The 288,358-nt window shown below is 37.7% G+C and overlaps 8 protein-coding genes and 1 pseudogene across 11 annotated transcripts in view; 5 read left to right on the top strand and 4 right to left on the bottom strand.

Annotated features, from left to right (window-relative positions):
* Positions 1 to 26,708, bottom strand: part of LOC306874057 (arf-GAP with Rho-GAP domain, ANK repeat and PH domain-containing protein 2-like) — a 95,261-nt gene extending 68,553 nt beyond the window's left edge. The window contains exons 1-7 of the mRNA XM_079423778.1: positions 26,574 to 26,708; positions 18,562 to 19,352; positions 10,559 to 10,632; positions 9,178 to 9,254; positions 6,518 to 6,582; positions 5,467 to 5,859; positions 4,216 to 4,285 (exon numbers count right to left, since the gene is read on the bottom strand). Coding sequence (XP_079279904.1) covers positions 4,216 to 4,285; positions 5,467 to 5,859; positions 6,518 to 6,582; positions 9,178 to 9,254; positions 10,559 to 10,632; positions 18,562 to 19,295 — 1,413 coding nt within the window. The 5' untranslated portion in view covers positions 19,296 to 19,352; positions 26,574 to 26,708. The remainder of the gene's footprint in view (positions 1 to 4,215; positions 4,286 to 5,466; positions 5,860 to 6,517; positions 6,583 to 9,177; positions 9,255 to 10,558; positions 10,633 to 18,561; positions 19,353 to 26,573) is intronic.
* A 4,462-nt stretch (positions 26,709 to 31,170) lies between these two features.
* On the top strand, positions 31,171 to 36,690 carry LOC306870250 (death domain-containing protein 1-like; the record flags this gene model as incomplete). The annotated part of the gene is given in 10 exon segments (XM_079417407.1): positions 31,171 to 31,565; positions 32,083 to 32,426; positions 32,429 to 32,525; positions 32,527 to 32,731; positions 33,932 to 34,154; positions 34,254 to 34,383; positions 34,494 to 34,792; positions 34,866 to 35,104; positions 36,124 to 36,181; positions 36,377 to 36,690. Coding segments are annotated over 10 exon segments (2,304 nt in total).
* Positions 36,691 to 48,100: 11,410 nt separating this feature from the next.
* LOC306854542 (uncharacterized protein) lies at positions 48,101 to 51,415 on the top strand. The gene is made up of 13 exons (XM_079392668.1): positions 48,101 to 48,151; positions 48,416 to 48,485; positions 48,563 to 48,640; positions 48,778 to 48,864; positions 49,085 to 49,145; positions 49,247 to 49,297; positions 49,377 to 49,421; positions 49,648 to 49,712; positions 49,858 to 50,043; positions 50,189 to 50,372; positions 50,460 to 50,548; positions 50,621 to 50,735; positions 51,106 to 51,415. The coding sequence occupies exons 4-9, from the start codon at positions 48,791 to 48,793 to the stop codon at positions 49,997 to 49,999; spliced, it is 438 nt and encodes a 145-aa protein (XP_079248794.1). The 5' UTR covers positions 48,101 to 48,151; positions 48,416 to 48,485; positions 48,563 to 48,640; positions 48,778 to 48,790; the 3' UTR covers positions 50,000 to 50,043; positions 50,189 to 50,372; positions 50,460 to 50,548; positions 50,621 to 50,735; positions 51,106 to 51,415.
* A 3,941-nt stretch (positions 51,416 to 55,356) lies between these two features.
* LOC306868761 (period circadian protein homolog 1-like) lies at positions 55,357 to 75,503 on the top strand. Of its 2 annotated transcripts, XM_079415098.1 has the most exons (19): positions 55,379 to 55,554; positions 60,080 to 60,924; positions 61,795 to 62,048; positions 62,306 to 62,427; positions 62,773 to 62,974; positions 63,876 to 64,070; positions 64,196 to 64,381; positions 64,491 to 64,644; positions 65,626 to 65,869; positions 65,987 to 66,095; positions 66,214 to 66,370; positions 66,544 to 66,662; positions 69,436 to 69,582; positions 69,747 to 70,052; positions 70,734 to 71,527; positions 72,117 to 72,315; positions 72,956 to 73,148; positions 73,597 to 73,747; positions 73,839 to 75,502. In XM_079415098.1, the coding sequence occupies exons 2-19, from the start codon at positions 60,539 to 60,541 to the stop codon at positions 74,121 to 74,123; spliced, it is 4,203 nt and encodes a 1,400-aa protein (XP_079271224.1). In that variant the 5' UTR covers positions 55,379 to 55,554; positions 60,080 to 60,538; the 3' UTR covers positions 74,124 to 75,502. The 2 variants fall into 2 exon arrangements, with proteins under 2 accessions (XP_079271225.1, XP_079271224.1); XM_079415099.1 differs by lacking the exon at positions 69,436 to 69,582 and having other exon boundaries at positions 55,357 to 55,554; positions 73,839 to 75,503.
* Positions 75,504 to 76,204: 701 nt separating this feature from the next.
* On the top strand, positions 76,205 to 84,189 carry LOC306870242 (procollagen C-endopeptidase enhancer 1-like; annotated as a pseudogene). Its single transcript has 5 exons — positions 76,205 to 76,293; positions 82,463 to 82,987; positions 83,080 to 83,149; positions 83,726 to 83,896; positions 84,059 to 84,189. The product of its transcript is annotated as a procollagen C-endopeptidase enhancer 1-like (transcript).
* Positions 84,190 to 86,414: 2,225 nt separating this feature from the next.
* On the bottom strand, positions 86,415 to 91,536 carry LOC306876561 (membrane progesterone receptor epsilon-like). The gene has a single exon (XM_079427844.1). The coding sequence runs from the start codon at positions 90,419 to 90,421 to the stop codon at positions 89,309 to 89,311; it is 1,113 nt and encodes a 370-aa protein (XP_079283970.1). The 5' UTR covers positions 90,422 to 91,536; the 3' UTR covers positions 86,415 to 89,308.
* A 10,971-nt stretch (positions 91,537 to 102,507) lies between these two features.
* LOC306872477 (ankyrin repeat domain-containing protein 46) lies at positions 102,508 to 105,363 on the bottom strand. Of its 2 annotated transcripts, XM_079421048.1 has the most exons (5): positions 105,267 to 105,363; positions 104,909 to 105,008; positions 104,163 to 104,505; positions 103,548 to 103,706; positions 102,643 to 103,466 (listed from the first exon to the last, which is right to left on the bottom strand). In XM_079421048.1, exons 3-5 carry the CDS (start codon positions 104,471 to 104,473, stop codon positions 103,250 to 103,252), a joined length of 687 nt encoding a protein of 228 aa, XP_079277174.1. In that variant the 5' UTR covers positions 104,474 to 104,505; positions 104,909 to 105,008; positions 105,267 to 105,363; the 3' UTR covers positions 102,643 to 103,249. The 2 variants fall into 2 exon arrangements, with proteins under 2 accessions (XP_079277173.1, XP_079277174.1); XM_079421047.1 differs by lacking the exon at positions 104,909 to 105,008 and having other exon boundaries at positions 102,508 to 103,466.
* A 5,160-nt stretch (positions 105,364 to 110,523) lies between these two features.
* On the bottom strand, positions 110,524 to 220,534 carry LOC306874048 (uncharacterized protein). Its single transcript, XM_079423768.1, has 45 exons — positions 220,467 to 220,534; positions 220,195 to 220,321; positions 219,989 to 220,034; positions 159,637 to 159,714; positions 141,799 to 141,933; positions 141,538 to 141,582; positions 141,335 to 141,451; positions 140,874 to 140,933; positions 139,302 to 139,379; positions 139,157 to 139,192; positions 138,835 to 138,876; positions 134,556 to 134,642; positions 132,096 to 132,149; positions 131,945 to 132,007; positions 131,797 to 131,841; positions 131,661 to 131,714; positions 131,510 to 131,570; positions 131,245 to 131,355; positions 130,205 to 130,354; positions 129,965 to 130,045; positions 129,714 to 129,871; positions 129,241 to 129,420; positions 128,893 to 129,076; positions 125,302 to 125,373; positions 125,069 to 125,176; positions 124,408 to 124,626; positions 124,146 to 124,307; positions 121,719 to 121,889; positions 121,306 to 121,449; positions 120,827 to 120,946; positions 120,413 to 120,594; positions 120,165 to 120,228; positions 116,826 to 116,900; positions 116,576 to 116,683; positions 116,367 to 116,474; positions 116,162 to 116,233; positions 115,934 to 116,053; positions 115,227 to 115,343; positions 114,778 to 114,939; positions 114,577 to 114,675; positions 114,338 to 114,487; positions 114,095 to 114,211; positions 112,794 to 112,985; positions 112,377 to 112,663; positions 110,524 to 112,140 (listed from the first exon to the last, which is right to left on the bottom strand). The coding sequence occupies exons 2-45, from the start codon at positions 220,203 to 220,205 to the stop codon at positions 111,880 to 111,882; spliced, it is 4,986 nt and encodes a 1,661-aa protein (XP_079279894.1). The 5' UTR covers positions 220,206 to 220,321; positions 220,467 to 220,534; the 3' UTR covers positions 110,524 to 111,879.
* Positions 220,535 to 221,482: 948 nt separating this feature from the next.
* Positions 221,483 to 278,870, top strand: LOC306847771 (uncharacterized protein; the record flags this gene model as incomplete). The annotated part of the gene is made up of 49 exons (XM_079381917.1): positions 221,483 to 221,560; positions 246,160 to 246,219; positions 247,003 to 247,092; positions 247,221 to 247,265; positions 247,347 to 247,391; positions 247,683 to 247,745; positions 247,834 to 247,887; positions 248,003 to 248,029; positions 248,152 to 248,232; positions 250,582 to 250,644; positions 250,813 to 250,848; positions 250,936 to 250,977; positions 251,065 to 251,157; positions 251,881 to 251,934; positions 252,116 to 252,172; positions 252,303 to 252,347; positions 252,430 to 252,483; positions 252,656 to 252,700; positions 252,816 to 252,909; positions 256,376 to 256,411; positions 257,295 to 257,546; positions 257,657 to 257,746; positions 259,056 to 259,126; positions 259,233 to 259,424; positions 261,329 to 261,497; positions 261,748 to 261,840; positions 261,954 to 262,058; positions 262,258 to 262,355; positions 263,234 to 263,384; positions 263,501 to 263,614; positions 265,792 to 265,959; positions 266,095 to 266,184; positions 266,271 to 266,417; positions 267,824 to 267,922; positions 268,045 to 268,134; positions 268,245 to 268,384; positions 268,467 to 268,773; positions 268,868 to 268,918; positions 269,022 to 269,207; positions 272,414 to 272,547; positions 273,104 to 273,176; positions 273,622 to 273,693; positions 273,784 to 273,912; positions 274,099 to 274,197; positions 275,546 to 275,758; positions 275,862 to 276,039; positions 276,152 to 276,266; positions 277,204 to 277,376; positions 277,515 to 278,870. 49 exons carry the CDS (start codon positions 221,483 to 221,485, stop codon positions 277,594 to 277,596), a joined length of 5,043 nt encoding a protein of 1,680 aa, XP_079238043.1. The 3' UTR covers positions 277,597 to 278,870.
* Between the last annotated feature and the right edge of the window lie 9,488 nt (positions 278,871 to 288,358).

Here is a 288,358-nt window from a genome sequence, read left to right as displayed (position 1 = left end):
ACCAGTCCCCAGCTAACAGGCTCGGCACTCCAGTATTTATAGTCTGATGTTTTGTAGGGAGAGATGAGGGAAACAAAGCTAGTTGTTTAGAGAAAGAAGTGTTTGGTCTCTCTGTGTGCTTCAAACCAACATAAGCCTCCAAAGCAGCAGTAGAGCTCTGTGAGACCTCCTTTAGTCTACAGAACTCATACACAGCACTCCAGCCGCTCTGAAACAGCAGACTGTGATGGATAGAAAAGGGCAAATACTGTGGAGAACGGAAAATTAAGAGGGAGGAGGAAAGGGAGACAGGAGCTCTGTTCCAAAACCTAGCGTGCAGCCTACGCAGATAACATTTTAGGCACCACAGGTGACAAGTCTGTTCTAAAAGACAGACATTTTAATTAAGCAATCCTGTTAAATATTAAGGTAGCTTATATTGTGAAGCAAGCAATTCCAAAAGTGTTAAAAGCAAGGTACACCATCAGTTGAAAAGTAAGGGGTTTGTAAGTTGAGTCTTATAGAGTGCTATTTGTATAACACGAGTTGTGTCTGTGTAGGTCATTCCAAAATACTCGCTTATGAGGTTTCATAAATTTCAGTAAAAAGTAGCAAGTGATGTAATTCATTTGGTTTAGGAATAAAGCTAAATTGAGCGACAAAGACAAGGAAAAAAGGCAAGGGAAAATAGTGAAAGAGGGAAAAAAAGAAAGATTCATTTGTCCATTTCAGTTGGCTGTTAATTATTATGATGACCTTGCACTATTTCTAGAACTCGTCCATACAGAAATAGAAGAGAAGATTTAGTGAGGGACCCCCTCCTCAGCTGGCGCAAATGGAAGAGGTAATGCCAAAGATAGACAGTAAGAGAGCAGATGAGGGAGAGAACGCGAGAAAGCAGAGAGAATTAGAAAGAGAGAGGGATATGATAGCTTGGGGATTGCTTGATAGAGAGAATGAGTGAAGAACCAAGGGATCAAGGAAGAGAAGCTCACAAAGCGGAGCGTAAGATTGTGAGCAAGAAAGAGAGAGAAAGTGGGGTCAGAGAGAGCGCCATCTCCTCAAATTAAGGCAGCATGTTAACAACGATGGCTGCAGCTAACCCTAATTATGGTATGGGGCAGCCATCACCTCTCTCCGGGATTTCACTCCTCGCTCACAATCTCCAATTCTGCATCCTTCCCACCGCCGAACTCGCCGGCATATTAATGAGACTTCCTCTGTCTAAAATCTGGACAGGAGCGGATGAGAGGAAAGGGGGATAAAAGTGAAGAGGTGTGCATGTTTATAGGAAGCTAAGTGGCAATAATGAGGCGCTCTGTAAGCTGGCATTAATTATTCATTATAATTACAATTTTCAGGGTCAGAACGATGAAGGGGGCTTAAAGAGTACATGTGCAAACGCAAGCACATTCATTAAGAGTTTAGAGATGGTTTAAGCACTTATACAAACACACATTTAACAAAGATGTAAACTGCACAAAAAGTTTATAGCAGGATTTATTTGTATGGCTTGTGCAAATCTGTGACGACGTGTCACGCTCACAGCAGTTGTTCTATATATGCACTTTGATCTTCATGAACACATACATCCGAATGTGCGATAGAGTTGACTGATAAAGTCTGCATTCGCTCAGAGAGAACCAGAGAGTGCTTGTAATGCCATTAGCTTTTGTTTTTACCAGCACTGGGTTAGTTCTGCAGTGGAGCCATGGGGACACCACCTGGCAGAGAGCCGCTAATGCACTTGAGTGTGGAAAATGTATTGTGTGCAGCAAATGTCAATATGATGCATTTGCAATTTTTGCAACATCCTACACTAGCCAAATGCTTATAGATTAATGTAGCATTCTAGAAGATCTTGTGCCATACACTACCGTCAAAAGTCTGAAATGATTAAGATTTGTTTAAAAGATGATATGTTTTTAAAAGAAGTCTTGAAAGCTGTTTTCTATTTCAATATATTTTAAAACTAACGTATTACTGTGATGTTAATACTTCATTACTTCAGCCATTACTCCAGTCTTTAGTGTCACATGATCCTTGATATATCTTTGATACTCCGTTATTATCAATTAATTTTGGAGGTCAATTATTAATAGCCTTGGTGAGCATAAGAAACTCCTTTCAAAAATATTTTTAAAATTGTAATTATTCTGACTATTCGACAGGTAGCGTAAAAGTTGCAGATCATAGTAAGCTTACTTTTGCCCTAAGTTGGATGGACTACAAGAAACATCAAAACCTGAGGGTGGGTGGTGAGAAACCTTTTCCACTGGCTCTCCCAGGGGACTTTTGAGCTTTTCTGGATTTTCCACACAGTTGTACTTCAGATACGAGGTATCTGATCCCAACCCAAACATGTCCACACATCCTGCCTACCGACAGGTGACACTCTAAACCTCTCTCACACACGCATACAAACTAAAACTCATGAAAGTGTTACTTGGATCCCTAGACGTTGCAGACCTGGTCGCAAGGTTGATGAAACATCAGGTAAGTTTGGGGGAGACCAAGCCTCTCTGTCCCCGAGAGTCCCACAGAGATCCAGTGGGAGTGTGGTGCTTGCCTCTCTCCCACGCTTAAGAAGGTCTCTGATTGATGACATCATTATGTGATTATGTGAGAAGAGAATGTGCCCGCTGAGGACAATAAGTTGGAGAAGACTTTCTTTGAAACTTTCCTTAGTATTCTTGATAAGTGATGCTTGGTAAGGCAAATTCTGTTACTTGTTTTATTTGTAATACAGTATATAGAAGGAACCAGTAAGCAACCACCAAGCAAACAAACATAAGTGCAATAAAAAAAATACTCAGAGGACCAACTTTTTAATGTCCTGGCAACCGCTCAAAACACCACAGCAGAGTTTCATGGTGGCCATCACTCACACAAAACATTTAGTTACGAATGCAAAAGTCACCATTAACTCCTAATGCATGATGCCATCGCAGAGAAGCCCGTCTTAATTTAGAAGACCCAGGGAGCTTGTGTTCACTATGCACTATTCCGCTAAATGCTACAGCTAAATCTTCCTCTTAAATATGATGGAGTGGATATTGACCGTGGAAAATATGTTTCCTATAATTCCTAAATTAAGTGACACCATTGAAGCTTTGACTCACCTGTTTCTCCATATTTGCATTACTGTTCAAATGTTTAGGGGCAATACAATTTTTGGTCACACTTTATTTTAAGGTTTAATTCTCAGGATTACCAAACCATTAACTACGACTTTTGCCTCAATAAACTCCTAAGTTGCTGCTTATTAATAGTATGTATGTAAGGTAGTTGTTAAGTTTAGGTATCAGGAAATATTAGGGATTTAGAATATGGTCATGCAGAATATGTGTTTTATAAATACTAATAAACAGCCAATGTGTTAATATGCATGCTAATAACAACTACTTAATAGTGAGAATTGGTCCCGACACTAAATAGTTTTTTTTTAAAATAAATTATTTTTAATCACCAAGGATGCATTAAATTGATCAAAAGTGGCAGCAAAGACATATGTAAAGTTATAAAATGTTTCTATTTCAAATGCTGTTCTTTTGCACTTTATATTCAACAAAGAATCTTGAAAAAATATTTATCCCTGTTTCCATAAAAATGAACATTGATAATAATAAGAAATGTTACTCAAGCAGCAAATCAGCATATAAGAATGATTTCTGAAGGATCAATTACATTTAAAAATTAAAAAATACATTAAAACAGAAAACAGTTACTTTAAATTTTAATAATATCTCACAATTATACATCTAAGTAAACAGGGCATGAAAAGGGGACGAGTAGAAGGGAAAGAGCGACTGGTATGTTTGAAAGTTAGAACAGGCCGCTCCACTGATGCTCCTCTTTTGATTAGGCTTAAAGGACTAAAAGAAAGACAAAAGCATGGTACACGCAGGTTCACCCAATGCCCCCTCCTCCGTCTCTATTAGAGCGTCCTCTACCCACACTGTTTTATACTGATGATATCACCCCAGTCCTGCAAACAGTGCTGTTTTTGTCCTACTGCAATATTTTAGGTTTATCCCACTGGAAGTGGAATGTAAGAGGGATTTGCAGTAGTTTGGACGCTCTGAGATACTTTAAATTGATTGTACATGCTGAGTTTAAAACTGACACCAGGGCTTTAGGCTTGTCTCTGCTCTCCCCATTCAAACTGAAACAAGAACATGGCAAGGCAGAGCCCTGTTGTGTGTGAGCGTTTGTGAATGTGTGTGTGTGTGTCACCTTATCGCTGTTGTAGTAAGTGAGATCTCCTCCTTTAAGCTTCACCCATCTTCTCTGAAAGACACAGTTCCTACAAGTACAAAATAAAGTGTCATGTTGACAAAAGTCAAAACACATCATTATTCATGTTACAATATTAAACTGACTATCAGTGAGGGTTTATTATCAGGGCCATTTAAAACTAAATAAATAATTTTGGCCAGTGCAACCACTCAACTGGCATTGTGGTGTGTCAACTAGAAAAATAAAGCATCAAGCAAAAGGAGAAAGAGGAAAAAAACTAAAACAGGAAGGCCACTTTCACAAGTGGGTTTAGCATGTATAGAAAGTGATATGAGAATAAAGTGTGAAATACACTAAGTTTATGCCTGCCTCTGCTGAAGCATTATACACTTGCTTTCAAAAATGATTCACACAGGGTCAGCAAGATTTGTTCATGTTTTTAAAATAAGTCTCTTTTGCCCATCAAGCATATATTTGGTTAAAAAATTAAGTAAAAACAGTAATTAGTAAAATATTATTACAATTTAAAATCATTCTTTGCTATTTGAATATATTTTAAAATTACATTTATTCTTGTGATGCAAAGCTGAATTCTCAAAAGCCATTACTTCAGACTTCAGTGTCGCGTGATCCTTCAGAAATCATTCTAATATGCTGATTTGGTGCTTAAGAAACATTTCTTATTATTATCAATGTTGAAAACAGTTGTTCTGCTTAATATTTTTGAAGACCCAAACTTTTGAACAAGGGGGAAATTGTATAACTACAATCCAAGCTGTAAAATACAAATGGAAATAAAAATAAAAGAGAAACCAGAAACAGCTGTGGTACCTTCATCTTAATGTATATTCATGTATATTTTAATGACAAATTTTCATTCATTTTAAAAAAAGCGAAGCAGAATAAGGCCACTTTGCAATTGCAGACTCAACATGTGATGTCAAGCTAATAAAGATAATAAAAATCCAACATAATTTGAGTCTCTGAATTTTAATATATAATTAAATATCAAGCAGCAGCCATTGTTTGGATAATCGTAAGGTCACGTGGCCAGCAGGAACACATCACTGCTCTTAGAACTGGCTCATTTAGTAATGCTGCTAAATGTGAAATGAGTATTGTGTCATGAGAACTACAGTGGATTCAAGTTTCAAAGGTGTGGCCAACCAACCTTTATTCTCAAGAAACAAAAAAAAAAACACAAAAGTATACACAAAGAGTGCAAACAGAGGCCTGCATGGTCCTTACCCTTGAGGAGAGAGTTTGTCTAGCCAGCCTGCTTTGGTGGCAGCATTACGAGTCCCATAGAAGCAGGCATAGGGAGAAATGGAAACTTCTGTTAGAGAAGAAAGGTTTGGTCTCAGTAGGCCTGGCAGGTCATCTTGTGACATAGTGTATTTGTCCTTCACATCTGTTTGTGGCTTGGCCAAAGCTGATGGTCCAGTGCTCGAGAGAAGAGTAGGTGAAGTAGGATGTTTAAAAGAGCATTCATTAGCCAATCGCTGACTAAGCGTGGATTCCTGGACAGTGGAGTAATCATCCTCATCATCATCATCATCATCATCATGGACATGATGCTGCTTGGAAAGGTCTTGCTTCTTGTTATTGTGTGCTCTTTCTTGGTTTTGTGTTTGCTTGTTTCTAAAAAAAATAAATAAATAATTAAGTTAGCATAAGGAAAAAGCAAAGTAATAACATTCACAATGATTAGGTAGATAACTTCATTTCATTTCCATTGCTTTACGTTCTTTGAAATGATGACAATATTTAACGAGAGGGACACTGTTCCTGAAGAACGTTAAAAGTATAGGTTTACCCAAAAATTACAATTCTCATCATCATCATTTTCTCACCCTCATGTCATTTCAAACCTGTATGACTGGCTTTTAAAAAAGACAATATTTTGAGTAATGTCTCAGCTTTTTTTTAGTCCAGACTTTTTGGCTACCAAATTCTTCCAAACATCACATTTTGTGTTCTGCAGAAGAAAGGAAGCTAAACAGGTTTTATTTTTGGGTGAACTATCGCATTAAGAATAGATAGAGGATATTCAAAGAATATTTGATAATGAACACTTTCATCAATGAAAATTATTTCACACCCAAGGTGCTGATGCTGATTGGCCATTACACCTGGCCATCATATCCTACAAACCACAATGTTGACAACAGAGAACCTCCGAGCACCACAGTGGGCATATGAAAATCTACAAACCATGTTAAAATAACTGAAATCAACAAGAATTAGAGGACTTCACATACAAAAACTGAAGAACACTGAAGTTCACCAAACAGTTCACCTTAACTTCTGTTGATCCAGGTTCTCTTTTACTCCTTGACTGGACATAACTTCATTGCCCACATCCTGAAAAACAAAAGCAATCAAGATGAAACTAAAAGCAAGTATATTTTCTAAATTCACCCTTGTTATCTATGTCTTAAGGCATTTTCAAGACCTGTAGACTAAAGGGACTTAATCATACCATAATGTATGAGGGGCCGTACAAGCCATAATTCATTCTGGTGCTCTCACACACTCACATTCTCCTTTCACATTCATACATTTTTGCTCTCATAGTCACATATTTTAACGCTCACATTCATATATTTACCTCTTATATTCATACATTTTACGCACACATTTATACATTTTGCTCTTATGGAAATGTATTCAAAGTATACATTTAATTGTATAAAAAATAAATGCATGCATGTGTAATGAAAAGGCATGCATGTGTAATGATAAGAATATATATGTAAGAGAAGAATATATGTATGTGTGAGAGAGTATAGTGGAAACGGAAGGCAGGTTAGGCGCAGCCTCAGCTGTGTTGCTAGAGACACTTACTATAACCGTCTATGGATTTTTTCCACTATATGACAATTTAGGAAGTGAATAAAGTGGGAGGTGGCAGAATCAGGTTAGGGTCAGCGATATTTTATTATATTATTTCCATTACTCAAGATTTGGACTCTATTGAGGTTTATTTCTTTTTAGATAGTTTTGTTTGTTTTTTGTAGCAATATCTGGCAACACTGCATCTCCGGCATTTAAACTGACACGTGTCTATACCGGACGCAAGTGGCCAGGCGTGATGCGAAAAAATACAATATACAATGCTGCGCTGGAGCGACATGATAAATCCCAGACAGTAAAACTGATGCATCATTCTAATCATGACGTACTGACACAAAGTTCAAATGATTTGCAAGTCGCTTTGTGGCATCCAGTGCAGACTACTAGACTGTTGCAGCGTGGCGCGTCCGGTGTAGACACCGTGTGACAGCAATCAAAAATGGCCCATATACAGAGCGGGAAGGTTATTCCTGACACCATTCGGTAACACAAATGTAGTGATCATAATAATACAAAGATGCACTGAAGACGGACACGAAGAGGAGAGAATAGTCGCGCAAGCAGATAAAATACTGTAATTCATTGTTTGAGATGCTCGAAATACTGGAAGAAAACCATAAATATTGAATTGGGGTGGGGGTTATTATGTAGGTATTTCTGAGGAGAACTGTCTTCAGAAAAGTTTTGATGGCATTTTCTTTTCCTCTTACCTCTGTAAAATACATACAGTATTAAATGTTTATAAGCGTGGAGCTGTGTACATCAGTGGAAACGCTATATTGTTATTGCTGTTCTTTAAGCGCCACCTGCTGTCAGAAAGTGAATTTGCCTTTTCATCAGAATCAGAAAGAGATTTATTGACAAGCGTTTACACACACAAGGAATTTGTCTTGGTGTCAGGAGCTTCAGTATTGAAAGTACAGACATAGTGCAGACATACATATAATTAAGGTAATAAAACACTAAAGAGTAATAATAAAATATTTATTCAGCTCATCTGATGTTTTAGTTTTGTACAGTTGCTTCATGTTGCAGATATTTTTGTTTGTTTGACCAATAACAGAGCAAAATAAACAATTAATAAATTAATTAAATAAATAGGCAACGAGTATGGGAATCGGCCCATTTTAATGTAAAAAAAATAATAATAGCAATTTGGAGTTGGTCACGAAAAATTCTGATCAATGCATCCTTTGTACATAGATCTGAACAAGTGAATTACATAAAGATATTTTAAAATAATAATAATGTACTTGAAAAGAAAGCAGGATGACTTTGAATAGCATCATTGTAAAATTGTGAGGAAGAGCTGAGCAAGTCTTGCACATGTAATTCCTGGTCTGAGAGTAACTTCCAGCTTAAACAAGAAGTAATGGATACCAAAAAAAAGTTAGAAATGTATGTATGTGAATGGAGAATGTATGTGTGTGAAAGCAGAAATGTATGTGTGTGAAAGGAGAACACTATATTGCCAAAAGTATTGGGTCACCCCCTTCTTTAGAACAGAAGAAGGCACTTCCAAAACTGTGGCAACAAAGATGGAAGCATAATTCACGTATTTAAAAACTGTATTTCCAACTCTGTTGCAACAGTTTTGAAAAATAACTGTACCCATATACAAGTCATTGGTGTTTGGTGATGAGTTTTTGGCTCAAGGTCTGCATTTAAAGTCACACCAGAGGTGTTCAGCTGAGATTAGGACTTTGCTTTATACAGACCAGTCAAGTTCTTCCACACTGACTGAACCAATCATTTATTTTTGAACCTTGCCTTATACACAGAGGCACTGTCATGTTAGAATAGAAAAGGGTTCTGTCCAAACTGTTGCAATAAAATTAGCAGCACACAATTCCCTAGAATATCATTATATGCTTAAACATTTAGGTTTGTACTCATGGAAATTACTAAAGTAGTCAAACCTGTTCATTAGAAGGGGGTGACCCAATACGTTTGGCAATATAGTGTATATACACACACATACCATACATACATACCATACACACACACACACACACACACACACATATATATACACATACACGCATATATATATACACACATATACACATATATATATATAAAAAAAAACTCATATAAACTCACCAGTTCCTTTTCTGCTGAATTGTACAGAAAAAGCTCTCCATATGGGGCAATGGGGGACAAGGTCCTTTGAAGTGATGCTGTAATTAACACAACGAGAATGAATCATTATGACAAAGCAGGTTGTGGTTTTGTGGTTCGATTTTAGGAGGAGGGCAAAGGAGAAAGTAAGACAAAGAAAGAACGAGGCAAGAGAGAGAAAAGTACAAGCATAAAATGAGATCCCACACATTGTCCTTTAGCACAGCCAGCTTGGAAAATGTACCAAAGAGGGAGCAGCTTGGGTGACTGGTTGTCAAGGTGACAAATGACCACCATATCTCTGCGGAGACAGTAAGGGGCAGCATGAATTCCAGACTGTTCTTTCCGGACGGACGCACACATAGATATATAGACAGCCCACCCCCCCCACCCCCACCCCCACCCCCACCCCGCTAGATAAGACCCTACTGTAGGGTGTTTGATCTAGACGGCTCTATGTTATCTATGATAGAACTGTACTGTATTTTATCACATCTTAACCCAGTAGCAAAGGTGTCATTTCAGATCAGTGTCATCATTTATCATTATCAAGTGTTGACCTTCTAACTACAGATGATACACTCACTCTCTCTCTCTCTCTCTCTCTCTGCCCTGTTTTAGCTGTCTTCTACAAGAACCGGTTTCAGTATAATTGTGTAAATCGCTCACTGAGCATTTTGGAATCGTAAGTGAGACAGTCCCCATTCTTTGCCGTCATCCTTAACTTGAAGACCAAAATATTATAAAACTGTAGATTAAACATTGATTTTTCTCATCTTATTTTCTGATCATCAAGTTCTCTGTTGCAAACGAATTCCCTGTTCCCAGTACTTAAAACTTTTCCTCTAAAACTTCATCTACCTTTCTATTACATTTTAGTCTCCAGAGAGTGAGAACAAAATTAGGTTGTAGATCTAGTAGATATAGGCATTATTAAACCACTTTTACACCTAAGACTGGTTTCTGACTTCAGTGTAACTCCCAATTCCCGACTACACACACACACACACACACACACACACACACACACACACACACATCTCGCTGAAACAATTTCCAAACTATTCCTCTAGGACGCTAAAAGCACCTTTCCTGCCACAATTACTAACACTGCGACGTGTTCGGAACGGGGACACAATGGAGCATTTCAAAGCCAAAGGCAGTTTCAAAGACACACAGCAAGCTGCTGTAAGTTTGGCAAACTAGGCTTCTCCACATGCATGCATGAGGAGATAAGAGCATATTCCACTGAGAGACAGCATCCCATTTTTTTAAAAGGGTAAAAATGTCTCAATGACTCAATCACAAATCAGAACAAAAGATATAAACCGTAGCAGCTGAAATAAAGTGAAGCGAAGTGTACCTTTCTGACTGCCTGTGGGGCAAATGGGTCCCTCAGACTTTGTGAGATGGTCATTGTTGTTTGCTGCCTCATTCCTGCACACACAGTTGTAAGGAGAAAAATGTGAATGTTTTGTGCATTTCTGATTGTTTGAATGGATAGAAAACAAAAACATTTTACAGTCCCACAATGTTTGCAATATTATAATAATCTTTCAATATAATAAATTTGACCACAAATCCTAATAATAGTTTTATGTAAAATAAGCTATTACATTAAAAGAAAATAAGGCTATTTAGGCTACATTGTGAATTTTCATTTTTATAAAAACGTACTAATTTTGTGATTATGACGCGCTTCATAATTTTTAGTTCTGCTTTGACCCAGAAACACATTTTATGCACCAAATTTATTTTTCTGAGACAAAATCATTTAAATGGATGTTATAAAATCTTGTTTATATTCTACACAAATGTATAATGTATTTATCATTTTGCCGATATGATTCTCTATAGAGACGCTTTTATCTTCCTGATGTAAATGTCACGTAGCTGGCACGTTCTTGACAGGCTGTAATACTGATGATTTCCCTGGTTTAAACAGCTTATAGGCACAGATATGATGCATGATTGTAAGTTGTCATTTATTTTTTAACATATCTTCTGATGTACATTCATGTAGGGATGCACCGATACCGATACTGGTATCGGGTATCGGGTCGATACTGAGCTCATGTACTCGTACTCGTATTCGTTAAAATGCCCCGATACTAAACGCCGATACCACGCATGTGATCAGTGCCATATTCAGACAAAGAAACACCAACAACAGAAAAATAGACAGCAGAATGTAGTTATTAGAGATTAAGGATGTCTAAAAATGTACATGCAATGAATATAATGTTAAACATTCAGTATTAATGCCTGTATAGCTGATGTGAGCAAGCTGATAAGCAAAACACGCTGAGTGGATCCAGCGCGCGGCGGCGCAGATGCGCAAGCTTGTCGAGTGAATATCCCTTTCTCACAGATATCACTGGAAAGTTTGTACTTCGGTCGGAAATGTCAAAAACGAGTAAGTAAAACAATGCACAAGTTACTTAACAGTAGGGAGAGAGAGATAGAGAGAGCGCGCGCGCACTTCTGTGGTGTGATCTTCTTTATTGATGTTCGCTCGGCGCACATCATTTGAATTAAAACTAAATCGTAAATATATGACAACATATAGGGGCATTAATTCACTTTAAACATCATTTATTTTTAACACGAGTGAAACACAAGTGAAACTATCAGCCTGTGTGAAATGCGCTAGGCTGTTCTGTACTTGTCCCTGTCATCTGCTCCGGTACACATAAGTGCCGCGCTGTGCGTGTTTTCCTTGCTTCATGCGTGTTTCTGCAATTATATGGCTTTGAAATCTAAATGTTTCAGATGAAAAAAAAAAAAATTATTCTATATCTGAAAATGATTGATTTATAACGAGTGGTTCCCTGCATAATTACAGCAAAAAGCGTGGTTACAGCACTGAGCCACTGCAATGGAGCAGCTCTAATGCTATTTAAGATGATGTACCATAGAGCAAATAAATAAATAAAAAATTAACAGTGAAAGTAACAAAAAATTGTAAATTACATTTTAATGGGCATAATTAAGTGTGAAAAATAACCGAAGGATATAGTCAAACCAAAAATTATTCAGAGACCAGATATAATTTTTTATTTTTTTTTACTAGTGGGTGCAGGACACTATAGGTAATTTAAGTAACTGAGGATAGCAAAATAAAGTAAACTGTGACAAATTATACCCAAAAATTCTTCATACAGTGGACTACCAGTAAAATTGATACAAAAGTGAGACCAAAAATTATTCAGACCAAGTAATGGAAAAAATTGAAATTCAGGCTTTCATGAACCTGGTTTACAGCATGCCCAGGAGACTACAGGCTGCCATTAAGGCTAAGGGTGGCCCGACAAAGTATTGATAGTTGTGTAAATATTGTCATACCAACAGCTGTCTGAATAATTTTGATTGATTGATAGAAAGGTATTATCAAGCTAAATTTGTTCTGACACAGTTTAACTTGGAGTTCTTGTAATATTTTATTAGCATTTTCTAAACTATAGCGAATAAAATGTGAGAAATGTTGAAGGTGTCTGAATAAATTTTGGTTTGACAGTATCTATTTGATAAATGAAGTTAATCAACTAACATTTTACATACTCATTTGTTTTCTTTACCCAATATTTAAAAAATTTAAAAATACAATAAAAATATCGGTATCGGTACTCGGTATCGGCAAGTACCAAAAATTAAAGTATCGGTATCGGGCGAGTACTGGAAAAAGTGGTATCGGTGCATCCCTACATTCATGTTATAACTTGTATTAAATTAAAGAAATGTTCATTTAAGTCGTGCTCCGTGCTGCCGTTGCCTGAGACAGATAACGCAATCTATCCCAGACTACATTAGACTTTGGAAACTTTTATATGTTTTTTTTCCCAAATTTGTTCATAAAAATGCCTTCAATTCAAGAACATAGAATTTTGTAGGGGCACAACTGAATTGTTCCTAGCAATAATTTTGATCAAACAATAAAATATATTTATATGTAACCACTGTCGTTGTCATCATACAACGGACATTACCTGAGAAGTTAAAGTAAATTTGTCAGCAAACTGCACTCTTTCAAGGACGTGCTTTTAATGCATGGCCAAAGTAAGAACATAATCTAAGTGTTTAAAACATGCAAAGTAGGATTGCCAGCTGTTTCCGTATTTAAGTAACATTCCATATTAAATATATACAGAAAGCATTGTGTCACGCCCAGTTTAGGGAGCTAAACACACACCAAAAAATAAAAAAACAAGAGCACCATTAGTTGAAACTGTAATAATATCATATTCATTATTATATAACATATTTGCACTCTTCTGTGAATATTTGGATTTGCCCTCCGGAGAGCATCAGATGTTTCTCTTTACAACGTTTACAACGTTGAGCACAGTAGCCAATCACAAAAACGCGTCCGTTGAACCATGAACTGAGATGAGTGACAGGCTCAGTGCATTTGAAATTATAAAGGGAGCACACATTCTAAGCTATCTGTAATGCATTCAGATTTTTTTAATAAAGGGTTTTTTTTTCATGATGCTAAGAGGAACAATGTCCCCTCACTAAAATTAGCTATATAAATTATAAAGTTTAGTTATATAAATGCTAAAATGAATCTCAGATGTGAACATATTTGCTTTGCTTAATCCATACATATATTTTATGAATGGATTAAGGATTATATATTTTTTTATATTGTTTATAATGAATAGATTGAGGAATACTAAGAAATTTGATGTCTAACTGAAAATGAAGGAGTTATTTTTTACAACATAAGCTATACTTTGTACACAGTGTTGTTATGGTACACTATTTGTCATTTAACAGTATGTATAACCTTTTGTTGTCAAATTATATATATACATTTTTTTTTTTTACTAAAGCCTAAGTGTCTTTGTATGTATAAGAAGTAATGTACCATAATAATAATAATAATAATAATAATAATAATAATAGCATGAATATTTAAATCTGGTGTATTTCGTAGGTATAGTTTAAACCAATGTTTTTATGTTTAAAAAATCCATTACAATTGACAATATGATCATATTTTTGGTGAGTTTATAATGTAATACATTTCTCAATGTAATAATTGTTATTACATTATGAGCTCAAGATTTTATTATGTTTTGAGAAAATTATTACATTATGAACATTTTATTACAATAATAATGTAATACTTATTACATTATGTGCAGTTATTATATTATGAGTTAGCGGATTACCTTGATGCAGCCAGATCAGAACAGCACTATTAGAACACTCTGCACGTGGTTGAGGCAGACCGCATTGCTGAGGCATAACCTAAGGTTAGAGCATCAGACCCAAAGGTTGTGGGTTTGTTTCTCAGTACTAGCAGGAAATGTAGGTGGGGAGAGTGAATGAACATTGCTATATTCCACACTCAATACCCACAAATCAATACCCACACTCAGCTTGATGCTATAAACTGCATAGTCATTCATGACAAAATGGCGCTGGCAGTGGGCCAATAAGTAAAGAAAAGTAAAGAAACTTAAAAAAAAAAAAAAAAAATGAGCAAGCCACCAAACCCCAAATTGCTCCCAGGCACCAAAAATGGCTGCCCACTGTTCCAGGTCCACAGTGGATCTGGAGGTAACAGTGGAGCGTGGAGAACAGGGATAGGAACACTGGAGCAACTGGTAAGTAGACAAAAGGTAAGTGGGTCAGGTAAGTCAACATGGAAAGTTTGAGACCAGACAGTGAGTGAACGGGAGGAGTGCAGGGATATAGTGCTGCTGATTAGTGCTGACAGGTGGCTCAGGGGATTGGGATCTGGTGAGTGTCATTGGTGGAGACTGCTGTGACTGTGGTGACTCTCTGAGAACTACAGGTCACGTCACTTTCACTGTTGTACATTAAGAAATTACAATGATTTGTTTCCCATTTTTGATGTATTATTATCAAAGATTGTAAAAAGTCATACTTCTAACTGTATTATATGTTTGGTAATGTTGCTATAAAGCACAATAATGCAAATGTTTTTTTGAAATTCATAAATATTGAATTGCGAATGCTAAGCTGCTTCATTGTATTTCATTTTCATTCTCAGGTGATTGACCTGGTAATATACAATTTAAAATATATCACTCTTCTTGTTTGTGTACTAGTATTATCTTTCAGTTTCAAACTTTCAGTTTAATTGAGGGTGCTTTCACACTAGCACTTTTGGGTGGTCTGGGGTTCGGTTCACGTGAACTCCGGTACGGTTCGCTGCTGTTGTGAACACAATTGTACCAAATCACGGAAGTGAACAACTATTAATGGCGTATTATTTGATAAAAATTTGTATTTGTGTACGTTTCACTTACTTTCCTGACGAGCGTGACTGACGCGCTGCAAGCAGAAAGCTGTATGTCTCATTTCTGTTCGCTTTCAGCGTTCTTTAAAACTTTAGCAGTACATTCGTAAGACAGACGTAAGTGGTTTATGCACTGAAGCTTTGTAAACAAAACAAACAGTTCAAAAACGTAAATATATGGCCAGAGGAGAACTGGCCCCCCGACTGAGCCTGGTTTCTCCCAAGGTTTTTTTCTCCATTCTGTCACCGATGGAGTTTTGGCTCCTTGCCGCTGTCACCTCTGACTTGCTTAGTTGGGGACACTTCATTTCCAGCGATATCGTCAACCTGATTGCATCCAGCTCAGTTTAAACTGAACTGAGCTGGATGATGACATCACTGAATTCAATAATGAAATGCCTTTAACTGAAAATCTTTTTTTTAATCTTTTCATTTTACATTATTGACACACTATTTTCCTTTTTTGATATTGTGCAGTTGCTTTGACACAATTTACATTGTTAAAAGCGCTATATAAATAAAGGTGACTTGACTTGATGTAAAAGTGCAGATAGCAAGCTTATGCATTTTCCCAAGATGGTCCCCACTGCAGAACACAAGATCAGGGGGCGAGGTTGGCTCCATCCACCTCACATATACCTAAACCTACCCGTCTCCACTCCCTGATCCCTAAACCCACCCATCTCAACCCCTAAACCTACCCATCTCCACCCCTATACCTACCATCTCCACCCCTAGATGTGGATCCAACCCCGCCCCCTGGATCTTTGTCCTGCAGTGAGGGGCTACTGATTTTGCCGCCTTCTCCCGCGCCGTCGTTACTAAGCAACAGGGTAAACAGCTGCTGGCTTGATGACGCAAACGAACCGCGGTTCGGACCCAAAACAATTATATGAACACAGTCCAGCGAGGGCAGGGGGAGGGGGAAGCAAATGAACTCGGGTTCGGACCTAGTCGGACCATAGCCAGACTGACGGCTGAAGGTCTGGAATGTATGGTAGCTTTCATTGGCCAATGCCCACCCATGAGGCCGTTTGACCGACATGTCAAACAACGAATCACAGTTTGTTTCGTTCAATATCAAGGTTCGGGGGGTATGGAAATGTCGCCACAATAACAGACGTGTGAAACTCTTGGATGTTTTTTAAAGATTCTATGCCGCAAACTTTAAATATTTCACTTACTTTTGAAAATCCAGCATTTATATGATCCTGATAAACGTTTTTCGTCACCGTTGTAAACACAATGGCTTTCTTCTTTTGTGAGGGGGTTTGGCGCCATGGCATCTTTGTTTCCAGGCGGAACGTCAAAGAACACAACACACACGTCTCACGGAAATCCTGTATAATTCAACCAATCCGACGATGACTTCGACACACCTGAAGTGTTTCCAGATAAGTGTGCCATATGCATCAGACGTTTAGCCAATGTTCCATGGGCGTGACGTCTGAGGCTGAGACTAGTTCGGACCAGGCAATTGAACCAAGTGTGAAAGCACCCTGAAAGTAGCATGACTGTGACTGGGGGTGTGACGAGATCAGTGACGGCTTGTCGGGAAGGCAAGGGAGGCATGGCCCAAAATTTTGAGGTGAAAATGGGAGGAGGAGGACGATTTAATGTTAATAAAATTCACAATTAATTTCCGTTCATGTCTTAAAATGTGTATTTTTTTTGTTTGTAATTTCACAGCTGTAATATCATAACATGCTACTGAAGTTGGATGTAATTACAACCGCTAAGTGATAGAGAAAGGGAGGGGAGGCCGGGGAAGCGCTGAGCTCTCGTGCCTCCATTGGTAAAAAAAAAAATAGCCAATCACCATCGAGTGTTCACTTTTCAGCGCTGAGGAGTGTTGAGCAAAGAAACCGCCGAAGGGTATCAACCAATCATTATAGAGATGTAAATTACATTATATTAGTTTGAACGTCACCAGCTACATTTATAACGTACCGAGTACTTATGATGAGCAGCGATATCAAATATTTGATCGCCAGCAGATTTACCAAGCTTCAAACAGTGTATATTCAAATTAAAAATAAAGGGAGAACACGCCTAAGCTGGATATATATTTGCGGCTTAATTAAATGGCATATTACAGAATTTTAAGAAGGGATGGATGTTTGCTTCAAGTGATAGGCCAGGTCAGTGCAATTATATTATCTTGCTGTATGAGTCCTTTTCTTTACGGCTTCTGACTAAAAGCAACCAAAAAGCCATTTTTAAAGTGGTTACGCAATGTTAATAATATTAATAGGCAGGGATCCCCAGGCCAATTAGTGTGCCTCCTCCATTTTAAAACCCACGAGCCGCCACTGGATGAGATCTTATGCCACAATAAACAAGAAGTTAACACTGTGGTAAATTTAACAGTCAATATTATATGTTTTGCTCAATTTCGCCAAGGAAATAGTTCCAAACAAAACCTTACTGAATGAATCAGCTGTTTGAACAAATCAGGTGCAGTCAAAATGCACCTGCATTGTTTTGCATTTTGTGACTATCATTCGAATGATATAGCTACTGTTTTTCATGATTGACGATTTCTTAAAAATAGTGTATTGTCTTGTCTCATTCTCGTGAACCCAATATTGTGTATCGTCTCTTGAGGTGTCTCGTCTCACCCCTATTTAAGGCATATGCATGCGTTCACCATGTTTGTGTGTCACTGTGTCAGCATATAACACAAATTTATTTTAAAAATGCTCTGTTGGCGCGATTTGCCTGTGTTAGCACCTATTTTGTTAGAAAGGTACAACAGGTAAACATGGCAGCACTTTGAACACACTTTATGCCACTGATTTGGCTCATTGCCAAAGAACTTTACTACAACCGGTTTAAATTAAGATCTAAGAAAAGTCACACCCCGAACAGCATATGGAGTTCAGTTACCCAATTACCTAAATTAAAATCACAGAAACTTTACTTTTAGTTTCTGTCCTGCTAATGGAGAACTATGATTTCTGTAAAAAAAATATGTATATATATATATATATATATATATAAATAAACAAAACAAAATGTCAATGCATCACTAATGACAAACAGATAAAAACATATTTATAAATGTTTCATTCATTTACATATTTACTCACCAGTCATAAGGAGGTATGAAGGGATTTTCAGGGATCTCTGGTACAGGCCTGTGTCGTAGTTTATAGGAGCGGGTGGACCTCGGCTTGGAGGGTTCCTTAATGAAGGTGCACTGCTCATATATTTCATTTTCAACCATTTCTCCCTGAAACCCTACAGAAGCTCCTTCTGAGGAAAAGTCATCATTCTCATCTGGAACAGGTTCTTCTGAAAAGTTCTCCAGTGATTCGCTGCTGCCATGCTCAGAGGAGGAGCTAGAGCTGGAGGAAACTATGTGACATGTAACATTAGGAAGTGAATGAGGAAGTGTAGCAGAATAAATGGCTATCCGCTCTGAATCAGCAATAGTCCTTGAAGGAAGAGTTTGCCTTGTCATCTCGATGTTACTGCCCTGAGAATGCTGACAAGATGTTCCTCTCTGCTTAGCCTTGGGAAACACCTGTCTAGGTCTTGGGATCGGCGTTCTCCTCACTGGCACTTTACCTCCATCCACTTCCATCACCAGGGTCTCCAGGCTGCTTAGGATCCTCCGCCGGTGTCCTGTGGGAATATTGTCCATCTCGAGGAGCTGCTCCTCAGTTAGGCTCCTGAGGTCCTTAAAGCAACGGTAGCCGGCCCGGGCGAAACTGGAGGCATACTGGGGCAGGTGCAGACTGGTCAGCCACCGAGTAATTTCCTGGTCGGGCTCCATAGAAGACAAGACACAAGGGTCTTCAGTGGTCATGAAGTCTACCATATGCCATTGGATGACGAGGTTACAATGAGGCAAGTTGTAAAGATGTAGGAGCACACCCTAGGAAGAATAACTTTGTGTTTGTGAATAATTTTCTTTACATTAAACAAACAAACAAGTTTAGGAATTGAACACCCAAATGCCTCATCCACTTTAAGTATGAATCATCTTGACAGACTAATAAAATATGATACATTTGAAAGTTTTGTAGCATAAAATCTTTATAACATAGTATTTGCAGAGGTCACAAGCATGAACACATACATACCATAAGAATGGCACAACAAAATACACTGGTGCATGGCCTTTCGGAGATTTAAAAGCAAGCAAAATAAGCAAAAGGTCTATCCATGACACTACAAGAAACCAGCAAAGCTGAAACAGGGATGATATGTAAAGTATTCTTGTTGTTCTTAGAATCAGTGCTTCTCCAGTTCATTCCGAACAAGATGCAGAAGATGTATTATTTTTAAAAAATAACACAATCATAAATTCTGCTTCCAACAAAGTGGGATAAAACAGCTTGGGATAAAAGAGTTTTCAAAGATTCATAAGTTTTAAAACACACCATTTTATGAGCAACATAAGATCTAAATTTAAAAAGAATACTGCAAGATTTTAAAGTTTAGATTCAACATTTAAAGCAACAAGCCAAATGAATCTTATCTTTATATTTGTAACCACTCTCTATCTCATCCCTCATATTCTTGAAAATTGAGAACTTTTTAAGATCAGACTCTTTACAGTTTTGTTCTTCAGAGGGAATGGACAATTGTTTGTGTGTCATCTGCAACATGATGAATCAACGCTAAAGGCCTGTTTACAACCAATACAATTATATGGTTTGAAAAACTGTTGCAAATTAATAAACAATTTAATTTGAATGAAGAGCATTTAATGTGCCTGTTCAGCCTGACAAAAACATTTGCATGTGTCAACTGGCCAACCCATAAGACTTGCACATCATGTACCCATAGACGCTGCTGTTACATAAAAATATGACTTTGTGGCACACACAAGACTATTTTGCTAAGCAACAGTGAATAGCAGAGGAAGAATCCAGGCTCTGCTCTCGTCTCTGTACTCTTCTATTTGGTCCAACCTTTTTTTTTTTAAAATATCTATTTTTGTCATTTTTGCCTTGTTTATTGATAGGACAGTAGTGAGACAGGAAGCGAAGTAAGCAAGAGGGGGGGTGGGAGCAGGAAAGGTCCGTGAGCCGGGACTCAAACACGGCACACCCGAAGTGCAACGGCGATGCATGTTGACGCGCTGCCCATGAGGCTATCGGCACCAACTGGTGCAACATTTTGAAAAAGAAGGCAATTACAACAAAAATCAGTAACTGTTTATAGTTACCAGCTATTTTCTGGTAACTATTTTATTTTCTATTATAAAATCAGGATGGAAATGAAATATAGATAGTGGTTATAATATATAAAACCCTTTCTTTCAAGACTAATTTGGCTTGTCGTGTCAAATGTTGAATCTAAACTTCAAAATCTATTGTATGCAGATTCAGATCTTCAGACAAGAATAGATCGGATAGTGTCAGTATAATCAGATAACTAGCCATCCAAAGCTCAAACACTCACAAAATATATCAATTTTCTGGCATGTTACAAACAGTTTGTATAATCACAGTATAAATGTATGAAGGTTGACAGGTGCAAAGGCATGAAAAAAGGAGTAGCTGTCCACCGTGTTCTGTTCACATAGCATATATCAAATGAACTCACTCTCAAAATTAGCTGTTCACTCCTGTAAATTTCAGGTAGTCCCTTTGGTTATGGAAAATGACTGCAGTTGTCTTTCATAACCAAATTATGTACAAGATAACCATGTTTAGTAATCCAAACAAGACAACGGTATTTCACTGCTGTCTGACTGTACACGTTTTGGCTATGTGAGCTATGTTCTGGTTTTTAGCTGTTTTTTTTCTGAAATTAATTGTATATAAATATATAAAAAACATCATAAAAAATAAAGCACATTTCAGAATGATATGTTTTTTTGTACTGTGACATTATTCCCATGACAACATTTTCATAAGCATCTTTAATGATGCTTGTTCTTCCACTGCAGAGATGTTTAAACAAAGTGACAGTAAACTTTAACAGTGATGTGAATATTAGTTCCACAGCATTTAAAGAGCTCTTTCAGTACTGCTTGGAGTTCTCTGCTTCTCCTTTTCTCAGCAATGCTTCTTCATTTAGCTAAAATAACAACACTGGGTTCAAATATAAATAATGTACAAACTCTAATGTAATTACAAGTCTTGTGTGGTATTTTGCTTTTAAATTTATTGTCTATATGTAGTAGGGATGCGCGGTATATCGGTACTGGAAAAGTACCGGTATATTATATTTCAAATGGTATTATATCATAATTTTGCTCAATTCGGTATTTCATACGCTGCAGTTGTGAAATGCACCTATAGGTGCTTCCCAAATTGCTGCGCAACCGGTAAAATGTGATAACACAACAACGCGATGCATCAAACAGATGAAACTCTATCAATGCACCCGAAATTAATAAACAAAGAGAACAGTAGAAGTGAAATATGGCATTATTTTGGATACAAAACAGATGACAAAGGTGAAGGAACTGACCTCACTGCACCTGTATGCAAGCGTTGCTATAGGCCTAAATCATGTTGCCAAAGGAACACATCAAATCTTTAAGCATTTGTCGCTTGCTCATCCTGATCTTTTCAAAGTATTAAGAGATCGACAGGCGAGTGCATCATTCATAAATTCAGATTTAATTTGAACTTTTATTTACAACTGATCAACGCACATTCAGATGTGATACAGTAAGATCAAACGTGCGTTTGTGACACAAAGTTTTGGTCACGATATAAATGCACTTGCATTTCATACAATCGAATATAAATAGGATTTGAATTGAGCAAGAGTTTTGCTATATTAATTTTAGTATCAATGATATGAAGGGAATGTTTCTGACGTGCTGCCGACCGCTAATATGAAGCAGCCGAGAGAGTGAGATTTATATTTAATGCTTAAATTTTCTTTGGCTGAGTCTGAAATCTGAAAACAATCTGAGAGAAAGAGAGAAATAATAACATGATTTTGAATTTTACTTTGACTGTTAGAATAACACTTTACAATAAAGCAAACATTTGTTGCATTAATTGCGCAACTTCAGTTGTATTTTTCCCTGTAGGAGTGTTTGTCATGAAAGACTGCTAACTCTCAAAACATTTTTTGTTAAGATGACTGAAAGGAGGAAAAACCAAAGTGAAGTATGGACTTGCTTCACGCAGTCATTTATTTACTTTATAACAGTGAATAAATATCGGTTCTGCATATCGATTATCGGGCTCATAAACATGCAAATAATTGGTATCGGTAAAAAAAAATCAATATCGGTCGATCACTAAATACAATAAACTGAAATTTGTACTTTTTTCATTTTTTGGCAAACAAAGTGCTGCACAACAGAAGTCTACAGTGATGAACACTGATAAAAACTGTGTGATATTGTTTTATAAACTGTATTATTATTATTATTGTTGTTGTTAGTATTCTTACTTAAATTGAGAAGCACATTCTACTCTACAACAGTAATTTATTTCTGTCATAACCTCTTTAAATTAGACAAACTTTTATATTGTCGGGTTGTAGTAAAGACTTTTGACTTATCCTAAGATAAACCAATGATAATATGAGGTACATTTTACAATTTATTATTGAAACTTATGTAAAAAATGTCCTTATCCTTATTTGGATAATAAAAAAACTCAACAAGAAAAGCGATCTGAAAAGTAATAACAAGATGAAATAAGATTCCATTACTGCAATACAGTAATTCATTAGATTAAGTTACTAAATATAGGCTGCTTTCCTAAAAAAAACTGCTAATCTGTACCTAAATAATTAGTAACTCTACCAGACTAAGTGCAAGGTATTGTTCACCAAGCATAAAAGGCTGCTTTTGTTCAGATCAGTTTAAGCCTTGTTTAACAAATAAGATTTTTCAGATCTGAAAATCTGTGTCTGGGTAACCGGCTAAAACATCACAGCTTTGGCACAAACCAATGCTTTCACAACCTCTAAACCTGCACCGACATGCATCAGAGTTTTACCAGTTCAGACACAGGGACATATATTTCATGAATTACAGAGTAGCACAGCATATACTGCCAATGCAGCAATTCACTGCTTTCCTCCATGAAACAAGTTGCAGATCTGTTCCTTGACAGTCGCAGACAGCAGGGATAAAACTATTTAGTATGCAAGGCAAGGCAAGGCAAGTTTATTTATATAGCACATTTCATACACAGTGGTAATTCAAAGTGCTTTACATAAAAGAAAGTGAAATAGACATTAAAAATCAATAAACATATGGAAATAAAAATAATAAAAACAAGGAATTTTAAAATGACAGAGATTGATTTCAAATAAATTTAAAGAAAATTATTATACATAAAATTCATTGCAGTCAGTTATAGGACATATAGCACACATAACATATGCAAATAATAAAATCTAACTAACCATATAATTGGACATTGTTAGCACAAGAAAAGGCTTCTAATTTTTTTTTTTTTTTTTTTTTTTTTAAAGGGAGGAGAAAATACTTTCTGTATCTGTTGTTTTGGCTGCAAATTCATCTGTCACTTGGTAGAAGCAGGCAAATTATTCAGATTATCCAGGCTGCATGACATGCTTTCATTCCAGAAAACCAGGGGAAATATAACTATCCAAGGTAAAAGAATGTCCTAATCAGACTACGTTAAATACGGCTTCACTTGAAGCAAGGATAAGCATTGTTTTGTGCAGTGAATTTATTGTCTCATGTGATCATGAGTCTATCAAATATCAAGAAACGTTTAGGCACCTTTTTTCACAAGAAAGTAACAATGGGTCTCATTCACTAATAAGTGCGTACGTTTTTCGTACGCACACGAGCTTGTTCTTAAACTCGTTCTTCTGTTAGAGAATCTGGAGTCTTCTAAAAGAGCGCCCGCGTGCACGAGGTTAGTGATTAGCATAATACAAGTCCAAACCAGCTCCATATAAGGGCTTTCCGCAAAGCGCCACTCGTCTAGAGAAAGACAATTATGGCATCGAAACAAAAGACAAAGAAAAATAACTTTAACGATAATGAACGTGAGGTTTTGCTGTCGGAGGTGGAAGCCAGAAAAAATGTGTTATTTAAAAGCAACTGAACAGCCATTCGTCACTCTCAGCAAACATATCTGTGCGCCAGAGCCGGCGCCAGGGCACCTCCATCGGAGGGCATTTAAATTTCTGGGGGGGGGGCACAAATCACATTGTGTGTGTGTGTGTGGGGGGGGGTGTATTCGTGAAGAGCGTGCAATCTGTTATCGCGTGCAGTTGCTGACGCTCGCTAAAGCGTTCAATTGCTTTCTTATGTGCGCTGTTTTATCGGTACTTTCGCTTTCAAAATCGATCGCGTTCAGCAAGGAGGGGAGAGGATGGAAAGTGGGGAGGCACAGTAACTCGTTTGGGGGGCCACGGCCACGCTGCTGTGCGCTCTCTAAAGACGCGCTCTCTCCTTAGAGCACGCGCCGCAATGTCTTCAAGCAGTACCAAGTGTGCCATGCCTCTAAACACAAGGTGAGAAACAATAATCACCGTTTATATAAGCATAGATCAGGTGATTTGTTGTTTGGACCTCTAATTTTATATATATATTTATATAATTGGACCTCTAATTATACTTTATTATCAATTTTAACGTCTAGTTACTTTTCACCCACCCTGTACATAATATATCTAATTATATGTGGGGTTCTTTATACATGCTTATAAGGCCCTGGGCGTACATGATTATTGCGTACGTGTGGTATAAGTTGTTCTTGAATTTTTTCGTACATTTAGAATAAATTTTAGTACGAAAGTTTTTGATGAATCATGATTTATTCGTGAAAACGTCCGTACGCACATTTCACGCAAAAATTTGTGCGTACGCATGTTTAGTGAATGAGACCCAGTGTCTTCAAAGCATCACAGCAAATCAACAGAAATCACACTTGCTCTGATGAATGCATTCACAAAATTATAAATTTCTATTGAGGAATCTTATTTTGCATATTGTTATTTTGATTATTTCAAAGCCTTTTCTACAGACAGCTGCTTGTTAAACAATTGCAAACAAAAAATACAACTAAAGGTATGTTTCTTAAAAGTTCAAAGACTAGTGACACAAAATTGCACATCTGAACTTCATTCCACCAGTACAGACAGGTTAATCACTTGCTCATCATTACAAGTAGCCTACACAATATTAATCTAGACACAATGGAACACCCAAAATGTTCACAAAACCATTAAAGCTAATCTAGCAGATAGACTTTTACAAAACATTATTGCAAGCTGGATTATTGAAGCCTGCAAAAACATGTTGCAATGCCATCTTCTTGTCTTCATAACAAGCACAAGCATGTAGGCCCGTGCCTGACTTCCACTGTAAACCACAGTCATTATAGTGTAAAGAATGTACACAAAGAACGTGCTTAAAGGAACAGCTCACCCAAAATTCGCTGTTTACTCACCCTCGTGTCATTCTGTGAAACCCAAAAAGGGATGTTAGGCTGAACAACAGTCTATGAAGCGAATGGTGACTGAGACTGTCATTCCGCCTAACATCTCCTTTTCTGTTCCTCAGGAGAAAGTCATTACGAGGGTGAGTAAATCATGACAGGAGTTTCATTTTGGGTAAACTTTAAACGTGTGGCGATATTTCGCTTGGCTACTCTGTTGTCCCCATTGTACTCTTGAGTCATACATACCAGGCATTTCTCTCCCATAAAAATCCACCACTAAAGAGCAAAGTCCAGCTATTAGAAATGTTTAACAGCGGCGTCACGATATAATCAATTCTTCAGCACGGCACATAATTAACAGCTGTCTATTATTTGCTTATGTAAAAAACATACTTTAAAAAAAATTACAACATGCATTTGTTAGGCTATCCGTTATGATAACAAATGTTATGAGTATTGCAGAAACATTTATTCTGCGTGAAAACTTTGTTAGAGGATAAGTGAGAACTTTTGGCACTTTTTTGTTTTGACGGCTCGAGTGAATGAGCGCAATAGCAAGAAGTTGAGGGTGTCTGAGCAAAACACACTACAAAACAAAAGATTGTAACCCAGTTAGATTGTTTAACTAACTAGACTGATTTAAGACCATTTAAGTACAATAACATAACGCCATGAACGAAAGTGAGGCGCTCAAAGCGAAATCTTGTTGTTAAGGAAAATAAAGCAGGTCTTTTCTCGAAACATACCTCAAACCGTGACCACCCTTCTTGCTGTCACACTGTCGCTGTAACTTTCTGAGGAGAAGTTGTCACTGTCTGCTTAGCTTGAAAACGTTTGTCTAAATGCCGTAGTTTCTTTCTATCCAGAGGTCGTTCCGGATTTCGAGTCTAGGCGCGCGGCTCTCCACGCCTACCTGCGCCCAGCCAACCGCGCCTCAATACTACACCGCTGTCAACATGTGGCCAGTGTTGGGGAGTAACTACTGACATCTAACGGAATTGAGGAATTTAATTACAAAATAAATGTAATTCAATTACAGTTACTGAGAAAAAAATTTAATTAAATTACAGCTACTAGTGAAAATGTTAAGAATTACAAAGGGGGTTACATCTGAATTGTATTCACACACACACACCCACATACAGATTTTATTTATTTATTTCATAAATTGCAGTGAGTGCTCTAAAATATGAGACATCCTTATTTCAGGAGTTTAGGACACATGTTTATTCAATGACTCCTATTTGGATTAATGAATTTGCTTTATTTTTAAGATTAACTTGTTTTTTCTAAGCTACTGTTAGATGCCTGCAGTGTACATTTTAAATAGGGTAACTTGTAATCTGTATCTCATTACATTTCCAAAGTAACCTTCCCAACACTGCATGTAGGACAAATGCCCAGGCATGAGGTAGAGTCAATTACAATTCAAATAACATGGCAATATACTAATGTTGGTAATTAGCTCAATTTGCAAAAAAAAAAGTCTTTTTCTCAGTCTTTGAATCTCTCCACTCTTCTGCATGTTGCAGCTTGATGCGCCTCCAGCGACGGATTCTGCAGGAATTCATGTCAAGTCAACCCAACCACAGAGCATAATAACACAACTGCTGGGATATTCAAATACATGTCTCAGATAACATATTTCTTTGACATGAAAACTATTTGCATATTTTTATATAACTGGAAGAACAATATAAATACCAAGAGAAGAGAGAATTCAGAAATTTGTGGTAGTCACTCATGTTCATGACAAATGTTATGTGTCATACCAGAATCTTACGTGATAATCTTGCACTTAGTGTATGTTCTGAGAGTGTTTCTCCAACTATATGCAGTTTTGGCCCTGTTTGCTTTTGATTATTAACAATGCCAGTACATACATCACAGGAGTATACTGTCCTGTGCTTTTGTGCTTTTTTTGGCAAACATTAAGATTTCCACCGAAATGTAATTTACACCGCGATCAAAAAATACTGTATAACACAATATTGTGTTATACAGCATTTTGTATCACAGCGGTGTTAGTTATATTTTAAACATTTGACAATTGCATTTATAATAATTACAGCATGATTGGGAATTATCTCACAGAATTTCACTGACACTGTTGTCTCTTTGGTAAAAAGAAAAAAGTACACATTTAGTACAACTCTCAAAGAAAAATTATGTGACCCTGGATCACAAAACCAGCCATAAGGGTCAATTTTTTCAAAATTGATATTTCTTTTGAGAATTGAGTTTGGACACCCCTAGTTTAGATGAAAATTTTAAGATTAAAATGTACATAAAAAACAAAATGACTAGTAGAACAAAAATAAAGGCATAGAAAAAGATTTTTATGCGACTTTCATAATGCAGTAAAAAACTCAAATCTATTTAATAATTAACTCAAATATAACAGTGCCTGGAGTTGAAGAAACACATATATTCATGACTGAGATATAACATATATGTAAAAACATGAAAGAACAAGCTTGCCTTACAATAGCGGTCATGTGAGGCCTTGTGCAATTCAACACGTTTACCACACGATGGCGCCACATTCCAATACGTCATTTTAAGAGCGCCTTTGCCAGTTTTGTGTGCAATATTCTTATTGTTCCGTGGGTGTCCTATCTGAGTATATTTATGGTGGTTGTCTTCAGTATTTTCGTGCATATCCAATACATTTGACCACATGCTTGTTTTAAAGTTCTGTAGTTTTTCAGAAGTAAAGCTATTTCAAGTTCTTATTGCATTTAGTCTGCAGGCTTTTTTCTCACATCATATGCAAAATATTTAATTTTGTTACCTTTAGTAAATACTGGCGGTATTTATGTGGGGCTTTATTACATTTGTAAATTTTCTGCAGTAGCTTTTATGTATATACATTTCATGAATGTTAGAAGCCCACTCTGAACTGTGAAGTCATCACAGTTTCCACAAAAATATAAAGCAGGAAAGCTGGTTTCAACATTGATAATAATAATAAATAGTTCTTGAGCATCAAATCAGCATGTTAGAATTGTGTCTGAAGGATCATTTGACAATGAAGATTGGATTAATCTGTTAAAAATTCAGTTTTGCCATCACAGGAATAAATTACATTTTAAATATAATAAAATTGCAAGGTTGTTTTTTGATCAAATAAATGCAGCCTTGGTGAACATACATTGGTGAAGATAAAGATAACTCCGTTTTTGAAAATGTTCAAAAAATCATGTTTTTTATTATATTATCATGTTTTTATTGTATTTTACTGTGTTAGTTAGCTGGGGGGGGGGGGGGGGGGCTGGTATTGAGATTATTTGGAATGCATTTGGAATGGAGATTATTGTAAACATGATTTCTGAGAATTGTTAAAAACGGTTTTCAAATGAACTCTTCATATATAAATATATATCACTACATTTAACAATACACAGTATCTGTGCCTCATTTGGGTCAGAACAAGCCTACAGGATCCATTCACAGATGTAGACATTACTCTTCTTTAGAGTTGCTCATCTCTAAGGGATGCTTTTGTGTCCAGTCACGCCTTTCTATTTGCCATGACGACCCTATTTTACAGGCCTGGAGTGATAAATACTGGGTTTACAAGTGAGAGAAAGAGAGACGGAGAGAAGAGCTACTGTGTATCACCTGCTATTTCTTTAATAATCAGATTCTCAGTTTATGCCCTCGATGAATACATTTCAAACTATGGTAGATTCAGCCAACCAGCTAATACTCTCACATAACAACGATCTGTTAGACGTCTTACAAGAAACTGCTGAAGAACTGAGAGTTTTGCAACCAGTAAAAGCAAGAGAAGAAACCGGACCTGAGCAATCCTCTAATGGCCATAGACATTCAGCTGGAATTCACACAAGATTTTTCCAGGTCCTCAGGACATTTTGTGAGCTTCACACCCAGAGAGTGTGTGTGCTGAGAGAGGTTCTTTGCGGTACAGCAAACACACTCACAGAGCGTAGGATGTGCTCTAATTTGGCACACACACTCCCAGACACTGAGACAACAGCTGATGTGGGTAAGTGCTTCATGAGAAGCTTAGGATCTTTGTAAAGGAAGGAGCGTTTCCAAACTGTGTGTGTGTGTGTGTGTCTTGCTTTGTCTCAAAGCTTTATTGGCATTACTGTGACAGAGTACTGCCATGCATAGCATTCTTATGTACTTATGTGCATAAAATAGTCATGACAAACTCTAATGTGATTTTTTTTATTTTAATTTATTCTGCAGAATGTATTAAATTGATGAAATATGACAGTAAAGTCATTTACAATGTTTCAAGAGATTTCTGTTTTAAATAAATGCTTTAATTTTTTATTCAGCAAAACAAATCCTGAACAAAACGTATTTGGTATGACTGCTGAAAATTCAGCTTTGCAATCACAGGATAATTAAAATATTACAATAGAGAACAGTTATTTTAAATTGTAATAAAATACAATTTTGGTCAAATAAATGCAGCTTTCATGAACAAAAGACTTGGGCTGATGAGACACGGGGCAACATTTTTGAGCAATTTTGCCTGGCAGTTTTTTTAAGCAATGTTACTTGGGCGCTTTCCCAATGAGAATGGGTAACAAACTTCTATCTGGATATTTAAGATTGGGCCCTGTGTCTGACCTGATTGCCCGCTGATGGCAACATTGCTCAAAATGTTGCCCAATGTATCATCAGTCTTACTAGTGTAATATTAATGTAAAATATTAGTGTAATTTTATTCAATTTTCCAGAAATAATATATTTTGGGGTAATAGCTACACCGCTTCCTTGATTCTTTGGACATGGTAATAATTATATCTAGTCATATAGAATATTCCTGATGAAAAATATTGAACAAATCTTAATAAACACTGTAACAAATGTATTGCTCATTAATGTTAGTTAATAAAAATACTAACTGTTCACTGTTAGTTCATGTTAGCTCAGATCCAATAAATAATATTAACAGACACAACTTTTGATTTCATAATGTGTAAGTAATGTTGAAATTAACATTAACTAAGATAAATTACTTCACGTTACTTCACGTTAACTAATGTAGTTAACTAAAGTTTGCAAATTAAACTTTATTGTAAAGTGTTAACAAATATTCTATTTATGCACCATTTATTTCTTTTATTGGATACCTTTGCTTTTTTATTTTTGAACCTATTTTATGCAAAGTAAACCAATAGATAAACTGTGCATAAATCTTTCATATGCACACTTTTGCATGGCTTGTCATGATATTATTGAATATATTGTGCATTTTTAGATGCTTCCTGTGGATCGCACTTTTACCAAGACCATGTGACTGATGTCATTCTTAATGTCCTGGAAGATATCCACGTCATTGTAAACCAATTCAGTGCAATGAGCAGGAGGCTCGACTCTGGTATTGCTTTTCTTACTGAAGTCAGTGGGGACAGAGGTGATCCTACCAGTACCGGATCTCTGGATACTGCAGACCACATCAAACAAGAATCATGTGACATCAGTATTCCACTGGACCAGCATCTTGAAAATGTACAGTCTACAGGACTTCCAAATGGTCCAGTGAAGCACTGTACTGTGTATATGGATGACAGAAACACCAGGGAAGAGTGCTCGCGTGAGGAAGCAAGAGCAGACTCACTCTATACAACTTTGGTGACTGACTCCAAGGAGTGTCTGAACGTGAATAATGAGGTGGAGGAAGAAAAAAAGAGAGAGGAAATACAGAAAAGCAGAGGAGAAGAGGGTCAAAGATTGAAGTTGGTAACTGTTGGGTAAGATTACGTATGTAGGCCTATACAGGGCAGGTGTGGGGAAATGATTTTTTTCAAAAATCTTGTTGAGCAGTCCAAAAACATCAAAAATCACATTACAGCACTTTCACTTGCTCTTGTTTATATTAGAAAATATTGGTAACACTTTATTTTGATGGTCCCTTTTCTGTTGACTGTAAGTAACATTGCACCTACATGTCAACTAACTCTCATTAGAATATTAGCAGACTGTCTGCTTAATATCTGCTAACCCTTTATTGGGATGATCTCTCAACAGACATTCTCCTGAATAGAAGTAACTTTGCAAGTACATCAACCTAATCTAACCCTAGTCTACTAACACTCTAGTGAGAGTAAGTAGATAGGTGCAACTTTACTTAAAATCAACAGAATGTGTTAAAGGGACCATCAAAATGAAGTGAAACCCAGATATTAAATTAATTTAAAAACATTATTAATTTCTGAACGCATAAAATTCTGAGGAAATAATCCTAAATTGTATTTTGGTGACTCGCAGACTTGCAGACAGAACCAGAACCTCAGAGTCTCCCAGAGTCTACATAACCGCCTCATCAGAAGTTACAAATTCCTTGACTTGTGAGGTGGTTGATGGTCTGAGTTCTCTCATGGTGTCAGGATCTGAGGAGCTGGTCAGCACAGTTCTCCGCATACAAAACTCCAGCCATGTGAAATGTCCCTTTCCACTCACCGTAACAGTGCCGTTCCAGGCGACTTGCCGGGGGAACTACAGAGAGATCACCGTGAAAGTGCTGGATACAGAACAAAGAGTTAGCTATGTCACTCCTACATCTACTGAGGGTTTCTATGGAGGACAAAGGGTTTGTAATAAAGCCCATTCCGTTAGTTTTGTCATAAGAGTGGTAATTCCATAGATTTTTTGCAATGCAGCAAGGTTGATCTTTATTTTAGGTGCGAAGCTTATATGATATTTCTTAAAGTATGATGGCTCTGTGTATTTTCCACAGGGTTCATTTGCAGTGGTGCGGGTATACTCTTTGGGTGTGTTTGCAGTCCTGTCCCGTCTGAGTACAGAGAGCTTTACAGTCCCTAAGACAGGACTGTCTCTTAAACTCAGTGTGGATTCCAGGATATGCCTTGACTACTTGCCTGGATCCTTCTCCACACTAGTTCTTGCTCAAGTGACGGTACATTCAGAATTTCTTTTCAATCAGGCTACATTACCAGTAAACCAAATCTGTAATGAAAGGCAATTTTCCAAAAAAAATAAAAGAATAAAAAAGAAAAAGAAAATTAGTGTTGTGAGACAAAGATGAGGAGTGTAAGCCTTATGTCTGATTGTAGCACATTGTTACATCCTTTAAGGTCATGCTTTTACAAATTTGAGCAGAAGTGCTCTACCAAAAGAATAAATTTCTCACTAAGATATTTGGCTATTAAAATTGTATAATGTATTGCAAAGAAGCTGTTTATAAGCCACCTTTCCACTATCTACAACATTTTCATAAGATTCTTGCATTTTGTGGCAGTCATTCAGAACTTTCTAATTCAGGGTTCCTCAAATCTTACCCTGGAGGGCCAATCTGCTGCAGTTTAGCTCCAACCCTGATCAAACTCACCTACCTGTGATTTTCTAATGATCTTGAAGACTCCGATTAGCAGCTCAGGTATGTTTGAGCTAAACTCTGCAGGAGTGGGCCAAATTTGAGGATCCCTGTTCTAATTGGTTCTTAAGTAACGTATTCACCATGATAAAATAAAAAAGAGAAATAATGAATGAATGTTTTAAAGAAAAGCATAGTAGGTTTTCTAGTGCTAATCAACTTAAATAATTAGAAAATAATTAGAAAATAATTATTTTGGCATAATTATTCAAACCCACCCAAATATCGCTAACTGTCATAGTTTTGATTACACAGTAAAAAAAAAAAAAAAAGATTTTTCTTAGTACTATTTCAGCCTTTCACCACTTCAAAATATTATTTTTGATTCAATGTGTTACTTGCCATTTCTTTAAAATTATTTGTGAAATGTACTAGCAGTTTTGATACTTTGACATTTTGTTCTACAGTGTAAACTAAACTGCACACACCCGTACTGAAAACACAAATTTTAAAGCAGTTATGTTTATTTTTGAAAATGTATGTTTGTAATAAGTAACTAGATAAGACATTTTGGGGTGTGATTGTGTGCAGTTTATGTTGTGGAACAAAAAATCAATAAAAAAATCTAATAAAATAAACCGTCCACAGGCTTTATTTTAATCATAAATTGAAAACCCCATTTTAAAACCCCATGTGAAAATCTAGAATAAATGAATTACTTCCTATCTGTGAAAAGTGAAAAGGCAGCTAAAGTGCATGTAGACTTTCTTTTTGTCTCCTTAGGTACAGCCAGTGGATGCCTTCATTTTATCCTCTCTGAAACCCAAAAATGATTCTCACCATGCTGCTCTCACCTCAACCCCCTTACTTTATATAAGCCATCCATCAACACTTAAACTCAGACGACCTATGACACTTATCCTGCCCTGTCCCCCTATTTCTGACAAGAGGAGAGCTGGAGAAGACACTGACAGACCCACTCTTATATCAGGCACGCTCAGATCCAGTATGGTCACATTCTGAACTGGAGAGAAAAAATGGTATTGAAATTAGTGCAGAAATAAAGCAAACTTTTTTTTCTGATACAGGGTTGATGGTGTTCCAGTAAAGACTCATAAAGAGCAGCTTGCTCTGCTGGGCTGGACAGAGAACCGTTGGAAGGTTCTGGATAAAGTCACGATTAAGAACCTACAGAACAGCTTGGTCTGTTTTGAGCTAACAGAGAGCTATGAAAGGTACAGTGTGACCAAACCAACATGTAATCTAAAATATTCAATAGTTTTTTTATTTAATATTAAGTATTAAATAAAAAAACAGAAACATTTTGTTTTTTTTCTGTTCTCAGGTTAATAGTCATTCGCCTTCAGTCCTCTGTAAAATCGTCCTACTTGACTTCATTAGTTGAAGAACTGGAAGAAGCTATAAAGAGCTTCTCGGTGACTGTTGTGCTCCATCATGAGCGTCTGGACCCCAGCAGTGTGGTTGTGGCCACCCTGCCCAGCAGAGATGTTAGCTGGGCATTGTGTGAACTCCAGACCCAGGGTTACTGTGGCCCTCCTGCTCCGCTTCAGCGGGAATATAACTTGCAATGGTATAACAAATCTTGTATGAATTTCTTTAAATCAAGTGTCTCTAGGACATCAAGTGTTAGAATCTTAGTTTATCCACGATATGTGCTTGTACTTGTTTCTGTGTGTGTCTGCTGGAGAGCCCACAGGTAATGAACAGACAGATTCACACATAGTCGCATTCCACAACCAAAGAAGGAACCGGCTGTATTTGAAATTAAAAGAAGTGGACCCCTTCGGCAACTACAGTTCTCTTCACTACAAAGGTGTAATCAGTTTATTCAAGGTCGCTGAAGATCAGCTGGTTTGGAATGGTGACAGGGCAGCCGTGTCTAAGGACTGTCCTCTGGAAGAGCCTGTCTGCCTGCTGCCGCTCACTCTGCCCAAGGTAATGATGCTGGTAATGGTAACTTCCAGAATGAAAATTTCTTGATAATTTACTCACCCCATGTCATCCAATATGTTCATATCTTTCTTTCTTCAGTCGCAAAGAAATTAAGTTTTTTGAGGAAAACATTCCAGGAATTTGAAGTTCCAAATTGCAGTTTCAGTGCAGCTTCAAAGGGCTACATGATCCTAGCTGAGGAATAAGGGTCTTGTCTAGAGAAACGATTAGTCATTTTCTTTAAATAATAAAAATGTAAATACTTTTTCACCACAAATGCTCATCTTGCATTAGCTCTGGGATGCGCTCGCGTATCTTCACGCATTGCGTAATCACATTGGAAGAGTCATGGATGGTTCTTCGTTATAGGGTTATGGTGAAAAACTCATTTTCTCCTCCAACTTCATCTGAGATTGTTGTTTTACCTTTTTTTGTAAAGGGCGTTTGACTTTCTTTGCACGTTTGTTTTGTAAATACTGGGTCGGTATTTCCGCCCACGTCACACGTGCATGATAACGTAATGCGTGAGGTCGAGCTAGTGCAAGATAAGCATTTGTGGTTATAAATTTGTATTTTTCTAAGAAAATGACTGATCGTTTCGCTAGATAAAACTCTTATACCTTGGCCTGGATCGTGTAGAGCCCTTTGAAGCTGTATTGAAACTGCAATTAGAACCTTCAACACATTGGCCACCATTGAAGTCCATTATATGGATAAAAATCCAGGAATTTTTTTCCTCAAAAACCTTAATTTCTATTCGACTGAAGAAAGTCAACTTGAACATCTTGGATGACATGGTGAGTAAATTATCAGGAAATTTTCATTCTGGAAGTGAAGTACTCTTAGAAAGCAGTTCATAAATCAAGAACCATTTATTTGGGAAGCAAAATTATTAAGTACTAGGTCTTGATATGAGAATGTTCAGATATTTGTATTGGAAAACAGGACAGAAACACTAAGACTAAGAAATACTAAGAGTTTTTGCAGTGTTTTATAAGTCAAGAGTTGTTGTTTTTTGTTAGAATCCAAGAACAGTCTTTCAACCTGTGAGTATGAAGGTAATACAGAACAGCCAAACAGGTATGTGAAATCTACTGTATCTAAACTTTTGTGCAATCCAGCCTCTTATCTATTTCTCCCTTTTGGTCTGTTTTGTGGTTTGATATGATCATTCTCAAATCTTTTCCTAGTTTCTATCATTTAAAAATAACAAAATAAGTGAGGTGGCCATGGTGGTGTGTACACAAACACACTAACAGTCTTTTTGTCTTCCAGAGCCTCTCTCAGATGAGCTGTTATCGTGGCTCTGTGATGAGCTCACCGAGGACGATGCAGCACTTCTTGTTATGTCTCTTCACCTCCGCCACTCCACTGTCCAGATCGCACGACTCCGTGCACCACACAGCCTTTCACAACAGGCCTTTCACATTCTGACGGTGTGGAGGCGGGGCCTTCCTTCCTCGACTCTGAAATGCCCCATGCTGGCCCGCTTCTTAATCCGTGCAGAGAGGCCTGACCTTGCCAGAGAGCTACTGCTAAAGGAAGTTGCAGGTGGCAAAATGGAGGAGAGAAAACAAGAAGAAACATGAAAACCTGGCAACCTGCAGAAATGTGGCAGTAGTAGTTCTTTGACACTAAGAAATTGCATATTTGGTGAACTGTTCATGAATATGTTGCCCATAGAATTAAATAACCTTTTTCAGGCTTAAACAGGGGGTCTATGACCCATATAAAGGATCTGTGGTGGTACTGTAGTGGGTTTGTCATTTATTGTTTATTTAAAAACTGATTTTGTAAAAATACAAAAACATGTACATTAAACAAAAAATATTAAGTTAATTTAAGCTCAGCTGAATGTTTAATTGTCTCCACATTAAAATGTAAAATGTGATCAAAAATACAGTAAAACCAGTATCAGTATCAGTGCCGGATCATTTATAGCCTTTTCTCACAGCAGCTTGAATAATTAAACTTATTTTGATGGCGGATGGTAATCCAGAAAGGCTTATGTTTATGAAACACATACAACTGAAGTTCAATTATATTCTATATATTTTAAATGTGCATCTGATTACAGATAGCCTATATGGGATTACATAAAATTAGTATTTTAAAGTGAACCAGTTCGAAGGAAGAATAATTTGCTTTTTGTGTTAAAAGAATTTCTCAATATGAAATTCGAATGGTATAATAATTAGAGATTAGACTGTACAGAAATTGTAATCTACATACACACTGCAGTATGGCCCACTAATATTGGCCCCTTGGGCAAAGGTGGCTGTGAAAATAAATCTGCATTGTTTAACCTTTTGATCTTTCATTCAAAAAATGTTATAAATTCTAACCTTTCATCCTTTCATTGAAGTAAAACAATGGAAAGTGTGTGGTGTTACGGGATCTTGTGGTTGTAGAGAAAACAAACGACCAGGAGAACAAAAGTAGCATCAACACACTATATCCATTTAATGAACATTAAACAAAGGAGAACTGAGGACTTTTAAAGGAACAAGAACAAAAGAGCAAACAAGATGATTAATATAAAACTGGTGAATGGAATAAACGATGATTAACTAAACTAGGACAGGAAAAACCTGACAGATATCGCCCCCCTCCCGGAAGGTGCGTCCCGCACCGTAACAGACACATCGGGTAGGGGGGGCGGGCGCCCTGGAGGCCAGAGCAGGGCCAGGACAGGGAGGGTGACAAGAGAAGCTTCCAGGGCGGATCCGGGGACTCGGGAGGCCATGGCGACACAGGAGACTCGGGAGGCCATGGCGGATCTGGGAACTTGGACGGCCATGGTGGATCCGGGGACTCGGGACCCATTGCGGGACAGGAGACTCGGGCGGCCATGGCGGATCTGGGAGCTTGGACAGCCATGGCGGATCCGGGGACTCAGGAGGCTATGGCCTTATTTTTTCGGACGGCCAAGGCAGATCAAGGGGTTCCGTGGGCAGCGCGGAGCTGGACGGGACCAGAGGAGACATAGGAGACGCAGGAGGGTTGGATGGGACCAGCGGAGACGCAGGAGATCACTTGCGAGGAATGGGCATTGGAGGACACTTGCGAGCTGTCAAGAAGACTGATAAGAAGACTGTCAAGAGTGTGGTTTAGATGCCAAAGGCTCTCGCATAGATCTACTCCTGCGACTTTCGGAGGAGATGAGGTCAAGGGAGGCCTATGACAAGGTTTTTGAAAAGATTTGGGCTGCTTCAGGTAAGCCTCAATGTTGCACATTGAAATATTACGAATAATTCCGAAATGTGCAAATGTCACATAGCCATAATGGGCCCTATTTTCCACTTGGCACTGGTTGGGGAGTGACTGGTGGCGTACAGCTCTGGGGGGTGTTGGAGGCGGCCTGGTCTGACACTGGGGTGTGTAGTGGCCTCCGTGTGGGGGAGGTGCATTGGATGTGATGCAAGTGCAAGCCTAATCAACGTATGCACATCTGCTAATGAATCAGTCCATGCATTAATATTAACACGTTCGTTAAATAATAGGCTGCTATAAAGACATTATTACGGCACATGTCAGTGTGTATACAATATGAAACGCATTGGGTAGAGGCAGCTGCTGATCTTTTGAAAGCCATTCCAGTATGCAACCTCTTTTAGCAGCAGAAGCAAAGACCTATCCTTTCCTCACTGTCTTCTTTTCCCGCCTCCCCCCTCTTCTCACCACACTTTGTTCTCTTTTGCTGTTACTACATCCATGCCACTTTGTGGATTCATCCAAAAGCAGTGTTTATATCATTGCTCTTTGTCTTGGACAAAATTATGGCAAACAAATGTGCTGTATGAAAATCATGGTATAATGGGTGTACTCATTGTCTAAATAAATCCATAAAATTATTATAAATGAAATATGAATAAAAAATAACATGAAATATGATGTAATGTAGGGCACACTGATTATATCTTTCAATTTTTATTTGTATAGCCCAATATTACAACAAAGTCACCTCAGAGGGCTTTCCCAAAGTTGAATTGATTGGATGTAGTAGGGGCAGGGTGAAGGCACATCCATACAGGCGAGGGGTGAGGTCCGAGGTCCGGCTTTGCCCATGGACTGTCCACCCACACAAACCTGAGGCAACCCATAGCTTTCACACCTTTCGAAGGAAGGTTACTCGAACCAACCCCTGAAAATATTACAAAAGCAAAATCAGGAAACCTACAGGTTACACTGCTGTGGCTCACTGCAAAAAAGCAAAGTCCAGATCCAGATGGTCATCCAATAACTGGTTCTGCAGAACACTATTCTGTATGACCGCTTTCACGAAGATAACACAAAAGACCCTCGTGATTCACTGAGGAAGCTTCGTCTTGTGCCTCAGCTAGCTGGCAAAGTTAACAGTCAGGCTGCAGAACAGCTTTTTTCAAAGCTAAAGAAAAATAACTTCTTTATGAACATGGCATTGCCATCCATACGTTTTCCTCATGCGAAACATCATCCACCATTACAATGTCAGAAAAAATGAGAAACGTCTTCTTGACATAAAAAAGGAATTCAACACAAACATTCACGTGAATGTCCACAGCCAGGTTGTGTTAGGTAATCTGTCCCTTACTCACATTTGTGTAACAAATACAGCACTATATCCTTAACTGTTCTTATGTGTATATTTGTATTTTATAGAAAATCCGTTCTCCACAGAGAAATGGACATGTCACTTTGTAGCTGTCTCAGAAAAGGTTGTATTTGCTTTAAGTGTTTCAGTAATTTATTTTGTGGAAAAGTATTTAGTTCACAAATTCGGTATAATGTATCAATGTTCATTTGGAAATTGTATTATAAAGTTGTGTAATAGTGACACCTATTGGAGAAATAGGTGCACCATTGGTTGAATTTGTCACATGATCTAGCTAGTCTTTTTTAGATTCAGATCCACAAAGAAACGCATGTGTGCTGAGAGCTATCTGATATTAAGAGTGTTTGTTAAAAGGAATGTCTATATAAATATCTTCTAATGTCTCCTGTATTTCTGATTGGAAAGCGCACACGGTATGTGGTTTATTCTTTAGACTTCATCTGTTAATTTGCAATGATGTACTTTGTTTATTGATATTGGTTCAGTAGGAAACAACTGGTTAAACTGTGGTAAAAACAGAAACACTGTATGTATCTGAATGTTATTTTATTTGTTTCAGTTTTTCACGATGTCATGACTTTATGTGAAGAAAATACGAGCCAGATGGCGATGGCCATAATGCTTATGAAGATATTAAACGTTAAGACATCAGTTGAAGCGTCATTCTTTTAATCAGAAGAAAACAGTCAGGAGCCGTTACAGTGAAAAACGTGTATTTACACCCCTGGAAGAGTGCCAGAATTAATCGAGAAAAGGGAAAGATCGTTGCTAGCCCTCGATGCAAAGAACATCCAGTCAACCTCGGTGGAAATCAGCAGCCATTGGTGGAAGAGAAGACGTCGCCATTCAAGGAAGCAACTCGACTTCGCTGCATTCGGACTGGCTTCATTTCGCGTGACTGTATTTCGTGTTGTGCGGATTAGTAATAAGAGCAAAGCAAGAAGATTTTGCTGCAGTGACGACGGATAGTCACAAGAGGGCAACGTTGCAAAGATTGGACAATTCGATTGCTACCTTTGGATTCACAGGTCAGACTATATCTTTTCAGCTTGAAATCTCATTTCTAGGTTGATGTTACTGTGTGTGCAAATGATTGAAACAAATATTTGCATTTGATAATTTGTTTTGAGTTGATAAAGGTGTGTAAATTGCCATTTTTAGGTGGTACTTACAGCTTGCTATTAGTGATTAAAGTTGAAAATCGTGTGATTTAAAGTAAGTTACCAACATGGATCAAAATAGATCAGACAATATCTTAGATCAAGTAATTCAAGCTCTTGAAGATGAAAAGGCACAATTAGAGGGGCAATTAGAAGCTGAAATTGATGTCTCAGAGAGGCTAAACTATGAAAGACGGTTAGCTGAAATTAATGCGGATCTGGACGTTCATAAGACAAGACTCCAAGAATCATCACAAGTTGAGCAAGAAGTTAGGCGATCAGAAAGAGAAAGGCGTCCAACAGAAAAAATGCTGGAGTTGAGACGTGAGGAGATCGTAAAAAGAGAACGGAAGTTCATGTTCACTTACGTAAACTTCAAAGCTGAAGCTCAGTTTATCAGATCTAAACTGAAGGAAGAGTGCTCTAAAACTGAGTTAGATGATATGATCGTGACTGCTGAAAAACGGGAAGCAGAGTTAAAACAAATATATGAGAGTATTCGTTCGCTGAACGTTCCATCTCAAGATGTAAGAAGGAGAATGGACAGCTGCACTTCAGTTACTAGTGAAATAACTGCACTACTGAAGGGACGCTGCACAGAAGTTGGCACTAAGGAGTTTGATGTGAAAGCCGTAAAAGAATCACTGTTCCAATTATTGCAAAGAGATGACGCTAAGTCAATTTATGGATCAACTGTGTCACGAGCTGAAAGAGATAGTCAGCAGAGCAGTCATATGTCAGTAAAAAGGGCAGAAGCAGCGGCACGCCTAGCTGCCAAACGTGCTGAACTAAATAGAGAAAAGGACATCTTAGCTCAAAGAAAAGAGGTGCTAGCCCAACAAGAGAAGCTAAAGATGCTGGAGGATCAAAGGGATCTTGAAGTTATGGAAGCTGAATACATTGTGTATGCAGAAGAGGAATCAAAATTTAATGCTGAAATAGGAGATACTAAAGAGAGAAACAGTTTGCCTCCGTGTCAGCATCCACTGCAGCACATCAACTCTTCATGCTGCAAGGTTTCTGAAAATTCCTTAGCTCAACCTTGCTCGGAAAGGAAGCTAGAGACGCAAGTAAATGAGGTCTTGTTAGTAAAGGCACTCAAGGAATCCCTGGCAATGACTAAACTTCCAGCTCCAGAACCATTCACATTTACAGGTGATCCACTCAAGTTTATTGAATGGCGCACTTGCTTTAAAGCTTTGATTGAAACCAATTGCACAACTCCAGCACATAGATTGTTCTATCTGAAAAGGTACATAAGTGGAGATGCACTTAGTGTACTAGAGGGAACCTTTTATCGGAGTGATGAGGAGGCATACACACAAGCTTGGGATGCCCTGAACAAGCGCTATGGACACCCTTTTTTAATCCAAAGAGCATTTAGGGCAAAGCTGAGTAATTGGCAAAAAATTGGACCCAGAGAGTCACTGAAGTTAAGAGAGTTTGGTGATTTTCTAATATCCTGCAAAAATGCAATGCCTCATATACAAGGTCTAGGAGTTTTGGATGATTGTGAAGAAAACCAGAAATTGCTGCAGAAGCTTCCTGATTGGATAACAACTCGTTGGAATAGGTATGTTACTAAAGTTTTAGAAGAAGGGAAGCCATATCCAAGTTTCACTGAGTTTTCAGGCTTTGTTGCAGAGGAGGCCCGTATTGCATGTAATCCTGTTTCCTCTCTACATGCTTTGAAACAGGCAGAGGAAAAACCTGGGAAAGAGCAGAAACGTTTCAAAGCCAGTGCTCTGGCACAAAATGTTAAACCCATTGCAAAGAGTGTGAGTGCGTGGGAAAAGGAGAAAGGCTCTCTATCCAGCCCTTCGGTCACTCAGGATAAGAAACAAATAGAATGTGTCTGTTGTCAGCAAAATCACTTTATATACAAATGTGAAAAGTTTGCAGCAATGCCTCTTGAAGAAAAGAAAGGGTTCATCATCAACAACAAGATGTGTTTTGGTTGCCTCAGAGTTGGTCATATCTCCAAAAACTGTAGAAAGAGAGCTACTTGTAACATCTGCAGACAGAGTCACCCCTCTCCACTTCACGAAGAACGATCTCAGGGAGGAAATTCAGAAGCTTTACTTGATAAAAGAGCTTCCACTAGTTTGTGCAGTGTGGGAATGGACAACTGTACTCGCACCTCAATGATAGTGCCAGTATGGCTCTCTTGTACGACAAAGGATAGCCCAGAAACTCTAGTCTATGCATTACTGGATACACAGAGCAGTAATACATTTATTGATCAGGACATCTGTGACAAAATTCAAGCAAACACAGAACCTGTGAAATTAAAGCTGTCTACAATGACTAACAGAGCTTCAATTGAGAATTGTCACAGAGCAGCTGGACTACGAGTAAGGGGTTACAGTTTGCAAGATCACATTGAGTTACCACATGCATATACTCGAGAGTACATTCCCTTGGAACAAGACAGCATTCCTACTCGCAAGAAGGCTCAGAGATGGTCCCACTTAGTCAGTGTTGCTGATAAGATGCCAGATTTATTAGATTGTCCTGTAGGGCTTCTAATTGGCTATGATTGTCCGAGAGCTTTAAAGCCAACTCAAGTGATATCAGGGAAGAATCACGAACCATACGCAGTCAAAACGGACTTAGGCTGGAGTGTAGTGGGATCCATAACACCCAACATTTGCTCTAGGAATGTATCAGGATTCTGTCATCGCATTTCTTTAAAGGAACTCCCAGCTGTCACACCCGCATCAGTAATCAGAACATTGGAAGCAGACTTTCGAGATACAGACGGTAAGGACAAGGCAATATCCCAAGAGGACATTCAGTTTCTTCAACAATTAAATGAAAATACCCAACACAACAAAGAAGGTCATGTTGAAATGCCTCTACCTTTTAGAGAACGTCCTCAATTAACGAACAATAAGCAACTAGCCATGGTTCGTTTGAAGCACTTGAAAAGAAAGTTTGAGAAAAATTCCAAGTACAAAGAGGACTACGTAAGGTTTATGGACAGTGCTTTTAGAGATGGTGATGTCGAAGAAGCAGAAGCCACATCAAAAGAAGGCAATACATGGTACATTCCACACCATGGGGTGTACCATCCCAGGAAGCCTGAAAAAATAAGAGTGGTATTTGACTGCTCAGCCAAATTTGAAGGCACGTCTCTAAATAACCACTTACTCACTGGACCAGACTTAATGAATGCTCTGACTGGAGTGTTGTGTAGATTTCGTGAGCAACAAATTGCAATTGTTTGCGATGTAGAGAAGATGTTCCACCGTTTTCACGTTAGTCCAGAGGATCGTGATTACTTGAGATTCCTATGGTGGGAAAATGGGGACACCGAAAAGGAACCAAAGGAATATCGCATGCGAGTGCATATTTTTGGAGCAGCATCCTCTCCAGGTTGTGCCAACTATGGCATGAAATATCTTGCCCACAAATATGGAAAGGACTACCCACTGGCAGCGAGCTTCATTCTGAAAAATTTCTATGTGGATGACGGACTTGTCAGCATTGATTCAAATGAGAAGGCCAAGAAGTTGGTTAACGAAGCACAAGAGGTCTTGGCAAAAGGAAAACTGCGTTTACACAAGTTTGTGTCCAACAGCAGAGAAGTCTTGAGTGCAATTCCTGAGAGTGAATGTGCCAGTCTAGGGAAGGATGTAGATCTGAACTACAATGACCTTCCAATGCAGAGTGTTCTGGGAGTAAAGTGGAACGTAGAAACTGATGCATTCTCATTCAAAGTTGACCTCACTGAAAGACCAGCCACTCGCCGAGGAATTCTATCTGTGGTCGCGAGTATATATGACCCATTAGGTTTTCTCGCTCCTTATATCTTGACTGGGAAAAAAGTGCTCCAAGAGATGTGCAAACGAGGAGTAGGATGGGATGAACCTCTTCCGTCTGATTTGAAGCCAAAGTGGGACACATGGCTCCATGACTTGAAAAATATCCAAAAGATTCAAATACCAAGATGCTTCATTCCTGAAAATATGGGCAAAATCCAGAAAATAGAGCTTCATCATTTTTCAGATGCCAGCAGTGAGGGTTACGGGCAATGTTCATATATCAGGATTGTTGCTGATGAAAAAGTGCACTGTGCGCTAGTTATGGGTAAGGCTAGAGTGACCCCTTTGAAGGTTTTCAGCATACCCCGCCTTGAACTGACAGCAGCTACAGTTTCTGCTGCAGTAAGTCATACTCTTAGAGAAGAGCTTGATTTGAAAGTAAATCAGGAATTCTTCTGGACCGATTCCCAAGTAGTGCTAGGGTATATCAAGAATGAGGCTCGTCGCTTTCATGTCTTCGTAGCCAATCGGGTCCAGAAGATAAGAAACTCTACGGATCCGAGACAATGGTTGTACGTGGAAACCAGTCAGAATCCTGCAGACTGTGCATCTAGGGGTCTCAAGGTGGCAGATCTGATGGACTCAAATTGGCTGGAGGGTCCTAAGTTTTTATGGGAACGAGAGATTATCGCTGATGAAAAATCTCCAAAGCTTCTTGTAGGTGACCCTGAAGTAAAGGTCCTAAGAACAGATGCCTGTGTAAAGAACAGTTTTCTGGAAAGACTGTCAAGATTCTCAGATTGGAATACAGCTCTTAATACCATCGCTAGGATCAAAAGATTGGTGAGCAGAGACAGGTCAATGCTTATCAGTGTAGAAGAGAGAGAAAAGGCAGCTCATGTGCTCATCAAGGCTGCACAAAGAGAAGCCTTCGAAGAAGAATTCAAATGGCTCAGTCAAACCCCGGCTAGGCTGCCAAAGAATAACAAGTTATACCAACTTGATCCTATCAACCAGGATGAATTGCTCAGGGTTGGAGGACGGTTAAGAAAGTCTAATGCAGCATTTGAGTTGAAACATCCAATAATTCTTCCTAAGGAAGGTGTTGTCACACAACTAATACTTGACCATTGTCACAAGAAAACTCAACATCAAGGTCGAGGTCAAACACTGAATAAACTCAGAGCCAGTGGATACTGGATTTTGGGTGCAAGCAAGGTAGTGGCCAAGTACATCAACAATTGCGTTACCTGCAGAAAGCTGCGCAGACCAGCTGAAGAACAACGCATGGCTGATCTTCCAGCTGACAGAGTAGAACCTTCACCCCCATTCTCGTACTCAGGAATAGACTGTTTCGGTCCCTTCTATACGAAACAAGGTCGCAAGGAATTCAAAAGGTATGGTCTGTTGTTTACGTGCTTAAGCTCCCGAGCTGTACATATAGAAATGTTAGAGGACCTTACTACCGATACATTTCTGAATGCTTTAAGATGTTTCATAGCAATCAGAGGAGCAGTGCGACAGATCAGATCGGACCAGGGAACTAATTTTGTGGGGGCAAAGAATGAGTTGGAGAAAGGGTTGAAGGATCTGGACCAAGAGAGGATCTCTACCTATCTTGCAAGTAACCAATGTGACTTCCTTATGAATGTTCCTGAGGCAAGCCACATGGGAGGTGTGTGGGAACGCCAAATAAGGACAATTAGGAGTGTGCTGAATGCTGTTCTGGCACAAGCCAAAGGAAGACTGGATGACGCTTCATTAAGAACATTTTTCTATGAGGCAATGTCAATTGTAAATAGCCGACCACTCACCACCAACACAATAAATGATCCAAAGAGTGTTGAGCCTTTGACGCCCAATCATCTGCTCACGATGAAGACCTCAGTACCTCTTCCTCCTCCTGGCAAATTTGTCCGTGAAGATCTGTACGCTAGGAAAAGATGGAGGAGAGTGCAGTATTTGTCAGAACAATTTTGGAGCAGATGGCGCAAAGAATATTTGGTCAACGTAAGCCTCAGACAACAGTGGCACACGCCTAGAAGAAATGTTCATGTTGGAGATGTAGTAATTGTCAAGGAGGACAATATTCCCAGGAATGAATGGAAACTTGCTAGAGTCGTTGAGACAAGTGCAGATGATGATGGTTTAGTCCGAAAGGTTAAACTCCAAATGGGTCAAAGTAATTTGGGAAAGAAAGGTGAACGCATGACACAAACGTCTTTCCTCGAGCGTCCAGTTCAGAAATTGGTGATAATAGTTGAGAATAATTCCTAAACAAAGATGGAATAATGTAAAATAGATACATCTACATCCAAGAGAATTAGTCAAGCAGAATTACGTAAAATTACAATAATTCTTGTCACAAAGGTATTGAAAAGTATTTGAAAGCTAAGTGACAGCTTATAGGAAAATTACCAGATTGACTTAATTCTGATCAGAACACAAATCTTTGTAATTTTGGTGGCAGTGTAGCTGTCTCAGAAAAGGTTGTATTTGCTTTAAGTGTTTCAGTAATTTATTTTGTGGAAAAGTATTTAGTTCACAAATTCGGTATAATGTATCAATGTTCATTTGGAAATTGTATTATAAAGTTGTGTAATAGTGACACCTATTGGAGAAATAGGTGCACCATTGGTTGAATTTGTCACATGATCTAGCTAGTCTTTTTTAGATTCAGATCCACAAAGAAACGCATGTGTGCTGAGAGCTATCTGATATTAAGAGTGTTTGTTAAAAGGAATGTCTATATAAATATCTTCTAATGTCTCCTGTATTTCTGATTGGAAAGCGCACACGGTATGTGGTTTATTCTTTAGACTTCATCTGTTAATTTGCAATGATGTACTTTGTTTATTGATATTGGTTCAGTAGGAAACAACTGGTTAAACTGTGGTAAAAACAGAAACACTGTATGTATCTGAATGTTATTTTATTTGTTTCAGTTTTTCACGATGTCATGACTTTATGTGAAGAAAATACGAGCCAGATGGCGATGGCCATAATGCTTATGAAGATATTAAACGTTAAGACATCAGTTGAAGCGTCATTCTTTTAATCAGAAGAAAACAGTCAGGAGCCGTTACACACTTGGTAATTTGACTGTTCGGTCCAGTTGCTAAATGTCAAGTTTCTGTTCTCTGGTTATGATGTGTTATTTTCTAATTTTGGTGGTTTAATGTACTTTAAGGACCACTGACAGTACTGCCAGAAAATATTGTGACTGCACAAACGACCGCTGCATCACCAGCCATAACATCAGTCACATCTCCTTGTGAACCTACCACTCTTCTGCATTTTTTGGAACCTACAAAGCCTTGGGAGAGGGACTGGCACCCATTACAAGAGAAACTGGTGAAAAATTAACATTATACACACACACACATATTTATTGTTATTATTATTACAGCTTGATTATGTGCTGGACCAAATTCGCCCTGGCAGTGAAATAATTGTGAAGGAGGGGCAAGTGTGCCTTATCCGAGAAGAATTTTGGAGCCTTGGATTGTTGAGGGACATGGACTCCCATGTAAGCAGTCTGATTTTATTATAATTTTTTCTAATTAAACACATTGGCTTATCGAAGTATTTATCGCAGATTGGAAACGCCTGCATGGAGCTTATTTGTGAAATGGCAAATTGTATGTTCCATAAAATGTAACATTCAACTGGTTATAATATTTATATATATTATGTTTTAACTTGATCCAAATTTAGAAGAAAAAAAAAACATTGTTCTAAACTGTGTGAAAATGTTCATGTCATTGTCAACAGTTCCTTTTCATTCCTGTAGGGCATGGACATATACGAGTACTTTTATGTTGTCCCTGTATGGAAAAGAACTCCTAACAACATTGTTACCGGTGAGTGTATGTACTGTATTTACTGTGTGGGCGGTAAAAACTAAATTAAAGGACATAGCTGTCCTGATCAATTCTAGGAAGATGCAGACTTGAAAGACCTGTTAGTCTTTCCAGCATGGACAAATGCTAATGGACCAGACCACTTCGTTGCCTGTGTAAGGAAATATTGAAATTTCTGGTGCATATGTTGATTGCTATTGCAATGTTTGTGTTTCTAAAATTAAACACTGAAAAAATCTTGGAAGAAGCAATGAGGTTCAAATGAAATATTTTTATACCTTTAACATTGTAGATAATGAAGAGAGATGGTGTTTTTAGACTCTCTGTTTGCAGAGCATGAATCAGGATTTGGAGATGAGGAATACAGGGCAATTTTTAGGTCTATCAATAAATTAAGACATGTTTCAGCCTTTATCTGATATGTGGCTACGTTCCTATAGCCATTTCTATTCATTTCCTAACCGTGTGTTATAGTGCTGTCACTTGGCTACGTTCCTATAGCCGTTTCTTGCACTTGGCTATGTTCATCTAGCCTTTTTTATGAGGTGTTGAGGTGAGCTGTTATTGTCAATATTACTGCTAATATGTTTTGTCTACAGGCAAATTGCTTACCAAGTTGATCATGGGACATGGACTGAAAAGAATGGATATGATTTTCCGGTGAGAAATCAACTTAAAGAATTGTCATTATTTGGCTTTTACAACAGTTACATTTTTTGTACATTATTCTAAAATAAAATTGTTTGCTTTACTGATTTTAGGCTTTGCCACGTCAGACAAGAGGGAATGATTGTGGTGTTTTTGTACTCATGGTAAGATTTAAAATTGCTCAGTTACTTGATTTAAAGCTTTTGTAAACATTGTAAATGACTGTGTCTTCTCTCTTTCCAGTACACCCTCTCAATGGTGTGTGGCATTGGGTTTCAATTCCAGGAGGTATGTTTTTATTTATGTAACCTTTATTTTACCAGGCTGTTTTTCTTGTCAATATGTTGCTTTTATTTATCATAGCTAAAAATGTAACTCAGGTGTTGATGTATTTTATCATGCTTTACTCTAAGCAACATTTCTTTCAAAAAGGGGCATGTTGCAAGCACAGCCAACATCATGTATTAACAAAAACATATTGATTAACTGTTAGACTAAACAGTCTTTCTTTCAGATGGATATGCCTATCATCCGCCGATGGTGGTTCCTTCTACTCATGGAACGATTTCAAATTGATGGGTATGTCAGTATTTTTAAAATTTTGATCTTTTAAATTTCAATTTGATATTGTGTCAATACAACAACTTGGAACATGAGTAACAAAACATTCTTAATATCTCTCTTACCTGTGACCAATTATTATGGATTTTGTCTTGCTTGAAAGCTATGGGCGCAGATTTGCTTTCTGGACCGAGGAGGCAAGAAGTGTATTGGAGGGAATATTAGGGTGGAAAGAAGAACCACATCCAATCTTCCGGCACATGCCCAAGCAGTTCAAGATCGGGACAGGAATGAAAAAAGATTAGTGGACTTAATTCTCACATCAAAATCAGTAGAGCAACATTTGGTGGTAATGATGGTTCCACTTTAAATTACTCCTCCAGACTCTGATTATGGTCAACTTAAATATAGTCAAGTGACAATTTAACTATTATTTTCCAAATGTAATTAATGACTTGTGCATATGAAATATAATTCCCTTCTATGGCCCAAAGGATATACTCCGTGGCAAAAGGTCAAAGTGGTTTCCACTAAAACCCCGTTTTCAAGTGCCTGTCTACATTGACAATGAGCAGTCCCTGACAATCCTTTATAACTACATGAAAGGAGCTCTTAATAAAACCCAAACGCAGCTGACCTGATGAGGTGGAGTTCATTTGTGTATGTCTCCTCCCAGAGGTAAGCCCAAAACATGTTTGAACATGAGCATGTTTATGTTCTGCAGTGTGTGCATGTTTTATTTTATTAATTGGTTTATTTGTACAGGCCATCATTCATGGCTTTTGTGAGCTGCAGGGCTTGTCTTGGCAGGAGGCTGAAGAGGTGTTCCTCCAGGGCCCCATTTATTACTCAAGGTATGTTTTCAATTTTTGTTTGTACAAAAACTGTTGGATTTTTGTTACAACAGCATTTATCTTTTCTTTTAGTGAAGTTGAGGAATTTGACAGAAGAATTGCTCGAGAAACTTTAAACCATGAAGAACTTAAACAAGAGCAGAGCGATTTCTGCGATATCAAAAGAGACGGCGTTATTGATTTCAAGGTAGTCGCATACTAACTATACATGTTAAAACTAAGTAATACTGTTTGTGTACACCGTATTAGGACTGCAGTCACGCCATCTGCGATTCAGCGAAGCTTCTACGCCGAAAATTTGGTTGCGCGTCTACATGGCGTTGCGTGGTAGTGATGATAGCCATGAAGCTTCGAAACCTTTGCACATCTTTTTTTTTTTTTTAAGTGGGTCCGATCGCTTATCAAACTGAAACCAGTCAATTAATCGATAATAATTGGCTGATTAAAAAACACTGTATAGGCACTTCTTGTTTAATAGTATTTATATATAGACATATTTAAAAAAAAAATCATAAAATTATAAAATCAAATTGTTTTCTGCAAACTTTTTTCTGCAGATTCTTGTTCTACATCTCCCCAAGTACCACTCTGGTGATTTTCATGTTGTTTTACTGTATATTTTTTTAATAATTGCATACCAAAGTCATGACAAATGCTATTTACATTGCTATAAAAAAAAATAACTCTGCCTCCAGTTATTTAGTTAGGCTTGGAAAATTATTAATTTTCTTAAGAAATTGTGAAAGCTCACACTCACTCCTGTTGAATTGGTTGATTTTGTTCAGTTAACAATTCTAATATTAATGTAGTATAACTGTGATATGTACATGTAATGTCATTTTAATGTACATTAAATGAAATTAAGTTTGTTTCATTGCTTTCTCTGTCTTCAACCCCAACATTTTAGCTTTTATTGTGCCTCAAGTCAGAACACAGCTCGTTCCCTTTGAAATACTGCGAATACAAATCAAAAAGTAACACACTGGTAGTCTGCTTTTTATTTTCATAGTACTCTATACAGATATAAACTCCACAACAAACAATAACAAATAGAACTGATAATCCTTTATGGATCCAGTAAAACTTAGTTACAGTGGTAAAATATAATGCACTGATAAACATATTGTAAAAGTGATGTGTCACGGTTTGGTTTCTGTTTAGTTTCCCTTTTGCCCTTATTTGGTATTTCCTGTTCTAGTTTCCTGTCATTAGTTAATTATCAATCATCTGTTTCACCTGTCTTGAGTTAATTATCTCGTTTCCTCGTTTGGTTGGTCCCTTTATAAGTCCTGAGTTCTCCCTTAGTCTTTGTCTGAGTTTGAATGTTGTTTAATGGTAATAGTGTGCGTTAGCCTATTACAAAGATTCCTGTTTCTTCATTCCTCGTCGAGCGCTCTTCATTTCTCTACAACCACACGTACCGTAACAATATGTAATATTAAAAAGTATATGTAGTACAAGTTGTAGTAAAGTGAATAATATAAAAAGCGAGTACAACAGCACAATAACATAAGTGATATAATAGCACAAATTATGTGTAATATCAAATAAATGAATAACAATAGAGGAATAATAGCAAGTATATGTAATAGCAAGGGTGGAATAATACAGAATAGACAATAATGAAGAATAAATTAATAGTAAATTATAAAGTTAATTAAATAATTGTGAAAAGTAAAGTTTTATAATGGTATTTGTGTAATAATTATTAAACAAAGACAACTAACAAGCCAAAAAAAAATATATATATATATTTTAGTTGTGACATCAAAACCTGACTAATTCTCCACTGCTTCCCTCAAGAATTTCCTATATTTTATTATGGGGTTTTTCACTTACTAAGTAAAATAATGTAAACAACTTGACGGTGCTTGACGTTTTGCTCTACAATGCAAATTACACACACCCATGCAGAAAACACATTTTGAAACAGTCGTTTATTTTTTAATATATGTTACTAGATAGGAATGTTTGGGGTGTGAGTGTGTGCAGTTTACGTTGTACAACAAAATGTCAAAGTATAGTTATGTTTAACACAGACCAGAATATGACATGCTCCCCCACAAAAAACTTTCTGTTAATCCAAATTAATAATCATTATTACAACATCAAGAGCAATAATAAACAATGATTTTGTCATGATATTGCAGCTTCTCTCATTCACTCACAGTTTTTGTGTAAATGCACATAAAGTACATGATCAGCAGTAAACAGCCTGTGTAAATCATTGTAAATGCAGTCTATAGTATTGTGATTGACTGAAAAAAAAAATGGTTATTTTTAAGAATTTGACAAAAACGACAGAAACATTAAATAAGGTAATTATATTGTTATAAAAATTACCCTTACAAAGGTTAAAAATGCTCCTGGAAGTCTGTTCCGGGGAGAGAGAGTGGTTTGAATATGACCAGGGTCATTCTGGCCATTCATTCAGGGCTATTCTGGGTTTTAACTAGTAAAAATACAGCATCAGGCTGTGGACGTTTAGTCTCTTGGAAATGCAGAGAACAGGCTTTCTTCGGCTTTCCTTAAGGCGTACGTTGTCCTGTTTGCAGTTGACTAAAAAATAATATATATATATATATAATCAGTCCACAGTTTTATGATAAGCTATGAAATCCTTATAATCTAGTGGTGATAAACTTACTCTTTGTAAATGTGTAGTGAAATTAAAGAGAGATGCTTTAGCTCCCTAATCCTGACAGCTTGACACCGTCTTGTCACAGTGCTAACTGTTCATTTCTCAAGGCTTTGTTTGAATGCACGCTAGGGACACCTGCTAGTCCATTTAAATAAGGTGCAGGAAAAATTGTCAAGGAAAGGAAAGGAAGTATGGCCAAGTATGGTGTCCCGAAATTTGTGCTCTGCATTTCACCCATCCAAGTACACACACACACACACACACCGGTCCGTTAACACACACCCAAAGTAGTGGGTGCAGTCATTTTGGCCAAAATGTGCGCTGCATGGTTAAAAACTTCTTGATATTTTAACATATACTCTCATATAGTAAACACATGTAAAATAAATAAATAAATTCTTTAAAGTTTTTATGCTCAGTGTTGTTTCATCATTTTGTAACTGGGCAGTGCTTTTGTTGAACAGAGGGAAATGATGGCATTATTTACTGGATAAAGGAGGTTGAAAGTTAATGTGGACTGGACAGAGGGCAGTGTCCTGAAGAACAATATTTCTTCCACTGTCTTCAGGCTCGATTCTGCCAAAAGTGAAGCCTTTCAGTGTAACCAACTAATTTTCAGGTAAAGTTGCTAAAGGAGTTGTTTGTAAAAAATCATATAAAGATTTAATATGTATTATTTGTCAAAGTAACAGGCCTATAAACCCATTACATATTTATTTTTAAATACAACATTAAATTATTGAGAAGTTAAACATTTTTGAACAATTTCATTTTCGACAATTGCATCGCTTATATTCCCCAGTCGCTTCGGATAAAAACGTCTGCTAAATGAATAAATGTAACGTAAATGTAAATAACTCGTAGAACTACACATTATTAACAATTACGAAGTATGGGTCACCATACTTGGCAGTATGTCACTTCACAATTATAGTTTTAAGCAGTGTACTGGTCATAAGTTAAATGCTAAGGAGATCCATAAAATAGTGTTAATATGAATTTTCTGCATTCATTTTTCACCAGCATTTTACCTGTATTTTAAAGTACTCATTGCATTTTGATAGATTAAATTATGGTACAAAATAACAAATAAGTAAGCTGTATCATAAATGAACAATTATTAATGAACAAGTGCAACTAGCAACTTGATTGACATTTGATGTGTTCTGCAAAGCAAATAAAGCATTTAAAATAAAATAAAAAATGGCAGCGTATTACAACTTGCAAATATGGGGCGGCCTGCCTCCAAACTCCAGGCATTGGCGAGCAGAAGGCCCAGATTTACCAATCGGGTAAATGGAGGTCAGCCTGATTATGACGCTTCTCTGACGACTGGGATGATTCATCCATACAGCAGCAGCGAGCCACGCCGCTCGACACGTGAGTCAAGGGTGGCGTTGTTGAAGCTGCTTGCGGTCACCAGCAGCCTTCCTCTGAGGCACGTGGACCTGTGCATGGCTCATTCACCACCAGGTCTTTCATGGAGAACAGTGGTGTTGGAAAGTCCCACTGTTCCTTGCAAAGAAACCGATTTAGCTATTCTTTATGGTTTTTGCGTAATTCATTAATGAACTAATTAGTCACATATTGTACGTTTTATCTTGAAAACTTGTAATAATAATATGAATGCAACTGCATGTGATCTACTTCATTCTGCTGCGTTCATGATTAAAAGGGTCATAAAAAGAAGCTCATTTTACGTATCTTTTATTGTCAATTTATAATATGTTAAATTTAGGCTATTAATAACGTGAGATATGACCCACTAAAAAGAACGTCGTTAGAACAAATACATAAAATACATTTTCTGAAGAAGACAAAAATACACAAGAAAACATTGAAACATTATTAAATGTAAAATAACATAGGGGGGAACTAATTAAGTGGGTCATTTTACATCTGGTTCTCATGTGGTTCCATCCTTGATTTGTTTTTATGAAAATCTGCATCAATCCAACAAGAATACGTTGTACTTCCCACAACATGCTTTCACTCTGATGCATCGCAACAACAGGCGCACTGCAACGTGACAACAGATGAACGTGCGCCGAGCGCTCTTAGCATTGACCAATCAGCGAACACTTCGCCGTGAATGGGCGAGGTTACCCAATAGAATTCGATGTTTGCTGCGAGCACAGCCAATAGAATTCCTCGAAGCAAGAAGTACGCAGAGAGATTGGAAAGCACGTGTATTCGTGTGTGTCTGGAGTCATGGGCAAACAAATCTCTAGCGCACAATAGCAGTATTAGTGGAACGCATACGCAGAAACGTCGACTTCATAACATCGGGAATACATTGCAATACTCTACCGACTTATGAAAATAGAAGAATTTCGAGAGAAAACGGAACAGTAAGATCTACAAGGTAAGGCCAGCGCTGAGGTTATATTTAGGCATGTTTCTTCCGTCTAGAGATTGAACCTCTTATACTTATACTATTCACATGTTTGCAACATTAGATAAAATCAAATTTGCAGAAGGTGCTCATTTGATTGAAATGTGGTTTATAAGCGCTAACTGCTTTGGGCAAATCGCTTTATGCCAATTAGATCGACATTTCACAGGCTTCTGGCATCCTTCTGGGTTTTACTTGTCTTATCTTCTGTAATATAACACTTTTCAGCTGTATGATATGTTCTGGAGTAATAATTTAACTCTATACTCCAGCTGGAATGTTTTAATGGTAAGGAGAGGACTATGGTGTGGAGTGGACTAATGTCTTCTTAGCCTATCGTGTTGGGCCACGCATCGTTTAAAAATGTTTTAAATAGAAGACAATTAAAAAAGGCTTAGTGCCTGCATTAGTGTTTCTCAGCCAGTAGTTTACAAACTCCTAGGGGTTTATGAAGGAACTGCAGGGGCAGTGGCCAAAATAGATGCTATATATATATATATATATATATATATATATATATTATTATTTTTTCTGAATTGGTGTAAAATTTTAATAATTAAAATGCAAAACCTTTTATTTATACAAAAATTATGAATTAAAAAATCTATTTATTAAAATAAAAAAGTAGGGAATCCTGCTGAAAGATTAAAGCCTTTCGATATTAACAAAAAAAAAATATTTAATTTAAATCTGTGATGTTTAGTTCCTGTATTGTCCAAATGTCCTTTTGCTGTATTTACAAAACGGTGTTCACCAAATTTTAACATTGGTATATGAAAACAGTGTCCCTCTCCTGTTTATTTCGTGTTTTCTGTGCAGCTGTTTACATGTAAAAACAAAACAGACAGTTCATGCTGTACATGTCTGAGTGGGCGGCTCTTGGCCAAAATATGCTGCAGTGTGGAACAGACTTTGTTGTTAGTTGAAAGTCTGGTCATGTGAGACTTGGTTGCATTTCGGTGAAAAATGTGAGATGCATCTCAATTACGTAATATGATGATGTTCTTTGCATATCAAAGCAAAAGTGGTGAGATGAGGTTAGTTTTGGTTCACATGTGAGTAATTTAGTCCCAGTTACTTAGTTCTCTGGAAATTAAAAGTGTGTCATTATTTTCGCCATTTCAGTTTAATGTGCAGTGACAACTATGTTGTTTAAAGGTGCACTAAGCGAATTTTGCCAAACGATGTTGATATTTGAAAGTACCAAATCAAACATGCCCCATTGCCCCTATTTTGATATCTCCGCCCCACACGTATATACACAACCCTGGCATAACAACGAACACGAGAAAAGTGTAAAAACTGACTGTAGATTGAGCCTATCAGTAAAATGCAGTAGAGACACACACCCATATTACCCAGCACAAGCCGTCTCACAAAGCACCTGACACCCAACATGAAACCATATGCTAATGACCTTGTTTTTAAATAAACAGCTCCCAGGCTTTGGATAAATTGGGTCGGGCACAGAACTGCTCGCTGTGTGAACTGTGAGGGGTCTCCAACCCTGATACTGGAGAGCTACCTTCTGCAGATTTCAGTGCTAACCTTACTTTAACGCACCTGTCTGTAATTATCAAGTAGCCCTGAATACAGATTCTTTCAGGATTAAAACAAACAACTTTGTTATTGCTTAATTAGGAACCCGCTTACTATTCCAGCCATAGAAATATTTGGTGTGCAGGGCTCGCAAAATTTCAAAATCCCTGATAGCCCTTCGGGCAGGTACTCTTCAGATTTTGGTAGACCGAAAATTAATTTAACTGGCCCCAAAAAAAAAAATTAAATATAGAAAATCAGATAGGAGTCTAATCGTCAATCAAAAATATTTTCAATACACATATCAACAAATATGAAGGAAGGAATTTGATTTCACTAATTACAAGGTATCTGCAGATTTATGACCCATTTTAAGAGCTGCACAATTAAATGAACACAGTATGGGTGGGGTTGGACAACGTCTATGGTAACATACAGTATTAAGCCATAAAATTACATGATTTACAGTTCAGATACAGATTTTCACAAAAACAAAAATCTTATACAACAGCATTTCAGCCTTAGGCCATTTTTATGAAAAGGGATAAATCAAGCATATAAATTATTATATTAAATTAAGATGAATAAATATTACTCTCTAATTGTTTAGATTTTTAGAAGGCACATTAACTTCTCATTTACAACTCTGTGTTTGCTGGTTAAAAACAATGGTCGATATTTGCATTGACCATACAAGAAAGGCTTATTGGAAATGCAAATTCATTCTCTGCCACGAGGTGGCGCTTTAGGAGCGGCATAATATAGCGGTTTCCAATCCAGCCGTTTCGCCATTCTTGTCTTTCCGTCCTCAACTGTAAGACTTCTTGAAATTATAATTGAGACATTTAAATATGTTAAATGGTATAAGAGAACTTTTTATGGCCTTAAGTTTGATACAACTAAGTTGAAAAGTTTTTAAGGACCTGCGGGAGCCCTGTATTTTAAGGTAGCCCGTGGGGTAGGGCAGTGATGCATTTTGGTAGCCCAACTTGAAAACACAATAGCCCCGGGATGTCGGGCTAGCGATTTTGCGAGCCCTGCTGTGTATATATACAAAGTTCTGGCATGAAACTCTAGATGGCGCAGTCCGATAGATCTAACTCGGTATGAGATAATGACATCATTATCACATGTCACAGCTGATTGGTTCTCTCCTGTATCAGTAGCCAATCGCTTGGGGGAACTATTGCATTGCTTTGTTAGCATCGCACTGGTTCCCTCGACAAAAAGCAATAGGATTTTTCCATAGGCTTTTGGATTATCTAAAAAAATAAGTGTTCAATAATAGTTCATGAAACTTGCACATTTTGTACATCAAGATAATCTTCACAAAATAATACAACTTTCATGAATTTTTGAAGCCTAAATAAAAAACTTAAACTTATAACTATAAACTTATAAGGCTATAAACGAACTACAGCGCTTGCCTTCAACATCACCACCACCATGCTCCCAACAACTTTTTCAAACTTATTTTTAACATGTTCAGTGAAAAGCATTTACTCTCTTTATGAATTTTAATCCACGTTACATTAACCTTTTCATATAAACTGGAATAAATACAAAACTAGAGCCAAACTGAAATGAGACATTATTAGTAATAAATAGTGTAGTGAATATATGAAATAATCATAACTAAAGGACATATGAAAGCGTGTATTTCTGTACATTTCGAAATAAGATAAATGCATTGTCAATAAATCCTTAATATGAATATTTTAATTAAAAACATGTCTCCATGTACTACTCAATAAAATACTAGTGCATTTAATCTATTAAATAACAGCAGAGTGAGCGAGTTTTTGTTTATGGTAAGATTAAACTTATTTTAGTGAATAAATTACCACATTTCAGCTATCATTTTGTTAGGGTGGGCACATAAATGTTATTGTATCCTTGCTTCTAGAAAATACTCAATCTAGATGCTTTCTAACAGCTTCATGTGGCCGTAAATATTTCATTTTAACGTGACTTTAAGCACTGTGCATCGTTAAAGTTTCACTTTCACCGTGACTAAGCTGGTAAATGTGGTGTTTACATGGAATAATCGTAATATGAGTTTACCTGGTATGAACCCAGAGTCTCCGTATCAGTAGGAAAGCGATAAAACAAGCATCTTGCATCTGAAGACTTGTTGCGTTTCGGGGCAAAACAAAAACATTGTCGAACAACAAAATAAATTGCGGGAAACTATTAATTGGTTATTCTACAATTAATTGTACTATAAATTATAGTACAATTGGAAAATACTGTAAATGTGGAAGTGGAAGTTACATGCTGTTTTAAGATCACCCAGAAATAACCTTATAAAGTAAATGTCCAAAGTGGGTGAGCTTTCTTTCTTTTTTCTTTCTCTTTTTTTTTTTTTTTCTTACTTTAAAACCCCCAGGAAATCCCAATTTTAAACACTTAATTCAAGACCATTTAATACCCAAGTTGGAACACCTACTCGATACCAACTTGGTGACCCTAATCACTGGCAGTGTGACAGAAGCTTGAGGTAAATGCTGATGTTGTTGTGTCTCTCATAGATCCTTGGATTGCTCCCTGTAGTTGGCAAATGCCAAAGACAAAAACAAGCTTGCATGGTTGAAGGTGGAGAAGTTAGAGAGTGGTTTCATGGTTCTACGTAGTATTCTTGGTTACCAAGGAGACCAGAAAAAGCCTCCATAGTGACTAACTGGGAGTGTGAAATATCTGAGCTCTCACGTGCAGCATCCCACTGAGCCTGTGCAAAATTGCTGATAACTTGCAATTTACCTTGCTGAAAAACAAAAACATCCTTGAGTAGCACTTCCTGTTTAAGAAAAAGCTGTTCTCAATTAATATTATCCATTAGCTTTTATGGGGCTACGTAATACAAGATGACTAACCGGCTCAGTATGTCTTGTTGTACATGTGTATGTTTCAGACTGATGCTCACCTTTTCTTTTGCTTTTTTATTTTTTCCTGGCAGCTGTCCTCTGAGAAGAGAGAGAGTGCTACAGAGACCAAAGAGAAGACCGAATAACCAGACCCTGACAAGAAGCCTAATTTCCCAGTGGCTGTTTTTTACACAGTTTTTTTCTGCACTGTCACACTCCATCTGCCTCCGTGGCTTTAGCCAAGTCTGTTTTGTAACGACCAGTCGTGTCTGTTTTTCTGAGCTGAACAACAATTTCTGCAGTTGGCAAAAAAATATACACTTGAGCTACTTGATTTGAGGTTCCAGAGGAGCTGAGAAAAGGACGGGGTGGTGAGACACCCGGAAACACCATGGTTTTTGTTTACAGAACAAATCTGAAGAATATTTGCACCAAAATGATTACCCACTGTAGTTCAAGCAGTCCAACATAGTGAACTTATTCAACTTTGTGTAATCTATTGTTGGGTGAATCTGATCACCTTGGTAACGGCTTATTTTTACAGTATTATTATGAGTGATGACAACTCAGACTCCGCCCCCAGCAATTATACAGCTAGAGGAGCAGGAGGGGTCGAGAAAAAGGCAGGGCTTTTAAACAGATCCTGCAGAATGAGTGAGAGTTCTCCCTCATCAAATCTGGGAAATAGCGGGACAGGATCATCTCCAGGAGGGGTATCTGATCCCAAAGGATCCGCAGGTGACAACCGGGGCACAAATTCCGATGATACGGATGGACTATCGAGTGGAAATGACTCTGGGGAGAGGGAAAGTGAAGGAGGGATGGAGAGAGGGAATGGATCCAGAGGCAGACAGTCGAACAGAAGTTATCAGAGTTTCTCCAGTCAGAATGGAAAAGACTCAGCCATGTGTCTGGAGACTACGGAGAGCAACAAGAGGTGAGAGAGAGAGAATGGACACCAGATCGGTGAACGTCGTCTCAGAGCAGATGTTTGTTTGCAATGATTCGTTCTCAGTCCCACTATGACTAATTTCAGTCATAAGTTTAACTGAAAATCAGAGGGAGTTGGTGTAAAGGTTTAAGATTAGTTAAAAGATAAAATATATTTTCCATACAACAGTAAGTTCATAGTGACCATAGGCTGACAAGCTTCAAAAAGAACAATTAAAGTATCACGAAAGTGTTCCTTGCTATTTTTCAATTGTTTTAAAGCCTTACAATAGCTATGTGTGATGAACTGCTTAAAATTTAAGTCATTTAATAATATTCCCTCTGCTGCAGTTCCCATATCAAATATGGCATCTAAGGTTATAAGAACCCAGAGAATGGTATTTGATGTAATTGATGTCTAGTCCGTTAAATCAAGTCAATAAATTTTGAGCTATTTCATGACTTCCCAAGACTTATAGAACACCAATCACCACGTTTTTTTTTATACTTTATGGTGCTTTTTTGACATCCCCTCGCCAGAATGTCGTCTTTTGTGTTCCACAGCAAAGAGATTTAAACAACATGAGGGTCTGGATAAATCGCAACATAATTGAGTCTACCTTCATTTTAGACTTGTCAGCCAGGGGGCCCAGTATGGGGCAAACTTTCAAGGGAGCCTTAAAATTACTAAAATTATTTAGATTAATAAATTATTATTCATATATTAAAATAAACACTAATTATAATGAAATTATAATGCAAAAAAATATGAAAAGTAAAATGAAATGTTTGTTTACATTATAATAATTAATACAAAACGTTATTCCTAATTAAATGTCTAAATTCCGACTCTTGTTTTTGATCCCTTCTCCCTCAGCTCAAACTCTCACAGCCCCTCTCCACCCAGCAGCTCTCTGGCTTACAGCCTGTTGAGCGCCAGCTCTGAACAAGACCCGCCATCCACCAGCGGCTGCAGCAGCAATCAGTCTGCTCGCGTCCAGACCCAGAAAGAGCTGATGACAGCCCTGAATGAGCTGAAGATCCGTCTGCCACCAGAGAGAAAGATGAAGGGACGCTCCAGCACTCTTAACGCCCTCAAATACGCCCTCAGCTGTGTCAGACAAGTCAGAGGTGAGTGGGAGTTTTGTGTTCTATGTATGACAGGAAAGGCAACAGCTTGAATTGAGTTAAAGGTGTGACACATGCGACTTTTTTCAGTGTGAAAATGATTTCTCCAGTTCAATTATAAATGAGCCATTTGTAGACTAATTGTAAACACTGTGATTGAAGCATTCGCAATATGAATGGAGTTTGTGGGTCCAGTGATGTATGTTCATGTCAAAGCTTTTCTTATTCTATTTTATTTTATTTTGCTTTGAATCTTGCAGCCAATCAGGAGTATTATCACCAGTGGAATGTTGAGGAGTGTCATGGCTGTAGTCTGGATCTGTCCACCTTCACTGTTGAAGAACTGGACAATATCACCTCAGAATACACGCTCAACAATACAGTACGTTGACTTGCACACAAACCCATTTCTCTCTCTCTCGTAGTAACAAGATTTAAATATTGTCTGAAAAGTAGTTTCTCATCAATGCAGTTACTGGATTATTGGTTTTATAATTCTGTCAGCAACAACAAAGACAAGACATGAGTTACAGACGCATCCAACACAGTCTAGATGGCAAAATCACTTTGACCCAAATTTCACCTCTTTTCTTTTAATTTTCTCCATTCTCTCGCTCTCTCTCTCTCTCTCTCTCTGTAAAATGGTGCACAGCTTTTCTCAGTCATGCAGATACTTTGTACAGTATTTGTTAGAAGTTACAAAAGAGTCTCTTTTTCTCTTTTACAGGACACATTCTCAATGGCGGTTTCGTTCCTGTCAGGGAAGGTTGTGTACATCTCCCCACAGGGTTCATCTATTCTGCGCAGTAAGCCAGAGAAGCTGCACGGGGTTTTGTTTTCTGAGCTTTTGGCCCCCCAGGATGTGAGCACCTTCTACAGCAACACTGCACCCTGCAAACTACCTCCTTGGGCTTCCTGCATCGGCTCCGGTATGTTTGTACATGGTGTATTTTGGTTGAGTTATAGTATGTTACACTAACGTTTGACAAACAGAAAGACACTTTTGATCTGAAAGCGATAGTTCACCCAAAAAGGACAATTCTGTGATCATTTTCTCACCCTTATGTCATTCCAAAACAAACCAAGACTTTCATTCATCCTTGAAATACAAATGAGGATATTTTTTTTATGAAACCTGAGAACTGTCTCTCCACTAAAGGCCAATTCCACCAAACTTTGACTCTTCAAAAAGGAAATGAAGACATCACAATAGAAATGCATATGAATTGAGCAGTTTAATCCAAGTCTTATGAAGAGACACAATTGCTTTATATGATAAACTGATCTTATTTAGCACAGATTAAATTTCACACACGTACATGGAGCACATCAAATTTGGTCGATGGCAGCTAAATCGCCGTTGCTTGACTAGAAGGAACCGGTGAGGTTGAGCTTCCATTTACCATAAGCGTCAAAGTTTCGGTGCAGTGGACTTTGAGCGAAGGGACAGAATTCTCTCAGGTTTTATTAAAAATCTCTTAATTTGTGTTTCAAAGATGAACAAAAATATCATAGGTTCGGAACGACATAAGAGTAAGTAATTGATGATAAAAAAAAATTGTGAAGTGTTTCGCTTGAAAGTGTGTTCGTTCTGTCATTCATAAAACAAATCATTTATGTGTGGCTAAAGTCCCTAATTAGGTGAAATCAGGTTAATTGGGACTTTTTTTCTCAGTCATCTCAATGGTAAAAAGTGTCCCAATTTACCTGGATTCACCCTACATTTTTGATGCCATCATAAGTCCTCTTTTGAACCAGGACCACCAAGACCAGTCATGGCCATGCAATACAATTAAAGTCATAAACAACTTGGATCTCTCTTTTCACTAGTCTCTCCATCGGTGGACTGCACTCAAGAGAAGTCCATGTTTTGTCGCATCAGTGGAGACATGTCAACCAGTGGCGATGTGAGGTACTACCCATTCAGACTGACCCCCTACCTGCTCACACTCCAAGACTCTGACGCTGCTTACCCTCAACCCTGCTGTTTGCTCATCGCAGAGAGAGTGCACTCGGGATATGAGGGTACATTTCTTGTTTAACAAGTATATTGTTTTTTCACAATATTTTGAACCAGATTGAAAAAATACAAATGCCTTTTTAAGCTCAGTTTGGGTTTTGTTCTCTCTTTCTCTCCATCCTGCTTTCAGCCCCTCGCATTCCTGCAGATAAGAGGATATTCACCACCAGTCACACCCCCAGCTGTCTCTTTCAGGAGGTGGATGACCGGGCAGTTCCTCTATTAGGGTACCTGCCTCAGGACCTGGTGGGAACCCCAGTCCTGCTGTACATCCATCCAGATGACAGACCCATTATGGTGGCCATCCATAAGAAGAGTGAGTCACTCTCCCTTCCTCTCTCTAACCTCTGTCTATTCCCTTTCTTAGATGAGAGCAGTAGCCTACGGCACAACATTTAAATTTTAACTTTTCCTTTCTCTTTCAGTTCTTCAGTTTGCAGGGCAGCCGTTTGACCATGCTCCCTTGCGGATGTGCGCACAAAATGGAGAGTATGTGACCATAGACACCTCTTGGTCCTCCTTCATTAACCCCTGGAGCAGGAAAGTGGCCTTCATTGTTGGCCGCCACAAAGTCAGAACGTAAGAACCCGAGTACACACAAGATCCAAATTAACTTTCGGAAACCCTCACTTTTTTTACTTGATGTTAGCTATTCAAATTTTCACTCATAAGTGACTGATCTTTTATTAATACAATACCAATCGAGGGATTGGGGTCATACCAAGGCTGCATTTATTTGCTCAAAACTACAGTAAAAACTAATACTGTGAAACTGTTACATTTTAAGCATTAAATTTTAAATAACTGCTCTATTTTAATATATTTTAAAAATGGGTCTAGATTGTAAATATGCACAACTAGCTTCATCTTCAGTGCACACCTCTACACTTTCACACTTCTAGGCATGTGCACAGCACAAGTACACAGGCATAAACATGTAATTTCTCAGTCACATACCACCCACACAACAGTATGCAATGTCCACACTCGATCACAGTCATAAGCACATGCTCTGTCATGTGGACACTGACAGATATTTCATGAGCTCAATATTTTTCCCAAGAACCATTTATTTTTCTTCCAACATGCAGTGACTCATAGTGTTTCTACACACACATACTGTATATGTGCACACATCATCACTGCTTCATATAGTTATTCAGTTCATCAAAAGGGGAAGCAGAGGCTAATGACTGTACAATTAAAATGACTGGAATTATGAGTATCTTATTGAAAATGCATTGGTTTGGTCTTGGTATGACTCACAACAATTTTTCCCAACATTGTTAAAGAACAAATTCTAAATCAATTTGAGTGAAGGGTTTTTGAGCAAATCTTCTGAGTGAATGATTTTATGACTGGCTCATAGCACTGAAAAAGACACTCACAATAACAGAAAAAGTCAGTGAATCAGAGTGAGTGAATGAAACTGAACTGAAGCCTTTTGTTAAATTATTCCCTAGAATAATTAAAAAGAAAATCCCCACCACTAACAAACGCACACATTCTACTTGCTGTACTCTGAACATACACGATTAGCTCTTGATTCTTTCCTTTCAGCTCTCCACTGAATGAGGACATCTTTACCTTGCCGAGGGGTCTGGAGGAGCGTACCCTGTCACCAGACGTCGCTCAGCTCAGTGAGCAAATCCACAGGCTCCTGGTGCAGCCTGTCCATAGTGGCAGCTCTCAGGGCTACGGCAGCCTGGCCAGCAATGGGTCACATGAGCACCAGCCCAGTGCCACCTCCTCATCAGAAAGCAGTGGACCAGGTCTGGAGGACCCCTCGAAGTTCCACAAACCTGTGAGTAATTAAAAACAGTCCTCAAACCCCAGTGTGTTAATATTGTACATGATAAATAAAAGGTAGGTCAGAAATGGATAGTAAACATTTAAATTAAATGAACTGCTTTTCAAATAGATGACCTTCCAGCAAATCTGCAAAGACGTTCACATGGTGAAGACCAGCGGACAACAAGTTTTCATTGAATCCCGCAACCGACTTCCTCCTAAAAAACATTCCACCGCAGGTACACAAGCACTCACAGTATATTCAGTATATTACTGTAAGGACAGCCTTCAGTTGCTCCGTTTCATTTCTATTTTTGAAGGTTGTTAGTCTGAAGATGTTTTCTGTCTGATAAACAGGTGCTCTGCTAGCAAGTGAAGCAGCAGACCCGGGCAGCAGTCTCGGTCCTATTGCTGCTCCAACCTCGAAGAGCTCCGCACCCTCCATGATCGTGCAAAAGGAGCCGCCCACCACCTTCTCTTATCAGCAAATCAACTGCTTGGACAGCATCATAAGGTTTGCATTTCAGATCATTAATGCACTGAATCCTGAAGATACAACAGTGGCTATCACTGATTATGTGTTGTGAATTTAAGATTAATCACTTTATTGTATAGTGAGCATCTCTAGTCCTTGTGATGGCAATCCAATGGCAGGCCATGGACTCATGGTTTTATTTGGTTCATCAGGTATCTGGACAGCTGTAACATCCCAAATACGGTGAAGAGGAAGTGTGGCTCTTCCTCCTGCACTGCCTCCTCCACCTCTGATGATGACAAACAGCAAGATGCTCCAGGAAATGCTAAAGGTGATGCTCCAATGATAAACTAAGGCAACACCGTACTAATGCAGTGCAGTTACATGCCGACAGTCTATTACAACACAACTATCATTCAAATTTAACTTGTTTTTACAATGAATGTGCAATGTGGCAATGAAGTGCCAGTTTTAAGCACTCTCTATTTACTTAAAGGTTTACATAAATGTTAAAAGGTTACAATGGCATGTATATATGCATTAATTCAGGGGCCTCCAAACCAACCGTTCCTGGAGGGCTGGTGTCCTGCAGAGTTTAGCGCCAACCCTAATTAAACACACCTGAACCAGCTAATCAAGGTCTTACTAGGCATACTAGAAACTTCCAGGCAGGTGTGTTGAGGCAAGTTGGCGCTAAACTCTGCAAGATACCGACCCTCCAGGACAGAGTTTGGAGACCCCTGCACTAATTAGTGCATGCCATGTTTTTTGTTGAATTTGTCTCACAGCATGAAATACCTCATAAACACCAGCACATCACAAACTGAGTACTACTATTGTGAAGGTTTGATTTATGAATATTGGTTATGTAATGTGACATTTGGCCAAATTTATTTGCTAATACTGATTGAATACAAAAAAAATATATACAGTTAATGTGTTGTACACCAAAAGTGATTATGAAGATGTGGTAGTGTGTGCATTAGTATATCGCTAAATTTGGCTGCTGTCAGTTTGAAATTTACAGTACTGTTCAAACGTTGGGGGTCAGTAATTGTTTTTGAAAAAGAAATGAATCATTTTATTCACCAAGGATCAAATGAGACTGTAGAGATTATTATTATTTTTTTTAAGAAAGGGGGAAAAAAAGAAATTGACTTTTATTCAACAAGGATCAAATGTCAGTTTCCACAAAAATATTATGTAGCACAACCATTTTCAATATTGGTAGTAGTAAAAAAAGTTTCTTGAGCACCAAATAATCATAATGGTATGATTTCTAAAGCATCATGTGAAATAGAGGACTGGAATAATGACTGCGGAAAATTCAACTTTGACATCACAGGAATAAATTACATTTTTAAAATATATTAAAATGGTAAACAGTTATTTTAAATTGTAATAAAATTTCACAGTATGACTGTTTACCGTTAACTGCATTTTGAATCAAATACATGCAGTCTTTGTGAGCATAAGAGACTTCTTTTAGAAACATTAAAAAGAAACTTCTCCTACCCTGAACCTTTGATCAGTAGTGTGTATATAAACTACAGTACTAAAGACATGCTATGTATTAAAAGGTTAGTTTAATCAAAAATGAAAATTCTGTCATTAATTACTCACCCTCATGTCGTTCCAAACCCGTAAGATCTTCATTCGTATTCTGAAAACAAATTAAGATATTTTTGATGAAATCTGAGAGCTCTCTGTCCCTGCATAGACAACATGGATACTACCGTAATCAATGCACAGAAACGTAGCAAGGACATCTGTGACATCAGGGGTTCAACCGTAATTTTACGAAGCTATGAGAATACTTTTTGTGTGCAAGGAAAACAATAAAAACCGAATTAATTCAATAATTCTTCTCCCCAAGTTACCGTCTGCTGCCATTTTGGCAATCGACGTAATCAGCGCTGTTTATGTTCAGCAGTAAAGCGCGCGCATGCTGTTTCGTTTTGGGGTACTCTCCAAAATGGTGGGGAGAAGAGTTGTTGAATAAACTTAAGGGTTTGGAACGACATGAGGGCGAGTAATTAATGACAGAATTGTCATTTTTGGGTGAACTGACTTTTTTTTATTTTTTTGATGGTCTAGCTCTTGTCACAGTCTCAACTGATTTGTACTCGGTCTTGTATTGGTCTCAGCCTCAAAGGACTCTCTGGATTTTATTTCAAGACCGGTCAAGACCACAACTGCAGAGATATTACTAAATTGCTGGTGCATTGTCTGATTTATTTGTTAACATCCTGCTTCAAATTCAATCTGTAACATATCTCTAATTTGATATCTTTTGATATTACTGTGCCCGGTCAGAATTAAATGGGGGAACTGTCAAAACTTTTAACAAAATGAATACAAATGACCAAAAAACGAAACGGCAACGAAAACAAATCCATAGCAGAACTGGTGTGTTTCTGAGCAACACTCAGTGGTGATTTGTTACTGAATGAGTCAATTGCTTTGAATGAATTGGTTGAATAAATGATTGACACTCTCATGTGATTTGCTACCACCTAGCCTACTGGCGGTTTTAGTTTGATATTCATATTCATTTTATTCTTCCATCATATTTCTATATCCAAAATGTTATTTTTAAAAGATTAATTTCTTTATGCAGTTGTGATTGCACAGCTGAGGTAGCACAGAGGCTGCATATGAATTGGTACAAAGATGAATTCTGTTGTTAGTGAATTTATTTTATTGGTAACCGCTCTATAAGGGCTTTTCACACTTGAAATTGTTAACCCTGGGTCATTCTAAACCCCAGGTAAATGGAATCCTGGGTTATCTTGCTTCACGTTTCACACTGCTTATACTTGAATCTCTGAAAGTTAAACGTTAATCCTGAAAAGTAAATGTGGACCTTTCAGATGAATTTCAGGATGCTGGTTTGGTCTTGATCTTGACTCGGTCTCGCCCTGCCTTGGTCTTGGTCTTGTCTTGGTCTCAACCTCTCAAAGTCTTGGTCTTGTCTTGGTCTCAACCTCGCAAAGTCTTGGTCTTGTCTTGGTCTCATCACACTCTGGTCTTGGTCTCGACTTGGTCTCTGTTTAGGTGGTGTTGACTTCAACACTAGTATTAACAGATACTCTAACCTGCAGGTCCGTCTGTGTCTCTGGTAGAGGAGAGTACATTGTTACCCCCAATGGCCATGCACAGTAAAGCTGAAAGTGTAGCCTCGGTCACCTCTCAATGCAGTTTCAGCAGCACCATCGTCCATGTGGGGGACAAGAAACCTCCTGAGTCAGGTGGGCAAGTGTGTGTGTATGTAAGAGGAATAAGAGAAGACGCCAAAGACCCGTTATACATCAAAGCAATCATAGCTGTCAAGTCTTTTTGTTGTTGTGGCTAGTTTTTGGGAGCCTTGTTTCTTTATCTCATCCCCTCTTCTTGTTTTACCTTGCCCCCACAGATATCGTAATGGAGGAGGCCCCGCCTACTCCGAATGCTGCTACTCAGCCCCAAGTTCCTCCCACAACGATGCTCTCTCTGCCCCCTAGCCCTGCTCCTGGTAGGGATGCAGGGAGAAGAGGTGGAGCAGGGGTAGCTGGAGGATCTGGAGGAGGAGAAAGGTTGGGTCTCACGAAAGAGGTCTTGTCGGCTCACACACAGAAAGCAGAGCAGAGCTTCATGTGCCACTTTAGAGACTTGAGCAAACTCCGAGTGTTTGACCCAACCTCAGCTGTGCGCCGACAAGCAACTGTACCCTTAGCAAGAGGTGAGCAAAGAGGTTGAAAGTTTTCAATATTACATTGGTTTTGTACTTTAGAAAGAAAGTCTCTTATGCTCGCCAAGTCTGAATTATTGGATCAAAAGTACAGTAATACCGAGAAAACCGTTGTGCTGCTCAATATTTTTTGTGGAAGACATGGTGCACTACCATTTAAAAGAGTGAGGTAAGAAAGATAAAATAAACAATACTAAATTCAGCAAGGATGCATTAAATTGATCAAATGTGACAGAAATATGCTCAGATCACGTATTAAAACATCTGTCAATCTTGACAGAATTGTAGAATTTACTTTTAGAAACATTAGACAAAATATTTCTTAGCCTATTGCACAGATTCTCGATCCTACAAATTACCAAAGGAGATTTTGGGTTGAGCTAGCGGAGTGGAATCTTCAGAAAGGCGCTCTCCGCTCTAAAGGAAATATGACCGCTATGCTCCCTGCTCCGCTCACATGCTCTGGTTGTCATGATAGAAATTACATTTTAAAACATTCAGATTGAAAACAGTCATTTTAAATTGCAATGATGTTTCACAATATTACAGTTTTCACTGTATTTTTGGTCAAATAAATGCAGCCTTGGTAAGCATAAGAGACTTCTTTCAAAATCATAAATATTTGTAATTCTTCCAAACCTCTGACCGGTAATGTATCTCTCTTCATTTTAGGTGTGCGCTGCTCTCGTGATTACCCAGCAGCAAGTAGTAGTGGGCGTAGACGTGGTCGAGGAGGCAAAAGATTAAAGCACCAGGAAGCTTCAGAGCAAGTGGGATCTCTTAGCCCAGGTGGCCCACAACGAGGCTTCCACCCTGGGTTTCCCACTCTGGACATGCCCTCTAATTCCTCCATACCCATGGGTCCTGCAGCCAGCTCTTCCTCCTGGCCCACCTCAGGGTCACAAGCTAGTGTTCCCTCTGTCCCATACCCACCCGGCATCCTTCCTTTATATCCCCTCTATCCCCCTTTCTCCCATCCCATGTCAGACCCCAACATACAGACAGGACTACGCTTCCCCCTTCAGAACTCGCAGATGGCACCTCCTATGGTCCACCCAATGATGGCGTTGGTATTACCCAACTACATGTTCCCACAGCCTAATATGGGCTTGCCTCATCACTTCTATGGCCCAAACTCCGCTTTCCCTTTCCCCACTGTCAACACAGCTTCCCCTGTGCCCTGTCAGGCCCCGACCCCTGTCCCACGTGCCCACTCGCGCTCCAGCACCCCTCAATCCTTCAGCCAAAGAGAGGCCCCTGAGAGAGGAGCAGAGTCTCCACTCTTTCAGTCCAGATGCTCCTCACCCTTAAATCTGCTGCAGCTGGAGGAGTCTCCAATCAACCGGTTTGAGGTGGCGTCAGGGCAACAGACCACATCTCCTATGGTGGGACAAGGGGGTGGAGCAGGAGCACAGGCCTCCTCCAATCAGAGAGGTTCAGCGGTGGACTCAAAAGAGAATGAAAATGTAAGGAAATGGACTGTTGGATTAATTTGCCTGCTGATAATCTTAAAAGATGTCAAGAGATTTTATGTTTCAGTATTCTATATCAATACCAGTGAAATTTCACAATCAATACTTTTATTTTGATACCACAGCGATATTTAGTAGTGACTAATTAGCATAATTTGGCAAAATAGGAAATTATTCAACCATCAGTAAAAAAAAAAGTGTTTGTATATTGTTTAATTTAATATCTATAACATAACACTAGCCACCTGTCAACATTGCATGAAATAAATTCATATTATATTAAACAAAATATTTTATAGAATGTAAATGTAGTATTTTTCATAAAGAAAATGAAGACTGTTTTGGGACTATTGAGATTATTTTAGTAAAAATTTGATATTAAATCCCCCCCAATACTCCGTACAATTTTGCATTTATGAGATTCATCCAACAAGAGAGCATTTTTACCTTTCGTGAAAAGAATTCTTAATCAGAACATGTAGCATTCATCAGAGAACATTCTCAATAATCAGCTGAAAGATTCTGATGTAATTTATTTAATCATGTCGTTCTGTAATGGTCTGTGGTTTTAATGTCTTTGCAGGGTGAAACAAATGAGTCCAATCAAGACGCCATGTCCACCTCCAGTGATCTGCTAGACCTGCTGTTACAGGAGGACTCGCGCTCGGGCACTGGCTCAGCCGCCTCAGGCTCTGGCTCATCAGGCACAGGCTCCTCTGGGTCTGGCTTGGGCTCTTCTGGATCAGGGTCTAATGGCTGCAGCTCTTCAGGAAGTGGAACTAGTAAGTACTTAATGATAGAAATGACATTTTTTTGATGCATGTATTCATAAAGTTATAAATGGATATATTTTAAATGTGTGTATAAATGTGACCCTGGACCAGAAAACCAGTCTTAAGTGTCATTTTTTTAAATGTATACATCATCTGAAAGCTGAATAAATAAGCTTTTCATTGATGTATGGTTTGTTAGGATCGGACAATATTTGGCCGATACACAACTATTTGAAAAACTGGAATTTGAGGGTGCAAAAAATCTAAATATTGAGAAAATCACCTTTAAAATTGTTCAAATGAAGTTCTAAGCAATGCATATTACTAATCAAAAATGAAGTTTTGAGATATTTACAGTAGGAAGTTTACAAAATATCTTCATGGAACATGATCTTTACTTTATCCTAATAATTTTTGGCATAAAAAAAAAATCGATAATTTTGACCCATACCATGTATTTTTGGCTATTACTACAAATATACCCGTAAAAGGGTCACACATTATAAATGGATCAATTTTAGGCAGTGTGGATTAAAGTGTTACTTGGTATAAAGGAACCAAATGTAATTCAGTCATTTTTACTTAAGAAGCATTACTTAAATTAAATGATTTAATTTAGTTCTTTTTTTGTTTTTGTTTACTTTAATAGGAAGTAGTCAGAGCAGCCATACAAGCAAATACTTTGGCAGCGTGGACTCTTCAGAGAACAGCCACTCCCGCAAGCAGACAACAGAGGGTGATGGAGAGGCACAGTTCATCAAATGTGTCCTACAAGACCCCATCTGGCTCCTCATGGCCAACACAGATGAAAAGACTATGATGACCTACCAGCTGCCCATCCGGTTAATATCAACTCTATACAGATTTCATTTTGTTGTTTGTAATATTTCATTTTATTTTTTACTTTATTTTTGAATCAAGAGTCAAATCAATAATAAAACTAAATTAAAACGTTGTTATTTTATTTTGTTTTGGCACCTGGCATGCCTCACAAGTTCTGCATTTATTCTTGCTTAAAGTTACAAAGACTATCCAGAGGAACCAGAATCATTAAGTGGAGTCAAATCATATCCAGAATTTGATTCCCATCCCTATGCAACACTGTTACTGACCTGTTATAATCTCAAACATATACTTTAATGCACCCCATTATGATGCAAAATGTTGCACATCACATGCATTCCCATGCTAACATCCCATAAACATGCATTACTACACACCCACTGTAAAATACTGATCCAAGTTGTAATGGAGATAGTTAACTGACCAAGTAAATGTGTTTTGTAACAGAGACAGAGATTCTGTGTTGAAAGAGGACCGTGCTGCTCTGAGAGCCATGCAGAAACAGCAACCTCGCTTCACTGAGGAGCAGAAGAACGAGCTGAGTCAGGTTCACCCTTGGATCCGCACTGGACGCCTGCCTCGTTCTATCAACGTTTCTGTGAGTTGAAATCTCTCAGACAATAACTCCCACAATACACCACTAAACACTCAGTCGTGACTGTTTTATTTATATGCAATGTGTCTCTTAGGCATGCGTGGGCTGTAGGTCCCCTCCGCCGGTCCCCTCTGCGACCCCCTTCGATGTGGAGATCCACGAGATGGAGTTCTGCAGTGTTTTAGAGGTGACGGAAGAGGGCGCCACTGCTGAGAAACACATGCAAGCAGACACAGCCATGGAGAAGAGTGAGGTTGAGAATGATGGAACTATTTTAACATCACAAATCAATGACCAAGAAATGCTGATAGAAGAACAGGAAGTGACTTCACAGATCGAGGAGGAAATGGGTGCCTCACTTACACAGATGACACACTAAAAAGACAATGAGTCCGTGGGATTCTGATGACTTTTTTTGTGTACTCATTAAATTATCCAATTGTATTTATTTCTATAAATAAATGCTAATTAGCCAGGAAGGCTAACAGATGATGAATGTAAAGCAGAAATGCTTTGTTGAAAGACTGTGATTATCAAAAATCCGGGATATTTTGGTTATTGCAAAGAAGGAATGATCTGTTAGCAGGAAATGTAAGGCTACCACTCTGGATTTAACCTCGTGACGCCACCTGTTCAATTTCAGTTCTAGTGACCCATTTTGTGGCGTGCTGAACAGCTGTTTCAAATGTTGTCGAATGGGTTAAGAGCTCTTCACACCAAGGACGATAACTATAACTATAAAGCTTTAATCTTCTATAAGAATAGGGAAGTTCACACCACAGCTATATGACACAGATGAACAATATCACTGGAATCACTTTCAGGACAATTTTTTTCCAGATGACGAATACGTTGCTAGCCAATCAGAAGTTATCCAAGTGGCAAAGGACAGAGCTGCAGCGGTTACAGTTATCGTTATTCGTATGAACGAACCTTTAAACTCTGTGGTGGAAAGTCGATTTAGGTGTTGTAAGATGTGCATTTAAACAGGAGAACAGATTCACTGCCTTTGAGGACAGTCTAACTGTTTCTCATCTTATGCTTTTTGACATTTCCCAGATGTTATGGAAATGTTGTTGAAATTTTTTTCTGGTATATGAAGTAAGAATTTTTGACCAAATTTACGCACACAACACCTTTTTTTTTATCATTCTGTATATTTTTTTATGCATTATTGGTGCACAATTGTTCATTGTTGAAGCTTGGATGAATTGTGTGAGATGAATTGCAGCTCTCTCCACAGAGAGACTAATTGGTCTGTTACAGTTCATTTTCACCACGTAGATGTCACTACAGTAACCATGGCAACCGTGAACTTTCAGAGTATTTGTAGCTCAAGACATCTTCTTGAGTAGCACTTGGAGAAGGGAAGCTCCAGAGGTCACGGCCTGGAAAAGCTGCCACCCGTTTCTGGGTCGAAAGAATGGAGGCTTTTAATGGTCTGGATGTGAACTGCACCATCAAAGAAGATGGATAGTTCACCCAAAAACAATTGTTGCGTTCTGGTTTATGTTCCACAGAAAAAGGAAAGTCATTCAGGTTTGAAAAAACATGATGGTGAACTAATTCTGGCCAATTTTTTTGGGTCAAATGAGGAATGAGTGTTGACAATCCAGTTGTAGGCATTTTCCTCATGTTTTACCTTTTCGCTGTCCGTTTCAGTCATGCGCTCTTTGACTTCAGGTTGTCCTTGAACAGTTTGTAAGTATTTTGTGCATTTCTTTATATATGAAAAAGAATAAAAAGAATATGATTCACAATGTTGTGGTCTGCGAATATTCTAAGTGTCGAGGTTAAAACTGGGAATTATAAGAATATACAGTGCATGTATGATTGAAAAGCACGCAGTATGCTTTGGATAAGGAAGAGGGAATTAAAATAAGCAGTTTTCATACCAAACCATAGGCTTTTGTAGACGAGAATGTCCACTGAGCTATAAAAATACATATAGAGGTTTTTCCGGGCACAAACAAAAGCCCACACGCACACAAATTACAAACAAACACAAATAAGTGTGATGCACACACACAAAAACCTGGTGATTATTGTACAGAGCTAAATGAGAGCTATAAAAGGCATTTAATAACATGTTATATTATATCACTTTTCAACATCATATATCTTTGAGGATTTTATAAGCAAGGAAAGCACATTATGTACCCTTAAAATATAGGACTTCCTGAATAGGCATGTCTCAACAAAACCAGACAAACAGCTGTGGAAAGTGGTGACAGAGGGTGGTTGTTTTTTTTGGTTTATAGTTTTTGGTTGTTTATTGTCTCTCCGATTACACAGCAGTGGCATCTGGGATATTTAACTCTTTCCCTTCTCACTTTTTCTTTAATTTCTCTGCCTCTTGAATCCCACTTTCAATCCTCCTCCAGTCGTCCTCCACGCCCTTAAACTCGCTCCTGTCCTCCGTTCCCTCACTGACTTGTTCTCTGTGTCTCTTTGAGAAGGATGTGGGGTGGTTTGTGCATGTGGCATTTGGGGCTTCTGTTTTTGGGGTTAGGATGGGTGCATGGACAAAGCCAGACCAACTTCACAAGGTAAGTGCGTGAAGGTTTGTGTGTTTTTGTATGTGCACTGGCACGTGTGTGTGTGTGTGTGTGTGTGTGTGTGTGTGTGTGAGAGAGAGAGAGAGAGAGAGAGAGAGAGAGAATGCAAGCATTCAGCAGGAGATGTTAACATCCAAGCCTCCCATAAAGCAGCAGGATTGGAGCTGGAAATAATACAGTTTGAGGAAACATTGATTACAATATTTCTCTGCAACCCTCAATTAGACAGGAAACACTTAATATCCTGAAAGTGTTGGTCAGATTTAATTATTATATTTTTCAAGTCAACATAAATTCAGTTTAGGACTTTAGGATAAGTTTTTTTTTTTTTTCGTTAGCTGACCTCATATAAACTGAATAAGAACTTGAAATGAAACATTATGGTAGATTCTTATGTTTTGGTATGCCATTGTCAGTCTTTGTTATACAGTCATACACAATCTTGCAAGATGTTCCATTTGCACACTGTAATGCAAATCTCTGCTTCAGTTTCTTCTAAAATGAAGTTATTTACTGATCAGAAAAATTCATTTGCATCAGGGTGCTTGTTATTAATAACAAAATTGATTTTGTTGTCACTGTTGTTGTATATAGAGATTAGTGAACATAGTGATTATATTTATATTTATTTTATATAGTTTAGTGATCAGAGTGTGCAATTACTTGGCAACCACTGCATCAAAATGTCACTTATTATACTTTTACATGGAAAAGCAAGGCAAGGCAAGTTTATTTATATAGCACATACACATTTATATAGCACATACACATTTATATAGCACATACACAGTGGTAATTCAAAGTGCTTTGCATAAAAGAAAGTGAAATAGTCATTAAAAATAATAATCACAGCAATAAAAACAGGGAATTTAAAAAAAATAATAATAAAAACAAGGAATTTTAAAATGATATAGAAATTGATTTAAAATGAATTTAAGAATAGAAAATGATTACATAAAATACATTGCAGTCAGTTTGGACATAGCGCAGTGCTCATTCAACAAATGCACAGATAAATAGATGAGTTTTGAGTCTGGATTTAAATGTGGCTAATGTTTTAGCACATCTGATCTCTTCTGGAAGCTGGTTCCAACTGTGGCTGGCATAATGGATAAAAGCGGACTCCCCTTGTTTTGTGTGAACCCTTGGTGTTTCTAACTGACTCAATCCTAATGATCTGAGTGGTCTGTTAGGTTTATATGCAGTGAGCATATCTGCAATGTATTTAGGTCCTAGGCCATTGAGTGATTTATAAATGAGTAAAAGTACTTTAAAATCAATCCTAAATGTAACTGGAAGCCAGTGTAAGGACCTGAGGACTGGTGTGATATGCTCAGATTTTCTGGTTCTAGTCAGAATCCTGGCAGCAGCGTTCTGGATGAGCTGCAGTTGTCTAATGGTCTTCTTGGGAAGGCCGGTGAGGAGACCATTACAGTAATCCACTCTGCTGGTGATAAAGGCATGAACAAGTTTCTCCAAGTCTTGACTGGACACAAAACATCTAATTCTTTCAATGTTTTTGAGATGATAGTATGCTGATTTAGTTACTGCTTTGACATGACTACTAAAACTAAGGTCTGTCTCCAGAATCACCCCAAGATTTTTGACTTGATTTTAGTTGTAGTTTTAGAGATGGTAAAATGAATTCCTCGAATGTAATGTAAATCATTGGACAGTTTTTTTTTTAGTCGCACCTTCACACAGTTCCTCACACAGTTATCATATGATATGATCTTATACAACACAAGAAGTAATCTTAACATCGTAATTCAAGGCCATTTCAAGCACAGGCATTACAGTATCAACAAAAATGTCCCAGTTGTCTTGTACAATCTTTATTACTCTGTTTTGCTCAGCTCAGGCTTTACAATGTTTATGACATGCCACAATAACCACCACATTTGTTTCTAGGACTTAATTATCATTCAATACATGCATTATTATGTAACCAGCCGATAAAAGCAGCACCTGTTTAATTAAGCGATAGCTTTGATAAGTGCTGAAAACCCAGCTCGTGTGTGTGTGACACGTCTGAATGCTGCTTTTGTGTCGGAGGGCTTGATGTGTTTTTTATGCATGGATTTGTTCAGTTCTTTGTTTTCTGATATTATGTACATTTTGCTCTATTCCTGACTATGAATGATGAAAATTGTGTGAGGGAGAAAGACAGTGTCAGCTCATGTGTGTGACTGGATATTGCGGAAGCACTTCTTTGTAGTAAGTGTAAGAATAGTGGCAGGTACTATTTGTCTTTTTGTATATTGTATCACATTATAAAACTGTATATACTAGCACATAGGTCACTAACAGGCGGACCGCGGTCCTGATCCGGACCCAAAAGCCGTCCCATACGGACCCGTCTACAGCCAAAACAGAAGGTTAAGATTTAAACCTGACGAGGCGTTTCTATTTCATCGGCGCAGCTTTTGAAGTCTTTACGGTAGTTCGCCAACTGGCAGACTCCGGTCCGAATTCATGAAGGCTTTTGACATAATGAAATGAATAAATAAACACCAAACGCGAATTTAATAAATAAAATTTATATTAAGCACATCAAGGTCAGCTCTAGAGCCATTTGGGTGCAGTCGTGCGTGCAGTGATGAGAGCAAAGAGCGGTGCGCAGCATGTGCGCAGACAGATGAAACTCTCAGTGAGTGAAAAATGATGGCATTTTCAAAAATTAGGACAGTTGACGGGTACTTAAAAAGTCTTAAATGGTACAAGAAAGCCTTAATTATGATTTCAGAAGGTCTTAAATGTGGGGACTGAGAGACAAGAATTGCGATTAAACTTAAAAAGGCTATTCATTCAATAAATATGAGCGCTGCACGTTTCAGATTCAGCTGCTGCGCTGCTTTGTGGAGTCTGTCTGGGCTTGTGTACTGCCGTTCCGCTGGAAGAGGATGATTTTCCATTTTCAATCAGCCTGTACGTCTGCTGTTGTCAAAGACCAATGTGAAAACAACTCATGATTTTAAGCAGCAAACATGCAGAGTTGTAAATGTGAACTGGTGGATCAACAAGAAGATAATGTGTTGTAAAATGTAAACAATTAAGGCAGTAAAATATATTTATATATGTTATTTAATTAATATAATAGTTGATGTTTTTTGTGAAAGCCTGCATCTGAACTGTAAATCATGCTTTTTACAGTGATTTTATTTTATTTATTTATTTTATTTTTGTGCAGGTCTTAAAAAAGGTCTTTAAATGTCTTGAAATTAAGCTTAAATATCTTGCATATACCCTGGCCTGGCAAAAACCATCAATTGTTTTTTAGAATTGTCCGGACCTCGGCTGGTGAGGAGGGTTCATTACTGGACCTAAAACCATTTTAGTTGAAGACCCCTGTACTAGCATATTCTGTATATCACTAAAAATCAAGATACAGCCTCACTGGGACCTTACTTGTCCCTATCCCTAAAGTTCATGAATATGGCTTAATATCACTTAATATTTTTTAAATCACTGAGATGCAGTCATATCAGTAGCCCAAAAAAGCTATTTTATTTCACGAAGCATGTTGCCTCGGCACTGTAAAAAAGAAAAAAGAAAAGTTGAGCCAACTTAAAATTTTAAGGCAACCAGCTTCAGCAGATTTTTGAGCTCTCTCAAATTATTTTTGTAGGAGATTCTCAACTTTTTGTTGTATAAACAAACAAGTTGAGAAAACTTAAAAATCTGCTGAAGCTGGTTGCCTTAAACTTTTAAGTTGGCTCAACTTTTCTTTCTTTTTTTTTACAGTGAAGGGGGCTGAGGGAGACCTCAGATCACACCTTATAATGGACATTTTCACTCATATTAAATGAATTATGGTTGATGGCTAATAGCACATTACTCCAAAAAAATATTGCTTTGCCTGATGATGCATCCATGCCACTAGATGTCAGTATAAGTCCAAGACAGTCATAAGGGTTTCCTCAGTAGCCAACTACTTAGGAATCCATGTGTAACTGTGCTTGTTTCAGATTCACCTATTCCCACTTAGATCCCATTTAGAGATGGGATACAACAGCCAAATAAAACACCTTGCTGTTATATAAATATTGTCCAATAGAGGGATGATGCAGGCATGTAGGCCGACCCTTAGTTAGCATCACTCTGGTTACCTTGGCAGACAGCCAATAGGATTTTTTGATTGGCTTTTGGATTATTGCAGAAAATGGTTTATGGTTCTTACACATCAAGATAATCTTAATCACAAATGTACACAATTTACAAATCAGAGGGAAAAGAGCTAAAGTTAAGGGATAAACAAAAGTATGCCATGGTTGTACAACTTCAGCATCACCATATGTACCACCAGCAAGTACATATATAATGAGGCTTTAAAAGTGAACTAATAAGTAGAAGAGTTTACCTGTTCGCTGTGGCGATATTTAATGTCACAGACAATCTCTGTAGTCCCAAGTGGTGTATTACCAGTGTTGGGTGTAGCGCGTTACTAAGTAACGCGTTACTGTAATTAAATTACTTATCCACTGAAAAAGTAAAGTAAGGGATTACTGTTCATTTTTAGGTAATTTAATTACAGTTACTTATAAAGTACTTGCGTTACATACAGTAAATAATTTCAACAGTTCTAAAAGCAATATTGAATTTGAAATCTAAATTTACCGTCTAAAGATATTGAATGCAGCGGCTTTAACCCTCCGCGTGCGGGTGCGGGTGCGTTCACTTTCAGATTTTCCTGATTCACAGAGAAACCTTAAATACTCAAATCAGGGCCGGCACCAAGAGGGGGCATTCGCGGGCAGAGTTACGGTGCCCCCCACTTTCCATCCTCTCCCCTTCTTGCTGAACGTGATCGTTTCGAAAGCGAAAGTGAAACCGGTAAAACAGCGCACATAAGAAAGCGATTGCACGCTTTAGCGAGCGTCAGAAACTGCACGCAATCACAGATTCAAATTAAAAACTAATGTTTCTGATTATGCAATCCGTATGAAACTAAAGCAAGGTACAGTCTTTCCCTTGTCTGAGCTCATTATATGCAGTCACCTGCGCGCATATGCCCTCACCTAGATACAAAAAAAAAGCAAAATATTAAGAAAAAAAGAAAATCATTTAATATTCATCATTTTTGAAAGAAGACCTGCTATAAGAAATTTACCTCATAAGAACAGCGCGATCTGACATTATTCAGCAGAGAAGATCATTTATGTAATTTATTCTTTCCTACATTAGTTAACGTGTTATTTTGACATAAACCTGTACAGATTTTACTAGATGGGCTTTTCCTGAACATCTTGCCAAACTGAAATGTATTGTTTAACTTTTAAGCCTTTTTGTTATTCAGATATTTTGCAGAGTATTTCTATTTGTTAACCAAAGGTGGTTAAATTTTTTTCATAAAAATGTTTAAGTATTACAGTTGTTTTAAAGCTAAAAGGCTAAACTATTCTATGTTTGACTCGAATTGAAAGAATATAGAGTTTAATTTCTATTAAGGTTTATAGGGATTTTAAGATGTAGCCTAATTAGCGATTTGAATAATTAAGTTACTTATTGAGTAACTAAGTTACTTTTCAGATAGAGTAATTAGTAAAGTAATTTAAATACAATATTGATGAAGTAATTAGTAACTGTAATTAATTACTTTTTGAAAGTAACTTACCCAACACTGTGTATTACTGATGTATTTTATGTCATAGAATAAAATGTACCTAATCAATGCAAATCACCACTCTTCCAGCTGAATTAGGTGCCAAGACCTAGATTTCTTCAAACATTACAAAGGTTGGTCTGCATTCATTATGTCTTTTATTAGAATCAAGGCAGGGGATAAAATAGACAAACGTTTCGGCTGTCTTCCTTCGTCAGTGTGACAATTCTTTGTTTCTCGCTTATATAATCATTGAGAAACAAAGAATTATCACACTGACAGAGGCAGATAGCCGAAACATTCATCTGTTTCATCTTCTGCCTTGATTCTAATAAAAGACTTAATAAGCACAGACCAATCACTGTAATGATAGAATAAAATGTGAACATATCCTACAAAATTTATTTCAGGGATTCACCAAAAACCCCATTGATCCAGAAGTTCAAAAATGCTAACTCGTTTTCAGGGTTTAGAACTCATTCCTGCAGCATTCAGTAATTGCTATTTGCAATAGTTTTAGCAATGTAATAATGTTATTTGTATTTCTTTGTATGTCAGTGAGGTTGTGACCGATGGAAATGAGCTGCTGGTGCACTTTGTATCAGACCTGAGTGTGACAGCTGCAGGATTTCTGGCTCACTACCAGAGTATTCCCGTGGCTCCCGCACAGCCACGGCTACCCTGGACACAGTACACGGGCCAAGAGTCGGCACTTCACCTACCAAACCCACGACTCCACCAGCAAGACCTAAGCCTAAAATTAAGCCCACATCAAAAGCTCCCTCAAGACAACCTAAACCTGTACCACCCAGACCAACTCCTAAGATCAAAACCTGCACCCAAGCCTAAACCAGTCAGACCTTCTCGCCAAACAAGATCCGGTGCAAGAGTCACACCAAAACCTTCTGTAAATGTGCCAGCAAAACCTACAAAGAGGCCTACACCTAAACCCACAGTCAGACCTCAACTGAAACCAACAAGTACTACAGCAAAGCCAAAAGTAAAGCCTGGTGTCAAAACCAACAGCAAAGCCAAAAACCGGTCACATATCTAAACCTGGGAACAAAACAACAACAAAAGCAGGTACAAATGGTTATTTGTATGACCATTCAATATATAGTATTTCTCTGTGTGTGCTACAGTACATATTTCTGATTTTATCGGTTTCTTCCAAGCCTCAGTGGCCAACCCACTGTGTTCCCTACCATGCAAGAGAATAGGTAGTCTCATGCCCCAGTCATTTTGGTGAGTTGCTTCATTTATATCCCTTTCATCCTGCTATTTCTGTCTACTTCATTCTCCCCTAATTGCATGTCACAGACATGGACCCCAGGAGCTTTTTATTATTTATTTTAGGCATTTAGTGCAAACAGCTGTTTGCACAGTAATGATGGATCTTAGAACAGTGCTTACAACAAACAGCTAATGTAATGGTCAAGACTCAAAACTATAATAATAATAATAATATTTAAAAAAATATATATATATATTAATAATAATTGTATTATTATTATTATGTATTGTATTATTATTTATTATAATATGTATTATTATTAATTACTTGAATAATTATTACATTATTAATAATAGCATAAGCTATAATAATAATAATAATATAGCTGTTGTTATTATTATTGTCATTACATATGAAATGTTTTTGCATTATAATTATAAATCATTGCATATTTCATGTTGCATTACTTAACTAATATAATTATTTCTTAAGTTGCTTTATTATTATTATTACTTTTTTTATTGGAATCTGTATGCAATTGCAGATTGCACATCAGAAGCATGCAATCATCTGATTATCTCCCACAGTGTTGACCGGTAAAGTGACATCAATTAGCCCAGGGTCTCAAGGAAGTGCTGAAGTCGAGGTGTCCATCATTAAGGTGTATAAGGCAGGTAGACTTCAGTTCAGAAAGACAGGACCCACCACATCTGCCACACTGACAGCAACATGCATGAAGTGTCCTGCACTGCGTAAAGGTGAAAGAAACACACAAAACCAGTTCAACCACAAGCAATTGCGCATGACTTGTCTTCTGTTACTGTACAACATTTAAGAATGTTTCACTGGTTTATATTTTTGATCATTTCACTGACCTTTTGTTTTGATTTTTTAATAATCGTTGTGAATTTACTTCATAGGAGTGAACTATGTGCTGCTGGGCCAGGTGAATGACGAAGGCCTTGGCATTCTGGCCCCTTCCAGCCTTGCTCGTCAGCATAAGTCAGTTCATGACAAAGCACTGGCCATCCTCGCAAAGAGAAAATGCTGACCTCACAACCACCCTGACCAATCACAAGCCCGAAAACCACCCAGTCTGGTCTACTTTAATCAGGCAGGGAAAGGTCAAGTCAAATAAACTTAATCCTTAATTATGAATTGTATCTTTTTATATAACTACAGTACAGTGCAGTATTTAAGTACACAGTTTAAGTAAACATTCTAACGCTAAGAGAACAGAAGATTCCGAAATAATATTCAGGGTATAAATTACAGGGTGATTTACCATTTTATGTTTATTGTGTTTGCATTATTAGGTTATATTAGGTCTGTTTAATGTATTATGCAAACATTTTGATATGGCACAATGTATTCATTATAAATGATAAAGCTCCTTTAATTAAAGATGGATGACATGTGAAATATGAATTTTATCAACCTTCAACTTTTAATCAGAAATCAAAATTGAAATTACTTTAACTACACATAACCTTGAGTGTATATTTGCATAATAATACTAAACCATAACTGTTAATCATATCTACATCACCATTCAAAAGTTGGGGTTATTAAAATGTTAATATTTCTGAAAGAAGCCTCTTATGCTCACCAAGGCTGCATTTATTTGATCAAAAAAGACAGTAAACAGTAATATTGTGAAATATTACCATTTAACAGAACTAGGCCTATTTTCTATTTTAATATATTTAGAATATTTATTGAGTAATTTATTCCTGTGATTGCAAAGCTATACTCCAGTCTTAAGCGTCACATGATGCTTCAGAATCAATGCTCAAGAAGCATTTTTTCTTAATATCAGTGTTGAAATTTGTAAAAACCATGATGCAGGATTCTTCGATGAATAGAAAGTTTAAAAATAATGTAACTTTTGATCAATTTAATGCATCCTTGCTGAAAAAAAGTATTAATTTCTAATAAAAATAAATAAGATCTTACTGAACCATAACTTTTGAACGCTACCATTGACTAACACTCTCTGTAGAAACAATCATGTCATGACTTGTATGTTTTGACAACAAGGTGGAAAGAGCCACAGAGGATTTCCTCCTTGAACCAAGTGTTCCAGGCCAATAGAAAACAAACAGCTGTATGTCTCCATCAAGTGGACACATCTAGAATGAGGTGCTGTATTTAGTGACTGCAGTGCTGGAAAAGAGCCCAAAACAAAAACAACAATGTAAAATTGTATCCCTTAGTTAATTTCCCTACAATTCATTTAAGGTGTCTGACCCACACTATTATCTATCTGAGGTCATTGCTGTATATCCAGCATATATTTATGTGTTTTATGCTTTGTGTTTCACTTTGTTAAGCATGTAGATGGCCAGAAGACAGACAGACATAGGTAGAGAGGGGGCGGGCTGTTTTGTGACACAAGAGTCACAGCTGCTCCTGTTACTCAGCATTAGTCAATCACACACACACACGGATATGTAAACGCAAATATAGGCAAATTTACACCTGCAGACGTGGAAATGTGAACATAACATCCTTCTCTCAAAGGATTTCTCAGCTTAATATTTAACTCAAAGCGCTTATTTGGTCCCTCTTTATATTAGGTGCCCTTAACTACTATGTACTTACATTTAAATAAATCACTTGATACAATGCACTTATAATATGTAAATACCTGTATGTGGGGAAGTCGTGACCTAATGGTTAGAGAGTCGGACTTGTAATCCAAAGGTTGCGGGTTCGAGTCCCCGGCCGGCAGGGATTGTAGGTGGAGGGAGTGAATGTACAGCGCTCTCTCCACCCTCAATACCACGACTGAGGTGCCCTTGAGCAAGACACCGAACCCCCAACTGCTCCCCGGGCGCCGCAGCATAAAAAATGGCTGCCCACTGCTCCGGGTGTGTGTTCACGGTGTGTGTGTGTTCACTGCTGTGTGTGTGCACGTTGGATGGGTTAAATGCAGAGCACGAATTCCGAGTATGGGTCACCATACTTGGCTGAATGTCACTTCACTCACTCACTCACTTGTAATTACATATTATAATTACACTGTTGACCCACACCTTACTCCTTAACCCACCCTTAAACCTACCCATACCACCAAACCTGTCACTAACCTTACCCGTATCCCACCTCAATAGCAGCAAAAGTGTTTTTTTTACACTTTGTGATGTAAGTACATAGTAGTTAGGGCCACCTAAGATATAGTGGGAATGCTTATCTTAATGATTTCAACATGTACACATAAAATAAAAAAACACACACGCTTGTACACACACAAAGAAATAGACAGACCTGATTTACCATTTAAATTTATTGATCTAGTTTTCATCTTTTGATACAGATTGAAATAGAAGCAATACAATAACTATTATATATTAATATGCAGTAAACTGATTCTATTCTAGTTTTATGTTCAAGCCTATATCTTAAATAAATAAGATATATTAGCATGATCTACTTGAGTAAATCATGATTATAAACTCACACTACAGCAGTGGGCATACAGCATAGTTTCCAGTGCATTAAGACTATAATCTGTCTTCTCCCCTGAGAACTACAACTGTTCTAGACAAACTGTTCTAGAACTAGATATTTCTAATCAAGCGGTTTTAAACACAGTTTTTAAATATTCATATTTTGGTGTTTTCTCCAGTGCATTTGTTCTGTACAGCATAACTATATATCTTATTACAGGTGTGAGGTGTTAGCATAAGGTGAGAGATATGACCACACAAAGTTGCCAGACCGGCAGAATGGCAAACAAAAGTCGCAAGCAACCCAACAATGCTCTGTAAAAATTGCTGAAGCCTTCCGGTTCTAAAAAGTTGGCCAATTTTGTAGACAACTCAGCTCGATCTATTAAAGCAGGATAAAATGTACATTGGGTCCCTGTCAAGCTAAAAACATAATTCATTTATGTGCAAATCTAGATTTGAATACTACGCTTGTGTAACACAGTGCAATTTAACAAATTCTTTATCTCATTATAGGATACAAACAGTATTAAGTATGAGGCTTTATAAACTCAAGTTATTAATGAATAACGAATGAATCCCTGTGAATGATGAAATACATTAAAAACTGAAAAAATGCTATATGTCCTCACACATATTGAAACTATTTGATCCTGCCTGACTTTGAAATTGGAGGACAGAACAACAGAGACATAACATCTTTTTTGACAGCCGCAACATCTGATTCGTCAATGACCTCAATTTGTCATTCACAGCAACAGAAAGCCATGTTCACACTGAAATTCACAAATATTGTTAAACCACACCAAACTCTCAAACTGTTTTGTCAACAGGTGTTGCACCAAAGCACTTAACACACTCTCTTATAAGAGCACCATTTACTCAAAAAATTATCTGATTGGATGAAAGACAATTCAACTACCCAGCAGAAAGACCAGTGACAACTCGTGGCTGTATACAGTACAATAAAGCTGAATACAGCCAACTAGTAGCACTTTCTAGACCAGCACCTGAACGAAGTTTTTAATAACTATTATTTTAATAACTATGATTTACCACAGACATTTTTTGTGTAGCCCATGACTACAGTTAACCCGTGTCTTCAAAACTGGCCTTTACAGTAAAAACAGTACTTGCTGATATGTTTGTTAACAATGATATGGCTTTGTTTTTCTCCTTTCAGTCTTACCACCAAGGCCTTCAACCAAATGTCAAGTCATAGAGAAGCGTATACAATCAATAGCAATGCATAGTTACAGTAGATTATGATATAGCATTTCAACTGAAATCTATGGTTACTACCTATGCTGCCACACACCTTAATTAAGGTCTATAATTGAAAGTAATGATAGTATAAAGTGAAATGTAAGGTTCATTAAAAACTGTGAAGGGTGTAGTTTAGCACTACAGTGATGTAAACTATGTAAACTCGTAAAATATGTACGAATTGCCGTGAGATTGAGCTGGCTGAATAACATTAAACTTTCTTCTCCCGCGTCATATTCTTCACGCAATTAGTTTGAGCAACGCCCTCTAATGGACAGACACGAATTACGCAACGGACTGAAAATTACTGACGTTTGGCAAATAAATAATTTTACGTACTTATTCCTAACTCTATAAGCTTTAAGTTACATTTCAAATGACAAAGGATAAACTCATAATCATGTTTATATTAATTATCCCGTGAACGTATTCTGGCCTGGGTTTGCGGAGCAGATCACAGCTTATATGGACAGAACGCCACTGATCAAAAGTAACTATGTAGCGTAATAGAGTTTGTCATAGCATGTTGTTGCTCTTTTGTTGGTTTTGATTGCTTCTATTGTCCTCATTTGTAACCCCTCTCATTTCCCTTTGCTTCAAACACTTTGGCTGAAGCTATTTGTGTTTGTGTGCACTTCCTGTTTAAAGGGTTTGTTAAAAAGAGGGAGGAAATGTGAGTGGGAGCGGATGAGAGAAAAAGCCAGAAAGCGATAGATAGACTGAGAAAGAGAATTTCAAAGATGAAGAATGTTGCAATTCAAGGTATCCTAGTAAAAGCTCAATAACGTGTCATTTTAAACCCCTCTTGAAAGTAAATTATAAGAACTTTCTGGAACCAAAAAGTAAGTTCAACAATCCAGCCCCTGGGGAGCAAATGTGGCAGAGTCAGCTTGCTGATTACAGGGCAACAAGGACTTTGACCACCCCGACAGCAAGACCAGCCTCCCTCCAAAGTCCTTACAATGAAAGCTGCTAAAACATACACAATTTTTGTCAAATAATGCCTAAAGACTGAGCACTTTTTTTGGTGGCCATATCAAACTTAAAGGGACAGTTCACCCAAAAATGAAAATTATGTCACCATTTTATTCACCATCATTTCATTGGAACACAAAAGGCTTAAAATTTGATATTGACTTAGAATATACCAGTGTAATCATATGGATTCACTTCATGTTACCTTTATGTCCTTCTCAGAGCTCGAAAGTTCCAGGTCCCATTCATAACAATTCAAATATCTTTGCAAAATAGCTTTTGCAGAAGAAAAAAAAAACATGAGTTTTGAGACAACATGAGGGTCAGTAAATAATGACAATTACCATTTTTGGGTGACCGATCCCTTTTAAAATGATGGAAACGACAGAGTTCATACTGCAGAAATCATTAAAACATTGTTCAAAAAAATCGAAATCCAAAACAAGAACTTTAAACCTGACCAGCATAAAGTGCTTCCTAATGTCCCTTTAGCTTTTTTTGCTCTGGTGCGTAGATCTGATATGCCTGCCAACCAAAACAGGCTATAATGCACGCTATGCACCCCTGCAGGAGCAACATGACCCCATAGGTGGACCAGAGTGTTGGTCCAGGGAGCCTAGGCGGCATTGCAGGTGATAGTATCAAAGTTGAGTTGAGAAGCAGGGCCTGCATCTCCACTTTGACCATTTGCAGCTCATCCAGGATCGACAGGAAGGTGCAGCAATGGAACCACTGATGGCTGTGACCCCAGATATCAAAGTTACCTGGAGAAAAACGTTCTGGGATCTTACTGATATTAAAGAGGGCAGATACCACCAGCCAAAAGCAATGGCGGTAGAAGAAGGCAGCCATAGTGGAGAACAGATGAGAGGAGGATGACGACGAGCTCGCGGAGAGACGGTAGAAGACAGGAGTGGAGGAGATGAAAAATGGAAGGAGGAAGACAAGTGTGCGAACAGCATAGCGGTACTTCCGCCAGCACTGTCTGGTGTTACAGCACGTGATGACGCATATGATAGCGACCAGAAAGGAGGATGGGATGTAGAGGCTTTCAAAGAACAGCTGGAACTGAGTGGGAGAAGATGCAGAGGACCAAGACTCTTCATCAGCGTTTAGGCCCTTCCTTTGGGTAGAGTTCGGTCCACCGAATCCAATCTCTGGTATTCCTGCTTGAGGATGGATGTAGTAGTAATATGCCAGTGAGGAACCCACTGTATATGCACTAATAGTCCCATAGTCCACAAAGAAACAGATTTCACGAATGATGAGTGACATGGAGTTGAGAAGATGAGCCAGACTGCTGGCTAGCAGCAGGTACAACACCCCCAGGAAGTAGTTCCAGAAAGGGTAGAAAAAAGGATTGCTAGGTTCTGGCGCTCCTTCCCACATGAAAACCTCCAGAAAGTGAAAGACGAACACAAAAATGGGAAGGAAGTGTGTCCAGAAGTTTCCGGTCTCATTGGTGGGACGAAAAGCAGAGACTAGGCACTGCCGTAGGCTGTAGTTGGGGAAACGATAACCAGACAGAATGAAGTTCTCAGTCACTCTCGATGGAACGTCAGTGTGACGTAGTAATGGAAGGGACCACATGATTTGACCGAAAGACGAATTCACTGATTAGCAAGAAATATCTCCTGAGCTTAGAATCATTGTTGAGTTAGATTAAACTGATAACATACATAGCTAGCACTACGATGTTGAAGGTAGTCATTAAATAACGAGTATTGCTTACAGATTGCTTGAGTGTCAAACTGTATGACATCACAGAGGCAAAACTGTCATTATTAATAATCCTTTAGAAGCATTTATGGAGTGCATGTGCAGATTTCAGGTGGCAAAGGCAAATCCCATGGCTCAATACAAATCCCAACAGCATGTGCTGAAATGACTGAGGTTTTAGCAGAAATAAATAATCCTGCTGTTGCAAGTGCAAAGGTCAATGGCTCCAGCCTCCAGGGTCCCTTTTTCCCGTTAGATTTCGCGGTAGATTCGTTTTAAAACTTTGAACGATTAAGAAACGATCGCCGAGGATGCTTCTCTACCACTGCTCAAGTCTTCCAAGTGAACGATCCGGCCGTGTCACCTGACTTCGGTCACACATACGAGCAAATAGTGAGCTTGTTTTTCAGCGCTGAAGGTCTCGTCTGCTTCTCACTGCAGCTGCATCTCTCCGGCATTAAAGCTTTTGAAAGTAGGTCATGTGGGACACCGTCGGGCACCGGCCGGTCTCTGAAAACGAGCGTCTCCCCTCAGTGTATTATTCATGCTCCGCCGTGCATAATTCATCGGCCAGATTATCTCGTGCAGTCTCATATGAAGATGCACTGCTGTAGTTTAGTAGACGATCTCGAAAACAGCCGTTTCATGCAGTCTCACGCCGGTGTTTTACCTCAGAACGGGAACAGAGAACATTTCTCACGATTCAGCTTTCGGTGTGGCGGCTAATTCCTCTATTTTCGCCCATGTTCAATGCAGTTGTGCTGGTTTAAGCGTCTCTTCGCTCGAGATTCGCATTGCGGTGCTGTGTGATCCGGCACGAGCTCTTTTCCAGGAAGGAGATTTTTCGTTTCTGCTCAACAGCACTTCTAAGTAAACAGTAAACCGGCGTCTAGTCCCTTTATCATTAGATTGCCCTTGACTTCTTGCACAAATGCCGGCTGTGAGGTGCCGTAGGGCTGTCTGCCGCTCTCTTGTCCGGCCGTTACTTAATCAGGATAAAGCGTCCGTGTTGCCAGCTCCGGCAAAACAGCGCAGCACTCTAACGTGATATGTGTGTTTGTAGTCATACGAGCTGTAGTTTCTTTGCAAGTGTTCAACAAATTCTCCGTCAGCAGCCAGTGTCTCTCTTTATCTATCTCCCTCTCTCTCACAGACACTTATGTATCTCTATCTTTCTCCCCCACGCGCTAAGTAAAACATTTACAGACTAGCTTCTGAAATGACTGATTTCAATAGAATGTTACAGGCCTTGTTTTATTTTACAGCAAGTCAAATGACAGTGTTGTATTTTAGGGAAATTATTGTCTGTTTTAAACTTTAAAAATTGGACCAGTTGGGCAAGCTGTTTTAAATAGGCCTAGTTTGCTAACAAGCAGATAAAACGTTATACATTTAAACTACTTTATATTTTAATGATACACTGTAATTGATATACATCTAAGTAGGCTACTATAGAAAAACTATATTGCTAGCTGCTTTGTGTGTGTGTTTTAAAAGTGGCTCAGATGGCATATTTTTGATTACACAAGTGCAACAATATCCATTCTATCACATGTGAGTAAAACAATCTGAAGATGCGTTAGTGTAAACGCAACCTTATTTACACAGTACAGTGCTAGATGAAGTTTTTCACTCTGCCTTTCAAAAAACATTGTCATTTGTTATATCCTGTACTGTGGTGGTATATTAATACTATTGTACTTATATATAAAGAGCGTTTGTAAAACCACCTTGTGGTTTAAAAATGAGCAATGCTACCACCTCTCTTATATAATAATAGATAGGACAGGAGGACAGACCGGAAACGCTGGGAAATGAGAGGGGGGAATGGGATGGGATCTTGGGCAGAACTCAAACTCATGTTTTGAGCTCTCTCTTTTTTTTAGTTTACTAGCAATAAAACACCATTTGAATCACCCAATACACATACCCATTTATTATTTCCAGGCAGTCTAATTACTTGTCTATAGCAACATAGTTTTGGCCCAGATCTGGCCCGTGTGAAATCCATGCGGGCCAGGTGTTATTTATTGAATAATGAATAACATGATGAACAGATTAATGTTTATTCTTCATAATGACACCATAACATTTCATGTAACTGATCTGTCACAGCAAACAGCACAGACTGTTAACCTGTTAGCTTCTCTGTTAAATTATGCACAACTGACACCCATCTGAATTTCTGAGTCCTCCAGCATAAAGCAGTTCATAGTGTCCCTCTCTGTAAGCATGCCAGGTGGCCCTATAATGGGCAGTGAGTTGTAAGAATAGTGCTATCATTATAAAATATTGATTTTTTTGAACACAGGCCAGCTGGCAGAATGGACAACAAATGTCTGGTTGTTCTGATTTTGGATTATTTCTAAAGCAGGTTGTGATGGGACATTATTGGTTGTTTGTCAGGGGTGACTTAGAGTAAAAAATCATCTTTTCATATATAAAAAAAAAATGACATGTAACAGCAGCAGCAGCAGTAGTAGTAGTACTTAAAAAAAAGAAAAACTATTCTATATTTTAAACCTTTCTCATGTGTTTGGGCATCTCTTAAGATCATATTTTATTTAGACATTTTAATAAAATGTTCAACATGTTTTCCTGTCATTTAAATGTGAATAGGTCAGCGGGCTTTATACTCTGTGTGGGCATACTGTAGTTCTCACATAAAGTTTTTTTTTACTGTAATACATAGCATGCAGAATACTGCCATTTTAGGAGCAATATCATAAAAATGCCATTTTATTGATACGTTTATGTATATATGCATGTGTGAACCCACGTGAAAAGATACTCATTAGGGGATGGGCTCTGCTGTGTGGCAGCTGCTGTATTTTGTGACCACCTGCCTGAGGATTAGCCAGAGACGACCTCTGTGGGTATTAAAGTATACTAGTTTATAGATGAGATAGAAAATTAATTCAGTGCCTGTGGAGGTGAAATAGGAATAGGTGCAGCAATGAAGATCAGATGTGTTGCCATAGCTATCAGATGAAAACCACAGACTTCACCCGTCAGCAGAGTACATGCTTCGCATACAGTACAGAACAAACCAAAACTAAGATTAAATTCGAGGCCCCCAGCGCTCTAATATCAAGTTGAGACTGGTTCTCATCTGCAAGACTTAAGTTGTCAGGTATTTGAAGGCATGTTTACTTAGGTGTTTTATACACTAAACATCTGAGCATTGCAATATTACAGATTCATCCATTTGCTGTATCTGTGGAAGTATGTAAAACATTCACAAGTTAGTAATATTGTGATGATTTATATGTTAAATTCTGTATCAGTGTCACTGATGACAGATAAATGACTCAACAGGAAGTGAATTGTTCCCTCAGATCTTGAGAGGACATTAGAAAGGGTTAATCTGCAAATAGTACAAGACTTACAGAACTACAGAAGACTTGCGGAATTACATAGCTCTAAGTGACTATACCTACTGATTATGATAAAGGCAAATGCATTCCTAAATAAATACAGTGCTAAGACTTAAGATAACAAACAGATGGATGCACTTGAACTTCAGAAGAGGAAGAGCAGATGTGTTTTTGTGTCTCCTGATGCCTGGAGGGCGTTGATCCACGTGACGTGCGAGGGATCGTCGGTCTGAATCCTGCAGTGGTACATGACCATACACAGGTTTTGAATAGTCTTTACAACATGCTTTGTGAGTGATGCATTGTGGTTTTTCATCCCATTCAAAAAGATCATGATCCGCAAACAAATAAGTTCTTTCTCGTCCAATTTGAAACTAGACAAAACATTAAAAGCTGCTGAACTGAAAACACACACTGACATGCCACATCCGGACACATAGAGTACTCACCAATCATCAGGTCTGGTTCTGGACCCCGGCAGTAGCCCCTCACTGCAGAGCAAAGATCCAGGGGGTGGAGATGGGTAGGTTTATGGGTGAGATGAGTGGGTTTAGGGATCAAGGGGTGGAGATGGGTAGGTTTAGGTCTATGTAAGGTGGGAGGAGTTCGCCCCCTGGATATTGTGTTCTGCAGTGAGGACCATCTCGACCCCGGTGTACAAACAGGGCTCAAAAATAAGGTTTCTTTTTTTCCTGCTGGCACTATAGCTAAGATTTCCATTGGCCCTGTCAAATGTTTCCTGGCCCAAATAGAATAAATATGTTTACCTTATTCTAAACTATGCTTTTTCAAAACCATCACAAGTTATGCTTGCAGTTTTGACAAAACTATTTAAGTCAAATAGTTACCAAAGAACAAAAAATGCATAGCTAGATGATCTTTGAACATAAAATGTAACAAAACAGCACTGACCTTACAGGGCAAGTGTCAGTTCTGTCAACTAAAATTCAAAGGTCACCTGAGGGAGAATGATGGATATCTATTAGAAAGATAATAGTGTAAACAGGAACTTAAATTCTAAAGTCATCCTTTGTTTTAAAGGCCAGATAACATAGTATACAAAGCAGGGAAATGAGGAAATGATACGTCAAAGTGTATTGTAATCACCTGTTTTAACACATGCTGTTCCTGAGATAATCACAGTTTCCATCCCTTCACCCTTTAGGAGTCACCCAAATATGGACTATAACTGGCAGCATGCAATAAAGGCACTTGGCACTTACTATACCTCCTCACTGCTCTTATAAGTTCATTAAAGCGTTCCTTCCACTACAGTTCAAGTGTTCATAATGTCCATGAATAGGACAACATGGACAGAGCACCAGGGAATAAATATCCTCTGAACTAACACCCTACTTCAGCTTGAACCACTTCCTGTTTCCTGCGGACATCATGTCCATTTTGTTAGCACCCTGTGTACTTTCTCAAACCTTCCCTGGACAACTTCATTGTTTATTACATTTTGTGAAATAAATTCTGAACTCACTGTGTCCATTTTCACTGACCACCACAGCATAAAATACAATAAAAAATGAGGGTGAGTAATGTTTGTGTGTGCCTAACGGCAACTATCAAGCTAGTGACTATTGAAATGTCTAGCTGACAATGTTGGCATCCTGCAGGCTATGATTATCATTCAATCGATGAACATGCTTTCCGCATGCCATCTCAGTCACTTTACCTAAAATTAGTGAAACACAAGCAGTTCTGCAATGGTACATGATTCAGCCTTTCCCACTACTATCAAAAAGTAATTTACAGAGCAAGCATGATAAAGCACTCAGCTTTTACAGAGCAAATAGTGCAAATGAGATGTACTCATACATAAAAGCACTTTACTGCTCCCTGATGGCCATAATCCATCAGACAGAACAAACAAATGCATTTACTAAAGACATCCACCATGTTTCTCAAACACACACACACACACACACACTTGTTTTTTTATTTCTCTCATAGGACAAGCCATTGACTACCATTGATTTTTATACTAAGCTAATGATATTTTCTGTCATGTAAACCTATACCATCACACACTTTTTTTTAATTTTCATTTGGACATTATTTAATATGTTTTCAGGCTGTGGCTAGTCTCATAGAGTCTCTAAAAGAAAGAACAGAAAATGACCTGTAGCTCATTACATCACGTTTAATTCATGACCCATTATGGGCTATTAAATATAATGGAATGGACTGTACTGTCCCCTGGCATTACTGTAAAGGTTATTATGTTGTCGTACAGTTTTTGGTTGTTGCTATATTGGTTGAAGGTTACTCTAGTGTTATATTTGGTTGAGTCTTAAATTTAATTGCCTAAGTAGAACTGAAGCTGAGAAGGTTGTGTCATGTGACAGTAAAACTAAAAGATTCAGCTAAAAACACACACCATGTCAATGCATTTAATTAAGTATTTATGTGTGTCAGTGGTTTTCAACCAGGGAGCTGGGGCCCTCAGCAAAACTCCAAGAGGGCATCAAGATCACTTCAGCATTTAAAATAAGATAAAACAAGCACTTTATTTTTGAAGAACCAGCATTCCTACAGTCTTGGAGCGGGATTTAAGAGGGGAGCATAATTTTAAAAGCATGATCTAGGAAAGTCATGTTAAGTAATAAAATCTTAAAATGCAATTCCTATTCTTATACTTAAAAAAAAGAAAAGAAATTCAATCATGTCAAGATACAAACTATTTTGTTGGGTAGAAATTGTAAGTAAATCCTTACCCTTGCCTATTAAATCATTGTGCACTATACAACACCAAATCAATTGTATATTAAATATAATTTTCACAAAGAAAATATTCATGTTTGGGATTTTGCCTTTGACTGAGGCCTGTTGTTTTGGCTTATCCAGTAATTTAAGCTTTTTCAGAGTCTTTAATACTACAGTATAACTCTCTGTTGCATTTTGTGGATTAGAACATATAACATACATAACACAAATATGTAAGGACATAGATCATCCTTCTTCTCAGAGTTTTGTTTGGTTGTTGTGGTTTCTCTGAGTGAAACCACCACTGCAGAAATCTCAGCATGCTTTTAATTTGTTACAACCCCCACCATCTCCCCCTGCTGAGACCAATGTATATCAAAACCCAAAGAAACATCCTGAGTCATTTAGCATCAACACGCTCTTTCCATCAAAAGGAGAAAATCAATAAGTGTGTCTGGATATGACCACTGGTTAGCAGACTTGTAACAGCTACAGTAAGTTTGTGCATGTTACCAAGTAATTATTTAGATTTAAAACTAAAAACACGGATACAAAAGAATGCAACTAGAATGTTAAAGCTATACTGTATTTTCACCTGCTCCGGGCACCAGGGGGCGCTGTGGGGCAGTTCAGTTCGCAGTCCTAAAGTATGGAAAAGCATTAGCATTTGAGTTATGGGTTCCCTTAGGATATTCTAATGGGTTTTTAGAATACTGGTTTTCAATTTAGCAATAAAATAATGTATGTGTAACAGGGTTAAAAATGTTACTTTAAATGTTATAACTTTCACCAAAATTACTGTGTTTTTGTTCATTTATTAATTGTTTGGAGACCTCTTGTGGCGATATTAAGTAATAAATAGCAGAGAAGTTTATCCGATGCTGAGAGGTGATGAATGTACATGTGTATAAATGCTCACTGTCGCCAGAGGTTGTATGGCTCTCCTTGTTGTGTTACAGTAAACAACACATGAAAAGCAGTTCTCTGTGTCCGCCTGTGATTTTGAATGCTGCCGAAGGAGAAGCGTTACACTGGTGCCGTACTCCCGTGGTTGCTGAATCCCGGAGATCATCATACTTTCATCACGCGTGAAGATTGGGCAAATAGTGGACGGGTTGGTTGTTCCTTTTACATTCTGAAGGTATTCCTTGAGTTAAGTGGAACATTTAACCCTCTGGGGCCTGAGGTGATTTTGGGGCCCTTGAGATGTTTTGACATGCCCTGATATTTGTGCTTATTTCAGCTACTTATACTATTGACCAACATGTATTTTTTGTATTCAGCACAAACTGTGCTACAATAATATGTGACCAAGATGGATGTACATGTTTGCATTTTTTAGAAAAAAAAATATTATGCGTGGTTAGTAAGTTTTGGGGAAAAAATGTAGCTGAAATAAGGCCATAAAACCCACAATACATAGTCTTGAATAAGACTTTTGTGTAATCAGTCTTGTAGGCTAGAATATTTACTTCACAATTATGTGAAAATCATTCTGCTTACTCCTTCACAGAAAACAATATATTGATTTAAATTTTTAAAGACATCTTTTGTGATTGAAAGCCAATATGCGAGGGAGTGGTAATGGGCTTGAATATTAAGCGATTCTCACCTGAGAGACAAAGGGCCCTCCCCTAAAGCTGCTATGGGCCATCAGTGTGACTGTGACTGAGGCAGGTAAGACAGTGTGAGGAGACTGAAAAAATGGGTTTTTAAAATTATTTGTATTTTATTTACAACACAGTATAATCAAAACATACATAATGAAGGTCAAAAACACATTATTGTGCACACTGATCTAACCACAGAGATGTGAACAGACTAACTCATTCCTGCAACAGATTCTGTTCAACAAGTACCTGACATTTACTTATGTCCATGGATTCAAGAAGAAAAAAACAATCAGTAGACAAGGATCTTGTTTTACCATAGAATATCAGTGTAGTTGAACATCAAACTGTGTTCCTCTGAGAGCACTGTACCAACATCAGAAGAAAGTCAGCAGGATTCATCTGTGGTTCAGGTATCTGATTCAATAAAATACAAACAACCAAAAACATTTGTGAGCATGTTAACATCAGGAACATCTGGACTCTGGACCATACGACTCTATTTGAATTTTGGACTCTATTTGTCATGCATCAATTCAATCACGGACTGTTCACGCAAGTTTATTTTTAATTTCGTGTTTTTGTTTGACTTTCCCTCACATTCATTAATGCTGAGAAATTTCCTTCAGATTATGATGCCACTAGCCCATTTGTTCCTAGAGGGAGGGGTGTTTTACCTACTGGGGTGAATAATGGTGACACTGCCCACAATGAGTCATTTTAGGGATTGGGCACTTCCAGCCTATGTGTGACAGCGAAAGGGGTATTGACAATTTTTGGGGAATGGCCCTTTTCTTTCCACTCCAAGAGCTGATAATACTGACAATATGGTGGGGGGATGTGCGGGTCAATGTGACAACTCCCATAATACTGATGTTGGTGCTGAAGCTGTATTTACAGTGGAAAAAGCTCTCTGCGATTCAACAGAGAATGTTATTGTACAGAACACAAACACAGTATGCAAAAGTGATAGTTTGTTTTACACACCAGTTATCGTGGGGAACAAGTTGACTCTTGGCGGCATGCTTGATAGCAGGTCAATGGCTTGCACAATGAGTGAAAAAGCAGAGGTCAAACTCCTCGATGCTGGTGTGTTGGCAAAAGAGGACGAATCCAATTTTGATGTGGCTTTGATAGGCTGTGGCGGCAGTCGAGTAAAGCCTAAATCTGCTTATGATGTAGAAATGGAAGTGTATGGCTATAAAGTCATTGTGCCTACTCTAGTTGTACAAGGCCAACTGGATGACCTTATAATTGGGACAAACGTAATCAAACAAGTGATCCGTGAGTCTAAACATTGTCCTACATACTGGAAAGCATTGTCTTATCCATGTCGGAATACTGATCTAGAATCAGAACAATTTCTCTTCATGTTGGGAAGGTTGGAACGTTGGAAGGGTGGGGAAATCCCAGACAAGATTGGAACAGTTAGATGTGCTTCAGCAGTGTGTCTGGAACCCGGCCGTGAATACCTGTTGTGGGGGAAGTTGGATAAGTCTTGTGTCATTTCCCCAGTCAGTACTGTGATAATTGAACCTACTACATCAAGATCGGCTCCTAGACATGTGTTAGTAGCAAGACTTGTCACACCCTTGTGGGGTGATGGTTGGGTACCGATGAAGCTCATTAACATGTCTCATCAACCAATCTTGTTAAGACGCAATGCAAAGATCGCTGATCTGTTTGCATGTGTGGCGCTCAAGGATATGGAAGATGTTGTATCCATGAGTAATGATGTTCCTTTGTTGAGCTCTTCTCAGGTGGCTGACCCCACAACAAGCCTGGTTGGAGGGGAGGAGTTAAAGGAGCAGTTGCTGCGTGTCGGTTTGGGTGGACTGAGTGTTGATGCATTTGTGAGGTTTCTGAAGGTTGTAGGAAACAACCTCTGGACCTTATTTTGCGGTATGAGGATATTTTCTCCCGCCATCACCTTGACTGTGGTAAGGCTCAGGAATTTATACACAGAATTCACCTTACTGATACTAAACCCTTTCGGTTTGCCATACCGAAGAGTACCCCAGAGTCAGTATCAGTTTCTTCGCAAAGTACTTGATGAGATGGAGGAGAGAGATATAATTCGGAAGTCAACCAGTGAATTTGCCTCTCCATTGGTGCTGGTTTGGAAAAAGAATGGGTACTTACGCATCTGCACTGATTTTCGGTGGCTGAATAAAAGAACGTTCAAAGATGCGTACCCGCTTCCCCACCAAGCCGATTGCTTGGCTGCACTCGGTGGTAATTGTTTATTCAGTACTCTGGATCTCACGTCGGGGTTTTACAATATGCCCCTGTATGATGATGACAGGAAATATTCAGCTTTTACAACCCGATGGGGCTGTACGAATATAACCGTCTTCCACAGGGGTTATGTAACAGTCCCGGTAGCTTTATGAGAATGATGACAGCTATTTTTGGTGATCAGAACTTCTTAAGCCTACTGTGTTACCTTGACGACCTTCTCGTTTTTGCCCCTGATGAGAAGACTGCTTTGGAGCGTCTTGAGATGGTTTTTAGCAGATTGCGTGGACACAACTTGAAGCTGTCGTCAAAGAAGTGTTATTTTCTCAGGTCAGTGAAGTTCCTCGGGCATGTAGTTGATGAGACGGGTATCGCTACTGACCCTGGTAAAGTTGAGAGTATTGCTGGAATGACTTGTGCTGATTTGATCGAACAGGATAGAGTGACTCCAAGTCAAAAACGCATAAGGTCATTTCTCAGGATGGTAAATTATAATCAACATTTCATACCCAAGTATTCGTCCATTGCTAGACCTCTCTCTGAATTATTTTCAGGGCAAACAAGAAAGTCAAAGGGTGGCTGGAGGTTGAAGCGATCTTCACAGGGTCTTAAACTTAAGTTGTGAAATGACTCTGCAAGTATTGTCCCCAATCCGGCTGAATCTGTGCCTATAATGGATGACACGGAAATATGTGAACACACAGAGGCTACTTCTTCAGGTTCTTGTGACAAAGACTGTACCTACAGAACTCTAGAATGGGTCTCTCAGTTGACTGATGATAGCTCTGATCGAGCTGATCCTGATCTACAAAGCGAGGTGTCTTCTCCTGTCAATGTAACCAGTGATTCTGATGCGGTGGATGGAATGGCAGGTGGATCTATTGCTCTTCCAGAACAGTCTTCTGTTACTTTATCATTACCAGACCAGCAATGTGATTCGAGCGGTAGTCAATCTGTCCAAGAGAGTCAATGACGACGTTCCAAGTGGATTTGCTCGAGTGACATCCCGATTTGGACGTGTCATTAAACCTGTGAACAGACTGATATATACCATGTCCAGACAAGATGTAAGTTATGACCCTAAGAGTTATGTTACATCCATTTGTAGATCATTTGTTCAAGCTCTTTGAAAATAGAGTTTTAGTTGCTGACAAGATTTATCGTTTGTGAATGTTCTAATTCTGTACGAATAAGTTTTTTTGTTGTTTTCTTTTCTTTCCAAATATTGCGAGAAAATGTACACACTTGTATAAATTATGTGACAGATTAGTGGGGTGTAAAATAGGCATCCTACAGCCAGTTGTTGGGTTGAGATTTTTTCTCCATTCTGTCACCGATGGAGTTTTGGCTCCTTGCCGCTGTCCCCTCTGGCTTGCATAGTTGGGGACACTTCATTTCCAGCGATATCGGCGACCTGATTGCAAAGACACTATTTAAACTGAATTGAGCTGGATGATGCCATCATTGAATTCAATAATGAAATGCCTTTAACTGAAAATTGAGTGTTTAATCTTGTCATTTTACATTATTGACACACTATTTTCCTTTTTTTATATTGTGCTGTTGCTTTGACATAATTTGTATTGTTAAAAGCGCTATATAAATAAAGGTGACTTGACATTGATTTGTATCAACAAAAATTAAAATATATATATTTTTAAAATTCTCAATAATAATTTATAAAACTAATAGTTGCGGTCAATTACGATTGGCTAAGAAGCGTTATACACACACATACACAGACACACACACACACCTGTGGCCTCATTAAATCAGCATTAATGCGCTATAAGTTACTTGGCAAAAGAATGATTATTATTGTTATTGTTATGAATAAATGGTTAAGGGATCCCATTAGATGTTCTTAAATCATTGTAAACCGCTGCTTCTTAGGGCTTACTTGCTTTTTTTAGACAATGAGCAATCATTTTAGGTCATATTTAGCTTTATGCTATCTTAACATTGACATTTATTCTTATGGAAAATAAATTTTATATTCTTTATTTATTTTTTAATTTTATAATGTGAAAAAAGTTTCTGTTTTTTTTTTAACAAACAGGAAGAACCTTGTAACATATGATAATAACTATACGCAAACAGGATAAAAGAAAGAACGTTAATTGTCCTTTGACAAACTGTCATCTGTGCACAAACAGGAAAATCATGATGGCCATTTATTGATATATGTAACATTTTACATATTACTTTAAACAATATTTCATGTCACAATGTAAACTGTTGAATCACAGATATGCGAATAAGCACGTGTGTAGTAACCGATCTACTGTCATACTTACACAATAAAGACTTCATATACAGACAAAAATAAAGATGATAGAAAAGAAAATATGTAAATACTAGGATGAAAACATCATGCCTGATCTACAACAGTCATCTAATGTTGCCTTACATAATTTGCTTACAAATTATTACAAGTGTATATGTCTACTGTTCAACAGTTGGCCGGGCTCAGTGATCATGGAAAGATCTGTGAGAAATGGGTTTACATCACTTTAGGTGTATCTGAGAAACTTCTAACATTTTCTCCCATAAATACCTTAACCATTCAGTCTTCCTTCATAGTGCAGCCATCATCATGTGAACGCCGTCACTCGACCTCACCTGTGAGAATCACAAGCTTCTTTCTAAACTTCACATTAGATCTAATCTTGTACTATGAGGAGCCTTCAGAGTCCACTCAAACCTCCCCTTTAGTTCAAAGTTGGACATGTCTGGTCCCGAGATATAACACAATCTGGACCTCAGTGGACCAACTCCAGCTGACTTGCAGAAAAGGGCAGTACGCCACTAACATAGTAAGCAATCCCCAAAGAAAGAAGGGCGATGACCACCAGCAGCAGCAGCACCCTCCAGAAGCCCAAGTCCTCCACAAACTCCTGCCAGGTGGAGCGAAAGCTGGACAGCACACCCTCGCTGTTCTGCAGGTTTGGATTCAGCAGCGAATGGCTCTCCATCGCACTAGGAACAATGGTATTTTGTTAAGAAAAAAGGTACTGATACGTGTCAAATAACTAAAACATGTAAATGTAGAAATCTAACCTCTCGCTCTCAGCCATCTGCATGGCTTCAAGTTTGGAGTGGGCTCCTCTGTTGAAGCCCTTGACCTCTTGCTCTTCAAGCCCTTCCAGTAACCGAATGGCATCTTTATTGACCCCTCTCCTCTTAGCCAGCACCAGTGGTGTCGAGCCATTGTGGTTACTGTTTAAATGTCAGAGAACAATCGAGAAATTTACATAGCGTCAGATAATGATAATAATAACATCATTACTGCTACAGTAAAATAATAATAAATTAATATGATATCTCTTATAAAATTACTATTCAAATCAGCTTATCAAAATAAACATAATATGGCACAAACTAAATTAATTACTAAGCTAAAGTGATTTTGAAGAAGTATTTTATGCAAAACATGTTGTGCTGAATTTATTACTATAGCTAAAATATTTACATCAATACTTTTTATGATTTTCTTCCCGTAAATGTGTTGCTCCATCAATGTTCAATAAAAGTTTTTTTCTGCAGCCACACACTATGGGAGTACTAAAAAGCACAGGTGTGCTACAAGCATTAGCCACGTTGTAAATTACATAAATAGTAGTCACTTACCAACAAACATTTAATTTTCTAAATAAATATATTGGCATATCTCACCAAATATCAATTTTGAGACCATTGGACACCAGGAACTGAATGGTGTCCACATGTCCACACAGGTGCAGTGCAGTGTTGCCCTGGTAGTCGGTGGCCAGCAGATCTGCGCCGAACTTGTGCAGGAAGCGGCAGATGTCCACATTCCCTCTCGCCGCTGCCAGATGCAGACCTGTGCGGCCCCTGTGGTCACGAATGTTGGGGTCGCAGCCAGCCTCCAGCAGACGCTTAGCGAAACTCAAGTCCCCATCGATACAAGCCTGCAGTAATGGTACACTGGTCTGCAACGAGTCATTGATGAAGACATATGACATGTCTGAGTCGGTCTCCGAAAATTCCAGCGTAACTGAAAAACACAATAATGGAGTCAATCTCACGAAGCCCCCCAGCCATCCAATGAAAATGGCTGTATAATTAAATAATTTTAAAACTAAATGCAACCAAGTATAATTTAGTTATTTGTTGTTGTTTTTTGCCAATGTTCTGTTTGTAAATAAGAGAAGTGACCCTACTGAGTCCTGAAATAAAACATCTGGTCTTCAACATACTGTAGCCGTAATGTTCTTAATGCAAAATACAATTGATTACTTTTTGATTATGAGATGAAATATGACCTAGTTCTAAATGATGAGGAAAACGATGGTACTAAGACCAGCTGGTCACACTTGAATTAATCTTAATAGTCTATATTCCTCAGCAACCATGCAACATAAAGCTTTGAACTACTGAAACACTGTTAATCAAAGCACCTGCACCCTGGTCATGATCTGCAGTGCTGGAGCAGCAGGAGGATTCTGCATTAGCCACCACACTCTGCTAGACGATGCTGACTAATGTAAAACCATCCATCTATGATAAATAACAATCACAGCTGTGAGATTTATTCCTCAAAATTCAAAACAGAGACGAATCTGCTGGTATCAAAAACCAGCTCCAGTATGTCAAATGTGATATAACGTTTGTAAACACGTCATTACTGTAAACAGCTGTATAATACTCTAAACTGCATGTTTATATGCGTGGATAAGAGCTTTACTAACATCTGAAATCCGGACTCAGCAACAAGACATATCTTCTTCACACACACTGTTATTGGTTTATATGTACCTGTTTTGTGCAGCAGTTTCAAAGGAGAAATGTCTTGTGCTTCTTCAAGTCCCGTTGCTTACGTCTGTCTGTGTTTGCGAGTTACTTCAGCTGCAGTGGTTGACTGTGCTGTTGAGCGCGTGCAGCGCCCCCTGCTGCTGTGGGGCGCTTTCATGAAGCTCTTATATTATGAATCTCTTTGATTTGAATCAGTGGTTCAAACTCACGAGAAATTCAAGTAACGAGATATCAGCAAACGAGGCTTCGGACTTCATACTGTTTTGACTTTAGTTTAAAAATCCACTATTTTTTTCTCTCATTCTTGTAAATGTTGCATTCTTTTTTCACTAAATAAAATGTAAAAAATACTGATTCGCTGCTAGAACCTGTGAACACGTGTCTAATAGTTTTAACTGATTTCTGAGCAGTTAAAATAATAATAATAATAATAATACACTTTAATACGCAAGTGTGTATGATACAAAATACGAATACAAAAATGGGGAGTCCCGCTCACAGGTGGGCACTTCGGCAGGTGTGTCTGTTTCAGACACAAGGGGGAAATAACTACTAATAGGCCTAACACTGATAAAGGGATGCTTACTGAAAGAAGCCCATCTCATTTTAATACAATGTTCAAAAAATAATTAAGAATTTTACATTTTTACGTATAATGAGGAATCAACATGTCTTACATTTCTGAATTATTATTCATATTGATATTTTTGATGAGGTTTGTTGAAAAACAGGAAATCCTATTAAACAGTCAGTCTGCTATACTGCTCAATAGTATGGGGTCAGGACTCAGAAATTAATACTTTTCTTTCAGCAAGGACACAATAAATTGATCCAAACGTTATATTCTAAGAATCCTGAAATACAAATTGTAAAATGTTAAGCAGCACAACTGTTTTTAACATTGATAATAATAAGAAATGTTTTTTTGAGCAGCATGTGACACTGAAGACTGGAGCAATTAATGCAAAAAAAAAAAAGTCTTTGCTTTGCCATTGCAGACATTTTAAAATAGAATAAATAAAATATGTATTTTAAAATATTAAAATAGAAACAAGTTTAAATTGGAACATTTTACAATCTTGCTGTTTTACTGTGTTTTTTATTAAATAAATCCAGCCTTGGCGAGCAGAAGAGACTTCTTCCAAAAACTTACAAAGATCTTGCCAACCCTAAACTTTTGAATGGTAATGTATTTTTTTTTTTTAATTACTATGTAATCTATGATTTATCACTAAAACAAGAAGTGATAGTTTTGTCAAATTCAGTCAAATCATAATGGTATAACCAACATGCAGGACGTCATGTTATTCTCATATGACAGGAAGGCCACAATGGTAGACCCTCAATAAGTCGCTTAAAATATATATTATCATTAAAGTCAAAAACATCATATACATATCATAACATGCAAAATTAATTCAGGTTGTCCACTTTTCAGTGGTATGACCCCAAAAACTATGAATAAATGAAGAGGTGGCAATATATTTTTTAAGGTCTAAAGAAAATATTTATAAAAAAAAAAAAATAATAATTATACAATCATAATCCAATAAATAGTTTTTATATTTAGATTTTAAACATACCCCCTTGGATGTCTATATTTATAATTATTCCCTTATAAATGAATTAATAAAGCACTACACACATCTGAACCAAAAGCGTATGGATTTTCATATGGTAATGGGCAAAAGTCATGCCTTATTTTTGAAGCTCTGCCTAACATGGTTCTTCACCTGTAGAACTGTCCTAGTGCCGATAAGTTTTTGTCCACCTATGGCCAAACTGCACCTAGTAAACATAAAAAAAACAAAACACAGTTTCATTACTTTTATGAGAGAGAGAGAACAGTTTCCTTTATGTTCAGAAATCATACCTGTCCTTTCTCAAAGAAATCCTTCTCCTCTTCAACCCAACGAGTTTGTACTCCAGAACTCTTCACCAATATCCTACAAAGACACTCTGAATGAATTACTGTAATAATACACAAACACATACACCCTACCATTCAAAAGTTTGGGGCCGGGAAGATTTTTTATGTTTTCTTATTACCAAGTATGCTTGCGCATAAAAGGAATTTGTTTTAGTGTCAAGCTTCCAGTACACAAAGACAACAACACACAGACAATAAAATAACAGTTTTATATATTAACATTTAATTTACTGCTGTGATAGCAAAGCTGAATTTTCAGAAGAAAAAGAAGGGTGAAGGATACTGTTCCTCCAGCAGCATTCTCTCAATGGCCTGTCTTGTTCACTTCGCTGATGGAGCTGTCCAGCGTCCACGGCTGAACACACACAATAACAAAACATCATATCCATTTTCAGAGTGTCTTTACATATAGTGTTAAAACAGTTATAATTTTAGGGTGAGCTAACCCTTAAAATCAATATTACTTTACCAGTATACTGCTGTTTGTCTTCCTAGCAGACTGTAAATATTGATCCTGGAGAATCTCAGCACTGCTCAGGTCCCTGTTAAGAGAGCAGACAAATAATAAAGACGTTAATTCTATAATAATGTGTTTATAGAAATTCATTTACAAAAGACATCTAAAGAATACGATTACAGAAGATTTAAAAGCACATATTTTTGTTAAAACTATTTTTTACACAAAAATGTGTCTTTTATTTATAAATTGTCCTTTATGTGAGGACTGCTCCTCTAGGATGAACTTCTGATAATGTAACATGTATCTACGCTTGTAGTTACTGTAGTGTATTTTTAGTCACACTTTATTTTACAGTGTCCTAGTTACAAGTGTAACTGTACATTTAAGCACGGAGTAATATTAATTAACAACATGTACTTACTATAGGATTAGGGCTTTTTAGAGTAGTTGCAAGCAGTTATGCATTATTTACTGTGATTATACTATAGTAAGCGCATCTAACATGTAAAAAGGACAGTTTTCTCTATGTAAATAAACAGTCCATTTCTAGTATCCACATGTGTCATGCGAAAATTACCAAATTGTGTCATCACAGCAGTTAAAAAATAATATAATGTTACTCATACAGTTAGTAACCATTTGATCATAGTTGTATGTTAACACGTATAATGTTTATGGTTATACTTTTCAAACCGTGTGAATTCTAACGGGTTTTTTTTCCAACGCAAAGGCTTGGCCCACACAGGCTTCCATTGTAAATTAGACTGCCTACTAAGGATCCTTGACATTGAGACATCCTTTGATGGAGCTTGATGATGTGGCAGCTTAGATATGTCAAGTGTGGGCGAAGGGATGAGAGCGAGGACTCACTTGCAGGAGGAAATAGGGCTGTATTAATAATAAAATAAAATCAACAAACAAAAACTACCCCGTAGGGGAAAACAGACTGGCAAGGCAGGACAAGGCAAGGCAGGACAGGACTTCAAATAGGGTAGCATCGACGATGAACCGGCACAGTACTGCAAACACAAGGAGATTATAAAGGGAACAAATGAGGAGGGTAACGAGATAACACAGGTGGGGCAAATTAACAAATAATCAGGAAACAAGGTGGGTGGGGTCAAGACAATTGACATGAGAGCACATGGCACGTAGAAGTGACAGAACCCTGACACTACCCCCTCCCCAAAGGGACGGCACAGAGACAAGGAAGGGTGGGAGGGAGGGAAGCCAAGCCAGTAAATAAGCCCAGGTAGTCTTTAGAAGGGTCCGGGGAGGGACGGGGGGGGGTTGAGCCAGGGAGGCTCCAGCAGTTCTGGAGTCCTGGCTGAGGGCCAGGGTGGAGCTGGAGGGACGGACCAGTGGGGCTCCAGCAGTTCAGGAGACCTGGCTGAGGGCCAGGGTGGAGCTGGAGGTACGGATCAGGCGGGCTCTTGCGCCTCTGGAACCCCGGCAGGAGGCCAGAGCGGGACCAGCAGCTTGGCAGGCAACAAGGGCGACCCCAGCAGGATAGGAAGCAAGGGCGGTGCTGGCAGGGCAAGGAGCTTGAGCTTGGGTGGAGATCATAAGATGATCTACAGATCTAGTAGAGGACTAATTATTAACTAATTAAATCAAGATTGTTAGAATTCTTGCTGTGATGCATGTCATTACAGAGGATTAGAACGCATCAAAAGCTTATTCGAAAATGGTCTGCCTCTCTCTCAGATGTTGATTGGTTGATGAGAGAATCGCATCTTTTAAACTGCCATGACACTTTTTTTTTTTTTGTAATAACTTACATTCCTTGAGGTTCACCCTTATTATTCAACCCTCAGGGGTGGCTCCAGTAAAAGGCCACTGTTATGAGGAGATTACGGAGGAAACGCGGGAGTCGAGGTGGAGTTAAACGCAGATTAACGAGTGCTCAAAGATTTACTCCGCTGCCTGCCTGGAATTCTTTTAGGCAATGTACGCTCGCTTCGACGTAAACTGGATGAATTACAAGCCAATGTGAGTTTCATGCACGAATACAGAAACACGCATATAATGGCATTCACTGAAACTTGGTTGGATGATTCAGTTGCTGATAGTACCTTATGGATGGATGGTTTTGGAATTTCTCTACTGTTTGAGTAATGTGTTTTTGTTTCAGGTCATGGATTAAGACAGGGAGAACATCAGAAAACGACTCCTGTCACAGCCACCCTTGCTTTCTGTTCTCAGTCTGCTTTGCATCTGCTGGACAGACATGAGCGGCCTTTGCAGGGCCACAATGTTCTTGACTTAAAGCAGCAATATTTGCATCTGGCGGTATTGCTTGCTCAGAGATCTGTACTTAATAGTTATTTGTATATCATTATTATATGTATATACTTTAAAGAGTCTCATAAATTAAAGTATTTTGTAAAAAAAATAAGAAAACTGCATAAGAAATTTGTAAGACATTATGTAAAAAAACCAGCAATAAATGTATAAGAAAATGTATAATAAATGTTTATAATTATATTGCACTGTTTCCTTGAAGAGTTTCATAGAACTTTACATTACCTGCCATAGCCACCTTGAGGCTCCTGGAAAAGTCATTTCAGTCACTTCTGAAACTGTTATCTGGCATGAACTCAGACCAAACATCTACTGGTATCTGACATCTCTCATACTTTAAAATGAATGTAATTAATAAACATCAGAGATATTTAAAAACTATACATTTCACAGTTAAATTAATTTTGTTCACCTTTAGATCAAAATCCCTGAGCAACAGAAATGTACCAAATTTGACATGTTTTCTCAGACTGTCCTGTTGCTCATGTGTACGAAGTTTTGTGATTGGATTCACAAGATATAGACAAATTAGTGATTACATCAAAACAGTATTGCAATCAAAGACAACATTTAAAATTTGAATACTTTTATTTGAGAGGTTTCATACATGTAGTCACTGTGAGCATTCAGATCAAACATTTACATCACTATATGAAATACTGGAAAATGTCATCCTCTCATTAAAAAAATGTTTAATGCTCAGTTATTAACATTTATCGGGTTCTGAAATTATACATCTCTTTTTTTTAGTCTCACAGTAGTAAAAACGTAATGAAATTGCCCACTTGTGACAGCCAAACTTCACAAATGTACATCATTTTATTTAAAAAAATAACCAAAAGCAACATAAACGGGAATATTATTAAATATTTCCCTATTATTACATGTACAATGAATTTAATATACATATTTCAACCAAGGGGATGAAATGAATAAACCATAATCTAACCACTTACAGACACATGATGACTGTAACACGAACAGAAGTAAATGTATACTCAGGGCTACCAACGAGAGACTGAAAGGCTTAGTGGTCATATATCAACCAGTCTCTCTAAGAGAGAAAATATTGGTCTATTTATCATCCGTAATGCACAAAGTAAATTAGACATTTTATAAAAAGGAAATGACATTTTGAATATAAAAAAAATACACATTTCTGGTCATGTAATGAATTTCTGAGGCTGAAAACCTATACCTTAAAAGACCCAAGAGATGATCTGTAAGGTATTATCCATCCTCATGTTTGATGGATGTTTAAATGTTCTCATCAATAAAGAAAATTCTATATCATTAGTTGACCTGGATGAACTTAGATCAACTGCATGTGAAAGAATTTTACTATATATTTTTTAAGCTCAGTGCAATTTATATATAAATGTATGGGGTTAGACTAATCATTTCAAGTGACAACCATGCGGACAATCTTATTCATGTCGATTGCAAAGTGCTGGTTTGTCCAAGATTAATGAATGGTTTACATGAATGTGAAGAAAGCACCAATACAGGTTACTGAAGCCAAAACATATACATGAAATGCAGTAATGTTTTCATCGCTGCATGGATTCTTTTGAAAAATCAAGGTGTATTATTCCGAGCCATCCACTGGGAGTCTGGGATGCACTCTCTGAGGTAGCCGTGAATATGACCAACAACTTAAAGAAAACGATTTAACACAAAAACACAACGTATTATTTTCAACATAGCACCACTGTTGATAAACAGATAGAGTAAAATCTCTTTCTCCACTTCTTTTCATTCCAACCCCGATATTTACCATGGGCTCACCTTAGCCCTTCGTATTACCAATGTTGGGCATCAAGGGCATGAATTTGATTCAGTCAGTTCATGTTTGTTTCTACTTATCTCATCCACTCTTCTTCCAATCGTTTTGTTAAAGTCTCCTGCAGTGCACCTACCAGCTACAAGATCTTCATGCAGACTTGACAGCGACTGATGCGTGACCGGTACTGATCTCCCTTCAGCGTTTCCTGAGGAGGACCCTGGACGAACTGTTCATTCTGCTCTACCGTGGTCAACCAGAAACTGTACTTGTTGGCGAAGTAGTGGCAGGTGCCGTGGGCTCCGTTGCACTCGATGAAGGGGGTGGCGCGGAAATCCTCCAGACAAGAACCAGGAGACACCAATGACTGACCGCCTCCTTCGGCACCAGCGGCTGTGTGCTGAAGGACAAACATAAACGCTAGTGAGGAGACCTTCCAAATGTATCCCAATCATGAACATTTAAAAGTAAAGAAGTTTGTGTGAATATATTACACCATGTATAAACTGTCAACAAGTTTTTTATTGTATTAACTGTCAAGTGTTCAAACATTATTTTCTACACATGAGTGAACATGTTCTACACTGTAAGCTCAGTTGATCTGAATCTGCAGTATGTGGTAGAACTGAATTTTACCATAAGGAAGGAGTAACCAATCCACAGACTTCTCCAGCCCCGAGGGCAGGTCGGTATGCTGAGGTCTTGGCTATGGACAGCGATCGCTTGAGATGGAGCTTCACACACTGAGCAGCGGCTAATGTACTGAGCTATCTGCTGATCTGCCACAGGCATCATGGGAATGGGTGCTGTGGTGGACAGCCAATAGGATTTGTCATTGCGACTAGCGTAGTAGCAGATCTCATTGACTGTGCAGTACAGGAAGGGGATGGTGCTGAAATGCGGCAGGCAGGAGCCTGGCAATCCTGTGAGGAAGAGAATTCAATTATCTTGAGGCAAGTCAACTTATTAGTACACACAAGTAAAAAAAAACCCAGAACTATCAAAATGGTATGAAAATTGACAACGCTTATAATAACCACCCTAGTGTCTCACCCAGGTCCTGGTTGTGTGCTTTTTCCTGCCCCTCCACATAGAGCAAACTGTAGCCCTCCCACAGCTTGGCCATGCCTTGAGGACACATGGGCACCTGGCTGGACTGACTGTGTTTCACCAAAGTATTACCGATACCGGTACTGCGCGCCGGTGGACCAGGAAGACCTTGCATTCCTGTTGGGCCACGGGCTCCTGTAGAAGATACAGTATGTGAAAGTGGAAGAATTTGAAAGGCAGTGACAGCAGTGACAAGAGGAAATGGGTGAAAGATGTAACCCGGAAAACCATAGGGAAATCTGGTGTTACTTCACACGCTTGAAAATATGCTGTTGTTAACAAAATTTCTGCCTTACAAATATACAGTTAATGAAATGCTTTCCTAATTTGATGCTAAAATTACTTCTACCAGTGTATCCTATCTAGTCACAGTGACTGGCTCATATTAAATAATATGATTTGATAGGAAATAATCACATTAATGTAGATGTTACCACATAAAGCACATGAATGTAACACTAGATTAATGGTTCTCATCTGGTTTTGCTTCAGAATCCAAATTTTACACATGAAATCAAGTGACGCAAGACAAGGTCAAAAATATCTATAGCACAATATATGTTTATTCATGTTAAATGTTTATTACAAAAGTATATTGCATAAAATGTATATACATGTAAATATTTACAGTAGTCAAACATTTGGGGTATGATTTTCTGAAATTCTCTAATTCTCACCAAGGCTGCAAAATGGTCATATTACAACATTATTACAATTTTAAATATTTATTTTCAATTTTAATATATTGAGTTTTTTTATTATTTATTCCTGCGATATTAAAGTTGCATTTCCAGAAGCCGTAAATCCAGTCTTCAGCATCACATGGTTAGAAATCATATTAATATGTTGAGTTGTTGCTCAAGAAACATTGCTCATAATTATGCTGAAAACAGTTGCTGCTTAATATTTTTGTGGAAACCATGATGCAGTTTTTTTCTGATGAGTAGAAAGTTTAAAAGAATAGCATTTCTTTGAAATATAAATCCTCTGTATTATTATAAATGATTTTACTGTCACTTCTGAGTAATTTAATGCATCCTTGCTAAATAAGTTTCTTTGTAAATAATCATCTTAATGAAGTTTGATGGCTCATACAAATAGTTTTTTTTCTTTTGGGGGGTGGGGGTTGATTACTACTGATCCATGATCAGAACAGATCTGTGAACCACCATTTGAGAACCACTGCTCCAAAACCCAAAACATTTATATAAAAGATGTAAAAGGTAGAAGAACACTCTTTGTACCTTGGGTTCCTGTGGGTCCTTGGATTCCTGAAGGTCCGGGGTCACCAAAAGCTCCAGGAGATCCAGCTGCACCAACAGAACCAAGTCTACCCACTGGCCCTCTGAGTCCTTTGGGACCTGGTGAATTTTCAGAGGAATTGAAATTGGAGTTAGAAGGTTAAATAATTGAGCTGACTTTAAGTTTCATATTTCTTTCTTTTTTCTTATCTTCTGCAAAGAAAATACAAAAAGAAAACACCTCACCTGGGAATCCTGGACTGCCTGGCAGGCCTGGCATTCCTGCCTGACCAAGAAACCCATCAAGACCTGGTGGGCCCCGTTCCCCCAATGGCATACTATCGGTTATGTTAGGTGGGACGACAGTTCCTGGACGTCCCTTAGGACCGGCAGAACCTGAGAGGACATTACAAAAGCTGATGTTTCAAGAATGCTCATGATTCATTAATGTTAGCTAATTTTAAAGATTTAAAATGCCTACTGACCCTTTAATCCTTTGGGTCCATTCCTGCCATAATCTCCTGGTTCTCCAGGGAACCCTGGTGGTCCACGTACACCACTAAAGCCAGGGTCACCTCTTTGTCCTTGTAAATCCAGACAGCACAAAAATTAATAAATTCCAATTAACAAAATATGGGAGCACGGTTAAAGAGATGGAAAAATATTAAAACATTAGAAAAAAATACCTTTAAAACCAGGACTGCCTTGTAATCCAGGCACTCCAAAACCACCAGGGTCTCCACGTGGTCCTGGTATTCCTGGTCGCCCAGGACGTCCGGTATCTCCCCTGTCTCCTTGGACTGTTCCAGGGCCTGGTGGACCAGGTAGGCCAGGAGGGCCAAAGGGACCTACAAATGATCCAGTTTGAACTGATTTCAATACATCGCAAGAACTATGGGCAACTGCAAAAGGTTACAAGTTCACTCTCAAAGAGAAACAGATCTAAGAGGAAATAAAATTGCTAGTCCTCTAGATCAAACATATTTTTGTTTTAGATATACTGTATACTGATATATATATATATATATATATATATATATATATATATATACACACATAGCCCAAGAAAGGATCAGTTCAATCTTAGAGAGGCAATAAAAGTAATGAGAACAGAGACTACAGAGATGTCCTGTACCTTCTCGTCCATCTAATCCCGGAAGTCCAGGGTCTCCGGGAGGACCTGGGATATTAGAAGGACTAGGTGGGCCAGGGGGGCCTGGATTACCAGGGAAGCCTCTCAAACCAGAGGCACCTGAAAACCAAGATTTCATAATCATTAAATACATACATGCAAATTGAAAGGGAGACTGCGTGATTCCCATTCTATGTGATCAAGTGGTTTAGCAGGGGTTTTCAAACTTTTTTGTCAGCCGAACCCCTTTGACATAAATTATTTACTTTTTATTAAGTACCCCCTGATATTTTAAGTAAATATTTCAATACTTTAATGGTACATTTGCATGTTTAACTTTAAAAACTATTTTTATCGGTTTTAAAATCTCATTAATATTTATATAGCTATTGTTATTATTACACTCAAAAAATTATAAAAATTCATATTACTTTAATTTACAAATGTATTAAATTTGTTCCACAATACTTTTTTAAATACAGGGTTTTCCAAAAAGATAATTATTTTTATACATTTAAGATTTTACATTTACATGACAATTGTATAAGCCTACAACATTTATTTGCAAAAACTTTTTAATTTAATTTATTTTTTGCATTTTCTTTTTTGAAAATGATATTTTTCCCTTATTTTTAAGAGTTTCAAATATAGCCAAAGGTCTGGTGAGGTTGACTGCACATTCAGTGGTCCATACACATGAGTCTCCTCACCAGTGTCTCCTCTGGATCCTTTTTCTCCAGAGCGCCCAGGTGCTCCGGACTGTGATGAACCTCTCCCCCCCTTCAGGCCATTCACACCAGGAGCTCCAGCCCGACCACCTTCAGTCACACCTGAGGACATATGTTAAATAAGTGAGCAGTCACAAGTTTGTTTATATAATATACATTATATAAGTATAATGTAGAACCTTATATTCAGAGGTTCATCTGATAATGTACCTGGAACTCCAGACAACCCCTTGGATCCTGGAAGACCATTGAGTCCATCTAAACCAGGTGATCCTGGAAAACCTGAAGTAAGATTTGAAACAGGGTATTTCAGAAATGGCAACATGCTGGGTTCAATTAGTTTGTAAAAAGATGAATGACTACAGCTGAAAAAAAACATATGTTTTTAGCAATATTGTACAAGTTCTTGTTTAACCTTTCTCTCCTGGTGAACCTGGAGCTCCAGGACGGCCTGAATCTCCATCACGCCCCTTTTGTCCTGGATAACCAGGGAGACCCCTTATGCCTGGGAGGCCTGGTGAGCCTATAAACAAATACAACAATAAAAATAAAATTAGGGAAGCTGCTGATAAAGCTGAAATAATTTAAACCGAATCATAAGTGTGGATCTAAACTTCCACGTACCACCAAAGCCAGGTGCTCCCGGCTCTCCAGGAAAACCTTTCTGGCCTTGAAATCCCAATATTCCTGAGAAACCAGGATCACCTGGTTCACCAGGAAGTCCTGTACCACCTAGTTATGAAAGGTAAAGGACAAAAATCTTTTTAAGAAATCAGACTGGAATTTGCATTATTAAAATGAAATATAGTACAAAAAATAGAAAAGTTTATAAACCATATACATACTAAGAACCTGAAAAAAATGTCTTTCTAACCTGGGAATCCAGGATTTCCAATCACACCCTTTGGTCCAGGGGGTCCAGATAATTCATATGAATCACCTTTCTGACCTTAAAGACAATGTTTACAGGCATCAGACCAGTGCTTAATTTGAGCCGGATCCTGTTCCGGAAAATGTCCGAAAAGATCCCGCATTACCAAGTGCAGTAGATCATGACGCGTGCATACGAGACAGAGCGATTGCGAGTTTATGTAGATGTATTTGGAGCATGATTTGTAGATTATGTATTGGTCAACTCATTGACCAATCAGCTTTCTTAATTCAAAATCGTTTATAATGTACAAACATTATAAACACCATAATCATAGCCTAGTTCCCCTCACTCCAAATCAAATCATTTAAATTTAATGGTATGCAGAACAGATCAAGAATGGACAAATAAATAAATAAAGCTAAAGAAACCAAAACAAAGTGAAACTGAAAGTACCGTTGGGCTCACGTACCACTCTCATTTGGCACAAATCCAAATGTAATTTAATGTTAAACTATTATTTATAATGTAGACTAGGCTTCATGACTTGGGGGAAGTCATGGCCTAATGGTTAGAGAGTCGGACTCATAATCCAAAGGTTGCGGGTTCGAGTCTCGGGCCGGCAGGGATTGTAGGTGGGGGGGAGTGAATGTCCAGCGCTCTCTAAACTCTCTATACCACGACTGAGGTGCCCTTGAGCAAGGCACCGAACCTCCAACTGCTCCCCGAGCACCGCAGCATAAATGGCTGCCCACTGCTCCGGGTGTGTGTTCACGGTGTGTGTGTGTTCACTGCTGTGTGTGTGCACGTTGGATGGGTTAAATGCAGAGCACGAATTCCGAGTATGGGTCACCATACTTGGCAGTATGTCACTTCACTAATGCGTGTGTTCGTAGGCCTATATCGACGGAAAAACTCATCCTCTTCACATGCTTGGCATAATAGCAGCTGTGGACCGGTTATACTATGGACTTTTTTATTTTGATAATGAAGAGACTGCGTGTGTGTGTGCGAGGTGCGATCAAACAGATGAAACATTAAATACTCTATTTTTGGTCATAGAGCTACGACAAACCGCAAAGTGTTTACTTTTATTTTTGCACACTCACAATAAAAACAGGGTTTGAAAACCAAGGTTGTATAATTAGGTCCATGCAGAAAGTTGTGAACGATGTTGTGGCATCACCGTTTAGTGACATCATTGAATGTTCAGAGAAAACTGAAGGTGTATTGTCAGGGTCGGTCACAGCGCCTTATAACTGCTGATTTGGATCCGGCAATGTTTCATTTACAAATTAACCACTGCATCAGACCAAAGATTTTAAAGGGTGCTTTCACACCTGCCCCATTTAGTTCGGTTGAATCGCACTAGAGTTCGTTTTCCCTCTTGGTGCGGTTCGTTTGGGTAGGTGAGAATGCAGAAATCTCACTCGGGTGCGCACCAAAAGCGGACCAAACAAGCATACCGAGACCTCCTTGAAGAGGTGGTCTTGGCACGCTTTCAAACAAACCCTGGAGCGGTTCGTTTGTGGTGAGAATGCGATCTGTGTACACTGTGGTTCCTAATTATTGTGATCCAATATTTGCCTTGCATTTCATGATGAAAATAAATTTCAGATGAAGGACAATCTACTTACCTCCAAAACTGTTTTATGATATATATGACCTTATTATTATTATTATTGTGAGTATTAGGCTTATCATTATTGCTGATCACTGTTGTTGTGCTATGATATTGTAATATTTAGCATTATATAATCAGATAAGCATAGAAAAGTTTATGAACGTGTCACTCCACAATACAATAGCAAAATATATAAATATGTATAGTATTGTTATGTTATATTAATCAGTGTCTAGCACACCTTCCTAAGGAAAGGATATGGACCAGAAGACATTGCAATTACTACATATTTAGACAGACTTAAAGAAGTTCCAGATCTATACTTGTGCTCTTATTATTTCAGTTATTTTGCCTTTAATGTAAATAAACGTGAAAAAATATATACTTGCTCTTGTGAATTTATTTTGCTGTTATTTACATTTACTTACAAATTCATCATCATCATGATATGCTATGTTACTATAAAACTCTTACGACAAACGTCTTCTAATATCTTCAATTGTTATGTATACAGAGCTGCAGCAAACACATATTAAATGACTTCACTTGGACCCATTGTGCGGGCTGTCTCTTTAATACCGCGTGGTTTATATACACGTTGCTGCTGATTGGGCTGACATTTTTGACACACCCACCAAACAAGAGAAAACATCTCAAACCCCGTTGCACACCGTTTCCAGGAAACATGTCGTTCAACCCGGAAACAGTAGCAAAACATTGGGCACCGGTGTGAGCCTGAACGTGCCTCAGCTGCCGTAGTCAGCTGCGCTGTGCATTATGGGATGAGGAAGTAATTGTTGACTGTTTGCAGTTTAGCATGGCAGGTCGCGGACAAACTTGGGTTTGTGAGGAGGTGCAGAGCCTCATAGAAATTTGTAATAATAATGTAATAGTGTTCTGTCTGCTGCATTTTACTCCTGTCTTTGTTTACTTCCAGGAGCGCCGTTGGAATTTTGCCGCACACTCTTTCTGACCAATCGAAAAGCAGTTTAGGGAATGCATTTAAAGACATCTAGCCAACAAGTGAAGCGGATGTTGTCACGTGACTGCATTTTGGTTCGTTTCAGCTGGTTCGAATCAGAGCAAACAGTGTGGTGTGAAAAGGAACCAAAACGGCTAAAAATAGCTACAATGTATAATTTTTTGCCTTTGGTTCGGACCAAATGAACCGAACTACAGATGTGAAAGCACCCTAAAAATACAAAGACGGTTCACTCATATACTTATGAATGGGAGAAAGTGAAATGCGCAATATGGCGGGATAGTCCCGCCTTCTAAATGAAAGAGCCAATCACTGATTGGTAAAGTCATTGCTTCACTGCAGCTGCAGTTAGAAGCTCTGGTTCCCATAGAAACCTGAGGCTGGATTAGCCGATGCACATGCGCAGTAATAATTTGATATTTAGAAACAACATTCAAGGGGCAGTTAATTTCAGATTTTGTTGCTGATTTGAAATATGTAATTTAATCTCGAGTTCTGCGAGCCGTTTTTGAGATTTCAGGATTCCCCCATTCATTTAGATAAGACTTGGTCTTGTTTGAGCTGCCCGGAGGCGTTGCAAATATGGTGGCTGAGTGAACAGACTTTCCTTGAAAGGGACTTTGATCAGACTATTATTCAACTACTTGCATTTGCCATTCATATTGTAGGTTGGAAATAAGGTACATTACTATTATTATTATTATACTTGGCTTTGACAGAATCACAGAGATCTCACCTTTGCCACCAGATTGTCCTGGAGTGCCTGGGAACCCTGGAACCCCAGGTACACCATCATCACCCTGCAATGGAGAACAACATGAAAAGTAAGAGACAATGTATATTTCTGTGCATAACACATTTTGACAAGTGCAAGTATGAGGCCATATTAGACAGTTTGCTGATAACTGTATTAGTACTGCTGCATCCATAGTAAATTTTATACATATTTATACTGTACTAGTGGCCTGAAAACAGCATACTTACACTCAGGCCTCGTGAGCCAGGGAAGCCCATAACTCCAGGTGAACCTTTGGGACCAGGGAAGCCAAAGGAGCCAGGAATACCTGGGAGTCCAGGCTGGCCTGGAAGACCTTTTGCTTGGTCTGCAACACCGGGTAATCCAGGAACGCCTTGACGTCCAGGTGACCCTAGAAAACCCTTATCACCTGTTAAAAAGAAAAAAAAAACATTTTGTTTTTACTGAGATTTACTGAATGACTGGTTCTTTTATCACAAGTTTAAATGAAAATGTCATTAATAACTCCACTGAACTTTACTCTCTACAGAACAGCTCAACATCACAAGTCCATGAACACCTTTATGCCACTAAACAGCATGAATTTATCATTAGAATCTAAGGAACTGAGGTCTAATTGGATGGTCTGTCCACTTTTGTACCTCTTGGTCCTGGGAAACCAGGCAGTCCACCACCTCCTGGGTCACCTTTTTGACCCTTTTCCAGCTGCTCTACTGGAAGCACTGGAGAGGGTCCTGGAAGACCAGGAACACCACGTTCCCCTTTAAAACACAAACATATATCCATTAATTTAGTACATTAATTGTATTACTGCAGTGCATTTTAAAATATAATTACAATAAACTATTTTATATCTTGGTTCTTTCTGAAGTTCTGAATTTACATTTACATTTACATTTACGCATTTAGCAGACGCTTTTATCCAAAGCGACTTACATTGCATTCAAGTTACAGTTTCTACATTTTATCAGCTCTTGCTTTCCCTGGGAATTGAACCCATGATCTTGGCGTTGCTAGCGCCATGCTCTACTATTTGAGCTACAGGAAAGCTGAATTCTTGTTTGAGTGCTTTCTTAACTAAAAATCCACAATCAAATGTCCTGCTCCTGCATCAATATACCTTTGGTTCCTCTTGATCCAGTTCCTCCAGGTAAGCCATCCTGCCCAGCAAAACCAGGTAAACCTTTAACACCTGGGCCACCTGGGACTCCAGGAGAACCAGGAAAACCTGGGAATCCCAACAATCCAAGAGACCCCTTCTCCCCTTGAACACAGACAACAAAATATCCACGTTATAATAATTAAAAGTAAAATGTGCTCATTAGACTATTTTATGCTATTTGAAACAATCTCTGAGATGCTTGTTTCCTGTCTTTGTGATAATGCATAGCCTAACAAATTTCAATAGTGTGGTTTAGAGATAAAAGCATGTTAAAATGACTGCAGAAGTGAATCTAGAATAGCTTCAATCAACAATATAACTCAAGAAAGCCAAATCAGTTTAAATAATAAGCTCTTTCTGCAATATCATACCCTTTATTCCTGGTCTTCCAGGTATGCCTGGTCGTGTTCCAATGCCAGGGGGACCAGGAGGTCCCCTAAATCCCTGTGACCCTGGGAAGCCAGGAAGTCCTGGTGTACCCTTTATTCCACCAGGCCCTGGAGGCCCTGGATCTCCTCTCACACCCTTCAGCCCTGGGAAACCTGTTGGGGAAATTAAAAAATATATATATAATATAGGCATTAGCTCTGAAAGATTTTTTTTTTAATGAGATGTAAATAAACTCACAATACTGTACAGGTGAATAGACTTACCCAACAAAGAAATACTTTAAAGACAGCATGCAGTGCTTTAAATAACAGGTAATTAAAGAAAAAAACAAGCAAATTCTAAAGAATTTTAAATGACTAAAAGATGCAATAAATGTTGACATAAAAACAAACATTTACTGATATTTGCTGTACTGGGCGAAAACAACATTTCACAATTTGTGGAAATGTCAGTTTAATGTAAAGTGTAATTATAGACTGAATGTACAAGAAGCTGAAACATACTTTCATGACTAACTAAAGTTGACATGACTAACTAAAGATGCTGCTGTTTACCAGTAGGTGGGTTTGTGGTTAAAGGCACACAAGCACATCAGGATTAAAGCAAGTTCTGAGGCTAGATTGTTAGATTAGAGGCTAGATTTCTCAAATTCATTGAACCTGAGGATTAGTATTTAAGCACACAAGTTTTAGGCCATCTTTTACACGTGAGTGCACTATGTGCATCCTGCTTCATAGTACACAAACACACAAAAAGATGGAGGAATACAACCACTCCAGTGATAAAAGACCATGGATGAACATTTTTTAATAAATGGTCAATCCAAGAAATTTCAAATAAACATTTTGCAGATCCAAATAAACAAATTAATTCTGCATTGTTACTATGAACAAACTACTCTATTGGTTTGAAATAGATGAGAGTTCATCCAAAAATGACTGTCATTTTCTGTCATCGTTTTGGGTGAAATATTAATTAGGAGGACTGGAAACACAAGGAAAGACAAGTGCAGTAAAGGGTTAGTTCACCCAAAAATGAAAATTAGCCTGTGATTTACTCACCCTCGAGGCATCCTAGGTGAATATGACTTTCTTCTTTAAAATGAATCCAATCGGAGTTATATAAAAAATTGTCCTGGTAATTCCAAGTGTTATTATTGCAGTGGGCGGGTGTTTCTGTTTAACAGTCCAAAACACGTCAAATAAAGTGCGTGCATGGATAAAAAAAAATATATCCATATTTCAAATATGGAAGCCATTCCGGCGGATGACGTAGGACGTACGGTCACACACGCGCCTCTGAGATATGCTAGTCTCGCGAGTTTGTTTACAGGAGTCTCCTCTTAGCTTATATCAAAATCCTCTGACATTTTTATTTACAAATCCTCGTTTTGTACTTCTAATTTATGACCGCCATTTTGTTTTCTTCTCTCTCCACGTTTCTCACTAATCATACAACGCCGACGTCCTACATCATCCACCAGAACGGCTTCCATGTACCACAGTTAGATGAAGTGAGAGAGAAGTGTTTATTACGTTTGAAATATGGATATTTTTCTTACAAAACGCATGAATTCGCTACAGGAGGCCTTTATTCACCCCCCAGATCCGTGTAAGGCACGTTTTATTATGGATGCGCATGCTTTATTTGACTACTTTTGGACTGTTGTACAAAAACACCCACCTACTCCCATTCTAACGCTTGGAAGAGCAAGGATCATTTTTAATACAACTCCGATTGGATTCGTCTGAAAGGAGGAAGTCATATACACCTAGGATGCCTCGAGGGTGTGTAAAACACTTTTGGGTGAACTAACCCTTTAAGAGGAAGCATTGCAAGAGTGTGAATTGTGTGTTAGAGGAACATCAACACCAAATGGAGGGCATCAGGGAGGACAATATTTCTCACCTTGGCAGCCTAGTGAAGTGACCCAACACCAAATTTAGAAGAGGGTGACACCACGAATGGAAGGACGGGAGGGTGGAAATGATGGTGATGAAAAAAGAGAAGGAAGGGAGGATGACCATAGAGAAAAGAATATTGAAAACAGATATTTTTGTGAGGAAGATCAGTAAACAGGCTGACAAAGACTGATGAGAAGAGAAAGAGCCAGTGAAACATTTTACTGTAACTCAAATCTACAGTAGTAAACAATACTCACATGAAAATTTAAATCAAACCATAACAACCCAGGTTATTAAGATAGATTAAAAAAATGATGCCTCATGACAAAGTCTTCGAAGTTGAGTAGATATGCCAAAAATTTAAATGTGAAAGGTCTAACTGAAAAAATTGCTTACTGTAGAACTCGAGGCAGAGTTTACTCTAGTATATGTATCTGAGCAGTTCTTGTTGAACAAATACTCATTTTATTACATAGAACGCCAAAATTGATTTGATTTGGTTACCTGGAGGTCCATCAAATCCCTTAGCTCCAGGTGGCCCTCTGGGACCAGGAACACCCCCGGGAGGGATTTCTCCTGGTGGACCTATGGGACCTACAAGACCAGGAATTCCCTCCACACCTCGTTCTCCCTTTATGCCAGGAAAGCCATTGCGTCCATCATTACCTGAGGAGAAATGCATTATCTTGATATTTAGCATGACTTATAAATGTCTAACAGGATTGGTGCTAATGACATTGTTGGTAGTTGCTATGTGAAAACTTACCAGGCCTCCCTAGTAAACCAGGCACACCAGGTTGACCCTTGTCTCCTGGCTCTCCTGGTCTCCCTGGAGAACCTGGACCTCCAGGAGTGGCCCCAAGCACCACACCGGGCTCTCCCTTAGCTCCTGGCAAACCTGGAAAACCATCTCTTCCTGGAGGCCCTGGTAAGCCAGCATTTGTTATTCCTGGTAAACCTGGATCTCCTCTGGGTCCGGGGAACCCTAATCATAAGATTTAAAGAGATTTAAATTTAAAAAGATGCAGTCACATTCATGAAATTGGTCCATTGTCTCTTCTAAACAGCGTAGAGACATAAGAAGCACTGCTCAAACAGAAGACAATTTCAAACCAAAAGCAGCAAAGGATTGTGTTGCTCAATGAGGTGATTTCATGTTACCAACTTGAAAATGAGTGAAATTTGCATGGGGAAATTTTTCACCCTCCTGTGAAAATCCCAATCACACAGATTCCTATTGGAATGACTGGATTTTGAATGCAAAATTTCAACAGTAAATGTTACTGCACCTCGATGAAATTTGATGCAGAATAATGCAATTGCTATTATACTTTTAAATATATGGCTAGCCCAAACAAGCTGACCAATTATATGTACAATCTGTGGTTAGATGGCACAGCCATTCACATTTGGGGCTGTAATCTTACCCTGAGGTCCTGGCTGACCACCAGAGCCTGGTTCTCCTCTCTCACCCTTTGGCCCATCAAACCCTGGGCGCCCACTTGCTCCTGGGGAACCAGGCTGACCCTTTGGCCCTAATATATTTTTATGCACACAAACATGCAAAAGAACACGTTTTAGCATTTTAAATGTTAAATCACTCTTTACAGTTAAATTACTACAATTATCAACTTTAATATACTTTTAGAAATGAAATTACCTGACACCCCAGGATTTCCGAAGTATCCTTGATCTCCAAGTTCACCAGGAATCCTACAGGGCAGTGGTGTTCCTGTTGACATCCATATCATTGTCAGTAACATATAAAACGGTCAATGATGGCCCATTCCACACACATTCCCTACAACTAACCATAAACCAAGTATTAATGCTGCCTTCACGTGCTATTGGAAATTTCGTATTTCCCACTTATGAAGTCGTGATTACGAGCTTGTCGTATTCAAGTGCTTTAGAATCAGAATCAGATAATGTCGGAAAGAATAAAATGTAGCATCCCATTGGTTGACAATCATATAAACATTTACCGCGCTATACATGCAGTTCGCTGACAATTCTGGAATTTCGGTCAAATACATGCTTATTTCACTTCTTATAAAACATACAATTTGCTTCGAATGATCGTTCATATCTAGCCTATAAATACACTACTTTAGCGACAAGACAAAGGGATGTAGTTGTTGTGAGAACAGCATTGACAGCAGCAATGGTTGTCCCCTTCACCATGTTTAAAATTTATGACCCGCCCAACTCGGAAACTCGGGTATCAAAATTTCTGAATTTCCCAGTAGTAAATATGACTTAAGAGGCCGTTCATGTCCAATTTCCGACTAGGAAGCTCGTATTTACGATAATTCCTATAGCACGTGAAAGCAGCATAAAAGATGGGTGTTTGCGTAAATTGTTAGTTAAAATGTATCGGAACACCTGAGATAAGTTAATGTTGGCTGATAAGAAAACGGACAGGAGAGAATATTGTAACTATGCCGTTACACTGCAGTCCAGCATTATGGACATTTCCTGAACTGTCCTGAAAATGATTACAAAACACATAAAACCACATTTTAATGTGGAGGGCAGGGAGATCTCATCTGCTGTCAATTACCACAGAAAAGTTTGGTATTTTAGGGTCTCTTACCTAGTTGCTAATTAGTATGCATATTACTAGAATATTAGCCATTTATTAGTAGTAATTAAGCACATATGAATGCCTTATTCTTCATGACCTTATTCTACATCCCTAATCCTACCCAATACCTAAACTTAACAACCTTACTAACTATTAATAAGCAGCAAATTAGGAATTTATTGAGGGAAAAGTCGTAGTTAATAGTTAATAAGTGTTCATAATGTTCTGAAGCAGCTTAACAGAAACCCGTACTTTAAAAAGACAACAGAAATGTGTACAGTAATGCACATACAATGAAAATGCTTTTCAGAGGGTTTAAAAATAATGTGCAGCTTGTATTTTTCTTTTAGAACTTATAATAATTAAAGTGCATATATTAATTATTATATTAATACTTCTGTTGTTGCATTTGTCCATCCATGGGTGTATATTGCAAAAGTGTTAATTGGCTTTACATGGTAATAACATAACATTTTGGAAATAATGTTAGTAAGTGCCAGAGCTTTATGCATAATTTTATCCATAGGCTCATAATAACATGTAACAGGGTGTACTTTCAGTGTTGCAATACATTGCTGCATAGACTTCCATTGTAAGTGCATGGACCGAAAAGTCCAAAACTTTCGTATGCGTTTTTTCGTATTCATACAAAAAAATTGTCACGCACGGAAACCTTGCATACTGAGTCAGATGTGTATTAATTAATCAGTTGCAAAAAAATGTGCAAAACAGTAGCCTACTAAATGGAGACTTCAAGCATCGAGGATGATTTTGTTGTCTTCTTGCTTCTTAAAAAAAGAAAAAGAAAGGAAATACTGGGTCCATCCAATCCTGAGATATAGCCTAGAGAGGACGGAGAGTTCCCCCTCCTTTTATTAAGGAGCAGCGGGATTATCACGGGCGATTCAAAGTTAACTTCAAGATGTCAGTGGCTCAGTTTAATGCTTTACTAGTGATACTAGAGCCACATATTAAAAAGAAGACCACCAGTTTCTGTGAACTCAGTGTGCAAGGATCTATATACAGTGCTTTGTGCTGCGAGACGAAGTGGATGAACTTGACAATCACCATTCTGGATTTTGGCGTTCGCTTATACGGTGGCTCATTACTGTCAAAAAACACCTCTCAAAATGCTTGCTACGAATGCAAAAAACAGAAAAAAATCAAACCTGATCCGAATTTTTTTATGACGGAAGTAAATTTCGGAGGAAGTGTGTAAAGGTGATTGACATATCGTGCGGTCGTATTTATTTTTTAACGTGCAAACATTTCGGATGAGAATTTCGGACTCTTCTGTGGTAATTGACGGCATGTCATGGTTGTTTGTGACCAAGGTGTACAAGTGTTAGAACTGATGTCGTGTCGCTACAAAGGGGATGCAACGCAAATTTGAGTAATGGGCCTTTGATGGTGTAGCAGAGTTTTTAAATGTGATAAAAGATTCTTCAAAATGTGATTTATTTTCATACTACAAAAAAAGAAAAGAAAAAGAAAATAACCAATCCTTCCCCAGTAAGGTCAGTATAGAAGGGCTAATAACATGCACAAAGATTGCTAAATGACTGGCAAAAGAGGGCTGTAATACGGCGACTACCACTTTTCCAGAATGGCAAGAGACTAACTGGATTAGACATCTCAAGCTAAAGGGAAGTCATAATGAAGGTAAGGTATGGTCAGGTTTGGTGGACACTACAGCTGTCTGATACAGTCAGGCCATTGGAAAATGTTGATTTATATTTTACTGGCTACAGCTCTGGGCTTCACATCTCACCTCCCTCTTCCAAAGAGGCATCATTAAGCCCCGTCTGCCCACAGCTGTCACCTAGTCAGACAACATGCAAGGGCAAGAGAGATTGCAAGAGAAGCTGTCAATCAATCGGTTGAGGAATCAGTTCATTCGGGCAGCATCAATAAGAAATCAAATGCATAAGAATGAAAATGATTGTGCCTTTAGTAGATAATTAAAAAGCTCATTCAAATATTCCAGCACATTCGGTTAATGCAGTGCAAATAAGGAAATCAAAAGGGGTACATGTGCAGGGCTGCGTCAATGCCATTCCATTACTAAGAGAGAGAGATGGAGAGCATGCAGAGAAGTGAAAGGATTTGATGATTCAGACATGGATGTTAAGACTTGTTATGATTTAATTGCACCTGCTCAATTTCTCTCTGAATGGAATGGCTTGCAAAGAGGTCAAAAGTTCTGTTAGCACAGGCAAAATGTAAAGATTCATTTGCACACCCATTCACTCTCACACATGTCCAAAGTTTGACAAGATGAATGCTTGTCAAGATGAGGTATAGCAACCTCTAAACTGAAGCTCTTTCAAACAAGCTCATCTTATACTGTTTAATCTTATACCGTAAACTCACAAAACAAGCTTAATATGCTAAGTGGGCCTCTTGAGGAGATTGAGAAGGCTTGTATTGACAAAATACCACCTTCATTGGTGTACATCCAATTAATTCACTGTATATGAAATATGAATATAAGTTGTTTTAAAAAGTAGGCTAATCACATACATTACATTTCAACTTATTAATTGGTAATAATAACACGTAACAATATCACATAATCTGTATAATTAGTTTTTTTTTTTACATAAAATATTTTAGACTATGTATTTATTGTTAAAGTGTTACTGAGTTGTTTCTTTTACTTACCTGGAGATCCTTTAGGTCCAGGTGTTCCAGGAAGACCATTGAATCCAGGATCACCTTGTGACCCTTTGAACCCAGCTGCACCAGGATAGCCAATACCAGGTTCACCCCTGTCACCGGGACGACCTTTGAACCCTGGAATACCAGGAAACCCTTTATCTCCAGACACACCAAAACCAGGCTCCCCCTGTAGAGAAAGAACTTGAGAAATTTAGAGATCTCACTAGTTGAAAGTCAGAATCAGAATTACTACAAGCAACAAGGGCCACATGTCTTTAGCAATGATTACAGAGCTGATGAAATGAAAAGACAGAACGAGAAAAAAAATTAGGAAAAGGAAAATCTACTCACAGGTAGACCTGGTTCTCCAGGGAAGCCAGGAGATCCATCCTTTCCGGGGTTGCCGCTTGCTCCAAGTGGTCCAGGAAAACCCTGTTGACCCATATCACCTTTTTGTCCTCTGCCTTCTGGGAAGAAAGAATTACCTTTCTCTCCTTTACGCCCTTTAAAGCCTCTGTCACCTGCACGACCCTAAAACAAAAAGCAAAGCAAGACCTATCATTTTAAACAATTTTGGAAGTTACCTGATGATCCCAATGTTTCTCGATGATCAATAAGACAATATGGTATTAAATGCTTTACACCAGACTCCTAAACAAACAACAAAACCTGTAACCTTAGCAGTGAACTTTTGTGATTTATATTGCACCACTCTCACCACCAAGTTGCTACCTCTCCATGTAACATCATTCAGCACCCCCCGAAAAACATCAAGGCATTAGCCCAATTGATCCAAGCTAATGTTTTAATAATTAATATCTTACCTCAAGGCCCTGTGGACCACGGGATCCTGAGAAGCCTAGGTCACCAATTTCTCCCTTCACTCCATTGAGTCCTATAAAACCCGTGGGCCCTGGAGGCCCTCGAGGTCCCAGTGCACCAATTGTTCCTCCACCCAAACAGTTGCAGTCACCATTTTCACCTGCAAGAGTCAAGCAGGGAAGAAGGCCATGTAAATCATTCAACATAATAGTAAAAATACTTCTCATTTCAGTTCTACAACAAAGTGCCTCACCTTTAAACCCTATAAAGCCTCTGTCTCCAGGAGGTCCTCTTGGACCAGGAAAACCAGGTAGTCCAGCGGAGAACAGGTTTACTAGATAGAATGATAAAATAAGAAATGTGGTAACCTGCAGCTGCTACCCCAAGGATCTACTTCTATTTGATTTGACCCACAAAAATTACTTTCTTGGTGTGATCTAATTTGTCAAGTTTCGTGAAATTAAGATGGCTATCATCATCTGCAAATGCTTACATGTACTGCCTGGTGGTCCAGGGAGACCTGGAGGTCCAGGAAAGCCCTGATTTCCAGGAAGTCCTTCAGGACCATAAGACTCCCGACCTCGGTTTCCCCTCTGTCCTTTGGGTCCACGGCCACCGGGGAACCCAGAGATGCCTGGACGACCTAAATAGAAAACCAAAACTCATGGTTATCATCATATTGACACAATATAGACACTAGGATGTTGTGGATGGTTGCCAAGGCATTTCAATGCCATTGCTAAGGAGTTTTGAGTGGTTGTTCGCATGCTGCTATGCGATTGTTTCAATGAATAAAAAATATACCGTGTGACTAGTGAAGTCCAACCAATTGCTGAACCAAAAGCCATTAAAAAGTCTGTGTAAACTGTGTAAGTTTTTAAAACTTATCATTGAATTTGTCATTATTTGACAATGTAACTGCATTTCTTCTTCCTAAATATTTCTTTCTTAAAAATACTAAAAGGATTATTAAATTTCTTTTGATTCACATCCTTATTGTTTAGACAGGTTTTCTGGTCTTTAGATGTTGTATATCCTGTTGCTTTGTTCTGTCATGTTTGGCGTTGACGACAATATCCTGACACCTATGTTACATGTTTTGTCCTGGTTCCTATTTCTTTGGGGTTATCTCTTGGTTGTGAGCTCTCCTGTTCCTTTTGTGTCTGGGTCCTGGCAATTCTGTCTAGTTCGGTGTCAGTTCTGGTGCCATGACCCAGATGCTCCATGTCGTGTCTTTCATTGTGGGGATGTGGCTTGGGTTGTTAATTCCCTTTCCATGTGCTCTTTGGTTAGTTTGGTGTGTTGTAATTAATCTTTTGGAGCACATGTCTTATGGTGGTTCATTTGCTCTCGTTTTGTAATTTTTGTTTGGATTCTGTCATGTTTGTTTCTATGTGCCATGTCCTCTCCAGTCTAACGTCTTGATCATGCCCTCGTTACTTTTTCAACAACCATAGTGGAACAAAAACGTCCTCAACAAGCTGCATGACCTGAGCCATAAAGCCTTAAAATCCAAAAGTATGTCAGTAGTACCTGTGAGAAAAGCAGGTTGTCCCGGAGGACCAGGCTGACCAGGAAACCCTGGAAACCCTGCATCTCCAGTTATCCCCGGATAACCAGGAAAGCCAGGATCACCTGGAGGACCTAGGTACAAGTAAATTGAATAATCACTGAAGACTGTACATCAGCATACATATGAGTATGTACATGAGAGATCAGAAAAACAATTAACATATATAAGATCACAAAATTGTATGAAATTGAATAATGTTTTATTAAGATAAATGATACCTGATACCTTTAATTCCACCTACTGGATCCACAATCGGTCCAGGTGGACCTGGGTCTCCTCTTTCACCCTTAAAAATATATTTACAATATGATACTGTGTAACATAATTCTGTTTATGAAATATATATATTTGTGTTTTTCTTGTTCCCTGTTCTGACCTTTATGCCGGTAAAACCTTGTTGTCCTGGAAAACCAGGAGTCCCAGGGAAGCCCTACAGAGGTGAGAGAAAAGATGGTTGTATCTAATGAAGATATAAGAGGAAAACAGTTTAGAGTATAGATTTTCATATCTACCTTAATCCCAGGAAACCCAGGAGGACCGTTCAGACCAGGTGGACCCTGCCATGTTGAAAAAAAAAAAAAAAGGAAGTTCCGGTTAATTTGAAACCAACAAAATATCACCCTATGGTAAATCACAAAATGCAGCAGTAACATTACCTACCCTTGAGCCTGGCAAGCCCAGGATTCCCTTTTCTCCAGTCTCACCTCTGTACCCAAATGGGCCCTATATATGCACAACAATGTGTGTGTCAGTTTCAAATAGTAACATAACAAACATGAATTGGGAGAACAAGCTCTCTTTGATTACTCACTGGTGGTCCTGGTCTCCCTGGAAAACCTGGAGCACCGCCATAGCCTTGATCACCCTAAAGAAGAGAGAGAGAGAGAGAGAGAGAGAGAGAGAAGACTGAGAATTCATCATGTCACTTTGTGTTTTTTAAAACAATTGACTGGGCTGGGGATTACACCTAAAAATCAACCGAGTTCATTTTTAAACCTTTTCTCTCCAGATTTTAGTATTTTAGTGTAAAAATGGCATAACAAGTTGAACCAATATGAGAACAATATGTACTGTGAATGCAGAAAATTTATCAAGAGAAAACTCCTGAGAAAGAAGCTTCAATGATACTGATATTTCTATGGTCAAGAAATATTACATAACATGTAATACATTACGCAGCAATTGTTGTACACATCTATGCTTGAAATCCACAAATTTCAATTCAGTTGAATGTCCTTTGTTATGATTTGGGCTCCAAATGAAACAAACAAGAATCTTAAATTGAACACCTACATAATATAAACTACAGCTCAAAAGTTTAAGGTCGGTAAGACTTCTTTATTGTTTTTGAAAGAAGTCTTTTATGCTTACCAAGGCTTCATTGATTTGATCAAAAATGCAATAAAAACAGTACTGTGACATATACCAAATAACTGTTTTCTATTTGATTTGGTGCTTAAGAAACATTTCACATTGTTATGAATGCAGAAATCAGTTGTGCTGTTTAATAATAAACTGAATAATAAGCTGAATAGAATGTTCAAAAGAACAGAAATGTTTTGAAATAGAAATCTTTTGTAATATTATAAAAGTCACTGTTGTCACTTTAGATCAAATTCATTCATCCTTGCTGAATAAAATTATACCTTATAATAAAAAAAATCTTATAATAGTGTAAACCATGTTTGTGTCTTCAGATGAAAAGAAATGAAGGTTTTTGAGGAAAACATTCCAGGATTTTTCTCCATATAGTGGACTTCAATGGTGGCCAATAGGTTGAAGGTCCAAATTGCAGTTTCAATGCAGCTTAAAAGGACTCTACATGATCCTAGCCGAGGATACGGGTCTTATCTAGTGAAATGATCGGTCACTTTCTAAAAAAATTTTTATAAAATAAAAATAGAATTCTATACTTGTTAACCACAAATGCTCGTCTTGCACTAGCTTGACCTCACACATTACGTATCACGCTGGAAAGGTCACATTTTTTTCTTTAGAAAATGACTGATCGTTTCACTAGATAAGATCCTTATTTCTCAGATGGGATTGTGTAGAGCCTTTTGAAGCTGTATTAAAACTGCAGTTTGGACCATCAACCCGTGAGCTGCCACTGAAGTCCATTATATGGAGAAAAATCCTGTAATGTTTTCCTCAAAAAGAAAGACATGAACATCTTGGATGACATGGAGATGAGTAAATTATCAGGACATTTTTATTCTGGAAGTGAACTAATCCTTTAAATAGAAGTATACAGTTTCATAAAGCTAATTTAACACTTGGACCACACTTTAAATGAATTCCATTGTATTAGAACAAAATATTATCTAACATTATCCACATTAGAGAGTGATATTTATACATTTGTAAGGGTAGCTGAAATGTCCTCTTTAGGGCCGCTGTATATATGCACACATCATTTAAGTATTTCAAATCACCACCAAATATGAAGACTTTATGGACACCACCCTCAATATTCACCACAGGGTGAAGTATGGCATGAATACATCAAGCACAAAGTGGACGTCACCCTCCTGGATAGCAGGTCTGAGGTACAAGGGAAAATATTTTGAGGAGGACGGTGTCTATTGACTTCATCCTAGATCTAGATCCTCACAGCTGCATTTTCCTCACAAACCTTAGTTCCTTTGTCTCCTTTCGGAAAGCCAACAAGCTCCACCACTCCATTGACCAGTGGGCGGCCTGGGTCACCGGGCGTGCCCACATCTCCCTGGATACGGTAACCAAGGAAGAGAGATTTTTTTTTTTATATGGGACAAGATGACGGTTGATGGGGAGGCTGTTTGGAGACGGTAGCGGCGGAGCATGTTGAAGAGGTGGCATGTGATGAGAAATATTTGGGGTTTTGAAGAAGGACGTTAAGAGGACTGTGACCACTGCCAGAGCAGCGGGGAGATCAGGGTGAAGAGGAGATGAATGGACACAGGCAGAACAAAGGAGCTTTGGCAATGAACCACATATTTAACACAATAGATGTGTCTGTTTCTCTCCCCATTCAATCATTATGCAACTAACCACCCTCCCTTTATTTACTGTCAATGTCTCTATGTGTTTTCAGAAAACATTCCCATAATCAAGGTTTTAACAAATGTCAGTCCCAACTGATAAATGATCAGAACGTTCCAGACCATTTTCCCTGAAACAATGTTGTGGTTCAATGCCCTCTAACGCTCCTCTCTCCCCCACCATCCACACCCTCTCACCCTGGCAGTGCCCCTCCCTGGGTTGGCATCACCGCTCCCCTGTGTGTTACCTTCTCTCCTTTGTTGATAGTGCTTATAGCTGGTGCGTTAAACTGAACGGCCGGACTGCCCCTGAGTCCTGATGGACCAACATCCCCCTGAGATCCACAACACAGATATTTGACACATTAGAGCCCAGGATTATATCAGAGAGAGAAAACGTGAGAAAGAGTCTTGGTCAGGTTAAGAAAAAGATCATGGAAAAAGACAAAGAGCAAGTGTAAGAAGAGAGAGAGTGTAAGAGAGAGAGACTTAAGATAAAAATAGAGGGACAGATGTAAAAGCAAAGGGTAGTGAACAACAGGCAGAAGAAACACTGCAGAAATCAGATTCTTGATCAGGATTTTTGTCTTATTTTCCAGTAAAAAGGTTCCAGCATTCTTAAAACAATATATATCCTGTTTATACTCTCAACCTATTAGCCAGTTTTGTTTTGAGTAAGAAAAATGAACTTAGTTCAAGACAACTTCTCTTAAGTCTTCATTTTGCTGCAAGTTTTCTAGTAGATTCAGCTTATGAAAAAACACCCCTTTTCTTTGCTTGATGAACATCCCACGTATATTCCTTTTTTATTATTATTATTATTGCAGTGTTTGAAAAAAAACGGCTTCAGGTATGTCACAGCAATGAACCATAATTTGCTAATTGCTGGTCAGTAGTCAGTTTTAAAATTTCAGTCCAGAAATTATTTTAATTTGATAAAAATTTTGAAGTGCAAAATGAATCATCAGCATTTTTTGGTCATTTTTCTCCAAAAGAGAAAGTAAATACGTACCGTATATCTGATGAACTTTAACTTTACTGTCAATTTTTAGAGTACACTAGTGTATACAGTAGATGGTACCAAAGCTAACACACATGCACTAAAAGCCACAAAACTCTCATTTTGATTTGATGGGGTCTTTATTTAATTTTTTTACTGGAAAGCAAGAAAGTGATTTTTACAGAGAATAAACAGGAAAGAAGTGAGAGAGAACGAAAAGGTGAAAGGAAAGGTGAGAGCAATAGGACTAAAGGCTCCTTTTGTAATATTTACTTCTACAAACACATGCTTATTATTGCTGCCACTGCTTTATTTTGAATTTACTTCATTGATTTAATTGGCAAGTTCAATAAATTTAATATAGAACTAGCTGGTCCTTGTTTTCTCTTGAGTTCAGTGGGTTAAGTGTCCCAACCAACGGAAACAAAGGCACACAGCAGATTGGAGCAGGTGATTCCAGCACCAGCACAAACCACTCAAAAACTGCAAACTGAATAGCAGCTCAGAGACCTCACACTCTCTATGAGTGACTTTACAAGTTCTACAGAACCTTCAGGTACTGTTCTGTAAACTTCTGAAATCTGTGAACTGCCATCCAAAAGAGGAAGAAAATCCATTCCAAATGTTGTAGTGTTGCCATGCTTATTAGTAAGATACCATAGGGATGCATCATTTTACAGGAAAAGGCTTTTATTATGTGTAGTGTGTTTTTGAGATGAGTGGAAACATACTGCAGTTGGGTTAAAACATAAATGGAACAATATACAGTAGGCATGCTGGGAGTACAGAACTATTTCGGAGAAAAGGGAAGACGAGGAAAAATCTAGAGTGAGATGATATAGGGTAAGATGATAAGAATGAAAGAGCGATGTAGTGTTATTGTGCAAGACAAAAGCAATATAATCTTTTAATATCCAGTCCTTAGCTAGTTTGTTATTAATCAGACCCCTAGCAGACTAAAGGTCTTTCCACACTGAGCGCGAAAAGGCGAAACGAAGTTTGCACGCAATGTCACGCTGGAATAAAACAACAGCTTCCTATGGATGCTTCCACACAGACCGCGAACATTCGCGCACCGAAAATGCGAATGTTTTTTTTCGTCTAGTCCGACGAATCTTTTCAGTTTCGCAAAGCGAAAACATGGGCCGTCCAATCAGATTTGAGCTATGACCACGTGACCGGAGCAGCTGCTGTTGCACAAAAGGATGGCGCTGTTTCGAAAACCAGTGTAAACAAACAACGAAGAAGAGTATCTCGGAAAAGAGAGTGGATGCTGAGTTCTTGTTATCATTGGTATTTGAAAACACGTTCTTCATACAGAATAACATATATCTAATAATTATCCACTGAATCATGTGATCTGTAGAGCACCGTCCGTTATCTTCCACGCGCGCGAGTTTTAGGAGTCAGAGCGCATTCACTCTCTAGATTTTCTGTATTTTTAAAAAAAATCGAGTGAAACATTTTTCTACACATGAAATATGAAAGTAAATAGACATGATTATGATGATATATTTTCTGTATGTGTTTTGTATGCAGCTCATTTTATAGCAATAAAGGATGTTTATGACTAATATGAGCAGTGTAAGTTAGTGTTATTAAACATACAAAGAGTATATGTGTCTGCTTATTATTATAGAATCAAAATCAACTATAAATCACAATCGGAAGTCATTACAAGCACTCGATGATGGTTTAATGTGGGTAAGCATACATTAATAATTAAATACATTTTCAAGTGTAGCTTAATTGTACTTCTAATTATATTTTAGGATGTAGCCTATTCTTGTAAGCATTACAGATAGCTTGTGTTTCTAACCAAGCTTTGTTTATCTTAATTTAAATGTTAAATCCACATACGCGATACATATCTGAGGAAAAATGCATTGTTGGTCAGCGCCCCCTAGCGTACAGGCGTGAATTAGCAGAAGGCGAACATTCGTTTTGGCTCGGTGTGAAAGCAACATTCGTGGGCGATTCGCCTCGCTTTTTCGCATCGTGCTCAGTGTGGAAAAGCCTTAAAATACTATTCGAACTGAATGTTACACTATAAACATTCTCTGCGCATGCCAGTCTCTTTAAAGAGAGTGGAGTCTTGTTTTGTAGAGATATGAAAAAAACATTAAATGAACATATCAATTGTAGGACCCCATGAAATCAAAATGAGAGTTTGGGGGCTTTTAATCCATGTCTGTTAGTCACATTTAGCACAAATAAGCATTTGGATTAACAGTCTTCATCTTCCAGGTGAGAAAGCAAAGATATTGATGATCTGGCACTACGCAGACGTTTGTCCAATCAAATGCTCTTTGGAATGAGAATGTTTCTCTCCTGCAACCAACCAGCAAGTCAAAATAACAGTTACTGGCTGTGACCTAATTAAAGTGAAATTACTGTTTGAAATACAAAAGGGACAAGCCATGATACGTCCTGCCCAGACTTTGTTTCAATAGGAAATATGTCACCATAAGACAGAAAACTTTGGCCATCAAGCAATTTCGTGGGGTCTTTACTGTCAGAGACAGTAGGCCAATTGTTTTCTGTGTTAGGCCAATTACAATGGCTTCAACCACCAACAAACACATGCAATACACCTTCAGTAGAGAGAAAAAAATGCTCTCATTAAGACTATCAGACAAACAAGGACAAACACCCAGGACTCAGCTAGAGATCTATATCTAAAATGCATCTTAAAGGGATAGTTCACCCAAAAATGAAAATTCTGTCATTAATTACTCACCCTCATGTCGTTCCAAACCTGTAAGACCTCAGAAACGTAGCAAGAAGATCGTTAAAATAATCCATGTGACATCAGTGGTTCAACCGTAATTTTACGAAGCTACGAGAATACTTATTGTGCACGAAGAAAACAAAAATAACGACTTTATTCAACAATTCGTCTCCTCCGCGTCACCCTGTAGTGCCATTTTGGAGAGTATGACATACGTAGACAACGTTCAGATCAAAGTGTAAACAGCGTAAACAGTGTATCTGCGTACGGTGCTGCTGACACAGATCAGCATACGTTGTTTACGTATGTCATACTCTCCAAAATGGCACTACAGGGTGACGCGGAGGAGACGAATTGTTGAATAAAGTCGTTATTTTTGTTTTCTTCGTGCACAATAAGTATTCTCGTAGCTTCGTAAAATTACGGTTGAACCACTGATGTCACATGGATTATTTTAACGATCTCCTTGCTGGGTTTCTGAGCCTTGATCGTGTTAGGATCATTGCTGTTTATGGGAGGGTCAGAGAGCTCTCGGGATGCATCAAAAATATCTTAATTTGTGTTCCGAAGATGAACGAAGTTCTTACGTGTTTGGAACGACATGAGGGTGAGTAATTTGTGGCAGAATTTTCATTTTTGGGTGAACTATCCCTTTAAGTGTTTCTGGAAAAAATATGCAGACAGTATGGGATGAAATGAGGTAATTATCTGAACCTAATGACACTAATGGTGAAAACTAAAAGCAGTTGTGTGTGGAGGCCTTGCTTAGTTGTTTGTGAGCTGATGAAACCCATACCTTTTCTCCTGGCTCTCCTTTGTATCCCTGACCTGGACTTCCCTGTAGCATAAGCACAGACATTCAGCAAACCTTTATGAGAGTCAAAAGGACATTTATACTTAATAATTGACACTTCAGGAGCTACGGTTTAAAGCAGACAATTATAAGACTTCTTGTATCCGTAATGATTGCACTCTTTACTTTCATTCCAAAGCAAGTGCTCAGAAGTACATATATGTTTGCACACTGCCCCCTGTCTGACTGGAAGTGTTAAACATGACAGGATTATTTAACATGAACTATGCTATTTCAAAACTGTTCCTTAGACAGCTAAACTTACTGGAGGTCCAGGAGGACCAGGTGGACCCGCCGGACCCTGCGGAAAGAGAGAACATTGAAATTACAGTCTTTATACTGTACAGATGGGGGGGGGGGGGGGGGGGGGGGTTATACAGTGTAGATAAATGTATAGATATAATACATACATTAAATCCATCTGGACCTCTAGGCCCCATTGGACCTGAAAATCCCACTGGACCAGGAGGGCCTTCAACGAAAAAAGTCTAAGGATTTTACAAAGAAGTTTTAGTTACAAAAAGACAACATTTGGTTTTTAGTACTTAAAGTTGCACAAAAAAAATCTAAATCCCAAATAGGAAATAAGTGAACCAAGGTAGATTTCCCAAAGCTTTCCTTTAAAATAATGTCTTTTAATACAACATTTTGGAATTTGTTTTAAAAGGATAGTTTACCATAAAATGATATTCTGTCATCACTAATTTTGTTGTAAACATTGTTTATTTGACATTCTTACATGGAACACAAAAGGAGAAGCTTTGATTAATGTGCCTACTTGTCACTCTTTTTCATATAATTACAGTGAAAGGGGACTGAATGTTTAAAGATCCAAAATGACACAAAAGCAGTTTTCTGAAGCAATGTAAGGCAGAGCATTTTTCAGCTCAATTCAAGAGTCCTCAAAGACCTCAGAAATCTTAGCTAATGTCTCTTTTTATGGTGCTGTATTGATTAATTAAATACAATAAAACTAAAAATAAAAGAAAATAGCTAAAAATATAATAAAATACCTAACTACATAATACTATTATTGTTAGAAATTGCAACAATATAAACTAGAAATAAATTTATACATTTAAAATTTTAATCAAAACATTAAGTAAACAATAATAAACAATTATCTCCTGGCCAGAGGAGAACTGCCCCCCCGACTGAGCCTGGTTTCTCCCAAGGTTTTTTTCTCCATTCTGTCACCGAGGGAGTTTTGGTTCCTTGCCGCTGTCGCCTCTGGCTTGCTCAGTTGGGGACACTTAATTTCTAGTGATTATCGTCAATTAGATTTCAAAGATACTATTTAAACTAAACTGATCTAGACAATGACATCTCTGAACTCAATAATGAAATGCCTTAACTGAAAATTGAGTGTTTATTCTTATATTTATACATTACTGACACTCTATCCTCCAATTTGATACTGTTAAGTGCTTTGACACAATCTGTATTGTTAAAAGCTCTATATAAATAAAGGTGACTTAACTGATTGCTTCAATCATTCATTCATTCTTGTTATTTTGAAGTTCAGATGCCTTAGTCTTTATTTATTAAACATGACAGTGAGTAAACCAGGAATGCATTTACAGAGAAAACTACTCCTCTTTTTAACACTAAAAAAATTTGAGTCATCAATGTTCATCTCAGTCTTCTTTTCGTGTAAAACAGCAGAAGAATTATTAACCCCCTTATGTGTGGCAACATCAAGAACATGGGCTTCCACACATGGCCCATCTGGGAGGATTTAAAACTACAGATAATATAAAAAATGCATGAGGTGTTGAAAATGACTGAGGGATTTTCCCAGACAGGTCTGCACTCCACACCCAGATTTACAACTACCTCACAACACATATTATTAACAGGGCTGGCAGTAAATGCCACATGAGCAGCAGTATTAACACATGCTGAATGTGGATGTGTGTATACATATAAAATGTTCGCATGTGTGATATGCTTGGGTTTCATAAAGAATGGTTGCAACTTACTTGTCCAGAAAGATCTATATAAAATGGTTCTCCTTTTTGACCTTTTAGACCACGGAGTCCCTAAAATCAAGTGGAAAAAAAAGTTTGTTTTTGAAAACTGATCTATGTTTTTTTAATAAATGACATCACTACATTTTCACAGCTATGCTCATGGACAAAATAGTAGGACAAAAAGTATTACACTAATAAGCAACTGCAACATCAACTTTATATCTTAGTGTCTGGTGCGTGGAGCTTTTTTTATAATAGGTTATTGATATTGCATTATAATGAAAATGTTTGCATGACATTATTTAATTATATTTTAAATAAAGAAACATATGTGATCCTCAAAAAGAAATCAATTGGTTTTTGATAAGATGATTTGTTCCATTAGTAAGTGAAATGTCTACTATTATTCAATCTGGTAAATATTTTATGATACAATCATCTTGAAATGCAGAAAAAGCCCTCAAACTTACAGTAGCACCAGGAAGACCAGGAAATCCATCACGGGCCCTGTCACCAGTGTCACCTTGTGTGCCATTACATCCGTCCAAGCCTGGGGGTCCCCTGGGCCCCTCCTGACCAGGGTGTCCCTGCACAGGATGGTAAAATCAGCGCTTGGTTAACCGTTTTCAGAGAAGGGTGAAACTATGGTAAGAGACAAGAAATGTGTACTCACTGGAACACCATCATTACCAGAAAACCCAGGAACACCCATTGGGCCCTGTCAAAAAAAATTAAATAAAAAAAAAATAAAAATCACAAAAAAGGCATTTTGTTCCACCATGTATACTACACATTTATTCCTGTATTTAGATCTAATATAAAGACAAAAATACATTTGTAAACAGTTCATTACATTCACAAAGTATTTCAGAATAGAGGTAAATAGAAACACATATCTGTATGTCTAATAATTGCCCTCCATTAAAAATCTGACCTTATCTCCATTTGGTCCAGAGGGTCCTTTACGTCCTACATGGCCCTTTTCTCCATTAGGCCCAACTGGCCCTGGGGCCCCAATGAAACCCTCAGGACCACTGCTGCCCGCCTGTCCAAGTTCCCCTGGTTGCCCCTAGAAGGAGACAAAAATGAGTGTAGGATATAGAGGCACAGAGCCTTCATAAATAAATCGGTTTGTTGTGTTTCTCATTTGTAAAATCACTTAGGATAAAAGCATCTTCTAGATGAATAAATATAAATGTATACACACACACACACACACACACACATATATATATATATATATATATATGAGGAGTTCAGTTGCAAAAGTCTCTAAGTATATCTGACGTTTTTCTTTAAAATGAGCATTTCTTTCTGGCTACTATACTATAGGTTTCTTTGTAAGTACTGGTATTTCTGAATGGGTTGAGGCTGGGATTTAGCGCATTTGAAGAGAAAGTACTTGATGAACATACTATGTGTGGAGAGCATTCACTCAGTATCATTATCTCATTTTTGACCAAGATGACTTTTAGTGGCTTTTGCATTGGAGCTCTTCATATATATATAGTATATATATCTTCACAGTATATATATATGCAAAAGGGAATGACCATAAACACACACAAAACAAGAATGTTTGTTGCTGTAATCATGTACTTTTTACCCAACTTTGAAAAAAAATAAAAATTATTATTCGGTTTAATTGTAATTAGAAAAAAAGAGAAAATGTATAAAATAAAATAATATATAATCTGCATAGTAAGAATAGCAACATTACTTGACCTCACTGTCATAATCACCAGTAATACTCACTGCTAACCAAATGGGGGCGACACAATCCAGCATTTAAACTCTATGCAGCTTGTCTCTGTACATAGAGTACAGAATGATTGATAGGATCATTCTGGGCATTGGTTTTAAAAGGGCAGGTAAAAATAATAATAATAAAAAATAAAAAAATAGTGTCATGTGGCAAGGTGGTTAGTCAACATAACATGAACTGGACAGCTGAACACAAGCCTTTTTATTGATGTGAGAGGTGAGATCACTTCGTGTCTCAAACTTCTAAATTATCCAGTGCAATGTTTGAGTCAATATTTCTATATGTCTGCCAGAAAATACAAATAAAATATATTATAGCAAGAAAAAAAGTGAAGTGTGTTGTCAATTGGCCACTGATGGGCACAGAGATGAGGAAATCTGTTTCTTGAAAGCAAAAAGCACTCTGAACAAACCTTACATTCAAAACAGCGTCTAAATAAAATCAATCTGCTTGTGTAGGAAAGGTTTTCAACTTTACTGGAACTACAGTATTAAAATATTTTGCAGCTCACCACATGGTACAATACTACAAACAAAAAACAAGAACTGAGATCTTAGGATTATAGCCACAAAAATCCCATGATCCTTGGGGGTGTATGCACATTTTTGATTGAAGCAATCAGCTGCAGGCACTTTTCAGCATGCATTGGTATGCATCCATGTGCCATCACCGCGTGGATTCTTTCAAGGCACTTCTACCACAGTAAAGAAGTGTAGAGCGCAAGTGTGGAGAAATAAAGAACAAGAGAATAGAAAGTACAGATATTTCAAAGCCTTAGCTTTCTATAAGGTCTTTTGTGGGAAGTTTCACTTTTTAATGTGGTTTATTTTTTACTTCAAGCTATTCCTCTGACAGTGATGAAGAGGGAAGGATGTGTCACTTCTTACCCACATCAGCAGGCAGAAGCTGAACATTCAATCTGAGGCTAAACCAGACTTGCCATCTTGGTTTGAGGTTTAACAGTGGTTGGTATTGGGAAACCACCAAGTATTAGACAAGATCTGTGGGCAGTTGAGTAATACACAGTATCATTTTCAAAAGACTCACCAGTTATTGAATGCTATCAGTCTGGTGAAGATTACTGACATATGTTCATTGGAGAACAGACAAATGAAAAGACAAGCGAATGAAAATCACAAACTTATTTTAGGTCATATATAGCAATGGTTCTCAATCATGATGCCACTAGGGGGCCTCAGTAAAGTTTCAAGGGGACCACAGGATGATTTTATTTAAATTAATAAATTGTTATTAATGTATTAAAATAATCATTCACACTTTACAATACAGGCCCATTAGTCAGTGTTCGTTGATTCACTAACTAGGGTAAACGTACCTATTAAGCTCACTTCCATTTTTGAGATTAGATTATAAAAACAAAAAATAATTTATTATCCTACTTGATGTCTTAACCAATTGATGTGTTTGATACTTTATACCTGCTATAATTTCAAGTCAATCAGATCATTGCACACTGAGATATGAGTCTCCATGTGTTCACACTGTCTGGCGGTCATTTTGAAAGCTGTCTAAAGACTTTCACCAAAAGAGTAGCCCCTTAAATGTGCATTTTTTAGATGTTTGTGCCTTTATTTTGGGTAAATTTCACTACTTATTGTAAAATTAAGAGATTAACAGACTTTTGCATATTATAACCTGGAACTTGGATGTGAGAAATAATTACATTAGATCCAAAAGATGGTTTTAGCAACATAGCGCAGACGCTACAGAACACAGTGAGCTGACTAGCTGTATAAGATTGTGTGCTACGCTAACATATCACTTCACAGGCATTACTGACTCGTACTTTTACATCCATAATATTATAAATTGACAGTTTATTGCTGGTCTGTCGTTTTACAGTGCTGTAAATTTGAAAGATTTCATAATATTTTAAGGTGAGCTTAAAGGGTACACGACTATGAAAATCACAGCTTCAGTGTGACATCAATAAGAAAAAGTACAATTTCATAGATCTTGTTAATAATAGTTGTTCATATTTAAATATGTATGAACTTAATACATGACCTAGACTATTTATTTAGCAAAATCCTGTCATTTTAATAAATATTACAGGAAATATATAAAAAATTGTTGCTGCTCCAATTAAGCTCAGTGTGCTCTCTTTAAGCTCTTCCACATTGAACGTCTATGTAAATACTTCAGAAACAGACTTTAAATATTAACTGATGGTTGTCACTTTAAGAAAAGTTAATCGATTTTCTATGGAATCAGTCGACTCAAATCTGCAGACTGGCTCTGATCTTTGGCAACTAGCATCAACTTATTCAAGACTGTAAATCTGTGGGAAATTGGGGCAAAAATCCTGTAGTGTGTTCCAGTCTTAAGAGTGTTTAGATAAGTTAACAACCATTTAAAAAGAGTTTCACAATGAGGCTAGTTTCTATGTTCATCCCCATGAGTTAAATGTTTTATTGGTTTGTTTTATTTAGTTTTTGAATGTGTTACTTAGCTGAACGTGGAAAAATATCTCAATGTAGATTTTGGTGAGCTTAATAGGTACGTTTACCTTAACTAACTAAAATGAGTAAGACATTTTTTACATTAAAAATACATTGTTAGTTTATGTTACTGTAGCTCAGGTCCATTAAACATTATTAAAATCAAAAGGCGTCTGTTAATGTATTAAAGTTGAAATTAACATTAAAGCGATAGTTTACTCAAAAATTTTAATTCTGTCATTACTTCCTCACCCTCATGTCCAAACCCGCAAGACCTTTGTTCATCTTCAGAACAAAAACTAAGATATTTCTGACGAAATCTGAGAGCTGCATAGACAGCAACACAAATACCACATTCAAGGCCCAGAAACAGTAAGGAAGGATATTGTTAAAATAGTTCATGTGACATCAGTGGTTCAACCGTAATGTTATGAAGCTATGAGAATGCTTTTTATGTGCAAAGAAAACAAAAATAATGACTTTATTTAACAACAACTTCTCTTCCGGGTCAGTCTCCACCGCCATTCACAACAGTACTAAGATAAACCTCAAGTTAAGATGCAATCAAATCAAATTTCTTTTTCCCACCCTCAACAACTACTATTTGTACTGAAAAACATACAGTTCTTGAAACTTCTGGAATCACCAAATGATTCATGGTGAATAAACTGAATCTGCTCTTTTGGCTTGGGGTTGTCATGTGCTGGTCCTAAGCTGTTACGCAACTAGCTCCTGCTCAGGACCAGCTTAAACCAGCACATAACCAACTAAGGACCAGCTGAAACCAGCTGCCATGCTTCAAAACATACCTCACTAGCATATGCTGTTTATTTAACAGGGGAAGCAGCCCTCTAGGAACAGGAATTGACATGGATTGGTGACTTTAGCATGGTCAACATCCATTTTCTCAGAAAACATAGAAATCTAGTTGTTTGATTTATGCCAAGTGTTGTGACCAATGAGTAGACTATTCCGACGATGATTTAAATTGCAATGCCCCACAAACAAGCAGACAGCTTTAAAAACCTTTAAAAACCACTATAGCGCTCTTTTATATCACCACAAGGCATTTCAAGACTGTGATCTGCTCTCACCTGTCTCCTTCACACACCACTTAATATGGTTTCAACTTGTATACACCGATATTAACAACGCGAAGATGGAAAAAATGACTTCCAGCCGAATTAACACGCACTAGACTGCTTCGTTTGTGGCACAAATCTGGCCCCTCACAATGGACACAATAGAACTCATTCTGCCTTTCTAAGCCGCCCAGTCTTACCCGCCTGGCTAGCGAGCATGCACCTCACTTCCTGTCGGAACGGCCAACAGAATCCATGAGCCAACAGATTCCCCCGGCTCAGTCCTGTTGGCTCTGAGGATTTGGTAGGAACCATTGTTCGTGGGCAGCGAGGCTCAGGCGTGATTTTACCTGTCGTGCCATGTGTTCATCGGGAGCGGTGATGGAAGCAGCATTAGGAAACACATCAAAAAGGGGCAGGGTGTGGACTGAGTGATTCAGCCATGATAACCAAATTTCTCTGAGTGCTCCACCCCGCCTGCAGAAGCGAAAGAAGCAGCAGTGCCAGGCAGACAGCAGTGAAAACACATACGCTCTGACTCAGCAGTCTTTCTCTTGTTCAAAACTTAACCCACAGGCATGCAAATGTAATATATGAATGAGTCACGGTGTGTTTAAATGTGCGTGTAACCTTTATAAACAGCTGGCCATTTAATGCTATAATGATTTTATGTGAGACCTTCATTCAAAAATATCTACTTTAAAGCTTTCTGGAAACATTTACCTGATTTGTTTATTTTCTCCAGGTCTTTTTAGCTGCATAATGTAAATAAATGTGTGTTTCTGTGCATACTTGGATAAGTTTTTTTATTTATTTTTGGATTTATCAGCATTATATGTGTGTTTAAACATATGTGTATATATAACCATAGAAAAGAGATTATCAGGCAAAAGTCTACAAAAATAAAATTTAAAATGCCACCATATTTCAGACTGTAAATACAAATATTCAGAATCATATTCAAAAAATAGAAAAGACTTTACAAAATACGATGATGATGATGATTATAATTATTATTAATAATAATAATAATAATATTAATAATAACAGATGTGACAATGGCTACTTGTAATTAGTGGTCACACTTTTCCAATAAAAATTTTGGCTAATAAAATGTTATTAGAATCTGGAATTACTGAATAGAGTTGTACACGTACACACACACACACCACACACACCACACACACATACGTTGGTTTTTGTGGTTTATGGGGATTCTCCATAGGCGTAATGGTTTTTATACTGAACAAACTGTGTGTGTTATTGCCCTACACCAACCCTACACCTAAACTTAGCCCTCACAGGAGACTTTATGCATTTTCAGATTTTCAAAAAAACACCATTTAGTATGTTTATTAAGCCTTTTGAATTACGTGGACATAGGCAGTGTCCTCAAACCACCTTCATATTGTAATACCTCTGTCATACCCATGTCATTATACAAATTTGTGTCCTCATAAACCACATAAACATGCACACACACACACACACACACACACACACACAAACAAATAGAATAAAGGCTGCCAGAAAAAGCTTTCACGAGTTTCAAACATCAAACATCACTGGCTATATATCTATATTTTCCAAACAAAACACTGTATGTGTCTGTTATCCATGAACAAGATATTTAGACATAAAGACTCCATAAACTATGCATATGTAATAATGCCAGAGGCAAAGAATGAAAAGGATTCAGAAGAGAGATGGAGAGAGAGAAAGCAATGTATGCATTGCAGTGTTTTGCAATCTACCAGCATATAGCTAATCAGATTTCATTGCTATAACCTCATATCAGATTATACATTTGAAATCAGTTACCAAAGATACTATCATATCTTGTTATATGTACAGTCCTATTGCATATATGCTGGCATGAATATGATGCGTTAAAGCCACATCCATTTCACTATGTACGTGTTACAAGTTCTATCAACATTGCCCTCGTACTTGCATATGATTTCCAGTAGGGGACAGTCTTATTTCCATAGATACAACTGACCTTCATGCTAAAAAAAAAGTGTGGTTAATAACTAAGACACTTTCTAACAAATTCACCCAGGTAGATCAAGACATCACCCCAGGGGTCAAAGGTCATGTTGGGGTCTTTGTGAAAATGACCTCTCACCTCCTTTCATCTTATTATAAATGATTATGCTTTAGAACAAAGACGAGGACAAAAAAACAAAGAGGAAGTGTAAATAATTTACATCTGGATGTAACTTTATGAGTCTTGTTTAACCTAATCTGTAAGAGTTAACACTCAAATACACTGGGTCAGTCTAAACAAGTAAGGATTGTTTACACTCTGCTGGTTAATTCCTCTTGATCTGGATCAACAGGACACCCAGCTGTTTACAGTTAACTGGTGTACATGCATTTTAAATGTTAAATTTTAGTTAGACTAAGACATTACAGTTTTTCTCGATTGCTAAGACACATTTCTTGAAAGCTGCTATCCTTTTCTCTAAACTGTGAACACAAAACCCAATTTTCAAGCTACATTCACAAAACCTCAGACTCTTCTTGCAAAACCAAACTTTCACCTCAAAACAGTTCAATCTGTGCTCAAAACTGAACTATGTTGTTAAATCGTGCCCCGAGTCAATCAAAATTAAAAACACTACTGAACAGTCACTAAACACTACGTAGAAAAAAAGAAAACACAATGCTCAGGACATGAAGCTGGAGAAATAAATGTTTGTTGTTCACTGTAGGCTAAATGCATGTTGCAAAACAAAGAAAACCTGTGCATAGCACTTGTACAAAAAGACAAAACAGAAATCTTGTGCATTTACACGTAGCACTTGTAAAAACAAACAGAAATCTTATGCGTTTGCCACTTGTGTACAGTAAGCCCATGTAAAAATAAAGTACAAAAATATACATGGAATACTAGGCCTACAAACAGTTAGACCAACCCTCCATTACAATACTACAGTACATTTGGTACAGTGATGTACTGAAACATATATTTACTTACAGTATATAGAGCTGGTAAGTCCCGCCCATCCGTAAAACCCCACTGGACCTCTAGATTGAAAAACCGTCAATGCAAGTGAATGTGAGAAAATGCAAGTGAATGTGAGAAATAATTATTTTCTCACATTCACTTGCATTGACGGTTTTTCAATCTAGAGGTCCAGTGGGGTTTTACAGATGGGCGAGACTTACCAGCTCTATAGTATGTCATACAGTAATTGCTGTCAACATTTACATACTGTACTATAATGTCAAAAAAAGGTAATTACCTGTTCTCTTCTCTAAATCTTCGGATTATGGTGGACACAGTGAATCTACTGATGTTTGCTTATACCCTTTGTCCAGCCTCCCTCATGCTCATACCATGGACAAGAACATGGTCAATCACAGTAGCTCTGATTTAATGAGATATTACTGTTCTTTGTCTTCGCTGACCACCTCGACCTCCTCTCACACGAACTCTTCCTCTCAGATTTCTATCCATTGTAGGGCCTCACAAACCAGTGCTCTCTGAACTGGCTTACTGTATATGTTCCCTCACATGATTAGCCACAAGTGTGATCAGTTTTGAGTTGTTGTGTTCAAGTGGTGACACCTGTGCTTTAATTGTGTTTGACTTTTGTCACCTGTGCTCACCATTATGCAGCACGGGTGCATCACAATGAAAATGTGTTGGCAAGTTGTGTCTAAACAGGTGAAAAGTGCTTATGGTTTTGCCAAAAGAGTGATTGATTCAATCAGTGGGTTCAGGCAACTGAGCATTTGCTTCAGACAATAGGGTTTAGTGTTTTAGCAATTGAGAAAAACTGTAATTCATCATATAAATGACTGCCACTCCTGCCAATCTTACAATTAATAGCACTAGACAGAGAAAATAGATTGTAGCTCTAGTTTTGCATGTTCATTGGACTACGATTGACCTCAATTGTGAGCTTGCATTGAAAGACAGTATGATTATAGTATAATTATAACTGTGCATGTAAACGCGCTTACTGATGCATTAAACAGCTATGGACTGTGTCCCTCATGCACATCTCTGGCTAGTCAAGCTGTTTGGTTAAATCATCTGTAGCCTAGACACGTGACTCACATTTGTTTGGATTGAGGTTGTATTTGAGGCAGCCCCCTCTAAAAGAAGAGCAAGGTATGGGGATGAATCCGATAACAAAAAAGGGGATAAAAAAAGCATGTGTGTTTTATGTGATTTTTTTCATCTGTATGCTGTAAAAGTTGAAAATGTACAGCTGTTACCTTAAAGGGATATTTGTCCCATAAATGAAAACTGTCATAAATTATTTATACTCATGTCATTCCAAACCCATAAGACTTTCATTTATCTTCAAAACACAAATGAAGATATATTTTATGAAACCTTTATGTCCCTCCATTGAAAGTGCATTCCATTAAAACTTTGATGCTTCAAAAAGTTATTGAAGAGATCGTAAAATTATCCATCTGAATCAGGTGGTTTAATCCAAGTCTTCTAAAGAGACACAATCACTTTTGGTGGAATTTTAGTGAATAATTTTTCAATGGATGGACAGAATCTCTTAGGTTTCATTAAAAATGTCTTAATTTCTGTTTCAAAAAATGAAAGTGTTATGGGATTGAAACAACATGAGAGTAAGTAAATGAAGACAGAATTTTGTGTGAACTACCTACCCTACTGAGCAACATGATCTGACCCTCACAAATTACTTTTATGTATCCCAATGAAATCAAGCTCAGTCATATTAAATACTATGTAAAATACAGGTACATCTAAAAAAAATTGAATTAGAAAAAGTAAAAATTTTTCTTATCTCAAAAAGTGAAACTTTCATATATTTTAGATTCATTACATGTAAAGTAAAAAATTTCAAAAGTTTTTTTGTTTTAATTTTGATGATTACAGCTTACAGCTCATGAAAGTCAAAAATCAATATCTCAAAATATTAGAATATTTACATTTGAGTTTCAATTAATGACCATCCATACAGTATAAATTCCGGGTATCTCTTGTTCTTTGAAACCACAATAATGGGGAAGACTGCTGACTTGGCAATGATCCAGAAGACGAACACTGACGCCCTCCCCTAAGAGGGTAAAGTGAAGTGACATTCAGCCAAGTATGGTGACCCATACTCGGAATTCGTGCTCTGCATTTAACCCATCCAACGTGCACACACACAGCAGTGAACACACACACACACCGTGAACACACACCCGGAGCAGTGGGCAGCCATTTATGCTGCGGCGCCCGGGGAGCAGTTGGGGGTTCGGTGCCTTGCTCAAGGGCACCTCAGTCGTGGTATTGAGGGTGGAGAGAGCGCTGGACATTCACTCCCCCCACCTACAATCCCTGCCGGCCCGAGACTCGAACCCGCAACCTTTGGATTACAAGTCCGACTCTCTAACCATTAGGCCACGACTTCCCCACCACAGTCACAGAGGGTCATTGCTTTAAGGTGTGGCTGTTCACAGAGTGCTGTATCAAAGCATATTAAATGCAAAGTTGACTGGAAGGAAGAATTTGGGTAGGAAAAGGTGCACAAGCAACAGGGATGACTGCAAGCTTGAGAATACCATCAAGCAAAGCTGATTCAAACACTTGGGAGAGCTTCACAAGGAGTGGACTGAAGCTGGAGTCAGTGCATCAAGAGTCACCACGCTCAGACATCTTCAGGAAAAGGGCTACCAAGCCACTTCTGAACCAGAGACAACGTCAGAAGCGTCTTACCTGGGCTGTGGAGAAAAAGAACTGGACTGTTGCTCAGTGGTCCAAAGTCCTCTTTTCAGATTAAAGTAAATTTTGCATTTCATTTGGAAATCAAGGTCCCAGAGTCTGGAGGAAGCGTGGAGAGGCACAGAATCCATGTTGCTTGAAGTCAAGTGTGAAGTTTCCACAGTCTGTGATGATTTGGGCTGCCATATCATCTGCTGGTGTTGGTCCACTGTGTTTTCTGAAGTCCACAGTCAACGCAGCCATCTACCAGGAAATTTTAGAGCACTTCATGCTTCCTTCTGCTGACAAGCTTTATGGAGATGCTGATTTCATTTTCCAGCACCTGCCCACACTGCCAAAGGTAGCAAAAGCTGGTTCAATGACCATGGTGTTACTGTGCTTGATTGGCCAGCAAACTCGCCTGACCTGAACCCCATAGAGAATCTATGGGGTATTGTCAAGAGGAAGATGAGAGACACCAGACCCAACAATGCAGATGACCTGAAGGCCGCTATCAAAGCAACCTGGGCTTCCATTACACATGAGCAGTGCCACATGCTGATTGCCTTCATGCCATGCTGCATTGATGCAGTAATTCATGCAAAAGGAGGCCCAACCAAGTATTGAGTGCATAGAAATTAACATACTTTTCAGAAGCCCGACATTTCTGTTTAAAATATAATTTTTTTAGTGATCTTATGTAATATTCTAATTTTCTGAGACACTGAATTTTGGGTTTTCATTATCTGTAAGCAATAATCATCAAAATTTCAAGAAATAAAGGCTTGAAATATTTCACTCTATGTGTAATGAATCTATATAATATATGGGTTTCACCTTCTGAAATGAGTAACAAAAAATATTGACCTTTTTCATGATATTCCTTTTTTTTGAGATGTACCTGTAATTTTATAAATAATTAGACTTCACTGAAACCAGGTACATTAGCTGTCACCACATGAAACACGTTTTTATGTGACAAACACATTTTACAGTGTATTTCAAAAAGGACTTGTTTAGAATAATATCTATCTTCTGAGACACTGTACTGGTGCAATGTTAAATGACAAAACAGGTATGAATTACTTCATAATCAAGATAATTAACATTTAAACCCTTCCCTTAAAAACTAGATTGGTCCTTCTCTGTCTATCTGGGACATTTATCAAACAGTAATCAGTTCTGATCATCTCAGTATGAAATCACAGAAAGAGAAAAGGAAGGAAACATCAACATAAACAGACAAATAATATTTCCACACATTTATCACTGTATTTACGTGTTGAATATTTATTGTCTACTGTGACATCTTGGATAAGTTACTTATGATAAGACTAATGTAGTATTCAATGCAAGGAAAAAAAAATATTGTACATTATATTACACACTATGTACATCCCTGCTTTCAGACAAAGTGTCTTTTAATAATCCTAATAAATAATTCATCGAGACAATATCAAGACTCCCATCACTGTTAAAGGCCAGGTTGGAGTTACTCCAAGAGTGGACAGATTGAGTCAGGGTAGCTAAAGTGGTCACACATGCTTTGCACACATGAAAGCCAGTGTTGCTTTTCTTTGGCTGCCCTTAACCCAACCATTATATCAGCATCCTGTAACCTCTGACCTGTCTGGAAGCGGATGTTATTGGTCCAAACGAGACCAGTATGGGCGCCTGTTTTTGTTGGGTGGCTGACCAAAGAAGAATGCTCTTTAAAGATGGCTCGCCATGGCTGATGTTTGTCTTTAAGGAGGACTCTGAGACAGCTGGAAACAGATGCTTCAGGAATGGCCTCATGCAGGCAGGTGTATTTGTCTGAGAACTACAGCGGTAACACTTTCTATGAAGCTCCACTTATTCTTGACATCAGACAAAATGTGCCTTAACTAAGTAACAAGTTAGTTTTTAAAACAGCAAATGAAATTAATCAAAGATGATTGCTAGAATGTTCTTAACACCAATGTACAATTTCATTTTTCTATTTATTTATATCAAAACTATGACATTACATTATCACTTACTTCTATGCGTCAACAGAGACAGCACAATTCAATACTTCATGCAGATTAATATACACACTACTGTTCAAAAGTAGTGTGATTTTGTTAAACAATTTCATACTTTTATTCAGCAAGGATGCATTAAATTGTTCAAAGGTGACTTTTACATTATGAAAAAAGTATATTTCAAATAAATGCTGTTCCTCTGAACTTTCTATTCATCAGGGAATCCTGAAAAAAGTAAATGTATCACAAAAATTATTCCACAAGTGTTCCACACAAATATTAAGCAGCACAACTGTTTTCAACACTGCTAAATATATGAAATGTTTCATGAGGAGCAAATCATCATATTAGAGTGATTTCTGAATGATCATGTGACACTGAAAACTGGAATAATGGCTGCTAAAAATTCAGCTTTGCCTCACAGAGATAAATCATATTTTAAAATGTATTCAAAAAAGAAAAGTTTTAAATATTTTCACAAAATGCTGTTTTTATTGTATTTTTGATCAAATAAATGCAGCCTTGGTGAGCATAAGAGACTTCTTAAAAACATTAACAATCTTATCGACCCTAAACTTTCGAACATAGTGTATATATAAAATTATTAGCAGTTGCTTACAAAAACAAAACATTTCATGCATGTGACATACAATATATGTTCACATGAAGCAATGTGCCCCACTGGTTAGCTTTTTTTACTTTCACATACCTTGGAGCTAGGTTTGCATAGGGTTTCACCTATCAGGTATGGTGGTCTCTATGTATTAAATTTCAAATTCTTTGTGGTGGTTTGCAATAAACGAGAAATAATGTCCGGCCCTAATGTATGTGTTGTTAAGTAGTCAAATAAAGGCTGTGCTCTCTCCTTATCCCTCCAAATGTCTCTGTTATTTCTCTCTATTAACAATGATTTAAACTTAAATTCAGCATTATTCTGCATATTTTGCCCCTAACTGATGGTGCAAATAAATTTATGGTTAACTGGTAAACTCTCTCTCTGTCTGTTTTTGCGCTCCTCTGAAGCAGACATTCCCAGTACGGCTGACTGCACTTTTCAGAGCTCACTCACTTTGCATCGCATCACATTGGCTCCTGTTGTTTTTGAGGGCCGCGGCTCTATTAGTGGTGGTGAAGTCAGGCTCAAAGATGGTTTACTCACTCTGGCCGTGTCTTTTGTGTCGATGGATTACTGGAATCAAAGGTAATGGCAATGGGCAAATAGGTAGCTAAACAACCACACCGATTTTTTTCTGTCCTGGACACTGACTGCAGCTCAATTGAGACTTGACACTGTGCCCACTTTGAGTCAGGGATGGGTGCACTGAGTTGCAAGGGTTCAGACAATGACAGAACAAGGCCTACTGGGTCACAAGGTTTCTGTCATGGGTACACTCATGTTAAACTACTTGTGGTATCCGTTTGCACTAATGCAATGGGTTTATGTTGTATATTAACCATGCTTGACTGCAGCACCAAAAATGCATGTCAAACCCTGAGCGACTCGAGGCCAAAAGAAAGAAAGCTTTGAGTCTGTTCTTTCAATAACTATATGAAAAGAAACACTACTACAGTATCTTCCTCCACACTTGAGACGGAAATTATACTAGCAGACTAAAGCGAGTGGAAACATCCTGTTCTTTCTTTTATGGTTATTTATCGTCGCTCCTGCCTGTGGAAAACCCTGCATTACTTAAAATAAATCATGTTGTAAACATGTTTATATCAGAAAAGGATGTGGCAGCTTTTCCCTTTGTTTGTCATCCTGCTTGTTTAATTAGAGTTTGTGGTTCCAAACAGCAAAACAACTGCTGATTTCTCAAGATTATGTCTTATCACTGTCATGTAGGTGGCTATGAGTGGCATGTGTGTGCTCATGCTCATAAAATACATCTCTCATCTTGGAGGTGTGAATATTACACAAGTAACCATAAATCTGACCTTGAGAGCAATTCTGTCTTGTGCGCCAACATCTTGGCATGCTCCAGGGATGAAGGAACAGATGTGGTATGATGCGCTTGCATTCTGACCATGTGTGTGCATGTCTCTGTTTGTTTGTGAAGCAGCTGTTTATTCTGAATTCTCAACAGGAAAATCCTTAACATGACAAAAAAAAAAAAAAAAGGTGCACTACATTATTGTCACATGGTCAGATGACCCAAACGTGGTGGCCACCATCAGGGGCGCCATGCTTTTGTATGCAGAAAAACAAGAGCTTTATCTCATGTGAATGTATTAATTTATTTAAAACTGACATCAAAGGGATGCTTAAGATTTGAGACATACAACATACACAAGACCTCACACTGGTTTATCTTTTATCAGTCATCTCAAACTGTGGTTTTAATCTGCACCATATAAAAGTACGTCATTATCCACAGTTTGTCTGTGTATTCAGAATTTGTGGGCGTTGGCGTGCTGTGGTTTGACCAGCATCACATGTGCCTGATGAATCATTGATCACTATTTGAGAAAGTCATTAAAATAAAATTGTTGTGTGCATGTGTTGAAGTGATGATGCTTATTTCAGACATTGGTGATGGTATCAGGATAATAGTTTAATGAATTTTTAAAAACTTTCCTCCTTCGCACAATCATTTCTGCTATCTCATTCCCAACCTTTCACTACATGCCTTTCTATGATAACAATTCATGTGCATATCAGCATCAAAATACACCATTCAAAAGTTTGGGGTCAGTAAACTTTGACATGCTTTTGAAAGAAATCTTTTATGTATCAAAAGTACAGTAAAAATGGTAATACAGTGAAATATTATTGCATTTTAAAAACATTTTTAAATAATTAACAATAAATAACAGTATATTTTAACATTAACTTTAAATAACGGTATTTTAATATATTTAGAATGTAATCTGTTCCTGTGATGGCAAAGCTGAGTTCTTTTCAGCCATTATTCCAGTCTTCAGTGTCACATGATCCATCAGAAATCATTTAATATGATCAAATAGGGCTCAAAAGACATTTCTTATTATTATCAATGGTGAAAACAGTTGTGCTGCTTAATGTTTTTGAGGACACTGATATTTTAGTTCTGTGTTGAATAGAAACGGAACAGCATTTATTTGAAATAGAAATATTTTGTAGCAATGTAAAAGTCTTTACTGTCACTTTAGCACAACGTAATGCATCCTTGCTGAATAAAAGCATTAATTTCTTCACTGAAATAAAACCTTTGTTACCCCAAACTTTGAACCGTAGTGCATTTTCATACAACAGTCATGGCACACTGGGTGTGAGTGAGCAGGACTCAACAGTGGCCTGGATAAACTCCAAAGTCATACCAGTTCAGGAGACACGTCTTCTTGGCAAACAACCTTAAGTGAGCTGAAACTCTATATCTACAGGGTATAAATATTTCTATTCCTGATTAAATCATTGTAAAGACTTGTACTTTACCAAACAAGTTCTCTGGCACTGTATATCAGTGAAACACTGTATAACTTTTGCCAACAAGTCTCTCAGGCAGAAAGAAATAGTTTCGTATTCGAAGTGTGTAAATAAAGTATTTTCCGTAATAGTTTTTAGAATAAAATGTGAACATGACAATGCATTTAATTCTGATTTGTTTTTCCAAGTCTAATCTTAAGACCCTACGGTATGATATGTTTGTTCAGTCAGTGTAATATCTGGTTTATGCATTGTTGCTACAGCAATAATGTATGCGTTAACACAGTGTCAAGTGACTTTCTTCTAAAACAACTTAGAGTGACAAGTTGTGAGTATGAAAATGGAAATTTTGCCTCATCGGTTCCTCATGTGGCACATGGGAAAACGTGCCTCGTGATGATCTGGAATTGCTTTGTAAATATTAAAAAGGTAATGTGTTTTTTTGTGGTCTTCAGACTAAATAAATTAAACAGACTTAATTGTGTTAATTGTGCTTAAAAATCTGATTCCAGCTATCAGTGAACAAAGCCTATGTTTTGTGATTAATATAGCAATCACGTGTAGGGCTGGGTATCGTTCAAAAATGTTCGATACCGATACCGGTACCTTTTTTCGATACCAATTTTATGAAAACAGTTTTAACAAGATTACATTATCTCAAAAAACTTTGGTTTTATTTTTTTCAGCTTGTTGACATGTATACAGACTCAAAGACTCATCTCCTGAGCCACTGCGCAAAGAAACAAAATATAGCCAACACAATAAACCAGTGCAAATAATTTTAATAAAGCTCAAATAGTTTTCAGTTTACACTAGTGCGTGCTCGTTTTAAAACGCATAGCTCAGACAGAATCATCATTTCTATTCATTTATTCTAGGTTTTTAAAGACTTCAAGAAATTTAAAATCTTTATCCACTTTCATAATATTTGGATGTTTTATTTTCCTTTCACAATATGTTTTATTGTTATTAAATTATATGTTGTAGTATGTCTAATTATTTGAATACATAAAAACTACTTGGTTTATTCAAATTTATTCTTAAAACAGCCTTATGAAATGTTTTCTTTTTCCTCAGAAATTCTGTGTTCTGTATCTGGTTTTCAAATGAAGGAATAAAACATTAATTTCATTTTTCTTTTAAATTATTGAAAATAAAACTTTATTTATTTTGGCAAACAAACTTTTACTATTAAAATTAAAACATGGAAGAAATGTTGTGTGATTATTAATTAAAAACTAAGAGTTTTAATAATTTTAATAGTAGCCTAGTAGTAGCAGTATGTACACTCTGCTGAACAATATTAATTTATTTCTGCCGCAGTGTCTTCCAAGTTGAACCAAACTTTTATTTTGACGGGTTTCCGGGAATACCTTTACAGTTCTGTGTGTTTATGATATGACGCAAGTTTTACTCAAATCAAATGGTAAAATGCTCATGAAGTGACTCTCAGAGCAGTTCTAGAGCTGTTGTTCATGTGTTTATGTCGTCATTTAGTGAGACGGCAGACGCTGAAATGTCACGCGAGCTTCACTCTGTGTCAAGTAAGCGAAACTGCGCGATATAGAGAGCAGACTGCTCCGTACGCTTTCGAATTGCTCTCGCGGATGTCAAACACTGATCAATCAGCACCGCGTCACTTCTAGTCAAACACACCTAGTGCTGCAGGATTATTGGCTCACTGACGGTGATGAGATTAACCCCTTAGGTATCGAAATTTGGTACCGAACGACAAGACGTTTTTCGATACTCGGTGATATCGAGGCAATTCGGTCGGTGCCTAAAAAGTATCGAACTCGATACCCAGCCCTAATCACGTGAGTAAGGTGATGTGGGTGTGCCCAATAAAACGTATTTCTTGTCAGAGTTAATCTGATATCTTATTAAATTACAACGGCATCCTATTTCATATTGTAATACATCTCATATATGATCAGACTGATGACAAGCTATGACAAGGTAACGACCAACTAACAGTACAGTGACCTTGTGACCTCCGGTATGTGTGAACAGGGCAATTGAGACAGTATCGTATCAGTTTGGTTTTAACAATGAACTCTTGACTGTGTGACCTGCTCTATGATCGTTTCTATATCTATATGAGATTGCAGTAAAATAGAATAATGTTTGAAATTCGTGATTCAAAAAGAAAGATATGAATGTCTAGATATTCGTCCCTCAGTTCATTTTCATTCATGCGTCTACCTGGCACATGAGAGATGTGTTTGTGTGTGTGTGAGTCAGAAGGCACGTGCAACTCTGAAGGTAAATTTGCAGTTAACAGTGATGTATGATATACTGGATGAGGTCAAGAGAGTGGTATGAACAGTCTCAACATTGGCAAATAGAGTTCTTCATCACTCACCCTGCTACCCTTTAAGGGCAAACACGGGCACGGTCCACTGCAGTCCCGGCCTGCACACGGCTCCTGCAGCTTTGATCCCTGCACACACAAAAACACATAGAGAGACAAGATTACATCCTGCACTACTGTCAATGTTATATGTCAAAATAGTACAAAGAAAACTGTACTCTGAAATGACTGATAAGTTATACAGAGATTACATCATTGATCAATGTACTTTCTCTTTTCAAAACTGCAATGAAATTGTATGAGCATTAATTCTCAGTATCTCTGGACGTGTGTAAGAGCAACAAGTTGTAGCGTAGTTTGTGAAAGTGACTGTAAGTGTAGGATTGATCTGTTTGTCTCCCCTCGGGCTAGAGAAGATCACCTGGACAGCAGTAAGTGGTATGTGATCTCATAGAGGAACAAAACCCTGCTCTGGATTTTAGCCTCTGGTACAGCATACCAAAAGATCTACTTCACACAGAAAAAAAAAAAGAAAAAAAAAGGAAGACAGGGACTAGAGGTCATTCCATTCATACTGTTAAAGACGATTAGTTACCCTATACATCCCTAATGCTAAACCTAAACCTTTTTACTATAGAGCACTCACTCACACACACACACACAAACACAAAGATACATATGAGCTCTATTGTCCCCTCGCCCCATGCTGAGATCACATTCCAAAGCATGCTTGTTTCACCCTTCGCAATCATCTCTTTTCAATGCTGTTTTTTTTCCTTTGAAAGCCCCCAACTTACTACATTTATACAGTATTTGAACAGACTCATTTCATTGCCAAATGCATGCTACTGTTCAAAGTTTGGGGTTAAGTAAAAAAAAAATAAAAAAATGTATACGTCTCTCTTTAAGAATTCACCAGTGCTGCATTTATTTGATTAAAAATACAATAAAAACTCGAATTTAATACAATTTTAAATAACTGTTATATAAGGATATATTTTAAAATCTCATTTATCCTTGTGACGGTAATGCTGAATTTTCAGCAGCCATTACTCCATTTTATTTAGAAAGAAAATCTTTATTATACAGAAAGTGCCTTTAATGTCATTTTTGATCAGTTTACCATTTTATCAGATCACCATTTTAAAAATACCTATGCATATATTGGGTCATTAGCTAACCAGATATCATAACTCACAAAATATTTATACACAGTGTTATTACTATTACTATTAAGTGTACTGGCTGCTGGTTTGTAGATATGGCTTGGGGTTGTAATGTGATTATTTTGCTCATTATTCATTTAGCACAAGAAACATTATATGCACAAACAAATTCAGATTTTATGTAACAACATGTCCTTTCTTAATCTGTAGAACAAGCTCTGTGAAATTCAATCCCCTTCATTCAGCAGATCTGTGAATAATGTGATCAATGAAAGCTGCACATATACGGGTCTTTTAAGTGGTAATCCCCTGCTATAGTTCAGAGGTCACTGGATAGCATTTCACTTTGATTAAAGGATGAAAAGGTGCAGACAAGCAGGGATGAGGGCCCCATGAGGTCTTGGACAGTGGGTACTTGCCCAAAGGGTCAGGGGTGTTCGGACAGCCATCTAGAAAAAACCTCAAAGGTCTTAAACTGATAACCAAGACCTTATTTACTAATCACAAAGGGCATGTGTGTCCAGCGTCTGTGTGTGTGTGTAGATAATGTAAGGCCCCCTGTGAAACCTGTCTCCACTCAGAATGTCACATGACTCCACAAAGCCTGCGACTTTTCCAACTTGTGACCGCATTTTTTTTTTTTTTTGTGAGGTTTTGGCTCAGACAAATAATGGAGGGATATAAAGGGAGTGAAAGCAGGAGCAAGAGAATGAGTACGGATAAAAAAAAGGGGGTACATGAGAGGAAACCAGTAAAAGTATGTTAGAAAGCCGGGATTGCCCTGGACAGGCCTCGCCTCTCTGCTACTGATCTCCTGTTTACCACTAATTGCTCTGACAGAAACAGGCCAGAAAATCTGCAAAGAGGGATTCAGATAGAAGTAGTGACAGAGAGAGGGGGGGGGGGGGGGGGGGGGGGAATCATATATCACGCAAGACAAATCCTGACCAAATACAACCTACTGACCTTAGTCTGACTGCAGAAAAAGGCAAACACGTACACAAAACAATCCTGGAAACCAAAGAATTAAAGATTTTGTGAAAAATGTACAAAACGTAAGAATATGAGGCTGAAACAGAAATCTAAAATCCAAAAATGTGTTTTCTATTATTATATTTCTACGTGTATTTCTATTTTTTTCTGAAAGTGATTCCTTCTATTTTCTAATAATTAAAAAATAATAATAGAACATGCAAAGATATTCTTGAAAATTTACTGGTTGAATTAGATAAACAAGCTCCTTCTCAAATATACATTTGGTAATAATTTTAAACTTGTCCCTGTCTCATGTATGTTCCCGTTTTGTTTCCTGGTTTTCCTTTTTTAGTCGTTTTCCTGTTCGTGTCCTGATTATGTTGATTTGTCTCTAGCTGTGTTTTTTAGTCTTGTTAATTGTGCTCATTTATAAACCTGTCTCCTACGTTCATTCGGTGTTCGGTCTCAGTTATGTTAAGTGTGTGTATTCACCATGTTTCCTGAGTCTGACTATTAAATGTTCCTAATATGAAGATTCCTGAGTCTCCTGCGTTTTCCTGCCTGACACACAGTGACATTTTATTTTCTTCATTTTTTTTTATTCACTTAAGATATTTCCTTTCTGCATCATTACTAATTACATTTAGTAATGCAATACTGTAAAAGGTAACAATCATGGCAAAAAAAGAATTCTTGAATAAAATAATCAGAATCAGAAAAGAATGATAAATAATGAATGTCAACATAAATCCAGGTTCTCAAAGGATACAAACTCATCTCTAACTGCAGAAGTATCAATATTACCTCAAAGTCAGGTAGATAGTTAAAGGGATAGTTCACCCAAAAATGAAAATTCTGTCATTAATTACTCACCCTCATGTCGTTCCAAACCCGTAAGACCTTCGTTCATTTTCACAACACAAAATAGGATATTTTTGATGGAATCTGAGAGCTCTCTGACACTCCATAGACAGCAACGATATTACCATGATCAACACACAGAAACGTAGCAAGGACATCGGTAAAACAGTCCATGTGACATCAGTGGTTCAACCATAATTTTACAAAGCTATGCAAATACTTTTTGTGCGCTTTTTGAGTGCATGTGTCTGCTTATTATAGAATCAAAATCAACTATTACTACAAGCACTCGATGATGGTTTAAAGTGGGTAAGCAAATACATTAATAATTACATACATTTCCAAGTGTAGCTTGATGCTAATTGTACTTCTAATTATATTTTAGGATGTAGCCTATTCTTGTAAGCATTATAGATAGTTTGTGTCTCTGGTGTAGAACCAAACTTTAATTTAATGCTGTATATTGAGCGGCAGACAATGTTAAATCCATTTACGATAAACATATCTGAGGAAAAATGCATTGTTGGTCAGCGCCTCCTAGTGTGCAAGTGTGAATTAGCAGAAGGCAAACAATCGTTTCGCGCTCGGTGTGAAAGCACAGTTCGTCTGCGATTCACCTGGCTTTTTCACATCGCGCTCAGTGTGGAAAGGCCTTTAAGGGTCTCGGGTGGCACACGGACACATATGGCACAAAGTTAATTGTCAAGTAATAATTACTCTATTCCATAACTACTACCTAACAGATTAGAGCGGACAGCAAGCGGCAATGCAGAAAGGGGAGAAGGATAATCCAACACCCCTCTCTCAATTTCAAATGGCTGATCCTGTCCCTGAGGAGATCTGCCACCTTTGCCATCCTCTTTTCAGGATGCTTAAGCCACCTGGTGAGAAGTGAAAACATAAGCCATTTATGTGAATTTAGGTCCCTCTCCTGTAAGTTAAGCAAACCTCCACTACAAGGAGCAACAAGCCCCTCTCAGCAGCACACCTTGACATTCCTTTGCAGCTTGTTCAGTGGAATGAATTGAGCTATTTGGAGCAGGACAAAGAGTGCAACTTAAGGTGAAATCTCTAAGCACACATATCCAGACACACACATACACACTCAGCCCTGCAGGTAAAAGGACAGGATCCATCTCACATTTTGCCAAAGAAATCAATGGGGGTCTTGCCTTCCTCCTTACTGTTTTCCTCCAAAACAAAACAGCTTGACACACCTGAAGTGTGTTTGTACATGTTATGTATTACACCTCTTAACTTTAGCTAACTGTTATATGCGAACCATCATCCATAAACTTTCAGTTATTTGTACCCACAGCAATAAATGTGTGGGTCGCATACGATGAACTGTACACATAAGGGTCAAATCAAGCAATTCAAATAAAGTATATCATGACTGACTCTGACTTGAAAAATCAGGACTGCTATAGTTGTATTGGAATGTTTGGTCACCCTTGGGAAACAAAACAGCATGCACAAACAAAGACCCCAAAAGGCTTAAGATTCACTGGCATATGCATACATGTACACTTGAGAAACCCAGAGGCCACACACAGACTCTGAGAGAGGTTAACCTCCAGTTTCCTCTCAGGCTTTAGAGATGTTTGTCTGCTCACATTCCCTCCATCATCTGCTGTCATCAATCAATCCACTCAAATCACTGCGTGACAGAATAGAAAACAAGACTGAAAAAAACCACATGAGAAGAAAGGGAAAGGATGTAAGAGAAGGGACGTTTATCTTGCTCTCCTGTGACTGATGAGCTCCTTTGAAAAACGGCACAGCTCAGAGAACAGAGCAAATAAAAAATACTGGGACATGAATCTGATGTACAAATGCTTCACCTGTCTGTCTTTACCTGCCTTTACAAAAATACACAGTATTTGCATTTTGTTTCTGTTACACTTCCAAGTTCTAACACATTATTTTCTTCTCCCTTTAATAATAAAGTCAAAATGAATGTTCAACACATTTATGAATTTAAAGCAGCAGTCCATAACTTTTTTTGGTTAAAAATGATCCAACATCAATATTTGAGCAAGTACATAGCCAGCCAGTCTTCAAAACTATCACCTTAATTTAGCCCGATTCACAATGGTTAGTTTATAATAATGTTTTCTCATTTGAGTGGTACGGGTAGGTTTTCGCGGGAAATTCGAGCATGGCACTGCGCCATTTCGTCACATCTGTCACATCGGCTACTAGGCTATCACATGCGAGGATCCTGCAGGTGGCGCATCATTTATAGTCTTTTCTCACAGCAGCTGGAATAATTAAATGTCAAAAAATCATTTTGATGGCAGATTGTAATCCAGAAAGGATTATATGAAACACACGTGAATTAAACTGAATTATATTCCAGTTTTAAATGTTCTTCTGATTACAGATAGCCTGGGATTACACAAGATTTGTATTTTAAAGAGAACCAGTTCGAAGAGAGCATAGTTTGCTTTTTGGGTTAAAATAATTTCTTAATATGAAATTCAAATGGTATGACAATTAGAGATTAGAATGTGCAAAAATTGAAATCTACACGCTAATACACTCTATACTCATTGTCAAGCAATGCTGATGTTGTTAACATTTATAATTTGAGAATAAAGTATAACAATAATAATACTTTTTACAGTTTGATGTGATATGAGCTAACTGATCTTTAGATTAAATCAACATTGGTAACGCGATTTATGGTAATACTTTTTTCCTTAGTTGGTCAGAACAAATGTGGCAGACTTGTTACTTGTTCAGATGACAATATATGGTGAAAATTGTTATTTGGGTCATATATTCCAAGATGGCTAGAATCTGTGGTTACTAAGCATAGGATTCACACTGGTGCGGTGACTGACAGCTACACATTCACCTCAAAACATTAGATTCATCCGCGCTGGAGCCATGCCAGAGTACAACCCATGCAATGAAGATAATTCCGCAAGTAACTGCAATTCCAGATATTCAAACAGAGATGGCGACAAAGAGGCAAAACTTACGGACTGCAGCTTTAAGTTAATTAAGGGTGTGCGCAAAAGTGATTTTACAATGGTTAATGTTTTTTTTTTAAATATGACAGAAGGATTAATCTAATCAAATCTTTCTGTTTTATAATTAAGAATATTAAATTATCTTGAATATTTTGATATAATGTAGACTAGCATTCAAAGTTTGTGGTCAGTAACATTTTTTGTTTAAATAAATACTTTAAGACTTTCACATTGTTACAAATAAAATCTCAATCAAACCAATGCTGTTCTTTTGAACTTCGTATTCTTCAAAGAATCCTAAAAAATGCATCATGGCTTCCACAAAAATATTAAGCAGCACAAAATATGCATATTAGAATGATTTCTCAAGGATCGTGTGATACTGAAGACTGGAGTGGTGGCTGCTGGTTATTCAGAATAAATTACAAATTATCACAGGAATAAATTTTATTTTAAAATTGGTTAATTTATAAAACAGTTATTTTAAATTGTAATATTATTTCACAATATTACTGCTTTTAATAAAATACTAAAATTAATTTTCAATCAAATAAATGCAGTTTTGTCAAGTATAAGAACTTCTTTAAAAAACACTACAATATCTTACCAGCCCCAAACTTTAGAACTGTAATGTATATGTAATGAAAAGTATTAAGACACATAATAAGAAAGATGTAATAAAAGATATACAAACTCAATTACTACGCCTATAATTGCTACTGGTCAGGAATTCACACAATTCAGCCCTGAGAGACCAAATATCGGGGTTAGAATAATAATTTTAACAGTATAATTATACATAACTCATCAAGAATGCAAACGCACCATCTAACTACACCCCGATTTAGAATAACCCAGATTTTACAGTTAACAAGAAACCGCTCAATGGGCAGAAAAGGGCATCACACAACTTCAGCATATCTTTCATAATAATAACCTGGCTCCATTCTCCCATACGGCATTGGCAGCAATTGTTTTTTGGAATACTCACAAATCAAATCATCAATTCAATCAAAGATTGACATCAGGACAATTAATCTAGAATCTAGATCTTTTGGGAAAACGTTACTGAGTCACTATCCAACCTTATGGGATGTCACATCCCATTGTCTCCCTCCCTCTGTGTATTAGGTGACATATCCATAATCAGTTCAAACGATACAGATAGTAAATTACTCCTAGTGGCTCGACCTATCGTCAAGAAAACTGTACAACTTTTTATTTATTTTTTCTCTATCCTTTCTTTCTGTCTCTTTCTGTTCTCCCCACTTTCGTCGTTGTCTTTTTTTTTTTTTTACTATTTTTGCTCCCCCTCTCTCTCTCTCTCTTTTCATGCCTCTGGGACTCAGTTGGCTGTGGCATCTCAGTTCCTGCCCAGTGTGGTTCGGTTTAGTTGTTGGTGGGTGTGTTGTGGGGCCGGAGACCTTGTCCCTCCAACTTGTACCAGCTTTGGCTTGGTTTTCCTGCCTCTGGCAGGTTCGGCACTACATGCCTTGCTTTTTTTATTGCATCACATACTAGACGACATACATACGTCTATTGTAAAATAAGCAAGGGAAGAAGGGAGAAAAAAAAATTATATATGTATATCAGACACACACAGGATAAGTGGGACGTGAGCATGGGGGCCTGGACTTTGCACTGGGCTGGTTCCACGCTGCACGTCACGCTTTTTTAATGCATCATACACTCGTTGACATACATACATACATGCATAGGAAGAGGGAAAGGGGAGAAGAAGGGGAAGAGGAAGAAGAAGAAAAAAAAATGAAGTATATATATATATATATATATATGTGTGTGTGTGTGTGTGTGTGTGTATATATATATATATATATGTATGTATGTTTGTGTGGGTGTGTGTGTATATATATATATATATATATATGTATGTATGTTTGTGTGGGTGTGTGTGTGTGTATATCTGTATGTGTGTGTGTGTGTGTGTATGTATGTAGGCCAAGCGTGGCATGTGAGTGGTGGCCGGGGGTGGGACTTTGGGCCTTGTGCCCCACTGCACCTCTCCTTGATGGCTCGTCGTAGGCCTAATTTATGCCTTGTTCACGGAGGGCCCAGAGGCAGTCTTACAATATCTTACTAATTATAGCTTTATTATTATTATTATTTCATCATTACTACTACTATTACTACCATTATTATTTTTAATATTACTATTTGTCCTCTTCCTGATCCTCCAACTACCCGCCCGTCTCTGATGAATAAATGTATTATCGTTATTGTTGCTACTATTACTAATTACTATTTAATACTATTATTATTGATATTTGTCATCTTCCTCACCCTCCAACTTTCCCCTCATTTCTGATTAATTGAGTTAATTACTATTATTATTATTATTATTATTTATTTATATTATTGCTACTACTATTACTATTATTCCTTATCATCTTCCTCACCCTCCATCCTCTAATTCTTGTTATTAATGCTATTATTACTGTTATCATTATTATGTGTTTTCACACGTTTTTGAGTTCCTTTATTTTATCCTTCACCTTTTATCCTTGTTTCCACAGATTTCTAAACAGAACCCCTACAAAACAGGCTGCGCTCTTACACGCGTATCTTCAGGGTCTGCTGGTCATGTGTCCATTCTCACAGCTGTGTTTAAACTCTCAGTACGTCACAGTTTACCTCAGGCCAAACAACCCCCTGTTCCTTTACTATCAACTGCATATACATTCGGGTTTGATGGGCTCTTAAAACCCCAGGCCTCCCACTGACAGACCCTGACCTACACATGTCTGATGTCATCCAAGTAAAACAAAAATCCCAATGCACACAACATGTTTCAAACACCAGAATGAACTTGATATCACACTAAATACTGAAGCCTACTCATAATTGCTTGTGTATGTTTCTCACCGACTTGATGAAACCTGGGAAATATATAACAACAAAATCTATGTGAGAAATTCACCAGGTCACATCATTATTATTTATTTATTTATTTACTATTCATTTTTTAATAGATCAACAATACATACATTTTTGATTACATTGTATTTTTTGCCTTACGGTAATGAGAATAAATTTCCTATTATCTGCAGTTTGGTTTATAGTGGACCACTAATCACCTGGTCAGCTACAACAATTGTGCAACAAATCTTGATGGTGTTTAAAAAAACTTTTGCAAAATTTAATGCTTAACCCTCTGGTATTGTTCAGTCAATTTAGACTGAAAAACGTTTTTTTTTTTTAATTTTAAAAATCGCTTCTTCTTTGGAATGGTACGAAACTCGGTGATTTATGGTAGTTGCTATGTGAGATTACGGTTATAAACCGTAATCTCTATCTTGCTCTAATTGAGAGATTACAGAGAGAGAAGAGAAGCTAGAGATTGCAGTTTATAAAGTTGTAAATATGGATATTTTTATTACACAAATGGTTCACTTCAGAAGGCCTGTATTCACCCCTGCCAGAGCCATGTGGAGCACTTCTTATGATGGATGGATGCACATGTTCTTTAACACTGTTACATCTGTATACCAGCTCTCATTGATGTAAAAGCACGTCCCGCCACCGCTCAATTTCCCCCATTGATTCCGCGTCGCGATCTGCTCTGATCAGCTGGAAGCTAGCCAGATGTAGCATGCTATGTATGTCGCCATTCAGCCAGGTTTCCATAAAACACAGAGCAGCAGAGTTAGAAAAATCCTTGTTTGTCCAGGAGAGCAGAAGGAGTTAGTCCGTTTTGTTGGGTAGAGAGCGGAGATTCGCCAGATGGATGCTAGACAACGCCGTTCTAAATCCGCGCTGACGAAGCTTCACGAGCGCGCCGGCTCGCTTCCCCCGTCTGCGCGTCCTGAAGCGTTTGACCAGAGCTACGGCTCCGCCAACTACAATGTCCAGCAAAACGTCCGAATCAAAATCCGGTAAAACATTTTGTGGTGTGTTCTGCTGAATGTTCAGCAGGTCATCCCTGGTAAAACTGATCATGTTTGAGAAACAAAAAACAGGAAAAAAAAAACAAAAAAAAAACAGTACAAACACTGAAGAACAAAGCACAGTAGCTGCCATCTGCGGCGCCATCTTTGAAAAACATTCTATCCCTTTAAGATAAATTAGTGTTGCTGCAGTAGCACTTAAAACAACATGTCTCCATCATTTAAGAAGATAAATTATTTTTTCACACCATACCCATGTGTGTCAGTCAATCAAAATTATCATTAAGTGAGGTTGTTGTGGATATTTCCCAGACACAGAGGTAGGCACATGACAAAATATGGCTTCCATTATTAGAGCGATTTACTATGTCATCAACCGAGTCATTTTGGACTTTTGAAACTGACAAAGCTGCCCACAGGCACATTACATCATACGCGGAAGTCTGGGCATGCTCACTAAAGGTATTCAGGGTTGGAGAGAAGCTATACACCCTACTCTGGCAAGCCCCAGCACCTGCCTACCTCAAGACACTCCTTTAACAGGTCCCTCAAAGCTTGTGTGTGAGGGTTTCACATAGCTTCTACAAGTGTTGAGCACAGCACAGATTTATGACTCCTATGATCCAACAGTAATAAATCAACAATGGGTGAAGGTAGCTGAGCATATACTTTGTCAGTACAGAGTGTTTGTTAGAGCGAATTCTTTCCTGCTGATCCCAGAATAGATCCTTCGCACACCTTTACTCTACTGCCAGAGTTATGACTACATCAAGATCAGGTTGAGGTTTTTCCTCAGCCAATGTTGACACTATGTTCAGCATGCTTGAAATTTAGACTCATCATTCCTCACCACTCTGACCATTTACCTTTTGCTGCCTTATACAAGCTTTCAAATTCAGGCTCTTTTACAGCCAGACCAAGACAGCCAGCACTACCTTTGCAACTGGACCTATGGGCTACACAATCAGATAATTATATATATATATATATATATATATATATATATATATATATATATATATATATATATATATATATATATGAAGAGTTTGGTTCCAAAATGCGATAAATGCCATTTAAAAAAAAAAATTAGTTTCCAACAAAATCAGTATTGTATCTGGTCTTGAAACATCTGTTTTTAATTTTATGCAAAATGCAGTATTTGTTGTGTTAGGTCATGTTTTCTCCCTTTTTTTCCAAACCACCACAAACGCCAGTCTCCTTTCTCTACAGAATGCGATAAATCAATGATAAATCAGCACCATTCCATGCCCTGTAAACAATACACCCAGCATCCTAGTTTTCCTCATCTACTTTGTACTTTGTGATCAACAAACAAAAAAAATTAGGGCTGCAAGATAAATCGCATGTGATTATCATGCGCATCCCATCAGTAAAGCCGGTTCTGTGATCTCCAGCACGTGCTTTCAGATGGAGCAATCATTCGATTATGAATGCGATATCACGTAGCTTGTCAGTGTAAGTGTTTTTATTTATGCCATTAATGATTTTGTTATATAGCCTACAGCGTATAGCACTAGTCAACTAAATGAATACAACATGGCAAAGACTGATTGAATGTATTTTTAGTCCAGTGCCTGGATAGAAGATTAGTATTGACCAAGTTCAGAGGCTGTAATATGTGGATCAACTTACTTTGTTGTGTATTTTCAATATGAAAAAAATAATAATAATTATATTGATTCAGTGGATTTAGTGCATTTTGAAGAAAAAAAAAGTTTTTGTAATAAATCTTTGAAAAACTAAATCTGGATTTGAATTTTTTATGTTATTATAACCTAACTATGCTATGTGAAAGTTTGAAACAGAAAATAGTGGTTTTCATCTTGCCACTTTCTTGGTAAAGAAAACACATTTTTACTCAAATGAATCAAAATGGATTTATTGCGTTTTGGAACCAAACTCTTCATATATATATATATATATTTATTTATCTGAACTCTGGTGTTTAGTGAGAGTCAATCCAGAGTAGGGCTGTGCGATTTGGGGAAAATATCTAATTGCGATATTTTTGACAAATATTGCGATTGCGATTTGAATTGCGATTTTAAATTTGCAAAGTCAAGCTTCAGCTCAGTATTGTCAATAATGTGCAGCACAGTATGAGTATCGTTACCCTACTGAAAAAAACAACAACAAAAAAAACAAAACAATAGAAACCATCATACAGTTTCCATAAAACATTACAAAATTCCTTTTTGTTTTGGGCATTATTCCAATAGGAATTACTGTTGTTCTATTGGTTGCCACCTGCTAGATTACATCCCACTAATAGAATGCATCAAATAGCAGTAGACACCATTATAGTTTACATTAAAACCAATACAATTACCATTATAACCCTTAAATCCATTACATTTTCTATTGTGTTTTGGGAGGGGTTCTACTGGGTTTTTTTTTTGTTTGTTTGTTTGTTTTGTTTTTTCTGCAGGGAAGATTATAATGGTATTACTATTTTTACAAAATTACTGAATTTCACAGGAAAGATTTGTTTATTTTTTATAAATAAAGAACTGTATTTATTTAGTCAATTATTAAAGTATTAGTATGTCACACGGGCTGATTTATTCATTTTTAAGTATTTGGGATTTTAAGAACAAGTGGGAAATGTGCTGAATGTTTCATTTCATCCAAGTGAGTTTGGCAAGCAGTTAGACTTACTTTACTTTCGTTTTAAACGCGGAGCCAGACGCGAGTTGACACAGGTTGCGCGCGTGCGTCAGGCCTCGTCCATATTGCCAGATGCGATCGTGAGAGGCTTGCGGAGCAGAACCGGGCGCGAGACTATAAAAGAGTATTACGAGACAGGCTGAGTGTAAACGGCTCGTCCGTGAGACGCAGGAGACGCACAGCGTGGGGCAGAGCGGAGCGACTATGAGAAGCATTTAGCGAACATGCATTATAAACTTATTTCAAATTAATCTGTTGGGGAGATAAAATGTGTAAAAAAACTTTCATGTAGCCTACTAATAAAAACATCTAAAAATTTATGTTTTATTCTCCAGTACTGAAAGCAGAACCGATAAGGGAGCTCTTGATATGCGTTGTGACGCAGCTCTTGCAAATTACCTTTTTTGTTCGTTGTCTGTCATTTCGAAGCTGAAGTTACATATGTTTTTCTTTAGTTTTAATTTGCCTAACTTTCGATCTGACCTTTTTAAATGGTGGGCGTTAACGCAGTTGGCTAGAGCAGTGCTGATCGGGGAGAACGGAGGTGCGCTCACTCTGTTGGTTAGTAAGACTGTCACCCAAGGCTGACAGTCATGCATGTGCTCTGGAACAGAGTAATGTCGCGTCCACATCGCAGGCTTTGCGATTAGCAAACCGCAATATCTCAAATCGCGATTGCGATTCGATTTCGATTAATAGCACAGCCCTAATCCAGAGCAAATATCAGAGAGCCAATGCCACTGCTGCCAGTGTGAACATTACCTACTTATATGTAATCACACTGATGAAAGGTGAGGCATAGGCCTCGTATCGCCAGGCTGTAATTTGCAAGGCTAAGCGCTGGGATGCTAATAATGCTCTTTGAAGTGGAAGCAGCAAGCAACAAAAAGAGGACAAGCTCTTCCTTTCTCCATTCAGCAGAGAATTCCACACAGGGGGTCAGGAATGGTTAATGAATTTACAAAATAAATTCATGTTGGGCCACAAAATCATATCACTTGCATGTTAAAACTGCTTGCTAATGCTAAAAGCTTAGATCTGCTAATGCTATAGGATAACATACATAAAACCAACTAATACTAACAATAGTAAAATAATCAGTTTTTGAATGAAATGTACACTACTGTTTAAACATTTGAGATTGGTAAGAATTTTTATGTTTTTGAAAACGTGCACAGTACGTGCACAGTAGTGCACCTGAATGAAAATAATTATTGAATACGCCTTTTAAAAATGCATTCACCAATTTGGATTAATTTTTTCACTAAGCTCACCATAATGTATTCTTGTCACAAAAGATACATGCAATTCCTCCTCCGAATTTGGTTAAAACATGTATTTTATAAGGCAGCATCAATTCAAATGCTGCCTCCACAGGCACGTCACTAGGTTTTGGGGAAGTCGTGGCCTAATGGTTAGAGAGTCGGACTAGTAATCGAAAGGTTGCGGGTTCGAGTCCCCGGCCGGCAGGAATTGTAGGTGGGGGGAGTGAATGTACAGCGCTCTCTCCACCCTCAATACCACGACTGAGGTGCCTTTGAGCAAGGCACCGAACCCCCAATTGCTCCCCGGTCGCCGCAGCATGGCTGCCCACTGCTCCGGGTGTGTGTGTGTGTGTGTGTGTGTGTGTGTGTGTGTGTGTGTGCATGCATTTGTTCACTACTCACTGCTGTGTGTGTGCACTTGGATGGGTTAAACGCAGAGCACCAATTTCGAGTATGGGTCACCATACTTGACAATACGTCACGACTTTACTTTTTTACTTTTGAGCAAACGTCAGCTCTGCTATTTATAGAAAAAAAGGATGTCTCACGGTAGTGGGATCTTTTTTTGGCAGCTTTACCAGGAAAGATCACCTGAACAGTAAGCTGCCAGGATGAGAGCAAATGAATGAGGGAGAAACCTATGTGTAAGACTAACATCAGTGTGCCTCAAATACTCTATACTGTACTTGTGTGACTGTAGTGCAAGACCACTTGTGTGTGTGTGTGTGTCTGCTGTAAACTTTGATTAAGTTATGTTGAGGAATTCCTCATCTCTTAGTTAATGCAAACATTGAGCTAGCATAATACACACCCCCACCAACACCCTGGTTCTCAGTTGTTTTGTCTGAGCTGATTCAGCTGTGCTAGAAAGCTTTGAACTTGCTGTGAGTCAAAGAGCTCCATTTGGCTTGAAGAACACATTGATTCAGACAATACAGGGAGTGATACCAGACATAATGGCTTTCACATACAGGCACGTGAAAATGTTTTGTGTGCTCTGCGTGTGTCTGTGCATGTCTGAATTAGTCATTCTTGCCTTCGCCTGTTGAGGGTGGCATAGAGCAACACACACACACACACACACACACACACACATACACACACACGTTGGTTTTTGTGGTTTATGGGGATTCTCCATAGGCGTAATGGTTTTTATACTGAACAAACTGTGTGTTCTATTGCCCTACACCAACCCTACACCTAAACTTAGCCCTCACAGGAGACTTTGTGCATTTTTAGATTTTCAAAAAAACACCATTTAGTATGTTTTTTTAAGCCTTTTGAATTACGGGGACATAGGCAGTGTCCTCATAAACCACCTTCATATCGTAATAGCTCTGTCATACCCATGTCATTATACAAATTTGTGTCCTCATAAACCACATAAACATGCACACAAACATAAACACACACACACACACACACAAAATATGTATTTACGTGTTCAGTAATGCAAAAAATTCCAGCCACTAAAACATACATTTACTTAGCAATCTAAATGAGAACATTGACAGACCAGACTTGTGAATATACAAATATAGCTTCACACACACACACACATATATATATGAAGCTATAATTATATGTTCACAAGTATATATGTTTAGTGTGTGTGTGTGTGTGTGTATATATATATATTTATATAGCTACTACAGCAAATTATGCTAAATACAAACTAGCCCTAAGCTAAAACAAAACTTCTGTCAGGACCACTATCTTCAATGATAGACACTTAGCATACAGTTTGGTGATATGGTTCTGTTCTGGGCAAAAACTCCCTGCCCATCCATGCAGCATGTCATGAATGAGCAGGGAAAGCAGCAATAATAACCCCCCAAGGGTTAACAGAACAGAACCAAGCAGATATCATTAATGTACTTAATTACATTTAGTGTAACACATTACTCAAGATTAGGGAGTCTGATTCAACAGGAATGTCAGAAGCCAAGTCCTGACTGTGGCAAAAGGAGGAATTGGGGATGGAGGAGGGTAATTTGCTCCCGAGCAAGCAAGCTGCTGAATAATACTGAATAGCGTAGGAATGCCGCGATAGGTGTCGTATTTCTATAGGTAGATGAGATCAGCTGAGAGTCAGCTGATGCAAGCTTGACTCACGTGACCTGCCAGAACTAACGCTAACGCTTAATTTATTAACATTTTATAATAAGGTCTCATTAGTTAATGCATTAACTAACAGTGAGCAACACATTTGATATATATATATATATATATATATATATATATATATATATATATATATATATATATATATATATATATGGGTAGTTGGGTAGTTGACGTATCAATGTTTCCTATGGTGTTACGGAAAAATGTAAAAAAAAAAAAAAAAAAAAAAAAAAAAAAAAAAAATTCTAACACTGAAGATAAACCTCTCTCATGCTATTTCTGTCACAATATGTAGGAGCCAGGGAACGAAAGAGCGAGGAGACGAAGAATGCTTCTAATCACACAGTCTTTTACTGATCCAAGAAAACAGAGCATGTAGATATGACATTCAAGACTGGATCCCAGAGACAGGGAAACACAGGGCTTAAGGAAGGAAACTAAATGAGGAATAAACTAGATAATTAAAGACACACGGCTGGGGACTAAACTAATGATGAGAACAGAAAACAGGAAAAAACAAATATGGGCACGAGAGGAAGGGAAACTCAAGACACAGGAAGACAAGACTGACAATTTGTAACTCTAAGAATGAAGATACATTTCTCTCATGTTATTTGTATGTTAAGTTTTTTTTTCTACATTGTACATTTCTGCTATGTCACACCATAGGACACAGCCCAGTTTTGATTTGTCAGCTACCCATAATGTAACGAGTAGACCAGATGAAAAAGAACTTAACAGGCAGGAACTAAATACACAGGATAAAACTAGATAATTAATAAAACACAGCTGAAGACTAATGAACTAATAATCACACTAAATGAGGACAGGAAACAGGAAGGACCAAATAAGGGCATAAAGAAACACAGAAAACTTATAATATAGAACACATGGAAAACAAAACAGACCATAAATGTGACATATATATATATATATATAATGTTTTATTTTTTTTTTTCTACAAAAGTCAGATTTAGCTTGCATCAGTATAGTCTCCTAAGTACAGTAAACCCACACACAGAAAGGGTGCAACTACCTTGACGGGAGGTGCTAAACTAGCAGCCATAATTTTCATTAACTTTTTCTACTACTTCTTCAAAAAGAGAAAGATAGGTGAAAAAAAAAAATATCCCTCCCTTCCCCCTTGTCCCTCTGTCTCCTTCAAAACAATGACCCCATTCACAGATTCCTGCAGTGGGGCTATGATCTGGTTAAAATATCTCCCTGTCGGACATGTCCTTTGTTAGGACACCAACTTCTTTTTTCCTTTTTTGTCATGGGCAGGGTGAATGGCTGACAACAGACTTACCTACACACCATTAAGCCAGTCCTCCTTTGATGGCAAAAGACGCCCAGGGCTGTGAATAGAGAGGGGCGGGTGCTGAAGAAATGAGAGAAAGGAGGTAAGGAGGACGGCGAGAGAAAAAAAGATAAGCAAGAAAAGAAGACCAAAGCAGTTTCTGAAGTTCATATTTCTCTATTTTTTTTCTTTGCGTAAGATGTTGAAATTAAAAAAGCGTTCATTCAGAAGAATCAGGGCCTAGCAAATATGACAGAGAGAAGCTTAACTTTTCTAAAAGAAGTGAAGAAAGGACTACAAATGGCCACACATTCCCTGCGTGTTTTCCAGCCGGGATACATAACTAATCCTACTACACTAGGAGAGCGCGAAAGAGTGGAATTGTAAAAACAAGGAAAAGATTAAATTCATAACTTACTGCTACACACAAGAAATGAAAGGACTAAGTGTGTCCTGAGGCAGACAAACAAAAGCTTGAAAAGAAAAGATGAAAGCTATCCCATGATTCTTTTGTATATTACTTTCTACTTGTTTTTCTTTGTCCCACTGCAGACTGCTAACTGACAGGTGGTTCTTTTAGAAATACTTTAGCGCCACTCTAATCACGGTGTCTGTGTGTACGCTCACATATCCACATGTCTTGCCTGAGAACAGCACAATTCATATTGCTCAAAGTGCTCATATACACCTGACCAGATGTGCCAGTCTGTCAGAAGTCAGAGGTCAGGAATCAAAGTCTCTTGTAAACAGGGTTGAAGAAGGTCACAGTGATGGGGGAAGGAGAGATGGATGATAAGATTTAGGAAATGAACCAGGCATTACCAGGAGTTGTGCGGGCACTGTACTTGTACGTTCTGCTTTATATCAAAGATCTGGAAGGACTACAGGAAAACATATAATTACTGACATTAATGCTCAAATGTGCCACACTGGTATTTACTAACAGCAATGACCAGAAACTAAATAAAAACATTCTGGTTACTATTGAGGATAGATGCATGAATGTTTAGTCATTTCCATTTAAAGAGACAAAGGAAAAGCAAATATCTGACCAAGTTTTAGTGACATGAACTAACCACACCTTAGATTGTTACCTTGAAAAACACCAACAAGTATCCGAGAAACTGCATGCATATTTAAAATCCTTATCTGCTGAAATGGCATTTAAAAGAAAATAATAAGGGGAGTGGGAGGACAGAGGGAGGTGACAACGAATAGATGTGACCAGACACGTGGGTCGTTGGTTTGCAGCTGGCAGCCATTGATTGTTATCACTCACTCTAATGTCAGGCTCATTGGCGCTGAATAGTGCTTGTTGGCTGCCACAAATCATGGCATGTCCTAACACTGGTTGGGGTGTGGGGTGGGGGTTTAACTGTGAGACTGGACACACCCGATGTCAGTGGTGCTTTTTTTATAAAAGACCAAGCAGGTGCTGAATGACGATGCTTAATTGAGTGAATCATCATCATCGCTCCATCTCCACAAAATACACCCACTACTTCAAACCACAAACACCTGCAATTAACTCAGTAGCACATCTGAACATACAGCATGATACCGGCTTGCATATCTACACAGGATGCAACTGCAACATAAATCAAATATTGTACATATAAAAGTCTTATGACAAATCACTTTAAAGGATTAGTTCACTTCCAGAATAAGAATTTCCTCATCCAAGATGTTCAGCTCTTTCTTTCTTCAGTAGAAAATAAATTAAGGTTTTTGATGAAAACATTGCAGGATTTTTCTCCATATAAACCCCTTTCACACTGCACATTGGTCCCGGAAAATCGCAGGAGTGCCTTCTGTGCAGTGGTGGGCCATCAGGGGCAGCAGGGCCTTCTCTGCTGGCCCTATAAAAAAAATAAAACATTGCGTGAAAAATGTTTTTATTGATTATTTAGGTATCATTTTCATTTGTGTATAGGTTCGTTATGTTTAGGTTAGTTGAGGTTGAACTGGAATAACCTACATTAAAAAGTCTATGGCCAGCACTACAGATAGTGCTACCCTTTTGTTGAAAGACGTCAAATCTGATTTGTTACGAGCATTAGTGACAGAATCATCAGCCAATCAAATTTTGACGTTCAATGACAGCCTGCCATCTGGGTCTAGCTACATGCCCAATGCTACCCCCAGCGTTAGACTGCCCCTTTAGTCAGTGAAATTCAATGAAAAGAAAATAACAGCTGCAGTCATCGGCGCCTACACCAGATCTAGTTGCCGATCTACTAAAAACGCCTTTTTCAAGGCGCTATTTTGCAGACAAAAGAGAATAACTGAAAAAGGAAGACCTAACGTTACACCCCAACCGAAATCGCTAACAAAGGCCAGCAAAGTTTTTATGAGCAATTTCAAAGATTGCAACTATGAGTGCTATGAGTGGCGAACAATTAGCACCGAGCACAAGTTATTTTGTTGACCCGTGTTTACTTTTTAATAAAAAAAGTTTTCACGGCAAAAAAATATGTGCAAACTGTAATGAAGCAGAGATCAGGGAGCTCCTTACTATCCACACTGAAGCTGAGATCATTCACCAGCTTAGAGAAAATGGAACGCATCACATTACACGTCACATCATATTGTCACGTGTCTTTACGGGATCTTTATGGGATGTGTGTGAACGCACACACAGATTCCGGAAAATCACCGGCAGTGTGAATGAACCACAATAAAACGATCCCAGGAAAAATCACAGGACACATTATCCGTGCATTTTCCGGAATGTCTGTGTGAAAGAGGCTATAGTGGACTTCAATCGGGAACAATGGGTTAAAGGTCCAAGTTGCCGTTTCAGTGCAGCTTCAAAGGGCTCTACATGATCCCAGCTAAGGAATAAGGGTCTTATCTAGCGAACAAACGGTCATTTGATTTAAAGGGACAGTTTACACAAAAATAAAATCTGTCATTTATTTACTCTCCGTCCTGTTGTTCCAAACCCATGAGACCTTTGTTAATCTTCAAATCACAAATTAAAATAGTTTTTAATTTTTCAAAATGTAGAAGATTTTAAAAGATTATAAAGGCATTGTAAAATAAATCCATATAAATTGCGTGGTTTAATCCAAGTCTTGTGAAGAGATACAATCACTTTATATGATGAGCAGATTTAATTTAGGCTTTTTTTTTTTTACTTCAATTAATGTGTTGATCAACACATACATAGAGCATATTGTATCTGTTAATGCAGCCTCCTAACTATTTTTCCCTGACATAATCATTACTTCTGTGGTGCACTGTGGCAAGCTTTTGAGCGCTTAAGCTATGAAGGCTATTAAAGACTCATGATAATGATTTAAATGGTTTATTAATAAATGTGCGATTAGTCGACCAATGCTTAAAATGAACGACTACTAGTTAACCAGAAAAATCTTCAGTCGAAGGCAGCCCTAGTCCTTTACGATTGTTGCTTGTTAGACTGTACGAACATGATGATCATGGGGAATGATGTTGATGTTGGGGAAGTCGTGGCCTAATGGTTAGAGATTTGGACTCGTAATCCAAAGGTTGCGGGTTCGAGTCCCCGGCCGGCAGGGATTGTAGGTGGGGGAAGTAAATGTCCAGCGCTCTCTCCACCCTCGATACCACGACTGAGGTGCCCTTGAGCAAGCGTAAATGGCTGCCCACTGCTCCGGGTGTATGTTCACGGTGTGTGTGTGTTCACTGCTGTGTGTGTGCACTTTGGATGGGATAAATGCAGAGCACGAATTCCGAGTATGGGTCACCATACTTGGCCGTATGTCACGTCACTTTCACTTTTTCATCATGTCACACTGGGATCCCAGTTGTCAGTAATATCAGGCTGTACGACAGTCAAGACGAGTTAAAAATGTATGCGCATGAGAAAACTTGTCCGGAGTTTTACATTATCCAGCCATACACATTCAGTGACTGTGAGTCACTGAATGTGTATGGCTGAATGTGACTCATTACACATGGGGCTGAAATGTTGGCTATCATGAAAAGTATATGAATGGCGGGAAACCGGCATTTTTAACTAGAATAGTGTAAGCAGCACACACCCACATGAAAACAGTGGCGCAACCTGTGTTTATCATAAAGGCAACATATCATATGAATTCCGTTAAAGGAGGAGGGGCGCACTGGAGTTTATGCGGTTAGAAGAAATCTCCAGCATTAATTCTGATCATGGCTTGTCGTGAAAAACAAAGACAGTTTGACATTCGTCGTAGGAGAAGTCACACTACAGGACTGTGCAGCATTCTTTTCTGACACTTCCAGAATTTTATCGGAGATAAAATTTGATCGCAGTGGCCATTAATTAGCTGTCGGTGAACATGTCAAACCAGCAATCAAAAACTACAGATTTTAGCCTATGATTATAGGAATCTTTTAGGATTTTCAAAATTTGTCTCAGATGAAGAAATCGTGGCCAAAATCGCACATTGTGTGCTGGTCTTTACTCTACTAATTACTTCAAAGTAATATGGTTCAAAGTAGTATTCAGGCTATGGTTTGCTAGCTATGAAGATCTTTATTAGATGAACAGTGCTGTCGGTTCCACAGGTATAGATTCGATTGCACTGACTACACGATACCACTATGACATTACCAGTTAATTTACTCTACTAATTACTTAAACTGATTAGCTGTCGGTGAACATGTCAAACCAGCAATCAAAAACTACAGATTTTAGCCTATGATTATAGGAATCTTTTAGGATTTTAAAAATTTGTCTCAGATGAAGAAATCGTGGCCAAAATCGCACATTGTGTGCTGGTCTTTACTCTACTAATTACTTCAAAGTAATCTGGCCATGCATTTCTTTCTCTTTGGACAGTGTTTTACCAAAGCAACTTGCTTGAAAGTGTACTCCTCTCAAGGCAATCACCTCAGAATTTAGCTAAATATATAAATAAAGCACCCTTATAGGAGAAGAAGAGCCATAGAAATGGTGGTAAAAATAGGTGTTATATTGGTTGGCTAATTTTACTTTCCAAGGTGTCATTGCAAGTCACTTTTTCACTCTCATTCCTGCCCTCCAGTCTTGGCTGCCCCGCCAGGCAGTTATGATGGAGAGATAAAGCAGAGATGGGGTGAGCGTGAAAAGTTTGCATACAGCTGTGCAGTGCTGGGCAACAGCTGCAAAGATTGCGGCAATGGTCACAAGTGATGAGAATTCCTGAAAAAAACTTTCAAGGGAAAATGGGAAAGGTTGAAGGTCACTGTTTCTCAGTAGAGAAAATTGTCATGTGCTGTCATCCCAGGCTGTCAATCAAACACTCTGTGACTTTTATGACTGTCAATAACCTTTACACCTATTTTTCCTATTCCCAAGCTCTGTTACACACCTGGACTTGGCCCTAAACGTGCTTACTCTTGATATTTGGGTCAATTATTTCTACACAAATATGTTTCCAAAAATAAAAGAAAGAGAGAAAGAGCAAGAAAAAAAGAGAGATCTACAGGGATGAAAAATCTCTCGTCGCAGTCGTGAAGATTAAAGGTCCACATTGGTCTCTAGTAATATTTCTATGATGACAAGACAGAAGAACAAAGATGGAAGAGACAAAAATGTAAGACAGTGAGACAAGAAAGACGTCTTTCTGAAATTCCACAAGCTCTTCATACACAGACAACTTTGTGTGAGACAGACGCTGAGATGGAAAACTCCATGCTCTTGGGAATTCCATGCGTTTAAGCTGGAAAGCATGGTCATGAGGACCTGGCCTCCTTGAAGGTCACCATGACATCACTTTGACGTTTCCTTAATATCTATTGACTGGTTGCTCATAGTGGGCTCCCACGCAATGCTTTCAAGAGGGAGTTTTAGAAGTCAACACTGAGCAGTAGATTTAAAACATTTAAATAAAAAACACACAGTTTGTTCAAGCGCTTCATAATATTTCTGAGCTTCCAAACGAGATTTGATTTAATTTGAGTAGAGAATGAAAGTCAATAGATGACTACACATGAATTTGGGGTTGAGCTTCCTTTCTTATGTGGAACACAAGAGAGGATGTTTTTATTCATACAATGAAAGTAAAGGGTCACTAAAACATCAACATTCTTCATTCCAACATTCTTCATTCTCCAACAGCCATACATGTTTCACAAGTTCCTGTGCCCATATAATCTAAGCATTAGTGGTAAACGGATTTGGCTTGATTTCTGCAATGGAGGGCTCAGAGTGACTATTCTACTCGAGCTCCGATAGCCCCCCTAGACAGAAGGATAAATTAAATAAATATGCATAAAGGAGGAGATGGTGAGGTGGAGGGAATGCAGAAAGAACTAACAATGGAAGTGGTAAGAGGCTGTTTTTATACTCGGATATTAATTGGAAGATTAGATGGGCATACTCCTCCCGAAATTACGTTAATAGCTTCACTTGGAATCACATGAGGGTGAGTAAGTGTTGACAATTAGGGTTGGGTTTTTAGACGATGATATCATCCATCGCCGATGGTTGACAGACATCACAATGTTGAGCCGGGAATTCTGAATACGGATTCACGCTTCAGGCAAAACACCCCGATGTCATCGCCAATCACAATGTTTCACTGTAGACTAGGAATGTGCATCTCCATAACTCAGGCTGATGCGATAAGCATCTCGATGCATAGCCAACTAGTGTTGTCACGATACTGGAATTTCTAACTTCGATACGATACCTTGAAAAATATCGATATTCGATACCATTTTCGATACTACGGTGAAAAAAACTGCCACAATATTAAGGGGGTAATTTTTTTAATTTAAAGATAAATGTAACAAGTCAAGAACATGCGGTATATTTTACATGAACAAAAAAATGTCTTGAGGTACTGCATTTGTTGATTTATTTATTAATCTTTTATTAATCTTAGTTAAATGTTAATTGAAACTAACGTTTACTAATACATGTACTAATTAAAATCCAAAGTTCTATTTGTTGATATTCTCATTTGCTTCATAACCAAAATATTTCCAGATATAGGGCCCTATGAAATCCATTTTATTTTTCCCCAAATTCCGTTTTATTTTTTTCTACATTCAATTTTAAATTTTTCTGGATTCCGTTTTTTTTCCGTTTGAATTTTCTGGACTCTTTTTTTTTTAATGGTCAAATTAAATGCTATTAATCTAAAAGCATGTCTAATTCATTAAAATCATGAAAATTATACAATTTAACATTTAATTTATTAAAAGTGTAACAAAAATGACACGTTTAGGGCCATATGAAATGTTTTATTTTTTCTCACCTTATGTTTTATTGTTACCAAATTCTGTGTTTTAGCATGTCTATTATTTGAATGCATACAAACTATTTTTATTTATTCTTACAGTAGCCTTATGAAATGTGTTTTCCCCCTCAGAAATTCTGTTGTGTATTTAAATTTTACTGGATATCAGATGAAGGCATAAAACAATTTTAATTTATTTATATTTGAATTAATGAAAATTAAACATTTACATTTTTGGCAAATGAAGGGGATTTACTATTAAAATTAAAATATTTCGTGATTATTTCTTTTAAAAAAATTAACAGTAGTAGTAAGTAGTAGTATTATGTACATTCTACTAAATAATAGTAATATAGCCTATTTCTGGCACACGGTCTTAAGTTAAACCGAACTTTTATTTTGACGGGTTGCCGTGAATACTTTTAAAGTTCTGTGTGTGTATGATATGATGCTAGTTTTACTCAAATTAAATGGTAAAATGCCTTTCAGATCAGTTCTGGAGATATTGTTGATGTATTTATGTTCTCATTGAGACGTCAGACGCTGAAATCACCGCGAGCGCCACATTAGTAAACAAAACCGCACGTGCAGCACATTCACACAGAGACGCGCAGAACATGCAGGATTCATATTTAAATCCACTTTTGCAGCTTAATATTTACAGATACTAGTCCATATCACGATTTGATTTAAGTGTAATACCTACTTTTGATTAATTCATCCAAACTTTGACAAATTCCGTGACATTCAGTGTTAAACTGTAAATTCCGTTTTTATGACTGGATTCCGTGGCGTTCTCTGCATCGCGGAGATCATAGATCCCTACAGATAGCGCTCCTGCTGTGTTCTTTAACAACCAGCGCAGTCATCTTTCTATTCACTTCACTTTTGCTATTTAACCAGAGCGAAGGAGACGAGTGCGGTCACGTGTGGTGCTTGTCCACGCGCCTTTGGAGAGAAGTGAAAGTGACAGCTCGGCTAGTATCGGTGTATCGATACTTCGGGAAATTAATATTGGTACCGTTCAGATATTTCAGTATCGATATTTATCGAAATATCGATATTTTTGACAACACTATAGCCAACGATACGATACATTGAAGATACATATGAAGCAGCTAGCGATGCGATACGATTCACCCGTTACGATGCAGTGAGATTCGATTTCGATTCGATTCAACAAAATGCGATTCGATGCAATACGATGCAATGGAAAAAATATGATTGCTTTTATTTCTTTGGTTCAGACAGACAGCAAATCATAAATTAACTTATGTATCTTCTGACTTCTAACGCCTCAAAGCCTGAAGTTTACCAAATAGGCCAGGCTTATTTAGTCTGACTCACTGTCAAATGATTTGGTTCCATAAAGCAAATTTAACAAAGATCAACCTCAGTCACTGTGGCTAATTATGCTGGAAAGCTAACCTGGTTCAGGGCAGGCTAACTGTCAGGAAAAGCTGAGCTGCTTTAACACTGACCAATAGGAATGCAATGATATTACCACTGACTCTCTCACATACTAGCCGTTTCTCAAACGGATGGCTGCATCCTACGGAGGTCGGATTTGTAGGCTGCATATGTCATAAAGAAGTTATAAATTTGACCATTATTCTTAGTTAAGTGTAAATTGTTGTAATATGCTTTTGACTCGCGAATGTAATGCTCAGTTAACTGAAATAAACCAGGCTTGATGACGTATGCAACCTACAAATGCGACCTCCGGAGGATGCAGCCTTCCATTTGAGAAACAGCCACTATCATAGCCATGCAGCCTTTCTCACTGGTTTTATAACAGCGGCACCTTTTATAGTTAGCACAGATAGCATAAGAACATTACAATCTAACATTGCTCTTTAAAGCATTAACAATCACTAAACTAAAAGTTAAAATCACAATTAAAACTACATTTTAACTGCTATAAGAAACACACATTAACTCATCAGAGCTTAGTTATTAGGATTGTGTTAGCTTACATTTTATTTACCCATTACAATAGTTCCTTTACAGTTACTGCTATCATATGCATACATATTCGACTCAGAATTATTGTGCTCCGTCTGTTTAGCACGCATGTGCGCAGCAGCGCTCAGCCACTCGCATAAGCCCACTCATGACAGCAAAATGGATATATTTGCATGACTTTCTAACATTTACAGATGAAAAAATACTCGTGACATGTCAGTTATGCACTGAGGAAAACAAAACATCTAAAATGCATTAAACAGCACAAATATATTCACTGTTTGCCATGGTGGATCGATTTGATCCATGATCGACATTAAGGGCTGCTTAAGAATAAGCGAGCACAAATTAGTTAGTTTGGGTGAATTTACATTGTCGTTTATAACCGCTTTAGCCCCGATTGATTTGTAAGGTTATTTCAAGTCAGTTTTTGGACTTTAATCCCCACTTTTCCTCGGGTCTCCGTAGTGTTGTTGTGATTTGTCATATTCACATGCAGAGAACGCGCTTGAGAAACAGTTTCGAGAGGAGAACTCAATCTACATATAAAATATTGGTCACTTTCTAAACAATAAACATGTAGCGCATCCACTAGTAATTATATATAAATAAATTAGTTTTTACCAATGCAAATATGTTAGAAACTATGCATCGCGATACAAGTACCAACTTGTCTCCAATGCACTCTTTTTAAACGAATACATCGCATCGCATCGTTAACTTTTTTTGCCGATGCACCAAGCGAATCAGGGAATCTTCCCATCCCTACTGTAAACACTGTCCAATGCCAATTTGGTAGACATCACCCAACCCTAATGACAATATTAAAATTTTGGGTGAACTGTCCCTTTAATGTAATATAAAATGACTTAATTTATGCTTACACAGAGCACATCACATATGGTAAACAAGGAAGCTCATGCATGTGTTATACACACACATTTGAGCTTCTGTGTTTAAATAAGGGCTCCTTTTTAGCAATGGGGGTTTACTGGAATGCTAAGCTCGTAAAACCAGAGTGATTTGTGATTGGCTTTATTTGGCTCCTCTGCTGGCAGATATTCAATTATTGCCTGTCTTTCTCTTTTGTCAAAAAGGTCACGACACAGTGTTTTTATATAAGCGTAAATCAAGTAAAATCTTTCTTTCCTCTAGTGTAAACAACAGATAAGATAGATCTGAGAACAGCAAGAGCAAAGGGAGAGGCAGGTTTGAAGTATGAGCTCACCTGCCATATGGATGTTGAAGTCCAGTTGGTGGAGTGGACAGTGAAAGGGAACTAGGGTGTTGATGGTCCCACAGCAGGAGCTGAGTGGAGCTCATGAGACAAAGTGAGACCTCCCACACCCCTTTCTGTGGGGTCCTTTACAATGATAATTGGAGGCCTTCCTTGGCCACAGAAAAACATTACAGTTATCCCCACCACAGCAAGCCCACCCAGGGAATAGTGATAGAGAACCACTACATATAGCCCGCTGTGATTTTATCCTACATCCTGGGCAGATACTTCTGAAGGACGCCACTCCTAAAAACACTAGAAACAGCCATTTCTTCACCACCTGCTGCTCTACACACCCACTCCATTTTAACATATATAAAGCAGCCCTTTTGAAGCTCATTAGCAATTTCAAAACTATTGTTCCATTGGATCTGCTGAAGCAGGAAAAGTCATCTCACAATTACGTATTTAAATCAGAAAAAAAGGATGACAGCATCCTAACTCTAATGAAACCACATTAATATCTGGGGGTGGATTCATGAAAAAGAAATGTCTTAAGATAAATTCTCATAAGAATGTTCCTTAGTTCAAATTTAGAAAAATGAATCTCTCAAATAATACATGTACTTTAAATGGCAGGCTTTTGGATTTATTTAGCAGCTTTATTCTTGAAAATGCTTGAAACGCTCGAAATGGAACTCTACATGGCACGCAAATTTAACTAAATAAAACCTTCATCTACACATTGTCATATGGGTAACACTTTCAATAATCATAATGATTTATGTTTCACAGACTGTAAGTAGACTACATAGTTTCTCCTTAATTTTCAAGAAAATCTGTATGACTTCATTTTGCAGTAAAATGTTACTGCTTAATTTTTGAAACTGTGTTTACACTGCAGGTGCACTTATGACACCTTAAATTGCTCCAGAGTAGTAACTCACTAGGTCTTGTTCAAGATGTATCATGTTAAAGACCTCTAAAGAATCCACAGGTTTCAATTGATTTTCAATGACAAAGTCTAATTCAAATTTATCCAGATATGTCCTTATGTCATTCACTGTGCAAAAAACACAAGTGCTAAAGATCAGCCCTGGAAAGAGTCTAGGTTCATTCTTAATAAACATATCAACAGACACTTAATCTGAGTGTTGCTATTTTGTGAAAATGTATGATTATTTACTGCACTAAGGTATGTGAAATCAATTTTAAAGAATGGACTGCACAATATAATGGTAATAAATGATGAAAAAAGATATTGTAGCTGAGAGAAGTTTCAATCAAACATCGAAAAAGCTATTGTTTTAAAATTGAATTAATGTTAGCAAAAATTCCATCTGTAGTTACAATGTTATCTATATTAACATCAATGCATTTGATTTTTATCCAAAGCTACAAAAACTGTCTCCAAAATATACATTTTATCATCACATGCAATCTCTGGGAATCATATCCAGCATACTCAAATGTTTAAGCTACAGGAAAGCAGCACCATTTTATAGCTTTCCATATATTTCTTATAACTCCACCAACCAGCATTCATATGCCTACAGTTTACCCTGAAAAATGCCTTGTGAACTCAGCACAGACAGTGAAGCAGCAGCGGGGGTCATGCTCCACTGATTATCATCAAATGCAGCATGTGGATCCAGAGTTCTCAGGGGGCTACAGAGGTTAACGTCAGGCCATTAGGTGCACTTACCCTCTGGGCTTGATGATGCATTCCTAAAACGCTGTAGAGGTCGTGATCACATAGGTCTAACTAGGGCGAAGAGAGTGAAAGAGCTTATTTTCCCTGTCTGTTTGGGTGCGTGTACACTGGATTTGGCGAGGCCTGTTAAATCCAGGATTAGCTATGAAAGTGGTAAAGGTTCTTCATGTGAACAAAGCACAAAAACAGTCAACTATTTTACAAATATCAAGGTTACAAATTAAACACACATAGTTATTGCCTTCAAACCCTGTCTGGTTTATATAAATGAAACGTGAATTGAGTCAAAGCATTGCATTTCCTTTGTCACCTGGAAACATTCTTTTCATGCTTTCTCTGAACCGTTGATTAATGAGAGCACCAAACCTCAACTGAGCTCGTCTGAACTCGACAGAGAGCGTTCTCAGCTCATGGCGTTTCCAAGACTTTCGCTTGGTTCACAGTAGCCAGTCACTCACCATCTTTGTAATCACTGAGAAATCACATTAATTGACATGAATTCTTTCAGGTGGTGCATAAAAATGTGACAGAGACTGCTTTATCTGGGGGAAGTCGTGGCCTAATGGTTAGAGAGTCGGACTTGTAATCCAAAGGTTGCGGGTTCGAGTCTCGGGCCGGCAGGGATTGTAGGTGGGGGGAGTGAATGTCCAGCGCTCTCTCCACCCTCAATACCACGACTGAGGTGCCCTTGAGCAAGGCACCGAACCCCCAACTGCTCCCCGGGCGCCGCAGCATAAATGGCTGCCCACTGCTCCGGGTGTGTGTTCACGGTGTGTGTGTGTTCACTGCTGTGTGTGTGCACGTTGGATGGGTTAAATGCAGAGCACGAATTCCGAGTATGGGTCACCATACTTGGCAGTATGTCACTTCACTTCACTTCACTTCACTTCACTTCACTTATTTAACAACGTCAACAAGCTCCTGTTAACCGAGAAAGATTAGGGCCGAATAGGTGAGGTCAGGCCACATCGTGAGGTATTATGTCTAAGACTTACACTAATGCCAGGAAACATTCCACCAGATACAGCAGGACTAAATCAACAAGAACAGGGCACTTTTCAACACTTCGCTGCCATTTTTCATTAAATGCAGCTAAACAACTTAACTATGTTGCTCTCCTTCACCCATTCTGGCTTGTGGTAACACTATACTAAACAAAAGTTTATGCACTGTCCTTTGGTGGTCTCTGCAAGATATACCCTCTCCTGACCTTTAATGGACTATGGGAAAAGCACTGGTCACTATGGAAACCTGTTTAGCATAACAAGGGGAGGGTGTGTCAGAAAATCTTTAGTGGCTAATAAGGTGAGAGTGAAGACATTGAGGTTTAAAAGTTTTAAAAGGGAGGAATCCAAAGCCAGGTGTAATGCACTTTTGTTGCTTCATAAAGGCTTTATCGTATAAAGCAGTGGTCGGCAACAGGCGAGTGGAGCAGTATGATTTTGAACGGAGCGAGGAGCAGATTTTTTAAAAGTTGGAGCGCCGTGGTTTTCATTCGCTCCAAGAGCACTCCATCACCGCTCCATCACGAGTACAATTCATGCCAACGACCCGTAATATAACTGCGTATTTAGCAAGAATTCACATGTTAAACATATTTAGCATATTTAGTTAAACATAAAAAAGTCAGAATTGCGAGAAAAAAAGTCAGAATTGTGAGATAAAAAGTCGCAATAACCTTTTTTTTTTATTTTTTTATTCAGTGGCGGAAACGGGCTTCCGTAGAACTGTGAGATTTCAAACATACTGAAATACTTTAGACGCGGAGCGGTGTTTCTGACATCAGTGAGCGCGGAGTGGAGCTGGAGCGGAGTGATTATTAAATGCCCGGAGCACGGAGGGGAAACTTGACGCTCCACTCCACTCACATACTCTGATCGGACACCGCCACACAAATGTGGCTTTTTGTTAGTGACAGTTGCAGGATTTTACACAGAATAACAGCTCACTACCAGTTACAAAATACACTGTAACAGTCAGTCACAGGCAATTCTGGCTGCATCTGGTTTCATCAATTAATATATTAAATTATCCTTTGACTATGAACGACCCCTGATATAAAGGAACAAGTATAAACATTACATGAAGTATATGGCAAGCAGGCCTGGTCAGTGGACTGCAAAGATGGGGGTGAGTGAATGGGAATATATTGTAGCTGGCTGCTCTTAATGAAGAGGTGGGAAAGGCTGTTGAAATATAGTTGCCTACTGTGACACACTGTTGCTTGCTGGCTGCCAGTATGGTCCCCCTGACAACATAGAAAGCACACTTGCAATCGCAGATAAAGACCAAGTATAGCAAATGTTTCAGTGATTAAAGTCTCTACAGGCAGACAACAATAATGCTTTGAATTAACAAAGCTCATAGGCAAGTAGTCAAAGATTATGTAAGGATTTCAGCTGTGCAGTACTTAAAAAAATAACAATAGCAAAAATGCATACATAAAGGAAATTCTACAATGTAAATATTGTGCTTGAACACATCAAGATTTTCCACAAATTACAATGCCAAATGTAAGAATAAAATTAACTTTTTTGTTTCCCATGATTTCATATATGCAGTGAAAATGAAAAACAAAAAAATTTTTTCTCCCTGCCAATCTCTCCTCACCTCCTTTCCTCGTCTAATCTTCCTCAATTGAGAAGTATGTAGAGAAAAGCTTGACATGTTTCTGCAAAGGTAAAATTATGTGTATCCCATCATTTTAAGCCGACACTCTTTATTCACATTTTTTTACTCTAGTTGTGGGATAGAATTTCTGGAAGTCTGCTAAGCTTTCTGCTGCATTCAGGGGAGTGATAATTCCATCACCAAAGTGACTAAATATATTATTATTAAGGAAAAGACTACAACACAATGCAGTTTGACAGTAAACATTATTCATAGCTGATTAATAAGCACACATTTCACAACTGTTAAAAAGATAGTATGAATGTGTATCTGAATTAAATCCATAATACATGCTACATCTTGTGGCTTAAGGCATCAGTTGTGACGATTCCAAGCCATTCACGACTCCTCTTTTGAGGCCTCATGGGACAGTAGTAGGTCATCCGCTTTAGGTACTTTTCTGGGTACTTATAAATTTGATTATTTCACATATTGTTTTTTACTTTCTACTGTATAAATACAGGAAGTAGGCATATTTGGATAGGGCAGGTTTGTTATATATAGAGACTTTTATCAGGCACAATTTTTTTGGCCGCACTTTATTTTAAGGTAAAATTCTCGCTATTAACAAACCATTAACCACGACTTTTGCCTGAATTAACTCTTAACTTTCTGCTTATTAATAGTTAGTAAGGAGGATGTTGTTAAGTTAAGATATTGGGTAGGATTAGGGATGTAGAATATGGTCATGACTCATGTGCTTTCTAAGTATATAACAGGAGCTGATGTGTTGTGTCAAAAGGTATGCTGAGTTTTACGCTAGGTTTTCAATACCGAAGGGGCCTTTCTTTGCTTGGTTGACTTTCCGGCATCTGAGGTTAATGACCCAGGCCCAGTCTAAAGTTGGGAGCCCCCCATCACATAACTAATCATCACTCATCATCACATGAACCTGTGCTAACGTGCAAACGTACATGTGTTTGTATGTGCCCATGTTCACTTCACAAAAGACAGAGAAAAATAAATGTGTGGACTCCTCGCTGTCTTTTGTGTATGTTCATCAGTTCAGGCTTTGGTTTGACGTTTTAAGAAAAGCGGTTTATCGTCATGATTATCTGATTTTTGACAAATGATTGTCACTGGGCATGACCAGATAGACCCTTTCAGACATCCCAAGTTACATAAACACACGTTCACGTGCAAAATTCTGTTTCTTTCAGACTGGATTAATAATGCACTGTAATGTTTTATTTTGCACTGGCCATTATGGATATAAGGAAAATAGACAGTTATCAGGTACAGATGCCACTGTATAAATGCGCTATTTACAGTCAGCCATATCTAATTTATTCTGTGAGTGTCATGTAAATTCATGTAAATGTAACAGCTTTCATAAAGAGGCAGATTTGACTGATTTCTTTATCTTTTGTGTGAGTCATAATGATTTTAAACATTTTTGAGAGTACTATTCATTTCTTTATTGCACATTGATTTTAAATTTAATATAAATTATATCCTTCTTAACTAATAATAGCAGTGCTGGCCATATTTATGAATCTATAATAATCAGCTCCATTTTTTAAGAACAAAAATATTTATTTTCACTATATCTATAATGTTTTCAGGTTATCAAAGGCAAATTAAGTTAACTGACCTCTGATAGATAATCAGTAATAAATAACTCATTTGCAGGCCCATACAGAACGTGCACACAAGCAATTCATGCCACATAATTGCATGCCCCACTGCTTGCCACAAACATAGTTGTTTATCAAATGGTAGGTTAATTTAGCAATGCATACAGCTATCGATAAGAATGTATGAATCAGCTCCATTTATTACATTTACCACATGTAGATCTTTTCCACAGAATTTCCCCAAAAATAGTGCAGAATGTTTCGTCTGGTCCAACGCAATGGATCTCTGGAACCTAATGCAGATCGGAGATTTAATTTATTGAGCTAATTAATCAAAGATTTGGAAGACTACTAATTTTTTAAAGTTCATCTTTCAACAACATTTGCAACTTTAAAACCTTGTATTATCAAAGATAAAGCAGGTTTGATGGACAGAGACATCACAATCCGCTGAGATCTGAAAGCATGTTTGATGAATGAGGAAACGTGAAGGAGAGCAAGGGTCAAACAAAGTAAAGCACCAAGTGAAACAGTAGCTCAGTAGCTCTATTTCAGGGAAGCCTTTAACACTGCAACAGACCTAAGTGGAGACTCGTTGGGTTCTTAACAGAGAACCCGGGGTGAAACGTTCAAAAATAGCCATCTTTCAGAACTCTAAATGGCTGTGCATGTGTGTGTTCTCTCCTCTTACATTTTACAACTCAATAAGTTTAGAATTACTTCAGGAAAAATCTGTTTGTGTGTTCAGTGTAAGAAAAACATTTACAATCGATCTTGTGCTATCTAAATATGTTTTCACAGGTGTTGAGCAGTTCCCTGGGCTTTCCATTACATTTATGATTGAGATCTGTTTAGAGGGTAAATTCCAAACATATACCAGCTTGTTGTGTCATGAAAAAAAGTTCTCTTTCTCCCACTGGCTTTTGGATACACTTTAATGTCAATATTTACAGTCAATAAGACTTTAGAGGAAAACAACCCTTAATAAATATTAATATCATGGAATGCAGCTTGAAAGTTTGGCGTCTTCCAGGTATGTCATTCCCTTAGCTGGGAAAATTAATAAGTGAAGGGATGGACGGATTCAGAGGAATGGGGAGTGGGTGAATAAAGACAACATTCAGAGCTCTGCTAACATGTCTTAGCGTGAGACCCCATGGGGTGCACCTGAAGATCACCCATCCTCACAAAAACAAACGCGCTCAGGATTTTATCTGCATTCTTGTTCCAGGACTCTACAGACGTCACCAACCACATCTTTGGTCAAGATCAGATCTATCACCCCTTTACTTCTGATTTCAAGCCACTTAAAATCCATTCATGTCATTCCACTCTTGCTCCGCCTGGCACCTCAGGCAACGTGCTACCAAATCCCCCCACCAGCCAGTGTGTTATTAAGATGATTAGGGTCTGTAACGAAGCAGATCCTTGGCCCGTGGCAACCCCTCAGCAGAGCTTATTTCAGCCCAAATGTCTGTGGAGCCCAGGGCAACACAAACACTGACATGACCCCCTATCAACAGAGTGATGAGAAAATTAATGACATTTATACAGGCAATCAAATATCAATTCACACATTCGACTTCTGAGCAATGCTTATTGGTGAATTCTTAACTGTTTCACACGTAAGTTTAAAATATTTTGGCCGAGCCCCAAGGCATCAGAAAGCCAACTGTTAAATTAGAATATATCACATTATTTCCATGATGACATGTCAAGCTTGTCATATGATAGCCACAGTAGCACTGTATGAATAATGTTTGACGTGAATAGCCTATAACACATAATCAAATTATGTTTGAAATGATTATTAATGCTTATTCCATAGATATTAGTATTTTACAAATAAAAAAATTATGAAAAAAAATAAATGAAAAAATTATATATATATATATATATATAATTTTATTTTAATAAAACTTGTGTGTATTTAAATGTCTGAACCCTAAAAAATGATGGTTGAAAACACTGACAAAAAGTGTAGTGTAAAAGTGTAAAAGCAGGTTTTAATCTATCTATCTATCCATCCATGAAGAGGAAGAGAGGATGGACATTGTTATAGGGTCAAATACAGGTCCTTTTCAAAAAATTAGCATATTGTGATAAAGTTCATTATTTTCTGTAATGTACTGATAAACATTAGACTTTCATATATTTTAGATTAATTACAACACAACTGAAGTAGTTCAAGCCTTTTATTGTTTTAATATTGATGATTTTGGCATACAGCTCATGAAAACCCAAAATTCCTATCTCAAAACAATTAGCATATTTCATCCGACCAATAAAAGAAAAGTGTTTTTAATACAAAAAAAAGTCAACCTTCAAATAATTATGTTCAGTTATGCACTCAATACTTGGTCGGGAATCCTTTTGCAGAAATGACTGCTTCAATGCGGCATGGCATGGAGGCAATCAGCCTGTGGCACTGCTGAGGTGTTATGGAGGCCCAGGATGCTTCGATAGCGGCCTTAAGCTCATCCAGAGTGTTGGGTCTTGCGTCTCTCAACTTTCTCTTCACAATATCCCACAGATTCTCTATGGGGTTCAGGTCAGGAGAGTTGGCAGGCCAATTGAGCACAGTAATACCATGGTCAGTAAACCATTTACCAGTGGTTTTGGCACTGTGAGCAGGTGCCAGGTCATGCTGAAAAATGAAATCTTCATCTCCATAAAGCTTTTCAGCAGATGGAAGCATGAAGTGCTCCAAAATCTCCTGATAGCTAGCTGCATTGACCCTGCCCTTGATAAAACACAGTGGACCAACACCAGCAGCTGACATGGCACCCCAGACCATCACTGACTGTGGGTACTTGACACTGGACTTCAGGCATTTTGGCATTTTCCTCTCCCCAGTCTTCCTCCAGACTCTGGCACCTTGATTTCCGAATGACATGCAAAATTTGCTTTCATCCGAAAAAAGTACTTTGGACCACTGAGCAACAGTCCAGTGCTGCTTCTCTGTAGCCCAGGTCAGGCGCTTCTGCCGCTGTTTCTGGTTCAAAAGTGGCTTGACCTGGGGAATGCGGCACCTGTAGCCCATTTCCTGCACACGCCTGTACACGGTGGCTCTGGATGTTTCTACTCCAGACTCAGTCCACTGCTTCCGCAGGTCCCCCAAGGTCTGGAATCGGTCCTTCTCCACAATCTTCCTCAGGGTCCGGTCACCTCTTCTCGTTGTGCTGCGTTTTCTGCCACACTTTTTCCTTCCCACAGACTTCCCACTGAGGTGCCTTGATACAGCACTCTGGGAACAGCCTATTCGTTCAGAAATTTCTTTCTGTGTCTTACCCTCTTGCTTGAGGGTGTCAATGATGGCCTTCTGGACAGCAGTCAGGTCGGCAGTCTTACCCATGATTGCGGTTTTGAGTAATGAACCAGGCTGGGAGTTTTTAAAAGCCTCAGGAATCTTTTGCAGGTGTTTAGAGTTAATTAGTTGATTCAGATGATTAGGTTAATAGCTCGTTTAGAGAACCTTTTCATGATATGCTAATTGTTTGAGATAGGAATTTTGGGTTTTCATGAGCTGTATGCCAAAATCATCAATATTAAAACAATAAAAGGCTTGAACTACTTCAGTTGTGTTTTAATGAATCTAAAATATATGAAAGTCTAATGTTTATCAGTACATTACAGAAAATAATGAACTTTATCACAATATGCTAATTTTTTGAAAAGGACCTGTATATCAAATAATGTGAACACTATGATGCACTATTGCTATAAAGACAAAAATAAAAGCAAAGTAAAGGCTGTGACTGTGAATTTAGCAACAGTATAATGACTGCATTTTACAACAATCACTGATGGTGCCGATTTTGACGTTAAGTTTAGGTTTTAGGGAGGAACGAATGTTTGTCACTGTAAAAGGAAAGCAGTTGCGTTAGAAGAAACGCGGATAGTTTTTAATAGTTTTACCTCATATGTTCTTTTTATGATCCTTGGAAGCCAAATCAAAATCAACAATAAAATAACAACCCGAATTCCAGAAATGTTGGGACGTTTTTTAAATTTGAATAAAATTAAAACTAAAAGACTTTCAAATCAACATGAGCCAATATTCTATTCACAATAGAACATAGATAACATAACAAATGTTTAAACTGAGAAATTTTACACTTTTATCCACTGAATGAGCTCATTTCAAATTTGATGCCTGCTGCAGGTCTCAAAAAAGTTGGCACGGGGGCAACAAAGGGCTGAAAAAGTAAAAAGATTCAGCTGGAAGAACATCTAGCAACTAATTAAGTTAATTGGCCTCAGGTCTGTAACATGATTAGCTATAAAAGGGATGTCTTAAAGAGGCTGAGTCTCTCAGAAGTAAAGATGGGCAGAGGCTCTCCAAGAAAGAGTGCGTAAAAAGATTGTGGAATACTTTAAAAACAATGTTCCTCAACATCAAATTGCAAAGTTTGCAAATCTCATCATCTACAGTGCATAACATCATCAAAAGATTCAGAGAAACTGGAGAAGTCTCTGTGCGTAACGGACAAGGCTGAAGACCTTTGTTGGATGCCCGTGGTCTTCGACATTCTTGTTGGAAATCGTGGGCGCTGTGTCATCCGGGCTAATGAGGAGGGAGACCTTCCAGCATGTTCTCAGCGTTCAGTTCAAAAGCCAGCATCTCTGATGGTATTGGGGTGCATAAGTGCATACGGTAGGAGCAGCTTGCATGTTTTGGAAGGCACTATGAATGCTGAAAGGTATATAAAGGTTTTAGAGCAACATATGCTTCATATATATTCACCAGACGCTTGTCCTCCATCCTGCAGATATGTCAAAACAGGCTGAGCTTCCTCTCCATGATGAGTGGTACAATGTTCCTTGCGTTTCCAACTCGTCTTCACACCTCTCCGTTTGTAATTTTCTGATGCCAGTGAATGCGCAAGATTCTCCTGTAGAACTTCATTTAAAACGCCAACAGTAAATCTTTGTCTTTCTTCCTCAATGTCCATGTCTCACAAGCATACAGCAACACAATCATCACACATGTCCTGATTATGCTGATTTTGGTCTGTGCTGATATGCTTGCTGTTCCATATTGTCTTAAACCCTGCCATTACTCCAGTTGCCCTCGCTATTCTCCTCTTGATCTCCTTATTGCAATTGTTGTCCCAGATCAGTAAACTACCCGGGTACACGAACTCTGTGACATTTTTGATACTTCTGCCCCTGATCTCCATTTCCTCTTCTATGTCCTCTTGTCCAAACACCATTGTCATTGTCTTTTCAATGTTAATCTGTAATCCTGAGGCCTCCCCTGCTTCATTGATCCGATCCAGATTTCCTTGTAATTCAACTCTATCCTCCTCCAGTAGAACAATGTCATCTGCAAATTTGAGGTTGTTGATCTTGTACCCATGGACAGATATTCCAGTTCCATTGTCTCTTACCGAGTCCATTACTCTCTCGAGGTATGAGATAAATATTGTGTGCATAAAATTGTGACATTTCTCAGTTTAAACATTTATTATGTTATCAGGTCCATAAATATTGGGACATCGACACAATTCTAACATTTGTGGCTCTATACACCACCACAATGGATTTCAAATGAAACGAACAAGATGTGCTTTAACTGCAGACTGTCAGCTTTAATTTGAGGGTATTTACATCCAAATCAGGTGAACGCTGTAGGAATTACAACAGTTTGCATATGTGCCTCCCACTTGTTAAGGGACCAAAAGTAATGGGACAGAATAATAATCATAAATCAAACTTTCACTTTTTAATACTTGGTTGCAAATCCTTTGCAGTCAATTACAGCCTGAAGTCTGAAACGCATAGACATCACCAGACGCTGGGTTTCATCCCTGGTGATGCTCTGCCAGGCCTCTACTGCAACCGTCTTCAGTTCCTGCTTGTTCTTGGGGCATTTTCCCTTCAGTTTTGTCTTCAGCAAGTGAATTGCATGCTCAATCGGATTCAGGTCAGGTGATTGACTTGGCCATTGCATAAGTCCACTTCTTTCCCTATATAGCTATAATAAATGTATGTGTATTTTCTTAATTTCTCCAGTACTGACAGCAGAGCCGTTAACATCAGAGCTTATCGATCCACCGGTCTTTCATAATTTAGCCCTGGGGCCGATTAAATACAGGGTTTCGATACCCATCTATAGCTGTAACTGACAAAAAGGTTCTTAGGGGCAAATATTGTGTTCTCCATAATTTCACATTTTATAGTTTAATTATTAGCCCCTGTAAATTTCCCGTCTTCACTGGTTTTAGGGAAAAAAAAATTCAATAATTTTTGGCACAATAACAAAGTCCATGATCCATGATACTGCAACCAAATATCTGCATTTTCAATATGAACATGTCTTATCTCATTCTAAATTATTCTACCCACATTCATTTTATAGCTCTATACTTTTGCTATATGACACAGCTGTCTTGTCTGTCTATTTTTATTTCTCCCTAAGAATTTTTAGAGAAACATTAGAGGCATAATAAAGAACTCCAGCTCTAAAAGAGCAACGTCTGAGCAAAAAAAAAAAAAACCTTTCCTCTGGGAATCTACTGGCTGCTGAAGTTTTAAGTTAAGTTTATGAAGGAGGTTTAGGGCAGGCATAGGTCTATCCTCCATATGCTCCCTTTTGGACCAAAGTATGTGTATAGGAAAACTTTGCTGGCCGGTGTGAAGCAGAACTTGAAAGCTGGAGTAATATCACGGGCCTATGTCAAGGAAAAGATGAGTAAGGGAAGGGGACCATGGACCATTGGTGTGATCTCAGTTTGCAGTGCTCTAAAAGCTGTTAGTTCAGCTTGTTTCTGTAAACTCTATTTGGCCTAGCTTTCATCCTTTGGAATATAAGAAAATATTGTTCATTTTAGCAATCACACTTGTGGACTCATATTTCTCCAGTTGAAAAAAATTAAAGAACAAGCACAATGTGCTAGGAAAACATAACCCAACCATGTCAAAGCTCTCCAGCTAAGTATCATACACTAAAAAGTGCTGGGTTATTTCTGTAAACACATTTTTGTGCTGGGTCATAATTCTGGGTTGTTTGAGGTACTGTAAACACACAGTTGGGTTGTTCATGCTGGGTCAAATGGATTGCAAGGGGTTCTTCACTACTGAACACCTGGGTTGGGTTATTTTGACCCAACCGGTTTGTTTATTTTTCCTCTTTGTGAATTTTCTGGATTCTTCACTCGTCTCGTCGTTAGACGGTCACGCAACTCGCACAAAGTGAAACTGGCATTTTTACATCATTTTCAACAGACAAGAAGAGCCTGGAAAAGCCACAGCTGGCTTGGTCTCTTACGATGGCTGAAGGAAATTGAGCATCACAGACTGTAGGCCGACACTGTGCAGACCACCTGCTATGAGCGCTACAGGAAACCACCACTCAGCAGTAGGTCAGAGTCTGAGGCTTTGAAGCCACACCAGGGAAACATTAAAACTCAGTTTGAGTTAGAGAAGAGGGCAGCGACTGGCCTTTTGCAAGTCCCAAGAGCACAAAGTGTTAAGAGAAGGAGTCTCCTTTCCATCACCACCACAGGAAATCAGCACTAGGCTTTGAGCAGTGGTCTGAATCCCCCTGGGAAGACAATTTATAGCTCAAAAAAGTGCTGAAGCTGTAGCTAATGGTTTACACCACACGAGCCTGGTGAGGTTGAAGTCCCATTTGGTTTGAAGACTGTGATACAGATGTAATTATTTCAGCCAGGATGGGGGCATATCTCTGAATCAGTTCAATGGATCGTTAAACACAGTTAATCAGCAATGCAAGTTTGTTATATATTTCCCATTAACTAAAGGTAATGCCCTCCCACGTAGGCTCAAACAGGACTAAAAAAATAGAGAGAGACCCAAAAGAAAGTTCTCGACTAAGGAAATGACCTGATGTGCGGAGATTCCTTAGAAGAAGAGCTGATGTCAAAACATGCTTCTCCTGAACTTCAAACAATGTAGTAAGCCTTGAGCCAAACTCATCTTTGTGTCTGTGTCCTACGGAAACCTCCAGTGTTTCTGACCACAGTTTGGTGTAATCCATACTACAAAGCTGGATGTTAATGAATGAACAGAACAGAGACAGATTGTATACACTTCCTCCCAGACTGCCGGAGTCCTGAGGCAAACAGAGTTAGTTGATCATTTACAGCACTGCAGGATGTGTGGAATACGCTCATGTTTGGTTGTCATTAATACGGGATAAACAAAGACATGTATGCAAGCATTTATATGTATAATGTATATGTAAATAAGCAGTTACATGTCCTCTTTGACTGATAGGACAGAGAAGGCTCACACAAAATATTTGGAAATATGAAAAGAAAAGTCACAAATGAGAATTCTGTTTCTCCTAGATCAGGGATGCTGTGGTTAGTTGGACCCCTTTATATTTACTTTTGAATATTTGTTCAATATTTACTTGAAGAACTCACTTATATTTTAAATTAATATTTCAATATTCACACAGTTAATGTCATATGACATATGAGATGATTTTTTATAAATTTCAATTTTAGATTTTTATCATTTGTTTAATTATTAGCCTTCTATAAATTTCCATGTCTACTGAAGTTTCAGAAAAAAAATCCAATAATGTCTGTATTTACCACAATACTAAAGTCCACGATACTGCAAGTTTTCAATATGAACATTTCTTATCAAATATTTCCAAGACCAAGTCATCTAAATTATCCTATCCACATTAATATTATAGCTTACACTCGTATATGTCTGTTTTCATTTCTCCTTCAGAATTTTTAGAGAAATATTAGAGACAGAGTTGAGAAGACAAAACTTCTGAGCAATAAAACTGTCCTCTGGGAGTCTACTGAGTGCTGAAGTTTTAAATACAAAAACAAGCAATAAGAAACTGTACAAATATAACTTATTGAATTAACATAACATAATGTTCTTATTAAAGATAACTGCTTGAAAGCTTCCTAAGGAGGTCACGGAAAGAGTTAATGTGGTCCAGATTTCACTAGTTAGAGACACATTGTGTATCACTGATGAGATCAACCAAGTACTTCCTGTGCTGTGACCTGGTTCTGAACCAACGTAGTAGAGCTTTTGCTCACCAGAGGTACAAATCTCAGCCATTAACAGAAACCACAGACCATATTTGGTTGTAAATGTGTAAATGGACACTCAACTAACCAATGAGCTGACAAAATGTGTGCACAGTAAATAAAAACTCAAACCCACCTAACCATTTCTGAAACAACTCAAATCATTAGAATTTAAAAATCTTTAAACATGAAGACCACCACTCCATTTCCTTCTTCATTCTCTCCACTCCCCCATGTGATTACACCACCACATTCATATAATTAATGATAGTACACCTTCATTGTCTTTTACAGGCCGAAGGAGTAAAAAGAAAACCTGCAGGATCTGCTGTAAAATCTGCCTTGGAGCAGTAAAGCGGAAACAGACAGGTGAGACCGACAGGTAAAAAGGTTGCGGAGAGGGTGATGAAAAACATTCATCTTTCAAGACAGGATAAAGGGGCGACAAGAGGGGAAAGAAGAGAGTAAAGTAAATGGTGGTCTCAGGAAATATATTAAGAGTTTGATTCCAAAACGCGATAAACGCCATTTAAAAAAAAAAAAAAAGAGTTTCCAACAAAATCAGTATTGTATCTGGTCTTGAAAAGTCTGTTTTTAATTTTATGCAAAATGCAGTATTTGTCGTGTTATTCTCCCTTTTATTCCAAACCGCGACAAACGCCAGTCTCCTTTCTCTGCAGAATGCGATAAATCCGCTCAACCAATCACAGCGCAATCAATGGCGGCGCTTTGAATACACCCGGCATCCTAGTTTTCCTCATCTACTTTGTGATCAACAAACAAACAAACAAACAAACAAAAAATTAGGGCTGCAAGATAAATCGCATGTGAGTATCATGCGCATCCCATCAGTAAAGCCGGTTCTGTGATCTCCATCACGTGCTTTCAGATGGAGCAATATCGCAGATGAATCGCATTCGATTATGAATGCGATATCACGTAGCTTGTCAGTGTAAGTGTTTTTATTAATGCCATTAATGATTTTGTTATATAGCCTACAGCATATAGCACTAGTCAACTAAATGAATACAACATGGCAAAGACTGATTGAATGTATTTTTAGTCCAGTGCCTGTATAGAAGATTAGTATTGACCAAGTTCAGAGGCTGTCATATGTGGATCAACTTACTTTGTTGTGCATTTTCAGTATTTTCAATATGAAAAAAAAAAAAAAAAAAACTTTTATATTGATTCAATGGATTTAGTGCATTTTTGGGGAAAAAAGATGAGTTTTAATAATAAATGTTTGAAAATCAAAATCTGGATTTTAATTTATGTTATTATAACCTAACTATGCTATGTGAAAGTTTGAAACAGAAAATAGTGGTTTTCATCTTGCCACTTTCTTAGTAAAGAAAACACATTTTTACTCAAATTAATCAAAATGGATTTATAGCGTTTTGGAACCAAACTCTTCATATGATATTCTTGGATTAAGCAGGAGGGTAAATGTTTGAGAAGGAGAAAGAAGAAAGCATCAGAGCTGAGGGTAATAATACAGAGGATCATAGGTGGTGGGTGGGTGGGTGTGTGTGTGTGTGTGTGTGTGTGTGTGTGTGTGTAGTACTTCGCTGTGGTGGGTTGTGCAGGTGAGGGGGTTCAGCTGCTTAGCCAACGGTTGGAGACTAAGCTGAGGCCTGCCCCGATCATGGATTTGGGAATGCCATCATGGGAATGTCTAGCTCCAGGGCCTTAGGTCTAGAGGGGGCCTGACGTATAGCATTTTTCATTCCATCTTAACATCTGCAAGCAATGTAGAGCACTGTAACTCCAAATGATTGTAGCCGTATACATTACCCCTAAAAGGATCTCTAATTTAACAATAATGTGACACACATACTTTCGATGCTTTATGCATGATAGTACTTGACCGTGCTGAGCTAAACTATGCTATAGTAGATTATACTATAATATTACAGATTCACACACTGATGTTTGAGCTTTAGAAGTGTTTGTTAAGTTAAGAATAAGCAGTACTGTATATCCTGGAATATGAATCACGTTTTTTCATCATCTGAAACATGCTGCGGCTTATATTCCAAAGCGACCTACATGCACTTCAAGCACACATGTGAACAAGTTTATTTGCATATCACATTTCCCACATGGCGACAGTTTATAGGGTTATGATTGTTCTTTTTATTTACTGGTATTTTACATTACTTCTGAATAATAATAAAATGTGAGTTTTACACCAACGTGACTTATCTTTGTTTTTTCCTCTCAACAATGCATTTTTGACCCAGTACAACTGGCAGAATTATTTTCCTGAAAATAGAATACTATTATTTATGGTCAGGGTAACGAATATGATCCTGAGTATGTTGCTCTAAACATGTATGACTTGCTTTCTTCTGTGAAACTAAATATTTGATCCCAAGTCAATGTTATTTGGACCTCTTCAAAAATATCTTGTTTCATCTTCCATGGAAGAAAGTGCGTCATACAGGTTTGGCATGACATAAGTGAATATATTGTCATTCTGACAATTTTTTTCCAGACATACAATAAATAGCTAAAAACTAAAAAAACAAACAAGCCGAAAAAAAACAAAAAAACATTGGCGCTTGTATGGGCAAGCACATAAACACACTTATATGTCAGAATCCCCATCTTTGCAAGTATCCTCATAAACACAGTGATTTAGGTCTTAAGACAGAGTAAACAGCTGAAAAAGAAAAAGCATATGTAACAGTAGGCTATACTGGATCCGAACTTTGGTCTTACAGGGGAAGCTGTCCAATATTCATCATGTCTGCCATTCATATTAGTCAAACAACAGTGAAACTTTTTTTTAGAATGAGTTTCTGGAGTTTTGGTGTTGGAATTTGGTCCCATTCTTGCCTGATATAGGTTTCCAGCTGCTGTAGAGTTTGTGGTCGTCTTTGATGTATTTTTCATTTAAAGATGTGCCAAATGTCCTCTATAGGTGAAAGATCTGGACTGCAGGCACCCATTCAGCGCCCGGACTCTTCTACTATGAAGCCATGCTGTTGTAATAGCTGCAGTATGTGGTTCTGCATTGTCCTGCTGAAATACACAATGCCTTTCCTGAAATAGATGTCGTCTGGAGGGCATATGTTGCTCTAAAGCCTTTATATACCTTTCAGCATTCATAGTGCCTTCCAAAACATGCAAGCTGCCCATACCGTATGCACTTATGCACCCCAATACCATCAGAGATGCTGGCTTTTGAACTGAACGCTGATAACACACTGGAAGGTCTCGCTCCTCTTCAGCCCGGAGGACACGGCGTCCATGACTTCCAACAAAAATTTCAAATTTGGACTCGTCTGACCATAGAACACTTTTCCACTTTGAAACAGTCCATTTTAAATGAGCCTTGGCCCACAGGACACGACAACGCTTTTGGACCATGTTCACATATGGCTTCCTTTTTGCATGATAGAGCTTTAGTTGGCATCTGCAGATGGCACGGCGGATTGTGTTTACCGACAGTAGTTTCTGGAAGTACTGCTGGGCCCATTTAGTAATGTCAATGACAGAATCATGCCGATAAGTGATGCAGTGTATCCACGGGCATCTATGATAAGATTTTGCAAAGCCTTTGCAATTTGACGTTGAGGAACGTTGTTTTTAAAGTATTCCACAATCTTTCCACGAACTCTTTCACAGATTGGAGAGCCTCTGCCCAGCTCTACTTCTGAGAGACTCAGCCTGTTTAAGACATCCCTTTTATAACTAATCATGTTACAGACCTGATGCCAATTAACTTAATTAGTTGCTAGATGTTCTCTCAGCTGAATATTTTCAAAATGTATTGCTTTTTCAGTCCTTTGTTGCCCTTGTGCCAACTTTTATGAGACCTGTAGCATCAAATTTGAAATGAGCTCATTTAGTGGATAATAGTGTAAAATGTCTCTGTTTAAACATTTGTTATGTTCTCTATGTTCTATTGTGAATAAAATATTGGCTCATGTGATTTGAAAGTCTTTTAGTTTTCATTTCCGGAATTCGGGTTGTATATAATTCACAGGTGGACACATCATAGGTAAAGAATGAAGGAGGATTAAGGAGATCCTGTACAATAGATATGTGGGGGAAAAAACAACAGAGGGAAGAAAGGATGATGTAGTCCCATAGAGAGGGAGGGGAGGCCAAACACACATGAATAAACAGAGCTATTCCAATAACAGGTTTTCTTACAGCACAACGCAGAGTAACTGCAGGATGCATTAATTAGACAGATGCGGGGTAATTGTGGTATTTACTTGCTTAATGAATACTTATTGCCAGTACGAAATATTAGCATGCTTCTTTTTATGTCTATATTAGACTCTTTCACAACAACGGTAAACATATAGATGAATCAAAGTGTGATAGGGGGTTTTGCCCTGAGGGTGCCAATTCACTCTGAAGGTTATACGGATGACAGAGAAGGGTGGGGTACATGAAGGAATTGAAAGAATGAGTGAAAGCAAGCCAGCCATCAACAAATGAAAGAAAAACAGAGAGAAAAGCAAAAATCCATTTCAAAGCAAAGAGTAAATCCAGTTCAAGGCTACAGTGACATGTAGATGGTGTAAGACAAGGTGTGTATAATGAACTAAAACAACATAAACATAAACCTACCTATAAGTTTTGATAAAAGGGGACCCTCTTTAAGCAGAAAAAACTCTTAAACCCTGAGAGCAATTTGTATTTTCTTACATCAATCTTTCATCTGTCTATATTTCCATGCTCTCGGTGTGAGAACTGCATTTGCTCATCATTATAAATGCTTCTTCTCTGATCTCATTCATTTCTTTCTTGAAAAGAAAGCAAAAATCACTAAGGCTGATGATACATGGGGCAACTTTGGGAAATGTTGCGGTCAACGGCAACCAGGTGAGACACAGGGCCCATGACCAAACTAAAGTATCCAGATAAAAATTGCTCAAAAAGTTGCCTCATGTATCCTGAGCCTAATACTGCTCTTACTTTGGGGTAGAGGTTTAAACAAATATCCACACCCACAAAACATCTCCTGCACCATCTATGCAAGGAACATGAATGAGGTCTCAAATTATTTAACTTGAAGAGAATCAGACTTATGATTTCTCAGATTTTTTTGGTTTGTCAGTAATATACCACATTGCAATGCCCTAGCAGTTACCCAGAATGCTGTAACAAATGCACAACAATGCACTAAAGTAGCAATTTTCTGTTAATTATTCCTATGTCCTTGCCTTTCTATTTCTTTTTTTTCTTTTACAATGTTTCAGAAACCGGTGAGTGAAGGAAAGAATGTTAAGATGCTCTCTCCACACACTCTCAATCTGTTCCGTAGTGTAACCTTTGACCCTTTGTTTGTTTTGAACATGAGTGAACATGGATCTTGGTGAGCTCTATCATACGTGTAGAGTTGATGGCAAGACAAAGACAAAAATGGCACTGGCATGCCTTTAGTCCTGTCATCGCCTCCGAGACTTTAATCTCCCAAATCTCTCGAATTTATTACTGACACTTTTGAAGAGCTACTTGCTGCATGATTTAAAAGGTTCAACGAAAAGAAGGAAATTACAACAGAAAGAGGGAGATCAGGGCAGAATATATAAACATAAAAAGAGACCATAAGTTAAGAAATAACTTATGATGGGAAAAAAAGGCCATGTAGAGCTATGGGAAACGGTGAGGGAAAGAGACACTCAGCAGGCCTTTACAGCTTGTATGAAATTAAATTATCCTTAGCAGCCAAACATGTCAGAGTAGCATGCTGTGATTTATACTCATGTTGTATTGATTGTAACAGCAGGACATTATAGAAGAGGCTGGCTGGAGATGTGACCGAGTAAAGCAGTAAAAGCCGGGCCACACACGTGGTCCCACAAACATACACAGGTCTACATACAGATGCTATCCATCATCATGAAAGATGAAAAAGCAGTAAAACTGTCTGCTTGTTGGCACTGCGAAAATGTGCAGATCTAAAGGATCCCTCTTATGTACAACCACAAGACTCTGTACAATAAAAGCAGGCCATGTAAGGAGTAAAGCTCTCAGTGACAATAAGATTAACTAATCAGTAACTAAACCAAATCTGATGAGGCAAAGAGAGAAACATGTAGGGAACAATAAATGAAGCCACCTGGCAAGCAAACTACGAAAACCCTGCTCAAATCTTTCCATTTATCATCAAGAAAAGAAGGTTGATATGGATACATTTAGGACTAGAATAAACATGAATGCTTATAGACTTATCAGGAAGGAAACTGGTGAGATGCCAGAAAGGAAAGAAAGAATACAATACAATGTGCAAAAATGGAGATCTTTTTACACTACTGTTTTAGAAATTAAGAAAACAAGTAAATAACATTAGCATTGTGTGTGTGTGTACCTCACTTTAGGTCATTCCATGGGAACTGTCGCAGGCTAATAGCCATAATAAAATATCTGACTGCTCGCTATGTTGTCACTAAATTTAATTTCTTACTAAACGTAATTTAGATCATTAACATGATGTTTAACATACGACAAACACAGAAACAGCAATCTTCTCCATCATGCCCTCAATTGTGTAGCGTTGACAACTCATCTATCTCAGTCCACTTATCCTACTATCAAATAGAGGGCCATAAACATTACATACTGGTGTTACAGCTTTTAAATGGATGGAGGGAACATGAGAATTTGTGCCCCAGGGACGATTCAAATGGGGAGAAGCACTAACAAATCACAAAGCAATCACAAAGTGTCTCAATCTGACCTGGAGGAATGGTCTAGAAAGCTACACCTGCAGCAAGAAAAGTGCAGAAAATCTCTCAACACGTTGTACTAGGCAGCCCAGGAATTTCTCACGGGGGAGGAAGCATGGGGTGTCCTCTGTGATAACACTAAGACAATATTCACACAAGAAGCACAACGGTTCCTTGTGAAACTGTGAGAAATTAATGATAATAAAGATTAGTCAACTCTAAGACTATGTGCCATATTTCTCTCTAGAAATATGGCACATAGTCTTAGAGTTCATACTTGACTAACTGGGGCCCAGGTCAGGAAGCAGACAGACTGGCTAAACGGACCGTCTGCTAGCCGCCTCACGTCACAGAAGTCAGTTAAATCTCAGCACATAGAGACTCCTTCACCCAGATATCACACTATAGAGACTGTGTCTGTTCCCCGAACTAGAAAATATAGAAAACGTCCAAACCAAATTAAAAGTAACAATTTAATTGATGTTCAACAAATAAAAAATGTTTACAATACAGAGAAACAATTGATAAAGCTTGGCTTACTGAATATCAGGTCCCTTTCTACAAAAGCACTTTTTGTAAATGATTTGATCAATGATAATAATCTAGATTTGCTCTGTTTGACAGAAACATGGCTAAAACCAGATGAATGCATTACTTTAAATGAGTCCACCCCCCAAGATTACTGCTATAAAAATGAGCCACGTCCAAAAGGTAAAGGGGGAGGTGTTGCTACAATTTATAGCAATATTCTCAGTATTTCTCGGAGGGCAGGCTTTAAGTATAACTCGTTTGAAATTATGGTGCTGCATATAACATTATCTAGAGAAACACGTGTTAGTGATAAATCCCCTGTGATGTTTGTACTGGCTACTGTATACAGGCCACCAGGACACCACACAGACTTTAATAAAGAATTTGTTGATTTAGTAAGTTAATGAGTTAGTACTGGCTGCAGATAAAGTCTTAATTGTTGGCGATTTTAATATCCATGTCGATAATGAAAAAGTTGCATTAGGATCAGCATTCATAGACATTCTGAACTCTGTTGGTGTTAGACAACACATTTCTGGACCTACTCATTGTCGAAATCATACTCTAGATTTAATACTGTCACATGGAATTGATGTTAGTGGTGTTGAAATTCTGCAGCAAAGCGATGATATCTCAGATCATTATCTAGTCTTGTGTAAACTCCATATAGCTAAAACTGTAAATTCTACACCTTGTTACAAGTATGGTAGAACCATCACCTCTACCACAAAAGACTGCTTTGTAAGTAATCTTCCTGATTTATCTCAATTCCTCAGCATATCCAACAGCGCAGAAAAACTTGATGTAACAGAAACTATGGACTCTCTCTTTTCTAACACTTTAGATAAAGTTGCTCCTTTACGCTTAAGGAAGATCAAAGAAAACAGTCCGACTCACACTCGCACCTTAAAGAGAGCATAAGTTAAGAAATAACTTATGATGGGAAAAAGCGCAGATGGAGGAAAACAAAACTAGAGGTATTTCGTATAGCCTGGCGGGAAAATACCCTATCCTACAGAAAAGCATTAAAAACTGCTAGATCTGATTACTTTTCGTCTCTTCTAGAAGAAAACAAACATAACCCCCGGTATTTATTCAATACAGTCACTAAATTAACGAAAAATAAAGCATCAACAGGTGTTGGCATTTCCCAAAAGCACAGCAGTAATGACTTTATGAACTACTTTACTTCCAAGATCGATTCTATCAGAGATAAAATTGTAACCATGCAGCCGTCAGCTACAATATCACATCAGATAGTGCACTAAAGATCCCCTGAGGAACAATTTAACTCATTCTCTACTATAGGAGAGGAATAATTGTATAATTTTGTTAAATCATCTAAACCAAGATGTTAGACCCTATTCCATCTAAAGTACTAAAAGAGCTGCTTCCAGAAGTCATAGATCCTCTTTTGGCTATTATTAATTCATCACTGTCATTAGGATATGTCCCCAAAACCTTCAAATTGGCTGTTATTAAGCCTCTCATGAAAAAACCACAACTTGACCCCAAAGATTTAGTTAATTACAGACCGATCTCAAATCTCCCTTTTCTGTCAAAGATACTAGAAAAGGTAGTATCCTCGCAATTATATTCCTTCTTAGAGAAAAATAGTATTTGTGAGGAATTCCATTCAGGATTTTGACCGTATCATAGTGCTGAGACTGCTCTCATTAGAGTTACAAATGACCTGCTTCTATCATCTGATCGTGGTTGTATCTCTTTATTATTTCTACTGGATCTTGAATGAATGAATGAATGATGCATTTATATAGCGCTTTATTGTGTATTGCTGTACACCCAAAGCACTTTTACAATCATGTGTGGGGGACTTACACATCTTAGCACTGCGTTCGACACTATCGACCACATCATTCTTTTAAATAGACTTTTAACACTTTTTTGGCATTAGTGGAAGTGCATTAGCATGGTTGAAATCGTACTTATCTGAACGCCATCAGTTCGTAGCAGTGAATGAAGAGGTATCATATCGTTCACAAGTGCAGTACGGAGTACCTCAAGGCTCAGTACTAGGGCCGTTACTTTTCACGCTTTACATGTTACCCTTGGGAGATATTATCAGGAGACATGGTGTTAGTTTTCACTGTTATGCTGATGATACTCAGCTCTATATTTCTTAGTAGCCCAGTGAAACACACCAAATTGAGAAACTAACGGAATGCATAGTTGATATAAAAAAATGGATGACGAGTAACTTCTTACTGCTAAATTCTGAAAAAACAGAGGAGTTAATTATCAGACCTAAAAACCCCACATGTAATAACCTAGAACACTATCTAACACTTAACGGCTGCTCTGTCAATTCTTCTTCATCAGTTAGGAACCTAGGTGTGCTGTTTGATAGCAATCTTTCATTTGAAAGCCATGTTTCTAGCATCTGTAAAACTGCGTTTTTCCATCTCAAAAACATACCTAAATTGCAACCACTCAACGTCAAATGCAGAAATACTAATTCATGCATTTATGACCTCAAGGTTAGACTATTGTAATGCTTTATTGGGTGGTTATTCTGCACACTTGATCAACAAATTACAGTTGGTCCAAAATGCAGCAGCTAGAGTCCTTACTAGAACCAGGAAGTATGACCATATTAGCCCGGTTCTGTCAACACTGCATTAGCTCCCCATCAAATATCGTATAGATTTTAAAATCTTGTTAATTATTTATAAAGCCCTGAATGGCTTATCTCCTCAGTACTTGAGCGAGCTCTTATCACATTATAGTCCTCCACGTCTGCTGCGTTCTCAAAACTCTGGCCATTTGATAATACCTAGAATATCAAAATCGACTGCGGGCGGCACATCCTTTTCCTATTTAGCACCTAAACTCTGGAACAAGCTACCTAATACTGTTCGGGAGGCAGACACACTCTGTCAGTTTAAATCTAGATTAAAGACACATTTCTTTAACCTGGCTTACACATAACACAATAATACACTTATTTTATACAAATCCGTTAAAGGATAGTTAGGCTGCATTAATTTGATCAACCGGAACCGGGAACACTCTCCATAACACATGATGTACTCGTTACATCATAAGAAGAATGGCATCTACGCTAATATTTGTCTGTTTCTATTCTGTTTCTCAGTCCGTGTCTGGATCAGATGGTGGATCGGCGCAGGGAGATGATGTATGTGGCCCTGATCGTCGGCGGAGGCCGGACACCTGGATGAGCCCCAGGGACATATCCCCAGTCACCATAGCCACCCGATCCGGTCCGTATCCAGCCCAGATGGTCACTGCAGTCACCAGATCCAGTTCGTATCCAGATCAGATGGTGGATCAGCACCCAGAGACGACCTCTACAGCCCTGAACGCCAGCGGAGACCAGGACACCGAGATGAGCGCCAGAGACAGATCCCCAGTGAGGACCCCGCCACTTAGACAGCCATCGGGAAAGACCACTGGAACCAGTTGAGCCCTTACAATCTGACTTTGCTGCAGTTGGAATTGAACTGCTGGTTCGTTTGGCCAGAGGAGAACTTGCATGTTTTTGTGTCTTTTTTCATTACAATCCACCTCCCTCTCCTTAACACTAACCTAACATTAATCCGTTATACCTAAAGTAAGCAGTTATTTTATGTGACAATAAAACAGATCTTTTACATTAAATATTCTAAACAAGCCCATTTTTTATTCCTAGCTTTAGGGAATTTTAAAAGGAAATGATCCCTTACTCTATGTGCACCAAGTTATTGGAATCCATTGCCTTCGGCTTAGTTAAAATACTGAGAAATTATCTATGTAACTATCTGCACAGTGCTCAAGCACAAAACCCCATGGCAAAAGTATATTTTAACAAGCATTCATGTTGTTTTTCTAGATCGCATAAACCACTTTATATGTCTTTTTCTCTCTCATTCTCTGTCTCCACTGATATGGTGTGTAGGAGAGATAGTTCTCATCCAAATATTTCCGCTGTGGTTTCTTTCATGCTGTGCTATAGAACACATCAAAAAGGCTCTTCCAGTAATAAGTAGGACAGTATACTATCACGAACCCTATCAGTCTGTTTTAGAAAGGCTATGAGCTATAATTGGCTGTTTTGCCAAAATGATTTAGATTATTTGTATTAATCAAGAAAAGTGAATATAATACACAATCATTGCAAGAACAATGCTTTTGCGTGTCTGCAGATAAGAACTGCCAGGAGTGCTTATCTGTGCATATTTATCAAAATAAAAGATATGGAGTGCGTTCCGTATGTCCTTATATAAATATTTAAACTGCTACTCAGTTTATGATATCATATTTATATTGTAGCATTATCAAATACACAAACTCTAGATTTTTCAAAAAACATCTTTCCTGGTGTGCAACACAAAGAGTGAGACTTTATTTTAAAAGGGTCCAATGAAATCTTTAATCTGGTGCTTCCAACTAGATACCAGTTTCTTCTTGCCTCTTGACAAATTTTTAATGGCAATTGGCTTGAGATATTTGTAAATTACCCTATTATATTACTATTCTTAAAAAGATCAAACAATAAAATGTATCAACAAAAGATTTGCTTAATCATCACAGATTCTTAAAACTGAGAGATTACACTAAAAGCAAATAAACTGTGTTTTTTTATATGGTTTGACAGCAACACATACGTTTTATTTTCTAAAGTCTTCTCTATAGTCTTGAGACATACTCCTACTTTTATTTCACTAGTTCACTAATGGCTCCTTGTATTTCCCTGCTCATCATAATTCAGTTAAAGAATTTGGGTCAATTAACCCTTTAAAATCCATGTAGAAGCTTAAAATTGCTGTTAAATATCAGCGCACTCCAATAAAGCTTGATTGTTCTTGCTCGTAGGAAAAAAAAGGAATGGTAAAACCATTCACCTAAGACCCTGGCCTCTGTCTTGACCCCATCAAAAGCTCTTAAGAACTTTTCTCCTCATTCTTGCTGACCTTATCTGAATGATGTTGTAGGTCTCTACAAATGTCTGACCCTCTACAATGTCCATCTACGTCCAAAAAGTTTGAGTTGAAGTGATGTCTACATTAGGAGTTGTTTAAAGAAAACCGAGTCACTGTCCAGAAAACGTTCACTTTGCTGACTTTTACTTCCCAAACATCTATTAAACATGGGTGCATGATGAAAATTATTTTCAGATCTGAACTCATTTCTTGGTCTAAGGGTCTGTTTACACCTGGTCACTTCATGCGTTTTCTCTGATCGGATATCTTATCTGATTTGTTCAAACGTTTCCATTTACACTTGGCCACATAAACGTGTCTTCGCAAAACGGATCTAATTCCCGCGCTATATGCAAATTTAATGGAGTTCACGTCAATGAGAGCAATAGATATGCGCTGCATTTTATTCATTATCAGTTAATTTCAATATCAGAGACCATAACAGGAGACAGCGCGGCATCAGCACTGGAAAGATAGGTTAGTCTCACTACTTTTAAAGGGATAGTTCACCCAAAAATGAAAATTCTGTCATCATTTACTCACCCTCAAGTAGTTCCAAACCTGTTGAATGTCTTTGTTCTGCTGAACACAAAGGAAGATATTTTGAAGAAAGTTTGTAACCAGGTTGTTTTGGGGCACCATTGACTTCCATAGTATTTTTTTTCCTACTATGGAAGTCGATGGTGAGTAAATGATGACAGAATTTTCATTTTTGGGTGAACTATCCCTCTAATCAAGATGATTGTGTGTTGAGCGTCTGCAACATACTTTCAGTTTCATTCGTGGCAGTTTGCGTGTTGGCTTGCTGAAGAGATTAGAGATGCACCGATTGACCGGCCAGTGATTGGAATCGGACGATTTTTTGCATCGGTGACCGGCCGGCAGTGTTGCCAATTGCTTTCAATTGAATGTAGCTAAAACTGATAATGTCACTAGATGACATCATAAAGGTTTGTCCAAGAAGTTGCTATATTTGTCCCTAAACTTTTGAAAAAAAAGTCTCAAAAGGGGCGGGGAAGTCGCTAAATCTAGCTACAAAGTATAAATTGGCAACACTGCCGGCCGGTCAGTCTCACGTCTTGTGATTCCGAGCTGATCCTTTTATGCCCAGCAGCGCAGGCAATGACGTCACAGCCACGCGCACACTCACAGTCGCGTGTAAACCAACTAATCAAATCTTGGGACCTTTGCATGGTGTAAACAAGTCGTTTCACGTGAGAATGATTCTAATTTTAATTGCATTCAGTGTAAACGGCGACTGATAATGTATTTATGTCATGCCAGATGAGGCTTGCATAGCCTGAGTGAGTGTGTGAGAGAGACAGCACACACAAAGTAACTCACAGAAATTTATAGATACATACTGCGGTAAAAAAAAAAAGATATTTACAAAATATTATTTAGATAAGCAACATTATACGGCCATGATGTTTCCCCGAATATCAATATCAACACGATTGCAACGTGACACTGATTTTATACAATAGTATTTTAATAAACAGGAAGTTAAAATTAAGTGACTTTTAGACAAAATATTGACTGTTTTTGGAATTTCGCAGACGAAAATAGTTCCGATCAAAGCCACAGCAGAACTGTTGAGTGTCTCCGAGCAACACGCATCAGTGTTTCGTTACTGAATGAATCCACGTTTTTGAACGAATCGAGTGAGTCAATGATTCAGTGGCCCATTCATAAGGACAGTCACTTGCCTCGTTTCTGAATGAAAGCCGTTTTAATGAATCGGTTGAATGAATGAATAAATAAATGTCTCACTCATTAAAACAGACACTTCCCGCCACCTCCTGGTGGTTTAGTCATATTTAAAAGTATCATTGCATTTTTTTCAACATTTATTTTTATGTTTAAAAAATATGTAAAACATTAATCTAGTAAAATTATTTATGCATTTGAAATTTTGCAGTGTAAATGCATTTATGGCACCTCAGCTTCATCAAACTGTCTGTGTAAATGCATCTAATGCCGCTTCAGATGCAGCTTCTGTTTCCTCAGCAGTGGAAAGATAGTTTGTTAATACTAATTTCATTTGAATGGTAACAACTCTACAGTTTCTTATTATGCAAACTGAATTAATTGAAACAAAGTAAGAATTTGATGTGAAAGATGAAAAAAATGACCATTTATAAACATAGTGGGAAATAACATCTGTTTTGTTACATACATCAACTCATTTTAAGTTAAATATTTCTTCCTCTTTCCAGTCACAGAGCACTTTATTTTGAGAGTTGTTTAAGTGAGAGAAAATATGTAACTTAGTCCAGATTGTGGGAATTGTAATGTTTAATAATTTATTTTATTATGTAAATAAATTTTGCATTGAAATATGCTTAGATTTGTGTTTGTATATGCTCTCAATTATAGTTCTTAGAAAGAAAATCGGAATCGGCAAAAATCGGTATCGACAGGTCACACTTCCAAAAAATCAGAATCGGCCAAGAAAATTGCAATCGGTGTATCTCTAGAACAGATACTCAGCTACTCATCCTCGGTGATGCTTGTTGCATTAGCGCTGTCATATCTGAATACAACATGCCATATAGCCTATAAAACATTCTCACATGTTTATTATTTTAATATTTTGGGAGGAGTAAAATTAGCATATGTAATTTCAACAACCAGATGCATTTACACTTGTCCAGTTTTGTCTGGAATGCGGCCCAGACCACCTCCTGAAGTGGTTTGAGCAATCGGATTTATATCCGTTCGGAGGGCATTTACACCTGGTCTTTTCAGGCAGAAAAAATGCATTAAGTGGCCAGGTGTAAACAGCCCCAAAGATCTACTCTGATATTGGAAAATAGGTCATGCAAAGTGGTAAGGCCCACTCTCTTAAGTCCCCATCAACAACATTGGTGTCCCACAGGGATCACTGCTTGGCCACACCAAAAAACTCAATTGTGTCATCTAAATTTTCAGTTTCTCATATACTGACAACAATCAACTGCACTTCATTTACACCAAATGCCTCTGCATTCACAGAGATTACACTTGGTATTAACAAGCACTTCAAATGCAGCTCCTGACCATGTGATTGGATTCTATCTCTGATTTTGTGACTACATACCAGGGATGTGCAAATTAATTCAGAATTAAGAATTGGCTCCTTATCGGTTCTTGAGTGTGAGATTGAATTGGCCACCCCACACAGGAAGTTGAACTGGAACCTAAAATGGATTTAGAGGTAGTAGAATTTACTGAATTAAAGGATTAGTTCACTTTTAAAAAAACTTTTGCTGATAATTTACTCACCCCCATGTCATCCAAGATGTCCATGTCTTTCTTTCTTCAGTCGAAAATAAATTAAGGTTTTTGATGAAAACATTTCTCCATAAAATGGACTTCATTGGGACCCAAACGGTTCAAGGTCCAAATGACAGTTTCAGTGCAGCTTCAAAGGGCTTTAAACGATACCAGACGATGAATAAGGGTCTTATCTAGCGAAACGATCGGTCATTTAAAAAATAAATAAAAAAGTTTAAGTTTTATAAGCACAAATGCTCGCCTTGCTCTGTTCTGTGATGCGCGTTCATGACATCACGTAATACACAATGACGTTGAAAAGGTCACGGTTGACTTAGGCGGAAGTACCGAGTCAGTGTTTACAAATGTGCGGAAGGAGGACCATATACACATATTCAAATGTCTTTGTGTCAGTTTATCGTTTAAAATGCCCATTTCGTGTGCGTATCCTGGGTGTTTTAATATTAAAAAGCCTACTGACTCGGTACTTCCGCCTACCTCAACCGTGACCTTTTCCACGTAATTGCGTATTACGTGACGTCACGAACGCGCATCACAGAACAGAGCAAGAGACGAGCATTTGTGCTTATAAAGCTTCGCTAGATAAGACCCTTATTCATCGTCTGGTATCGTTTAAAGCCCTTTGAAGCTACACTGAAACTGTCATTTGGACCTTGAACCGTTTGGGTCCCAATGAAGTCCATTTTATGGAGAAATGTTTTCATCAAAAACTTTAATTTATTTTCGACTGAAGAAAGAAAGACATGGACATCTTGGATGACATGGGGGTGAGTAAATTATCAGCAAAAGTTTTTTTTAAAAGTGAACTAATCCTTTAAAATTCAAATGATTTCTACAAGTACTGGCATTTTGGGAAGTGCTCTTCTATGGACAATAAATCTATAAGCAATGTAAATAAAGATTATTCAATTATTTTATTAAAAATAAACAAGCATCTAAATGCACACATTCTGTAGTTGACATTTCAAACAGATCTGCATTTAAAGTGAGGTGATAGGTGCAAATGAGTCAAGACCTCCCAATAGCAATTTTTCTCCATTTTTATACACAACATCCTAATTGACTCCTAGCTGACACACATTGTGGACCATATTGAAGCAAAACTGTCTTCCTGCTTCATGCTACACAAGGAACTTGAGGAAAATCCAGCCCTCCATTAATTACTACTCTGCTAAGCTGCTTGTTACAGCAGGCTCTAATTATTTCATGACTAGACTACACTGCAACTACTCACCATCCCACCTGCATTACTCTCACGTCAGTTTGAGCCCATCAAAAATGCCACTCAATAAATGTTTAACCTCTATATATTCTCTAACGTCGTCCTCTCTACAATTCCTCCCATTAACTGATAGAATTAAATACAAGACTCTGTTTCTATTTCCCACATCCAGGCTACTCCTTAATGCCTACTCTACAGGCATCCAGAACAGTCAAATCACAACTTACTTTCAAATAAAGCCTCAAGAGACAACTTTTCATAATTCACCTCTATAAGGATTCACACTAACCTTTTGTGAAAATTAAACATGCACCTTATTACCTCCAAATATTGACCACCAATTAGCACAATTTAATGTCTCTACTAATCTTTAAAGATTTGTCTGTAGCTAAAAAATAAAAATAAATTAAGATTTCAAAAGGTATACTGCTATAATCACTTTAACATGAGCCAAAGATGATAAATTGTCAGTAATTTATGCATACTAAATGTGCAGGCAAATTCTTGTGAAAAAATAAAACAGAGGAAGAGTAAAACATGAGCATATATTTAAACATCCATGAATGAAACACTTATTAGAACACAGTGCCAGTATGGTAGTAATAGGGTAAATGGGTGTGGCAGAGAAACAGGGTACTTTGCATATTAATTAGGAGGAGGAGTGTTTTGTCAGTTTGGTCATGAGAGGACTGAGAAACTTCACAAATCATCAAACAAGAAAATACACTGAAAAACTAATGATTTTTAACAGTAACACACCATTTAAAAGGCACACAAACAGTTTACACCAAACTTCACAGGTTGTAATTTGTGAAGTGATTGTGTCTTTTAAAAACATTCAAATGTGTTTGCAAAAGTTAACCCAAACGTGATGAGCCAAATGTATATTACTAAGAACAACTTGGAGTTTCAGTTAAATAACAAATGATCCAACCTATACTTGCGATAAAATCCACAAGGGGAAGTACTGTTTTATTCCATCCAAGTGTGTGTGCACTTGGATGGGTTAAACGCAGAGCACCAATTTCGAGTATGGGTCACCATACTTGACAATACGTCACGACTTTTTTACATTATTAATGATAGAAGACTTACCCCTTGAGCAGACAATGTATACAAGACAACTGGTAACACAAAACTCCTGTGAAGGGAGATAAACAAACCATCATACGTGCTCTAAAGAAATAAAACACTTTATTTAACTCGGTGACTAAAACTGACAGTCCACTATTTAACATCCAAGTGTCTTGATTTGTAACCAAGCGTAATAAAATGACATCTCTAAATATAAATGTACTTACCAGAGCTTCATTTTGCAAAGCTTTGAGGAAAACGCAGGTAATGTATCCTCGGCGTCTTCACGGTAAGCCTCTGTTAATGGCTTCAAACCTATTCATTTGAGAATCCGGTGCGCGAGCGGGTCGTCCACTTCGAAGGGCAAGAAGTGAGATAAGGATAAATATAAACAATTAGGGCCTAAACGAGAGATTAAAATATAATTTTGCACATGCAGTAAGTCATTTATGAAGTTTTGCTTCTGTGTGTCCTCTGAGAATAAGAGAAGTTCACTCACAAGACAGTTCTGTGTTGAAACGCTCTCCTCGCCGCAGTCGATCACGCTCCGCTGCAAGTGCGCTGTGCTCCGAGAAGAGGGCGGGGTTTTCAGCCGTCAATCACCCGCGCCTCTAAACAAACAGCGATAACATCCAAACTTATCAGTAAACACTGTGCCACTCAATCAGTAAACACTGTGCCACTCATGTAAGCTGAAATATCATTAATGTAGCATATATCTCACACAGGACTGGACATAATAAAACAATGAAAATTACATAAACACATAAACTGAGTTGATTCAAGTAACTCACAGATTAATGCATGTCTAGCTCAATATAATCAGTAATAGGCTGCAAAATGACTAATTTTAACTTTAAAATAGCAGAAGAGAACAAGTAACCTTCCTATGAAGTCTATCTCCATTTGTTTCAGCAAATATAACTGCAACAAATTTATCGGGCAAAAAGTGCACTTTAAATATAGCCTTTTTTGTGGTAGCATTTAGGCTACATCCTTCTGTTTGATAATTGCCTCGGAAAAAAATGAATACAAAAAAACATTATATATATATATATATATATATATATATATATATATATATATATATATATTGTCTGTGATGCGTCCTCCGCATGGATAACAAATCCCCCTATAAAATCAAGAGAAAGAAACAGTTAGTAAAATAATATATATTAATGGTTTATTCAACAAAAAGCCCCAAAAGATATATAAATGTAACTTCTCATCCTCCCATGACTTTAAATCTTAAAGTTTGTGGGGATCTAGAATGGTTTTGGCGGAGGGATATGAAGTAGTGCGGTGAGCAGGTTAAGGGGATTCAGTAAAGTGACGGTACATTTATTGCGAGCGCTGCCAGCACTGGACAGCCTTGAGACTTTACAAGAATTAATCTGAAACTTAAAAAAAACGTACTGGTTCTGCAGTTAGCTTAACGGAGGAATATGATAAGTTCAATAAGTGTTCATAGTTGCGACTGTCAATGTTAAGAGGGCAGATTCTTTGAAAATCAGTATGAACTTAAAGTGTCTCGGCGCGGTGTTAATGGTGTTTCTCACTATAAGTACAGAGGTGCGCAAATCGGAGTCTGCGGTAAGTACTCATTGCTTGTTACTTCTTTTAGTTATATCTTAAAGAACTGTTGCCATTGCTTTGGGTCAATCACACACGCTTTAGTTAAACACAGGTTAGCCTACTTTATAACCTGAAAGTATTGGTTTCCTTGAGATCGCTGAGGACAAGTGCGAGACTTCAATGTGACTTGAAACATGGGATATTCATGTGCAATCGTTAAGATGCAATCCGTTATATTTGTTTGCCTCTACTTTATTGAGTGCAAGTGCAGAGATATGCTCCTCATATAGTCCCAACTGCATGTGGAAATATGTAGGATGTTCTTTTAATGTTGGATATAAAATAACAACTTTATGTAAGATATAATTTAATAATATTTGTAAAGTTTCTCTTGTCAATATAACAGCCTATCTGTCTGTTTTTATTTTTGTTGTTGTTGTGTTTGCTTATTTTTTTACTTATCTATTTATTATCAGTTGTTGTTGTTTTTAATTTCATAAATACACATGTAGTCATTTTAATGCCCATAATATTGCATACTGGTTAACCTCACAGTGGTTATGTTAAATATCTTTTCTTAGCAGTGATTTCTAATCTACACCAACAATTTGTTGCACAAATGTTACTGGTTTAAGCGAATTACATTATTGCCAAATTAAATGCCAGTTTTTACTCATCACAAACCTGATGTGAAATAAGGAATAATTGTTCTCATCTGTAAAAATTTCCATATGAACCTATTCACTGAGCACAATTTTGCTGTCTTGTTAGCCACTACACCAGAGAGTGTTCCTGGTCAATCTGACATGCTTTGCATTAATATATCATGATTGGATACATTGTTGCAAATACAAAGATGTGGCATCACTCTGTGGCCGATTTATTGTCCCGCTGTCAGAGTAGGCAGTAGCAGGAGGCAGACAGGTGAGGACATGTTTAGGGAGGGACCTGTCCTAGAGGTACAGATACAGCAGGGACAGAAGAGCACATGTGGTGACCTTACAACAAAACACATCATGTTCCTGCATTTCCCAAAGGGCATTGTTGTGCACTAGTCCCAACGGGGAGTGTAAATGTAGCTTGCACTTCCGTTCCCAATGATTGGCTGTTGAATTGTCTTGATTTTCAATAACATTTCTGGAGCTCCTTCATTTTACTCCTGAGGTTCCGCCCAATTTCTGTTTCTCAGTTTACAAGGTGAAAGATGGCATCTGTCATTCATAGAGGGAGGAGTTTGCTAGCCATCAGGATAGGCATGTAGACATATAGTGCCGCCCATCCCCCGGATCTAAGACTGCACGACCCTCAGGTCTATTCAATAAGTGAATCTAACCACAGCCTGTTGTTAACACAATCTCTTAACCCCTCAAGTCCTTCAAAAAAATGCCAGTTTATACATACCACCCCCCAGTCCAGTATGTCTCTATGTTTGCCTGATGTGGATTATCAAGGAGCCAGTGTGTGGCACTGATTATTTAGGCCAATTCCAAAATTTGAAACATTTGTTTTATAATGTGACACAAATAGATTGATCATTGAGGCTAGAGTTACTTGCTTTGGCTTTTGCTCAGTGATGAATTTCAAAGATACAGTTAGTGAATCTGACATTGTTCACGATAGAGTTAATAATAAGGCAAATTAGTTTAGAAACATGATGGACAACAGGGTCATCGCTAGTAGGGTTGGGTATCGTTTGTTTTTGTTTTTTTTATACCAGTGCCTAATCAATACTTTTAAAACGGTACCGGTGCCTAAACGGTGTCTGAATTGATAACAAAAACATAAAAAAAATATAAAAAAATTAGCAATTAATAATTGGATTGGCCATTAGCACTAAGCACATTGTCTTTTTCATTCATACTGGACACCAGAGGGGCACCCTCGCACAAAAAATCCACATATCCAGTCACAGAAGTAGCGGAACTCATGAAGCTCCAGGAAATCCCCAATATGGACAAAGGTATTGCTATCCCTGTAACAGAAGATATAAACGTTTCTAATGATAAAACAAATACAATAAACACTCGACTACGACAGGGTATAGTTTATCTGTGCTATTCAAGCCATCTCTGGTATTTTCATAATAATTAAATATATTTATAATCCATTGCCAATCGATGTATTAGTAGCCTATGGAACATATTTTCTGCCTCATTCTGTGACAAGAAGCTACATCAGATCACAAAAGTTGTGGACTAAAAAGGTTATAATGTTCTCTTTTGTTGGACAACAGGTTTAAAAATATGAATACAAGAGAATTTTAGCTTTAGGCATTTTAATTTAAGCATGTTTAGCTTAGCTAGTTAATGGAAGGCTACCTGCTGCCGTCAGAGCAAGTGTAATTACTGCATTCGCGTGCTCCTCGGATGCTCTCATTTCCCGAATTGTGCTTTTAAGTCGGAATGTGAAAACAGCACACCCGCGTTACTACAAAGATTTGTTGGACTTGTATTATTAGAGATTTCGGACTTGAGTTCACGTGCATTTTCTCAGTTGGGAAATTATTTTTCACCGGTGATGATGCTTCTTACGTTCGTTTCGGAGAAACAAAGGACAAATATTTCAATCGATCACTCAGGCATAGCACCGAAATGAGGCACCGAAATCTGCGTTCTGATTCGGCTGGACCGCTGTGTCCAAGTAAACTGTTATTGATAAATCCTTGTCTGATAATAATTTAGGAATCATGTCATGTGTCAGATTTGTGAATGAATATGTGTCGTTTGCAAAAAGGTCTGAAATAGTTTTATTCATTCATTGACTCAAATTAATTCATTTAGACAGTTTACTCTTTTTTTCAAAACATTTGCAGCTGTTTCTCACATCATAACAGAATATAAGTCATAAAACTAATGAAAGAGCGCTGGATGAACACTGGATGAGGTGGATAATTAATCCCCTGTAGGTAACAAAACTTGCAAATGTCTTCTATCTTTTGTCAACAATGAAGCAGCTCTTTATTGCAGGTGCAGCTTGTGAAGACAGTTTATATCCATTAATCCATAACATTATCAAAAAAGTATCAAAATGTTGGGAAACTTAGTGGTGGTGGTGGGGGGGCTATGCACCAGTGCCGATGAAAGGCTAGAAACGCTCCTGGCGGATACCGCTCAATCTAACAAAGAGATGTCCTTTTGAGGAGCCAATGCAGTGTGAAAGAACAGATTTTCTCCTATTTTTAAAATATCAAAGCCTTTTAACTCAAAGCAGAATGGAAATCCTTGCCACAATTCCCACCCCTCTGTCTTTCAGTACTGGCCGCCTAGTGGTGAAATCTAGTATCATGTGACAAAGTGTATTTTAATGATACTTGAAGACAAAAATGTCTTTAGTCAGTAATTAATATATATATATATATATATATATATATATATACATTTATTTTGTTTATATACAAAATAAAATTGTAATTATCTGGGATATTTTAGGTTTTTGTTCTTCTGAAGATGCCAGAACTCACCAGGTCAGAGAGTTTGTTGGTAACTTGAACCTTAGGGGTCTGCTTTGAACGTTTCATACTTGAGGGACTCCATACACTGTGCAGGTCAAGGTGTATGAACATGTATGGGAGTGTGTGTCTGGCGTCTGTATGTGTTCTGCTTCAGATATGTGTGTGAGCGCAGATATGAGCACACTTACATGCTGGGAAATGTACATGTCTGCTTGTATATACAGTACATAATATGGTAATGCACATACATGTTGGTGTGCACTAATCTCTGTGTGTGTGTGTAATAGAATCCACCAAACCCCCTAGCATCACAAATGATGAAGCACCTCAGCTCTCAAAAAAATAAATAAAAAGCACACCAATGAATTCGACTCAAACATCAGCAATCTGTGTTCGCAGCCATAGCATCCATTCAGTACAGCAATATCCTCCCTGAGTGCCTGGGGTTTGCAGCAGTCTCATGCCAGGAGATGGGGACCAAGGTGGGGGTTGGCAGCTCATGATAGTTCTTTCTCTCCTAGAGGACAAGCAAATTCCAATCTTATCTCACCTGCAGGGCAGAGAGGGCCACGAGATGTGCACAGGCAGCCATGCAAGAAACTTCTCAAAGCAGACCCAAGGGATAAAGGGACAGTTCACCCAAAAATTTAAAATTGCTGTTAATATACTCACCCTCCAAGATGATGGTGACTTTTTTCTTTCAGTAGAACAGTAAAGATTTTTAGCTAAAACCGTGGACGTTGGTGATGCTTAAAATCAGCGGCTGCCCGTTTTTTTTATCAAGATATGTAAAATGAATACCCGAGGCTCCTGACGATATATTGAGGTGAAGTGATTGGTCTGTGCAAGAAACTGAACGTTATTTACAATATTTTTACATGTAATATATAGCATCAGGCAAACGGTGCAGAGTGATGTATGGTTCGCAAACTAATCATTCTTTTGAACGAGTTCTTGAGTTAATTAACAGTACAATTTTCATTTTTGGGTGAATTATTTCTTTAAGAGGCTAGTATCAAGACTGTGAAGAGACATTCTGAGTCACTCTGAGTATGTTTATGCTGAGCTTCATGCCCTCATGAGTCAAAGACTATTTAATACTCTTCAATAAGTCATTATACCGTTCTGAGTCATTCTTTATTTTGACTTCTCAGATGTTCCTCCAAAATGTTTTGAGGAGAAATAAAACAGACAAAAAGTAGAAAATAGTTGTTGCATGCTGTAACGTATATATTTATATATATATATATATATATATTTATATATATATATATATTTTTTTTTTTTTAATTATATAAATGTTCAAGCTCAACTGAAAACGCACCAGTTACTGTTTCTAATGCATTGTATGAAAAAACATAACTGAGGTATTTTTCTCAGGAAAAACATCACAGAAGCAGGAGATTCAATCAAAATCTTTTGATCAAGCAGGAGACTTCATCAAAATCTATTGCTGGTAATGAGTGTTAATAGATTAAAAGGTATGTGTGTGTACTGTTGGGGTGCTTATACTTACAATGTGGTGTGAAAGAGATGCAAATACCATTTAGGATAAGGTGGACAGTGATCCTCTTCTCACACCCAATCTCTATTTCCTTCACTGCCTCACCCCCCACAGCGCTAAACCCTAAATAAACTGGCAAATAGCAGCTTTTTCAGTGCGTGGTTAATTTACACCACACATGCAAACACATGCATGCAGTCTGTGTTTGTTTAAGTGATGGAGAGGTCATCAAACTGTGAAAGAACAGTGAGAGAGAAGTTACCTGGACAGTATGAAGACTTTTTATGCAGAGGTTTGTCTGCTTTAGATATCTTCTCATCTCAGTCTGATGAGTTTGAGTGGGAGCAAGAGAACATCTACTGTTGCTCCAGACATCACCTTCATTATCATTCTCTCTGTTTGATAGGCAGACACATAGGGATTCTTGGGTTAAGGCTGGAATATACTACACGACTTTTAATATCTGAACAGATTTTTAAAGCACTAGGCATCATACACTTACCGACTTTGTAAAGAGCACTGTTAGATATTTCAAAGGGTTTTTTACAGTAACTTAGTGGCAACACTGTTGCCAGTAAGTTACTGTAATTAAGATTTACAGTAGCAAACTGTATTTGATCTACAGTTGCAAACTGTAAATTCATCAGTATACTACTGTAATTCATATATTTTAAAATAGATTTCATTAGATTTTATAATATTTATATAAAATTCATTTCATTTTTACTCTACATAGGTACTACTGGCATTCAATTAAAACAGACACAATAACATTGCATGTATAAATACAGTCTTCCGATGCTGGAACTTCACCATTTCTCCCGTCGGACGTTTTGCTGTGCATTATCCTCACAAAGTATCTTTGGTAACACTTTATTTTAGGGTCTCTTAACTAGTTGCTAATTAGCATGCATATTAATAGAATATTAGCCATTTATTAGTAGTAATTAAGCATATATTAATGCCTTATTCTGCATGAATAAGGCATGAATTCTACATCCCTAATCCTACCCAATACCTAAACTTAACAACTACCTTACTAACTATTCATAAGCAGCAAATTAGGAGTTTATTGAGGGAAAAGTAGTTGTTAATAGCTAATAAGTGTTCCCTATTCTAAAGTGTTACCGAATCTTAGGCAACAGAAACATAATGGGGAAAAAAGACAAGCAGCCAAAGAATACATAGCCATTTGCAAAACCCAGGAGCTGCTCCGAAACGTGGCCACCACCTTTGCTCACTATCCACTTTGTTAGTGACAGAAATGTCTTCTCTGAAAAACAAAAAGCAAACCCCATATAGAATACATAAACCTCTCAAAACCATAGTTGCTCTCTTACCATGAATTATCAGTCTCGGGGTGGCTGGCATGCTCATATCTTTCTTGATGCTTCATTGCAGTTGCCTTTAAAACACTAGTACAAAAAATGCAGAAAATCTTAAATTCCTTTAAAAATATTCCTATAACAAACTAATTCTAAAACTAGAAAGGCAGCTAGCCATAAAACCTGTTTAACCTAGCTAACATACGATTTTATTTTCTCAATAGGCAATAGGCCAACATTAAAGGTGACATAGAATGCATGGATACAATATTTTAAAATGTTCTCTGATATCTACATAGAAAGTATGTGGCTTAGGTAAGGGCATAAAATCTCCAGAAACGGTTTTACATGGCCATTTAAAACCCTAGGATTTCTCCCTAGAATGAAATGGTCTGTTATTGGTTTATTTGGAAGGGTCATGAATAATAATGTTGAGCTCTGCTCAGCCTCTGATTGGCTGTTTCACAGTGCGGTTCATTTCAGCTCATTTCTCACACAGCAGGAAGGAAACACAGGGAGGAAAATATATATTTCAAAACTTTTTCTCTCAGTTATATCATCGGATAATTATACTGTATATAAAATGCGGGCATCAGGGAGCGGCAGTACTTACCAAACATTTTACAAGATCAGATGCTTGTCAGTGGTGCTCAGGATCTGTAAATCATTCACCATCATCCTCAGTCATCTCTCCTTACTCTGTTTATGTGGTAAGTGATAAATCTTATGTACTGCAATGTAACAGGCTACTGCTAGCAAGGAGCGAACCATGTCCCTTTAGTGACTCGCGTTATTTTATTAGAACACGTTATTTGTTTTCCGTGCCTTTCTGAATACAGACACCAACCCATCCCTGCACTTCACATCCCCTGCACAGCCTGAAACATAACATTTATTTCCATGATCTGCCATTTTTGCTGTTGTCCTCGCTTGTTTCTTCATAATAACTGCAGAACTTCTGATGATTCAGCTGGTACGTCACAGTCGGTGTTATGTTCTGATTCGCCTATTTTTCACAAGATTTACACAAGAAGGAGGAAACAATGGTGTTTGAGGCTCACTGTATGTCATTTCCATGTACAGAACTGTTATTATTCAACTATGCCCAGGTAAATACAGTTTTCCTTTCTATGGCATCTTTAACTAACACCTGAACAAAATTTCACATTAGTTGACCTAACGTTAATATAAGATAAGCGTTGCTCGTTAAAAACCATTTTAATTCGGTAACTTAATTCAATATGCTGACAAAAGTCGTTTGAAACGACAGTGCAGTTTACCATAGTAAAGTTGGCTACCACCATGTTTTTGATGGGTAAATGTTACTAGGTTAAACTGGTGTGCAAAAATCTGACACAAACACACAGACAAACGTACATATATTTTTACCTTTACGTTTTATTCTCTCGTAAGGTGCATCGACACAGTGTAGATGCTCTCCGGGAACTCTTCCACTCTCGCAGGTTCATCCCCGGGCAAAATCCGCGGTGCTGCCTCGCTGCTTTCGTGTATTCCTCGGACGCAAGTGGTGTGGCACGGCATGACTCAACTCGACAAAAGACAATATACTATAGAACCCATTATATAGATATATAGTATATATCTACAGTGGATGCGGACAGTAAAGTGATGCCAGTAAATATTTCTGATGTACAGATTTACTCCAAGCACTCGTGCTGTTTCTGACATGAAGGGCAAATGGATTTTACAATGATTACAGGCAGTAACATGTCCAATATAGTCAGTATAGTCAGCTGTTGCGGCATTGTAGACATGGTGTAGGGCAAATCGTATCAATCCAAATGTAAGAAATGAGGGAAACAAAACAACCTCAATAGAATGGCGCCAAAGAGGCTGTTAGCAAATACAGTAGTACAGCAATTTTAAAAAATACAGTAAGTCTCTGTATGTGGGGTCTGACGTCACAGAAAATTCCTATGATGCAAAGGGTATTACAGTTATTTAATGTAAAGGGAATTTGCAGTATTATACTGGGTGATGTACAGTAAATAACTGTAGAAATTACAGAAATGTCTGACAAAGGAAAACTGGGCATCATACATTACACGACCGATGATCATACATTACCAGACTTTAAAGGTCCCCTGAAATGCTTTGAAACATGCAGTGTTATTCTATCTGTTGGCGTAATTTTAACTGAAACAGGAAGACAGGGCGAATAGCCAATAGCGTTCGTTTATATCACATTTGACAGGGTATGACAGCCACAATCTCATCCATATTGCTATAAAATATAGCATTCTGTGTGAATTCAAATAGGTCCGATATGTTTTGTTAACTGCTCCGAATCGCGCATGTGATCCACTCCATGCTATCGTGTCTCTGGACCGGAGCAGAGTGTGTGTGTGGTGCAGTGGTTACTTATTTTTTTCCTCAATGGAAAGCATATTTATGATAATAATAATAATAAACTTTATTTTATATAGCGCCTTTAAAAGTAGCATCTCAAAGCGCTTTACATACAAATATGAAGTAAAAAAGATACACACAAGAGTACAAGCAGTAAAAAACAAATAAAACAATACAAGGCCAATATAATAAAACACAAAGTAATCACATAAATTACATAAAAGCTACCCTAAAAAGTAAGTTTTAAGGGACGATTTAAAAACACTAAGAGATTCTGCATTTCTAATCTCAGAGGGCAGGGAATTCCACAATTTAGGAGCCAATGAAGAGAAAGCCCGATCACCCATAGTTTTAAGCCGAGTTGATTGAACAGTTAAAAGACCAGCTTCAGAGGAGCGTAGTCAGTATTCTGGCAGCTGAATTTTGTACCAACTGTAATTTACTTACAGTTTACTTTACTTACAAGCTTTTGAAACTCCAGCCAGCAAAGCATTACAATAATCAATACGCGAAAACACAAAAGTGTTGATTAACTTTTCAGCCACAGAAAAATTGTACATGGGATGTAATTTGGCAATGTTTCTGAGATGACAAAAAGATTACTTGACTGTATTACGAACATGCGGATCAAATGTTAAGTTGGCGTCAAATATCACCCCCAGATTTTTTGGTTTAGTTTGAAACTGTAAAGCAGAGCCATACTGTCTGAATCGTTCCCTGTCCCCTATATAGTGCACTATGTGCCATTCACCGTACCGAAAATACAAATTCTGTGAACAAGTGACCTATTTCAGCACACTGGCATACAGATAACCTTAAGACTAACATATTGATACAAACACCCAAAAAACTTCAATTTTGATTTCATGGGACCTTTAAAGTTTTCCGATCAAAACAAACTCATGCAGAAACGTGCACCGTGGTGCTACACATGACAAATGAAAACAATATGTGTTCTAAAATCAGCTGAAAATTTCAAACATGTTTGATATCCTTCGACTGGAAGGAATCAAAGTCTGAAGCTAAAAAATCTGAGTCTGTGACCATCATACACTACGCAATTTTCTGTGGAATCTGTCAGCTGTAATCTGCAGACTGGCTCTGGCTTTCCTTAACTAGCGTCAACTTGTTCAGACTGTAAAATCGGGGAAAAAATCGTGTTGTGTATTCCAGGCTTTAGTGCATTACAGAAATCCGTGGTACATTACATTGCTTTTAGCAGATCCAGCAAATTAGAGAGCTACAAAGTTAATATCTTTCTAAGAACTTTGAATTTACATTTCATATTTTTAAAGTTCATGTAATACTTTTTCATTACATTTACCAATACTATTCAAACATGTTAGCCATCTCAAAAAATGGTCCATAATACCTTCATTGCTATAAATTCTTCAAACATTCTGCATAAGATGAGAGCAGAAGTTCTGAAATGGTTTTGTTTCAGGACCCACACTTTACAATGGACATCAAGACAAGGATCAACACACTATAATATGCTGTTATGCCAAGGGATAGTTCACCCAAAAATAAAAAAGTCTTTACTTACCCAAATCCAAACGTGCATAACTTTCTTTTTTCTGTGGAACATAAAAGAAGATATTTTGACAAATGCCTCAAGTCAGCGGTCAACAAAATTCTTCAAAACATCTTTGGGGTCATTCCGTGTCAACTCAAGCAGAGGTCCCCGGTTCAAATTTTTGATTTTGATAATATTTTTTTCTGAAGAAAGACAGACATGTATAATGATGAAAGCCAAAATATTAAATGTCATGGATGAATATTTACTGATTAATCCACTATTTTGTAGAGGGGGGTCTCTGAAACTGAATGATGTAGGGCCTTTAAAATGTAGATTCTAAAAGCAAAGTTTATTAAGAACTAGAATATAAAATCATATTGCGATATCTTTAATACTTCTTGAGTTATAGGCATGCAAACTTTGGAAAAATAATATTTAATGCCCCCAGACAGGTATTTTCAATGCAGTTGCTTTGACAGAATTAAATGAGATACATTTCTAGTTTCAACATTATTTGTTCTTGTGACATTCCTCTCTAAAAGAAAAGTATCATATTTTTGCAAATTGACCCACATTTGGTTTTTGACTACTGAAAATGTATATTTTAACAATTTACTCTTGGAGCCATATTGAGATTCCAATATCTCTGGAACCGAACCATATAGGGCCTTAAAAATGAAGAAGCCAAAAGTAAAGTTTGTTAAGACCCAATATCTAAAAGGGCATTGAGATATCTTTAATACTTGTTGAGTTACAGTAAAGCAAACTTTGGAGAAAAGAACTTGAAAAGTGCTCTTTCCCCATTTATGAATGGTCACCATTGGCACATAATGCAACAAAGATTGCTAAAGTCACCATATTTTACTAACTGACCTACTAATCTCTGTGTAAAATTAATATTGTGATGCTGCCATCTTTCTTAAGTCATGTTTAACCCCCTGTGATTTGGCTCTGAATCTCAGGTGAAATTTGCCATTTTGACCTCCACTCTACAAAATAGAGGATTACTTAGTAAATATTCATTCATGACATTTAATATTTTGGTTTTCATCACTATACATGTTTATCTTTCTTCAGAAAAAAATATTAGCAAAATCTAAAATTTGAGCCGGGGAAATTTCTGAAATTTGGTTGAGTTGACACGGAATGATCCGCTGGTGTTCTTTTCATTTTTGGGTAAACTATGCCTTTATTGTAAAAGCTAATGTAAAATGTTGTAAGGAAACCTTCAGAGTAATGTTTGGACAGTTTATAGTACGTGAGTGTTTTATTTATTTCAGAGTATGATGTTATATGCCAGGGGCCATATCCACAAACACTTAAGAATTCTCCTAAATTGAACTGAACTGAATCTTAGCTTAGAGGCTACTTTCCACACAGGCATGAGCAATATGTCTATAGAAAACTAGAAATTCTACTTTTCAACAAACTAATTCAAATTGAAAACAATTATGTAATGCAAAGGTGCATTTCTCTCTACAGGTGTGTCACTGTACTGTGGAGATGGCAGCATTTTCAACTTGATCTTCACAGCACACTCACTCAGAAAACACTATTTTATTCATAGATAATAAAAATATCTCCTTACTATTTTTTTTTACCAAAACATTCATAGTCATTAAGTTTTTCTGTGCTTTCGGCAAGCTTCATGTGTGCACTTGAGTGTGGAATAGGCTATAAAGGCTCATTATGGTTTACTTCTTGCCTAACTTGTGCATGAAAAGAAGTACACAATTCAATTAAAGAAATTATCGTGAAATATTTCTAAAGTGTTTATGTTCTGAGGCAGATTACCGGCAAAAGTAATTTTAGGATGGTTTGTGATTTGGTGTATTGCCTGGGAGTGTTTTGAGGCATGTCTGCTCTGGTGCGGTTGGGCAAGTGGAGTGCAATTGAAAGTGATCTAAAATCAGAGACATTAAAAACATAAGGGGTGTCGGATTCAGTGTTCAGAGAGGAGTAGTGAAGTACAAACGGGAAGTGTGGAGCAATAGTACAGTACATTCCTTGATGGATTTGATAGCAGTGTTGCTGCCTGCTTGTGTAAAGTACAAATACACGTTGGTAGAGTTGCGCTGAATGAGGTGATTACTTAGGTGGGCAACAGGCACATTAATCATATCCAAGTTTAATAACTAGCACTTTTCCAGAAAAATACACTGGGCAGTCTTGATTGGACTTGTCTTTATCTATAGGAATGTCATACTGTATATGTTGCAAATATATCTTAAGAGAAACACAGCCCCATCTTAAGACCAAGAAAACAGGATATCTATGTGCATATGTGTTTAAGTCAACTATAGCTGATATATCTGTTATCTTATACTGTAACGTATACTGCCTCCTCCCTCTTTTATCTGTTATCTTATACTGTAACTTATACTGTCTCATCCCTCCTTTATCTGTTATCTTAAACTGTATCTTATACTGCCTCCTCCCTCTTTTATCTGTTATCTTATACTGTAACTTATACTGTCTCATCCCTCCTTTATCTGTTATCTTATACTGTAACTTATACTGCCTCCTCCCTCTTTTATCTGTTATCTTATACTGTAACTTATACTGCCTCCTCCCTCTTTTATCTGTTATCTTATACTGTAACGTATACTGTCTCCTCCCTCTTTTATCTGTTATCTTATACTGTAACTTATACTGTCTCCTCCCTCTTTTATCTGTTATCTTATACTGTAACGTATACTGTCTCCTCCCTCTTTTATCTGTTATCTTATACTGTAACTTATACTGTCTCCTCCCTCTTTTATCTGTTATCTTATACTGTAACGTATACTGTCTCCTCCCTCTTTTATCTGTTATCTTATACTGTAACTTATACTGCCTCCTCCCTCATTATCTGTTATCTTAAACTGTAACTTATACTGCCTCCTCCCTCTTTTATCTGTTATCTTAAACTGTAACTTATACTGCCTCCTCCCTCTTTTATCTGTTATCTTATACTGTAACTTATACTGTCTCCTCCCTCCTTTATCTGTTATCTTATACTGTAACTTATACTGCCTCCTCCCTCTTTTATCTGTTATCTTATACTGTAACTTATACTGCCTCCTCCCTCATTATCTGTTATCTTATACTGTAACTTATACTGTCTCCTCCCTCCTTTATCTGTTATCTTATACTGTAACTTATACTGTCTCCTCCCTCTTTTATCTGTTATCTTATACTGTAACTTATACTGCCTCCTCCCTCTTTTATCTGTTATCTTATACTGTAACTTATACTGTCTCCTTCCTCTTTTATCTGTTATCTTATACTGTAACTTATACTGCCTCCTCCCTCATTATCTGTTATCTTATACTGTAACTTATACTGCCTCCTCCCTCTTTTATCTGTTATCTTATACTGTAACTTATACTGTCTCCTCCCTCTTTTATCTGTTATCTTAAACTGTAACTTATACTGCCTCCTCCCTCTTTTATCTGTTATCTTATACTGTAACTTATACTGTCTCCTCCCTCCTTTATCTGTTATCTTATACTGTAACTTATACTGCCTCCTCCCTCTTTTATCTGTTATCTTATACTGTAACTTATACTGTCTCCTTCTTCTTTTATCTGTTATCTTATACTGTAACTTATACTGTCTCATCCCTCCTTTATCTGTTATCTTATACTGTAACTTATACTGCCTCCTCCCTCTTTTATCTGTTATCTTATACTGTAACTTATACTGCCTCCTCCCTCATTATCTGTTATCTTATACTGTAACTTATACTGCCTCCTCCCTCTTTTATCTGTTATCTTATACTGTAACTTATACTGCCTCCTCCCTCATTATCTGTTATCTTATACTGTAACTTATACTGTCTCCTCCCTCTTTTATCTGTTATCTTATACTGTAACTTATACTGCCTCCTCCCTCTTTTATCTGTTATCTTATACTGTAACTTATACTGCCTCCTCCCTCTTTTATCTGTTATCTTATACTGTAACTTATACTGCCTCCTCCCTCTTTTATCTGTTATCTTATACTGTAACTTATACTGCCTCCTCCCTCATTATCTGTTATCTTATACTGTAACTTATACTGTCTCCTCCCTCCTTTATCTGTTATCTTATACTGTAACTTATACTGTCTCCTCCCTCCTTTATCTGTTATCTTATACTGTAACTTATACTGTCTCCTCCCTCCTTTATCTGTTATCTTATACTGTAACTTATACTGCCTCCTCCCTCTTTTATCTGTTATCTTATACTGTAACTTATACTGTCTCCTCCCTCTTTTATCTGTTATCTTAAACTGTAACTTATACTGCCTCCTCCCTCTTTTATCTGTTATCTTATACTGTAACTTATACTGTCTCATCCCTCCTTTATCTGTTATCTTAAACTGTAACTTATACTGTCTCCTCCCTCTTTTATCTGTTATCTTAAACTGTAACTTATACTGTCTCCTCCCTCTTTTATCTGTTATCTTAAACTGTAACTTATACTGCCTCCTCCCTCTTTTATCTGTTATCTTATACTGTAACTTATACTGTCTCCTCCCTCTTTTATCTGTTATCTTATACTGCCTCCTCCCTCTTTTATCTGTTATCTTATACTGTAACTTATACTGTCTCCTCCCTCCTTTATCTGTTATCTTATACTGTAACTTATACTGCCTCCTCCCTCATTATCTGTTATCTTATACTGTAACTTATACTGCCTCCTCCCTCTTTTATCTGTTATCTTATACTGTAACGTATACTGCCTCCTCCCTCTTTTATCTGTTATCTTATACTGTAACTTATACTGTCTCCTCCCTCTTTTATCTGTTATCTTATACTGTAACTTATACTGCCTCCTCCCTCTTTTATCTGTTATCTTATACTGTCTCCTCCCTCTTTTATCTGTTATCTTATACTGTAACTTATACTGTCTCCTCCCTCTTTTATCTGTTATCTTATACTGTCTCCTCCCTCTTTTATCTGTTATCTTATACTGTCTCCTCCCTCTTTTATCTGTTATCTTATACTGTAACGTATACTGCCTCCTCCCTCTTTTATCTGTTATCTTATACTGTCTCCTCCCTCTTTTATCTGTTATCTTATACTGTCTCCTCCCTCTTTTATCTGTTATCTTATACTGTAACGTATACTGCCTCCTCCCTCTTTTATCTGTTATCTTATACTGTCTCCTCCCTCTTTTATCTGTTATCTTATACTGTAACTTATACTGCCTCCTCCCTCTTTTATCTGTTATCTTATACTGTCTCCTCCCTCTTTTATCTGTTATCTTATACTGTAACGTATACTGCCTCCTCCCTCTTTTATCTGTTATCTTATACTGTCTCCTCCCTCTTTTATCTGTTATCTTATACTGTAACTTATACTGTCTCCTCCCTCTTTTATCTGTTATCTTATACTGTCTCCTCCCTCTTTTATCTGTTATCTTATACTGTCTCCTCCCTCTTTTATCTGTTATCTTATACTGTAACGTATACTGCCTCCTCCCTCCTTTATCTGTTATCTTATACTGTCTCCTCCCTCTTTTATCTGTTATCTTATACTGTAACTTATACTGTCTCCTCCCTCTTTTATCTGTTATCTTATACTGTCTCCTCCCTCTTTTATCTGTTATCTTATACTGTCTCCTCCCTCTTTTATCTGTTATCTTATACTGTAACGTATACTGCCTCCTCCCTCCTTTATCTGTTATCTTATACTGTAACTTATACTGTGTCCTCCCTCTTTTATCTGTTATCTTATACTGTAACTTATACTGTCTCCTCCCTCTTTTATCTGTTATCTTATACTGTCTCCTCCCTCTTTTATCTGTTATCTTATACTGTCTCCTCCCTCTTTTATCTGTTATCTTATACTGTAACGTATACTGCCTCCTCCCTCCTTTATCTGTTATCTTATACTGTAACTTATACTGTCTCCTCCCTCTTTTATCTGTTATCTTATACTGTCTCCTCCCTCTTTTATCTGTTATCTTATACTGTCTCCTCCCTCTTTTATCTGTTATCTTATACTGTAACGTATACTGCCTCCTCCCTCTTTTATCTGTTATCTTATACTGTCTCCTCCCTCTTTTATCTGTTATCTTATACTGTAACTTATACTGTCTCCTCCCTCTTTTATCTGTTATCTTATACTGTCTCCTCCCTCTTTTATCTGTTATCTTATACTGTCTCCTCCCTCTTTTATCTGTTATCTTATACTGTAACGTATACTGCCTCCTCCCTCCTTTATCTGTTATCTTATACTGTAACTTATACTGTGTCCTCCCTCTTTTATCTGTTATCTTATACTGTCTCCTCCCTCCTTTATCTGTTATCTTATACTGTAACTTATACTGTGTCCTCCCTCTTTTATCTGTTATCTTATACTGTAACTTATACTGTGTCCTCCCTCTTTTATCTGTTATCTTAAACTGTATCTTATACTGTGTCCTCCCTCTTTTATCTGTTATCTTATACTGAACTGCACTATCAGTAGATGAAGTGATTTCTTGTTCTTCAATGCTATGTGAAAACTTGTGCTTACCCCATATCTTCCATCTATCTATCTATCTAATTTGAAAACAAATCAATGTTGACAGTACTTTTTGTAAAAACGGAGATACATTTTTTTCAGACTTCGTTGATGGATAGAATTTTTTTTTTTTTAACTGTCATTTGTGATCAAATGAATGCATCCTTGCTGAATAAAAGTATAAATTTCTTAATAAAATGCTTACTGACCCCAGAACAGCAGTAGTGTATATAATTTAAAATATAAGTGTAGTTTATTATCACATGTTATTTTACATACAGACTTTGCATTTGAAACAAACACTCTGCAAACAAACCCTTTGGTATCAAAGTAGTTACTCAAGTGTAGGGTGTCATGGGTTTTTTATTCATAGTTTACACACCATACTGGAATTACAGTATCACGTCTAAATTTGTAATCACACTAAAGTTGACCTTTAATGTAATCTAAGACCTTAAGGAGTGAGCCATCCGTTCCTCTGACACACTATGGAAATCTATCTAAATTAGCTCCAGTGTTATTATAAAAGTGAAAAAGCATTTCATCCAGGCCATGGAGGTGGGAGTGAGACAGTCTGTGCGAGACAGACATTGTAATATGCTAGTGTCTAGCCTGCATTAAAACAAGGTTGTAATTATACAGCTTTTGTCAGTTAGAGATGTGTGTGCATGTTTCTTCAATGTCTTTTTCAACAATAAGCGACAATAGATCTTGTTTCAACATGTATCAGTTTTTCAGCTTTAGAGAGCTAGAGTCATATGCCCCTTCCCTAAACAGCAAACATATTTAGTTTTCATGTCATACACACCCTTCCTTTTCAACTTTTGGGTGATCTTCAGCTCCCCATTTTCTTAGCCTTTTTTCACTCCCATCTGCTTCTGCTATTAGTGGTGAATGGAGGCAGTCGTGGCTCCCCTGTGTATCTCTGGGCAGCCGTGTTTCACTGCATGGATGTGCACGTGAAGAGCAGCTAATGTTTGCTCTGTTTCCAGTAAACAGTAAATCAGATTATGCTTTAGATCTCAAAAACATAGCTGTTTAGATTAGCAAAAAGAAATTCTATTTGTCTTCTAGATATAAAATTAATGGGAATTCTGATCCGTCATATATATTTTTTTTTTATTGATTTATTTTATGTATGTGGATATTTGCAAGTAAATAATATATTTTTTTAAGTAAATATACAAATTTACTGTGATGTCTTGTCTTGTTTTTCTTGGCATAGCAATGCTTTTCCAACAATGCTCTGGCATCCGTGGCATTTTATCATCTATCTGCCTCTTCCCTTGTGACAACACAGGATTTTTTAAAGACTTTGTCAATGGGAGAGGTAACTTTATAAGTAATATGTTCAAAATATCATCTTTTAAATAAAAAGGTTTGCCGAAAGCTACAGCTATTGCTGTGTTTAAACTGCTATATGACAAAAGTGCTTGAAGACGTAATTCATTTGAGCCCTGCAGTTTTAGATTCATAGGCAAGCTGGGTATGGCATGCGGGTTTGAACACGCTCTGTTAGGGATAGAATTAGATCTCCAGTTTATAGTTCAGGTGAGAACTTGTCTTACAATCATTGGAGTGCCAGTCCACATCCAGTTGCTTCTCTTCTGTGATCCCCGCTCTGCAAATGTCACTGTAATTTTCGTTTATCGTTTCACCGTTACTCTGATATTACAAATGAAAGCTGATTCCAAGAGAGGAGTTACTTATTTAGCAGTCTATAACTATTTTCCATTGCAGTTATATACAGCATCCCTCTTTGTAGCGTCATCTTTGGTGTTGAAAGGAGGGACTCCGTGGTTCAAGAGCCCAGCTGCTGTTGCATAAACTGCTCAAAGCCGATCTGCAAATATTTAGAGAGAATGCTGTTTGTACCAAATTACATTAGGTGCACCGGGACATGTTGACATAGTTGCATTTTAAACAAGTAGAGATTAGATTGTTTATATTGTGCCTTCTTAGAAATTATACTGACAGTTTCTCTTTCTCTTGGGAAACTTGTGTGTTTTGGGAATTTAATAAGAGCTTTATCTGTTCAGTCAGTGATGTGGACACAAATGTCCAGCAATTCATAGAAAGTCAGGCATTGTTAATGTATCATTTCAGTAAAAGAAGTGTTTTTTTTTTTATGGCAGATACCAATACCTTTTAAGTGTGGGATAATAGATATGACTTATTCTCAATTATTATTATTATTATTATTGTTTGATAATAATAAAACCAATACTACAGCAGTTAATATTGTTAATAATAATTGGTATGTTTCTGAAATATATCTTACTCGATTATTTATTTTAAACAGCTGTTACATAAAAAAAAATCAGTGCTGTCAAATGATTAAACAAGATTAATCGCATCCAAAATAAAAGTTGTTGTTTACATAATATATGTGACCCTGGACCACAAAACCAGTCTTATGTCACTGGCGTATATTTGTAGCAATAGCTAAAAATACATTGTATGGGTCAAAATTATTGATTTTTATTTTATGCCAAAAATCATTAGGATATTGAGTAAAGATTATGTTCCATGAAGATATTTGGTAAATTTCTTACTGTAAATATATCAAAACGTCATATTTGTTTAGTAATATGCATTGCTAAGAACTTCATTTGGACAACTTTAAAGGTGATTTTCTCAATATTTAGATTTTTTTGCACCCTCAGATTCCAGATTTTCAAATAGTTGTATCTCGGCCGAATATTGTCCCATCATAACAAACTTATTTATTCAGCTTTCAGATGATGTATAAATCTCGAAAAACTGACTCTTATGAATGGTTTTGTGGTCCAGGGTCACATATGTGTGTGTACTGTGTATATTTGTTGTCTATATAAATACACACACATAAAGTATATATTTTGAAAATATTTACATGTATATATTTATGTTCATATAATTTATATTATATATATTTAATATATAAAGATGACATATTGTTCTTAAACATATACATGCATGATACATAATAAATATACAAAGTACACACATTTATCATGTAGGCTAAACAAAACCTTTTATTTTGGATGTGATAAATCGCGATTAATCGTTTGACAGCACTAAAAAAAGAATTAAATTAAATTATTTAATTTGCCTCTCAAAAACATTTCTTATTTTTATCAACGTTCAAAACATTGGTGCTGCTTAATATTTTGTTTCAGGATGAATAGTAATTTCAAAATAACATAATGACAACATAATTTATTTGAAATACTATTTTTTTATAACAATGTAAAACTCTTTACTGTCACTTTTAATCTGTCTTTTCTGAATAAAAGTATTCATTTCTTTAAAACAAACACAAAAAAAAACATTTTGACCCAAAACTTTTGAACAGTAGTGTCTATTAAATAACCAATAATAAATGTAGAAAAAAAGAGCATGAAAGTGTGAATACTACACAAACCAAACACTGGCTGATCTGTAACTTTCCCCTTGGAGTCCTGGAAACAGATTGCTGCTAATGGCTTTTGCATGTGCTTGCATTCAAAAGTCTTCTCATATTAAATCTGAAGTTAGGCTCCTCAATGAGCAAAACACATACAGAGTTTGTTGTCATTTTCCGAGTAAAGATCTAGTGGAGTTTAAGGAGATCGCCAGTGCAATATGATTATATTCTGACATTACCTTAGTAAACATTTGCACCCCCATGCACGATTTCCCCTCAACTGCCCCCACGTGAGCCACTCAGCCATAGCTGGTTAATTGGTAGAGGTCAAAGGTCATTCTTTTCTTAGCTCCACAGGAATAGGAATAAAAGAATTCCAGGGAAGAACCATTGCAGGACATCAGAAGGAGGTGCTTTCTGGCTCATTAGATTCAAAAGAGTTGTAGCCTAAAAACATGTTTAGAAGAGATTCTTGGGATATCCTTTTTCTGTTTTCTCATTCCATGGACCTTGAAGTCATGAAATCCAGCAGTGACTGTGGAAAAGGAATGCAGTGAAATGTGTTATTCTTACTGTTATTGCTGAATGGTGCCTGGAGAAAAAATAGCTTTTCAGTGTGTTTCTGTTGAGCAAAATGAATTTGTCACAATGCAGGACCATTTCACTGAAAAAGTGAAAGCTAAAAAGTCATTCAAAATGCTCACAGCACTTAATACTTTATTTGTTAACCGGCAGTCTTGAAGTGTGTGGCTATGAGAGTGAAATGGGTGTGATAATGGGACAGAGAGGAAAAGTTAATAATGTTTAATAAAGGGATTGCACCTTGACCTCAGTAATCAATGCCTGGATGATTCACTTTTCCCTGTACCTCCCCTGTTTTTCCCCATCATTAGACTAACACTTTGAGCTGCTGCAAGCTGATACAGACTCTATTATGCATCCCAGCTTAAAACAATTACTACGTAAAAGATTTTTCATTGATGTACTTGCCAGTTTGAAATATTTCTGATCAAATTAGTGTAAATGGCCAAAACATTCCACTGTGAGCTTGTGTGTGATTATGATCATGTGTTTGTATATGTGTGTGTTTGATTGGGTCTGCTGCCACTTTGTTCTGTCTGCTCCCAGCATTCATTTGCCCTCAGGCCATCTTTCACTAGGGGTCAGTTAATCATTCCCTTTGTGGATGAATCATTGCGCTGCTTAATGTTCTCCACAGGGTGGCCCTGTTCATCTCCCCATCTGTCCATAGACTCGGAGCATAACTTGTCTGTATCTGATCTGTCCACCCACTTTGACTGTAGATATAAACTCTGCCCTCTGGAGTCTAGACATCCAAAAACATTTGTCAACACCACCATTACAGTTTTTTAACTGCCCACACACATTTTCAAAACCTCTTTTTTTTTTTTTTCAAAACTTTACACACAAATCCAAGAATTGCACACATAAAATGCATCTCTTGCAAAATCAAGCATTGCATTCAAAATATCACAAACACATCTCTAAAGCAAACATTTGCAAACACCAATTCCTGTTAGATTTTTGTGTGTTACATAGAGAATTGTGTGTTGTGTTTTGCAAGTGTTTTATAAAATTGAAAACCGAGCCAAAGGCCGAGAATTAGTGTATGGTTTTGCAGATTTGGTGTGTGGCTCTGGTGTTTGAGTGTCAGGTTTCATAAATTGTGTGACAAGTAAAGATTTTGTGTGTAAGCAGTTAAAAAAAACTGTAAAATCTATCACCAAAAAAACCTTTCCTCTACTTTTCCACATTTACTAGCAACTATTGTTGGCTCATGTTTTATCCACTACCATTCAACAGTTTGGGGTCAGTATATATATTTTTAAATAAATGAATACTTTTAGCAAAGATGCATTAAGCTGATCAAAAAAACAATTGTAATATTAAGAATTATTAATATTATTAATATCATATTTTAATATATTGTAAAATGTAATTTATTCCTGAATTTTCAGCAGTCATTACTCCAGTCTTCAGTGTCACTTGATCAAAGAAACATTTCATATTATAACCTATGAATCATATTTTCTATTGTAATAATATTTCACAGTATTACTATTTTTACTACATTTTAAGAGTCTGTTTTTTCCAACCCCAAACTTTTGAACTGTACTGTAGTGTATAAACTTCTGAACTTGTTTTGTGCTTAGTGGAAATTATTTTGTTATCCTAGGGTTTTTCTTTTGTGTGTGTGTGTGTGTGTGTGTGTGTGTGTGTGTGTGTGTGTGTGTGTGTGTGTGTGTGTGTGTGTTTGTGAGTGTGGATATAGTTTGGGGACAAATGTGTTACCAAAATATAACAAAGGATAGCAAAATATGACAAAATAAAAGTTTTTATTGTAAAAATGCATAAAGGTTTTTGTTATGATTAGGGGTTGCATTAGAATTATAGTTAGCTATTAAAATGATAATGACTTAACTTCACAAAAAACAATTAATGGGTTATTGCATGTTGTATCAATACATCATTTTTTGAATTAATTTTGTGGAAGTATTTGGTAATTCACACATTTACGTTTTTAACATGAAATGATATATATAATTTCTTTTGATGTGACATGCTATATCAAAAACTAATTTTTATTTACATTTTATATACACTTTTCCACAAACATTCATATACATTTTATACATTCTAAATCCTTAAGGGCAGTTTACACATAACATACAGTACATTATTTGTCATCTACCTTTAAGAAAGTGCATTAAACATTCAGTGCTCACAGCTCGTCTTTTCCTTTATTTTCCAGGACTCTCTGTGCTTGTCTTTTTCAATAGCATAATGGTGCTGAATCAAGCAGGTGTGCTTGTCAGAATTTGTTTTTGTCTGCTTTTCTGCAGGTCATCATGAGATAATCTGCTGTTTGTATGCTTGCTTTGTTTCAGCAGTGTTCAGTGTAAATATTCAGCTGGGTGCTTGTTTCAGATAATGCAGTTTTGTGTTTAAAGTCACACTTGAGTGGTGTAGGTTTTAGGAGGGCCTTGTTCCTGTGTTATTGACACCTAATCAATACATTGTCATGTTAGTTGTTTTGATGTAATGAAGAGTTAACTTTTGACAGTATATGACTGTACTGACCTTAAGAAAAATGACAAGCTGTCTTGTTTAGACCTTGAGATTCTGGAGACAAGCTATTTAACTGTTTGCATGTGTATGACTAGCAGGACCAATGTTCTGTTTCATATGTGCACTTAAACAAGTATGCACACATGTTCAGTGTGGCTTTCACTAGTGTAGTTCACTATGCACTTTGCTAGAGTTGCTTTGGATGTTTTCAGAATCACTTCTCTCATATTGAAGAACTGTCTTCCAAAAGCCTCACACAAGCTCACAAAACAACTTTTTTCCTTAATTTTTCCCTCAGAAAAAATACATAAATGTATAATATTTTTGATAAATGTTGTCATGCCTTGTTCTCTCACAACAAGAGATGAGAGCTCCTGTTATAGCAGTAGTGTAATAAAAGGTATTCTGTGTTCACACCACTAGGTGTCAGTATGTCATGCAAACATTTTTTGTATTAGGTGAATAAGGACTGTCAGGACTTCACTGTTCCCCTGATGATGATGAGTGGTGAAACTTCATTTAAATGAACTATAAAGATGCTCTTGTTCTTAGACTTCATTCATGACATTGACCGAGGGTGGTTTTATGGTTAATAATCATTTGGTGTGCATACACTACTGAATTTTAAAGCTGAATTTTCAGTAGCTATTACTCCAGTCTTCGGTGTCACGTGATCTTTCAGAAATCATTCTAATATGCTCATTTGGTAGTTAATTATTATCAATTATGGTTATTATTTATTTTATTTTTTTCAGCATATAAGAATCATTTCTGAAGGATCATATGTGACCCTGTCTGGACCACAAAACTAGTCATAGGGGTCAATTTTTTTAAACTCATACATTATCAATTTCATTATTACATTATACATATTACATTATACATTATACATTAAGCTGATTAAATAAGCTTTCCATTGATGTATGGTTTGTTAGGATAGGACAATATTTGGCTGAGGTACAACTATTTGAAAAACTGGAATCTGAGGGTGCAAAAAAATCTGAATATTGAGAAAATTGCCTTTAAAATGGTCCAAATGAAGTCCTTTGCGATGCTTATTACTAATCAAAAATTAAGTTTTGACATATTTACGGTAGGACATTTACAAAATATCTTCATGATCTTTATTTAATATCCTACTAATTTGGGGCATAAAAGAAAAAGCGATCATTTTGACCCATACATTGTATTTTTGGCTATTGCTACAAAATATACCTGTGCTACTTATGACTGCTTTTGTGGTCCAGGTCACATATAACACTGAAGACTGGAGAAATTGCTGCTGAAAATCAGCTTTGCCATCACAGGAATAAATTGCAGTAGTATTTAACAATATTATTGTTTTCACTGTGTTTTTCATAAAATAAATGTAGCCTTGGTGAGCATAACAAATCTCTTTTTAACAAAATAAAAAAAAATCTTAATTATTCCAAACTTTTTAATCTCCAAAATCTGTTCTGTGTGCTTATAAATAAATTGTGTTTTGTGTTTTCAGGCGTGTCATGGTTGTGGGACTGGACCAAAGTGTGACTGCAGTGGGGTGAAAGGGCAAAAGGTGAGTGTTTATCCACAAACAAACAACCACATAATGTACATAAGCTGCGTTCCAATCGACAGGGTCCCTGCCCAGTGTTCATTGCTCCAGAGAACGGGATTTCTGTTGAAATTCACTTCACCCAAGAAAATGCCTTCATTCCAAAAACCCTGCAACACCATAAAACACAGATGAGTTGCACATATTAGAGGATTTTGAGGAATGATATCAGGAAATACTTCTTTAAATAAATTGCTATACTTTAATATGCATATGTATGTATTCATTAATTGATGATCCATTATTCCCTATGGTGTTTACCATGCCTTTCAAACTGAACATGTTTGCTCCCTTCAGATAGGAATAGCCTGTGAAATCCACTTTGTAGGGCACTTACGGTCAAATGGAACGCACCTGTAGGCTCTAATATGAATATATATAATGCATCGATTGCGTGACAATTCTAGCCCTTTCACTAGGCTAAACCATAGTCACCTAAAGTTCAAAAGAAGTGAACATGAACTCAACAAAAGTCTGACTCTTTTCATTTTTACCTGTGCTACCAGAAGTGCTGCACTGGGTAATGTATCGCTGTATGCTTAGATGTTTGTGGTTTTGAAATCTTAACTGAGAAGCTAGTCTATTAGGATCACATGAAGTGTTTACATTACTTTGTTTTATTGTTTTTTCTGAATGATGTGATCTTCTGTGTACATCAATAATGATAATGGCTCTCCATGATGCTGTCTCTCCTTTGGTCTCTTTTATGTCTTTCTTTAAACACTTTCCTAACTATAATGACAGGGTGAGCGAGGGTTTCCAGGTTTAACGGGCCAATCAGGTGTTCCAGGTTTCCCAGGACCAGAAGGGCCGATTGGACCTCGTGGAGAGAAGGTCAGTGGTCAGGACATCAGTCCACTGTGATATTCATATATTTGTATATAATTACTGATCAACCCGAATCTGTTATTGATCAGCTATACTATTGCTTCTATTAAAACTGGACTTTGTTTCTGTCACAGGGTGATGATGGACCTACAGGGCCGAGCGGGCCTAAAGGAATAAGAGTGAGAATTTCTTAGTAACAGCTTCTGGCTCATAATGGATCCACAGTTATCAACAAATGCTGACCCTTTCTGTTTTTGCAGGGACCTTCTGGATTGCCAGGCTTCCCAGGAACTCCAGGAATCCCAGTGAGTGAATCAATAAGAGGCAAACTTTTTACAGGACATTTCTTAAGCAGATTTCATAATTATGGCTGCAAGACCTGATTGATAAAATCCACATTGAATATTGTTGACAATGAAGTTCACTGTCAGTTAGTGTAATATGTGCACCTTGGCTTGGATCAAATCATCAAATTATGCCTCCATCAGACATAATTAGCAGAAAACTCATTTCTCATTGAGATAATATAGAATGGCGTGTTTTTCAATAGTAATAGTAATAGTTATAAGCATGTATGTGCTTTTTTTGGCTGTCAGGGTCTTCCAGGACAGGATGGCCCCCCAGGACCCAAAGGAGTTCCAGGCTGTAATGGAACCAAAGTATGAAACAATTCAAATAAGTGTCTCGTCTGTTCACGAGTAAAACTTTGAAAAGAGCAAACAAACATAAACTTTTTTTCTTTACCAGGGTGACAGAGGATTCTCAGGAAGTCCAGGCCTTCCGGGTTTATTGGGTTCACCAGTACGTGTTGTCACATTTATGTCACATTTCAAAGTGGCAAGCATACTGTCATGCACTCACAGAAGTATTTGAAGTCATTATTCTCAAAATAATTCATACTTTCTTGTCTCCACAGGGTCCACCAGGTTCTATTGGACAAAAGGTAATTAATTAATTCCATAATGCACATGCTTATGTTCTGCATTGCAGTGGCACACTTCCTTCAATGCATATTAGGATATAAGTCAAATTATGTTTATAAATACCTTCTCTTTTCTCCTGTAGGGGGAGCCTGGGGATGTCATAGAAATTAATCGCCCTTCAGAAAAGGGGTCTTCTGGCTTTAATGGTTTACCAGGCTCCAGGGTGAGCATTTCTTAACCAATTAGCAACAGAACCTGATTTTTTCAAAGAACAGTGAAACTGATGTTCCCAAGAATGTTTGGGTAAAATGAAAACATCATTTTGAAATCAAAGCATAATTTGACCCAAACTGGGGATATGCTCACAGTGGATTTCACTGTGTACCCTTTCAAACAAGTATCATAACAAGATTAAATTCTTTACTATATAAGCCATCTTCAAGTTAAAGCAGCCCTTAAAAGTTTCTTATAATTGCAACTTTTATGTCACAGTTGTGATTATTTCTGCCTTCTAGACTGGGTAACACTTTAGAATACTGTTGCTTACTTACTGCATAACTAATAAGGAATTATAGAAGAACTAACAGGTAATTATTCATTAACACTTAACTCACTACTGTTAACTACTAAGGAAGATGTGTTAACTAATCAGTATACTGTATAATACAATTTTATGATTGTGTCACGTAACAGTTAGCTAATCAATAACTAATGTATTCTGTTATACTCCTGAAGAACTAATATTAATTATCTACTAGTTAAGGTTCAAGAAAAATAACCATGAAGTAACTACTAATGAACAGTTATACACACTTACATTGAGTTGTGACCCTTTCATATAAATGTTATTAGCAGTAGTAGTAGTAGCAGTATGAAAGTTTGCCTGTGCAGTGAATTGGAACCCCACCACCACTCCAGTGCCATGCGATAACTTACCTTAGTTTTTATATTTTACATACAGTACGTATGCCTCCTCAGCATATACCATATTACCATTAATTCAATTCCTGTATGTAAGGCAAGGACTGAGGGAAAGTGAAAATACAGCGAACCCATTAGTAATTAATAAAGGATTATCTAATAATTTAGCAGGACTTATTTCGAACCTGAAACAGTAGGCCTATTCTTAAGTGAAAATATTGTGAACCCTTTAGTAATTAATAAATAATTATCAGATAATTCTGCAAGAATTACTTAGAACCTGAAACAGTATTCTAAAGTGAAAATATAGGGAACCCATTAGTAATTAATAAATAATTATCAAATAATTATGCAGAACTTATTTTGAACCTGAAACAGTATTCTAAAGTGAAAATATAGGGAACCCATTAGTAATTAATAAATAATTATCAAATAATTATGCAGAACTTATTTTGAACCTGAAACAGTAGGCCTATTCTAAAGTGAAAATATAGTGAACCCTTTAGTAATTAATAAATAATTAATTACTTGTGCGGGAGCTGGGCTCAGGGAAACTGCAGTTAACTTCCCTGTGTTAACTTAAAAAAACAAATATGACCCAACAGCTTCATCCCAGTGTTTCGGTAAATAAATAAATTCATTAATTAACAAACCACCATTTTACAGAGTGTACTGTATCTGTAGTAAGTTGGATAGTTATGGCAAGACAGTGGAGTTGGGGTTCTTTTCCGAAGTAGATTTCCTACAGAATATGTGCACAAGGCAATTATTTACCATACAGGCAAAAACTTAAGGAAAAGGAACCAGAAAGGCATAAGTGACATTTCACCAACTTTACAGGAGGGCCAAAACAAAAATTTACCATAGGTTGATCTGACTTTGTGCACTGATTTCAATCATTTATAATAAAAATTTGTACACTCATGGATGACAGTATACTTTTTTATATGTACATATCCATTTCACCCAAAATGTCACTTACACCCTTCTGGTTCTTACCTCTCGTTATGTACAATTATAGTAATGAGTCCTTTTGGATGTGCAGCAAACAAAACGCATATTTCATTTCCATGATGGCCTAATAATAGTAGTAGTGGACTGTAACAAAGTTGCTACTGTAGTAGTACTTTGTACTTGTCCTTTTACTCAAGTAGTTTTGAAAATGAATAGGCCTACTTTAATGGGGTAATATTTTATTGGGGTATCTGTACTTTTTCTCAAGTACTTGATTTGTGGGCCACAACCTGATTATTATAGTGACTTTTTGCGTATAACTGTTCATTAGTAGTTATTTCATAGTTATTTTTCTTGAACCTTAAATAGTAGATAATTAATAGTAGTTCTTCAGGAGGTATAACAGAATACATTATTTATTGATTAGCTAACTGTTACTTAACACAATCATAAAATTGTATTATATACTGATTAGTTAACACATCTTCCTTAGTAGTTAACAGTAGTGAGTTAAGTGTTAATGAATAATTACCTGTTAGTTCTTCAATAATTCCTTATTAGTTATGCAGTAAGTAAGAAACAGTATTCTAAAGTGTTACCCTAGACTGTACTGTAATTAACAGAAAATATGTGCATTTCTTGAAATGCTGATAAATATGAAATAACTCTAGTTCATAACACTGGTTATGATATATAGGGTGATCCTGGACCCCCGGGTCTTCCAGGTCCTGTTGGTCCTTCTGGTCCACAAGGGTATGAGGTAAGACACTGATTGCAATTTCTTTGTTAATTTGTGCAGCTGTAAGCTTTTGTGAATTAGACTCCACCACGCATATTTCAGATGAAGGGCTGTGAATCTTGGTCATCCAGTTTTAGAATTTTGCAAATAATATAATTAATTTTATTTGTAAATTCTATTGTCATTCAGGGGCGTCCAGGCCCACCTGGTCCACCAGGGCCAAAGGTAAGTTTGAATGCTGCAATTGAACAGTGTCAAGTTTTACTTCACTCTCTTTTTGTCAAAGTGCTAATGTGTCTCTTTACCTTGAAGGGAAACATGGGATTGAATTTCCAAGGACCCAAAGGAGAGAAGGTATGCAGCTGGTTCTTGACAAGAACAACATGTTTCTCAGGTTTATTAACAGTTGGGTTTTTAATGCGTGTATGTTTGTGTGTGAAGGGTGACCGTGGATTACAAGGACCTCCTGGGCCACCAGGGCAGGTTGGCGAAGTATCAGGCTTACCTGATACAGTCATTCAACAAGGAGAAAAGGTAACATCATTTACTTGCTTCAAACCTTTTAGAACCAGATTTACTAAACATGGCAATTTAGTGTGAGATCGTAATCCCATAAAATGTGAGTGGAGAGTTCTCCGGGTGACAATACGCAAATTAAAGAACACAGGCATAGCCAATCATTTCCATAATCACCCATAATGACCAATGCAACCTACCAATTACCGATGATGATCAGGTACATGTAATCTACTAATAACACAAGTGCATATTGGCGAAAGACATGTTCTTTTTTTGGCCGTAAAATAATTGCACAAATGCCAGTAAATTGACTAGCGTAAAACTTGCATGAGACATTCAAATACTCTCCTCCTATACATTTTGTGTCTGTAAGGGAGACTCCTACAAATGAAAATGCAAAAAGGTTAGCAACAAAAATTACTCTGTCCATGCCATGTCATCTCTAATTTTTCAATGTGTGTCTTTATTAAATCCTGACAGTAGTTGTTTTTTTTTATGTCAAAAAAGGGGTTGTGCTAGCAGGAGCTGTTAGTAAATCTCGCACTTAAAGTCTTATTCTTTTAACATTTTTTAATTTTTTACTCCCAGTCCAAATCCAGTTTTTGGTCATATTCAACTCAATTACTTTTTTGTCAGACACAGTGACAAACAGTAAAACGTTCCTGAGTTACATCGCATGATAGCACGTGTATCAATGTATGTTTTGATTAATGTTTTGCTGTGTTTGTTTTTCAACAGGGTGATCGTGGCGCAACTGGAGATTCTGGTTTTCCAGGTCCCCCTGGACCCCCTGTATGTATTTTTGTTTCCTTTCGTTTCATTCTACATTCATTAAAAACACTGGCATCTTAACCTCTCACAGTAGTATAGTATTCATCTGATAGATTACATTATAGGTACATATAAATATGTGGATTATGCTTTCTTTGTTTTTGTTCATTTTGTAATTAACAGTCATGTCTTTGTCTGACAGGGTCCACAAGGGGGCCAGAAAGGTGAGAAAGGAGAACCTGGGGAGCCTGGAAAGAGGGTGAGTTGAAGCCTAATGAAACCCCAACTACTCTACTAGTGGTACTCTACTAGTAACTACTAGTTATGTTTACAGATTACAAAAGACAGGTTTTTATGACATTTATGTGTTGATATATTTATTTTATTAGGGAAAACTTGGCAAAGATGGTGATCAAGGCCTCCCTGGATATCCAGTAAGCTGTCTACAACAGATATTCAGTAAGGTTTATCAAACAGATGATATTCTTTAATTCTGTTGTGACATATCTTTTTTAGGGTGATAAAGGAGAATCAGGTCCTCCTGGTCTATCGGGGCGAGATGGTGCAAGAGTAAGTAGATTTTGTAATTATTCTGTTAGTTTCTTTTTTTATCTGGTGGATTTGCATACATATTGTGAATGAACATGCATATCATAATATAGCATTCATTGTCATACTATTTTTTTGTGCCTCCTCTGAGAAAATGACCTGGTTTGATGCATTCTGTTATTAATGCCTTTAGGGTGAGAAAGGTGATCGAGGACCTCCTGGACCTCCGTCATACAGGGTATGTTGACTATTTCTCTGTGTTATTCTGCCATTTTACAGATGCCTAATATTTATTATTATTTATCATATTTTAACATTGATTAGTTTACTTATAAAACCTGTTCACCCAATAGGATGGACCATTCCCAGGCATTGGTGGAATAGGACCAAAAGGAGACAGTGGCGAGTCAGGATTCCCTGGCCCTAAAGGAGACAGAGGACTGCCAGGTATTTAAGGGGCTTTCGCACAGAACTAGTGGTAGAAGTACCTGCTTTTAGGCATGGCTGTGGGAACTAGGGGTGCTGAGGGTGCTACAGCACCCCCTGCCGCAGGGCCGGGTCTGAGATTTTCCTTGTGCCCCTCGAGTATCCCCAAGATACTTAATTTTTGTGATAGTGTGATTATTTATTAAACTGACCAGCAATATATAGCCTAGTGTGGTTGTATTTTTCTACATCTCCCCCTCACACAGACAGAATTTCATGTGAAATGTTCACGCGATATTAGGCTACCGTCATTTTACATTCTGACTTGTAAAACCCATTCACATCCTCACCTTTTTTGAGCCATTTTCCAAAGCTTTCTCGCTTCTCAAGACGACCTCTAGTCTCTGGTCAAACGCGCTCAAACCACTGTCTGCAGCCTAATGTAATCTATTACGCACATCATAACATTTTAGGCAAGTAGGTTATCCATATGACAAAATATTTAAATGTCTGAATTTGTATTTAATCTGATCACGTTTAATAAAAAGGCATTCTAAGGTTAATTATAACGCCGCATGTCCACTATTCAAATAACGAACAAATTATACAGTGAGCAAAGAACATTTACATTATTAAAGAATATCACTGAATTCAGTCTAGCGTGAGTGTAAGCACTCTAAAAAAAGCCATAAACTATAATCAGTGATGTTGTCTGCAGTGTATGATGAATTAATCTCTTACATCACATGTAGATACATCTGCACTTTGTTGTTTCTGATGAGAGAATTTACACTGAGAAAGTGCACTGACCAAAACTTTTGCGTATCAGTGATGTAAATATTTAGTAAAATCCCCTTAAATAACCTAATAGAAATATTAAAGAAAAAAATATTGAACTAAAATCACAAAAGCACAAATTTATATTGGTTTGCATACATAATTTGTATGTTAATCTATTCGAATTTGGGCTGTTTAATATTAGGATTTTGTCAAAAATCTCCCACCATGGCCCAGCCCTGCAACATCAAGCCCCACCCCCCCATCACCCTCCAGATAAAATATGTTCCCGCGACTATTCTTTTAGGCATGGTCGCACTGCAGGACCTTGGAACGGTTTTGGTTCTAGAAACTCAGTTTGGGTGAACATAATTAGCTCCTACTTCAGAGTAGAGTCTAAAACAGTTCTATAGGAACTACCAGTGACATGTGTAAGCTGATTGGTCAAGATGAAGTGTGAAGCGCTTGAGTTCAGTGAAGAAGACAAGTGACTCACTGATTTAAACTAGTTTAAAGCCAGATGAAACAGCGCTGACAAACATACAGTCAGAAGGCTTTTCACTCTGCAAATCGCAATCATTTACCATGGATATACTGTAGTAACACTAACAGTTGGTTTTGTGGCAGAAATGTGGGATATTCATAGCCTATTGAATTTTATTATAGGAGTAATGGAATATAATTATATGTTTTTGTGATTAAGCTATGTGTGCATTTATACTGAATGTTTTAGGCTACTTTTTTCATACAAATACCAAAAAAAAAAAAAAAACAGTTATATTTTTACTGTGGTATTGGAGTGTGCTATATGTGTGGTTTTAACTGTGTTTATCATTATTTAAATGTATGCTACTGGGGGAGACCAGTGGTTAATTTAAAAAATGGTTATAAGACTTGGTCAGAATAATTAAATTTCACCATATAAAAATGAGGTTGCTACAATTTTACAGATGTTACAAAAATTACATCTGCATTCTAATTCAAGCTTCTACTACTATCAATTGTGAATTTCTAAGAGACAAAAAAATATTAATAATATCAGGCAACAAAAACCGGTTTCTTGATTTAAAACAATCACACATTAGAAATTTATTTTAAGACATTTATATTGTTAAGTCAAGTCAATTTATTTCTCTAGCACATTTAAAAGCAACAGAGTTGCGCCAAAGTGCTGTACAATAATCGGCACAACACCGGTGGTGCTAGCCAACCACGAACGCCAGGGATCCCTTTTGTGTCCCCAGCAGGCTTAGAAAAACAGTTTATCAGTCTCTTTTACAGTCCCGTGTCAAACAACCAACCCCCATTTTAAAGATATCCAATTATTACTCATTGTCCACAGGTGTCCTCGAAAACATCATTCCTTCCATGTTTGTTCGTAGCAATGATGTCGCGCACCGTCAATGGAATCATAATCATTACGATATTAATTTCACAATGTAAGCAACTTCAGTAATTAATGGGAGCTTTTGAGAGTGCTTTAATTCTGCCAATGATAATGTTCTTTGATAATGTAAATGGAGTGTCTATTTACACTTTTGGCAGAGACTATTTACACTAATTCCTCCCGTCAAGGTGTGAATAGAACTAGGCAGATGGTAAAGCGCGTGCTTTTTGACGCGATCGACCCGGGTTCGAGCACACCTTTTGCCGAACTTTTTTTCTCCCTTTTTAAATCTCATGTCACATCGTAAAAGCATTTAATGTCAATAAAAAAGAAAATAACCAAAAAGTTGAAAATAAAGTATCGGGTAAGGGTAGGTGTCGGGAGGGCTTTGTTAAAAGGTGGCATCCATTTAATAATTTGAATTAAAATTATGAACAGTTTACACTCAATACTATTATTGCATACTGTTTTATAATGTAATACAATTCTGAAGTACAGATAATTGCCACTATTTTGCGACAAGTAGTATAAATAACAGAAAATCCTGCTATTTTAACATAGTGTAGATAGAATCCATTACTATTTGAATTTAAGAAAAAATGTCCGTCCCTGTAAAACACAGTATATAAAAGGAAATGTGCATCATATGAAAAATAAACATAAAATAGAATCAGAGCAAATTGACAAAGCCTTAAACTGACATTAATCAAAAGCCAGAGAAATCAAATAAGATTTGAGGACAGACTTAAAACTAGCTAGTGAAGGAGCAAGTCTCACATTTACAGGCAAACTATTCCAAAGTTTAGGGGCTGCAGCTGAAAAAGCCCAACCACCCTTGGTTTTACAGCAACAACGTGGGACATTTAAGAGAAGCTGATTACTAGACCTAAGTGCTCTTTGAGGAGAGTAAGGAATCAGAAGGTCACTGATTTATTTTGGTACAAGACCAGATAAAGCAGGGGTGCCCAACCCTGTTCCTGGCGATCGATTGTCCTGCAAAGTTTAGCTCCAACTCTAATCAAACACAAAACTCTCATTATTCTCATTATGCTTCTCATTATTTTTGCTCATGCATGGTTCCCTGAACGGCATGCATGCATTATCAAACGAACAAGTCCCATTTAACAGTTTGTATGGGCCATTTATGTCATTGTCATGAAACAGAATTTGGCTCCTTCTCAGTGATACAATTCATGTATTGTGTGACCTGGTCAGACATTGAAGAAAGTGACCAGAAATATAATTTATCTCCTGTTCATGCATAAAAATATGTTGTATGATGTTGTGTGTATAAGTAGTCAATGCATATTCATCTTTTGGTAGGTATTCAGGGGCCACCTGGTCAACCAGGACCTCCAGGTAAGCGGCAAGCTTTTTTTTAATTTTTTTTTTTATAAAAGTTTTTAATGTTATTTTGTGATGTCTTTCACAAAGCTTTTCATTACAGTTCTTTTAGCTTTTTATTTGCAGTAAATTCATATCAGAATCAGAATCAGAATGAGCTTTATTGGCCAGGTATGTTTACTCATACAAGGAATTTGTTGTAGTGACAGAAGCTCCACAGTGCAACAGAAAGACAGCAACAGGACAGGACACAGATAATAAAAGAATAATATACAAATATACAATGTACAAAGCAGCAAAAACACAATATATAATATAAACAACTATGTATGTACAGGTCAAGTATGTGCAAATTTGAAATGAAAAAATAAGTATGTGTGGTGAATAAATAATGTATAATAGAGTTGTGTGTTCCACGTTTAGTGTCAAGTGTTCATGAGATGGATTGCCTGAGGGAAGAAACTGTTTCTGTGTCTGGTTGTTCTGGTTCTCAGAGCTCTGTAGCGTCGACCAGATGGTAACAGTTCAAAGAGAGAGTGTGCTGGATGTGAGGGGTTCCGAGTGATTTTACCAGGCCTTTTGCTCACTCTGGATAAGTACAGTTCTTGGAGAGTGGGGAGGGTTGTACCAATGATTCGCTCAGCAGTCCGCACTACTCTCCGTAGTTTTCTGAGGTCAGATTTGGTAGCTGAGCTGAACCAGACAGTTATTGAAGTGCAGAGGATGGATTCAATGATGGCAGAGTAGAACTGTTTCAACAGCTCCTGTGGCAGGTTGAACTTCCTCAGCTGGCGAAGGAAGTACAACCTCTGCTGGGCCTTTTTCACAATGGACTCAATGTGATTGTAATTCATGTTAATATATTAATGCAGTGAATTAAATAAATCTGTCATTATAGGAATTGGAGGTCCAGGTCCTTCCGGTCCACCAGGTTTACCTGGAGAAAGAGGAGAAAAAGGTGATGAGGGACAGCCTGGAATCTCCCTCCCTGGACCAGCTGGGAGAACAGGTCCACCAGGTCTCCAAGGAGTCCCAGGACCTCCTGGTCCCCCAGGAATATTAAATGACAACACAGAATGTAATCGTGGTCTTCCCGGTTCTCCTGGCCTGCAGGGGGAGCGAGGATTTACAGGAGAAACAGGACAGAAAGGTTTGCCTTTTATTTCATATTAGAAAATAAAATTATGTATGTACACACACACACCTTTGGAAGGTTTGAGGAACTTTGTGTCTAATAATTTCTAATACCAACTGTCTTAGGTCAAAAAGGAGAGACATGTGTCAATTGTTTCACTGATGGAAACCCTGTCCCAGGACCCCCAGGGTTTCCAGGTCCTCCTGGAAATGCAGGTAAGATTAAAGTCAACTTAGGGTGTGTTCACACTTGTCATGTTTGGTTTGATTAAAACAAACTCTGGTGCAATTGCTCTGTTAGTGCGGTTCATTTGAGTAAGAGTGAACGCTGCCATCCGAACCCTGGTGCGCACCAACCAAGCAGACCAAGACCGCTAAAAAGATGGGTCTCGGTCCGCTTCCAAACGAAATCTGGCGCAGTTCGAATAAAATATGAACACAACATGGACCAAATACTTCTAAATGAACCAAAAACAGGATGTGATGAGAAGATGCAACGCGATATGAGCATTTGTGGTATACGATATATATCTTGGTATTTTCTATGCTTTCGTATTTGGATTAAACACATAAACAAATAAAGTGAATATAACCATGTATATTATGTGCAAAAAAAAGGGTTAAAATCACGTTGCATTCTAACATTGCAATCTAAAAACAAGAATAATGCTTTTAAAGCAGAAGTTAAATTTACTAAACTAAAAATGAAAATAATAAAAAAGCTGAGACTAATTGAGTAAAAAGGCTATTTTGATTACCCAATTACAGTCACTTTACAGTTAGCGCTATCATGCAAATACACTTACTTGTAGGCTTAAAATTCTACATACGTCACATTTATTTTCCAACTACAAATATTTAAGCAAAATGTATATTTTAGTCAGAATTATTGTGCTACTATTTAATTGAGCTCTGTCTGTTTGGCGCGCATGCGTCACTCATTGAAAATGAAGTCTGTAAAGTTTAGCAGAGAATCGCAAAGCAGAAGGCTCATGCACTTCTGACAGCACAATGGAAATATTTCCATGGCTTTCTAACATTTACAGATGGAGAATATAACTGTGAAATGTAAATTATGCATTTAGAAAAACAGCACATCTCCAACACATTAAACAGAGTGAATAGCGTGTCTGTCGGCAGCACACACAGCCTTTCTGTCAGAGCTGCTTTAAACTGAAACTATAAACTATAGGCTACTATATCTTACGAGTTTTTAAAGCCCTCAATATAAAACTTGTCACATGTTTAGAACAAATTGTATTATGCACTTTCTTCTCAGCAGTTCAGTCTGTGTTCTCCACGAGATATTTTTTTTCCAGATGCGCTCGTTTCAAACTACTACTGTATCAATATAAACGGTATTGCCTCATACGTATCACTTATAAAAAATATATCGATATATCGTACAAACTCGATATACCGCCCAGCCCTAAGCTATGCGACATGCTTTTACGACACGGAACAAGGGGTGGACCCAAAACAAAATGATGTTTTTCAAGCTGCACGTTACACTTTTTTATGTCAGGTGCACCTGGTTTGCCTGGATCTAAAGGAGACAGAGGATTCCCGGGAGGGCCAGGGCTCATGGGCCCACCTGTGAGTTCTTCCTCACACATGCTGGATAACTCATTTTTTGTTTAAAGTGACAGATGATTCAGAGTGATTAAGAGACACATAAGTACCTAACACTTCTACTCTTTAGGGAATACCAGGTGCTCAGGGTCTCCCTGGAGTCCCTGGAGAGAAGGGTGACCCAGGCAATGCACTCCCTGTTCCGGTTGTGAAAGGAGAAAAGGGAGACACAGGCTTTCCTGGCTCTCCAGGTCTGCCGGGACTCGACGGAAGACCTGGTCGTGATGGAGTTCCTGGTCCCCCAGGCCTCAGAGGACCACCTGTGAGTGTTTATTTACTTTTCATTAGAAGTACAACTTCTGGGTGTTTTATACAGTTAAGTACATTGATATTTAATAATATACAGACATAGCAATACCAGGCAGGCCAGGCAATAATTGATGATGATAATAATAATTCTCAGACTACTAAATTACCATTTATCTTAGTCAACCTTTGGAGAACATGTTCAACCTCTATTTAACCCTTAGAATTAAAAATTAAATTAAAATATTTTTTATTGCTCTGCATTTAAGACTTTTATGTAAACTCACTTTTTATGTTTCTAACGAGAAACAAGGCTCTGCATGACTTTAAAGGAGTCATGTGACGTTGCTAAAAAGAACATTATTTTGTGTATTTGGTGTAATGCAATGTGTTTATGTGGTTTAAAGTTAAAAAAACACATTATTTTCCACATTGTTTTGATGGAATGTACCACTGCCAGATTCAATGGCGCAAAGGACAACACTATTCAGAGTTGGACAAATGTTTCTGAGATGTTGCTAGATAGACTGAAAAGTTGACATCCCTACAATGCTTATAGGACTTTTATTACTTTTATTTTTCTTATTTTTCTTCCTCTCTCTGTATAAGTGGACGGCTTCATGGTATCTGATGTACATAGTTCTTTTGAACCGTGAACTGAGTTTTGTTTCTGGAATGAAACTAAATCTGAATAAAAATGTTGTTCACAAAAAAAAAAAAATAACACATTATTTTCCACATACTGTACATTATTGTTGCTCCTCTATGCCCTGCCTTTCTGAAACGCATCGATTTTTACAAAGCTCATTGTTCTGAGAAGCGAGGCGTGCTCTGATTGGCCAGCTATCCAGTGCATTGTGATTTGACGAATACCTCAAGCGTGTGATGGAAATGTTACGCCCCTCACCGTATAGTGATGGCGTTTCCCGGCGCGACGAGTCTAAAACAATAAAACCCATTACAAACATGGCATTTGTTGCATCCAGTGGGGACATAATTACTGATTATAATGACTTATACTGTCTTTTCAGGTGTCGCGTTGCATCGCGCCGTGTAAACATTACCATGTCTGCATTTGTTATCAGAGAAACGACAAAAAACAAGAGCTACTCTACAACAAAAAACAAGAGCTACTCTACACAGCTCAAAATTCAGACTGTCAGACTGTCCTTGCACTGTTGGAATTGCCCCGCTTTATAGAAACAGCCTTTGTGCACAGCTAGCATTGGAGGCTACTCTCCTGCCAGGTTCAGGAAATAGTCCTCCATAAATTGCACCACACACACTCAAATATTTGTGTTGTACTGCTCTGGAACAGTGTTGTAAATACAACTTAACCGCTGATTTCTAGTTGTGTCCAACTTTTGGAAGCCCAAACAAAGTAGTTTCGCTTTCACAACGAAACACAGCGTCTTCAGGGGGCTGTTTCATAAAACAAGTTTACCAAATAAGCCAGGTTTATTTCAGTTTGTCTGATTTATTGTCAGTTGATTTGGTTCAAAATAAGTCAGACTAACTGAAATAAGCCTGGCTTATTTGGTAAACTTGTTTTATGAGACAGACCCCTGGACATGGCGCCAGCAGCAGCAACAACACTACAGCGAGAATAAAAATCATGCCCTCTTTCTTTGCGTATACATTTGGGCGGTGTTATGAAAATCTCCCCACATCGTGACGTAGACATGTGGGGTGTGTTTAAATGAGCCATTTTAGAGGGGCGTGGACAAGTCTTAACTTTTATAAAGAATATCTCTTTGGGTTTGAGACTTTATTCTTCGCAACTTCAGGGATCTTATTTATGCACAAACAGCTTGTAACACTCCAAAGAGAAAGGAAAACTTGAAATCGCATCATATGACCCCTTTAATAACAGGTTCACAAAACAATTTGCAGTGAAATAAGCCATTTTTTTTCTTACAGGGTTCGGCATTGGTGAAAGGCTCACAAGGTCCATCAGGTCAACCTGGCTTGCCAGGACCTTCAGGAGACAGGGGTCTGCCAGGTCCCCCGGGATTTGGCCCTCAGGGACCTCCTGGAGAGAAAGGTATCCAGGGTGTTTCAGGAAGACCAGGGGCCCCTGGAGCACCAGGTAAAAAACAATACTTTGTCTTGTTTTTAAATTCAGATTATTTTAAGGCTGTCAGTCAATTCATAATGTGAATCATATGAATTACATATATGCTATTTTTGCACTAATCGAGGTAATTAAGTGTAGTTACCTGTTTATGTGATAACTAGAAGTACAGCTGACTGCTGTAACTTGTATCTTGGCATGTTACAGTGTAGCAGTGATCTTACAATGGACATTACATCATCTCAATGTTTGTTTGAATGGGTAGGTCAGAAAGGTGAAGCTGGGTTAGCAGTGTCAGAAAAAGGTGAACGTGGACCCTCAGGACGTGATGGAGATCCAGGTTTGCCAGGAAGTCCAGGTAAAGAAATAACAACTGACTATAGTTTGTCAGCATACATTTAGTTGTCTTAAATGCATATGGAGCAGGTGGGGAATTCAGAGTTCAATAGAGACTGGTTGATATATGTACAGGTAATCCAGGCCTACCAGGACAGCCTGGGTTCCCTGGTTTACCTGGATCCAAAGGAGAGTCTGGTCTTCCTGGTATTGGTTTGCCAGGGCCCCCTGGTCCTAAAGGTACAATGTTTTCCTGCAATTGAAACACTAATAGACTCATGTAGATTGTCTGCTGCTATGTGTTGTCCAATTCATGAAAAAAATAGTTTAAAGGAGAAAATGAGCATTATTCATTGAAAAAAGTAAGATTTTGCCAAATACCACAAAGTAATTTTTTTTAACTTGGGTAGTGAGAAACCGTTTTGTCCATTTTCTTCAGGATTTCCTGGAATTGCTGGTTCCCCTGGTGGACCTGGCATTCCTGGACGACCAGGTTTGGACGGACTGCCTGGTCAGCCTGGATTTCCTGGATCCAAAGTATGAAACATTTAATCTAAACAATACAATATGATTTTATACACTTCACCAATACGAGTATTTTACCATCAGGTGATAACCGGATATCTGAATCATCAGTTTCTGAATCATTCTATTGCACATTACCAAAATACACTTTCATTCAAAATTTTGGGGTCAGTCGGACTTAAAAAAAATAATTTAATACTAAATTAATTCTGAATTTTATTCAACAAGAATGCATGAATTTGATCAAAGGTGATCGTGGAGACATCTGTGTTCAAAAAATATATATATATTTCAAATAAATGCTGTTCTTTTTAAATATATGAATTAATCAAAGAATTCTGAACAAAATGTCATATTAGAATGGTTTCTCAGGATCATGTGATGTCTGCTAAAAAATTAAGCTTTGCCATAGCAAGAAGAAATTACTTTGAATAGAAAACAGTTATTTTAATACTGTTTCACATTATTACTGTTTTACTATATTTTTTGTCAAATAAATGCAGCCTTGGTTGAGCATATGAGACTTACATTTAAAAATGTTAAAAAAGCTTACAGACTTAAAATTTTAAATGGTAGCGAATATATTTTTGGATTCATTCATTCATTCATTTGGCATTTTAATCAGTTGATGCCTGAATAAGGAAAGAGTACACGTGCAAACTGAAATTTGCAGGAAGAAACGAATCTGCTATGTGCATCTGTTTTCCTTTTTTATACTTTACTGTCATGTCTGTATTGAATTATGGGCAATTTGTTTGGGCATTATGTTTACTGGTTTTATTCTACAGTATAAATTAGAGTGCATTATGGTCATAATAAATGAGTGGACTGTATTAGGAATTAATAGTTTTAAGTTTAAAGTGCTCAAATAAGTGTCTTTGTCCCCAAAGGGAGAGCCTGGTTTTGGTCTACCTGGACCTCTAGGTCCTACAGGATTACCAGGCAGTAAAGGTGCTCCCGGTCCTAAAGGTGATCCTGGTTTCCCTGGAAGCCCTGGTGCACCAGGTCGTCCAGGTCTTGATGGTGCCTTTGGATCTAAAGGTAGACATTATATAGTAATGTTGGACTGTAAACAAATTAAATGCCTTTCAATTTTTCTAACGTGATTTTTTTTTTATTATTTCCAAATGATCTTTGCATTTTCATTTTGCTCTTAGGTGATCCTGGTTTTCCTGGTGGTCCTGGTCCCCGTGGCCCCGCAGGGCCCCCTGCCTTTGGCCTTCAGGGCCCCCCTGGTCTTCCTGGAGCTCCTGGCTCTATGGGGTCTCCTGGTATGTCTGCTATTTTATTTTTTTTTAAATGTGTCCAAACATAAACCGAGAAGCTCTTCCTGTAGAGACTATTCAAACATTTAATGAACTGTGAGACCAGAAAGAATCTTGAATTAAAGATATATTATAGGGATGCACGATATTATCGGACTGATATCGGAAATGATATTAGATTCACTGATTTAGATCGCTGCACTTAATCTGTAAAAGCACGTACAGAATGACGCGTTCGGTATATAAACAGTAATAGCACCCTCCCTGGTCCTAACGCCCAGTCGGTAAAGAGATTTAATCTGTAGGGGGCGCTTTTGGCCTACTTCTAATTAAATTAAAAGTAAAATAGCCTACACAAATAACATTTAGAACAGTGGTCGGCAACAGGCGGCCCGCAGGCCAAAAGTGGCCCGCCAGCAATAATATCTGGCCCACGCCCGTAGCCAGATTATTTTGATAGCAGCTGGTTCTGAAATAGATCTTTCATGACAGCAACAGTTACTCACAATCAGAGTATGTGAGCGGAGTGGAGCGGTGTGATTTTGAACGGAGCGAGGAGCGGATTTTTTAAAAGTCGGAGCGTCGTGGTTTTCACTCGCTCCAAGAGCGCTCCATCACGAGTACAATGCCAACGACCCATAATATAACTGCATATTTAGCAAGAATTCACATGTTAAACATATTTAGTTAGCTAGATAGAAAAGGATCACTCAAATCAGAAAGAATGTGAAGGCTATGATGACTGCAGTGGACATGAGCGAGAAGTTATATTTCTCAAGGAATTTATTTGTTCCTTCTGAATATTTTCAGCTGACGGCTGACTTTTTTTTCTCAGAATTGCGTGATTTAAACTCGCAATTGCGAGTTAAAAAGTCATAATTCTGAGATATAAACTCACAATTCTGAGAACATATCAGTCTTTTTCCCCCCTCAAAACTGGACTTTAACTCGCAATTCTGACTTTATAAGTTTAGCTATATCGCACAATTCTGTGGGGAAAAAAAGTCTGAATTGTGAGATAAAAAGTCGCAATAACCTTTTTTTATTTTTTATTCAGTGGTGGAAACGGGCTTCCATAGAACTGTGATATTTGAAAAAATACTGAAATACTTTATACGCGGAGCGGGGTTTCTGATATCGGTGAGCGCGGAAGGGAAATTGTTGACGCTCCACTCCACTCACATACTCTGATCGGACACCGCCACACAAATGTGGCTTTTTGTTAAAGACTGGCGCAGGATTTTACACAGAATAACAGCTCACTACCAGTTACAAAATACACTGTAACAGTCAGTCACAGGCAATTCTGGTTGCATTTTTCATCAATTAATATCTTAAATTATCCTTTGACTATGTTCTGGGCCGCCATCTAGTGCTGAAAATTTTTTTTGGCCCGATGCCAAACTTACTTGCCGACCCCTGATTTAGACTGTGTTTCTGATTAAACAAAGCAGTAATTGATGTCATAAAATAATGAGTATGTTTTGATTTAATGGTCAGAAGCTATAGCTTAAATGAAAAAAAAAAATCACAAACATGACACTTGTAATTTAAATAATTTGATATATACTGATTTATTCATTAATGTCTAATATGTTTTATTTTTAAAAGATTTTAAAAATAAAAGATTTTCAGAATTTTTTCAACTCTTTTGTTTTAGAACATCTGCAAGTGTTCAATCTTAAAAAAAATGTTAGGGTTAACACTGCATCTTTCTGGGGGGAAAATGCAGCGATTGATATAGTTTATTTATAGTTATTTTCAAAGCTTCAATGTACTGTCAAAAAACTTTCATTATCTTTTATTTAATTCTATTAAATAAGTTCTTGTTAAAAACTAACCAAAATTAAAAATATTTTGCTTATAATTTCTGCACAGGAGAGACTTGGTGTTGTTTCCAAACAAAAGGTAATATCGGTATATCGGATATCGACAAAAATCCAATATCGTGCATCCCTACTAAATTTTTTCTTTGTCTAATAAAATGTGGTTTTGAGGATTATAAAACCTAAGCATGTAAAACTTGCCAATAACTTATTGGAAGTATAAAAAAATGTGCGTTCGATAAAGTGTATCTCGTAAGCGTTATCAAACACTGATGTTAGGACCCCTGTTATGGTTCTTAGTTAAACAACTTTGTGGTGTTTTACTATATCACACCATTGTCGTCTTCTCTTCATCAGGAGTCCCTGGTGCGAATGGAGGGAAAGGAGACCGTGGTCCCCCAGGTTCGAGTTTTCCAGGGTTGCAAGGTGACAGAGGAAACCCTGGATTTCCTGGTCCTCCTGGTCCTGCTGGTCCACCTGGGGGTCCAGGACTACCTGGTCAAGATGGCCTATCAGGCCTGCCTGGTAATATGATTTAATATGTAATATGAGACCAATATCCCCTGATGTTATCACATTTGACTGTATTTATTTAATATATACAATGTATGTCTTGTTTATTTATGGTCTTTCTCTACTAATCCTATATCATTATTACAGGGCCTAAAGGAGACATTGGTGGGATGGGTGCTCCAGGACCTGCAGGTGCCTCTGGCAACCCTGGCAGACAAGGCTTTCCAGGACCAAAAGGTCTGATACCATTTTTGGCTATTTCTGAAAAAATTTCATAAATTCCCTTGTAGAGCAAAATATTATTGTGCTCTGTGCCCCTGCAGGAGATGACGGTGTCCCAGGACGACCAGGAAGCCCAGGTTTCGCAGGATCAAAGGGAGACAAAGGTGACCCAGGCATTCCAGGCTCACCTGGCCTAGTCCCACCTACAAATCTACTTAAGGGAAACAAAGGAGAACCCGGAGTTCCAGGTGAGTCAAACATGTTGGCTGCTACCTTAATGTAGAATGAACTATTTATGTTTTGTTTGAGGGAAATAAGTTATCATTATGAAGTCAACATGTTGTTTGCTAAATTAGACAATTGTTTTTATATTGTTACTTTAATGAAGCCAAGGCAGAAACTCTCTCCTCCCAGATTTGAGTGTCCCAAAGGAGTTTATTATGTATATTCATGAATCATGAATATTATCACTGCTCGAGCATTTTATTACCCAGTCTTAACTTATTACCTCCTACTAGTATAAGGTTAGAACTTTTCCTTTATTGCAAATAAATATATTATGATACACAAATAAATGTAAAGACATTTGTGAAAATTAAACATATTCACAAATATATAGAATGAGATCCACAATATGTGTGTGTGTGTGTGTGTGTGTGTGTGTGTGTGTGTGCATGTTTATGTGGTTTATGAGGACACAAATTTGTATAATGACATGGGTATGACAGAGGTATTACAATATGAAGGTGGTTTATGAGGACACTGCCTATGTCCCCGTAATTCAAAAGGCTTTAAAAACATACTAAATGGTGTTTTTTGAAAATCTAAAAATGCACAAAGTCTCCTGTGAGGGCTAAGTTTAGGTGTAGGGTTGGTGTAGGGCAATAACACACACAGTTTGTTCAGTATAAAAACCATTACGCCTGTGGAGAGTCCCCATAAACCACAAAAACCAACATGTGTGTGTGTGTGTATGTGTGTTAGGAGGTTCACTAAATTCACAAATAAATAAAATGGGGTTTAATAAAGAATGGGGCCAAAATAAAGTAAAAATATACGAGACTGCACAATTTAAAGAAATAACCTAAAAACCTGCTATTAAATTTATATTTATTTAGCATAATTTTTTTTAGTCAAGCAATTACAAATGATTTGAAAATGAGTAAATTTTTTATATACTAAAATCTGTGAAATAAATATATGGTTAAGATAACAACTAAATGGTATTATGGTATTTTCAAAAATAAAGAAATAAACAATGTAACCAACAGTTACTTTGTAATCCGAAAAGTCTGTGCACTGGGGGTTATATTTTCTCAAATAAAGACCATGTAATGTCCAAAAAAGTCATATTTATGAGAATTATTGACTGAACAGAAAAATGTGTTAGCCAATGTCGATAATTAAAAACTACCCTTTGTCAGCTGGTGTTTCAGCCTTGGCGTAATGATGGTCAACCACTACTTTCTTCATAATTACCTTTTCTCATACCTTTTCTTTGTGATCGGTATATCAGTGGGACCATCTTTTATATAAAGTAAACTGGATTCTTCCTTGATCTGTGTTTTTTCCAAATTCAGAGTTAAAAGAATGGATCCTTTTAATCCTCTCATATATTTTGGTCACTCCAAGATTCTCTTTATTTGTTTTGTAGGTTTTAGCGGACCACCAGGAGCAAAGGGTATTCCCGGTATCCCTGGAGATCCTGGTTTCACTGGGCAAGATGGAAGGCCAGGTCTACCGGGACCTTCAGGTAAAGCAGATATTTGAGCCATCAAAAAAAAGGATTTTCAATCAACTAGTCTCCTGTATGTGCATATGTATTATTCAATGGGTTTTGGTTGACAAGTTTAATGGATTATGTATTTTTGTTAGGCCCCAAAGGTGATCCTGGTATTCCAGGAACTCCAGGGTCTCCAGGAGCCCAAGGACTGAAGGGTAGCATGGGGGAGATGGGATTACCAGGTCAGCTCTTTATTCTCGTACAACTCTAAAAAACAAAAAAAAATTATTGACTGTTGTTTCTGAGGCTTTAAAATCTTGAAGCTAGACTGAGCCAATCTTTTTTGTAATAGGAGTTCCTGGAGTGAAAGGAAACTCCGGCCAACCAGGCCGATCTGGCCAGTCTGGTTCCCCAGGAACAGCAGGTTTCCCGGGACCCAAAGGTGATCCTGGCTCACCAGGATTTGGAGCACCGGGACTTCCTGGGACAAAGGTAAAAACATCATGCTTTCTGCTTAAACATTGAGAATATTTACTTTAATATTTAATGCTATTAAATTCTATTAAATTCCCAGGGTGAACCAGGCCCTCCAGGATTTCCTGGAACCCCTGGTCTGAAAGGCCAGCCTGGCCTTTCAGGATCTCCAGGCTTGCCTGGTAGCTCTGGACCAAAGGGTGATCCAGGACTCCCAGGATTCCAAGGTGCACCTGGCATTCTTGGCCCTAAAGGTTTGGATGGTGCTCCAGGCACTCCTGGTCCTAGTGGAGCATCTGGTAGGCCAGGAGATCCTGGACGATCTGGACTACCTGGCCTCCCTGGTGATAAAGGTCTTGCTGGTCGTGATGGCATTCCAGGACCTCCAGGACAAAAGGGTGAACCAGGTAAGTCTGAATCCAAAGGGAATCAAAAGTATGTTGGATGTGCTCAATGTAGCATATGTATCTAGAAACATTTCTTTTTAAATGTTTTACCTAGGCGCTCCAGGCCTTGGTGGCCCAGGCCCACCAGGTTTCCCTGGTTCACCAGGTAAAGTACTGAATGATTTGTTCAAGTACTTTGTTCAAGACTTGTAACACATTCCTCATCATAATGTTCATAGCAAATTTACAATTATTGACTGTTTTTGCAGGGCCTAAAGGAGACCCTGGTTTTCCGGGCCCTGCCGGTAGTCCTGGATTTCCTGGTCCAAAGGGTGATGCAGGATTTCCTGGGTTGCCTGGTCCAGTTGGTCCTGGAGGACCACCTGGGCCTCCAGGCCTGCCTGTGCAGGGACCTAAAGGTTTCCAAGGTCCACCTGGTGCCCCCGGAAGAGCTGGTAAGTTAAACATCTAATCCTTTTGGCCAGCTCTGCCCTCTGGGTTTCACAGTGTCATGAGTCAAGCCGACATTTGCCTTTATTTTGGTTTAGTTTTAATAAAGAGTAACCTGGAGCAGATTGTCTAAAAAAGAATAAACTCTTAAAACAAGTTTGCTATCCAAAACAAGTATCCAAACAAATGTTTTAATCAGAACTCCTAAATTGTCAGACGAAAACACAATTTTGTAATCCCAACAAATACTGACTTCACCACATACTTCTAATATTTAATACTGTGCTTTACCACAGTGGTTGTTGTTTTTCTTATGTATGCCTACTACACCCACCAGAAACAAGCAATTGATTTATGAAAAGTGATATCAATCATGGTTTTGGTGTAGTGGCTTGTAACTCCTATGGAAACTTATACCAGAGAAGATGTGATATTTGTCTTTTATCACAATTTACACACTGTTTAGTTTAAAAAGGAACTGAATGCATTAACAGTCAGCCCAATACTATATAAATCTGTTTTATAAGTTTAACAAAAAAGTCAGGTACAAGTACCCTTTGTTCGGGGTCACTTCATCAGCACATGTAATATTATGATTGTTAACCAGAGGGCATACTGGCTTTGTTTTTGTTTGACTGATTTGCATGAAATATTGCACAAGCAATCATGATTATGCCATATCCATGTCCAATGAGCACAAATACACTCACTCTCAGATGACAGAGCACAAGACACTGTTTGCATTATCTTCACTGCAAGTGATCTTCTGTTCTCATCACTCCCTTCCTTTGTTGTGTACCGGTTTGTCATGTGTTGGGAGATAACAAATCCTAAGTGAAGAATATGCATGCATGAAGAGGTTTTGTGCAGTCATTGTTTCATAGTTGTCCAGTCAGGGCTTTATGAGTATTACACACAGCTTTCACTATCCAAGGTTAGCTGTTCACCCGTCCATTCTTCTATCATCATTCATCCTTGTGTGTCTTCACTTCCACCCATCCCTTCTTTTCAGCAGTAAAAGCTGCAGTGTTCTCCACAGGATGCTGTCTATGTCTGTCTTTCACTAAATAAAATGAGGGTGCATCTGGCATGTTTGCATGGAAAATGTGCTGATTTGTAAGAAATGAAAAGCCAATGCAGGACTGTCTAAAATGGGCTCCACCTTGGAAAAAAGAGCAAAAACATTCACGAATTCTGTTGCATTTCATATAAAATAGATATAAAGCTTTTGAATTTGATGAAGGAGGAGGCTATTTTGGCTAGTGTCTGTTGGGCTTATTTTTATCCAGGCACATTCTGGGTATCACATGCATTTTCTGTTTTACTTCACTTTTCGTGGGAATGGCTCTGCTCCTCCTGATGACATTGGATCTTTGCAGGCCCGGCAGGTCAGCTTCTTCATGTTATAGAGCTGATTTTTATGCTACAACGTGTAACTATATTAGAATGAATTTAAATTTCATCTGCCTTTTAATGATTTGTGATTCATCTGTATTATGTGTCTACACACACAGTTCTACTTTGGCTGTACAAGTATATACAAAATAATATTAAAAGTAGTATTACCAATTTGTAAGAGTGTAGTGTAAGTGTAGGTGACCATATCCTATAAGTATTTGAGTAGATTATCAGATTTTGCACATGAACAAGAATATTACTATATTGGAATTTGCCTATAGTATGATTATGAATGTCTCATGTAAATGTCTCAACCCACCTGCAACAACTCAATTAGGCCAGAATTCCAAAAGCAAGTATTTTCTGAAGAGAATGTGCACTTCTTGATTAAATGGAATATCATGACTATACTATGTACAGCTTTATTCAGTTATGTGTTGAACATGTGAACCTTTTTTGTTAAAGGGTTAGTTCACACAAAAAAGAAAAATTGTGTCATTGATTACTCACCCTCATCTCGTTCCAAACCTTGGTAAAACCTTGGTTCATCTTCGTAACACAAATTAAGATATTTTTGATCAAATCTGAGAGCTCTCTGATCCTGCATAGACAGCAATGCAATTGCAATGTTCCCAGGTCCAGAAATTTAGCAAGGACATCTGTAAAATAGTCCATGTGACATCTGGTTCAACCGTAATTTTACGAAGCTACGAGAATACTTTTTGTGCACAAAGAAAACAATAATAACATAATTTATTCAACAGTTCTTCTCCCCAAGTTACCGTCTTCCACCATTTTGAAGAGTTAGTTACTCCAGAACGTAATCAGCGTTGTTTTCGTTCAGCATACGCACGCTTTCTACTAAATGTAAACAAAGCTGATTACGTTGATTACGTTCTGGGGTACTCTCCAAAATGGCGGAAGACGGTGAGTAATTAATGACAGAATTTTTGGTGTGAACTAACCCTTTAAGTTTAGCTTAACCAGAAAAATGATGCGCATGTACACTACCATTCAAAAGTTTTGGGTCTATAAGTCTAAGTCTCTTTTCCTTGCCAAAGCTGTATATATTTGATTAAAAACACAGCAGAACAGTATATTGTGAATAATTAAAATTTAAAAATAATTATAATAATATTTGAATTTCCATTTAATATATTTTAAAATGTGATTTATTCCAGACCATTACTCATTGCTAAATACAAGTATCAATTTCCTTTTTGAAAAAAAAAACTTTTGAGTGGTTATATAAATGCAATGTCTAATATATCTGTTTCTTCAGTAATGTCACTGAGTTGAATTACTGAGTTTGAAACATTTTGAAAGTTGACAAAACTTATCTGTTCTTCAACACATCACATGACTTATGTTGCTTTACCTTGTTCTTTGCTTCTCCGCTTGTTGGACTTTTGGGAACCCGTTGACCTTTGACCCCTCTATAGGTCCTGCAGGTTAGAACTTGGTTTGATACTCACCTGTGTCATGCAGTGCACTTCCATTTGTTATTAGATGATTTACCTCTGCATAAGAGGTTGAGTAGGACTGAGATTGATGTTTAACTTTCTTATCCCCATCCAATTATAGGAATATAGTTTAGTTCAGCTCTCTTTGTGCCTTCTCCAAGAATATCCCAAAACCATTCAGCACACCACATACAACAATACACATGATAAACATGCACACAAATCTGGACATCAATGCTTAAATGTTTAAATGATGTTGACAATGATTTCATGTTTTAAGATGAATGCTGTTTGTTAAACAGGTACCAGTGAAACAGGTAGAAACTGATTTCTTTTTTGTGAATGTGAAGGTCCTCCTGGTCCTGAGGGTACCCGTGGACCTCCAGGTAGTGGAGGAGTAAAAGGTGAGAAGGGCATGCCTGGACTCCCTGGGACACCTGGTGCATCAGGACTGAAAGGAGATTACGGTTCCTCTGGCTTTCCGGTAAGCATTATAGATGTGAAAGAAGATTTAGATATTGTTAGCAAAGGGTTTCGCACAATTTGCATTTGTAGAAACATTGTAGGCTGCATTTGTTTAATGTGGGTTTTCTGACACTTTGATGAAAAGAGGGCAATACTTAGTTATGATAAAGGGTTACTCCACCTCAAAATGAAAATTTTGTCATTAATCACTTACCCCATGTCATTCCAAACCCATAAAAGCTTTGTTCGTCTTCAGAACACAATTTAAGATATTTTGGTTGAAAACCAGGATGGACTATTCTGATGATGTTTTTTATACTTTTCTGTGCCTTGACAGTGTTAATTGTTTGGCAGTCAATGGGACAGTCACAAGCCTCCCGGTTTTCATCCAAAATATCTTAAACTGCTAAATTCTATGATTTCCTGTATAGTTGTTCTAGTATGTCTTTAGTATCTGTTGTCTCACATGATAAAACAATTTCAAATAATATAAAGAGTTGTCCATTTATTTATAAATTTCCACTTATAATATTAATTTAGTCGGATAATGATGTTTGTTATTTGCTTTTTAAAAGGGTACACCAGGAAATCCAGGACCTAGCGGCCTAAAAGGAGATACTGGACCTCAAGGTGTTCCTGGATTCCCAGGTCGGTTTTCCTTCTATAACCATTAAGGATTTGTTTACCAAAATAAAAAATGCATGTAAATATTTATACACCCTAATGTTTTTCAGTCTCATTTGCTGTTATTTATTTGATGGAACACAAAAGGAGAATTTTTTAATATTTTACAAATGTCATATTTTCATATTTCATATTTCAAAACTGTCACAGTGACAGATTATTTTCAAAATTACATTTTGAAATACAGTATATTAAAACATAAAATGATCATTTGAATGTTTGCTGTTTTTGCTATATTTTTTATCAAATAAATTGATCATATGTGTGATTGTTCCACATAAAAACATAACAGCGTACATGTCTGGAACAACATCAAAGTGGCTCTGTAATAAAATGTGTAAATGGTAATGTTTGTTGTGAAGCTATATTTATGAATGAGCCCTATCCACGTAACCTCTGCATGTTATAGGACCTAAAGGACAGCCTGGCTTTCCTGGATCTAATGGCAACCCAGGAGAACGTGGTGACCCTGGAACACCAGGTGTGTTATTTTAAAACCTGGATATTTTCCCCTTTACAATTCCAATGAAAATGCATCATCTAATACTCATCTCCCCTTTGTTGACCACAGGTTCTCCTGGTGAGCCAGGCTATGCTCCAGAACCAATTCTTTTGAAGGGGGAGCGTGGTCCTCCTGGACCACCTGGTATCCCAGGCAGCAGAGGCCCAACAGGTCCCTTGGGATTGCAGGGTCTTCCAGGTTAGTGGATATATTTAGACTGTACACAGTAGTTAAAAAAAATATTATAGCTGATAACCTGATCTGGGCTGCACTACTGAAAATGTGATCTAAGCTGATCATAGAGACCATTCATTGGTGGCAATGGTTTTGGTTTATGATGCTGGTCTTTTTCCGTATGATGTCTGATTTCACTTCTACCTTCAGGTTCACCTGGTGACCCCGGAGACCCAGGACCAATGGGACCTCCAGGATTTACTGGCTCATCAGGACGGAAGGGAGATACAGGACCAGCTGGACAACCAGGTAATGTTAAGGTCCAAAACGTGGCTTGGTGGGTAGACATGTTGCACAGGGTCTATCCAATTTCAAATCCAGCTTGGGTCATTTTCCAGTACAAGTTTGCATCTCCAATGTCTTGTCCAATAAAGCCTTTAAAGATTCAGGTTAAAAAAATGTATAAAGGAGTAATTCACCCAAAAATGAAAATTCTGTCATCATTTACTCACCCTTATGTCTTACCAAACCCCTAAGACTTTACAATTTTAATTTAGGCTTTTATTTACATATAAACACACATACATAGAGCGCATCACAAGCGGTAATCACTGAAGCTTATGTGTACATCACATGTGTCACACACGAGAACAAATCTCATGGTTCTTGTGCATTACGCACATGCTCAAGCTTCCCTGTTTACCATATTTGATGTGCTCTATGTGTGTGTCAGTCATTGATTAGAAGTAAATAAAAGCCTGAATTAAAGTGGTCATGAACTGCCTTTTTTATTTTGTACTGTTCTCTGAGGTCCCCTATAATGTTATCAAGATTTTTACATCAAAAAACGTAATTTAGAAGTAAAAAGCTATTTTCTGTCCTGTTTTGACCCCCTTCATCAGAATGCTCAGTTTGAATAGGCGGACGGTAGGCTCGGAAGTAAACGCCCACTGCTATGATTGGCTAACAGTTGTGTATGTTTGACAGCCTACATCCTTCATAGATGGGCGCTGCTGTGATTTAGGTCAAAAAAGCATAAATACTGAATACATATCAAACGATCTGTAATAACAGACAATGCAATAGTGACAAGGTAATAGTTACACACACTTGTGTAATGGTATGTAGTGGTATGTAGCCACACTATTACATCATAGAGTGGCATATTACAAAAGCTGTCATTTTGGCAGACTAGCTTCACTATAAGCTGATTTTAGATTAACAAGAAAGTTTTAAGTTCTGAAACTTACAGGATGTTTTACAGCACAATAACCACATTTATGTCAAAAGATCAAGGGAATGTTTGTTTCTCAGTTCATGACCCCTTTAAATCTTTTCATATAAAGTGATCATATCTCTTCACAAGACTTGGATTAAACAGCTTGCTTATGGAAAATTATTATAAGTTTTCCATTTCTGATATGAGGGTGAGTAACAATACCTGACATCATTGTTGATATGAAGGTGAGCAAAAGATGACAGAACTTTCATTTTTGAGTCGACTATTCCTTTAAAGATCATCCTTCAAATTGGTGGCTCCATTATTCTTTTTTCATATTTTTGGAAAAAGCAGGAACAGGAACTTTATTAACAGTGCCTGAATCTTCTCCACTTCCATGTATCATCCTCACATTAACCATGACATAATTATTTACAGGTCAGCGTGGTTACCCTGGCCCTCCAGGTCCAGAAGGGATTCAGGGCCCTCCAGGTATCGCAGCCTCATCGTCTGCCGCACACGGTTTTCTGATCACACGCCACAGTCAGACCACAGAGGTGCCATCGTGTCCTGGAGATACAAGTCTCATCTATGATGGCTACTCTTTACTCTATGTGCAAGGCAACGAGAGGGCACATGGACAGGACCTGGGTGAGTGTCCCCAAAACACATAGAGCACACACTTGTAGCATTTTCTGTCTCACGTCACATGTATCATGACTAATATGTTTTTCTTCATTCAAATTAACATCAGGTACGGCTGGTAGTTGTTTACGTCGTTTCAGCACGATGCCTTTCATGTTCTGCAACATCAACAATGTCTGCAACTTTGCTTCCCGCAATGACTACTCCTATTGGCTGTCCACACCACAGCCCATGCCCATGAGCATGGCGCCTATCACTGGAGAGAGCATCAAACCTTTCATCAGTCGGTAAGAGGTGGTCACTCTGACACAGATGATGAGTAGAAGTGGAATCTGTGGTTTGGCAAATTTAATCCATTGAATTACCTGAATCATTTTGTGCGTGTGTGTGTGCGCGCAGGTGCTCTGTGTGCGAAGCTCCAGCCATGGTGATTGCTATACACAGCCAGACCATTCAGGTGCCATCCTGCCCGAACAACTGGGGCGTGCTCTGGATCGGTTACTCTTTCATGATGGTATGCACATATGGGGGGAATTTATTTAGAAAGAATTGAATATTAGTAATATTGGTAAACTTTTAACTGCCAAATCAAAGTCTAACCTACATATAAGAAGCCATTTTATCATGTGACAAGAGAACTGTTGACTCAATTGGACCAGAAGTTCTTTTTGACTCCAAGGGCCACAGTTGTCCACAACAATATATGAAGGCCCCATTGTTGGCTTTCTTTGGTACATCTACTTCAATGATGTGACAACATTCTCTTATTTACAGAAACTAGTAAAAACACACTTTTTAACCAATTTTTGTTTTTTTTTTAATCTATATGACTTTTCATGGGATTAAATAAATATAAGGTGAATAAATATAAGAAATATCTTGATTTTGAATTGTTCTGGCTTATTTTATACATTGTTTCGTTATTGTTATTTGATGTCATCTTAGGCCCTCTAGTGAATCCTGATTCAGAAACACTGCATTAAGACCACTGTGATAAAATAAATGTACTTCCTGAGATTCATAACAACAACAACAAATATTTTTGAAAACAATAATGAAATAACAACAATCATTTTTGGGAACACTTTATTTTAAGGAGTCCTTGTTACACGTTACATGTACTTACTATTATAATAACAATAAATTATGCATAATTACATGCAAATAACCCTTAACCAAACCAAACTAATCCTAACCCTAACCATATAGTAAGTAAATGTAGTTAATTAATATTACTCAGTACTTAAATGTATGATTACACTGCAACAAGGACACCTTAAAAGAAAGTGTAACCTATTTTTTATACTGGTTTACATCACATTTATAAATTCTTCAAGTCCAAGTTGAAATGTTGTTCAAATAAAAACAGCATGAATATAAAGATTGGCATGTTTTTAAAAGATCTTGGTTTTTGCCTAACATTCATTGCTGTATCTCGCTCTGTGTAACAGCACACCAGTGCAGGTGCTGAGGGCTCAGGTCAGGCTCTTGCCTCTCCCGGTTCCTGTCTGGAGGAGTTCCGCTCGTCTCCGTTCATCGAGTGCCACGGTCGAGGCACCTGCAATTATTACAGCAACTCGTACAGCTTCTGGCTGGCCACTGTGGATATGAATGAAATGTTCAGGTAATATTTCATTCCAAACTATGACAACAGTTCTTCTTGGCAATTTTCCTTGAAAAACTGTGCAAACTGTCTTAAAACTAAAAGATGTCTATCATCAGAGTATTTTTCGAATCATTTTTTTCCTCTCTGCCCAAACAGAAAGCCGCAGTCAGAGACACTGAAAGCTGGAAACTTGCAGACCCGTGTGAGCCGCTGTATTGTGTGTATGAAGAGGACGTAACCTAGTGACTTTTTTGCAGTCTGTTGTTGTTGTTGAGGATCAGCCATCACTTACAACGACTGCAGCCATCATGCTGATTACCAGTGAAGTTTCATTGGTGCAGTATCTTCACATGGTGCTACTGTGCGACACAGCAAAAGAAACTGAACAAAATAAATGAATTTATTAGTCTTTTTTATATTTTAAAGAAGTACCTCAAAAGAAAAATGCAGATCCAGCAAGGTGCCATGGCAGTTGTGAGACGATGTGCATTAGATTTTTTTTCTCTCTAGAGATTCTTTTCACGTAATATTTTCCTACAAGAATTTTGATGTTGGTACACAAATAGTACATTTTTTTGGGAGAAGCGCTCTCTCGCTTTTTTCTTTTTTCTTTCGAGTGGAATTGTCTCCATGTTACCTAATCGGCACTTTGAACATCAAAGAGACGAAATGCACTGAAGCGTTACATTAATGGGACTGCTTTTTTAAGGCTATCATTTTCCCCAATCACTTTTTCTTTTTTATTGGTGGTACTAACACTGCTGTATCAGGACTTTTTAGCAATGTGTCATTTATCTCTTTTTGTAAGTAATAAAATGTGTATATTGTGTAAAACACCTTTTTAGTGTAAAAACAAAACCGATCTCAGTCTGTATGCTCACCACTCACTCCTTTATTCACATATTAGTTCCACATTCATTTACACTGACATTTGTACAAAGAACTTTCTTTAAATGAAACAGTATTTTATAAATATATATATTGAAAAGAAAGTATATATCCAGAAACTTGATTTGGCTGTAGGAGGGTTGTTTTTTTTCATTCAGTAGTTCTTCATAGCACACGTGAAAATTTTATTGTTTTTACAGTCGTCTCCTTTATTCAGATTTCATTTAACCGGCAAGGACATTTTTGTGAAAACCCATCAAATACTAGTGTTATGAATTTGTAAACTTTTCATTGGTTCTTATGTGTTATATTACGCCACAGTGTGGCCTGTCATTGTTTCAGATTCGATGAACCACTGTCTGTCAGAAAATGTGAACATAAACTACACTGTGCCATACTATGTTACAGTTATATAATATATAATAGTTTTGTGTATGCATAGTTGTACACAGTACATACAATTTGCTAATAGTGGTGGTTCATCTAACCTAAAACAGTGAAGATCTTTTCACGTCATCATGGGGTGCAAAAATTACTTTAAAATCATTTCCCCCTTTATGTCTAGTATCCAGAAGTTGTTATAAACTTAAATGACTGAAATAAAAGAAACAAACTTTGTCTGTGCATGGTGAACTTTTTTTTAGAGTGGGATTCAGGTTGTTTTGCTCTGGTTAGTTATGACAGTATTAGTATGGTACATTACAACAGTGTTATATTTTCTTCGCAGTAACTTAAGTTTCCTAGTCTAAAGCATCAAGTCTTGCTGCATGATAACCAAAAATAGTTTTATGGTGGTGGACCACTAGAGGTGGTGATGGCGCAGTGGATAAGACACATGCCTTTGGTGTGAGAGACCCGGGTTCGAATCCACTGTGAGACACCAATGTGTCCCTGAGCAAGACACTTAACCCCCTAGTTGCTCCAGAGGCGTGCGACCTCTGACATATATAGCAATTGTAAGTCGCTTTGGATAAAAGCGTCAGCTAAATGAATAAATGTAAATGTGGAGGGAGAACTGAGTCACGAGGACTGAAGGGCTGCACCAAACAGCTGTCTTTATCCTGTCAGACATCTATGCCAGTATATAGATATGGAGTTCAGCGAACCTTTGCAAATTTCCAGACACTCTTTTGTTGTGTAGTAATACATTATGATTCAATCACAACATGATTAAGTGGATGTAAAATTCATTAAAATAAATATTTGTTGTATTTATCTCTGCTCTCCTTCCCTCCTTCCTGCTCTTTCTGATTCTAACAATGTGCTTGTTATCCAGGACAGATTGGTTAATGACTAAGCTTTGAGCTTAGGAGAGGTTATTAGGACCTAAATAGTCCATATAAGATCCAGTTGACAAACTTGAGTGTTGATATTTGGCAAGAGCTAAGCTCTCAATAGGATCAGTGAGCAGATGACAGTGACCCCAGTGCCACTGGGATAGTGGTATTTGATCCAGCCAACAACAAGACCAAGGGGCAACGACCAAGCTCTTTACAAAAATTACTTAAGTGGTCTTATTCCTAGAAGGAACCGAAACAAGGGTCAACATTGGCTTGGCTTGGCTTGGCCCGAAAGTTCATTGTTCACTACTTGTGCAACTGAATCATTCAGTCGGGCTCTGAAAGTCAGGTTCTTTATTATGAAAAGATTGTATTTTTCTTTGTTTTTAACATTGATGGTCAATAATAGACAAACAGCAACTTTTATAGACATATACTAATGGTTAACTGTCATAATATATATATATATATATATATATATATATATATATATATATATAGCAGGCATATACAACTTTCATATTCATACCTTAAGTTTATGGAGCTTTGTTATGAATTCTTTGAATGCAAATATCCAGTTTTAAAAAATACAGCTTCAAATTTTCAAGATGAAGAAGAAATTAATTACTTTTCGGAGATCATCTACTCTTCCCTGTGGATGACCTCTGACCTACTTTCTTTACGCTCTCAATTTCTGCGCTTTGAATTTTAAATATTGAATTTGATATTCCGAATTTCTTCTTCATCTTGAAAATTTGAAGCTGTATTTTTTAAAACTGGATATTTGCATTCAAAGAATTCAGAACAAAAAATCTGCTGTTTGAAAATACATGTCTATTGAAAAAACTTCCATAAAAAAATTCATTATTCAAGTTAAAAAAAAAATCAAATTCAGAATTATGTTAAATGCCACATTATATTCAGTTTTGTTAAATGACACCTGTCAATAATTCAAATTTACACAATTCAAATTCAAATCGTTTTGTCATATTATAAGCTCCATATAAGTTAGGCCATTAAAGTTGAAGATAACCGTACAGTCTGACTTTGGATTAACTTCGATTTTTGTGTCCATGGAATGGTTCAAGCAATGAGACAAAATCTGTATTTCCAGGTTGTTTGCCCCTTAGGGGCATATCGGATGACATGCATGATTTAGGGAATAACCTTTTGCTTAATGAGCTTAAAAAAGGAATCACTGCTCATGTCTGTTTTGAAACATGAACACCTAGTGGCAAATACTACATCCCCTGAGAGCTGGAATTTGGCGTAAACGTTCACATGTTGCCCCTGAGCTCATGATCCACATGCAACCTAAGCCCTAATAGAACCTTCATTTGTGCACATACTTTACAAACTACTGAAATCAAAAGAGCTGCTGGGAGAAACCTCAGCTCCTAATGACGCAGAAACTTCTTCCCCTTCTGCGCTCTGCAGGGGTGCAGCCAAGACATTTTATCAAGGGTTGTTAAAAGTGTTTTGGGAAATCGCACTGACTCACTCTTCTAAAACCGATCTGTCGTTCAAATGAAATTAAGCCATATTACACAAGCACCTGTGCTGTTGCTAACATCAGCACTGTAGCTGTAGGTACATTTTGAGTAATTACACATTATCGGTTACTTTGACTGTTTTTACTCTGCCAACAAAAATAGTTCAGAACGAAGCCAAAGTATAGAATCAACTGTTGCATTACCATGAGCAACACAGCACTTACAGCACTTAATTTGCGACTTACAAAAAGGGTTCTATACAGAGTGCAATGTCCACCTTGTCAGTTACCTTGGTACCAGAAGTATTTATTAAAGTATTATAAACCATGAACCAAACCAACCCGGGTTTGAGGTGAAGCAAAACATAACAAACATTGATTTTAAGCAAAAACATTTGAAAATCAGACAACATGACAGGGATACAACACTATGGCTCTAATTAGGAAAAGACTAAAAACTAAGAACAATGGAGAAATATATAAATATGATTTTTTATACATATACATATACATATCTGGGGTAGCTAAGTTGTGTCCTAATGGTTAGAGAGTCGGACTCGTAACCTAAAGGTTGTGGGTTCGAGTCTCAGGTCTGGCGGGGATTGTAGGTGGGGGGAGTGTATGTACAGCGCTCTCCACCCTCAATACCCCCCACCGAACCCCCAACTGCTCCTGGGAGCCGCTGCATAAAAAGCTGTCCACTGCTCCGGGTGTGTGTTCACGGTGTGTGTCCACCTTGTGTGTGTGCACTTTGGATGGGTTAATTGCAGAGCACAAATTCCAAGTATGGGTTACCATACTTGGGCACGTCACGTCACTTTCATATTTGTCATGTTGTCATGGTCAACAAATTGAAATCATAATTAAAGTCAAAAACTTGACATGACGATTTATTTATTTAATTTGATGTAAATTGAACGTTAAACATATTGATCTACATTAAACCGATGTCAATCAGGACAGAAACACTATAGGTTATCCGGGTATTTTTGCCTTCTGTTTTAAGAATACTGTCAACTCTGACATATTACTTACCAATTTAGGAGTATTTGGATACAGCTATGGTGGTTTGTTATTCAAAGAATTAGTGTTTTTGAATGAATTGATTGAGTCCATGATTCAATGACTCACAAAGACTATCACTTCTCGCCACCTGGCTCGCCAGTCTGCCTGGACACTAAAACGGAAATTAAACATTTCCCATTTTTTTATATTCATTTAGGCTTCAGCAAAGGATTGATAAAACTATATTTAGATCTGACATTTCACACCAATGTGTGCCGCTGCCAATGAAGGTGCAAGGTGGCAGACACAGCGTAGTATAGGGGATTGATTCTGTTCATTAGCATGCAGTGCCAAAACGCTTACATTTAAATACTAAAAATCCAATTAAGGGTGTCATTATAGAGGAACAACAACAGTTCATGACATGGTCGCTGTGTGAAGAAGGACGGCATCATTCCCTAGATATCATTATTATACATGTGAGTAGATTTCTGTAGTGGTTTGAGGCCCCTAAGGAGATAACAGTTTCCTGGTTTAAGTGTCTTACTACATGCTCATGGGCAAATAAGCTCTGAGATTCTGGGAAAGAAGTCGACCCCCTTGAAAAGTTCACTTGCAATGGTCAGTTATCCGCTTTGATTTCCCCAAGCTACTTACTGACACAGCTTACTGGTATTAGCGTGCTGGGGGAGGGTGGGGGTTAGGGGTGTTATGGTGTGCACCCAGTGATGCATACATGTGTGTGCCTGTCTTTTTTTTATTAATTTTTTTTTATCAGATGCAGACTGAAGTCCATTAAGTTAAAACTGAAGTTCAGAAAATGTAGAAAAACAGTTACCGTTTTCACAACAGACTTTTATCTTTTAAAGGGGTCCTGTTATGCTCTTTTACAAAGTCTTGATTTTGTTTTGGGGGTGTACTAGAACATGCTCTCATGCTTGGTGGTTCAAAAATCACAATATTTTTCACATAATTTACCTTATTACAATACCTTTTTCCCCAGCCTGAAACAAACAAATTAGTTCTGGGTTTGATGAAGGCCCGCCTTCCGAAAAACAAAATGTGTTGTGATTGGTTAGCTGTCCCAGTGTTTTGTGATTGGCGAACAGCTTAGACAGTGTTTCAGTACTGCCCCACCTCTTGCCAAAACAGCAAGTTCTTCAATATTGCCATATCAATGCACGCACGGATATTGCAAGACATATAAAGTGGTAACATTATTGTTGCTGTTTTTTTTTTTGTTAACAACTTTTTATAAATTTTTCTTCTTGAAACAGCAGTAACAAACAAAAAACAACTGTGCAAATTCAGAACCCACAATAAAATAATTTTCACATGGATTCCAGAAAAGATGACACGACATCAAACGCTGAATGACACAAACTAGATCCATGCACACGAGAAATTGAGAGGTCCACCGAGACAATGTCCAACAAACACACAGTCCAGGTTCGTCCGTCCATTGTGTGAGGAGGACTCCAACGGTTGACTAGCAATTTTTGCTGCTGTGAGAGCAGCTAAAAGTAAACATCTTTGTTGGAAGGACAAGGTGAAGTCCCAAAAGTCATTCATGAAAAAATTATGCAGAGTCAAACATATCTCAGTACCCAACAAATATAACAGGTCCTGTGAGAGCTGAATCCAAAAAAATGAGAGAGAAGGGCACTCTCCCCCCATAAAAACTGTGAAAACGTGCCTAAAGATCCTTGCGAACAGAGATTACACAGAAGATGACATATTCAGAAAAAAAATAAATACCTTGAGAGTGTGATTCCTTTGGTCAAGATCTACCTAGGATATGTGACATTACAGAATTCATATCGGCACCCAATACAATTTCAAAATCTGAAAATTTCAAGAGATCGGTTGACAAAACAGAGAAAAGGTAGGGTCAGGAGTACAAGGGGCATAAACTGAAAGAAGTACAATATTGCTATTCTCCACTATTGTTTTTATATGTGTTATTCTACCATCTGTATCACAACCTTTCTCTAAAATAGTAATATTTAAAGTCCTCTGCACCAATATTAGGACACCCTTGGTTTTAGTATCCCAAGATGAGTGAGATACCACTTCATAAAACATATTATTACACCTGCGTATATCCTCCTCTTTCGAATGGGATTCTTGAACTAACACTATATCAATCAAACTATAAGAATATTAAGGTCAGTCAAAGGTATCAAACAGAATTACTGCATAATAAGACAAAATACAAGTTTGAGAATAAAACCAGTCGAGTCTACCATTAACCCCCCCCCCCCGGACCCCCACCCTCCCCGTTACCATAAAAAAAAAAAAAATACATTCCCATGAACTATGGAAGATCAAACCATGAACAAACTGATCTGCCAGCACCCCTTAACATGGTCCGTGGCGTCAACAAAAACCTGCACATTACTGTAGCACCAGCATTGGCCCCATAGTCACATATTGACTAGGTAGTATCTCCATGTAAATAAATAAATAAATAAATAAATAAAAGGGAGAGAGAGAAGGAATACAACTAGAAACATAAATAAAATAACATCATAATCAGTATGCACAATGAAAGCTTCTAGTAACTATGAATTAAGAAGTGAACATTAAAGTGAACAGTGAAAGAGTCGCCTAACCATTTAGAGCATCTCTTCTCCGATTAGACAGCAAATGTCCAGCTGAAGCTCACTGAGAGTTGGTGGATGAATGGGATCTGAGAAAATCTCTTGCTTCTTCTGGGGAGTGTAGCATTTTAGGTTCACATTGATTGAGAATGACCTTCAGCATTGCAGGATAAAGGAGAAAATTCTGGATGCCATTGTCTCTTATCTCCTTTCTAATTGGTGCAAATGCACTTCTTCTTTTTGCGGTGACCGGAGAAAAATCTGGAAAGAAAGACAGCGTTGCTCTGTCGGAAGATTTCACCGGGGCATGAAGTCTGGCGGCCCGCAGAATGAGCTCCCTGTCCGTGTACCGCAGCAGTTTAAAGATGAAAACCCGTGGTTTAGCGTGATCTGAGAAGAGCCTTGTGTACACGCGATGCGCTTGCTTCACTTCAATCTCTTTGCCCGCCAGAGACGGGAGTCACGTCAGTAGCGATGTTTTCAAAAAGCCCATAGGGTCGTCCTTTTCAGAACCTTCAGACAATCCGACCAGATGCAGACTGCTGCGCCTATTGTGATCCTGTACGTCCACAACTTGTTGCTTGAGCGCGGCAACGCGTCTATCATGATCTGCAACAACTTTCTTTTGTTCTCCCCTGTAAGAAGATCCAGTTTAGAGCATAGCGACTGAACAACTGACATGTGAGAAGTGAACTCGTTCCTCATCGCCGTCAACTCTGTTCTTAGAATGTCCTCAAAGTGTGTAACAGTGTTCGACATCTTGTCCATCATATCGCTCGCGGTCGGTGGCTTGGATTTCTTCTTAATCGGAGAAGCCGACGGAAACAACTCCTGCTGTTTCCGATTGCATGCCATCAGTGAATAAAACTTAAAATACAGAGCTCTACTCAAGTGCGATTAGGTTCATGAGCACGTCACGTGACTCCCTATTGCTGTTGTTTTTTTTGGCTAAAGCACGTTTTATATAGGATGTCAACAACAGTATATATATGCAAGTTAATTCTCTGCCAGTGGGAGAGAGCGAGGTGTCCCCGGTAACGCTGTACAAAAAGTGCTCACAAACGCTGCTTTATCAGACATTACATGCAAGATGAAATGAAAATGACATCCAAAATTTTCTGAAAACAGTCGGCTTCAGAAATACAGTGATATAAAAACACCCCACCAGGTTTCGATTTTGAAACGTGTAGAACTCAACCAAGCCTTCTCCCACCTCTCAACCATTTCCGTAGGCGGGATTTATTTGTGATGTCACAAATACAGGAAAACAACCCTGTAGTTCTTGAAAAGGGACTTTTTAAAAACGAAATAGCTCCCTTTGAAGTGGACTTTGAGATTTGTAACTTTGTAGATCTTTTTATGCCCAAACATACACACTATACACTGATTAAAATTCAAAAAGTGAAAAAGCATAATGGGACCCCTTTAATGGACAATGGGTCTCATTCACTAATAAGTGTGTACGTTTTTCGTATTTATACGCACATTTGAACTTCTCACGAAAACGTTCCGCCTAATTCACAATACGTGTGTACGCACATGAGCTTGTTCTTAAACTCGTTCTTCTGTTAGTGAATCTGGAGTCTTCTAAAAGAGCGCCCGCGTGCACGAGGTTAGTGATTAGCATAATACACGTCCAAACCAGCTCCATATAAGGGCTTTCCGCAAAGCGGCACTGGTCTAGAGAAAGACAATTATGGCATCGAAACAAAAGACAAAGAAAAATAACTTTAACGATAATGAACGTGAGGTTTTGCTGTCGGAGGTGGAAGCCAGAAAAAATGTGTTATTTAAAAGCAACTGAACAGCCATTCGTCACTCTCAACAAACATATCTGTGCGCCAGAGCCGGCGCCAGGGCACCTCCATCGGGGGGGCATTTAAATTTCTAGGGGGGTAACAAATCACGTTGTGTGTGTGTGGGGGGGTGTATTCGTGAAGACGCTCGCTAAAGCGTTCAACTCCATTCTTATGTGCGCTGTTTTATCGGTACTTTCGCTTTCAAAATCGATCGCGTTCAGCAAGGAGGGGAGAGGATGGAAAGTGGGGAGGCACAGTAACTCGTTTGGGGGGTCACGACCCACGAGTGCCCCCCTTGGCGCCGGCCCTGCTGTGCGCTCTCTAAAGACGCGCTCTCTCCTTAGAGCACGCGCCGCAATGTCTTCAAGCAGTAAGTGTGCCATGCCTCCAAACACAAGGTGAGACACAATAATCACCGTTTATAAGCATAGATCAGGTGATTTGTTGTTTGGATCTCTAATTTTATATTTATATATATATATATATATATATATACACAGGGGCGTAGCCATCATTTCAAAAGTGGGGGGGACGGAATGTCTAGTTTTATACCTGTTTTTATTTTATTTTTATTTTTTTCAGTTAACCCTTGTCTAATTGACAGGTTTTATTTTTAATCATACCTTTTTGCTTAATATGCTTTATGATTATATTATTATATATGATTATAAAACAGAAGGAAAGAAAGAGAGAAAAAAGAAAGAAAGAAAGAAAGAAAGAAAGAAAGAAAGAAAGAAAGAAAGAAAGAAAGAAAGAAAGAAAGAAATACAACAGCTTGTCACATGGGACAGTACCCTTAAAAGGACGTTGTACCTTATTTACCCCAAAAAGTTTCATAGTTGTACATTACGGTACATATTGGTACTCTATATGTGCACCTTTTTGAGTATAAGTTACAAAGATGTCCTTATAAGGGTACTATTGTTTACATATTTCAGATAGTATTTTGTGAGTGTTGTATGTACAGTACATGGCACACAGTAATGGATACTTGCACATTCACATACTCCTTTATTCTGTTCTGTTTTATTATACATTAGTCTGATTAGTCTATGTTAAAAGGTATAAGAAATATCTTATCATAGACAATGCTGTAAATAATATTTACCTCTGAAGCCTCACTGAAACTCATTCACTCTCAACTCTGAATACACTTCTGCCTCTGTCTATAGCAAATAAAGTAGTGTTTGAAACATGTACTTACAGGGAATAGTGACATACAGAAGAAAATAACTAATTAAGTACACTGCTGGACAATAACCAATAATTTGTATACTAAATTATTTTTTAACACTTTAGAATGGGGAACACATTCACTATTAACTATGACTTTTACTTCAATAAACTCTTCATTTACTGCTTATTAATAGCTTGTAAGGTAGTCGTTGTAGTTGTTAAGTTTAGGTATTAGGTATAATTATGGGATGCAGAATATGATCATGAAGAATACAGAATTAATATGTGCTTAAGTACTAATAAACAACCAATATGCAAGCTAATAATTACATACTGTAGTTAAAAATGATAGCTGAGAAGTTTTTCATCATACTAATGGTATTTAAAATTTTTCTATATTTGACTAATTATGTGTTTTCTATGATTGGTCCATATATAATCCAACAAACGCTTGTGTATTAATAGATTTTATACAATATAAAAACAGCCAGGTGTTAAAAGCCACTCTATCAGTTCTTCTCATCTGTGAAGTGTGTTTTTCTTGCGTGTCGTCCTGATTCTGCTAGGCTGACTGTTTCTTGTTCATTCTTGACAACACATAAAAACGTCAAATTCACGAGTTCACACTTACATATAATAATAACGGAGCAAGTTTATGCGTATTTGGCGTGCTGTCCAGGGGGAGGGCTCCGAGCTCGGTAATCATTCCTGAGCCCGGGGTACTCCCCTCGACCGGGGAGAGGGTACGAGCTCGGCA

Source organism: Barbus barbus, assembly GCF_936440315.1.
Source record: "Barbus barbus genome assembly, chromosome: 1".
Lineage (NCBI taxonomy): Eukaryota > Metazoa > Chordata > Actinopteri > Cypriniformes > Cyprinidae > Barbus > Barbus barbus.
This window is presented reverse-complemented; position numbering and strand designations above follow the sequence as displayed.

Excerpts from the sequence above, each read along its gene's own strand:
- LOC306854542 (XM_079392668.1), top strand. The coding sequence starts at position 48,791 with ATGGTGTTTTTAGACTCTCTGTTTGCAGAGCATGAATCAGGATTTGGA. Across the intron at positions 48,865-49,084 it reads GAATACAGGGCAATTTTTAG|GCAAATTGCTTACCAAGTTG; the intron begins GTCTATCAATAA and ends TTTTGTCTACAG. Across the intron at positions 49,298-49,376 it reads GTGGTGTTTTTGTACTCATG|TACACCCTCTCAATGGTGTG; the intron begins GTAAGATTTAAA and ends CTCTCTTTCCAG.
- LOC306868761 (XM_079415098.1), top strand. The coding sequence starts at position 60,539 with ATGAGTGATGACAACTCAGACTCCGCCCCCAGCAATTATACAGCTAGA. Across the intron at positions 62,975-63,875 it reads GGCTTCCTGCATCGGCTCCG|TCTCTCCATCGGTGGACTGC; the intron begins GTATGTTTGTAC and ends TCTTTTCACTAG. Across the intron at positions 64,071-64,195 it reads AGTGCACTCGGGATATGAGG|CCCCTCGCATTCCTGCAGAT; the intron begins GTACATTTCTTG and ends TCCTGCTTTCAG.
- LOC306876561 (XM_079427844.1), bottom strand. The coding sequence starts at position 90,421 with ATGTGGTCCCTTCCATTACTACGTCACACTGACGTTCCATCGAGAGTG.
- LOC306872477 (XM_079421047.1), bottom strand. The coding sequence starts at position 104,473 with ATGTCATATGTCTTCATCAATGACTCGTTGCAGACCAGTGTACCATTA. Across the intron at positions 103,707-104,162 it reads GGTCTCAAAATTGATATTTG|TAACCACAATGGCTCGACAC; the intron begins GTGAGATATGCC and ends ACATTTAAACAG. Across the intron at positions 103,467-103,547 it reads CAGATGGCTGAGAGCGAGAG|TGCGATGGAGAGCCATTCGC; the intron begins GTTAGATTTCTA and ends CATTGTTCCTAG.
- LOC306874048 (XM_079423768.1), bottom strand. Across the intron at positions 124,627-125,068 it reads TGGTCAGCCAGGACCTCAGG|GGTTCCCCGGACCCAGAGGA; the intron begins GTAAGATTACAG and ends TCTTATGATTAG. Across the intron at positions 120,947-121,305 it reads TGGATCAAGAGGAACCAAAG|GGGAACGTGGTGTTCCTGGT; the intron begins GTATATTGATGC and ends TGTGTTTTAAAG.